The 236,709-nt window shown below is 40.2% G+C and overlaps 12 protein-coding genes across 24 annotated transcripts; 2 read left to right on the top strand and 10 right to left on the bottom strand.

Annotated features, from left to right (window-relative positions):
* Positions 1 to 13,436: 13,436 nt before the first annotated feature.
* and1 (actinodin1) lies at positions 13,437 to 23,797 on the bottom strand. 2 transcript variants are annotated; one of them, XM_004551851.4, is made up of 7 exons: positions 20,953 to 23,797; positions 20,413 to 20,493; positions 17,789 to 17,833; positions 17,282 to 17,427; positions 15,569 to 15,958; positions 14,940 to 15,146; positions 13,437 to 14,861 (listed from the first exon to the last, which is right to left on the bottom strand). In XM_004551851.4, exons 2-7 carry the CDS (start codon positions 20,483 to 20,485, stop codon positions 13,887 to 13,889), a joined length of 1,836 nt encoding a protein of 611 aa, XP_004551908.1. In that variant the 5' UTR covers positions 20,486 to 20,493; positions 20,953 to 23,797; the 3' UTR covers positions 13,437 to 13,886. The 2 variants fall into 2 exon arrangements, with proteins under 2 accessions (XP_004551908.1, XP_004551909.1); XM_004551852.4 differs by having other exon boundaries at positions 20,413 to 20,487.
* Positions 23,798 to 23,895: 98 nt separating this feature from the next.
* Positions 23,896 to 31,169, bottom strand: cops9 (COP9 signalosome subunit 9). Its single transcript, XM_004551853.6, has 3 exons — positions 30,978 to 31,169; positions 29,662 to 29,734; positions 23,896 to 24,081 (listed from the first exon to the last, which is right to left on the bottom strand). Exons 1-3 carry the CDS (start codon positions 31,038 to 31,040, stop codon positions 24,044 to 24,046), a joined length of 174 nt encoding a protein of 57 aa, XP_004551910.1. The 5' UTR covers positions 31,041 to 31,169; the 3' UTR covers positions 23,896 to 24,043.
* Positions 31,170 to 31,527: 358 nt separating this feature from the next.
* Positions 31,528 to 34,518, bottom strand: otos (otospiralin). Its single transcript, XM_004551854.6, has 4 exons — positions 34,386 to 34,518; positions 34,166 to 34,232; positions 33,690 to 33,713; positions 31,528 to 31,968 (listed from the first exon to the last, which is right to left on the bottom strand). Exons 2-4 carry the CDS (start codon positions 34,221 to 34,223, stop codon positions 31,781 to 31,783), a joined length of 270 nt encoding a protein of 89 aa, XP_004551911.1. The 5' UTR covers positions 34,224 to 34,232; positions 34,386 to 34,518; the 3' UTR covers positions 31,528 to 31,780.
* A 123-nt stretch (positions 34,519 to 34,641) lies between these two features.
* LOC101463925 (apolipoprotein D) lies at positions 34,642 to 40,891 on the bottom strand. The gene is made up of 5 exons (XM_014414094.3): positions 40,733 to 40,891; positions 40,414 to 40,529; positions 39,732 to 39,853; positions 38,461 to 38,546; positions 34,642 to 37,686 (listed from the first exon to the last, which is right to left on the bottom strand). The coding sequence occupies exons 2-5, from the start codon at positions 40,522 to 40,524 to the stop codon at positions 37,457 to 37,459; spliced, it is 549 nt and encodes a 182-aa protein (XP_014269580.1). The 5' UTR covers positions 40,525 to 40,529; positions 40,733 to 40,891; the 3' UTR covers positions 34,642 to 37,456.
* Positions 40,892 to 41,340: 449 nt separating this feature from the next.
* LOC106676778 (apolipoprotein D) lies at positions 41,341 to 49,924 on the bottom strand. Its single transcript, XM_024803789.2, has 6 exons — positions 49,884 to 49,924; positions 45,524 to 45,584; positions 44,763 to 44,878; positions 44,510 to 44,646; positions 42,147 to 42,232; positions 41,341 to 42,015 (listed from the first exon to the last, which is right to left on the bottom strand). The coding sequence occupies exons 3-6, from the start codon at positions 44,871 to 44,873 to the stop codon at positions 41,789 to 41,791; spliced, it is 561 nt and encodes a 186-aa protein (XP_024659557.2). The 5' UTR covers positions 44,874 to 44,878; positions 45,524 to 45,584; positions 49,884 to 49,924; the 3' UTR covers positions 41,341 to 41,788.
* Positions 49,925 to 60,046: 10,122 nt separating this feature from the next.
* On the bottom strand, positions 60,047 to 75,044 carry LOC101464222 (apolipoprotein D). Of its 5 annotated transcripts, none has more exons than XM_076888291.1 (6): positions 74,689 to 75,044; positions 63,128 to 63,157; positions 61,704 to 61,858; positions 61,482 to 61,612; positions 61,200 to 61,285; positions 60,047 to 60,612 (listed from the first exon to the last, which is right to left on the bottom strand). In XM_076888291.1, exons 1-6 carry the CDS (start codon positions 74,747 to 74,749, stop codon positions 60,380 to 60,382), a joined length of 696 nt encoding a protein of 231 aa, XP_076744406.1. In that variant the 5' UTR covers positions 74,750 to 75,044; the 3' UTR covers positions 60,047 to 60,379. The 5 variants fall into 5 exon arrangements, with proteins under 5 accessions (XP_076744406.1, XP_076744408.1, XP_076744407.1 ...); XM_076888293.1 differs by lacking the exon at positions 74,689 to 75,044 and adding an exon at positions 67,066 to 67,159; XM_076888292.1 differs by lacking the exon at positions 63,128 to 63,157 and having other exon boundaries at positions 61,704 to 61,819; positions 74,689 to 75,042.
* Positions 75,045 to 77,927: 2,883 nt separating this feature from the next.
* On the bottom strand, positions 77,928 to 84,459 carry LOC101464698 (apolipoprotein D). 3 transcript variants are annotated; one of them, XM_076888290.1, is made up of 6 exons: positions 84,332 to 84,459; positions 81,165 to 81,280; positions 80,960 to 81,081; positions 80,257 to 80,342; positions 79,033 to 79,276; positions 77,928 to 78,414 (listed from the first exon to the last, which is right to left on the bottom strand). In XM_076888290.1, exons 2-5 carry the CDS (start codon positions 81,273 to 81,275, stop codon positions 79,047 to 79,049), a joined length of 549 nt encoding a protein of 182 aa, XP_076744405.1. In that variant the 5' UTR covers positions 81,276 to 81,280; positions 84,332 to 84,459; the 3' UTR covers positions 77,928 to 78,414; positions 79,033 to 79,046. The 3 variants fall into 3 exon arrangements, with proteins under 3 accessions (XP_076744405.1, XP_012774762.1, XP_004551915.1); XM_012919308.2 differs by lacking the exon at positions 77,928 to 78,414 and adding an exon at positions 83,969 to 84,038 and having other exon boundaries at positions 78,532 to 79,276; positions 84,332 to 84,397; XM_004551858.3 differs by lacking the exon at positions 77,928 to 78,414 and having other exon boundaries at positions 78,532 to 79,276.
* A 2,171-nt stretch (positions 84,460 to 86,630) lies between these two features.
* Positions 86,631 to 187,682, bottom strand: arhgap21a (Rho GTPase activating protein 21a). 5 transcript variants are annotated; one of them, XM_024803675.2, is made up of 26 exons: positions 187,285 to 187,682; positions 186,340 to 186,595; positions 138,483 to 138,671; positions 134,850 to 134,871; positions 118,747 to 118,839; positions 117,827 to 117,905; positions 114,008 to 114,062; positions 110,977 to 111,000; positions 107,577 to 109,545; positions 100,901 to 101,047; positions 100,708 to 100,810; positions 100,148 to 100,184; positions 99,733 to 99,852; positions 99,135 to 99,434; positions 98,015 to 98,079; positions 97,779 to 97,921; positions 96,767 to 96,909; positions 96,518 to 96,676; positions 96,142 to 96,220; positions 95,979 to 96,052; positions 95,776 to 95,865; positions 95,478 to 95,603; positions 95,358 to 95,399; positions 94,263 to 94,368; positions 90,800 to 90,831; positions 86,631 to 89,425 (listed from the first exon to the last, which is right to left on the bottom strand). In XM_024803675.2, the coding sequence occupies exons 2-26, from the start codon at positions 186,415 to 186,417 to the stop codon at positions 87,740 to 87,742; spliced, it is 5,961 nt and encodes a 1,986-aa protein (XP_024659443.2). In that variant the 5' UTR covers positions 186,418 to 186,595; positions 187,285 to 187,682; the 3' UTR covers positions 86,631 to 87,739. The 5 variants fall into 5 exon arrangements, with proteins under 5 accessions (XP_024659443.2, XP_024659440.2, XP_024659442.2 ...); XM_024803672.2 differs by lacking the exons at positions 186,340 to 186,595; positions 187,285 to 187,682 and adding an exon at positions 143,160 to 143,719; XM_024803674.2 differs by lacking the exons at positions 186,340 to 186,595; positions 187,285 to 187,682 and adding an exon at positions 143,160 to 143,719 and having other exon boundaries at positions 100,708 to 100,780.
* A 6,527-nt stretch (positions 187,683 to 194,209) lies between these two features.
* prtfdc1a (phosphoribosyl transferase domain containing 1a) lies at positions 194,210 to 207,582 on the bottom strand. 2 transcript variants are annotated; one of them, XM_004551866.3, is made up of 10 exons: positions 207,450 to 207,582; positions 207,219 to 207,307; positions 206,678 to 206,784; positions 205,766 to 205,949; positions 202,491 to 202,556; positions 200,224 to 200,241; positions 198,818 to 198,900; positions 198,412 to 198,458; positions 196,939 to 197,015; positions 194,210 to 194,417 (listed from the first exon to the last, which is right to left on the bottom strand). In XM_004551866.3, exons 2-10 carry the CDS (start codon positions 207,267 to 207,269, stop codon positions 194,370 to 194,372), a joined length of 681 nt encoding a protein of 226 aa, XP_004551923.3. In that variant the 5' UTR covers positions 207,270 to 207,307; positions 207,450 to 207,582; the 3' UTR covers positions 194,210 to 194,369. The 2 variants fall into 2 exon arrangements, with proteins under 2 accessions (XP_004551923.3, XP_076744404.1); XM_076888289.1 differs by lacking the exon at positions 200,224 to 200,241.
* Positions 207,583 to 209,516: 1,934 nt separating this feature from the next.
* enkur (enkurin, TRPC channel interacting protein) lies at positions 209,517 to 212,449 on the bottom strand. The gene is made up of 5 exons (XM_004551867.3): positions 212,264 to 212,449; positions 211,130 to 211,275; positions 210,811 to 211,043; positions 210,560 to 210,706; positions 209,517 to 209,775 (listed from the first exon to the last, which is right to left on the bottom strand). The coding sequence occupies exons 1-5, from the start codon at positions 212,344 to 212,346 to the stop codon at positions 209,599 to 209,601; spliced, it is 786 nt and encodes a 261-aa protein (XP_004551924.1). The 5' UTR covers positions 212,347 to 212,449; the 3' UTR covers positions 209,517 to 209,598.
* Positions 212,450 to 212,746: 297 nt separating this feature from the next.
* On the top strand, positions 212,747 to 217,741 carry thnsl1 (threonine synthase like 1). Its single transcript, XM_004551868.4, has 3 exons — positions 212,747 to 212,994; positions 214,068 to 215,471; positions 215,973 to 217,741. Exons 2-3 carry the CDS (start codon positions 214,098 to 214,100, stop codon positions 216,774 to 216,776), a joined length of 2,178 nt encoding a protein of 725 aa, XP_004551925.3. The 5' UTR covers positions 212,747 to 212,994; positions 214,068 to 214,097; the 3' UTR covers positions 216,777 to 217,741.
* A 6,432-nt stretch (positions 217,742 to 224,173) lies between these two features.
* Positions 224,174 to 231,207, top strand: LOC101467288 (patched domain-containing protein 3). Its single transcript, XM_004551869.3, has 4 exons — positions 224,174 to 224,893; positions 226,987 to 227,108; positions 229,263 to 229,408; positions 229,637 to 231,207. The coding sequence occupies exons 1-4, from the start codon at positions 224,174 to 224,176 to the stop codon at positions 231,205 to 231,207; spliced, it is 2,559 nt and encodes an 852-aa protein (XP_004551926.3).
* Positions 231,208 to 236,709: the final 5,502 nt, after the last annotated feature.

Below are 236,709 nucleotides of genomic sequence, written 5' to 3'. Positions count from 1 at the left end.
GGAATCTAAAGAAAACCAAAAGGGACATGGATTTGAGCATGATGATGAAGCGAGTGAGGAGATGGGAAGATAATGGGAGACATCAAGAGGTTAAAGGGGGCATCTGACCGTAGTAGCTTAGAGAAAAACAAAATAAAGTTCATCACTCATTTAAAAACCTACTTTATGATTCAGTTTCATTAAGAAAAAGTCTAACACACTATATTTTTGTTAAATATTAAATCATGTATTGACACAGCCCTGTAGCTTCCCGTTTTTTCACTCTGTTTTTTCTTCAAATAAAATAAATCAATAATATTCAATGACTGCATGCACTGAACTACTTTACATGTAAATGAACAGAAAAAGGCAGGTTTTATTTGTTTGTTTTTTTGCGTTATGAACAGCATGTTTATGTGGGAAAATGACTGCTTTTGCAGTCTACACCAAACCAAAATGTACTTTTTGTACTCAGGGGTTTAAAGGGTACCATTTTTCCCAACATTGCACCACATCCCACAAAGTCTAAAAATACTGTAATAGATAAATACAATAAAGATGAAAGTAGTTAACTGTTTTATTAGGCAGGTAAAAACAAATCATGTTATTAGCAGTAACTAAATGCAGGCCTCAAGGCTGTTTTCAGACAACCCACAGTAAATATATAAATGCTGCACAGATGAACACTGATCTTATTGTCTCTGATGTGAAGGTCTATGTTCTCAAAGGGTTAGATGTGATGAGCTTCAGGAGAGCGGAGGAGGAGCCATCTGCTGTGGCTTCAAACAGCTGCTCTCCACTTCTGATGTGCACGCACACACAAACCTGAGGTATCAACGCTCCAGATGGTGGTGCTTCATGGCCGAACATGAAACTTTGGAGGATGTACACAGGAAGAGGCAGGCTGGCAGCAATGAGACACACACGCTTACATATTCAGACAAATTTTATTAGAATGGACTGTCACGCTGAGCTGCCCCACTTTTGTGGCCCTTCAGATTTAATTTCCGGAGTGTTTCATTACTTAAAATGTGTCAGAGGTGACACGCAGTGGGAAGTGGAGCAAATGTTACTTTTGTTCAGAGAGAGCCAAGTTTGGGGGGGAACAAAAAAAGAACACACACAGATCTGGCAATGTTTTAAAAAGCGATTAAATATTAATCAGGTCCACTGTTAGCAAGGGATGTGCCCGCTTTGAGCTGCAGGATGATGAATGAGCGCTCATGGCGAAGGATAGTAAGACAAACACCGCAGCATTGCCAAGAGACAATAGAAGGCTGGGAGATCTATCACAACAGTTGTTGTCGTGGCAACCTGTCGCCGGTTGTCGCCATGCGACCGCTTCATGCTGCTCGCTTCTAAGGGTCGTGGCCCTGGAGCATCACACGACGCAGAATCCAACAAATCAAAGCAAAAGGGGGAAACTTTTGAGTGGATCCCCGACACACACACACACACACACACACACACACACACACACACACACACACACACACACACACACACACACACACACTTGGCCTTGAAAAACTAGGCTTTTTTCTTTAAGTGCCAGCTTACAGCCTCGCACAGGGAACACAAGCAAAATTACATTTCCATAATAATGTTTGTATGTGGATCGAATAATTGTTTCCAACATGCCTAATATCGCCAACTAATTAATAGCAATTTTCATGTAAATTTGGTATGAAATTAGTTCATGGTTTTTAGTCTCGGAGCGACCCTGCTCCACAATGATAAGACAACCCCACACTGCGTTTCCCTTTCTGTCTCTCTTCCTCGTCCTTGTTAGAACCATTTCTGTTTCCCTAGGGAACACGGGGAACCTTAATGACTGAACTATAAAGAGAAGTGATCCAGTGCCTCCACTGCAAACAAACAGTACAATCAAAATTAACTGCTAATGGTGTAACATTTATTAATGTCTAAACAGCTTACAGTAAGTTCATTCCTCACCTTGAAAACAGTGATTTTTGTTTTTTTTTTTTTTTTTTGGGGGGGGGGGGGGGGGTTGCCGACATTGACTATCTTTAATTTTGGCAATCAGGAAAACCAGGCTCTCTGATGACCTTAACCAAGGACGGAAGCAAATTCAAAGTGCCATAAAACTTGAAAACCTGAGGACAACGAATGAATGAAAACACTGTATAACACACAGGGCAAAGTTTTCCTTTAAATCCCTTCAATATTAATCTTGTGGCCCCTTCTCGTGTGTAATCCTGCAGCTATAGGGGCCTGTGTAATCTGCCTCTGGAAAACGCTGACTCTGTCTTGCTTTGACCTCTTTATCTTGTCGTAAAGTGCAGAGATGATGCAAACATACAGTATGACTCCCTTGCTTTCTATAATACTGTATGGGATTGACCTTGAGCTTTGAGATGAGGGTCTGTATGTTCATGTAAATGTAACCCAGGCCACCGGTGAAAGAAAAGCTTAACTGGTTAAAATAGGATTTTAGTCCAGTATGAATAAATGTATTTGTCTACTTTGTATGTGAAAGATGTTCTGCTCATTCTCACTGCTCTTTCCTACATAGGTCACATAACATTTTTGGCAGCACAAATAGACTTTTTGTTTTTGTTGTGCACAAGCTGTGATCGTGCTGCTGCCCTGATATTCAACTATCTTTGTGGATTTAATCAACAAGATATAAGCACATTTTTATTTTTTTATTTATCACTGTAAAGCAAGTGTAAAGAGGTAAATTTCAGTGAGCAAATGTAATTTAAAATCATCCGTATATATTTAGTATATATTTTAGCCTTGATGTAACCTATCACTGACCATGAACACCACAGCCTGCTCTGCACCAGTCAAACATAGTGGCATCAATGTAAACTTCACTGCAGTAGTCCAAGTTAACGTGTTTAAGTAACGCAACATTTTTTCATTTTTTCAGCAACTTCTCATGTTCTTGTCACGTTCCATCTTTCTTAAAAATTTCCTCATCTGTCAGTGCACAGTAACTTTTTTTACCCTCTCCCTGGAAAACACAGCAGCTGTACATTTAGCTCACAGACACACTTTGTGACAAACTGCACAGAAACGTTTGTGTGTTTGCTGATATTTGTTGAAATATTTGAAAAGTTCCATTTGAAATGTCCTGCCACTTAAAAAAAAAAATACACATGTATAATATGCATTAACCTGCGTGTCAGAGTTAATTGCTCATTAACTGAAGGAGTCAGAATGCCGTTCCAGACCTTTCCAGCCCACTTTAACCCCTGCAGGGAAGGAGTAGAAAATGAATTGACTGTTGAGTGTGTATTTGGATTAAAGTCACAAATATGACTCCCATATCACATATATACACATATATATACACACATACACACATACATATATATATATATATATATATATATATATATATATATATATATATATATATACACACACATATATATATATACATATACATATACATATATACATACACATATATACATACATATATATATACATATATATATATATATATATATATAGATATATATCATGTTCTGCTTTCCTGAGGTGAATATAGGGTTGTTTTTGCGCCATTTTTCTTTAAAGCATTGGTCTTTAGGAATAAAACAGAGTTGCCCTGCTGCTCAAGCTGCAAGTGCGTGATTATGTTTTTGAAGCAAACAATTAGACGGTAGACAACACGACACCCTCTTATTAGCTCCAACAAAAAAATATTTATTTTGTAAGCACATTTCATTAAAACTACCCCTGCTGCTTAAAAGAATCAGTCTAATTACGCACATACTTTATGTGGCACGACTCGTCACCTTGTAATTTAAAGTATTGTACTGCTGAACAAAGTACAATAATTAATAAAAGTTATCAGAAAAGACTCATTAGAAGCTTTCTTTGTTCAACCATGATTTTAAAGGGCAATGAGTCATGTATGACCTTTATCGACCTCCATTGCTATGTTTGGCCGACTCATCAGAGGATGTTCCTGCACGACAGTTATATTTCTACAGCCAAGAGGAAGAAAAGCGGGAAGGTGACAGTTCAGTGCAGGAATACGGAACATCTCTCATCCGCATTGTAATCAGTAACGTGGGCTGGAATATTTTTGCACTTCCAGGCACTGTGAATTCAGCCTTTTTAGCCACACACCTGTTTCCCTCTTTTTTCACACCTTGTCATCACCTTGCTTCTCTCCTCTCTTTTCTTTGTTTTTACCTACCTTTCACCTATTTTTCTCCCTCATTCTTGCTTTGGGTCACTAATTGGAAAGCTGGACCCCCTAATGTTTCTTTCTACCTGGCACTACTTCCCAGCTCTGTACATAAGGTGAGAGATATCACACCTTTTTTCTTTTTTTCTTTTAGGTGATGCAGCACGCTGACAGATCTACTCATTTCTAGCTGTCCATCAGGTGGAAGACCTTTTTACCCTCCCTCCTAATCTTATTTCAGAGCATGTCACCTTCTTTATTTTTAATGAAGGTTCGAATTAAAGGTTGATTAAATAAATTTTTCTCTTGTCAACGTTGGCTCTGTTTATCTCACTGCCTTTTCATTTTCTTAAACATTTTAACATTTTAATGTAATGTTTTCACACATTATTCCCATTTCTTTTATTTATTTTACTCAAAATTTTGATTCCAATTTATCAAGGGTAAGGAGAACAAGGTTGTGGACTTGTCCTCTTCTGTATCATTTTTGCAGTTTCAATTAAGACCAGGGCAATATCCACATCTCAGAATATGAAACAAATTACTTTTTTTTTTAATCACTTTTGCTTTTAAAAAAATATCTGATATATCTGAAATATCTGATCACAGCTCCAATATTTCAGATTTAAAGCATCGCTCCAAACGCTGTCCATGGATGTTTGTCCTTGGAATTGCTTTTCTCGTTACACTCCAGATAAAATATGGATCCAATCAGCGGCACACACTTAGATCCTGAAGGTTCCTGCTTATTTTCTTTGGATTCCTTTCTTTGTCTGACCTGGGAAACATCACCAATCCTCATGGACGTCCTTCCAAACTGCAGTCTCAGATCTTTGTGCATTCTGTCTGCCTTGCTAGTTCAGTTAACCTTGTCTATTCATACGTAAGCTGTGGTCCCTGTTAGTAACATTTTTTGCATGCTTTTATGGGGCTTTAAATATAAATGTTTTAATATTGTGATGTCAGTATGTGGTTCCACTAATCTTGTATCCTGAATACAATGACAGTAAAGGCTTTCTGTCCTATTCTAATGTAAATTTCCCATTAACAGCTGTTGACAGGATGGAGGGTGTTGACGATAGTCTGTAATTGATTTGACAGTGCGATCTATTGTTAGTCTTTAACAACTAATCAGTTTGGACTTGTTGACAGCATCAGTGGAGTCGCCTCCTAGAAACAAGAGGGAGTCCTAGCTTCAGCGTGTGTGTGTGCTCTGACTAACAGACAAGCGTGATTACAAAACACAAGTTTGCACCGCTCTGATTTCATAAGTGATGAAAATTGGGCTTTTGTTGCAGTTGTGTTTGTGTGCAGGGAATATGAAACTCTCAGCATCAGGAGGCTGAGGATGCTTTTTCTGTTGCATGCAAATGAGAACTGTGTCACTATTTACTTCTCCATTCAGCTGGAGTTTGTCTCACACCATCTACCCCATGATTTGCTTCATTGTATTGTTTTGTTGCATCAACCCTTTGAACCCAGATGAAGGATACAAACACAGTACTGCAAGGAAATATTTACTGATATATTTAACATGCGAACTCCTTTGTTAGCTCTTCCGGTGTTGTCGTCCTGTCTGCAGGAGAGGAGGAACTTACTGTGCAGAAATTGTCCCTTGTTAATCTCAGCTTCCTCAGCAGGATCTCTGTTAGTGAGATCTTTGATAAAAATAAATTTCTTGAGAGACTCTTCCCCACTTTACAGGTGTGAGAATTGTATCACAGTCTGTGTGGAAAAGTCCTCTTTCAATAAGTAGTAATGAAGTTAATTAAACACAAAGAATCTCTGGGTAAGAAGGTTTAGCATCTACATGGTGCTGCGTGCTGGGTGAGAAGGAGGAGGAATAAGTCTGGATTGGCAGGGGTTCAGACTACGATTGAGTTATAGGCACATGTAGTTAGTGATCCAAGACATGTTGTCAAACAGCGTCTGGGCATACTCCACCAGACTCCGGAGCAGCTGGTTGTGCCGACCCAGGAGGATTCCTTGGCTAGAGATGGCTTTTTGAGACTGTGGCTGGAGTCGAATAGTTGAAAAAATTACCTCCTATGTGTTTTTATAATCACTTTTCCTTGGATTTGATGGAAAACGTCATGAGGTCCAGAAAAGATGTAAGGGGAGACGTGGAGCACTGAGGTGAACTGTAGCAAAAACCTGACTGTACCTCTAATATATTGCTTAATACTCTGATGTCTATCATGTTTAAACTACAATGACCCTAAAATGAGCTACAAAAAAAGTGCATTCTTAGCATGTTGTTTCATGCAGGCTACACAGCATCGTTATTATGGACAAGCCTCGGGGGTCCAGGCTTGCTCGATAAAGTCACTGTGCCCTCTCAGCTGAATTCTACTGATACACTTTGACTCTAATTCATGCAAATTGATTAAACACCCATTTTGACTATAAGTTATTGCAGTGCAAACTCAGTTTAATTATTCAGTTCAGAGTAGTTTAGTGCTTCTGCAGAAATCGTGGTAAACAGCATGACTCAGATCAACACTGAGTGTTCACCCCTCATGTTTCTTTGAAACTAAAAAGAGATCCTACGTCATCTTGTGCAGCTAGTTTTGAAGCATTACCCTACTCAAACATTTCAAAACAAATGGAAATGTGTTGAGGAGATTGTGCGCTCACAGTTAGCTGTTCTTGTGTGTGTGGTGAGTTCATTAATCCACTTCTGCACCTGGAAAGAACGTCTCAACTGACTGTTTCTGCTTTGACCCTAAAATCTGAAACAGGTATTTTTGCACTTTTCTAAGTGTGGCTTTCTTCTTCTATGGTGGCAATTCTGAATATGTTATGTGAGTGTAGAATAGCAAATTGACTTGAGCTGAATGCTCCAATGTCAAAGTTAGTTCCCCATTCAGTTCAGTTCATGTGCTCTGTTGCCGACCCTGAAGCTGCATAGATGGAAACATGCTGGTAAAGAATTTCACTTCATAACCAAGGCTGGAATTTAGAAGAAAAATGGAAATCAAGTGAAATGAGTTTTAATTTGTTGTTCATATTTTATCTTCTGTGAAGATATGATCCAGTGCAGGACCTAACTGTATTTAAGACTTTCAAGATTAAACTACAATTTAAAATACTATTTTATTTTGCTAATGTGACCCAATCCCTCGTATGCCTACAGAATTCATCCAGCTCTTATTTTGGCTGCCACGCAGATGGCATGGTAAAAAAAAAAAAAAAAAGGCCTGTATTTGTATAGTGCTTTACTAGTCCCTAAGGACCCCAAAGCACTTTACACATTCAGTCATCCACCCATTCACACACTGGTGATGGCAAGCTACATTGTAGCCACAGCTGCCCTGGAGCGCATGATAGGAAATCTTTTAACAGAGCAAAATAACCAAAGAAAAACTGAGTTTTAAAGGTGCAGCCTGTTTTTGTGGAGCCTACTTTGGCCAGATTATGTAACAATTAACTGGCTGAAGCGCAGAACAGAAATGAATTAGCACCTTTACAATGTTTTGCTGATGAGTAAATGGAAGACAGGTGTGAAGGCTAATGAGCAATCAGGAGTCCAGGTGGAGGTGAGGACATGGACACAAACATAGAGACGAAGCAAAACAGTAAACACAGGAAATGGAACAAGAGCTGAAATGAGCACACACACAGAGACAGGTCTGTGTGCGCCCGCAGCAACTCTTAAACTACATTATGTGCTCTCAGATGTTTATGGACCATTGTTGGTGCCGTAATGTGGGAAAAGCCTGACTTTGAAATCCAGAAAGTAATTTCACCCATTACAGAGGAATGTCCGTGGCTTTCAGATGGCACACCAGGCGCTCACACACATGTAGACAGCCAATCAGAGGGCTCTATTACAAAACAGAATTTGGGGTTATCAAGGTAACTAGAAGTTTAACCACACCAGTCCTTCTGACCCGTCACTGATTATGTATTACTTTGAGGACTGATTTTAGCACTACATTGCAGTTTTTTAAGCCCTCCACGGTCTGGCCCATTTCTATATAAGCAAGATGCTGACTCCATATGAGATGTCAACGTCAGAGTAGGGAAGGCGGCCGGTGTCCTCTGACGTCTCCAACCTATTTGTAACCCGACCTCCCTGAATCTTAGGATCAAGATCAGACTATTGAAGTCTATCGTCATTCCGACTGCACTGTATGCTAGCGAAACCTGGCGCTCAACAAATGCGATCACTTAACGCCTGAACTTGCTTCAACAATGTGGCCTGCAGCGAATCGTGAGAATTTCTTACCGGGACCGGATAACGAACAATGAGGAAGGCACCTGCCCTTTAGCTGACGTTGTTGGAGAAAGGCGCTTCCGCTTTACGGGCCATATTCTACGTCTACCCCCTTATCGCCCAGCCAAGATTGCCATTACATGGTTCCTGCGCACTGGCCAGCGAAAGCAAGGCTGACCAAAGTTCACATGGTGTCGAACGTTTATGGATGATCTGAAAACCGTCGACATCGCCTGGGACAAAGCCGAGGCAATCGCCGCTGACCGGCATCGATGGAGATCGTTAGCTGTCCAATGCCGGCGGCGTAGGAGGGACTAAGTGCTTAGTAAGTTAGGTGAGATCTGTTGGCATGGATTTGTGGAGGGCACTAAAGTTTGTCTAGTAAAAGTTGATCAAGCCTTTGCTACTGGGGTTCCATGACTTTGGAATTCCCTGCCTGAGGATCTCAGAGAGCTCTCTAACCTCTTTTAGAGCTCTCTGTATTGGTTTTTCCTTCGTTTTTCTTTTTCTTTTAAAATTCTTTTCAATTTCATTGTAGTTATTTAAACTTTAACTTTTCATAGCTGTTGCTTTCATTACTATTCAACACTTTGTAACTTTGTTTTGAAGAGTGTTTTATACATTTAAGTTCAACCTTTGATGGTGAGTATTATGAAGGTGGTTCTTTTTTTACTAGGGTACATAACTATGGTAAGTTGTGCTGCAAACCTAACTTGCTCCAGAGCTAGCTATGTTCCAGATTAGAAATCAATAGATTTGAAATCATTGCTAATAAATTATTCATAAAATTGCAAAATCACTCGTAGAAGATTTCTTGGACTTCACACATCGGTGCATGGATGGATAATTTGATTGCCCTACATGGATTAGTAGAGCAGTCCATGTCTGTTATATGCTGCCAACCCCAACATCACTCATATCACATCTCATTTTTATTTCTTCACCTGCATGAAAAATAGTACTTTTGTGCGTTGGACACTGACACAAAAAATCTAAATTGCTTTGGAATAATCCGTAAGTAAAGATCAATGTTGTTGTGATAGAAGCCACAGAGAAATATGAAAAAAGGTTTATTTTTTCAGTGTTGACCTCTCAGAACATCCAAGCTGCATCTAATATTTTCAAGATAAACTGTGCATGTGTCTATTTTGATATTATCACATAGTTAATTTCATAGAAGCACAATATCCTTAGGGTGGAAAAAAAATCAGATAAAGCAGAGGACACGGAGACGATAACCAGCCCTGTGAATAAACAGTTACAGACATGACCTCACTTCCAGAAGAAAGTTAGAGCAGATTTATGACGCTGGCTTTGAATGAGCAATGAATGATTTCTAACTGGAAGACATTTAACAAATAGTTCAAAGAGGAGTACGAATTAGCTTGATGACGACAGAATAATTAAAGGACTCTGGTTTAGTCTGTACAGCGTTGCATTGGACAGGATTTTTGTCTACTAAGATGGTCACTGAGACATTGAGTCATGTTGTAGCTTTGCATGTTTCACTATCTACATGATGCATCTTCTCCTCCTCCTGCTGCTTCCTCTCTTTACTTTCATGTATCCTTAAATTCTGCTCTGTTCACTCATGATGCTAAGCCAGGGGTGGGCAATTCCAGGCCTCAAGGGCCGGTGTCCTGCAGGTTTTAGATCTCACCTTGGGTCAACACACCTGAATCACATGATTAGTTCGTTACCAGGCCTCTGGAGAACTGCAGGAGCTAATTTAGCCATTTAAATCAGCTGCAGGGACACCGGCCCTCGAGGCTTGGAGTTGCCCACCCCTGTGCTAAGCCCATCCCTTGAACACAGGGTTGTTTTGAACATGCAATAGCTCACTTAATGTTTAAAATCCTCCACAGTAAATGAGCAATGCCAAGGAGGATGATCTTCTGAAGCTCTTGTATTTATGTTATTATATTAAGATATTTTGCTGGGACTTTGTTGGTGTGGTCTTCCACCCTTTATTAATCAAACCTAAAGCAAAAATTGAGAAACCTGAATGGCATAACTCGAGAACGAAGCAACGTAGGAGCTTGATGCCGTGTATCTACTAAAAAGTTTAAATCTCAGTGACCTTGACCTCAAGGTTAGAGGTCAAGTTTTCTGAAAAAAAAATCTTCTGAATGCAATAACTTGTGAACATACTTTGAAAAGAGATTCTTTGCTCCTTAACTCATTTGTTGTCTTGTTCACGTTGGGTATATTTAGTAGAAGAGAAGCTTTGATTTGTTATCAGTACCTGGATTTCTGGTCCAGTTATTTTTCTCGGATGTCTTTAGTTAAGACATAAAAGGTCATGTTATTTTAGGTGAAGCATTTCACTCGCTGCACAGCTGTGAATCCACTCAGCAGGAGAAGACTGAAGATGTGCCAATGTGACAGGATTTTTTTTCTACTCTTTTATATTTCACAAAATAGAGTCAAAATTTTACTCTGAAAAGAACGTAATTAATTTGTAGTGATGCAAATTGTGTTTTTCTTCCCACAGCACCTCTGTTTTGTTAGATAAAACATTTTTAAAACTTTTGAGTGGATTTTCAAATTTTTAGAAGCTCTCCTGTCAGTTTTTTTTTTTTTTAATATTTTTATTTCAGTTACTCAAAAAACTGAGCCAATATTTGTAACTGTGATGATAGAAGACAGCTTCTTGTTTTACTTCCTACTGCTTTTCTTTCGGTTTATTCATCAGGCTAAATACACATTTCAACTAAAACGTCCCACTTCATTTAATTTATTTTTTTTAACTGTGTCCACAGTAAATAAGTATTCCAAAAAGAGGATGATCCAGCTTTATCAGTGCAAGTATCATCATTTTCTCCTACTCATACCTGACAGTGAATCATCCGACACATATTACAAGTCCATGATGTGTTGCTTCCAGATTTAGGTCCTCATTCTTCATTCCAATCTTAGAAAATTACTTAACCAGCCTTTACAGTGAATCAGGTCTATATTTGCTTTTGAGCATGTTGTTTGACAATGTTCCTCCTCTTCAAATCTATAAATGCTACCCTGCTGGATCCCTTTTACAACCATCCCTCTTTTAATTAACACCAATATGTGATGCCTCAAAGGAGTTCATCTCTGTTTTTATAAAAGAAATTCTCATCATATATTCATCACAACTTGCACCGTATCCCCTGATTTTTATTACCTAATTAAAACAAAACAAATCCTGCATACCCTTTGTCCTTTTGTTTGCAACTGAATGGTTTTCAGCTGAACTTTGAGGCCTACAAGAGCTTCACTCCAATCTGCTGAAGGCATGTGGCGTTAATGTGTTTGACGGCTCCTGGATCAATGAAAGTCGGGCCTCTCACCCTCCTCTTGCTGTGTCTTTTGGAGCTAACTGAGAGATCCAGCATGGAAAACAATGGAGTCACAGTTTGGATAAGAGTAGAGCAGAAGAAACCTCAAATTCAAAAAAAAGAAGAAAGCATCAGTCCTCACTTAGAGGAAGCGCAAGTAGTGACTGACTCGACCAACATAAAAATAATCTAGGTTAGGACATACGAATAAGTAAATTTAGGAAAGTGATTACAGTTGTTTTGACACTGCACGCACAGCACTGGAAACTACAGCAAGTTGAATGACAGTTGCGATTGTTTAGTGTGAATCATGCAGTTCTTTCCTGCATGACTGTAACACTGCTGGAAGTGTAGTACAGCTCTGTCTCCTTGTGCCTTCATTTACAACAACAGTTCACACTCCAGCGTGAGTGTTCATATGCTCAGGCACTCTGGCACGGCCGCACGCACTCAGTGTCAGGTCGCTCAGTCATCTGATGGTTTCTACCACACCGGCCACCATGAGTGCTTACCGGGGGTTCTAGCATGCTGCTGCATAAATAGGAGAGACTGATTAAACAATGTGCCACAGCTGTGCCACTCAGTCTCTGATTGGCACTGAGCTCTGAATCTCCTGTTCCACCTCTACTCCCCACAGCTGAGCCAAAACCACACCCCACCACCACAGCAATAGCAAAACCACATTTTTGAGAAAACTAACAAGCACATTCCTAAAAGAAATTCTGTTTCGTGGAACAGCTGAACTCTTTTTTTCTCCTTCACAGCAGGCGTTGGGCCCCGAACATTTGGTGTACACCGTGTAATATACAGTACTCACAAAGGTTTTTTGGTTTTTAAAGGAAGACTATTAAAATCCCATGTGAGTGTTTCTCAAAAAGCAATGAGATGCATGAATTTATGTTAATGGTAAACACTCGTTCGTAGTATTTTCTACTTGACTGAGGCATTCAAACTGCTTTATACAACAGTCCTCATTCAAGCATTTGTTTTTCTTCTTTCTGCTTCACATTCACAGTCCAATAAACAATTCAGAAAAAAACCTGAGGGTTGCACGCTAACGATACTTTACTTTGGCATGCAGACTGGGACAGCCAGGGACTAAACCACCAACCTTCCAATTAGTGGATGACGTGCGCTACCTCCTGAGCTACAGCCACCCCTGTGTGTTAATGAGACAGAGAAAGGGAATAATTGACAAAAGAAATTTACACTTTTTGCATTTACTTCAGGGCATCAGTAGAAATAATAATAATTTTACACTAAATGATAAACCCTATAGTCTGTGTAAGTGAAGTATATTTAAAGTTTTGTACACGGTATGTGAGTGCAAATTGTCATTTGAGTAAAGCCTGCTAATCTGTCCAGTGTTTATTCAAATGGTAACCCTGGACCAGAATATATATTTCTGTTCAGAAGACTTCAAGATTTTGGCAGACAGCGTGCAATACCCAAGAAATGCTTGATTCTAATTAAAGTTTGCTTTTATTTATTTTGGACATATAATACAAGTCGGGATTTTTTTCCCCCCCCTTTGCATTCATTCAAAAGAAATGAAAAACCAAAAATCAGTGGATGCTTATATTTCTTAAAACTCTACTTCAGCTTTTATATCATAGATGTAACCCCCAAATACCCATATTATGTTTTTTTCTTTCTGAGTGGATCCATTTGTTCCAGATTATAGTAGCTAGTCAGTATGTCATGGTGCAGTAAAATGCAAAAAAAAAAAAAAAATCAAAGCCAACAAACATATTTCTGTATTTTTTATTAGAACAATTAAAATGAAAAAAATGACAATCCATCTGTGTCAAAAAGCAATAAACAATATTTCATTTTAAAAATAATGCACAGATACAGAAGCAAAGCTGAGAGCTGCGAGGTCATTACACACTTGAAAGCACAGAGGAGAGTTTAAGGTAGAAAGTAAAAAGCAATAAATCAAAGCATCAGGCCTGAAGCAACTAAAGTTATAAGAAGGCGTTCCAGGAAAGTTTTTAGCAGGCTCCCAAAGCAAGAAGCTGTGTTTGGGATGTACATGCATGTACTTGCTCTCTGGGTCCATCAAATTCACCTGTGTCCCACCTCTGGTCCAGATAGAACTGGTTTCTCGGGGCATGAGGCGTTCAAGGGCTGAACTACAGGAACGCATTGGGACTGTGCATTCATGTCCATCTGCATGCTTTTGTGCGTGTTAGCCTGTTTACTTCTTGTGGTAGTTGTCTGCATAAGCTCTGTGATCCTCCTGCCCGGGATACTGGTCTCCATAGCGCCTCAGTATGTCCTGGAGGCTGGGCATGCCTTGTGAGAGAGGCTGGTAGGGTGTGTGAGATTCCTCCTGGCCGCTCTGGTAGGGCTCTGCTTCATACTGGTCCTGATTAACCTGCTCTCTCTCGGCTGCCGTCTGGCTGTGGTCCTCTGCAGCATGACGTTCAGGCTGGCTTTGAGGCTGCTCGGTCTCATAGCGACGCAGGCGGCAGTCACGGTCATACTCGGGGTCACAGTGTGGGTTTACAGGCTCCAGGACGCCGTTGCGGGTGCCGTCAGAATTCAGGTGGGGCTCATAGGCCTCAGCAGGGTAAGGGATGCGACGTTGAACTCCAGAGCGAGGTGCGCTGGGCTTCACGGGATAGCATTCACGGTCATAGCCAATGAAACAGTCGTAGCCCTCCTTGGTTTTGCCTGGGGGACCCAGAGGGTGGCGTTCCTCCTGGGCAGGTTCCTCATAACTGGGATAGGAATAAGGGTGCTGCTGCCTGGGGGAGGGAGGGGTGTGCAGGTGCATAGCGCCTGCTGCATCACGCATAGTAGAGTAAGGATCGTTGGAGTTTGACTCAGAAGCAGCCCCCATACGTGGAGCATATGGGTCATTAGTGTGAGCTTGGGCCATGTATTGGCGCAGTACAGCAAAGAGATCAGTAGCTGGAGGAGAAGTTGGGGCACTGGCCTGGCGATACATAGCATAAGGATCAGTGACTCTGTTAACATTAGAATAAGAATCCCTATACATGGAATAGGGGTCATACTGCTCAGCAGGAGGGGCAGCACGGATGGCAGCGGCCTGATCTCTCTCGTTACTTTTGTATGATTCTGGAGAAGTGGAAAATCTGGTGGCGGTAAGAGGGTTGCAACCGTCTTCAAAAAGAGGATTGCAGGATCCTGGTGCAGCTTGGGGAGCCTGGAGGGATAGAGTAAAATTAAAATACAGTAATGCAGAAAGCTGTTGAAGGAAATTAGTATGACGAATAAGACGTACCGTACTGGAGGCAGAATAGGCATTCATGTAGAGACCAGCAGGAGCTTTCTGTAACATTTTGCAGGCAGGATCTTTCTTGGGGTCACAGCCAAGGTGGGCATATGATGGACGGGACCCACCAGAATACCCATAAGCAGCTTTCAGATGGTACTGCAGACACTCCACATCATCAGAGCCACAGATCCGCAGCAACTCTACCTTCTGCTCCTGAAGCACGAGAAACAAGGATCCATATTATGAGATGGGTGCAAATTTTTTCTCATCGAAAACATTTGTAAGCAATTAAATTATTGCTCCTGCTGAATGCATCCATCTTGGGCAACAATTATAGATATAGGTTTGCAAATCTTACCCATGGGAGCTTTCAGATGCACCACTGCCCAGCAGTCTAAGGTTCTATTATCTAATAATAACATAAGTTTTAACAAGAACTCTAAATTCTAAATAAAGAACTCTAAAAATTCTCTAAATTACCTTAAATTTAAACAATAATCAGTTTTTCAGTTGTAAACAGTTTGAAAAATTGTGATATTTTGTATGCCATGATACAAAACGTGCAATGAATAATTAATTAATTAAAATACAGTAAATATACATGTATACTATGCACAAAAAATACTATAGCATACCATGGTCAGGAAAGGCATCGTGGACGGCGAGTAGTAGTAGTACCCTGACTGAGGGTCCTTGGCTGGAGCAGGAGAGTGGACGTACTGAGGAGCAGGGGTGGCAGCCGGGAGCACCAATGGCTTGTAAGGGCTCTTTCCCTGGACTAAAGCCATGTACATGCAGTAGGGGTCCTTGGTGGGGTCACAGGTTTTTACTGGGGCAGGTTTGGGGGGTTCCGCTTTAGGACTGGCCCTGCTGGTGTAGGAAGCCACGCAGTTGGGGTCTTCAGTATCGGAGCAGGATTTATAAACATCTCCCAGGTGTCTCAAGTAGGCCTTGTAGGAGCGACGTCCCTCAGCACGGTTCTTGTTCTGGAGGTAGGCGAGGAAAATGCGATCCATCTCCTGAATCTGAAGGGAGTAAGGGTTTATTGTTTTTTCACTGATCGGATGACATGTAACATCAATAAAAGTAAAAGGCTTCTCAGAGAACCACCACTCTCTGAACATCCAGTTTTACAGGGAGGCGCTCAGAAAGAAACTATCTCTGGCCGAAATGATAAACTCTGTGTGGTCAACATTTGTACTCTGGCAATTTTAATTATGGTTTTTTAATATAAGAGTATGAGACTGTAAAACAGCAGTAATAACCGGCTTCTTCCTATTCATAAACACGATTGTCCTCCTAGCCTCTGTTTTTGAAAACTGGTGCTATCAAGGAAGTAACTGACCAATCAGCATGCATTAGCAGAACGCTAGCTTTTTGTTGGTAACCCTGTTTTATTGATTATAATGTTGACATGTAAGAGAAATGTAATTTTTGTTTGTTTCTTTTGTTTTATTGTGTTTTGTAGCAGGTGTGAATCTTTAGTTTAGCTGTTTAGGTGAACTGAACCTTCTGGTGAAAGAAGCTGGACAGGCCTCTGTAGATCTGGTGCCTGCTGCTGAGTCCTTTGAAAGGACATATGGTTGTGTGTGCTTTAATTCCTGTTTGATAAAACTCACTCTGTCAAGTTTTCCCAGCAGAAATTCACGCAACTTTTCAAACTACTCCTGATTTTACTGGCTCATTAACTTTATGTGAGAGTTGTTAGTGATATATTCAGGTTTAGGATGATAATAATATTTGCGACTTCTTAGTGACTCCACTCATTTTTCCTGAATCCAAATTCCGAGTCCTTCCTTGCCCCCTTGTCATGTCTAAAAAACAAGGGCAGCAACAATAAATCAAAGCAGTGAAGCTGAAAGGAACCAAAAACTGTGCTAAAAGGTGCTAAAACAGTAGAGATCAGATTTAATTTATGGTTTGGTCACTGCAAAAGACTCAAGTAATACCTATAATACCTCACATTTGATACATACAGTTTTTGTGAGTTATGGCAACTTCTACATCATCAACATGATTATTTCCCCCACAAAAAACCTAAATAAACTGCACAACACATTTTTAAGCAATACATTGCAAAATAAATGCCAGATTTGGCAAATACAATACAAATAAGTTGGCATGTACATTAATATATTAAAAATCCATTTTAATTATTTCATGGTTCAGGCTTTAAAGGGTTAATATAAAAGCATTAATTAGAGCAGCTTTAAATATAAGAGAACCAATCATCTCATTAACAACTTGTCAATACTAAAGAGTTTTGTTTCATATTGAACAGCTGAAGTGTTACATGGAAACTTTCATTTCATGACACCGTTAATGTCGAAAACAAAGCGTTCACTCACTGCCTCCTGGTTGCCGTTGTCAGTAAAGTACTTGTACCATGCCCAGAAGTCAGAGTGCTGTTTGTACCAGCTGATGTTCCTGCGGTTGCGGATCAGCCTCCTGTGTGCTGCTGCAGCAGCCGCCTTCTCCTGGATGCTTTCCCCCGCTGAGGGCAGGAGATGAGGGGAAAAAGCAAAGACACGGCTGATCCAAAGGCTTCCACGCTGACATCATATTCAAGGACTTTCTAGTGACTTTTAAAGTTTCCAACAAAACATTCAAGGACTCAAACCCCTTTTTTTTGTATTCGCTAGAAAACGGCTTCCATCTCACGTTAGCTCTCAATCACAGGGTCAAGAGTTGAAGCTACACAGAAGCCAGGTGAGGTGGAAGCCATAAATCTGTGTTTACTTTCCAATCACAAACCTCTTCCATGGACAAACTTTTCAAAAACTCGGTCACCGTGCACTCTTTAGAAACAAACACACATGTTGAAGTATCTTTAAAGGTAAAAACCACATACTTACCATCTCCTCTGGGCTTTTGCACAATTGGTCCAGCAGACAAGAATGCTGCAAACAGAGAAAAGCAAAAACAGATGTTGCTGAAGTCAAAATTGCTGATTCTTTCTAATCTAATTTGTCTGTAATATCCAAGCGATAACATGACATTAAACCTCAAATGCTTACGGGCTGATAGTTTTCATTAAATAGGGCTGGGGTAATTGGCACTGCCTGAAGCACTGGTTACTGCAGTTCTTTGTAGATTTTTATAGGGGTGCTTGTAACACGAAGCCCCACGCTGTGCTTTCAAAGGGCCGTGTGTATCTGTATGCACATACATGCACACGTGTGCACAGTTTGAAGTCGAAGGAACAGCAGATTCAGATTCAGCTCTGCTCCGGGTTCCTTTCATCTCTGCAGGGAGAAGGTGTTAGTCCCTCACAGAAGGGGAGGAAGAGGAGAAGGAGGAAGAAGAAGAGAGGAACAGATGACAGCCTTAAAAAGATCCACAGGGGATAAATTAGGGTTACGTGCCGTGTGTTTTAAGTGGAAAAAAACATTAATCTCTTGATTTTTCTTCTTCTTTTCTTCTTTTTTAATGTTGGGATTGGAAGAATGGATATGCACTGTCACCTGTGAGGTTAAACTAAAGGTATGGATCCTAAAGTTAAAGGAGAAGGTGGGAAGGTGACCCATGGTGATGTTTAGGAGGAGGAGGAGGAGGAGGAGGAGGAGGAGGGTGGGCTGAATGATGCTGCCTCAGTATATCCACTCTATTTCTCTCTTTCTTTCTTTTAACAAGCCTGTAAAAAATGGCAGGCACATCTGGAAACAGCAGCACTTTAAGAGGGCATAGAGGAGGTGATGCTGACAGGTAATAATTTTTTTACTGATCAAAGTAACTCCTCCTCTTCCTCGTTACTGTATTTTTTCCCCTTTATCCATCAGGGAGCGTAACTTTGAAAACCAATTTTAAAAGAAAGCATGTCAATCAAGAAGAGAGAGAACTGGAAACAGGTGGTAGGGGAACAAACTGTCTCCATGTTGCAACATCGCCGGTGATATATGAGCATCACAGGCATGTTATAGAGCCGCGTGATGATATATGTGAAACCCAGTTCTCATGAACTCATCAGATGTACTGCAACTAAACTTTAGCTTTAACAAACTGAACCTTGAAATGAAGCAATAGCTCAAGGCAAATGCATTTTAAGGAGGCTCGAACAATCAAAGGAAAGTTGGAAAAATAAGCTGCTAAACTGATCCACAAAATCAAAAATGTTGTAAGTCTAAAAGCTAGATCCTCTGGCTCTGAATAGCTTTATTAGTATCACACTGATCTATAGCCAGCTGTGTGTTTTTTAATGGTTTAAAATAACTGCATGTCAACCTAAATGCAAAAGGTAAAAGCTCTGATTCATGAATATTTAATTTTTTTAAAAACAGACAAAGAAAGAAAGTCACTCATCACTGCTGTGTCCCTGCTAACATTAAGAAATAATGGCTGACATTCGTCATCAATGTGGACTTGAATGACTCATTCTTACCCACAGTAAAGTCTACCCTTCACCTCACAATTTACTCTTCAATCATTCAGTTTTTCAACTCGTAAAACTGGAAACATGCTTTTATGTCATCATTGTTCTTTTGTTCTACCCATCAGTCGGGACATGAATGGACTCTTATTTGCTCAAGGACTGTATTTAAGAACAGACTTGCAGTGCGAGAAGTGAGCATTCACCGGAAACTGCAGTCTTTCAGGGATGTTTTTTCACTTTAAATGGCAGCATCTCAGCACTGAAGACTTTTGGGGAGTGTGCTTATCTTTCAGAGTATCCACGTGTCATAGAGGCACCGTGTTTTACAGGTAACTTTGCTTTAAAGTGGAGCTAGAAAAGTAGTTGAAAGTTGCTGAAGCCTGTTTGAATAAGATGAGTTTAGACAGATTTTTAATTAGTTATAGCTTTGTATACACTGAAGTATTAGATAAGAGTGTAAGATATTAATAAATTTTGTTCTGATGAAAGATACGATGGGTTGCTGGTTTTGGAGTGTGAGGTTTTAGTGCTTTTGTGCCTTTAATACAATTTCAAAGTGATTATCTTTAGGTTTGGGGTTGCATCTAAGATATCTGATGACATTATCTCAGACTTTGTTGGAGGCACTTAGAAACAAAACCCTCAAGTTTGATTAAGAAAATATTTGTTGCAGACCTACCAAAAACCCAAGCAATGTATATAATATAAATAAAAGAAAAAGCTCCATCTTTTCACCACTAACACATTTTCATTTGAGATCCTAACACTGTCACCGAGCTTGGAATGCACCCATAAAGCAGACTAACCTCCAAACTCTTGGAGATCTTGGAGCTTTGCTGTCTTGCAAATATTTTTTAATAATTCTTTAATTTATTGGGCTCCTAATTGTGCATCTTCTGATTGTGTTATTGTGATTGTTTCTTCCAATAGAGATTTCAATCTGCAGTATTATAGAATATGAATATATTTACACTGTGAGATTACTAATCAACATTATAATTTAGCTACCTGTCATCATTTCCATAATTCGCTATAATATAATGTATAGCTGACAATCTGGCCTTGTTATCTGACGCCGTCTGTAATGTCCCATGTCTGCTGGGTACTCACCAGGCAGCAGCATCACAGCCAGCACAATGGTGATCAACACACCGGAGAAACTGGTCCGTCTTCTTTCAGCCATGACTGGACCTCAACAAAAACACAATCTTGAAAACCACTGTCACTTTGATCCTTTCTGTGCCTGTACCTGTTTGACACTTCACATGATGCAAAATCCTTTTTTTCACATATACTTTGATCACTGGCTCCAAAAATATGGTCCAACCAGCCATAGTAGTAACATTTTAGCCACGAGTCACTATTTTTCTCACAAAGATGCATTTTAAAGCTCAAAAATAGCTTTACAAAACTTTTAAAGCTCTATCAAAAGCCTCAACAGTTGGAGAAGTGACCTCTGCCTGTGGCTTGGAATTGAACTTTTGAAACAAACATGTTGCCACAACGGCTCCTGGCTGGGTTCAACCTACTGGTTTGTCATAGTAAAACAGAACCAGGTGTTTTTCAGCAGAATTTCAGCAGAATTTTAAGCCTCGGAAAATACCTGATTCTACCAAAAGTAAACACAGACTGCACTGTTTGGTCTCTTACCTGCCGTTGTTTGACTTCAGAGTTTCCTTCCAGAGGATCCAAAGTGGACTCGGATGAAGCTCAGTCCACCAGGTGTGTACGTGGGAGGTGTTTGTGTGTGTGTTAGGGACTCCTTGCCTGCCCTGCAGCTCTTCTTACAGACTGATCTGACAAAAGGATCCAGCAACGTTTTAAAGTGAGCCCATCATCTCTGACACGCACTAAAAAAGGCTCAGCATGATTACCTGAGGGGGGTCAAGGGCCACCCCAAGAAGATGCCTGATTGGCTGACACTTTCAGCCAATTGGAGGCACTGTAATTAAAGACAGAAAAGCAGAGACGGTGGGAGAGCTCTGAGTAAAGATGAAGACGTGGAGTATTGGGTGAAAAGAAGAAACCTCAAGTTGTTAATTTAAGATACTTCACGGTTGATTGTTTAATTATATTAAATGTAAGAAATCACATCTGTTTCAGAGATGCAACAATAACTCATGTAAAGTAAAATAAAGACCACAGAGGAGGCAGAGGAAAGACACAGGGCTGTAAAATAAAGGGGCGTTGAGGTGCCACATAAGCACTTCTCAGAGACCTCAATGAGGGCCAAACCACAGCTTCTGTCTGAACACACACAACATGCAAGCACAGCTGGTCCACACATGAGGAATTTGATAATCTACAGTTTCCTCCTGAGTTTAACTGTGTTCAGGCATGCCAGCCACGTAAGACACACACAGGTACACAAACACACACAAACACACACACACACACAATGATTTTAGTAGAAAAACGATGTATCTGAGATATATGATGCAATATCACCACATCTGACTATATAAGCCTATAATTCATTTAGGCCATTCAGTAATGTTATCAGGTTTATGTCCAGAATAGCTGCAGGGTTTTTTTTTTTATTGTTTTTGGTTCTTTTACTGAAAATATTTTTGACACTAAATGTAATTTAATTTAAAACAAATATGACTTTTAAGAGAAAATCAGTTTTAAACATTGTCTTATTCCAGAGAGAGAATATGTTTAACATTTATGGAAGTATAAGATTTTGAACACGGTGCTTAAATGACTGATTGTGAAATAGCTAAAGACTGAACTACAGTTGGAGGATTTTGAATAGCTTGAGGTGTTTTAGTTTGGTCACCATTAGAGAAAACTGCAAGTCCTTGTAGAGCAAAAGGAAGAGGCCTGCTCTTCTTTACAGCGTTGCTTCATTTTGGTTTGAGATCTGGAGTTTGACTGGACCATTGCAACACTTTTTCTTTTTTCCAAACATTCTGATGGAGATTTGCTTCTGTGCTTGGATCATTGCCCCATTGCATGGCCTAAATTGGGCCAAATGTTAGTTGTCAGACTTGTGGCCTTACTTCTGACTCTAGAACTCTTTGATATACAGAGAATTTCACCATCAGCCTAATGGGTTTAAGTTGTCCAGGTCCTTTGCCTGCAAAACAAACCCAAATCATTAGCCAACCAAAGTGCTTAACAGCTCGTATGAGGTGTTAGTGCATAACATCTCCAATGTAGTTTTGCCTGTGCAAACGGCATTGTTCCAGACTTTAAGGTTTGTTCCACTGAATTTTTGCAAACCTAAGCTGTGCTGCCATAAACAATACTTGTTCAGTCTTTATCTTACTGCACTGTCATGAAGTTTAACATTTAAAATTCTAACTGAGGCCTGCGTAGTCTGAGATGGAGCTCTTGGGTTTCTCTGAGCATTGCATTGTCTGCTGGAATGTGTACTCCTGGGAAGATTGTGACACTGACACACACCTGAATGCAAAATTTCTGATTTAAAGATGTGGTAAAGGGATAAGTGATTTATAAAGTGCATTTGATTAGCAGCACTTGGATGCTTACTACCCTCTTAACTTTTAAAGCTGTAAGGATCAAGCTAGTTTTTCACAGGCCTACATAGAGCCCACGTGACTGTATGTGTCAAAAATACCACTGCGCTTCAACTGGTAATGTAACTACTCATTACAAATGTTATTTTATTGACAGTATCACCTGTGTAATTGTCCTTTTACAATAAAACACTAAATCTTACACATGCATTTACTGTATATCTCATTTATCTGCTATGCAGAAGAGCTTTCTTTTAGTAACCTTAGTGTTTGACCTGATTGGTTTTAATCTGGCGTTAAATTGTAAAATGTTTCCCATAGCAAGTTTTCCACTTGATGACCTGCTGTAGTTTGGAACTTTCCATAATCCGAGGCCTATACTAAATACAAAATCTGCCTTTAGTAAAGTAAAATTAAACTTTTTATGAAGCATTAGGTAAATACTCTTGACAGCATGCTACTTGTAAAATATAACATACAAACTTCATTATTTTCTTTATCCTGTACAGAATGTAAATCTTTCCATCCACCTGTTTTTAAAGCCTCACTACAGATTTTCAGTTTCATTAAGATTTGGAGTTTTCCTGGCCATGAATCCAAACTCTGATCTTGTGCAATTAAGTTATTGCTTTGTCTTGAGATATGTTGCTCAATCATGCTGGAAAATTCACAAATTGTCACCAAAGTACTTGGAAGAAGTTGGTTTTAGTATAGTCGGCCATTAAAAAGAGGGTGGACGAGGAGAAACATCTTTTTTCCATTTTCTCTGTTTACAGTACTTTGCTGTTCCTGCATAGTCATACCTTAATTATTGCACACTGGCTTTTTATTTCTTTCATGTTTATTTGTTCTGGAGTTTTTGGTTTTTTTTAGCATTTCCACATTTTTCCAGCCCTATTCCTGTCCCATCATGCTCCCACTGATCATTGAGTGATCACGTTAACACATATGTAATTACGTCTGCTAACAGGTGGTTCTCAGGAGAAACAAGCCTACAATCCAGGCAGGAGCAGATTCAAACAAGACGACACCAAAACCATACTCATAATTTTCTCTTCAGCAGGAATGTAAGAGATTCTCAGAATTCAGACACCTGGTTCACCACCACTTTTTTTGTAAAAACAAAAAGGTTTTATTTCAATATTCGGCTGAGTGATTTACACGAGGGAAACTGTACAAATAAGAGACTTGTAGAGAGAATGGGGCAATTTCTTCATTCCTTTTATGTACATGTTCAGCAGCTCAAACAGGTGTCATCACTGCAGGTCATCGTCATCAAACAGATCCTCAAAATCTGCAAAAAGAAACAGGAGAACAAAGACAAGGAAAGAATTACAGAGTTTAAATCTACTTTATATATTGATCACAATTCATGCTGCTCTGTAGATACTTAAGAATTTTTTTTTTAATGCACCACCAACACAACACATATGTAAATAAATAATTATCTTATACCCCAGTGACGCAGACCTACACACTGGTTGGTGACTGCCTGGCAAACACTGGTTGTTAAGAAAAAAAAAAATAGGTATTCACCAACAAGTTGATGAGCAGTTCCACAGAAGATGCTGACATATCTGCAAACACTTGCCAATTACCCACTAAGCAGTAATTGATCTGTGAGTGTGAGCAAAAAGTCTGAGTTCAAAGCAAAATTTATGTCTTCTGAAAAGAGTCGATTTCACTGACTGCTCTCTAGGTCTGTGTAACTGTGGCCTTAAAAAGACAAGGAAAACTCTTATTTACATATCTGTTCACACAACGAGGTAATAAAGTTATATGACTGGTCTGAGCATCACAGGTGGAAACATTTAATTTTTCGTGATTTCTATTTTATTATCTTGGGACATGAGTGTTGGGTAGATGGAAACCACTTAAATATACTTGGAACCCCAGAAGGAAGAGGAACAAATAATTGGCCAATGGATTGTTTTATTAATTGACATAATGGAAAAAAACAAAAAAAACAAGTTAATGACAAAATTTGTTAGTTGCAACCCTAGAGGTTAAAAATAAATAACAATACTACTAAAAAGCCAGTATTTTCACATCTGGAGAACGCATGGTGTCTAAACCACTACAGATGACTTCATTAGAAGACATTATGAGGTTCTTCTGAGACTTTTCCCCCACTTTGACAAAACTCTAACAGGCCAGTTAGCAAACTTAACAGTCTGACTGGTGTGAAAATTACTCATCACCAGAGGATCTAACTGGCTCTGACAGCTCGATATTAAAAGGTTAAAATAGCACACAAGTGATTTCTCATCCAGGGTCAATAACTGGAATTTTAACGAGACATTTAGGGAACAAAACAAGGCAGTATGTTCGCTCTAGTGTTGCCATGTGCCACTACTACTGGCCAGAAGGAGAAAGTCACCAGAAACTTATCAAGTGAATGGGGGACTGTCTATTAATATCAGTTACATTCCCTCTAATCAAGGGGGAACTTTCCTAAAACTGCCTTAGATGTGACACTATTTTACACATACATTAAGATGCAAATGCACAAATTTGAACCTGCTTACATAAGCATGAATCAAGCATTTCTTCCTTAAGTGATGAATTTTCAGTTATGACAATTATTACCATTATCCGTCTCTCTCAGTGCTCATACTGCCGCATACTAACTGCTCTTGGATGCAAAGCTGTGAGGTTTTGTTTGGTGTAAACTAGGGATGGACCGATCCGATATTACGTATCGGTCTGATACTGACCTAAATTACTGGATCGGATATCGGAGAGAAATAAAAAATGTAATCCGATCCATTAAATATCACACATAACTCAGCTCATCACCTTAGCACGTCGGACCAGTATGCGTTACTTGATAGAGCGGCTGTGGCATGCGACACCTGTCGGCGGTCTGGTTGAGCATTTGGAGCCTCGCTACCAAACCGGCATTTCATCTCTGAGAAAGTTATTCCCGCGAGAAGTAAAGCAAATGTGTAAGTTCATCTCTGAATGTTTGTAAAGCATTCCCACGTTAAGTTTAACAACCGATATATGGAGCGACTGCCTCTTCTCTCCCCCTCCCTCTCCTGCTGCTACTTCAATCATGAAACTGATCAATGATCAGCTGATCGGCTTTTCTGTTGCGACTCCCGTCTCTCTTCTTTGTTTTTGGCCCACTTTGCACTAGAGAGAGAAAGCCAGCGGCTAAACAACAGCAGCACGTTTAAGCTTGATAAGCTGTTGTTAGAACTTATTTAATATTACTTTCTACACCAGAATCCTTTTCTACGAATCTGACGGCTGGTAACTGTGCAGGGGCGGATCTAGCAAAGTTTTGCCAGGGGGCCAGGTGGGGCATTAACAGGGAAGGGGGGCACAAAGACATACTTTTCTTTCTTATTCTCATTTAAAATGTCTAGCTTTTAATAAATAATTGTCTGAATCTTACACCCAAAGCTTTAATCTGATGTAAAATGTACTTGTACTGTGTACTATTTAATTATTGTAGAAAAATAATTTGTTTCTGTGCATATTTATTTATTTATTTTACACGTGCATTAATCAATGCAATCAACTTTAATTTAAGCATCACGAGGCAGAGGGTGGTTCCCTATTTTTGTTTTGCTTTGAGTTGGCAACCCTATTAGTTAGGTTGTTTAATATTTCTTCTAAGTACTCTTTAAAATACCAGAATAGGGAGGATGGTGTAGGGTTCAAGTTTATTAGCTCAGTATTGATGAACTATGAAATATTTTGGGTGCAGCGTATTTTTTTTGCATACAGGTTTAACAGAATAGCTTTAGTGTTTTTTTTTCTTGAGTATGAACTTATACAAAATGCAGCAAGATATTAAAAAAAACAGTTTTGTTGAATAAAACATACACTATATCAGATTCATATCGGTATTGGCAGATATCCAAATTTATGATATCGGCATCGGACATAAAAAAAAGTGGTATCGTGTTATCTCTAGTCTAAACTGCACTCTGACCTTCCAAGTTTTTAAGAAATCTGCACCAACATAGTGAGACAGAAAATACCGATACAACTGTGCAACCACTTATGCCGGTCATATGTAAGAAGGTTTGCAGACTAAATTTAATTTGTCAAAATATCCAAAGGGTGGCTATGATTCGCAACAGCAGGCTTGAGAAACTGTTTGACGAAGTGAACATTCTTCAGTAATGAGGGACAGTTTGCCCTCGGCTACCTGTAATGACTTTCAGTGGTGTAAAAATATGGCATAAAAGCCAAAGCTTCCTTGACACACCTCACTTTCACAATCTGTCTTCAAAAGAAGTAAAAAAATCTCATGTTTCACACTGTTGCATTGACCTTATACCACACTTACAGAGCCCTGTCTCTGAAATAAACCAGCAGTTCTGCATGGTCATCCAGCTTCTATAAACAGATAGAGCCAGTATTCACTGACCATAAGAGTAAAGTGAAATCTCCAGAACAATGGCCTCATTTTTAATTAGCATGATGTGACTTGGCTCGATTTGACTCGGATATTAGGGTTTTCCATATTGGGGACAATACCTGGTACCAGGTAGAGCAGGGCAATAGGACCAAAGATATTTATCACGATATACATTTGAAAATTTGCGATAACAATATAACTGACGGTATAATTGACACTAAACAAAATACTTTACAACTCCAGCAAAGTCGTACTAAAACATTTGACAGATTTTCGAGCGCCGTGTACGACATAAAATCATTTCGAGGTCAGTAAACACAACCAGAGTTCATACATAAGGCACACAGGATTATAAGGGGCACTGTTGATTTTCAGAAAAATCAAAGGATTGATTTTAAGTGTGCTGTATTTTCAAAAAACACGGTAATAACGACGGCCCGCTAGCATGCTCTACCAAAAATAGTGCTTTGTTGTGTATCTGACGGACAAAAGTTAAACCAGTTCCACATCACTGAAGTTGCAGCATTTTTACAAACCAATTCTGGTTCATCCGTTTCATTCAACGATCCGCTTTCGCCCTTCTCATTCTCCGTTGCCGCCTTGCTTTTTCTGCAATGTGCGTATGAAAACAAAGGCACTGTGCATGCGCGTTTTACCCATATTATTGTTGCCCAACATTATACCGGTATTACCATGAACGGTATGATATGGCCCAGTCCTAGTACCAGGTACTTTTTAATACCCAGTAGGCAGGGATTCCAAGCAGACTGAGCTAAACCAAAAATGTGACGTCAACAAACTGCATGCTACTGATTAGCCAGGGAGTGATATCACTGATTCAGTCATGTCAGTGACTCATTCACAAAAATTAAATTCAATATCCCTGGCAACAAGGAACGGTTACACACAGAGCAACACCATGGCCCAGTGACGAGGTGCAGAGACTTACAGTCAGTTTAGCACCAGAGATAACATTAACTTGATATCCTCTGTTGTTGTTGTTGTGTTTGTGTCACGTACAAATTACATCACAGGACTTTTGAGCTACATTGCTATAATGACTTCACCCACACTGAGATGGTACCCAAATTTAATGGAAAACATCCGAAACTGACTAGAGTCAAATCAAGTCAAGCCAAACAAAGTAGGTTATAGTGAAAAAGAGGCAAAAGAGTCAACTACAACTACCTGAAAAGAGGTTCTGGCTCCAAACCAAACTTTTATGTCAAAGTGTGAACAGCAAGTTATAGCGGAGCTTAAAGGTGTTAATGCTGCAATGGGCTTCAAAATACAATGACTAAGGCCTCTATTACATATGCATAAGACGTAACATAACTGCACTCACCCTGTCACGTTTAAATGTGATCTGGGGACCTTTGCCTTCTTCAAGTCAGCACAACCCCTTCTTTAATTACAGGAAAAAACTAACAACTTTAAAAAAAGAGCTTTAAAATATGATGATATCTATAGTTTTACAATACTCTTAAGTACAGAGCTTATTAGGTAGAGGGGAACCAGTTCTAGCAGTGTTAACGACCCAGGTGATGAGTGCCAATGTGTGTGTGCAGCTGACTGGCGAGGTGTCCCGCTGAGTTTCGGTCTGACAGCAGCTATAAACTCATTTTACCATCCTCTTTCTCTCTCATTTCCCTCACGCTCTCTTTTTAACAATCAGCTCTTTTCTATCTAGGTCATGTGCTGCTGAGCCAAAAATTGTTCCACCGGCAGCCAGCACAAAACAGATTTGCTCGGTGTTTTATAGTGTGTCTTCTGCGTCTGTGTTTGCACATAAACTGGTGTTTACAGGGGAACAATGGGATTGCTGAGGGTTAATGTGAGAAGATAACGTGGTTAAAGGAAGAAAATGGGTAACAGGTTTAAGGCTTTCTCAGCCACAGCCTTTCAAATTACTGAAATAATATACTGGAACATATAGGGTTTATTTCACGTCTTTGAAAGTTTATTTGCTGACTTTTTATGTTTGTTTGAGTTGTTCATATTTACACCTTAAGTTACACTTTTAATGTATTTTAAACTTTAAATGAAGGTTTTGGAAAGGCAAAATGTCTGCTTGTCCTATTAGAAATCTAGATGTTTACCAGTTTTCTGTTATTGCCTTGAACATTAAAGAACCTTCCTCTCTGCATGCAAACACAATCTTGCTTAAACTAGGCAAATTTACAAACTGGGGACTCTTAAATGGGTTTTTACTTGTTAACATCACACGTTTTTCTATTAGATGTGATCAATAAATAGAGAAAGGAGCATGCCGTTGCTTATTTTTGGAATGTTATACCATGTGTTTTAATCACATTTGTTTGCCTCATGAGACAAATTAAGGAATCGTAGCTTAGCCGTGCCATATGAAAACAAGATTTATGTTTAATTCCAGCTCGACTCTGTAAGCCCTAACCTCATTAAATTGAATCAGTGAAGTAAATTTAATCCTCATCAAATTTAATAATTTGGGAAGAGATGCAGAAACCTGTCCCTTACCATTAAAGAAATCGGAGTGCACAGCTTTTTCATTAGCTGCCAGGTCCATGAGCAGACCGCTGCTGCCTCCTGCCTGCAAACACACAACAGTGCAACCAGTCATACCACATGAGAAAGATCTACATGTACACAAACTGCTACACTTACTGCATCACAGCAGTGTATGCTATGGAAATTTCCTCCAAAATCCACAGGTTAAAAGTTCAGGTCTTAGAATTTCAACTTACCAACTCAAAGTTCTGAGAAATAAACTCAAAATTGAGAAAATAACTTGAAACTTCAGTTATTAAGTTGAAATTCTGAGATAATAACCTGAAAATTTGAATGTTGCAAATGGATGGGATTTTTTTCTTCCAAGTGAAAACAAAAGCAATTAACATTAACAATTTAGCCAGAGCTTACTTAGAGCTTTTAACTAATATCCAGCACAAAGATTTAATGTTACACAACAAAAAAATAAACACAATTATATTTAAAACTAAAGATAACAGGCCCAATATAAAGTGAGATAAGACAAATCTTATCTATGCCAAAGTTGTAAAATACCCTTGTTATAGCAATTAAAACTAATTAAAAACAACAACAACAACATTTTAGGACTGAAGTCTCAGCTGTCAGAGGGCAAGAGGCGGTTTATACCCAGCACAGATCACCAGACAGTCTCACTCTTACGTTAGTTTAAAATCTCCAGTTAACCTAACACACATGTCTTTAGGATGTGGGAGGAAGTTGGAATAACAAGAGAGAAACTCTCCATTAAAAAAAAAAAAACATATGAAAGCTGGAGCCTATCCCAGCAATCGTAGGGTGAGAGACGGGGTACACCATGGGCAGGCTGACAGTCAATAGCAGGGCTAACACATAGAAAAAGATAACTTCCTACTGACACTAATGGGCAATTTAGAATCATCAGTTAACCTAACCCCATTAACTATATGTCTGTGGACGGTGGGGGAAGCCGGAGTACCCGGGAAAGCCCACGCAAACACGGGGTTAACATTAAAACTCCACACAGAAAGATGGTGAACTCAAAATCAGACTTCTTGCTGAGGCAACAGCATAGACATGCACGCATTTAACGGGATGAGCTGAGGTGTTTCTATCAAGAACACTGAATAACCCAAAATGTAACGTATTAACGCAGTTAAATGTAAAAAAAAAACAACAACAACAACCCCAAAACAAAAACAAAAAACAAACAAGCTAGGCGATTATATTCATCGCTTCCGTTTCATGTCATTTTAAACATATGGAGCTAGTTAGCGTTAGCACATCTAGACGCCGGTTAATTTAAAGCTCTAAATCTGAGAACCTACCTCGTCCAGGTCCACATAGGGACCAGCTCCTTCAGGAAACATTTCATCCACTGCAGGCTTCATGTTATTCTAAAAGCAGTTCCGCCGCAATTAGGTCAAACGGTGCGTTTGCGTTAGCAGTTATCGAGGCTTAAGTGGTGGTAAACAGAACAACCGTGTGCAACACGAATTCATGCCCGGTTTTCGCTGCTGACTAGCCGCTTTCGGTCCGCCCTCAGAAAAATATGGGTGATTATAATATTCCTCAATATGACCACGCGCAAAGCACGTTAAATCATTTCTAATAAATTAATAGATCAAATTAAAGTTCAAGTCTTTAAAGTTAAAACGGTAAGTGCGGTTTGCTCCATTTAAGTCCTGTTTTGACAGCCTGCAAAATATACTATAAATAGTGATCGCAAATTTTGAGTCTTTTTGTAAGCCTCTTGTTAAAGCAAAAATGGCAACAACAATAATAACAAATAAATAGATAATAATAATAATAATAATAATAGCAATAGTATAGAGAAAATACTAGATCTCTAAAGACTAAAAGAAATCTCAGACTCCATTACATATTTGAAGAATGGTTTGTTTATTTATTTGTGGCACTTTATATGACAATAAGAGGGCTATTTATGTCTAATTCTATTGTATATATGTGACTAAGCTACTAAAAAAAATCTGTGTTCCTTTTCACATCCCCCTTTTGTTTCATATTTATAATAATTTCCTTATTTCCCTTTAATAAACCCTCATGATAACATTTTTTTTTCATGTCATGCTCTTGTTACTTTTTCTCTCTTTTGGGTCTAGCTCCTCTCTTAGTGTTCATGTCCTGCATTGGTCTCATATCCTAGAGTGTCTCCTATGGGCTGGTGGGCGAAGAAGGCCCGGGCCATCTCATTGATGTAGTTGTAGGCACCGATGGATCTGAAGTACTCAATGTAGTTCCAGAAGTCAGAGGTGGTGTACGGCCAGTAGGGAACAGCTGGTGGTTCATCATAAGGCACTGAAAGACACATGGCATGTCAGAAAGGACAGGGTACATACAGTCTCAAACAGATGCTGTTACAGACCATAAAGTATCATGTTAGGGATTTACTGATGATATTTTGTAGTAAATATAGTTTTTGGTAGTAGTTCATATTCACACATTCAGAAAAGCACCAGGTGTTTTTAACTCCTGATATATCACAGGCACCGTTTCCCACATATGAAAGTGAAAAGAGAGGCAATGGCTATTTATTTTTCACAGAGAACAAAGTGAACCACAACGCTGCACAGGCATTGCCTTTGTTGACTTATTTAACATATTCTATGGAAAATGTGGTTCTTACAATGCTTTCATTTCCACCAGGTATTTAGATCAGCAAAGGGTTTTGTTGCTGTCCCAACTCAATCACAGAACAATGGTATTGTATTAGGTAATCCTAAGTGTAAAAGCTTTATTTTGACAGCTAAACACTGGCAAATCATAACAACAATAGTTGCCTCATATTTTAAAGTAAAAAAACAACAACAAAAAACCCTGCAACAATAGAGCAAAACCCCCAACAATCAGACGACCCCCTCTGAGCAAAAATACCAGGTGATAGTGGGAAGGGAGAACTGGTGTTTACCACTCTCAGAGAGATACAACCAACATTATAGCTCATTAGAAACATCTTTATTGCATTTAAAATCATATATTTGCTCTTGCTGCTAAATGCAAACGTTAATTCAGGTGTCCAGGTAGAAGCCTGTTTAAAATGAAAATTGAATGTTAGTTTGTAGAATAAATTCCTACAAGTCATGAGTTGAAGAGATTATTATAAACAAAAAAATGTGCATGTCATATCAACGCTCCTTTTAAAGGCTAAAAAGACCAAATTATTAACTAATATGATTTGTCTCTAGTATTTCTCTCTAAATAAATACCTGATCTATGCATCCTGATTTTTTTTTAGCATTAAAAGTGTTCTAGTTTATTAAAGTTGCTTTAAGATTCCATTTGAAGACTGTTACCACCCCATCCACCCATTTATAAGCAAGGCTTATATCACTGTGGAGAAATTCTTTTCCTTGGTAGGGTCACAAGAGTCTCAGAGGTCACTCACCGCTGTTGGAGCCTACATGTGAGAAAATAATGACTTAGCATCTGTCATGTGAGTCAGTATTTAAGGACAAGCATAGCTGACGCGCCCTTTCTCCTTTGTATTCTTGTATTCCAACAACAGTGTGTGGGGAGGAAATTCAAATATACATGAATGGCTTTCCTTTGTGCGAATGCTCCCTGTTGACATAGTTGCTTTGAGTCGAGCTCAGTGCTATAAAAGGCTGTGGAAAAAAAACTGAATGTCTTCAAATAACCCTCATGATGAACCTGGTGTTGAGTCCACATGACTCATTTGACCAAAAGACATTGACTAATTTATGGATGACAATGCTTCCCAATATTTATTTGAAATAAAAAAAAATGTAGCAGTTCATTTTCCTATTTGTAAACATTATATGCCATGTACTTGTAATGTTATCTACAGAAGAGTTGTGAAAAGTTATAGAAAACTTTTGATGCAGATATAATAATAATAATAATAATAATAATAATAATAATAATAATAATGATAGGACATATATTTCAAAGAGAATGCAGGGTTTGATTCACCGGCCGCATTTGGCTACTCATGTATGCAAAGTTCATTGAGCTTTTTTATATGTCTGAAGACGTCTAAAAGAAGTTTGAAAAGTTACCTCCTTCTGGGATGATCCTGGCCTCTGCAATGAGGAGATGGAGAAGGAAGGGGGGAAGGGAGAGAGGGAGAAGGGGGGGAAAAGTTAACATTTCAGGCATTCCTTGAGCACAAAGATGGGATTCAGGTCTGGAAAAGAGAGCTTTTTCCTAGGGGACTACAAATACCTGCTGCCTCCTCAAATATTATTGTTAACTATTCACACACACACACGCACAAACAGACTAAACCAGAAGGAATTCATCATGGAGACTCAGAGTCCTCTTTGTACACAAAACAAATCCTCTCCAGCAGCACTGTTACATCACATGATTTCCAGCTATTTTCACCGACATTTCTACATGTACATATATCAAACTTAGTGTTAAAACTTATTAATGTTTGCACTGCATGAATAAACTCAACTTTAGCTACAACACACCAACTCTTGAATTCAAGGGAACATATTTTCTGTGGATTAAAAAAAGAAAAACTCACCACTGAGATGACAGGCAAAGAGGCAGAAGACAATACCGAGCAACACCAGCAGCTTCATGTCGCCCTCCTAAATGAAGAAAATGCACACCAATGCTGTAGTTTGTTTGTTTTTTTGTCTATGTTGCAAAAGTGAAATCTCTTAAACATTAAATAAAGTGAATATCTTGATATATATACTAGAAATCTTCTGAAACCAGAATCAAACTCTGCAGCTGTTTACCTGTGAATAGTCTGTGAAGCCGTGCAATGAGATGCTGCTGATCTTCTGCTGGTTCACTGAGGTCTGTGGTGTGAGGGGCTCAGTGAAGGAAGAGGCAGCCGACCTCCAAAAACACACTTAAGCAAACACACACATGCAAGCACATAACCCCGCCAGGTCTTGCCCAGATTATACTGTACCCTGTATACTCAGAGGGGAGCTGTCCTCATATTTTCACAAATATTTCTCTCAGCTGTGTACACATCGCACCTACTAAAAAAAAGAAAAAGAAGAAGTAGTTTGATTTATTTTGAATTTCAGGCTCATTTATAGCTGTTTAATTTGGGAGGAAAGTAAAAAATTGAACACAATAGCAAGTTGGTCCTTCTGGACCACCACTGCTACTGATCGAGTCTAATAGTTAATGCTGTAAAACAGTTTTACTTCTGATAAAGTAGAGCTGAGCTGAATGGCTTTTATTATTTTTAAATGATTATTCTTTGTTTATAGAAATAAACAGACAAGCATTTTTTGATAAACAGATAAACATTTTACCCCAACAAAACCTACTGCAGCAACTGTAATGTAAACTGAGGTGTAAATTCTGATTAAAACACCCAAACAAAAACTGGGAAAGAGAAAAGGCAGCATGAATGGCCACAAGTGTAAATCTCTCCTGACTCTTTTAGTAGAGCAGTAACATTTGGTTCCCCATAATAAATATTTAGTTCCCTGTATAAATAGTCAATGAACTGGTAATCTGCAAACATTTTTTTTATTTTATTTTAGTCACATTTTTAAGGATGAAGCCAAATATTTGCTGGATCCACATTCTTAAACCTGACAAATAAAATTGTCACCATTAAAATTAAATGGCATCCTCACAGCCCCACAAGCTACGCGTCTGGTGCCTTCTTCACTAATCCAGACACAATTCTCAGTCCATGTCTCAGCTGCCAGTTCAGAGTTGGCTAGTTCTGGTTGCCACTCAATCCCAGGACTGACACAGAGAAACAGGCAGGCATTCACATGCACATTCATTTATAATGTCTTTAAAGCAACATCTTTGTGATGTTTTCATGCCACAAAGAAACCCCTGCATCACTGTGCTGCAAGAATAATCTGTCGACTATATAAAAGTGATACTTCCCCCCTTTATATAAATCATGTCAGCGGTAACCCTTAAAATCTAAAAATTTATTGAAAATACTGCATTTCCCCAATCAGAGTGAATCAGAATAGAATGTTCAATATATTAATGATGGTTGTAAAGAGTACCTGTAATATACACAGAACCTTTTTTTCATCACCAAGGAAAATGATCCACTCTAGTGTCAATATGCAAACATGAAGTTCAGAGAGTAATGTACATCATGATATCATCTTTCTATCATCTCCTCTATCTTTTTTTCCTCAGTGTTGTAGTTATTTGCCTTTTAGGCACTTTTTCATGTTCTTGTCTTTGTTTTACCTGTTCCTCAACTTTCTCTACAGGGAGTGCAGAATTATTAGGCAAATGAGTATTTTGTCCACATCATCCTCTTCATGCATGTTGTCTTACTCCAAGCTGTATAGGCTCGAAAGCCTACTACCAATTAAGCATATTAGGTGATGTGCATCTCTGTAATGAGAAGGGGTGTGGTCTAATGACATCAACACCCTATATCAGGTGTGCATAATTATTAGGCAACGTCCTTTCCTTTGGCAAAATGGGTCAAAAGAAGGACTTGACAGGCTCAGAAAAGTCAAAAATAGTGAGATATCTTGCAGAGGGATGCAGCAGTCTCAAAATTGCAAAGCTTCTGAAGCGTGATCATCGAACAATCAAGCGTTTCATTCAAAATAGTCAATAGGGTCGCAAGAAGCGTGTGGAAAAACCAAGGCGCAAAATAACTGCCCATGAACTGAGAAAAGTCAAGCGTGCAGCTGCCAAGATGCCACTTGCCACCAGTTTGGCCATATTTCAGAGCTGCAACATCACTGGAGTGCCCAAAAGCACAAGGTGTGCAATACTCAGAGACATGGCCAAGGTAAGAAAGGCTGAAAGACGACCACCACTGAACAAGACACACAAGCTGAAACGTCAAGACTGGGCCAAGAAATATCTCAAGACTGGTTTTTCTAAGGTTTTATGGACTGATGAAATGAGAGTGAGTCTTGATGGGCCAGATGGATGGGCCCGTGGCTGGATTGGTAAAGGGCAGAGAGCTCCAGTCCGACTCAGACGCCAGCAAGGTGGAGGTGGAGTACTGGTTTGGGCTGGTATCATCAAAGATGAGCTTGTGGGGCCTTTTCGGGTTGAGGATGGAGTCAAGCTCAACTCCCAGTCCTACTGCCAGTTTCTGGAAGACACCTTCTTCAAGCAGTGGTACAGGAAGAAGTCTGCATCCTTCAAGAAAAACATGATTTCCATGCAGGACAATGCTCCATCACACGCATCCAAGTACTCCACAGCGTGGCTGGCAAGAAAGGGTATAAAAGAAGAAAAACTAATGACATGGCCACCTTGTTCACCTGATCTGAACCCCATTGAGAACCTGTGGTCCATCATCAAATGTGAGATTTACATGGAGGGAAAACAGTACACCTCTCTGAACAGTGTCTGGGAGGCTGTGGTTGCTGCTGCACGCAATGTTGATGGTGAACAGATCAAAACACCGACAGGATCCATGGATGACAGGCTTTTGAGTGTCCTTGCAAAGAAAGGTGGCTATATTGGTCGCTGATTTGTTTTTGTTTTGTTTTTGAATGTCAGAAATGTATATTTGTGAATGTGGAGATGTTATATTGGTTTCACTGTTAAAAATAAATAATTGAAATGGGTATATATTTGTTTTTTGTTAAGTTGCCTAATAATTATGCACAGTAATAGTCACCTGCACACACAGATATCCCCCTAAAATAGCTAAAACTAAAAATAATTAATAGATAATGGGTTACCTAACTCCTTTGTACAATTTTAACACTTTAACTTAGTGATCATTTTATTTAGAATTTACATGTCTTTTCAAAAGGCAGCAACAATTAAAAACAGATATATTGAAGTGGGATGAGTTCATAAGAGAGGAATAACTGAACGTGTCTATTGGTTATTATTTATCCTTGCAGTTCTGATCTGTGTGTGTCATCCTGAAAATGTCGATTCCTTCATCAATTAGCAGCTGTTTGGCGTAATGCACAGTCTCTGGAGGCAGATAGGGCGACCGGGCAAGAATCCAGCTGTAGTTGAAATGAAATATGCGAAGGATGTCTGTGCAGGAGTACACGACAGACAAGCTGGTGTAGTCAGTAGTCAGAACCCAGTATGGCACATATGGAGTGACTGAGAACAAAGAGAAAAAAAATGTATAAAAAACAAACATTTTTCCAAAGGAGAATCTCTATATTGATTTTCTGAATAAAACTGATCCAACTTAAATGTGTAATATTATGGAGCCTGACAAATATATGATTTTTAGTGACTTAAAAATCTGCTTTTGGTTTTCTTTTTCTCCGACAAATGAAACATAAACAGATTTTGTGTAGTTTTTTTTTATTGAACTATTTATGCTTTGCCTCTGCTCTGATCTGCTGGTTGATTTATTTGTGGCTTTCGAGTTTGTTTCAAACAGGGACATAGCATGGTGGAAGAAACAAGCAACATCAACATTCATAGCAAGTCCCAAGGGTGTTTCTTTTATTGGCTAAAATGCTAATACTGATAGATCAGCAAATATGTAATATGAGTTGATAAAATCAGCCCACTGATAAATTAGTCAAGGTAATTACAAAATTAAAACATCATGATGATACAACAGGTTCAATAAATAAGACCGGCTACAGCCATGACATTAAAACTGTACAGTATCACAGTGCTTTAAGGCAAATGCTTGTATCAGCATGTCAGTATACTCACAATCTCACACTATATTGTCATCAACTAAAGTACTGGACAGCTCCAAATTATAGCCAACAGAAGGTGTTTGAGTGAAAAAATACAAATGTCAAGATGTAATTTCAAAGGACCACCAGACTTCGTACAATTTGATCTCAGTAAAGCAGGAATACTGCAACGTTTCATCAAATAGTTGATAAAATAAGGATAATAAGTACTTACAATATGAGAAACTGACTCCCAGTTTGGCCGGTTCTCGTGGGTCTGAAACTACACCTGTCCCTTCTGCATGCCTCTTCTTATCTTTACTGAAATGAAAAAATATGTCAACAAAGATTTCAAACAGACTAACTATTAATTCAACTAATTATAAAATCTGCTGCTGGAGGCGTGGCAGACAGAAAGACAGAATCCCTCATGTAGGTAAACTCCACCTCGGGTGTGCCGGCAATCAGCTTTAGGTCAGTTGTCCATGGTCAGTGTCAGCTTTATTACTTTTTGCTCATCATACAATACACACCCTGAAGGAGTTTAAAAAAACTCACAAAAAAATCAAATCACCCATCATCATGGCTTGGACCAAGGTGTGCTGTGAGCTACTGCTGTAAGCCCTTTGATTTGAACATAGATGTATCTTCCTAACCACGCTAGAAACTGAGACAGACTCACTATTCGTGGAATCTTTTGCTTTTAACATCCTGGTCATAATACCTATAACCAGATGGCAGTTGCCTATCCCCTGGAATGTTTGACTCTTAGACCTTATCACCTTTGTTTTACTTGTTTGATGTTTCACATGCCTTTTGCCTATGTTTAACACTCACTTGTGCATTGATGTAAATAGCATTCCTTTTCAGGGTTGGCTTACCTATTCATCACTTGTCACTTAAAGCCGATGGTTAACTGTTTGTCATTCCAGGCTCTGGATGTAATCTCTGAAAGTAATCCTCAAATTTATATTGTATTCTGTCATCTGTGAGTCGCCAATATACTGTGCTCCTATTGGTTGTCTTTTTCATTACTTGCATCAAAGTTGGGAGAAGTTTGTCACTGTGGCAACATGGCAAACTAAAACGGCAAAAGTCCTGTGCAACGTTAATTCAAACAAGAATCTTTTTTCAAATAAGAGGAGTTGCCCATTGCTGACCATAACAAAGGATTTAGATTTAAAGCACTTTTACGCTGTTTACTTTCTTGAATCTGGGACTATATACAGACATATTTCATACATAGAGAAGAACATGATTTTTGGTACAATGAGTTTTGAAACAAAGCATTCTTTCTGATTCTTTACACAGACAACAGTTTTTATGCCAGAAACAGTAGAATTATTTTTGTCTCCAGCATCATATCAACCATACAAATGAGAGTGATATCTTTTCAGTGGTATCAATATTCCTTCAAAAGAGTATATGCTAAAAGAAAAATGGAAGTTGCAGAGAAATGTGGTGTCAAGCGAACCAACAATAAGAATCCTTTGCTATAGTACTTACTAGATCTGCGAGGTCAGCAGCTGGATGGTCCCATCTCTCCTAATGGAGTAGTTTATCTCAATGCACTTTCCTCTTGCAAAGGGAGCAGGCAGCTTCTCAATCTCATACCATTTACCCAGGTACTGTAACAACCATAGGCAAGTCATTAGATCTGTGCAACTCTTTGTTTAATAATTATAATTATTTCATTTGTATATCATTAAATAAAACACAGTTAGAAAATGCTTCACAGTTTGCATAAAATCACACATTGAAGATAGGTGTACATATTCAAGCACACAAAAAACACGGTCAGACATGTGGTCTTACACTCATTCTTGCATACGCACTCACATAAATACATATTAGAAGAAAAGCCAAAAATATTGGGAATAAATTTGAGGAAATGCTAACCTATAGAAATTAATTTTCAGAAGGCTAAGGCTGACCCAATGTTTAGAATTGCAATAGCCTCTAGATTTAAAAGAAGAGGGTGTGTGAGAGGGTGTAAAAGAGCCCAATCAGATGATCAGAGAGGACGACTGTAGTTATAAGGTCCCAGTAGCTCAGCTATATATATATATATATATTTAGGAGCCTTTATATTTAGGAGGTCTTTATATGTAAATTTTTTTTAATGGATTTCACTGAAAGGCGGAGAAGGAAAGCCATTATAGGAGTGTATGCCTTAGTTTGTACTCACCTGCTGAAGGTTAAAGTTGGGCTGCACCTTCGGAGTAGGACAGGGACCCCAGTGATAAGTCTGAGCTGATAGCAGAGGGAGCATCAGAAGGAGAAAGCACACACCAGACATTGTTCCTTCAGGAGATTAGGGTAGAAGTTACATTAGACGAGAGCTATTGCAGGAGTGTATATTTTCAGTAGCAATAATGCAAGAGCTGCATTAATAATATACTTAGAATTTCAGTAAAAAGATACACTATGGGTATTAAAACATAAATCTTTATGCTCAAGATGTTTGTTGTATTTCCATTTTATTAAAGTTATTAAAGCGTTCTTACCTGAGCTCTATACAGATGTCAGGTGGAAGTTAGAGGCTGAGCTCTCGGTCACTGTCTGAGCTCTCCAGACAAACACAGGTCAGCCTTCGCATTACGTCACTCGGACAGCATAAGGACATCTGTTTAACTAATTGTAATCATGCGCACATTCCTGTATGGTGAAAGTGCTGTCACTGTGAGAAAGGATGAATGTCGTTATTCATTCAGGAACCGCTGTGTTAATGCTGGGTTCATCCCCGAATTAAGCTGATTTATTTCTTTATCATTTTCATTTGAATTGTTTGTCATACACCTGAAGATGCCACCTTGGAATGAGGGAAATTATATAAATGATATTATTCTTCATCACCTTTAAATGGTTTACAGATAAAATAACTAGCTGAAAATCAGTACTGCTGGCTCTTCAGTTGTACCGCTTTATTGTGATTTGAGGCTAGGAACAAAGATGATTTATGTGTGATATTTCTTCCACTTTATTACAGTGAAATTGCAAATACTTTTTTCTTTATTAAAAATAAAATGCCCCTCAATTATTTCACTGTGGGTCAGGATCGTATAGCATTTTCTTCATTTAATGACAGTTATAATGAATGTAAGCCAAGCCAGTGTTTAATCGGTTCATCTTTAATGCCAGCAGAATCTTAGCAAAGTTTTTCCTACACCAAGTACAGCATGTTTCATGGATTATTACATGCAATCAAGGATATGCAAACACTCTTTAGTTGATTAAATCCAAAACCTTTAAAAATAGGACAGCTTTTACTGAATAGTTTCCAACTATCAGGCGGCTCACACAGAGTTCAAACCATTTCTGTGTTCATGTCTGTATGACAGCACTTTGATTTGAAGAACTGTGACATGAAGATGAATCATGATGGAAATAACTTTTGCTCGATGAGATGATCGTTTAACTGCAAAACATATTAAAACACAAAAATAATGTACTTTTTAAAAACAAAGGCTCATGTAAAAAGTTACAGGCGTAGGTAATCAAGGAAAAAACCCTCAGCGAGAAAAACACACTCTACAATAACTGAACATCTCTGCCAGTTCTTGCTAAACGCTACAACTCTGATCTGTGGGAGTCATATTGGAAATGTCGATCCCCCCGCTGATCAGCATCCGCTTGGCCTGATCCACCATCTGTGGAGGCAAAGAAGGTGACCGCGCAAGAATCCAGGCGAAATCAAAGTAGAAGATCCCAAAGACATCTTTGCAGGAGTACACAATGCTATAGTTGGTGTAGTCGGTTGACAGAACCCAGTATGGGGTGTAAGGAAGAACTGGGAAATAAAGATCAGAAACAGAAATAAAATGTTAAAAGGAGTGTTGTAACAGTTATATATATATATATATATATATATATATATATATATATATATATATATATATATATGATAAAGGAGGTACCTACAAGACAAGAAGTTGACTCCAAGCTTGGCTGGTTCTTGTGGGTCTATAACTTTGGCTGTCCCTTCCAGGTACCACCTTTTACCCTGACTGAGAGAGACAAATATGCGATTTCATCAATCTATTCATTGTGTCATATCTCTTATCATACCAAGGTCTGTCTCTAGTGCATTTGCTCCTAATCAAAACTTCACTTGAGGTGTGTCACCACTAAGCCTTTTGTCAATATAGATTACATGGCATTTTTTCATACTCAACCCAGCTCTTCAGAAGAAAAATACTTGTGCAAACATTAAATCAACACTCGGAACAAATCCAAAGAAAAGTCACTAGAAGTAAAGTTCAAGGTTTCACCCTGCAGACAAACACATCCATTATTAGCCATCTATTACCAGCGGCCAATTGCTTCAACAACATTAATGCTACTGCAAGAAACTAGACTTTTTTTCTTTGTTGTTATAGTTAAAAGGATTTTTTGATATCTGCAGGCGGAAGTATACTAGCTTTTCCCTGCGTTATTCTCCTTTATGCTAAATGTAGAATGTTTAGCTGATTTTAGAGTTTAGAAATGTGTTAACATAGAATGTAGAACTATTGTAGAGACTCTGCCCTTAAAGTAATAAAGGCTGACTGTGTCGTGAACTTAGGAGTAGAGTGTAGGAGACCTCCCCCACTGAGTGGAAATTCCCCAGAGGATGTTTTAGGGTGGGGGTCTCAACATTTGTAACTGGATAACTGTGGTCTGGAAGGGAGAGGGGTTTTATGACCTCTAGGGAGTTACCTACACCCACAGTGTTTTAACTGTCACGCACACACATCCACACGCACACTCACTCATGTGCACTCACACATACACACAGGTATGCGTACACAGTCACACACGAGCACTCACATAGACACGTGGGAACGCGCACATGTAGGCATTCATGTGCTCGTGCACATAGACACAGACAGAGTTTGCAGCACACCGTAGGGGGTTTTATGATGGGGTCGCTTCTATAAAGCTGGCTGTAACTAACAAAGGGGTGAAGATTTTGGAGAGGGACACCGGCCTCGTCTTCCCTTCTAGAAGTGCATGCTTAAATGAAGATAAATGAAGATGAGTAAAAGATGAATAAAGATTGTGTGAAAATGACTACCAGAGATGGGCAGTAACGCGTTACAAGTAACGCGTTACTGCCCATCGTTACTGCCCATCACCGGTAATGCGTTACTTGTAACGCGTTACTGTAATCTGATTACTTTTTCAAGTAACGGGTAAAGTAAGGGATTACTATTGCAAAAACGGTAATTAGATTACCGTTACTTTCCCGTAGGAACGCTGCGTTACTGCGTTACTAAAACCGTGATTTTTTGCGAGAATGTCTCACGACAGTGACGTAAGCGAGTGCGCCGTTAGTGACAACAGCTGTGTGCAGATCAACAATGGATCACATATCGATTGTGGGAGAGAGTATGAGCGTGCAGCGTTTAAAGCGTGGAAGTACTGACCTTACTTTGAGTTTGATTCCATAAAAAGTGACAAAAACATTAGCGTCCATCGTGCGTGGGAAGAAAACTTCTTTTTACAGCGAAAAAAACCCCTAAACTTCCAAGCAAGCACCGAGTGCGCAACGACATAATGGGAAACTCGCGGATTCTTCAACTGACCGCGGCACACCTGCACCAGGGTAAACCTCCGCCTACCGCAGTCCTGCTTTACAGGTGAAAATAGAGCAACAAGACCGCTGAGTCTTTGACTTTATTTATTTTCTGCTGTGTTTTACTTGCATCTATTTGAAAGAGTGAGTGTAAACACAAAAAATATTTTATTTTATGTTCTGGAATGTGCAGAAAATAGGTTTAAATGTTAAACTAATTTATTCAAGTTAGAGAATGTTGCATATAATTAAATTTTTGCTTGATGCATAAAGTTAAAAGATTAAAACTGATAAAACAAGTAAAAAAAAAAAGAGACTTTTCCATTTGATTACATTTTGTATGATGGATTATGTAGAAAAAGTAGAATTGGGCTGAAAGATCTATCGCTTTATCACCTCTTCAGGTTGTAAATCGTGTTTTTAAAAAGTAACTAAGTAACTAAGTAATTAATTACTTTTGAAAATAAGTAATCAGTAAAGTAACGGGATTACTTTTTTGGGGAAGTAATCAGTAATTAGTTACTGATCATTTTTTTCAAGTAACTTGACCAACACTGATGACTACTGAGTCCGGTGCCATCTCTGGATGCTCGAGGAATAAAAAGAACCGGGGTAAAACTGATTTCTTAACATAAGCTTATCTAACTCTACGGACAAATGAATAGTATCAGTCCATCTAACCTATATTCCAGTCATCAATCCATCGACCTGATCCTTCAGTACTTACTGGTTCTGGGGGTCCCACACCTGTGAGTACGACACTTGAACAGACCCATCTTCCATCATGGTGTTTTCCTCCCTGATGCACTGTCCTCTTCCAAAAATATCGGGCAGCTTTTCAATCTCATACCACTTACCCATGTACTGTAACAAAAAAAAAACAAAAACAAAAAAAAAAAACAAACAAAAAAAAAAAACACCCAGCTATGAGTTCTGCACTAAAAAATGTTTACTCTGGATGCATATATCTCTTTGCTCACCGGTTGAAGGGTGAAGTTAGATTGCACCTCTGGAATAGGGCAGGCACCCCAGTGAAAAGTCTGAGCTGAGATCACGGGGACCAGCAGGAGAAGAAGGTACGTAGCAGACATGGTTCCTTTAGAAGATAAAGGGGGGATTGCAGAAGTTATGTTATGCGGCATTTATACCTGTCTCAGTTCATCCAGCCTTTTTAATACATGTAGAGAGTGTGTTTCACTCTATTTCTAAAGTTGAAAAATGTCATCACCTTTTATACTGAAAGGTTAACGGAAACTAAATACAATACATTTTTTCCTCACTCTTAAGATTTGAAGCAAGTTCCCCATTTAGTTGTGAAATGGTTAGAAGGTCACAGATTTATTAAATTAGACAGAAGAAAGCGACAGAACAAAGTTTTGCATTCTGTGAGGGTTAACTATTGTAGCAAATATTGTCACACCTGTTTTCCTGGTTTCAGAAATGCTTTCTGTGAGACACTGCGAAGCATGTGTTCAGCACCATGTCATAATCATTAAAAATATATATTTTAATACGGACAACAAGCATATGGTAAATGCAATCTGCAAAGATATCAGAATACATTCTGATTTAGGATAACACAAAAAAAATGATAAAAATGAGTGAAAATTAATGCTGGAGTGAGTATTACAGAAAACTGTATTTAAAAATATCAACATTGCTAAAACAGTACAAATTTTCAATTGAGTTTGGTGTTTTTTCTGTTAAAAAAAAAAAAAAAAAAAGTAATTTAAGATCTTACCTGAGCTGTGTGCGAATGTCAGGTGAAGGTCCGAGGCTGGGAGAAACTGAGTGTGTGAGCTCTAGGAACAAACATTTTATATACAGTTCACAGAACAACAGAGGTTGGCCTCCACAACACGTCAAACAGCACTCACCAGCTCCTTATCGCTAGTCATAAGAATATTCTTTTGTTGTGAAATGTCACTGGGATAAGGGTTAAATATTATTGATTACATTTTTTCATTCAGGCCTCATATGTTAATGCTCACTTTATCTCAGATTTGCTTTGTCATTATGCAATGTGTTTTTTGCTATTATTGAAAAATGTACCTTTTTTTTTTAGGTAAATTACATGATAGATAAACTGTCAGCTTTAACTATTTGAAGCTGACATTTCTCTTCTTTACATAAATCATAGTTCACTGTCACTCGCAAGGTTAATAATAGTTAACATAAAAATAAACCAAGCTGCTGTTTAATGTGCAAGAAATTTTAATCTATACTGAACCTTAATAAAATTTTTCAATCTCAAGAACAACTCATTTGACTTATTGTAGTTGTTGTCAATAATAATAAATACACTATTAGGCAATGAAACCAATGTCATGTTCAATCTATAATATCCAGAGACAGTAAGAAGCTAACCCTGAGTTAAACTACAAAACATAGATATCAATGGAAAGCCCAGGATGTCCACTATTTAGTACATTAGGACTTAGTATGGTAGCTCAGATAACTCAAAAGAAATAGACCAAAAGCAAATGTCCAATACAAAGGACGTAAATGAGCAGGCTGGTTCTAAGGAGGATATGATGAAGATGCAATTTGGTAATTTAAGTGGAAACACTATTAAATTCTCAGGATATCATAAAACATTAAAAGACAGCAACAAAGTAAAACAGGTACAGATCTGAAATCTGAAAAGCTAAAATTACTTATATCAGTTATTTCCTATTTCTGCAGTTCTGATTTGTGTGTCATCTTGGAAATGTCAATTCCTTCGTCAGTCATGAATTGTTTGGCATGATCGACCATCTCTGTTGGCTGTTAGGGCAATTGTACAAAAATCCCTGGGTAGTAGAAATGGAATATGTCAAAGTCACTTTTGCAGGAATACATTCTTTACAGTATGGCTGCTAGTAGTAATATGATGGCACTAGTCCAATATAGCGGCCAACCAAACCCGTTTGACAACCTGTTTGATCGGTTTCGTGCGTGTGCGCATGCGCGTTCAGGTGTGCTGGGGGTATGCGAGTTCATGTGTGGAAACACACAGGGCTCAGAGAGGTAATATGAGTTCATGTGTTTTTAACTGGGTTTTAATTTAATCAAACCATGGGTTTTTAATTCAACTACTTTTATTGCTTTGGCGTGTCTCAACATTTAGTTATGCAGACATATGTGTTCTTAAAAGCAATTCTTTGTTTTAGCGTGGAGTGGTGGAAGCCGTTTTGGTTCACAGTGTGCATTAACATGCAGGAATGCTTCTTATTTACATCTAGTCAAAAGTGTTGGTAATAGTGTTTTAATCACACTCATTTTGTGATTCTGACAATGTCTCAGCTTGCAGTGATGGAAGCATTTTATTTTAAAAACGGCACAAAATGGCAATTTCTTCTGAATGGGCAATTTCAGCCTGTTCACAAGCGTTCCGTTTAATCAAACCACTAGTTTTAGTTTAACTAGTTTTTTTACGCATCTACTGGGGTTTCTTTCACGGGTTGATGCGATCATTTTATTTAAAAATCGGGATTTCGGGATGTTGAACTAGATGGAGACAGAGCCAGCTAGTTGTTTTTAGTGGCCGGTATTGGCTCTTTTTGTAATTCTACGAGAAGGTAAAAGCCCCGCAGATGTACCAGTCGAGCAGGGTCTCGCCTATTTTCTGAAGTAGCCAGCAACAGCGGACCCTTAGGCCTATCTTGGCCAGTTACACCGGAGCTCAGCAACAGCCTGCCCCACCCTCATTGTTTTAAACTTGCACAGCAAGGTGCCCTGCAGGTGTATCGCCCCCCATCGACATCTCATCTATTGTTTTTAGAAGCACCCGGTCCTATATGAAGCGTGCACCAATGCTAAGTGCATGAAGTATACCTTTACACCTATAGCTGAAAAGAGTCTGCATCCATAATTTGTGGATCAATTGATTTGTTTTATAATGTGGCACTTTTTTTTTCCCCACAAACTGCAGATGATGAAATCCTCTTTATTTGAGAAAGTGTCCCTAAGGTATTGCTGCTCACTGAGTTCCCTAGCTACTTCTTTACTATGTCAGTAAACTTTTTGAACAAGGCAGGTATCACAGATTTAAAGGCACATCTTAATTGAAGCAAAGGCAAAAAATTGGAATGAATTTTATGTGGCTGTTCATATTAAATCCATCAAAGAGTGAAAATCCAAAAAGCTGCTGCAATCCTTTGTATTAATGATCTCTTTCTGTGTGTGTGTGTGTGTGTGTGTGTGTGTGTGTGTGTGTGTGTGTGTGTGTGTGTGTGTGTGTGTGTGTGTGTGTGTGTGTGTGTGTGTGTGTGAGAGAGAGAGAGAGAGAGAGCATGCGTGCTCGCAGAACGAAAGTCAAGGCAGGGTGGGGTTTTTTTATGCATTTCCAATCAGCTTTTTTGTTTTGTTTTATTTACAAGAAGTGTACACTGTTCCAAAAAAATAGTAATGTCAAAGTATCTTACTGTATATTTTACAGTTTTGTACTGTCTTTCTAGAATATCTTCAATTTACATAAGTAGACTGTGATTTTACATGTCAAAGGTAAAATAACATAACATCACTGTAAATATAGTAAAACACAATTTACTTGTTTTTTAAACATATTTTTTGTACATATGCATATTTAGATTGTAAAAATACATTCAGAAATGTATCATAATTTCACAAATATTTGTCTGTTATGTGAGAGAATGATCTGTTAAATTCAAATGTAATACTATGGAAAAATATATAAAATGATTGAAAATTAATGAGAATAATCAATAATTAAAGGAGTATTTGAATTATAATTTTGCTGAAAATTTCATGTCATCTAGGTCTGATTCAATAATTCAGAGGTAACAAGTGAAAATATCATTGATAGGAATAAAAACTAAAAAAAATTGCACGGCCACGCTGTGCTAATTATATATTTCAAAAAATAAATGTAGAGGTAGGAATTGCAATTAATATAAATCTCAAAGTATTCACAACATTCCTGAACAGAAATAGGCCTCTGCACCTGGGGTGAGGGTGTGGCCATGAAAACAATGTGACATTGTTTTCATGGCCACTCCCTCTGCATATTTCTTAAGAAATGAAGCGTCTTTACTGGGATATTTATTGTCAAACTATGCGATTTTCCAAATGTGTGTGGAATAAAATGTTGTGACCAAGAATCATTCAGGATTAACAACACAAACTGTTTTGATAGCAGAAACAGTCTGTCTTATAGTTCCCATACTTTACCGCTAGTTTTACAAACACATTCTTCTTCATGTCTGTCAACTTTTTAGAAAACCCTTTACAAGAATAAATGTGATGATCTGTTTTAGCTGAATCAAATGTATTTGTTTGTTTACTTGAAATAAAACCTATTTTGGAAACCCTGTACATGAAGTAAAAAGTATTGTGTTGTAAGTTCTGGCTTTAATATTTCCAGCTGATAAGGAGACATATTGCATTTCAAACGCTTAATACAAAAGACTTTTAAACGTCCACTTTGTCTGTAATGACAGTATCAAGCTACAAAGCATTGTTTTTACTAAAATTCAACATTTTCAGATGAAAATTTTACTGCTTTTAAAAAAAAATTATTTTACTGTAACAACCCCCCGAATGCCGTTTTAGGATGATGTTCTTGGAGATTCCAATTATATAGATATATGCTTTTGGAGTGAGGGTGTCTAATACACAAGTTGTCACGCCACCGTGCGGACTTTGACGTCGTCCATTTTGATGTTGTGGGCAATCAGCAGACGTTGAATGGAAGGAATGAAACGAGGGGTGAGGAGACTCTCTTGCACGAACTGACATCGGTAAGGAAAGTCTTTGACGCCATCGCCGAGGCATACCACAATCTGGTGGGGTTGGACGAGGTGAAAATCGAGCAGCTACGGTTGGTCACAGAGTGTTACAAAGGAGGCTGCTAATGTTTTCTCTGAAACACTGATTCTTTCCAAAAAACAAAAAACGTATTGTACCGTATCTTTCAAACAGCTACCCTGCTTATTTTTTCAAACATGCATCCAGATTTTTCTTTTTTAAAACATGTAACCTGCATTTTACCACGTTTTTAAAAGCATGTATCCTTTTTCAAACATGTATCCTGATATGGCCACCCTTCCAAGGCCCTGAGAAATTACCCAAATCACTATGGGTTAAAGATGAGGACTTACCCTATGAACCCACGTAAATGGTGTTGAATTGTGAAGTTACAATTCTTTTCTGTAAAAAAGAAAAAAGCATTTTTATTTTGTATATAAATAAATGTTGATGTTGTGCGACGGGATTGTGTGCTTCAATTTTACTTATGTGCCAAATCGCTACAACATCAACATTTATTTTAAAAAACAAAAACAAAACAAAAAACATTTTGTGTTAAAAAAAACAAAACAAAACTAGCTGGCTCTGTCTCCATCTAGTTCAACATCCCGAAATCCCGATTTTTAAATAAAATGGTCGCATCAACCCGTGAAAGAAACCCCAGTAGATGCGTAAAAAACTAGTTAAACTAAAACTAGTGGTATGATTAAACGAAACGCTTGTGAAAAGGCTGAAATTGCCCATTCAGAAGAAATTGCCATTTTGTGCCGTTTTTAAAATAAAATGCTTCCATCACTGCAAGCTGAGACCGGTCAAACAGGTTGTCAAACGGGTTTGGTTGGCCGCCATATTGGAATAGTGCCATCGTATTACTACTGCTGCTGTAGTCAGTAGACAAGTATGGATAGTAGGAAAGAACTAGAAAAAAAAAAAGAAAACTGAAAAGAAAAAATAAAGACGCTATTCCAGTGGGAGAGATTATCAACTGACTAAAGAGAAAATCTCTTTAGTCAGTTTCCTCCTCATTATAGCTTTATGAACTTTTATGTGTCTCATCTAATTTAAACTGTATTAAGGCTAAAAATCTAAAAGACCAAAATGCATTTTGACAGCGACAGACAGAATGTCATCAAACTGATGCTGCTGTGTCATTAATCACATGATGTTATTGTTATTCTACAGGCATAAGTGTCTGTAGTAGGTAGTTTATGATCATTTCAAGTGCATAATTATGCTTAACAAAATAGCAACCAAGGAGAACAATAACATGAAAAGTATGTTGAAAAAGATGACAAACATATGGGGATGATTAAAAAAATGTTTGCAATATGAGAAGCTGACTCCAAGTTTCCCTGGTTCTTGTGTGGTCCATAACCTTAGCCCTCTTTCGTCCACCTATTCACCTTTTCACACTCATCAAACCTACCCAGGTACTATACACAACGACAATTCATTTATGAGGGTTTTTTTTAAAGCTTTTGTTTTGGAGGAAGGAAGGTTCAGGGTTTAAGTAGTCATCATCATGGGCTCATCCGATTAGAATGAGAATAAGCAGTCAATCATTAGGGATGGGTATTGATAAGATTTTCACGATTCTGATTCCATTTTCGATTCTGTTTAACGATTCGATTCTTTATCGATTCGTTTTTTTTTAAAAAGGAGAACACTAAGTTCAATTAGCTTAGAACTTTGTTTTATATCTTCTCTTTGAACAAGATAGAAATTTAGGAGTAACATGGCCTTACAAACCCAACAGTGAGATCTTAAGAGATCCAGAGCCTACGGCTCTTCAATGGGGTGTCACAGGGTCCCCAGGAAAAAAAAAATTGTAAATGTAAAATAATAAAATAAATATTCTTCTGTAACAATAACAAAGTGTAACATAAATTATTCAGCAGCAATTACACAAGAAGATCCAGTAATGTCCCTGCCTACAATTAAACACATTCACTTACCAAAAATCGGGGGCATCTGCTGTGGCAAATGGGTTCAAGCCTTTTACCACAAACTTAGTCACTGCTCGTGACATTCGTCTATCCTGGCCTGAAAGGAGACGCTACCGGTAGACTGCAGCGAGAACTGCCAGCATCTGAGCCAGCCAGACTCTGTCTGTCTCTCTCATCATGGTCACCTAAATGCACAGTAATGGCAGGTTTTGTAATAAGGCAGATGGCGCTAACATAATATGCACTGTTGTTGGTTATTTACCTGCCGCATTAACGGGAGAGGACGTGCAAACGTTACCGCTGCTGCTGGGTTGAGATTCACGAGTCCGGAGCAGAATTAAAAACACGACATTCATTTAAGGTCATCGTGTGTTTTTTGCATATCCGTAGTGTTTCCTCCCTTAAATGAAATATCTACTTTGCAAGTTGCCCTGTTGTCATCCGTTCTCGTAAAGTATAACCAAACTTTTGAGCGTTTGAGCCGCTTAGGTACCATGTTTCCTGCCAGGTAAATGACGCTCCTCAACGTGGTGACGTCATTCGGGGCGACTGGAATCGATAAGGGAATCGTTTGCAAAAATGGCAAACAATTCCAAGGAATTGAAACAGTGGGAACCGGTTCTCAACAAGAACCGGGTTTCGATACCCATCCCTATCAATCATTTACAGGTTTTGTCGTTTTATTGAATAATGGGTAAATGAAGGAAAGACACACATGGACTGCTATCTCTAAAAAGGACATAAAGTATGATTTAAGTAACTCGAAATGATACATGAACTCAGGAGACTCAAAGAGATACTCACCTCAGCTGCCACCTCATGTGGGAGTGAGGAAAGAGTGAGAGGTAGGTGAGTGCAGTCCTTATATAACGAGTGACAGGTGAGTGCAATTAAGGCCAAGCACCACACCCAATCAAAGGTGAGGAAAAGAAACAAGGTGCATCTGGTGGTGAAGTGAATATGCTGAAAGGTGAGCCTTTACAACAGCCGCCCCCATATTTCTACTGAGAAATATGTTCAAAGGATTAGAGATGCTCTTTTTCACAAAGCGGGGACAGAGGAATCAGACATGCTACAGGTCTAATATAGGTTCAGGGGGTCGACCTAGAGGTCGACAATGCAGGCCAGACAGTTCAGGGGGCCGACCATGTAGCCAGCGGTGGCAGCAAAGCAGGTCTAAATGCCAACCGCGTGGGATGCAGCAGCAGGCCCAGAACTGCAGACCTTCAGGCAGTTTTGCAGGTGCTGGGGGCAATGTACGGGGATTGGCAGAGGCAGGACCAGGTGATGCAGGAGCAGGCAGCGCCCTGACCACTGGCGGAATGGCAGCCACAGGCGGTGGAACTGGTGATATTGGCACTGCCGGTGACGACGTAGGTGCTGCTGATGGTAGAGTATGAGGTGGCTGAATGAATTCAGAGTCATCAGCGGACACAAGGATGTGCTGGAACGGTTCTCCTGAACCTGAACTGGAAGATGTGAACAAACATTGGGCATGCGTGGAACTGCTCTGGTGTTGGAAGTCTGTGATTGGACCTTTGAGTGTCCATCCTAAGCGGGTTTTGACTGCTGCAGGAGATCCAAATGGTCCATGTCTAACTGTTGCAATAGGCGTAATAAGGTGGGTATGATCAGAGCAGTAGTGGAACTGTTTTGTTAATAAAAGGGTAATGGAATACCTTGGAGATGCTTGTATCTCCGTTGGAGAGATGATACGGGGTAGGTGTGGTCTGAAAGTGTTAAGTGACTTGTAGCGAAGGCATTATTGTGTAAGTTTTCTCTGGATGTGCGATGGGAGAAATCTGGAAACTTAAAGAAGAACCTTGAATAGTTTCAAGTTCTTGATGGACAGTTCTGAGTGATAATTTTTCAGCTTTCCCAGTTAGGTGGAGATGCTGAGCTGCTGATGTCAGAAGCATGGTACATTGGGAGCCATCATCAAGTATTGCATATGTTTCCAGGGTTCTTTTGCCATTACGCAGGAGCACTTTCACAACTTTTAATAGTACACTAGGACAGTCACTAGGTTTATCAAAGTACAGTGTCCTCACTACAGGATTAGTTCCAGTTCTAGGTCTCTGATTCACCTCACATAGGATCTGTAAATGTCTTTCCATGCAGGTGGCACATGCTTTCCTCAGATCACACTTCGCAGCCTGATGAGTTCTAGCACAACGCCAACACTGTTTGTTTCTCTTTATCCAGTTTATTTTCTCCTCCTTTGTCTTGTTAATGAACTCAGGGCACTTGCTAATGTGGTGTTCAGGTGAGCAGCAATATGCACATCTTGCCTTAGTCATTATGATGGGTTGTGCTGCGTGTACAGGATCGGATGCATTTGAACCATGTAACATTGTTGTGAGTAGAGAGGTGTACTTATGGGCAGGTCGTGGCTGGTTAAAGGATGAAACAGGACTGTCCTTTCTTGGTTGACACTTGCATTCCATTTGCAACCAGGATGAGAACAAAGGTAAGTCATACATCATATCTCCTTGTTCCCTGTAAATGTGCCGTTTGAGGCGACTGGAATGCTCTGCGGGCAACTTTTCAAGTAGGCGATCGACATGGGAGCCACAATTTAGTTCTGTCTGTCCATGATCACCCATAGTGCTAAGCAAACCAACTAAAGCTTGCACACGAAGAGCAAAGTTATCCAGAGTCCGACCATCACCTGCTGTGATAGGAGGAAGCTCCAGTATATTCCGTAGCTCTTTCAATGCTAGCTGTCTTGGTTGCCCATAACGCTCATCAAGAGCTTTGATGGCTTGAGTGTATGGGTCAGGAGCATAGGAAAAGGAAATAGCTAACCGTTTAGCTTGGTCTACTTTCAGATGATCGAGAAGGACATGATATTTAAAGTGCTCCGTCTCATGAGGGCCAAGCAGGTTAGTAAGGGCCATTCGTAACAGCCTATACTGGATTTCATCTTCTCTGGTAAGGTCTGGGAAAGACGGACCCTCAAGCTTATACACATGTGTTCTAGTGCTAACAGGGTGACTAGAACTAGCAGTAATGGGTACCGAAGGTTTTTGTGCATGCAAACCATCAGATGTAGCTGGTTGCTGCTTTACAGGAGGGTGCTGCCTTGGTTCTGGAATTCAAACAAGAGGTTGAGCGGGGTCTTCATCTAGATGAACAGCAGGTTGAACACAGGAAATCTGGTGCGGACCTTGCAGTGGTGTGACCAGTAAATTAAAAGGCGTTTCATCTGGTGTAGGAAAAACTGGTCTAGGCAAACCACTTGAAGGAACTGCAGCATCTAATATTGTTGAATTAGGGACAGGAGGGCTAGCAGCCAGAACTGCACCAGAGTGACGGCTAACCTGTGGGGGCTGAGAGTGTGATTGACATGTTGCTGGATCAATCACTGGGAACTGCTCATGTTGCTGATGTGTTTGGGGAATGGCTTATAAACCGCATACAGAGGATTTGCTTTCATCAGATGAGACAGTGTGAATTGAAGATCTGGAGGAACTGCGAGAATGGGGAGGAGATAACTGAATCATGAATTGCCTAATCTCCCTCATTGTCATCAGGAGTTCCCTCATCACCTCATCTTGATTGGTGGGTAAAGGAGCAGGGGATGTCTCTGGTTGACTTCCTGACTCCCCGTCAGGATCCTGTAGCCCATGTGTGTCTGTGTCACTATGCTGGCATTCTGTTTGACTCTCTGTATCACATCTAGCACTTCTACTTCCAGGATACTGAACGTCATACTGCTGCAGGTGGGCAGGAGGTCGCCTTTCACGACCGGAACGTCTCAAATCTACATGACGCTAACGCTACTCCGGCTCGGAGGACCATGTTTTGGAGGAAGGAAGGTTCAGGGTTTAAGTAGTCATCATCATGGGCTCATCCGATTAGAATGAGAATAAGCAGTCAATCATTTACAGGTTTTGTCGTTTTATTGAATAATGGGTAAAGGAAGGAAAGACACACACGGACTGCTATCTCTAAAAAGGACATAAAGTATGATTTAAGTAACTCGAAACAATACATGAACCTCAGCTGCCGCCCCATGTGGGAGTGAGAAAAGAGTGAGGGGTAGGTGAGTGCAGTCCTTCTATAACGAGTGACAGGTGAGTGCAATTAAGGCCAAGCACCACACCCAATCAAAGGCGAGGAAAAAAAACAAGGTGCATCTGGTGAAGTGAATATGCTGAAAGGTGAGCCTTTACAACAGCTTTGTTTAATTTGTTTTTTTAATTTGTGTTCATACAGGTTTTGATCCGGGCTGCACCTTCAAAGTTGAACTGAGATCACAGCATGCTTTCTTTGTTCGATTACAAAAGTTATGTTGTGTAAGAGCTGCACCTAGAGCTTATTATAGCTTCAGTATACCCACTTTTTTTTTTTTTTTTTTTTTTTTTTTACATCTGTGTTTAGGTACACAGTCAATATTTACTTACTGGATATCACACACACTGATCAATCAAGAGAAGCATGCTGTACAAATTTGATTGATCATGAGCCAGCTTTACAAAATAAAACTGAGGATTAAAAAGGCAATATCTACTGCAGAATAAATTGATCGCCTTTTTGTTTTTTTAAAGAAAAATGATAAACTGAACACAAACAAAACCTTTCTATCGGGTTTTTTTAATTATTAGAAAAATTTCCTAAGATATTGTCCTCACCTTAGAATAAGAGAACTTGCATCACCTGAGCCTTTTTTAGCAGGAGATAAGATTACAATATGAAATAAATTATTACAGCAGACATTTTCATGTTCAGAAAATAGTTCATGTCTTAACTGAAGACTTTTCTAATGTCGGTTGCTTCATCTTTATATTGACTAAACAACTAAAGCTTCATCCACAAAGGAAACGATTCCCAGTGAGTCGAAATCAGTGACATTCGGTAGTGATTACAGACGGAAATATTATTTACAACACAAAGTGAGCAGAGGCAAGGCAACTTTCCTCAGATCAGCAATTTAGTCGCCTACAAATGAGAGAGCAGGATACCAGTGATTGACTTATGGTAAGGTAGTAAATACATTAGAGCTTTACCTAGTCAAATAGAGCCTGCTAGCAATCATTTATCACCTTAACAGCTCTCCCTTTGTCAATATCTTTTAACACAACGACAATGTCTAAAAGAATTTCCAAAAGGAACTTGGAAATTTTCCATATCTACATCACTGCACAGTAACACTGTCAGGATGATTTATTTTTAGATGCTGATGGAACTCAAAGTATATGGTGATGTTTTACAACAATATATTTTATAGTTTATCAGCTCCTTCCCAAAATTTAAGTATCTTAATCATTTATTGAAATATTGATCAAATAAGTGAAAACTGTGGTGACATCTTTCACTATCATTAGTTTCTCATATTTCATTTAAGGTGTAAAAAAAGGCAGGGACAATGTCATGAACATATACTTATACGCTAATATACTAAAATGTGCCCATCTCTGTGGCCAATTCTCCTCATATTCCTTAAAAATTCTGATTCGTCTTGATTGCAGAACACTAAACCAGCTCTTGAGCCTCTTGAGGATGCTCAAGGGTGCATGGAAATCTACTAAAAGAAAGAATTTTTGTTTTTGTGAAACGTGTTTTGGAAGTTTGGGTTATCGGGCCCCTTGTTATTGGAAATTCAGTCACTGTACAACCACAAGTTTTGTTCATGGCACAGTTTTTACAGTTCAACAGTAGAAACGGTGTAATTCTTTGTGTAATTCTTTTCAGCACAACCTCAAATGTCTACTAACTGGGCTGTTCAGCCCTAAACAACAGAACTAGTTCTCACTGATTCTGTTTAAAACTTTTCATAAAAAGAATTTCTAGGTGCAGCCAAAGGGTGTGACTTTTGTTGATCTCTAGATCAGGACTGTCAGGACTGTTTGGGTTTTCTTTGACAGCTACGTTCTGTTGTTCCAGGCGGCAGCGTTACGGTTGCCATGGTTACAGGGCGACGCTCTCTCTCTCTCTCTGAGACTGTGTTTCCTGGGTGAGAGAGCGCCTTTTCGTTGTTGTTGTGCTAAGCTAACAGGCAGAATGCTACAAGCATATCTCTAAAGAATGTAGCATCATGGGCAGTGTAGTCCGTGTTGCAGGGAGAATGGACTGCCATACACGTTATGGGTCTGTGAGCGCGAGGAGCGAGAAAAAGGGGAGTGGAAAGGTACGAGTTGTCATCGAGGAAAAACGGGAGCTGGAAGCATGTAAATATAATAATAACCACTTCAGCCAAGAAGAGTGCCTGACGAGCCCAGTTGTAAGTAAGCTATTAAGACTCGACTGTACACAGTGTTCGTGTTTTCCTCCAAAAACTAAGTTCCGTTGGAGCAGCCTTTCAACGCCTCTCTCTGTCTCTCACAAGAAAAGTTGACCCACACAACAAAGTAAAGCTATTTTTCGGCTACAAGCCGACAGGGACCCCGCCGTATTAGTCAGAGGTCCCTTTACTACAGTTTGGAGTCGCGGACCTTCAGTAATAGTAATAAATCACACAGCAATAGTACATTCACGTAGTTGTAAAAAGCATGATAATATATTAAGTAATCCAAAGTATTCAGAATACGTTACTGTCATTGAGTAACGTAACGGAATACGTTACAGAATACATTTTGGGGCATGTATTCTGTATTCTGTAATGGAATACATTTTAAAAGTAACCTTCCCAACACTGGTTGTGACAGAGCCCCTTAATATCAGTGACATTACAAACATTACAAACTACTGCATTACATGTTAACTGATGTTGTTATTGTTGTGTGTGCCTTCAATCAAGATGAGTTCAGAAAAGCTTATTGAATGGTTACAAGGTAAACAAAGGTCCTATAAGTGAGGCAAAATATTGTTTTCGTTGTTTTGTCTTTTCATCAGTTTGTAATGATCTTAAGAGCCTAATTATCCTCAGGAAACGAAGAAGAAAAACAAAAAGAGTAATAATGACCAAAAAAAGGACAATTAGCAAGAAGAAATGAAAAGGTGCCAAAAGCAATATATTTACAGCTGTAAAGAGGGGTGATAAGAAAACTACATACAAGGTGAGAAGTTGACTCAAGTTTTGCTGGGATCCACAACTTTGGCTATACCTTTTATGGACCACGTATCATCACTCCTGAGAAACACAAATAGAGTACTATTAATTCAACTGAAGTAGTAGGAAAGGGACTCCATTAATGTGTCTGAGCTGAGATCACAGGGACCAGAAGTTATATTACAAAGTTATGAATGTTGATTTGCAACATTTTTGCTTCACTTGTTCCCTATTAAGATGTAATAGTTATGACACATTGTAGTTATGTGGGTCTTGTTTTCGTGAACTTAGATTCCAGTAAAAATGTCAGAAATCTTTCCTTTGTTCAGGTCTGTTTCCTTTTGGGTGTTTTGCATACCACATGTTGCCACACCAGATCTTGTGGATTCACAATCACTATTCTATACTGTAACAATTTAAAAAAAAGAAAACTAAAAAAAGAACAATTAGGAATCATTCAATTACATGAAACACCTGTTGATATTCCGAAAGTACTTGTACGTGTTTTATAACATATTTAAATAAATAACATCAAACTTTTAAGATTGCAGTTTGGTGTATTTCCCTTTGACGCTATTAAAGTTTTCTTGCCTAAACTGTTCACCGATGTCATATGGTGGTCTGACGCTGGTAGGCACCGAGTGTATGAGCTCCTACATAGCAGCTGACGTGCCCAAATTATGAAAACACTAACTATGACAAGCAATAAAATATTTAATTTATCCAGATCCCATGTGTTTCTGCTTCTTAATCATTATCTGGTTTGATTAGATTCATATAAATATCTTGAAAAACACGAGGATGACTGGCTGTTGACTGGCTCTAGATAAGGCTCTACTATGCCCATTTTCTGATTGGGTGAGCAGCCTACAGACTGTGTACAGTCTCCCACTGCTAACTCTTCACATGATCAGAAGATAAAGTCAGTGGATCAGGTGAGTAATCACAAAGTACGAGCATTGCGAAAAAAAAATACGCGCACACACACACACACACACACACACACGGTGTGATATTTATAATATTGTGATTCTAACACCTTTAACATAACAGTAAATGCCAGCATGTTTTGGTTATGCATTGGTGTTATTGCTGGTAGAGAACTTGCACTGTCAGTCAATGACAACCTTTCAGTTTGCTCCACATTATAGTTTTGAATTGTTATTTCTCACAGTCCTACATGCATAACATGAAACAAATACATTCCTTATCTAACAAGCATACATTTTTCTTCTTCTATGAACCAGAGACATTCAGTGAAAACCTACATTTTAATTGATTATTTTAAATTTGCAAACTTTGGAACAAATGAGTGTTCTAAATATTAGTGACTATAAGTTTGTCTAACACTTCTGTCATCTTCCACATTAAATACCATCTAACCTTGTTGGCTTTTCACCTCCAAATAATCAGATAGTATTCGTCAGGCTTTTGTTTTTGCATTTTTTGCTTTTTCTTAGTTTGTTGTTTTTTTTTGTCTTTGTCGGCCTAGAGACCGGTCAGTGAACCCCTAGCAACCAATTACAACGATCAGTTATAAAAATGTTCAGCAGAAGAATGAAAAGAGATGAAACAATTGAATAATGGATGTAACTTTAATTTATACAGAAGCTTTATAGTTTTTTAATTACCAAAAGTAGCTTGTTTCACTGATTATTGTAAGTAAATAAACATTGTTCTGTTAATCAAATAATATCTTAAATGAATACCTTAACATGCTGATATAGTACCAAATGAATATTTTAGATGCAACTTATCATTTAAGTGAAAAATGTACTAAAATTGTGACAAAATTCTCTGGCCCTAAAGAATTCGAAGGATTAAAAGGCCACAGAGTAATACAGGTAAACTGAGTAGTTTATATAAAATATTCAGGAAGGAAAACTCTAATGAACATCTGTATTAGACCTCAGTTACACAATTCACAGTTATGATCTGTGTAGGTCATCTTGGAAGTGTTGATTCCTTCTTCATTCAGCAGCTTTTTAGCATAAGCCACAATTACGCAGGGCAAGGTGGGCGACCGTGAGAAAATCCAGGCGTAGTTGAAATGGAATCTCTTAAAGATGTCTGTGCAGGAGTACACTACAGAATAGGTGGTGTAGTCAGTCGACACAACCCAGTATGGAGAGTAGGGAAGAACTGGAAACCAAAAAAAAAAAAAAAAATCAAAGATACTCAGACAAAAATGAACAAAACAATACAATTTTCCATTTAAAGTTGACAGGCTGTAAAGAGAGATTTCTTCAATACATATTGTACATTTCTATGTAGCCATATTTGCTCCTCTCTTTGGGCAGCATAGACTATAATACTTTGATTACATGACAACATTTTCAGAAAGATTTCATGTCAAATTTTTACTTATATAAGTGGCAGTATAATCTACATGATGATGATTTGGGCATTCATTAGGCTACAGTAAGAATAGTGATCACGTGTTTGGTGTCACGGTTTTTTAACGTAAATACTACTGTTAGCATGCTAACATACGAGCAGTGTTAGATTATTTATTCAACACCTTGTCCTAAAAAGTGCAAAAGTAAGCTTGTTATAGCCTAAACCAAGCAACAATTTCCAAAAGAAAAATTAAGCCAATACAGACATGCCATACAACTTTTAAGAGCCTGATCATCCTTATGAGAATAAAAGGCAAGCGAAAAAAAGAAAAGCAAAAACAGATAAAGAAAAACACTGTTATAAAAGAAGTTGATAAGATGGGTACTTACAAGATGTGAACTGGACTCCAAGCTTGGCTGGTTCTTTTGGTTCCATGACTTTGGCTGTCCCCTCTACAACCCACCTACCGCCATTCCTGAGACATACAAACATGTGCACAACATTATATATTAAAAGACTAATTATTTCCCAGAATTTTAAGTCTACCACACAGACAACACAGTGGTACGAGTCTCCTGATCTAATCTGCCACACCGGCAGACAGACAGAATAAGTTAAAGATAAATTTTGCCCTGCTGAATCAGCATATGGTCCAATCCTTCATCACTTACCGTACTTTTAACACCTGAGAGGTCAGTACTCGGACAGTCCCATCTTCCCTCATAGAATAGTTTGCCCGGATGCACTCTCCTATTGCAAAGTAAGCAGGCAGCTTCTCAATCTCGTACCACTCTCCCAGGTACTGTAAACAAAGACAAGCCATTAGTTCAAACTCTTTATATACCGAGTATACATAGACAGTAAACCAAAAATATTATGCTATTTGTGCTCACCGGTTCAAGGATGAAGTCAGATTGCACCTTTGGAGTAGGGCAGGGACCCCAGTGAAAAGTCTGAGCCGAGATCACAGGGACCAGCAGGAGGAGAAAGTAGACAGGAGACATGCTTCCTTCAGGAGATCGGGGAAGATTACTAGACGTTATGCTGCACTGGTGTGCCTAAAGCTCATCGTTTGTGTCCACTTTGTTATTAACAAGGTGGGGCTCATGTGCACGTCAGTACTGATTAGGCAACCCTTGTGGCACACCAATGAAACAAAAAAAAAAAAAAAAAGTCACTCAACAAGTTTTCAGACAAAACACAACATCCTCGATTCTGACATGAAATAAGGGGAATCACTTTTTTTTTTTTTTTTTTTTTTTTAAGAGAAATGACAAACCCTTGTTGCTTGTGTATAGTGTAAGGGTTACAAAACACCCCACATTATTCTCAGACTTATTTTATGATGCGAGTTGCTGAATAATGTTTTTATGCCTGTAGTCGTTTAAGTAATGACTTGAAGGTAATGTGCAATGTTAGGAATCTCTTCATCTCTCTGTGTGGGCTTTCAATCTTTGCAGAAAAATCACACAATGCTACACCTGTTCTTCTGGTTTCACACGAAACCTTTCAAGGTTCTCCTTATGTTCAGCATTATGTAAATAACAAAGCTCAAAAAATTTAAATCGGAATTTCAGGTTAGAAGGAAAGAAAAACTGAATTGGTAGCTGCTCTACTAAGCCTACCTCCCACTCTCAACACACCATTCTCAAGTTTAGGATTAAGCCTATAGAGCTCACTACTCTTCTTCACCTTTTCACCCCTCTGCAACCTACTGATCTCATCTGAATATCTCCTCCTTTGACAAAAACAAAGAACTGCATTCTCTGCCTTGTTAAGTTCTTTTACCGAGAGAAATCCTTTAGCAGCATGGTCCTTGACAGTTTGCAACTCTCTTTTAAGATTTTCCTCAAGATTTTCTTTAGTCACGCTAGACGCAAAGCTCTCTTTCAGCCGTTTCCTCTTTTTACTAAGTTCCTGCAGCAAATCTTTGAATCTAAGAATCCATGCAACCATCTTTTTCAGACGAGTCCACGAAGAAAAATAATTAACTTCATCGCACCATCTTTGCATTCATTTGCATCAACAGCATTAACTAAAACGGCCATTTTAATCTCTGGATCATTTGAAGAGATCTTTCCAAAAATCAAGGTTCACTGGCCAATTAATTTCTGGTTGAGCAAGAAACTTTGGCCCTGACAACCAGGAATCATCCATTTTTACCTGATTGCACCTAAAAGGTAAACCAATGGTGTAATGACCATCAACCAACTTAACAGAATCCATCACTGACTTCATAAACTGCTGATCTTCTCTAGACAAAGCAAACTGCTCATCCTGAATACATTCTGGAAAATCAGCCTTCATTTGACGTTCCCACAGCTCATCCAATCTTGCCACGGAAATCCTATTGACACTCACATCAAAAATGTCCGTCTTACAATCCTCTCTGAGAGGACCATTCACCGTCCAACCCAGCATAGTTTTTACTGCACAGGGACCTCCATCCTGACTTCTAACAACATCCCATGGCTCTAAAGCCTTGGGCACATTAGTCCCGATCAACAGGTCTACCCCGGAATTTATCTCCAGTATCTTAATATGGCGCAAATGTGGCCATCTATCGAGATCTTCCTGTCGGGGAATATTACATTGATGAACAGGCATGCTTTTCTGAGTAAATAAGTCAGGCAAGTCACAGTAGTGATCTAAATCCAAACCAGCTACTTCCAAATCTGAAACAACATAACTACTGACCATTTTCTCCTGACCCATTGTCCGCAAAAGAATGCCAGTTTTCCTTCCTGAAAGATTCAGCCTATTCATGAGCCCTTCAGTACAAAATGAAGCTGAGCTCCCAGGATCTAGGAAAGCATAGGTTATCAGTGACTGATTACCTTTCTTGGCCTTCACTCTAACTGGTATTATGGACAGAGCACTATTTTGCTCACCGGCCCCAGTAACACCACTGCTTTGCACAGCACATGAAGGACCTTCATCTGGTGGTTCTCACCCTCCTATAGTTTGCACTGAAACACTTTCCCTCTGCTTGGAGTGGATATGTAAGAGTGTGGGGTGTTTCTGTTTACAGACTTTACACAAGAGACGTTTCCTACAGTCCTTGCTTCTGTGCCCAATGCACAGACAACCAAAACACACACCATTCTCTTTCAAAAAAGATAATCTTTCACAGTGCAACTTTCTTTCAAATGAAGGACACAAATCCAACATATGCCCTGCTCCACAAAACAAGCAAACCTTGGTCACAACTGAACCACTCTCTCGCCTCAATACTGGCTCAATCTTCCACCTTGGCCACAGTAGTAGCAAAACTACTCCGCTTAGCCTTAGGGTAAAACTGAGACTTACCATTCCTAGCCTCTTTTCTGATGGCTGTCAGAGGATCCTGTATATCTCCAAACAATGGGTCACTTGTGATCTTAACTTGCCTTTCGACAAACTCAACATCGCAAAAAACCACTTTACGTTGAAACCTCTCCTGCAGATCGCAGACAACATTCCTCCACTTATCCCTGAGCTTATAAGGTAACTTTTTGTATACCTGCTTGCATATTAGCAGAGACATCCAACTCATGCAAGGACTCAACGTCTCCCATTGCATTACAACATTGCCTTAATAAAAACCCATATTCCTGCAAAGTCTTCACATCATCAGATTTTATAGGTGGCCATTTACTGACCCTTTCAATGTAGGCAGCAGCAATTTTCAGCGAATTGCCAAAGTTCTCCTGGAGCAAAGATTTAGCTTTAGCATATCCATACTCAGCAGGGATATACTGACAGCTTCTGACCATTTCTCTTGGATGGCCTCTAGTATATTGCTCGAGAACATATAAACAATCCTTAGCACTGTGAGCTTGACTCTCCACCATGTGCTCAAAAGCTCTCATAAATGTTTGATATTGCAAAGGATCACCATCAAATAACTGAATGTCACGCCTTGGTAGCAAAAACAGAGACTGCTGCTCAGCCAATAAACTTGTAATTTCATTTTGTTTCTTCAAAACTGACTAGATGATCATGACCCTCACCAACTTGCATTGTATGTGTAAGAGGTTTTGATTGTGCGTGAGACTGCGACATCATCTGAGTAGTTGAAACTGCACCTGGAAATACTTGATATAACTTCGCCTCTGACTGTTCCAACAAAACGACCTTAGGCTGAGAAATATTCTTAACCTTGGGCCTCACATCCAATACATGTGCTTGATGATCACTTTCATCAACACCCTGATATGGTCGCTCTGGTAACACAGTATTGAACGTCGGAGCATTAGGATTTAAAATGCCTAAACGCCCCTGCTCTCGTTCTAAATACGAATTCATTCCATCAGATTTACCATTAACAGCACTTGAGACTCGGGACATTTCAGAAGCTTTTAAAACATTCACCTTTGCTGCTGAGGCTGCTATTTCAGTTTCTAAGTCAAGCAGCTCCTTTCTTTTCTTAAGCTGTATTTGTTCTTCCAAAGCATGCTTTTCTTTCAACAACCTCTGTCGAACAAGAAGGGCAGCCATGTCAGCTTCTGCCATTATGAGTGCTGACAAGGCAGATGAAACCATTGAGCCACTGAGTGATGATTTACTTTTCCTACAACTTCTGCTTGCAACATTAGAGATGCTATCACTTTGATTAACATCATCTATCGCAGCACCTTTACCAACATTCCCGGCGTGCCTAGAAACACCAGAACCATTTCCAGCAGGTAATACATCAGAAGACTCAACACCAGGTGGATTTAAATGTGGCAAATCAAGCTCAGACACCTGATTTCTACTCTGCAGGTTTCCCTTTGCATCATGAAGCCATTTCTTTATCTCTTCCATAAACTCAGTATTATGTGCTCGCACACTTCTAAACCAAGCAGTTTGTTTTTCTTGCTCTTATTGAGGAAGCAAAGGAAGCAAGGTTTCATGCAGACGAGTTGCCTCATTAAGCAACACAGACAAATTCTCTGAGCCTGAACAGTGGAAACATTATCTTCAGATTGCTTTAATTCTTTAATAACCTTTATGACCTTTTTAATTTTATTAATCTTAGTGGGATGTTCTGTTTGAAGTCTTTCAATCTGATTCTCCAAAGCCTTAGCAGTCGGTTTCGGCTATCTTTTTTTCCATCCACATCACCACATTGTATTAATTGGTGTGTCTCCATTTTTTTCACAACATTACAAAATCCAAACGCTGAACTGCACCTATGCCACACAGCCTCATTCCAACACATCAACTTGATGACATTCCCTTCAATAAACCTTGGACACACACAATTAACAGGAGAAATATCCCCCTCTGCCTATTAAACCTAACTCACTCAACCTAGTCTTCCGTACATACTAGCGGTGGGTATTTATGTACCTCCATACCGTCAGCTGTGAGGAAGACAAACTGTCTTAAACACAAACTGCAGCGGTACTCCCAAGCCAATGGCTTCAGCCGCCTGATGCACAATAACTAGAAAGCAAATCAGTACAACGCCTTGTGCAGCTGTACTGCTAAAACCTAACAGGGGAATATGACTCCTGACAGAAATCTATTTTGTGTAGCCAAAGGCTTAATCTAAAAGCTGCGTGGACAAAGGCAACAGCAAACTATCATCAATAAAACTCATCTATATATGGTAAATGGCCTGTATTTATATAGCGCTTTACTAGTCCCTATGGACCCCAAAGCGCTTTACATATCCAGTCATCCACACACATACATTGTAGTCACAGCCACCCTGGGGCACACTGACAGAGGCGAGGCTGTCGGACACTGGCGCCACCGGGCCCTCTGACCACCACCAGTAGGCAACGGGTGAAGCGTCTTGCCCAAGGACACAACGACCGAGACTGTCCAAGCCGGGGCTCGAACCGGCAACCTTCCGATTACAAGGCGAACTCCCAACTCTTGAGCCACGATCGCCCGGTATATAAACAATCTAATAAAACCTAAAAACACTTTCTGTTGACAATTTGTTGCGGCTCCTCCAACCGCGGCAGGCTAAACATGAGGACACAGATGACGCGCAACAATAAAGGCATAAAATACACTTCTGTACCATTTGCTCCTTTTATTCCACATGCAACTGTCCAATATATAAATCAGCACATGGGATTAACTATTAAACAAATGCACAGATTGCACAAACAAATAACTGCAACTCAACAATAACTGCACTAATTACAATGCCAACTTACAATTTGGCCTATGGCATCAATTAGTGCACAAATATACATAAACCATCAAGTTCCAGTGAAAATACATCAAAATCATTCAAGCTGCGGGCAACAGAAAGTTTTGCTTCATGCTCACCCTGCCTTTCTGCTCATCAACATCAGGTGCCGTGAACAGGTGAGTGCAACCACATTTATCATCTACCACACCCATGAGACATGCCCCACACCCCTGCACTTCTTCTTCAGTCACGTTTAACGGCAGCTTGCATCCAAGACGGGTGTGTATGGCTACGTTCACACTGCAGGCGAAAGCGCATCAAATCCGATTTTTTGGACCCTATGCGACCCATATCCGATCACGGTATGACAGTGTGAACGTAGCCTATCCGAGACTGTAGATTACAAAACCGTTCTGACCCACACTCCTTTCCAGAAGGTGGTGGTAAATGCACCTAAAAGTTGTTTGCCAACCGCCATTAAAATGTAGAAGAAGAAGCTTGCATCCAAAACTGTTGCATTACTGCCATCTCCTGGCTGTTAACCGTCCGTCACTCCTGAATCCTCAGATCCTCTTGATGAGACCAGTACTTCTCAAAAAACGAAAAGCCACCACTTTCCGTTCACCATGACTTACATTTGAACAAGTGGTTAATAAGTTAAGTTCCCTTCCACCACTCATTTCACCCCACATCACCCTCCTGTGACTTACATACTTCCTACAACTAAGGAGTACATGCTCAACTGTCTCCATATCAGTGCACCCATCACACAACCCAGTCGGATGTTTCCCTATCTGAAAAAGAGTACCATTTAAAAAGCAGTGGCCCGTTCGTATTCGACTGATAACAACCTCCTCACGTCTCTGCAATCCGCTACTCCTCTTAGCTTCTATTGTGTTTTGCACCCTATATAAATGTCTCCCTTTTGTTTCATTATCCCATGCCATTTGCCATAAGTTCCGACTCTCTGCCCAAACTACACTTTTCCCTTCAGATTTTGACAATGGTAACTGTACATCTATGTCGACTCTTAACAGCTGCTTTTGCCAACCTATCTGCGCTTTCATTACCCAAGATACCCACATGAGCCGGAGTCCACATTATTACTACATGTTTATCTTGGTCAGACAGTCTATGATGAGCAAAAAGAATGTCATACAGAATTTGCTGATGGGTAGTTGTGTAACCCTGTTCAATACTTAATAATGTGGAAAATGAATCACTGCATATCAGTACTTTTGAGACCCTGCTGTCCTCCACCCATTCTAGAGCCAGCAGTATGGCAAACAATTCAACTGCATATACACCCAGACGGGGTGATGTTCTTTTCGCAATCTTGATATTCAACACCGGAATTACCACTGCTACACCAGTTGCTTCTGTCTTAGGATCTTTTGACCCATCTGTATACACCTGTAAAAAGTCACTGTATTTGCTGTCCAATCTGTTATAGAATTTTTGACAAATATCTGTGGTCACTTTCCGCTTTCCAGTGTCCGTTAAAGAGCTGTCCACGACAAGACACTTCAATGTCCATATGGGACGTAAAGGCCACAACACTGTCTGATTAAAGACTTTGTCAGACACTTTAAAAGTTCTTGCACTATCATCTCCAACCCACCCAAAACTATTTTTAAAAACCTTCCCTCTTTCCCAACAAGCCCCTAACGCTTTCTTAACAGGATGGGTTTCGGCATGACCTTTCAAATTTATCCAATAATTAACCAACAGCTGTTGCCTTCTAATACACAGCGGCATTTCTCCTGATTCCACTTGTAGAGCACATATTGGCGTTGTTTTAACTGCCCCTAAGCAGAGTCTCAGTGCTCGAGCTTGAATTACATCCAGCTTCTTCAAGGAAGTCTTAGCCGCTGATCCATATACCACACACCCATAATCCAATCTTGATCGAATCAACGCGAGATAAATACTCTTAAGTGCAGCAAAATTAGCACCCCATGACAGTCCCGCTAAACACCTCAAAATATTAAGAACCTTTTTACTATTCCCCACAACGTGCTCTACGTGATGTTTCCAAGTCAATCTCTTGTCAAAAACCACACCCAAAAACCAAAACAATCCACCCTTTCTAACTCTTTCCCATACAAGTACAACAATTCATTACCCCCAATTTTCTTATTTGTGAAAAACATTACTTTAGTTTTCTCAACAGAAAATTTAAAACCCCAGTCTACACCCCACTTTTCCACTTTACCTATCCCCTCTTGAAGTTTCCAGATGAGATGGTCAACATTCTTCCCCCTCACTACATCAAAGACAGCAACCACCACCTCTTTATTAACTTGCGCTTTCCTGATATCATCTTCCAGACATAAGACAGGATCCATCGGCCCTCTTCCTCTACGAAAATCACTCTGACAGGGTGCTAAGACATTTCTTGACTCCAAAAAGTGAACCAATCTCACATTCACCATCCTTTCCATTAGTTTACACATATTGGAAGTCAGAGCAATGGGCCTATAGTTTCCAGGATCGCTATTGTCTTTCCCTGGTTTCTTTATTGGTACAATTAGCGCTTCTTTCCATGACGTGGGAGACGCCCTACTGTCCATACCTTATTAAAGAACATTAGCAATATATTTAATGCTGCATCACTTAGATTTAGGTTTCTTCCTGTTAAAAGGGAGTTTTTCCTTCCCACTGTCACCAAAGTGCTTGCTCATAGGGAGTCATATGATTGTTGGGTTTTTCTCTGTATCTATGAAGCGCCTTGAGGCGACTTTTGTTGTGATTTGGCGCTATATAAATAAAATTTAATTGAATTAGATGTTTCAGCATAACATAAGATAAGATAACCTTTATTAGTCCCACACGTGGGAAATTTGTTTTGTCACAGCAGGAAGTGGACACTTGATCTCATTCTTCCCTGGAGCACTGTTCCTAGTTCTGCCCAAAGCTCTTTTCAGTTCCCCAATAGAGAAGGGACAACCCATTACATCCGCAGTACTGTCCTTCCTCCCTAAAGCGTCAAGATATCTTTCTTTAGTTCTCTCACGTCCTCGTTTACTTTCCTCTGATAAATTTCTCCCACTATGTACATCAACAAAAGTACTTGCCAACAAATCAGCTTTTTCCCCATCAGTAACAGCTACTCGACTATTCTTTTCAAGAATTGATAACTCCAGCCTCTTCTGTCACCCCCCATTTTCCTGATCATCCCCCACACTTCCCCCAATTGAGTATTACTACCAAGCGTACTACAGAAGCCTCTCCAGTAAGTTCTCTTAGTTCTTCTTATTGTACTTCTGACTCTTGCTTGTGCTCTTTTGTAATCAATTAAGTGTTGAAAATTATGAGACCGTTTGACCAACTTAAAGGCTCCATTTCGTTCTCCAACTACTAACTGATATTCATCATTCCACCATGGGACGTCTCTCCTTCTAGCTTTCCCTGTTGTCTTTGGAATAGCCTCCCCAGCAGCACTTAAAATACATTGACTGATTTTACGAGTCATAATTTCGACACTCAAATGACTTTGAACTTGTAAAAGCTTCCTCTCACAAACCCTACTAAACTTCCCCCAATTCACCTTCCCAAACACCCACTTCCCCCCCTAACATTTCAGGTACCTGTATGAGACCAAACCTTATCTTACTCACAACCAGATAATGATCACTACCAAACGACTTATTGTTTACTCGCCATTCACATAATGGCGCCAAAGAACTAGAAGCAAAAGTCAAGTCTAAAACAGATTCCTTACCAGAGCTAACATCAATTCGTGTCTTCCTCCCATCATTCAAACAGACAAGATTTTTACTGTCCAGAAATTCCTCTAACACTCCCCCATTGTAGTCAGTTTTGTCACTCCCCCATAACAAATGGTGTGCATTAAAATCCCCACACCATATAATATTTCCTTTCATGTCCAATTCCTCCAGCTTATTTAACGCTAACTTTTTACAAGGATTATAAAAATTTACAACCATAATCACCTTCCCTCCCATCCAAACCTGTATCACTACATACTCCAAAACCCCTTCCCGGTCTCCTATCTTGTACGGAATACCTTCCTTAATCAACGCAAGACACCCACCACCAGACCCTTCTTCCCTATCACATCTAACAGCAACAAACCAATACACTCTAAAATCCAAAAAAGGCTTCAAGTATGTTTCCTGAATACAAATTAGGTCAAGTTTTTCCGCCTGTGCGTAAATAAACTGCTTAAAATCTTGACCATTTGACAAGAAACTCCTGGCATTCCACTGTAAGAGTAATATGGTTATAAGAACTAACCACCACATTATCCCTCTTGACTTGCCTGACTAAGTAGTTCACCTCTTATATCCTCCCACCTGATATTCTTCATGTCTAAACTATGACATGCCGCCTGTAAGAGCCAAAGTCAATGTTTATGTTTTTCCTTTTTGTTTTGGTGGCACAGGTGTATAGCTTTACCTGCGTCTCAGGTGATGTATGCGGGTGTGGTCACAGTCTATTTACCTGATGTCGGTGTTCGCAGCAGGTGTGTTGGGTGAGTGGTTTGTGGGCAAACTTTTCTGTTGACCGTCATTTTTTGGCACACCAGTTAATCCATGCGCTATTTGTAAATTGATTGAAAGCGCAAATGTTTGTTTGTGTTTTGTTCTTAAAATAAATGCGCAAAGTACAAGTACGACTCATTATGGATTATTGGAGGCGCGTCACAGGGACACAACCAACTCAGCCGGCTTTATTTACGGCTTTATTTACGGATGAAAGTTGCAACACCGCCTTCACAATAATCTGGATCCTCTGTCTTGGACTTCACATCTGAAGTTGCATTTATTACCCCCGCAATAAATGTCACCATCTTCTTCCTCTCTTCTTCTATTTTCCTTTCAACCATTGCCATAACCTTCACCATTACGTGTTTCTCCTCCATCCCGTGTTTCCCAATGCCTCTGCATATGACACTCTCTGCAGTACCCTGGTTTTTTGAATGACTGTCTGCTGCCTCAACACTTCACATCCCCAAAAAGCAACACTGTGCTCCTCTCCACAAGTACAGCATTTAGGTTTTACTCCCACACCACACTTCCCACATTCATGATCACCAGAACATCGAGCACATCTCCTCTTCCCTCTACACACTTTGGAAACATGTCCAAATTCTTGGCAATTGAAACACCTCATTGGTTTAGGCACAAACTCCCGCACACTGAACCTTATTAATCCAAAGAAGACCTCTTTTGGCACCTCTTTCGTGTCAAATTCCACCACCACAGTTTCTGTTTCTACTTTCTCAGGACCGCTCGTCATTCTCCTTGCTCCTTTAACTTCCCCATTTCTCAGTGTTAAATTCTCCATCAGTTCTTTCATATTTACATTCAACGGCACACCCACAATAACTCCTTTATTTCCACTAGTGCTCCTTTCCCCTACTCTTGCAGTATTCTTCACTTTGGCTTTGCACACCCCCACAAGTTTCCTAGATCTTTCCACCTGCACTTCCATGTTACAACCCACCAGTAAATTGCCATCCCTGAGTATCTTAGCATACTTGATTTCCCCAACTTGTGCCTTAAGTGCTCTTGTCAGCTTAAGTGGATCTATTTTCTTCACACCCTCTGCCTCAAACCTGACAATGACATTCATACTCTGAGTCGTTCCTTCTTCATTACCTTCACTGTCAGTCCCTTCCTTACTACCCTCAGTTCTCTTTTTCCTCTTCCTTTCACCAGCTCTGCGCCTCTTCCCCCCCCTTTCCCACTTTTTCCCCACTCATTCTCATCACCCTGGACAATCTCTTCCTCTTCACTACCATCCATACTATTCCACTCACTCCTCCCGCTCTCCATCGGTGCCAACCCTGGTCTATGAGAAGAAGTCTGCAGGAGACCGTTACCAGACCTGTACAGGCCTTCGGCCGACTCTCCTACTTACCTCACTCACACACCAAACCACCAAAAGACGAATCACAAAACACGCCAGTTAACTTAGTGGACAGATGCGTCCTTGATCCCCACGGACTTCCTCCTTCACTCTGCAAACCGACCGACCTCCTTCCTAGCTAGCCGCCTCGTTTATGTGGTCTCCCCACACCCGTGCACCAATACAGTGAGTCCATTTAAACCAACCCACTTAGTCAGAAAGGAACAACTCATATGGCTCCTACACAGTTTATGAAAGACTCCACACAGCTGGGGGGCACAGGTCTTGAGGACGAGGGGACTCACTCCGTCTGGTCCAGCAGACTTGCCTGAGTTGAGTCTCCTCATTTGCATCTCAACCTGGTATTGAGTGAAGGTGATGGGTGGGGGAGGGGTGTCAGGAATCTCACAGGAGGCAACAGCGCCATGTGAAGAGAGAAGCTGGCACAGCGGTGTGGCTCTGGATTCCAGGCTGACTACAGGTGAGGTTAGGGTTGCCAACCGTCCCTTAAAAAACGGAATCGTCCTGTATTTCGAAACAAAAGTACACGTCCCGTATTGAGCTAATAAGGGACGCACTTTGTCCCGTAATACAGTGAGAATCAAAAGTAGTCTATAACTTTTAATGGAATTAACGCTTTGTTTGAAAACATAATTCCCAGCCCCTCTCCTGCTTTGTGACCAATGAGCTGACAGCACACTTATGACAATTCGAGTATGACAATTCAGATTACCGCTCATCTCATTGGTCGAGGAAAGGTCGCTTGCGGAGAAAATACCGGAAGACAACAGATGACCACAACAAGAAGCATGGCCAACAGGGAAACAAACGCCGACACTGCGGTGCAAGTCTCGGACGACAGTACACCTAAAGCTGGACATACACTGTGCGATTTTTTTTAGTCGCGCAATACAGCTCCTGCTCAAACTGCACGATTTACTCGCAGGGGTTAGAAGTTGGTAGGTCACGATGCAGGGTCTCACACTATACCGCCCGATGCTCTGATGCGACCTGAGAGCTCACCCTGTGCGTCCATAAAATTAAGGTTATAACAGAAAATCTGTCGCTCGCTCTCTCTGTCTTTCACTCACACAGACACACCACCATCAACTTTGCTAAACTGCTAATGAAAAACATTGATCATGCAGCTGTGATTGAGCAGCAATGTAAATCCAACTATTTTCACGGTTGTTGTGGTCGTGATAATTTTGTGATGCCACATAGAAAAGGCTCGGATGAGCTTTCCAAAGTTCTACAAGTTGTGCCTCCATCGCTTGTGTCCAGATCACACGCTGCACAGCCGTGCTGCTCCATCTTTTTCACCGATGTTTACGTGTTTGCGCGCGAGCAGTGTGAGCGGCTGTGGTGGTGTAATACCTCAACTGAAGCCAATTGTACTAAATGTACTAAATGTGCACTGTTACAAGAATGTTTTTCTTTCTATTATTTTAAGTTAAGCAGGACAGAGTTCTTTTAAAGAAAGATTTACTTATATTCTCAAAAGTTAAGCATGACAGGCTTCTGTTTAAGAAAGACCCATTTTATTGTGTTAATGTTGTCATTTTGAGCTAAAAATAAATGGCTAAATGATCACTTGTTTGATATGTGTTCATATCACAAAGAATAGAATATGCATCTACTTAAATCAACTTCAAGTCAAATGGTTAAAAAATAATAATTTCACACACAAAAAAAAAAGAGCTAGAAAATTCACCACACTGGGAAGGGTGAAGACAACTGGGTTGCCCGGCCCTGGCCACGAGGTGTCCCTTATTTATTTTTCAGGGAGTTGGCAACCCTAGGTGAGGTTGTGGGGGTGGGAGCAGACACTGTGGTGTTGAATCTATTGAAAAACAGATTCAACTCGTTAGCTCTTTTCTCACCTCCCTCAGCTCCCCTGCTGTTGGTTGGCCTGAATCCAGTGATGGTCTTCATGGTGACCATGGTGGTGGTCTTCCTCACCTCCTGTCACAGCTGGGCAGCAGTCGTGTGGTGAATTGAGAAAAGGATCCAAAATGCAGGCACTGGCTGGGGTGCGAGTGAGTGTTTATTCACAGAGGTGATACGGTGACAAAAACAGGAAGAGCAGAGCTGAGAGCAAACAAACCTAAACTGGGGAAAACTAAAGAACTAAACTTGAACCAAACACGCACAGGAGGAGGAACAAAATGCACAAAGAAAGATGGCGGAGAGACGCAGAATGAACACCGGGTTACACAGAGTAATGCAGACGGACATGGCGTTAAACAGACGACACAACAGAGAGCACAGGAAAACACAGGGCTTAAATACACGGGGAGTAATCAGGGAATGGGCCACAGGAGGGAGACACAGCTGGGAGCAATTAGGCTAACGAGACAGGGGAGAGGTAAAACTGAACACACTGACATGAGACATGAACTTTCAGAATAAAACAGGAAACTAACAGACACAGAGAACCAGACAGGACACTGAACTTGACAGGCAGACTCATGAGCAGACACAATAACACCATGGGCAGACAGAGAGAACACAGGCAGGCATGGACAAAAACACTAACACATAGCAAACCTAAACAAAAGACAAAACAGAATAACCGAGAACAAAGAATAATATAAAGAAACACAAAACACCGAGTCCTCAGACTCAGGACCATGACACCTCCTCTTTATTGCCCCCTCTGAAAGCCCTCTTGTTGTTGTTGAGGGGGGCTTTGATGTCCTTAGTCACCCACGGCTTGTTATTTGGGTAACAATGAACAGTCTGAGCTGGAACAATGGAGTCGGTGCAGAAAGTTATGTAGTCTGTAATACACTCAGTAAGCCCACTGATGTCCTCAGCGTGAGGCTCACAGAGTGTTTCCCAGTTGGTCACCTCGAAACAGCCCTGTAGTTCCGCTATTGCCTCCTCTGACCATCTCCTAACGCTCCTCGTGGTCACAGGTTCCCTCCTCACAATTGGCACATAGCAGGGGTGAGATGAATCAGGTTATGATCTGACCTACCAAGTGGGGGGAGGGAGGAGGAGCTGAGAACCAGGGGAGAATTTTTTCTCCCCTGGTTGGACAGTCCACATATTGTCTGAATGTTGGTAGTGTATTGTCCAGTGATACATGGTTGAAGTCGCCCGAGATTACAATAAAGGCACTCGGATATCTAATAGAGGTCTGAGCTGAGTGAGTGAGCTCTTTGGTCAAACCTTTCATAAACAGTCTATGGAAAAATACAAGAGAGAATTCACATTACATCACTAACTGTGATGCACGGATCACATGCCAGCATTTTTTTGCAGGAATGTCTCATGACAATGACGTAAGCGAGTGTGATGTTCGTGACAACAGCTGTGTGCAGATCAACAATGGATCATATATCAAGTGCAAGAGACAGTATGAGCGTGCAGCGTTTAAAGCGTGGAAGTACTGACCTTACTTTGAGTTTGATTCCATAAAAAGTGACAAAAATATTAGCATCCGTTGTGCGTGGGAAGAAAACTTCCTTTTACAGCGAAAAAAAAACCCCTAAACAAGCACTGAGTGCGCAACGACGTAATGTGAAATTCACAGAGAAACTCGCGGATTCTTCCACTGACCGCTGCGGCACACCTGCACCAGGGCAAACCTCCGCCTACCCCACTCCTGCTTTCCAGGTGAAAATAGAGCAACAGGACCGCTAGTCTTTGATTTTATTTATTTTCTGCTGTGTTTTACTTGCATCTATTTGAAAGACTGAGTGTAAACACACAAAATATTTTATTTTATGAGCTGGAATGTGCAGAAAATAGGTTTAAATGTTAAACTAATTTCTTCCAGTCAGAGAATGTTGCATATAATTACATTACATTAATTACATTTACATTAATGCATAAAGTTAAAAGATTAAACCAATAAAACAAGTTTTAAAAAGAGACTTTTCCACTTGATTACATTTTGTATGATGGATTATGTAGAAAAAGTAGAATTGGGCGGAAAGATCTATCGCTTTATCACCTATTCAGGATGTAAATCGTGTTTTTAAAAAGTAACTAAGTAATTAATTACTTTTGAAAATAAGTAATCAGTAAAGTAACGGGATTACTTTTTGGGGGAAGTAATAAGTAATTAGCTACTGATTACTTTTTTCAAGTAACTTGACCAACACTGCCCATGAGTCACTGAGTCATGTGAAAACTTCATCTTGCGATTCAGTCACTTGTATCTTTGGCAGTGATGCCTTGAGTAATTATTTTCCATTTGATTTTATCAGTTGCTTGTGCAGAGTTTGAGCCCACTCAAATCATCATCCCTCCATCACCAGTTTGCTTTGCAGTTTGTATAGGGTGTTTGTGCTGATATCTTGTATTTGGTTTTCTCCAAATGTGGAGCTGTGTGTTTGTTTTGGGTTTCTTCTTAGGTTTTGTTTGTTTGTTTGTTTTTTCAATTTTATTTAAGCGTATGTGTGTGTATTATTGTATCTGTTCATGTAAGAAAAACTAACAAATATGTGAGGGGAACAGATTGTATTGTCATTGTAAACTAATGTACACTTGTCTATTAATTAATAGACCTCTCTGCATTGAATCATATCTGTTATTAACCTCTGTCTCTCTTCCACAGCATGTCTTTTATCCTGTCTTCCTTCTCTCACCCCAACCGGTCGCAGCAGATGGCCGCCCCTCCCTGAGCCTGGTTCTGCCGGAGGTTTCTTCCTGTTAAAAGGGAGTTTTTCCTTCCCACTGTCGCCAAAGTGCTTGCTCATAGGGGGTCATATGATTGTTGGGTTTTTCTCTGTATCTATGAAGCGCCTTGAGGCAACTTTTGTTGTGATTTGGCGCTATATAAATAAAATTGAATTGAAATTGAATTGAACTTGTCTCTCAATAAAAATATTAAAAAAAATAAATAAAAAATGTGGACCTGTGGGTTTAGGACCAAACATCTTCATTACGGTCTTGTGTGTCCAAACGACATTGTTCAGGAGTCTTGAGCTTTGTTCAGATCCAACTTTGCAAGCCTAAGCCATGCTGCCATGTTGTTTTTAAAGAGAAGAGGCTTTCTCCTAGCACCCATTCCCAAAAAGTCCTATTAGTTCAGTATCTTTTTTTTTCCTGTCATGAACATTAACATTTAACATATGAGGGCTGTGTGCAGGCAAGATAGGGCCCAAAGTGCCGACTCTCAGAGACTTTATTGCTGAATACCATAACTAAACTGAAAACTAAACAGACAGGCTGGCCGACAAAACACACAGCACAGCGGGTAAAGACTGAGAACTAAAATACACAGGATGGAAAACGAGGAGATAGGAAACAGGTGGAAACACAGCTGGGACTACCGGTAATCGGACAAAAAACGAGATGAGGAAAACCAAAACTAGACACACTGCAGATAGGGCAGAGCATTCAAAATAAAACAGACGTGTGGAACACAGGAAGGGGCACAGAAACAGGACAGGAAACCAAAAACTCAAAACACAACCATCCTAAGAAAACAAAAGTACAAGACTCAAAACACCAGGTCACCGACCCAGGACCGTAACGCTAAATGAGGCCTGTAGAATTTGACGAGTAGCTCTTGGGTTTTTTGCAGTTTCTCTGAGCAATGCACAGTCTGGCTTTGGAGTGAATTTGCTGCAATGTCAACTCCTGAGAAGACCCTGTAAGAGTACAGAAAGTCACAGTAGGAGTACACTTAGTTTCTCACCTTCTTTGTCACTGCACAGTGTTGATGTTGTCACCCACTCATCAGTGAATTCTGATTAATTTCATCAGTATTTAAAGTTGCACATAGAATCATTTATTGCATCACTGTGAGACAGGACTGCATGTTCAATAGATTATTTCCAGTTCAAATGGGAAAAAAAAACAGCTCTAATTTAAGTAGAACAGATCCACAGTTTCTTTTTCCCTCCATCACCAAGAACAGCTTGATTTGCTCATTGTTGTAAATAATAAAAGATGCACTATAGATAGAATATAAAAAGGATGTTGCTATTTTCGTTGACTAATTACTATGCAAACCAATCACTTTTTTACAGATTTAGTATTTAATTCTTTGCAAGAATATGTACTATATAAATGTTTTAATTATCAAATGAATTTTATCTCAAAATATTACTTTAATCCATTCACTTTGTAATCAAATGACAAAATTAAAATGATGAAAACAATGATGAAATAAAAAGAAACAACAATGTAACAGATGTACTATGATTTCATGGCTGGTAGGATAAATAATTAGTTCTACAAACAGAAAAACCCTTTAATGAATGAACCTCTCTGTCAGTTCCTAAATATTTCCACAGCTCTGATATGTGGGCGTCATCTTGGAAATATCGATTCCTTTATCAGTCAGCAACTGCTTGGCGTAATGCACCGTCTCTGGAGGCAGGGAGGGTGACCGTGCGAGAATCCAGGCGTAGTAAACGTGGAATATGCGCAGAATGTCTGTGCAGGAGTACACAATGGTGTAGTTGGTGTAGTTTGTCTCCAGCACCCAGTATGGGCCATAGGGTGTAACTGGTAACAGAAAGCACAGCCACAGAAAGATAAAATACAGACAATAGCAAACTTTTATATGGGTGAGTTTGCAAATGATTTAGATTTGTAAAGCAGAATTGATGCAACATGATATACATTACTCCAAATACAAAGCCATAAAAAGTAAAATGACAAAGCCACTATATATGAAGTCTAATGATCCATACAGCTGCAGTGAGATCTTGCTCCACATTGCCCCTTTGCTGCATTTAGATGTCAAACAGAGCATACAGTGACACCTTTGGTCATCTCAGGATCATGTCTCCAATTTGAATTTGTTATCCTGCTGACTTGTTGACTAATGATCTCCAGCTTGCACTAAAGTGGTGTGTGTCCTAGTGTGAAGTGTTATGGATGACACTTAGCACCTTGGCTACAAATTGCAGATCTGCGCTATCATCCGATCCAAAAGGTGACTGAGTTTCTTAGTTTTTTGTTTTTGTTTTTTTTTTTAAACATGAATTTGCCAGCTAAACCTGAAGTTGTGAAATGGTATACCACTACATTTGATTACTCCTTCCATCTTTAATATTCAGTTTTTGGCGTGACATTGCCATCTCTTGGTTGCTGGCATTCTCAAAGCCCTAAATAAGGGGCACCAAATTGTTTCTGAGAGGTCACTGGCACTGAAACTACTTCCAGCTGTTCCCTTATTCACAAAGGGCTCCCACAGCAGCTGGTTCCACATGTCTCATTTGGCAGGTTTTTACACCAGTTGTTCATCCTGACACACCCCCAAACCCTCCTAGAATTAAACCACAAATCTTTTGCTTGCAAGGTGAATATTTAAGCTACTACACTAAAGAACCAAAATCTATCTCTACCAACGCTACAGAGAATGATTTTATGGTCATTTTTAATGCGGTCCAATAAAAATGCCATAAGTTATGTACTTTTTTTGCCCTTTAATGATGATAGAGTACTTTATGATTTAAATGGGATGATAACAAAATACTTACAATATGAGAAGGAAACTCCAAGCTTAGCTGGTTCTTGTCGGTCTGGAACCACAGCTGTCCCTTCTAAAAACTCCCTTTTACCACCCCTGAGACACACAGATACTGTATGAGTTTATCAAGCAAATTACTTGTTACCACAATCAATTACAGCAAATTAGACAAAATCTCTTTCCTTTGTGCAAACTTCTGTTCAGCACGAGCAAGCACCCTGTGTCATTACAGCAAACGCCACATGAGGTGTGCCGCCACCGAGCCTTCAGTCAACAGTTCAGGGTCAAGATGTTAAACATGTCACTCAGGTTTGTTTTCATTCTCCTCGTACAATACATAAGAAGAAAGGTGCCTAGTGTACACGTTAAATCCACACCCTGAACTGCACCTTGCAGGGGAGAAAAAAAATACCCGTCATTGTTGCCAATATTGAGGTTTGTTTGGTGAAAGGTTTTTTTGTCTTTGTTTGTTTTTTCAGTGATGTACATATTGATACAGCAAATACACAGGTGCAATAATAAAACATCGATTCACTGATCCACACCACCAGGATATACAGCAATGACATCGGAATGTCGTTCGGGCTGGAGAAGTGTAGTGGCTGGACTGGTCGTCCGTGCAAAAACATAATGAAAATCAATTGCTATGTTATCACCTGTTACAATTAAAGTGGTGTTTTCCTTTAGCAAACCACAAGTTGCTTACTACTTACAAAACCTGAGAGTTCAAGACTCGGATGGTCCCATCTTTCCTTACGGAATAATTCGCTTCAATGCACTGTCCTCTGGCAAAAGAAGCAGGCAGCTTCTCAATCTCATACCACTTATCCAGGTACTGTAAATAAAGATGAACAATCATTTCTGTACAGCTCTTTGCTTACTTTGTATGTATGTATACAGAATACTGTTTGTGCTCACCAGCTGAAGGCTGAAGTTAGACTGCACCTTCGGAGTAGGGCAGGCACCAAAGCGAAAAGTCTGAGCCGAGATTGTGGGGACCAGCAGGAGGAGAAGGTAGACAGCAGACATGGTTCCTTTAGGATATGATAAGGTATGTTACACAAGAGTTGCACCTACAGCTCATCCATTTTGTCCACTGGCAGTTTAATACAGCAGGCTGTACAGTGCAGTATTTGCAGGAAATACCGAAATCCATTTTTTAAATGGTAAATTAATTTATTAAGGGGAAAAAAATGTTCAGATCTATCTGGCTCTATGTTAAAAAGTAATTTTCTCCCTGTTTTCTTGTTATTTAGAACCACTCACATACTCTCACTGAGTATGCCAATTGCTGTACTACTGGCCTGCTGTTGAATCAGTTAATGTTCATTAAAGTATATCTGGAAAGCACTCTCTGGGCCCCACTCTCTGATCGGAGTCCTTGTCCTCAGGGAGTTATCACACCAGCATCCCAGAGATAACTCTCTAACACTAACCTAAGAACGGATTGTGTCACCCTTGGCAGCAAGAACTGCATATCAAGTGTTTGTGATAACTGGCAATGAGTCTCTCATACACTTTGGAAGGATTTTGGCCCACTCTTCTTTGCAGAATTTTTTATATTCAGCCACGCTGGAGAGTTTTGAGCGCAAACAGCCCTGTTTAGGGTCATGCCAAAGCATCTCAGTCAGATTTTAAGTAGCCCATTCCAAAACCTTCATTTATTTATTTCTTTATATTTTTGAGCCATTCAGAGGTGGACTTGCTGGTTTGTTTCAGATCATTGTCTTAAGTATAACCCAAGTGTTTTTGAGCGTCAGGGCACAAACTGATGGTCAGACATTATCCTTCGGGATTTTCTGCTAGAGAGCAGAATTGGGTTAGAATGTTAGTATGATCTTCTTTTTATAAAAAGCTTTGTTAGTTTTAGATCTGACATAACAAGGCACAAGACTTCCAAAAAGTTCATTTTTTTGTCTTGTCAGTGGACAGAATATTTTCCTAAAAGTTTTGGGAATCATGATGGGTTTTTTGGGGGGTAAATGTGTTCTTTTTTGTTCAGCAGTAATTTTTGCCTTGGAAGTCTCTCATGGATGCTATTTTTGTCCAGACTTTTTTTTTGTAACTGTATCAGCAACATTGACCTTATCTGAGGCAAGTGAGGCCTGGAGTTCTTTAGATGTTGTCCTGGGTTCTTTTGTGAGCTCCTGGGTGAGTCAGTGATCTTGGACTAATTTAACCTGGGAAGATTCACCAGTGTTCCAAGTTTTCCTCATTTGTGGATAACGGTCTCAATGTGGCATTGTAACCCTTTGCAGACTGATGATGGCATGTCAATGACTTTGTTTCTCATCTTCCGTTGAGTTGCTCTAGATCGAGCCATGACGTGTTGCTTTTCGAGATCTTTTAACTGATTCTATTCAAGTAATTTCTTGATTCAACTGCTCTGGCAGTAATCATGTCTGGATAATGCATTTTGTATTTAATCAAGTTATCTTTAGTTAATAATAAACTTTACTTTCTGTGAAACATTTAAGTGTGACAAATGTGCAAAGTTAAGAAATCAGGAAGGGGCCAGATACTTTTTTCACAGCACTGTATGTTCACAAGAGTACTGATTGAATAACACTGCAAACAGCCGGGCCCCAGTTTTATAAGATATAAAGCAACAGACGAAGAGATATATGTGAACACTTGACCAAAACTATTGAGCCTAGATTATAAAACCTTTGTGTACACAGCTAGCTAACAGGTGGTACAATCTACACCTATTATTGAAAACTCTCATGATGTAAACAGCTGCACTAGCTGACATGTTTTAAAGCATATTCTTATGATAATTATTCTTATTGGTAATTGGTTTTGGCTTAAATGGCTGACATCTACTACCAATAATTTTATCCTACAAAGGGAGCTTATGCAGGTGAGCACAGTGTCTTGTGATTTACGGGATGAATCAGTTTGAAAATTCTGAACCCATGTTGTCGAAATCACTGTGATTTTACTTTCCACAATAATTAGCTAACACGACATAACACACTTTTCAGCTTTCATTTATTTTGAAACTGTGTTGTTGTTGTTTTTTAGATCTGGAATGTAAAAATGTTTGTCTGTTTAAATGTGCTGTGGGCTGTAAATTACACCATCATGAAGATCACCACAAAAGGGTTCAGCAATTTTTCACAGTGTATGATTGAGGTTTATTTATTTATTTATTTATTTATTTAACAGAATTTAGTGGGCTACATATTGAACTTCTCAATATTCCCCTGAGCTGACTTCTTCCCAATGTGGAGGAGTGGCAGCTTCACTCCACTCAATCTAGGCCAAAGAGCCTAATAATCTCTCAAGTGTAATGAAAATTTCAACCACATGGAGGCAGTATTCTACTAGTATGTGTGCTTGATTTTTACAAGAACTGGGTTTGCTTAAATAAAGCAGGAATGTGTCATGTAAGAGTCAGGGTTGAATGTTACCCTGACTTAATGTGGTTTAAAAACAGAAAGTAGTATTAGTGAGAGTCCAGCCAATGTCAGGTTCAGGGTATTGTTTTAACACAAAACAGCATGGCTGTTTTTAGTAGTTTAAAAGCTTTCAAAGTTAAGTAAATGTTTTAAACATGATTGTTTTGTAAAAAGAATTTAACTTTCAATGGTAGACACCATGTATACACAATACTTGCTTTTTTGTAATTGTTTGCATTGTTTTACTTCATTTTACTTGAGAAAATCTCTGCTGCTCGGTGTTTTAGTTTCGGACAGCAAACAGGTTGTTTGTCGCACCTGTTACACCTGTTCTTCTGGTGTCACGTAACAAATTCCTGTGGGACTCAGGTGCTGCTTCTTCTCAGTGCTATGTAACAAGAATGCAAATATTTGAAATATATCCAAAGACGGGATTCCAGAATATTATTAAAGAAAAATCACAGTAAACTCTCATCTAAGACAACGGACGGTTAAACCAACGAGAAGAAAAGAAGATCAAACCGTAGAAAATAATCTTTTGTTTTGTTATCTAAAAATTGAATAAATAAAACAAAACAAAACCAAAAAAAAAAAACCTTGCCAAATAAACGCATGCCATCTTCCACTTTCAGATAGGTGCTCTTTTCGTTTCGTTTATTAAAGTAAATAACTCTGTCTTACCTGAGCGGTGCACAGGCGTCAGGTCAGGTGGAGGCTTGCATAAAGTGAATGTCTCCAGCTCTACGGAAAAACACGGGCTCGCCTTTACGTTACGTCACGCGAAGCAGAGCTTTATGTGCGCTTTATGTGGAAGGACCGTGACAATTGTGCATCTTGGTTCATGGTTATTGCAGCTTTTGATGATTTGGTGCAATGACAGGGCAAGGATCCGTCTTTTGCAAAACATACAATCAATAATAATAAAGGAAAATATGCTAATTGCCTTGCTGTGTCAGTGTAGTAAAGGATCCATTCAGACCCCACAGGGTTGATGTTGTCAGCTCTGATTCGCTTCTTCCTCATAATGGAGTTTACTTTTATGTATTTTGAATTGTTCAACACGCTTATGTATGCTGATTACGGAAGTGTGAGGCTCATCGGTATGTCACCCAGAAACAGGAAGTATAGAGTTGCCATGGATACCGTGAGTACTGCCGTACTGTGATGGGAAACGACATTTAATAAGCCATTATTTATTTATTTACTTATTTATTTATAACACATATCAAGAAATGAGCGAGATTTGTGTCATTTGTATCTGCGTCCTAAACTCCACCCTTCTAATTCTAGGTTTAAAAAAAGAAGAAAGGAAAAAAAACAATCGCGAGGCATTAGAGTAAATATGAAAATGTCCTTCATAATGAAAACAAACTCCATCTCACTCTAGTAAAAAATGAGTAAAATAAAAAAAGAAATTCTTCAGGAGCAGTTTAATCCTCTAAACCAGTTTTCATGCTGTATTTGTTAATATAACTTTATTCTGATTTTAACCACATAAGTAGATTTTTAACTAGCCAAGTAAGACAGGGTAATGACACCCATTCAAACCTTTACTCTGATCAGCTCTGATCATTACAAAAGCAGAGAGCTAAGTAGTATCTGTCATATACTGGGTTATGTTAGTGCCTACATTGAGCCGTGGGGTATTGTGGATTTAAGCCATATGATATGCTTTTGCGGCAGGGCTGTCTAGTAGTTTATTCCTAGCTGTCGTACCCGTTGTTGTGTTGTTCTAAGTGATGGATGCTGAGCTGCTGATAAGGAAAGCTACCGAGTGGTCATTCTACAGTATCCTTTGTGTTTTCATTTATTCATTTAGCTCTTCTGGTGTTTTACTTGTTGAAATTCATGCTCCGCGAACAGCTTCACTTTCCAAATTAGTTCTTCCCAACTAATAATGGAAGAGAAAACAAAAGATGGGCCAGAAAAGAAAGTAGTTCTTTTCAGAAGAAAAAATAGAAAAATCAAAAAAATTAAAATTCATCAGATCCTTTTGGTTTACTGTGCAACTTATCCTACAATTTCATTCTGTTTTATTCTGTAGGATTAGGTCATATAAAAGAGTTGAGAATAAAAATATAAAAATATACATTCCTATTTTTAAAAGATACAATCTTTAATATGATAATTCATGTTGCTAATTATTTAACTGAATTTCAGCATACGTCTCAGGTTTTCTGCTTTTTTAAGAAAAGTTACTGTAGTTAATGAAAGCAATCTGTCAGCATGGCTCTTTGACATTTAATATTTTGAATCAACTTATAAAACTACAGGAAAAAGTTGGTGGAAAAACAGGAACTTTTCTCTTTACTAAATTACTTTTGTTTAGTATGAGTGGCCAATGATGAGGTCTTCATCAGTAGGAAAAGTTGTAAAACCCTCCTTCCCGTTTTCCAAAGCCTTTCTTTCTGTGGGCTGCTTCTGGACCCCGAGCCTCTGGTTTGCCACCCTAATTATGACTTTTGTTATAAAACAGGAAAATCTACAAACTTTGGCTGTAAATTACAAGAGCAGTAAGTTTTTTGTGTCAGTTATTTGTAATTTGTTTATTTCTGCAACTATTTATGCTTCATATTGTTTGCAGCACATGACCTGATCTCAGATTTCTATTTAAACTTCTTGGAATGAGGCAGAATTTTATATCTTGAAGGCATCAAAATTAAGAAACATTTGTCTACGATCCCTGTCAGTTTCACCCCATCTGTTTAAAGCAGGAAAGTAAGCCAAGAGATCATTGTATATTCCTGAGCTTTGAAGCTGGTGTTGCATTACAACAGCTGTCATGATTGTTGTGATTTAAATCAGGCTGTTGTAATATTTCAACGTGATGCAAGCATACAAATCTGAAGAGCAACACAATGCTTTGATAAAAACATATGCGATTTATTGTAATAAATATATTTGTTTGGACAAAAAAAAATCTGGTCTATTATTCTTCCCAGATGTTTTCTGAGAATAACAACAATGACGCCAAAGAGACGAGGGTCTAAATAAAGGTTATTTATTTCCAGTGTTTGTTGAGGGGAGGACGTGGTGTTGCGCCCATGTTTTTCTGTAAACACGGGCGAGATGTTCACTCTTCAGCAAACATTGTCTCATGCAGTTTCAAACATTTTTTTTTTTCTCCCAGCTTTTTAAAGCACCCGTTCAATTTTTACTGCAAAACCCGGGGGGGGGGGGGGGGGGGGGTGGTGGAAAACTGAAATAAAACTATAATGAAACATTACCGCGATAAAAATCCGATGTTGCTCCGATGCTGCTGTGAGTTTAACTAAAAACAGGATAAAATCTGGAATGCCTGTGAGGTTAAAAGAAAAAAAACAACCCTCCTTGTGTTTCCAACCATCCATAAAAACAGTTTAAAAACAAAACAAATAAAAGAGGCACTTTTTTTTCGTATGTAAAAACTCACTTTTTGGACTATACCTTCACAAAACTACTGTACCAAGCATTACATACTGTAGTATCAGCTTTTATTACTGTTTTCTCAGTCTTTTATTTCATAAAACTATAATAATCCCCCAGTTCCTCAAGCTAATATCTGGCTGTTGTGAGTGTGCTGTGAAAATACAAAATAAAACGACAAGAAACATAAAAAGAAAAAAATAAACTTCCCACAGCACTCAGCTCAGAAAGCAGCCCTCAGTTACTTCCACGTACTTCAAGTACAGCCGAGAAAAACACAGACATGCCGTTTTGAAAAAGACATTATTGTCACAAGCAACTCATGTTAGTCCAAAAAGTGTAATACATTCTTCATACCGCTCCAAAGAGGAAGAACTGAGTCATGATTCCTTATTAAAAAAAACTCTTGCACCTGCTTTCCTCAGTAATACTCGAGTTGACCCTTATATTTGTCATCGTGTCCTATTAAAGTCAGATTCTTGCACTCGTTGGGTTCGATCTTACAGGAGAAAAGTCTGTGTTAGACATCTCTTCAGTCGAATTCCAGTAACAATCATAATAAGTATGTACAGTAGATACATAAAGTATACTTTGTAGAAAAAATATTGTGCAGTAACCTCAGCTAAAATACCCACATTCATACACGTACACATTCATCCCGGTTTTGTTTTTTTGTTTTCCATTTCACAGATACTGGTAGAACCGTGAGCGGACAACTTGAGCTCCAGAGAGTTTGTGTGGGTGAGCGTCGTCCCCTAAGGAGCCTTTGTTTTTGCTTTGCAGCCCTCTGCCGTTAATGTGCTCCCCGGCTGGAGGCTGAGCCCCAGGGGAATCCGAAGGCGGTGGAGGTGGAGGTCTTTCGGGAGGTCTTTCTTCATGCACTTCTGCGTGATCATCCTCAGGCACCGCTTTGGGCGCAACCTCGACGCTTGGCTCGGAGCCTCTGCTTTGCTCCCTCGCAATCCAGTCTCGAATGGATAAGTCCTGAGAGGAGCATCTAGGCCTCAGGGGGTCTAGAGCTGAGAGTTCAGCCGCCTGGTCCACCCCACCCTGCTCCCGCCAGTCGTTGATGATTGCCAGCTCTGCGAAGTCTCTCTGCCCACCCATGGTGTGCCTCCGTCGGATGTTCTTTTTCTTACTGCGACCGTCGGGAGATCGGTTCTTCTGAGTAAACATGTCATCAGCGGACGTTCGTAGCCTAAACTTGAGCCTCTCTGTGATCTTAAGGTGCCAGGCTGGTTCGGATCGCTCTGACTCACTGCGCGAAGAAGAGCTGAGGCTGCTCGTGGATCGGCCCTTTTTCATCACCTCCAGGACTCGAGACAACCGGCTGGAAGACTCCGCCCTGCCCTCGCTTCGCTCCCCGCTGCCAGCAGCCCCTTCGACTGATGATTCACTGTCTGTTTTCTGTTTCAGGGACCACCTTCTTGAGAGGGTATCGCACTCGATCATGCGGTGTGTTGGGAAGAGCCGCCGTGCTTCCAGTTTTGGTGAGGTGCCCCCTTCGATAGCACTGCCCCCTTTGGCCTCTGCCTTTTCTTGACTTTGCGCTGGGCAGGGTGTGGACTGGCTGCTGCCGCCGCCTGGAGCAAAAACTGGAAAGTCGCTCTCGCTGTCTGTCTCCATCGGTCGTCCCTCGCTGATGAGCTCACTGCGCTCATCATCTGCCTCCTCGCCACCCTGCAGCTCTGGACTCAGCACGCTTGATTCCGCTCCAGTCAGGAACGTGATAGAGGAGGTGGTGGAGTAGTCAGAGGTGATAGAGCTCACCTCTGCGCCAGCGGACGCCCCCGCACCTGCTCCCAGAGCGGCTCCTGCTGGCAGGTCAGGGGACACTCCCGCAATCCACTTTTTCGGTCTGGATCGTGGCACTGATGCTCCAGAGCTCATGGTCCCAAGGTCTGAGGTGTTTTCATCAAGCTGGGACGGAGGGTCTGACAATGAGGATTTTCCCTGAGGAGCTGTTTGGTAGCTGATGTTGGGAGAGTTGGAAATCTTTGGGGAAGGTAAAGGTGAAGGCGAGGAGCGTCTGGGGGTAATCTTCTCCCTCAGGAATAAAGAGTTTCGGTGCTCTCTCTTAGCTTTAGGTGTGAGCTCCACTGTCCTCCCGTTCTCCTTCCTCTCTTCTGTCCGTGCTTGCTGCTTCGTGCTGGGTTTGGTGTTAGGGCTGGGACGAGTCTCGCCCTGTGCCTCGGTCTGCTGGTTTGGCTTCTGGCCAAGGATTTCCTTCTTGAGGAATACAGAATCCAGATCATCGTCTGAGCTGCTAGGCTGCGGCTTCTCCCTTGACTTCTTTCTTTTGCGGCTGGCTACAGCAAAGATGGAGGAGACCAGGAGGTCTCTGCTGCACTGATCCTTCCCTGAGGAACCCTGCACAGAGGAGAGGGGAACAGAAAGAGAGAGCACAAGAAGAACAAAATGAGCACTGCTGAATCTAAGAAACACAAAAGACGACACAGAAACTTTTAACCCCAACCCCTTTCCTCAAGTCTGTACTCCACCTGTTCCCATGAAGCACCAGACAAACAAGTAGACAGAAAGAGGGACATTAGCAGCATCATAAACAGGGAGCACAGTACTGATTCATGCTGGCTTTAAAGCAGAAGCAGAAGCAGCAGCACAGCATGAACTGAAGCGCGGCTGAAGCTGAAGAGAACAGCAGTGCAATGATGGAAAGCATCTGCCTTTTTTTCCCTCCTACATCCTAACAAGCTGTTGAACACTCCCAAGTTCCTCAGCCACAAGTTTTTAATCCAGGGTGTCCCCGAGAAGGACTTCATGAAAGACTTGATGCACAGCAGCCTTTATGGCTCCAACTCGCTGACCATCTAACCATGGAAATTGTTTCGTTTTCACTGTGGATGTGAGGGTCAAATAATGTGTGGTCACAGCACTGAGAATACACAATGGGCCTCAATCACTTGTATGTCCAGACAAATATTCTGAATTACCATCAGATTCATAGTGAACTTTTTTGTTATTCACCAGGACAAAGATTTTCCCAGAAACTACTGAGAAATCAATGAAGTTGCTGTAAAACGGAACACTTGCAAAATGCAAAAAAGGAAGACTTTGGTGAATGAAAGCCGGAAGCGGCACACCTCCTCCTCGGGTAAACTGAGAGAGCTGGGCTGCAATAACAGATGTGGAGCCCTTTGAACCACAACTAGAAGAAAATGAAAGAAGCAGGTGGAGGACAGGGACCACGTGATCTTTTAATTTTTGTGAATGAGGCCCAGTGTGTAGCAACAGATGAGTGAAAACTGTTCACAGTGAGGTCTGTGGGTGTTTTGAAGTACAAAATCCCTGCACCCTGTGACAGCAATCGTGCATGTTTTCAAACGCCAAACAAATTTTGTGGTCAGTCATTTGTTTAAGTTTTGTGTTTACAATCTTTCTTTCTGATCCTCTGGTATTTAACACCAAATTATCTTTTTAACGTTCCTTATTTTTTGACAGGCTGTCTTTGAACCATAAAACAAAGTCCAGCATCACATCTGTCTCTTAATGAGAACATTGCAGATGTTGCTGTTTAACTTCTTATATGTATTCTAGTAGTGTTGTGAGTACCACAAATTAGTCTTTTTCACTGTTCAGGAATAAGGCAGAAAATCAGAACAAGTAAACAAGATGCTGCTATAAATTAAATTAGGTGAAAATGCCTTCAGCAGTAAGTTTATATCATCTGTTCTCTTCCTACCTCCTCTCATCTCACACCATCAGACACTGGAGACACACACTCACCTTTGATTTAGCCGAGTCACTAGTTGGGGAATCTGTAGGTAAAAGAGAAAAAGAGAGACACGTTAGATGATTTAACAACACAGGTGAGCACACAGAGGGGGTTAAACGTGTGGAAATGAGTGTGACAGGAAACAAAGGAGGAGAAAGAACCATGTTGATGAGAAGAAGCATGATGAAAAACACGAGACCGATGAGAGGTGAGAGCAAACACAAGCGGACAACAGGCCATGCTGCACACGGGGACAGATGAGCTCAGCGTTACACTCAGGTCCACGTCTGTATGTGTGACATGTGACATGACATGTGACATGACATTGTTTCCTAATTAAGTGTAGACCAGAGGGTGTCAGAAAACCCACAGAAGATGCTGACGGCTATTTCCATCAAAGCTCATCTTGGTGATTCTGAGTGCAACTTTTGCAACGAACAGCAGCGGGGCAGATGACGTGCCATGCAACACGAGGATGGTGATCGATTTGTTATCCAGGAATGAAACCGTGGTCCTGTGGTAGCATTTTCTGATAGAAAAAAAAATTGGTAGTGGCCACATATGAGGATTTCTCCTGATACTTTCAACAATTTCTTGGGCTGCACTGTAAGAATTATGAACAAATGCTTCTGTTGTAATTGTCACTGCAAGTGTCAACCTCTCACGTGTCTTAATCTCTGTGGTTTGTGCTACTTTTCAGATCATCCAACTAGGTTTTAAAAAGTTTCTTTAGGTTAAGAAACACTTGAGTTTACTATCATTTTCAAAGCCATGAAGAGGTGAAACTGTCCAAAAAGCATGTAATTTGTTACTGTAGATGACCCAGTTCATATCATTCACATGCTAGAATATCAGCTAGGAGCACTGCACATTAATGTTGATTGCCTCCTGATGACACAGTAACTGCTAGCTAGCTACAACCCATAGACTGTATATAAAAAATGCAAGAGCCACCAAAAAGGCTTCTATTACCTGTACTTTTAAAATAGCAAGCACAGACTGAAATTGCTTCTTTAAAAAGTCAGTGTTCAGCTGATGTTCATACAGTAAATTATGATTTCATGTAGCGTAAAATGGACAATAGAGTCTGGCTTCATTTTGACTGACTGGTCACTATTTTATGAATGGGCAGTATTTTCAGTTCCTCAGTGAGATCCAAACCTCTCGTCATGTCAAGTTTAAGGTGAAAGTCTAAATTCCCAGTTCATGTTTTACACAGAACCTTAAAAGTCAACAGAAGCGGTTGCTTCCATCTTTTACATACAGTCTATGATAAAACCACAGTATATAGAGATTTTGGAGACACGTCGTCATAGCTTCTTTTTTCTGACTAAGATTCGTTTGCCAGAAAGGAAATAAACACATAATAAACAAAGTTGCAAATAATTTGAATGATCTGAATATTCTTTTTCTGATTTTCCAGATATTGCAATAATGTTGTCATGAAGCTTTTTAGCACAAATATTTGTACAATGACAATCTAATGATGTGACAGCCCTTTTCCTAGCCATGTTTTTTTGTAACTGTCAACCTTATTTTAAAAAAAGCCTAAAATTAAACTTCAGTATTAAAATAACAAATATGGTTTAAGCTTCTAACTGGAGATCAATGTCACCGATCCATTTCTGTCAAAACAGGTTGATACCAAATTTGCCAATGAAGCAGTGTGAGATGATATGAGGTCTCAGACACATTGACACAGTGATGACAAAAAACATCTATGGAAGAAACCAAATAAAGAAAAAAAGAAATGAAGGTGACGGGGGGGTCACAGAGGGGCTAGCTATATGAGAAGAGAGGACACTACATGAGAATGAGTGTGTCAGCAAGGAAAACCTATAATCAGTCCTCACCTGCTCTGCAATCTGTCACTCATAGCATCCCTTAGCTAAAATTTGTGTTTGTGTGACATAGCCAAGCCCCCCTATACACCCCTTACAATACAGATGGAGGCACAATATGCAGGTGCACACTGACCAGTGACGTAGAAACCGTACCATGCTATCTCTCCTGTTGGCAAGCTTGCGAGACAGTGAGGAGAGACAGCGGAGAGCCTTTCAGACAGTAGCACCGGCCTGTGTTAGGTATACTCTGATAGAAAACCGGACACCGTACAGTACCGTGTTGCCGCTTCGCTTCCCCTTTTCATCAAGCTTTCTTTGATTAACTTTTTTGTTTGTTTGTTTGTTTTGTTTTCTTCTCTCTCTTTGGCATTTCTTAATAGAGCTGCGGGTTCCTGCAGACTAGGCAGCTACACTGCGGGCAACAATCCTCCTTCTTCCTACAGTTCCAGCTGTCCATCACAGACATTATAGAGTCCATCAGTGACATCATGGTGTGATAGACTCCTCCCACTTGGCCTGTGTCAAGATCAGTATGTGTGAATGCTGGGAAAGCCGTTAGGACACCCGACAGAGCCTCACTAGAGACAGAGGAATCAGAGGTCGCCTTTTACTGTAAAAACATCTAGTTCTGACGTGCCAAAGAACATGCCGTATTAGTGCAACAGTAGGCAGGAAAAAGAGGGGGAAATGGGGGTACCAAAAAGGGCAGAAGGTTGTTTAAAAAGAACTGCTTAAAAGGCTAGCATATACCGAAAAGGAGGAATAGATTTTAAAGCAAATGAAGGAGGGAGGCAATTTTTTGCATCCTTTTGGGGATGCAAATAAATTGCCCACTGAATCCCACACAGGGATTTGGACCGGCCTGTTCTCATATCGGGGCTGTCAGATAATGCCGTTTTGTCAAAGCTGCTGGCGTGTCTCAGCAGAAGGTGTCCTTTCGCAGTAGCGTGCATAACACGCCGGGTTATAGAATCAACGAATGGATCTTTAAAGAGGTGTAAACTTAACCAAGGAATAAATATTAAGACAATCCATGATTTTTCCCTGTGCACAAAACTTGGAATAAATTGGAATAAAGATGTTTTTTTACCAGGTGAGCTACGTGGGGTTTCATTTACAGAAGTTAAGTTCTTGAAATGGTCAGAATTAAGATGAAAATTCAGACTTTTGTTATGTAATATGTGGCCCCCAAAAGCCCAGTTTGAGGTAATAAAAAGTCTTCTAAGCTCAAAACAGGATGCGAACCACAGTGGCATCAACCACAATAATCGTGCTGTTAAGCTTGTAATTTCTGACACTGCCACCCTTACCGATGTCCTAATTCCTAACACCTAATAAGTTTACAGAACTGCAAAAGCAGGGCCAAAAGACACCTGACAAAAGGGCATTATGTAACGTCCCAGAATGAGAATTCATTGTTTGGACTCAGTGTTAGCCATTCTTCCTAATGGCAACAGCCAAAGGAGCAAAAGGGGAAGCTTGGCCTGGGGAAGAAGCAGCATCATCAACATTTGTTTCTAATCTTAAACACAACCGGTCCCTCCCAGCTTTGACCACAGTGCTCAGCGGTGAAAGGGTAGAGAAAGGTTAACCCACCACAGAGTTGGCCTGCCAAAATGCAGCGTGTTACCTGATACTTCACCCTGCGATGTGCCCGTACGGCCGATGTTGGTGAGCAGGTGATCGATGTTGGGGAGGGGCTGAGACTCCACTGCACTCTCCTCCTGGGACACAGTCTGAAAGGAGGAAGGAGAAGTTAATGATTTGATTTGGGTATCTTTCATCATAAAAGGTAAAACAGTTTTTTGCTGGTTTGTTAATTTTCTTCATTCAACGTCCAATCAAAAAGCAGGTCAACTTCATAGCAATGTTCAGTGAATGCAGCTCGGTGTTGGGCACCTCATTCTTCCATTAACTTTGCTGTTGTAACTGTGAACTATCCTTTGAAAGAACACATACTTAACTTCTTGGGTGCTGCATAAGTTAGTTGAAACCAATTTTCAAACATGTACTCTGAACAACATCAGGAGTCTAAAGCTGTCCTTTCTCACATGTAGCACACAGCACATGGGAAATACTCAGAAACACCACAAGGGACAGTGGTGTTGCTACTAGAGTGTTTTAGTTGGGGTAGGAAGCATTGCTGCAGTTGTACTGTTACTTCTTTCACACTGATGAGGTTCCACATTTCAACCAATAGGAGAACGAAGCATTACAAAGATGAAAGTGTTTCTTTTAGGAAAATCATGGTGGGCAGATTCTGCAGGATGCAACTGAAAATCACATCCAGTAGCCACAGAATGGCACCAGCAATTTGTTGGTGGTGGAAGAAAAAAAAAAAAACACTAAAATTTTGTCCTACCACTTTTTGCTTTTCTATTTGATTTAGCAGCACCCACAAACCCTCCTTTCCCTTGCAGTCTGCCTCTTTTCTTCGCCTTTGGAAAACCTCTAAGCAATAAATACCGTGGCTGAGCCACGTCCATCTGGTTTTATGTTACTTCCCTCCTTCCTAACAGAGCTGGGTAGTAACACCAATCATGTTTTTGAACCGCAATGTTTTTGTTTTCACTGAGTAAAAACTGATCAATGCTTTCGAACTGATTCAGTGTTTTTTCTCTTTGCCATCTACATTTTTTTTGCCAACTCCCTTCACCAAAACTGCCTTTTTTGTTTTAGTATTTAGAGAAGAAAACAATGTTATTGTAGTAACGTCTGTACCCACCACTGGCTCTCCATTTCCATCTTCAGTGAAGAACCAATCGTACTGCAAGACACGAAATAAACGTGAGAAAATAAAAATTTGTGTGCATGTTTGAATCAGTGACCCAACACTGAAACTCACATTTTGAATGAGGGTCTCCACTATCTTGTACTGGTCGGGCATGTGCGTCACCATATGGGTCATGTTGTCCTCGGTGGTGCGCACCAGAGTTGGGCCGAACACGATGGCCAGGTTCCTCGGTTCCATCTGACATTTTTTTTTAAAAAAGTTGTTTTTTTCTTTTTTTTGTTTGTCTCCAAACTGAGTAACTCAGAACAGAGGGGTCTACATAATTGTATAATAAGACTATAAATTACACTACAGACAAGAACAAAAATATGTAAACAACAAAAGCAACAATGACAACAACAACAAATACCTTATTTTTCTCAGAGTTGTCAGCCACAGTTTTCAGGTGAGCTGAGAGGAACTTGAGGGTCTCGTAATGATGAGCCGGTAACTCGTGAAGCTGTAAGGAAAAGAGAAATTACACAAAACACAAATTGAATGTCTGACATCTTAGTTTCTTGCATTTTGTGTAATTTTAATGAGGTTAAATGTTACAAAACGACTTCTACTCACCAGTCTCTTCAGCACTTTGAGTCTCTCCACTGGGTCCTCTATCCTGTTGGCCTCTATAAAATCTGAGTACCTCTCTGCAGGACGAAAAAAGAAGAAGTAAAAGTACTTTTACAGATGACAGTTCTCCTTTTTAACCACTAGATGGCAAGAAGAATCAACTTACCATTGGTGAACAGGGGCTCGGGGAGTTTCCGAAAGAAGGACTTGAGTAAACTACTGATCACATTGAGGTCCCTCCATTTCTGTACAAAAACACAATTAATTTAGCAAAAGGCTCATTTGGGAAAACAAGTATGATGGTTTTCTACAGCTTCCACTGCTGCTGCATAATGTTTGTGATCCAGAAATACAAGTTTACCCAGCTTCTGCAATAAATAGATATTACATTTTAAAGATTTACCCATCACTGGCCAGAGTACAAAGATGTAGAAAAGAGACCTGTCAGTCTGCAGCTTTTAAAAATACTTCAGGCCATTAGGGAAACGCACTTCAAGGAGAGTTTAATTAAAGCAGCAGCAGATCAATGAAAGGACACTCACATCGTCTTGGATGTCGATATCATTCATGCCCTTGTTATTGAGCTCCTCCTGCATGTTGGAGATCGCAGCATTGTTTCCAGGAACTCTGTAAATGCCCGTGTACTCCAGCCCCCTCTCTTCCACCAGCTTACAGCAAACCTCCACAATCAGAGGCACAAACTGGAACACAGAGGAATGAGGACCGTGTTTTAAAAGGCCCATTCCAGAGCAGAACATTGGGTTTGTGCACTGAATAAAACCAGCCCGAACCTTGTTGGTCTGTGCAGGAGGACAGTCGTCCAGTCTCACTCCAAACGTGACTCCAGGAGATGGCTTCTTCTCGAAAGGTTTCCTCATCAGTCCTGGGATGCCCTTTCGCCATGTCCCTTTATCCTTGGGAGGGCTGGTGTCATCTGCACACACAGGACAACACACAGGATACCGTGAATAGTAGCTTCTAATTACAACATGTCTGAGAAGGATAAGTTAAGGATATGTAGTAAAATCCAATAACTCCTTTTATATGATTGATGTTTAGCTACTGTGTGTAAATCCTGAGCACTTCTGCTTTTATTCTTATCTGGATCCAAATGCTGTCAAATACAGGATTTATTAAGCACAGAATGGATTCGACTGTCAGGATTATTGTGATGCTCCAGATATGAATACAGAACTATACTGACTGTTTTCTTGCAGTCTTCTTGCCACTCTAATACGTTTTGTACTGCTAAGCTGAGCAGTTTCTGGCACAAGGTGCAACAATCTTCAAGTTTATTACCTTTAACAGGCACGAATCAAGCTCTACGGGTGTTGTACTTGAGGCACAGCTCATTGAACGTGTATTTACTTGCATTAAAGTAACATTAACTGTAAAACAATGAGTTATTACTTCCAGAAGTGATACCCTCCATCGTCATCATCAAAACACCTTCAACGCACTGTGCAGTTTGCTCTGTGAGCATTTATGATTCATTTCCTTTAACCATTTGTACCCCTTTAAAAACAGCCTGTAAGAGTTTAACTACAAAGCATTGTATTAACCATATAGTCACGCTGCCTGATCTAAATATGTAAAGGCTGCATAAAGCAGAGGCACCGTGTACTCAAAATGAAAACCAGTGATCAAACTGCCAGCCTTCTGATTTGTAGATGACCTGCTCTGCCTCCTGAGCCACAGCCACCCCAGTAAATGTTTATATACTACTTTTACATAACAAATGAAGGAAGCATTAGTAATTAATTTTATTATTTATCAGATATAAAATGTTCTTCCTTTTCATACCTTTGTGCATGTTCTTCCTCTCCTGCTCAGCTTTGGGTGAGTGTGGGCTTGTTGCTTTGGTCTCTCCTTTCCCTCCCAGCAGCGTCTGCCTTAGCGACTGGCGTGAAGTTCTGGGAGACGGCTCCGTCTTGCTGCCAGTCGGGCTGCATGAGACATGGACACGAAACTTTCAGAGCTTTCCCATGAGCTATGAGACACCTCCCTTCCCCGCTCACCTGCTTTCATGTCACCCTTACCTCATCAAGGTGTTGTACTCTTTGATCTTCCTGCTGATGAGGTCGTGGCTAGTAAAGTCGGCATTCTAAAAAAAGGGAAGACGGAAAAAACGACAGGGCGTGATATGAGACGTGATAACAAATGTTTATGGGAATCTGGTGCAATTGTGCCCTTCAGCCCGGCCTTACAGACTATGACAGATCGTTATATAACCTGCAGCTCTCAGGTGTCACAGGGAGGACTGTTAGAACAAAACATTTGGCTGGTTAGGTCCTCAAAAGAGTTTATATTTCAAATACGGGAAGATGCACCTACTTTGTTCTTCATTTCATCTCCAAAATGTCACAAAACATTCCAAAAAGTTTCATCCAACCAAAACTCAAAGAGATTCAGTTTATTCAGTTTTAGTCACATAAATGTTACCCAGAAGTCCAGAAAAAGAAATGAACACAACGAGTCCTGCTGACAGAACTCTGCAGATGAACACACAAATTCAGCTATTTTATTGTCCCTGTGCAACTGAAATGTAACTGTGTCATCCTTAACTGGCGCATTTATTTTGAAATCCCGCATATTTAAAACAAATAATTAGAACTAGAATAAGCACCATAATAAACACCATGGAGTCACAAGCTAGCGTACTCCTAGTCCTGATCCCAAGCTCGGATAAATGGGAGGATTGCGTCACGAAGAGCAACCAGAATAAAATCTGTGCCAAATCAAATATGCGGCTCTATCCACTGAGGCGACCCCCTGGGAAATAAGGGAGCAGCCGACAGTACCAAGAATCACATGAATGTTTACAATCGAAAGAACGCGGAAAGAGCACAATTGAGGAAACAAGTAAATACAAATTTGAAGAAAAACTAACTGGTGTGGGGAGTTTTGATGAAACGCCATGCAGAAATTCTGCATTTATGTAGCAAAGATCGTCGCTGCCTCAGTGGCTTTTAGAAAGCCCCTAATTATTAGAAAATATCAATAACTGAGCGGAAAATTAGAGCAGCACTGTATGTGAGAGAAGAGGGTGGCTTATGGATCGCTAATTTGATATTTTCCATTAATATTTTAATTCGATAACTTGAGTAAAAATATTCCAACAGCTCATCTGTTTAAGAAGAAAGTTGTAAATCTTCGCACCTCGTCATCCAGGTTGCTGTTCTCCTGTATGACTCTGATCCAGGCCAGCATGTCTTCCCGGTCCTCAGCCTGGAACAGGTACTCGCAGTCCGACGTGGTCAGCCTCAGGACGTTCTTCCGCTTCGTGTCGCTGTAGGAGATGTCAATCAGGCAGGACTTGATGCTGATCGGCAGCGGCTCATCCACTGCTTGGCAGTTGGCGTGTGCTTGGCCCTCCTTTTTGTCTTTGTATAGGCAGAGGTAGTTTCCTCTCAACACGGCGTACATCTGTTTCCACGGCCGCATGCCGCCTCCGACACGCTACATAAAACACGTCATGAAGAAGAGAATAGTTTACAAAGCAAAACAGCAGGAATTCAACCAATCTTAAAAGCACTACTATTGCTTTATAATCACGGTGTTGTGGACAATATGAGACAAGAAAATCTAAACTGCTCAAGCAAGTAAAACAAACAGCAGAGGAAATATAGATAAGATATCATCAAGAAGGAGCTGTTATGGTTAATAACCCAAATTTCGAGCAGGTCAATGGATATAAAAGTGTGTGAGGCATGATTTCTGTGGCACTGTGTGGGTTTTAAACAGAGACGGTGCACACCTTGGCCTTTTCTGTATGAAGCTGCTTAAAATGCAGCAATCCCTCCTTGGTGGCGTCACAGAAGACGTCTGATGAGGAATCTCTCCTTGACCCTGAATCATCCGATGACCTGTCCACAGCCTGAAACGGAGACGAAACCAATGCAAACGCATGAAAGCCCGAAAGGTTTTCAAGTGCAAGACGAGGCGAAAGTGCACCAGTGATATACAGTAAATTAAAAACTCCTTTTAAATGAATCATTTACAAAAGCAGCATGACGCAACTCCCACGGCTCTCCCAGTTTCCACAATATATTCACATTACGGTGAGAGACGTTTATAATGTGGGTGTGAAACAAAGGTTGCATAAATATCTGAGCAGGAAACGCTGATAAAACAAAGAGCCGACAGTGAGCTCATAAAAAAAAAAAACTTACCTTCATAAGACTTTTCAGACCAGGTATCAAGGACCGCCTAGACAGAAATGGAAAAAAATGTGAGGGCAGCAGAAAGTATGAGATGTGTGTGAGAATAAGCATTTAAAACTACATCAAATAATAAAACCTGCTTCAGTGGGATTGGTTCAAACAAAATGTGCTCGTTCTCTTTGGTTTTGGAGTAAAACAGAACCAAAACAACCTCTGACTTTACTGCTTAGGAAAGACAACACCCTCTCTTTCTTGAGAGTGTAAAAGCAAAATTGATCAGTCACAGGAGTAAGGTACCCATAAATCCATCCACTGCCAATAAGCTTTCCAGAAATGTGACCTAACAAGTGATCAGTAAATTGTTAAAACTCTGCACACAGCTGATGGACCCGCATCGGAGTTAAACCCAGAGGTATGTTTCGCTTTTTGTGCAGCGCCATGTTTTTACTACTAAACTGTAAATAATCTACTAAAACCTGCCTTTGTTTGTCCTGTTTTTTTTTTAAATACAAGACTGATAGTGGCTGTTTTCACAAGTTTTTACATGCACTGTTGTGAGAGCATCTTACCCTTTGCCTTCTTCCCGGTAGTTATCGAGGCCTTCATCGTACGACTTGGAGCGCTCAGTTTTAGAACCAGAATCTGACTCAATAATTGTGAGACGGAGAGAATCTATTAAAAGAGGGTCACATAATTATTTGAAACTGTCCCTTTCTGCGCCAAATTCAGCAGCTGACTAACCCTTTGATATGGAAAACACACCTTGGTCATGTGACAGCTGGCGGCGAATGAGAGGGGACGGAGAAGGGGGGCTGGCTGGGATGGTGGTGATGATGGGAGTTCCAGATATCACGGCTGAGGCGGGGATGTGCGCACTCTCCAGGTCGATGCTCGGACTGGACGGTTCATCTGAGGACAGAAAAGAGGAAACTGAGTTCAGCAAGGCAAGAAAATCATAAAACACTCCCCTGAACATGAAGTATAATAGTCAGAATATATCCGCTAAAAGCTTAAACATACTTAAAAAAGGATCACATGAACACTCAGGCTGGTTTTAAAACATTTCTTAAACAAACTGTAGTAAAATTACAACATGTTAACTAGGTTTTTACCCAAATATTCAACTTTTCATATATTTGACTATTTCACTGGGTGGATCCCTCGGGTTGGTTGCTTGGCTACAGAGTGTCTAACATAAGGACCAGGCTGGCTTTGGAAAACGTAAAATGCGAGCATAAATGTTGGACTTTTAATTGCATTTCTAAGTTTCACAGCTTTTTCTACTAATAAAGATCTCCCCCATTTAAATTCATGCTACACCAAAATAATTAAGTTACAGATTTCTGTAGTTTTACACATTTAATTCTTAAAATGTAAGCTCAAAGAGTGCCGCTGACAGGAGGCTTTTATACAGGTAGCACAACACCTGATCCAGAACTGTAATTAGGATTGGCTTTAAACAACGTGAAAAACTGTGTGCATGTAACCAAAGTAAATGTGCAAACGTATCGTAGCAGTCGTAACCAGATTCCTACTAGCGCCCTGTGCATGGGGCTTGTATTGTAGGCAGCCTGGTAGCTCACCTGGTAGAGCAGATGGTCAGAACCTGCATGCAAAACGGTCACTGGCCAGTTTTGCATAGAGTCAAACTTGCAAAGAAGTCATTAGTAATTCTAGTTTTTCACTGAAGTCCATCTCTTATAAATTATGCAAAGATTCAGTGAAAGTTGTATTTAAATTAGGAACTTCATCATAGATTTTCACTAAGTTTATAATAAGATTTTAAAAGATTTTTTAAAATCACTATTATATTAGGGTAAGAAGTAAAGAAGAACATTTGTGAAACTAATATGAATAAAAGTCAATAATTTATACAGCATAAGAAAAAACATCATGAAGTTAATAAACTACTGTGACTCAATCAGGCTTGTCACAAATGGCAGGCACATCTATGAGTACAGACACAGGCCACTTATTGTTATGAAGCAGCCTGAGCCCGAGGCTCAGAGAAGACAGACATGGTGATGATTCAGGAAGACCTGACAACAAATCAATGATTACATTAAGTCCTCAAAAGTTCACAATTCAGTTTCAAACTGTTCAAGTCAAAAACATGAGGCTCTTCCAGTGTATGACAGAGGTTGCACAACCACAGGAAAGTGAATACCATTAATGGTACACGGCCATAAAGTGTACAGATAAGCTGACGCTGTCACTTAAAGGGAAGAGAGCTGTGACAAACCAACAATTCCAACCATGGCATAATCATGATCCAAATATGTATTTTCCTAACACAGTTAATCTGCTGGAGATGCTAATCATACCACATCTTTGAAATGTATTCAACTTAACTCAATAGGAGCCATAATACTGCAAATTAGAGCAACATTAACCAAGGTCTACGTCATGTCTGCTGTCTCAACTTGAATAAACATTGCAGCAAACCGCAATAAAAAGCAGCGATAAGACGTACGGAGAGAAGACTACATGATGCAGACAGAGACTCAGTCAGTCAGTCAGCTGATAAGCACTTCAGTCCAGATAAGCTGCTACAACCCCTTTCCTTTAAATACACAGATGCAGTACAGTCAGCTTGCATTATATCATCACAGGCGAGACTGTGTCATAATGAGTGATATGCAATATCTGCAAAGCGGCAAACCCTAAAAACAAATTAGGAGACCGGTACAGCGAACAAGTAGTTGCAGAAATGAATCTTATCAGCGAATATGGTGATGAAGAAAGTAGGGCGAGACCACACCGCGGATATTGTTACTGAAAGCTCTCTTTATAATAGTGCAGAGCACAAGTAAATGGTTCAACCAGAGACTTCAAACTTGTCAGGTCATTGTGGCACACCTGAAGGAAAGAATACCTTTTTCAAATTCTTACAAATTCATCTCCAGAAACGTAACTGTCGCTGTTATTTAACTTGAAAAGTGCCCTGACTACAAAAGACAAATAGCTAAAAAGAACAACAGCGAAAAGATCTAAAAGACACAATTTCCTTGCAAACTGTTTACTTTCAGTGGTGCCATTTAACATGAAACATGTGCTCATTGTAGGGTACAGATTCCTGCTGTGAAACCTCTCTTTCCTCAAACCGCAAAGACATCTCCCATGACACTGCAAACCTCATTTCTGCAAGCAAGCCAGATGCCCATTTGCTTTAATCACTTGTTTATATACCTCTAACTCTGTTTCTGGGAAGATGGTGGCAGCCAGCGAGTTTTAACACGTACAATTACAATTTATTTATTTCACTTTCATACATCAAGACTGATTTGGCTTTAAGCAGGAGAACATGCACCTATCCACATCTAGACAACATGTTTGGTGTCTTTTTGTTTCTGGTCAATATAGTAAATACAAGTGTACGTCGTTTCTGTGGGTACAATAAAGTTCTCATAAAACATCTCTACAGATATGACTTTCATATGGTTTTATTTGTGTTCCGTGTGGAAAATAACAGCATAAACTCATTAACCTTCCAGATCTGTTCCAATATATTTACCAAAATCGTTAGAATATAGGCACACTACATAAAAGCAAATGGTGACTCCAATTCAGTCAGAACCACTGTAGTGAAAAAGCCTGTTACTGTATTTCAGTCTGCAGTAATTCATATTATGCTTCAATCACAACTGAAGTACAAATAAGCCTCTACCGCCTTGTGACTAGGAAAAATCGGTGGTTGCCTGGTAACTGCATCGAATTTTTCTGCTGTCACACACCGATGGCAAGCGATTGGGTCACCACTAATGACTGCAAAGCAATTGGACAGGTTGCCTGATGGGAGGCAACCTGTCTCCAAATAATTGCAGCACAGCTTGGACCGACTGCAATCACTCATAGACAGACTGTCACAGGCTTACTAATAGCTAATTTATTGATGCAGACAGATTGCCAACACAGCAATCAATTTACAGCAACATACATTTCTGTTTAATGTAAATTTCTCTGCATGCACACAATTTTGGATTTTCACCAATTTCTCACAGCTAATCACTAATTATCACAAATAGATTGCACGTTAATGCCAACTTGACCCCAAATTGACTGACAGCTGACTGACTCCACCTTATTGCCGTTTAATTGCCATTGTTGATGCACCAAAGTTGCTTGGAAGACAACAGCTGACTTCCAAGCAACTAGCTCAAAGTCAACAAGATGCCATGTTCATTGCACATGCTGTGGTCTCCAAACATTAGGCAGTATTGCTCTTTTCTGGGGGGTCCCTACCTTCCCATGGTAGGTTGCACTGTTGTTATCAAGTAACAGGACTGCAAACTGAGCTCAACTTTTTGACTTGTCAGCAATAAAGCTAGTATTTTAAATGAGGCTCATTTCTTCCTCTGAATCTTGGAAATATGTTGTAGTTCTGATTTTCAAAAATAAATGCTTGGACTTCAAAGTACAGAATTCACAAACACAAAGTGGATCTAACAAGTAAATACACTGGAGTCTGGGACAAGTCTGCTGTTGCTTGGAGTAATTTAAAGTGAGAGGAAATGGGATAAATAAACAAACTACCCTCCAACTTTCATAGCAAGATAGAATGAATTTACACACTGCCATCAGTTTCTGTAGATTTAAACAGAGGGGATCCAACTAACCTAGATCTTGTCCAAAGTTATTACATGTGGATTTTTTTATGTTTTGGCACTCATCCATGAGGGACTCTGGGAAAATCAATGCAAGAAGAAAGAGTCCAGCATGCAGGCTCCAGATGCTTCACATCAAGTAAATAACACGTAAATAGTAAATTAATGAGCTTCAAAGTTACTTGTTGGTTGATTTTCTTATCTTTGGGTAAAAACCACGCTAAACCTCTTTCCATCCTCTATTCTCAGCTAAACTAACTCCATGCTGTTGCTTAATATACAGCAGACTGCCATGAGAGTATAAGCAATATCACACTGCCGTCTCATAACATGATAAAAAAAACAACCCCAGATTGTTCTGATTTAAGGCACATTACTGCTATAGCACCAAGATCTCCATCTAATCTTGATCGAAATGCTGTGAACGAGACCATGAGATGTGAGGGCTGCCTCTGTGAAGTGCTGCTGGAAGAGGATGTGATTAATCCCTGCAGGTTCTAGGACACCAGACAGACACAAGAGCTGCTCTCATTGGATGGTAATGAGTCATCAATGAAGACACAACTGAGGATGCAAGGTCGAGTTCAAGCTTGTCAGCCTCTAGAGTTGTACGAGATTTGGAAAGACAGAAGATGCTTCAAACATTACTCAATAATGTCATTCTATAAACACCTCAACGTGTAAATGCAGCTCTCAGCTTCAGTTCATGAGGAAAAACAGAAAAAAAAGAATCATCAGAAACATGAGCAGACGTGACATATCGCATGTTTTTCTAGTAGTGTATGTTACATTCTGTTCCCTGCAAAAGAAATACATGAAATAAAATAAACTTTTGGCAGGCAGATAATGTACAGCAGTTGTTCCACTTATTGTTTGGAAGCTTACAATGAAATGTAATTGAAGCAGATTGCTGCAGGAATGCTCTCATTTCTCCGCTATGTCATAGTCCATTAGGACGATACGCTTAGGTTTCTTTCTCTGTGCAACACTGGTGGAAATATGAGATGTTTCAGGGAGTGTGTGTGCGTTTATTGACTTGGAAAGCAGCTCTGTGAGTGCGTACGTGTGCATAGTGTGCACCCTGTGTACTTTTTCTGTGCTGCCCTTTCGGATGCCGAAGGATTGTCTGAATATGTCATGCTTACTGGCAGTACCGTGTCACGTTGTCCCAAGTTCAAAATGCTGAACACAAACATTGCTTAACAGCAGCAAAACTTTTTAAAAATTTAAATTTCTACACTGAACAGTGTCCTTTAAAAGGCAGTTTACCACCAAAACACAGGTTAACTGGATTCATTCTTATTCACACTGAGCAAACCTTGCAGGGAATTCCCCCACCTGATTATGCAATAGTATAGCCATGATGATATTTAGACACAATGTATTTCATTGTAGCAGCAAAAGTGGGGCAACAACGGACAAGCTTAAAGTTGATTTTTAATGCATTTTTCTGATGAAATGCTACAGAAACAGGAAGTTCAGACTAATTTTTTATTATAATTATTTGGCTTCCATGGTTTTTGGTTATGGTGATTTTTATTTCCTTTAAACAGGAAGATACTGAAGGCGTGTCTGCATTTTTGTCCTCAGGCAACCAACAGTGGAGAATATCACTCTCACCACCTTAAACTGTGGATTTTGAGATGGGAGTGTCATGTGGAAGGAAAATATGTTTCTCACTTTTCATTTGATATCACTTTAAACTTGGGTTTCTAACTGCTAAATATGGAAATTACATGTGAATTAATTATGAATTAATTACTCTTTTTTTAACATTTAATAAATTACAAACATAACCAAAACATGCATGAGAAGGTATCACTGGGTATTATAGATTTTTAAAAAGATTTTATAAAAACCCAAGGAACCCCTGAAATATAGCTATGAGCAAACCAGAGTGTGAACTCAACAGCCCATTACTGCATGATCATTTCACCTACAGAGAATTAAATATGTCATATGTCTTCATCTATTGATCTATAAGAGTGTGTTAAACTACTGATTGTATTTTTACTGTGAAGTTCTGCCTGTCCTGCAAGATTAATGCCCATTGTCATGCATGGCTAACAGTAGCATTCAACTTTTCGATACAAAGCCTTTTATCTAGACTCAGTATTTACACATATATTATTTCAACACTGAAGCATGTCAGTATTTATTTTATGTAAAACCTCTTTTTATTTAAAAATGAACTTGATCATTTATGACAATTAATTTTAGTCACTTAAGTCAAAAGAAGACAGTTCTTCGCATCCCCAGTTATTTATATTTGGTGGCATGGCTCTAGTCTTTCACCTTTCCATCTTTCCTTGATGCATTCATATGTTGAAAACCTAAGTAGCAGCAAGGTCCTCGTATAAAAAGGAGCAGGCATCAATGACCACAGACATTATTTAAGTTAGACACAGCATAAATTGAAGAGGTGGGCAGCAAAGCGGCTTGCAGATGAACAGCAGCGGTAAAGCAGCTTATATAGCTTATATAGCTCACCCTATGTAAAATCAGCCAAATCATTAGCTGATGTGAACTCACACTAAGATCATTTGATCTGTCTATACTAATACTATGCTAAACTCTATGCGTAGTGCCAACAGGTGCCAACAACCATCCTCAAATGAACTGCAGTCTGAATTTTCTGCTTCCAAGTTCTGAATGGGGAAATACAGTTTTACCTAATAAGTAGACATGAAAGCAAGATTGTGCCTGATGATTTGATGGCAGCTTTCTGATAGTTGAAGCTTAAAATGAATTCCAGCAGTACTTTAACAAAACAGACTGTTCTTGTGTCAAATTTGTTGCTATAGAAAGAACATATAAAGATAAGGAGGTCTTACCTATGAAGGGGATTGAATCCAGAGAGTCATCCAAGTTGTTGGATCCGGACTTTTGCCGTGTGTCTCCCAGCCTTCTCAGATGCATCTCCCTGTAGCTGTCACTAGACGTCCAGCACATCGCTGCATCTGCAGAGCCTGCTTTCACTAAGTGTGGTGACTTATGAGTCACTCCTCTCTGGTTGTCGTTAACAGCTATTACATAGGACGGAGGGCGAACATGAGCAGTTCCAGAGTTTTTGTCCCTTCTGAGGACCACAACGGTAGCATCAGGTCCTTCAACACCTTCTGCAAGACTGCCGTTAGTCCATACAAGAGAATTAGTGGAACTAGAGGTTTCTTTGACCTTTGGCTTTTGGGTGACAGCTCCATTACTGGTAGAAGCACTGCCAGCACTTTGTAGTTGTCTCTGCGTGGGCAGTTTAGACGAAGGACCAGAGCAAGAGGAGGATCTGGCTGCTAGCCCCGCCTCTGACCTGCTCTCTATTTTCAGACTGTCAGCCCTGGACCTGAGCTGCAGGTGCAGAGGGGAGGAGTAGCCCATATGGTTGCCCATGATGTTAGCTCTTTGGTCTTTTAGAGGGTCCATGGGTTTAGTGGAAGGTATAGCAGGTGAGGCGTCTGAAATGGCATTTTTGACAGGCAGACGTGACGGCCTCATTATGATGCCATCTGTCCTCGATGGTAGTGCAGAATCTGTTGTACCTTTAGTAAACACAGGAGCTGCTAGAGGCGAGTTGGAAAATCCCTGTCCTTCTTCCTCTTGTCCAGTGAGACTCCTGTTTAGATGAGGTAAAGCCCTCAACTCAGATCCCTGCCTGCTAGCCCTGGCTTCCTCTCCCTGACCCAGCTGAAGCCTGTCCTCCACTCCCAACCTGTCTCCAGAGAGACGCCCACCTAGCTCTCCGGGATGCTGACCCAGGTAATCACAAGACCGAGCACGAGGTTTGGTGACTCCTGTTGGGGTTGAGAAAGGCAGAGCATCCTGTGAAGCGCTACGAGGCCAGTTCCTAGTTGTTATCGTCCTCTCTGCCCCGCCTCCTAGCCTCTCCTGGGAGGCGCTGCGTAAAGGAGCTGTCACTGCAGCACCTTGACTACCTGTATCCACCCCACGGTCACTGGATGCACTCCTGCGTCTAACCTGGGATTCCAGTGCCCCTCTCTGACTGGCAACGGGAGGAGATGTTGTTCGTTGCTGGGTGTAGACAGAACTAGAACTGGAAGCTGCACGCAAGGTGTCCAAGCGTTCCTGGATGGTGCGGCAGCCATAACTGTGCAGTCTTTTGGCATCAATATAGTCCTTATAGGTGGTGTAGTTTTTCCAGTCAATGTTCTGGTGAGGGGAGGTGGAGGGAGCTGTGGGAGAGGGTGAGTAGTGGTTGGCGCTGGGTGAGATGGCAGTGGAGAACGTGTTCTGCGAGGCCCGTCCAGGTGGAGATAAGGTGTCAGGATAGATTCCAGGTCTAGAAGTTGAGGAAGGGGGGTAGACTGGCATTTCTGTGGTGCGTGAGGAGGGGTACTGTAACTGAGCGCTCCCAGGGACTGAGGGAATAAGGGGTCTTGGTCGGGCCGAGCCAGAATCTGTTGTAGGACCATACCGGTTTTCCTCAGTCCTGTGGCTGGGTCCAGCCCGGGCCACCCGCGACCCCCTCTCGATCTGATCAGGGGGCACTGTCCTCACATTGTCATTACAGACACACACCACTGTCTGAGACTTTGACGTCTGCTGGGGAGGAGAAGGAGGAACAGGAATTTCCACCCGATAGCTCTTCTCTGTGGCGCCCCCTCGCCTCCCTGGTCCTTGAACTGGCCCTCTGGGAGTCTCAGTGACAGTGACAGGCTCTGATGACTGAGCCATGCCTGCAGCCTTGACTTCTATCCGTGGGTAACATATGGGAGGGGGCTCAGGGATATTCTGGGCATTTCCGCTGTATGCCTCATTTCCTTTGAGGTATGCATCCTGGGAATACGCCTGCAAGAGATTATAAGAAATTATATCACTTTGGTTGCAGAGAGGTTTAAGAGCTAAACCAATCCCATCACATCCACAGAGATCAACCTAACCAGAGAACAGATATTTTAAACTCTCTTAAAGGACAAGCATGGAGTGGGAAGTGCTGTAGAGTTGACACAACAACACTTGACACAAATATAACTGGTGCAGACGCATTTCCAAAAATATCCAAGAATACAAAGAGTGGGATATCCATTTTTGCCCTGTCATCTCATTTCTCAAGCAGTATTGCTAAAGATGCATTTACAACCACATCTCATATTACACCTCCACTGCCATTTCAGCCACAATAGCATGTTCCTATAGAAATACTACATCTGCAGTACAAAAACATTGTAGCTCAAGTTACAAAACTGGAGAAGGGCTCGTAATCCACAAGTGTCATTTATTGACAGGAGTCTTTGTATGAGCTGACAAGATTATCAGAAAGTCAAACACTGCTGCATACCCACAGCAAACTGGACGTGACAGATGGGACAACTGGATTGATCCCGTCTATACCACTAAATGAATAGCACGCCATTTCTTCAAATCAAACACAGCTCTGCTCAAAGTTTCTCAATTCTTTTTCTAGGAGACGGCAAACAAATGTTGCAGCCTAAACTCCTCTGTAAAAAAAGAAACAAGTGGGAAAAGGAGGCTGCCAGAGAGGGCAATAAGTAGAGAAAGAAAGCTGGAAAATCCAGAATAAACCCTCAGAGTCTGAGTGAGGATTAATCTGGCAGGGGCTTACCCACCTTTGGTACCGAAGAGTGTGCCCTGAGGCATGAGGAGAGGGTGAACGGGGGTCTCCTCTGTCTGCCGTTGGCAGCTAACGTTACTTCTGTCAGCATGGCTTCACAATTCTACAGTCACTGAAGCCACCGAGGTACTTTCCGTGATAAAAAGTTAAAGAAAAACACTTTGTTTTGCCACAGATGGCGTCAGGAAAAAACTCCTGGCTGCATACTGAACAGACTGTATTTCCACATCCTTTCAGCACAGACGTTCTTGAGAAAATGAAAGGGAGAGAGTTGTGGCGTTGGACTTTAATCGATTGCACTCTACCTGAGGTGTCAGATTACAGCTGCATTAACAGTAACAGCACTACCTCAGCTGCCGGGTGCCTCCCTCTGAAACTACGTTCAATCCAAGAGAAGTCAATTTCCTCACCGTGGAAAGCACAGAGGGAAATTTAGAAGGTCTGTTGACAGACGATTTCAGGGCATTTGTTTATCCTTTAAACACATCTTTCCCGTCTTTCCCTTAACCTACTTATCAGGGTAAGAGAAAAACACCCTGCTCTACCTGTCCTACCACTGCAAACACAATCTCAAGACAAGGGGAGATCTTTCATAAGAGGTGAAGGAAAGTGGAAGATGAGAAGATTAGTATGATTTCCCTTCTTACCAGAGCAGTGATATCCCTGGAAAACTGCAGTCCACAGGTTAGATAAATGGAAGCAGAGAGAGAAAAAAGGAAATAAAGAGAGTAAACAGGTAAGAATAAAGAGATAAAGAGGTACCAACGATAGACTTCGGCAAAAGCTAAAAATACATCTCGCTGTAGGAAGGCTGAACAGAGGCATCACGGTCAGTCAAAGTGGAAAAATAAGAATTGAAAAGAGCGCAGCTGCCCATTTGGTGTTCGTCTTAGACCTGAATACCTTCCTGAGCCTCGTTGTTTGTCCCCATTATTTCGTCCCCTCACCTTCCTCCGCCTCCACCACACAGCACAGTCGCTGTCAGAACACACTGGCAAATATATTCTGCTGGCTTTTTCTCCTTCTACATACTCTGCATTTCTTCCCTTTGCTCTGTCACTCTCACCTGCTCACTGTGGTAACGCCCCTCCCTTGCCCTTCCTCGCCGGCTCCTGGAGCATTTCGTCGCCCTTGTGTGTTACACTCTCTCCACACTTGCCTCTTTCCTCGTCTTCCCTCTGATCTGTCAGATGCTGCACTGTCAGATTTTTTTTTTTTTTTTTTTGCTCTTTTGGGTGAGCACCCTTACTTGCCTGATCTGCACCAGCTTCCGCCTTGTAAACAGAGCACTGAGGGGAGTCAGCTGACTGCAGCTGCACTCCCTCCGGTTAGGACTCAGTATCTCCCAAAACATATTTACTGGTACTTGTGTTGCCGCTTCAAGCTCCTTTTATCTTATGGAAACAATATTAGATCGAGTCTTCTCAATCTTGTCAATATGAGCTCCACATGAATACCAGAAATTTCATATATTTCCGTTTTATGGGATAGAATCTAATGCACAAGATCAAATATTAAATATGGAATGAGAACTATGAGCTTGTTTATTCACATTTCACTTTTATGTGGGGGCTCATTCTAGATTTTAAATAGGTCAGATTGTTGTGAACTGTACATTAAAATGGTGAAATTAACTCTGATTGTTGTTTTCCTCCATGAGGAGAAACAGCTAATTGCTTCCTTTGAATCCCTTGTGAGCTCTGATTCATTCCAAAAGGCCAAAAGCAACTTTCTGTGGCTTTTTGGTGAGCTGAGGCCAAACTAACAAGCTATGTGAGGAATTTAGCAACACGGTGGGATCTGACTCAGCTCTCTGCTTCAACGGTGATTTTCCCAAGCAGAGGTGAGAAACGTGTGGCGACTGGTTTGACACGGCTTTGCAATGTTATCGTCTGAGGTGCTCTGGACCCTGACTGATGCCGTATGCTGGTTGTTTGCGTCACTGAGCTCCTCAGGCTGATCGGTATAAACTCGCGGAGCTGCGGCACGAAACCCGGCTAGGCGGCGTTCCTATTTGCTGGTTTTACTCCTGGCTTTTTGAAAACTAGCCCACCCACATGGGACAATCAATACAAGCTTTAAGTATAAGAACAACCCTTAAGAAACATTGCATAGAGTGGGTGGTTAAACATTGACTCAACACTGGAATGATTACTAGAGTTCCTCCACAGTGGATTAATCATGTGACTACAAACTGCAGCCTGTAAATCCCTGCTAGTCTTGACTAGCTAGCCATAATCAGACGTTAACGACACATTTTTCTCATCATAAGATGTTTTCTCCTGATGCTCAAATTGATGTAAATATTTGTTTTATTTAAAAACGTAAATAAAATAATAAATTATGGTGTAATTGTCATTAATACTGTACTGTGGCGCCATATGACATCTGAGGTCATCATACTTGGTAAACCCTAACACAACCCTAACCCTTTCATTTGGAGAAAGGTAAAACAGACTCTTTTAGATAAAAATGTGAATAGTTTTTGACGTGTGCCAGTCAGAATGATTATTTTAGTTGTTTATTGATTGCAAAGACTAGCAGAATATTTTAATGAAAACAAAACTTGTGTATTCTGTTTGCCTGGGTTATGCATGATTTGCATCTATGCTGAATCCATGTAGAGGCCACCAAGTAACCTATGCAAGTGGCCAGTGCTGTTGCCAGCATTGTGCCACCAACACACTAGTTGGTTCTGGAGTTTCTCTATTTGAATGGATCCATTGTATTCCAGTCAAGGTGAAAAATGAAGATAAACCGATGATGGTACTGAACAGGCCAATCACAGTCTTTACAGGCTGCACTGATGCAGCGCAGTTAGTTTCTAAGAGTCACGGCGTCGGGTTTCAGAAGGGTTTGTGGTCACAGCGTACCTCCGGCATAGATTTAACTCAGAAGCTTAGATCCCACTTTAGAGTCACAGACCTCAGAGGGTTAGGCAAAACAGCATAATTTGCAGCCAGTAACACAAGTTGTCTGCTTTGGAGTCTGGACACCAAACTGACAATTTAAAGCAACTGTTTGGCTACATGGCAAGCATCTGTGGAGCTGCTGCAAGAAAAATCTGACAAGTAAAGTTTTCTCTGGCTCCAGCTGCACAGTGGAGAGCCATAGAAAATGAATCTAAAAGCAAACTTCAAGAATGATCTTGTCTGTAGCCAGCATTTTGAAAGGGATGATGAATGTGACTATTGTTGGATAAAAAAATTCCTTACTGAGTCATATTTGTTCATTGAGCCGGGAAACCAGGTGCAACCAAGGTAATGCTTTTGTATATTGCTACACAGGTTAGCTGACTATACGTTACTGTATATACCCGACTGTTTGACACAATCACAAGCAAAACAGTGACAGCGAACAAAGTAAAATACTGTAAAGTATCTCATTGAGTCTGGTTTGTTTGACACATCCAGAGCATTTTTCTTCAGCAGAACAAAGGTGATTATTTAATGTAATTTCAAAAGATTAACAGGTTAAGTTTTAGTATGCCTGCACACATACTGCACGATGGATGGAATGAAGAGACAGACATTTTAATGTCAACAAAAGTGAAAATTAATTATAGCCATTCATAACCTAATCCTAGAGTCTTAAAAGCTGCTCTCCAGTTTTACAACTGGGGATTATCTCTTTAGATGTTTGTGCACTTGTGGTATTTACAGATAAACAAATGCTTACCAGCTGCAAAATGTCCTCATCCTTTGGCATCACACAGAGTTCCAGCAAGGCATCACTGATGGATGATAAACATAAGAGAGAGAGAAAGACAGAGAGAGAAACAGTTATAACATAGACCTCAAGGACGTGTGAACATTTCTCGTAAGAAATGGCCAGGTGACATATTAAAGGAAAAAAAAACTTGACTCTTAACCACTGCAGTGACAGGGTTGGGTGTCTTTGTTATGCCATTGGGGGCATTTCAATGGCAAACTTTGGATTGTAATGTGATTGGTATCTTCTAGAATGAGAACCTGGGCCAGGCCACACCAGCAGGACATACATTAAAGGGCTGAATGACTAAAGTTTCAAAGCAAATGTTAAATGAGATCTCAACCCAACTGAACATCTCTGGGAGATGTTGGACTCATCAGATTAAGGTCTCGCCATGTCTGCATTAGAGATGGACCGATCCGATATTACGTATCGGTATCGGTCCGATACTGACCTAAATTACTGGATCGGATATCGGAGAAAAATAAAAAATGTAATCCGATCCATTAAATATCATGAAAGCACCTCACAAAACTTGCAACACGCCGTAACTCACCTCAGAACGTTAGCATGTAGGAGCAGTATGCATCACGTGATAGAGCGGCTGTGGCATGCGGGACCTGTTGGTGGTCTGGATAGCATGTGGAGCTTCGCTAGCAACCCGGCATTTCATCTCCGACAAAGTTATCCCCGAGAGAAGTAAAGCAAGTGTGTAAGTCCATCTCTGAATGTTTGTAAAGCATTCCTGCGGTAAGCTTACCAAACGATATATGGAGCGACTGCCTCTCCTGCTGCTACTTCAATCATGAAACTGCTTAACGATCAGCTGATCGGCTTTTCTGTCGCGAGTCCGTCTCTCTGGTTTGTTTTTGGCCCACTTTGCACCAGAAAGAGGAAACCATCGGCTGAACAACAGCAGCACGTTTAAGCTTGATAAGCTGTTGTTAGAATTTATTTATTATTACTTTCTACTCAAGGATCTTTTTCTACGTAGCTGACGCTGGTAACTGTGCAGGGGCGGATCTAGCAAAGTTTAGCCAGGGGGGCCGATAGGGCATGAACAGGGAAAAGGGGGCACAAAGACATACTTTTCTTTCTTATTCTCATTTAAAATGTCTAGCTTTTAATAAATAATTATCCGAATCTTACACCCAAAGTTTTAATTTGATGTAAAATGAATAGAAGTCCATTACTGTATATAGTGACTATTCAGTCTAATATATATACCCTAGTAAGCTATAGTACTTTTTCCTTTGGGAAGGTACCATCTGTGCAGTCTGCAATTTTGTTGAAGAAAGATGTTGAATCTATTTAATATTTCTTGAAAAATAATTGATTTCTGTGCATTTTTTTTCACACTGCATCAAATTAAGGTTGATTACGTTGATTAAGCATCATGAGGTGGAGCGTGAGGGGTGGTTCCCTATTTTTTATTTATTTATTTTTGTTGTTGCTGGGAGTTGGAACCCTATTAGTTAGGTTGCTTAATATTTACGCTAAGTACTCTTTAAAATACCAGAATAGGGAGGATGGTGTAGGTTTAAGTTTATTAGATTGATCAGTATTGCTGAACTATGAAATATTTTTTTTTTGCATATAGGTATAACAGAATAGCTTTAGTGTAGTTGTTGTTTTAAACTTGAGTATGAACTTATACAAAATGCAGCAAGATATTTTAAAAAAAACAGTTTTGTTGATTAAAAAACATTATATCGGATTCATATCGGTATCGGCAGATATCCAAATTTATGATATCGGTATCGGTATCGGACATAAAAAAGTGGTATTGTGCCATCTCTAGTCTGCATGTGCTGATGCGTGGATGACTCAGGTCTGCTGTAGCTGTGCACTGTCACCAGAAGGAAGAGTCAAAAATATGAGGGCTACTCTTATTTGTGTTGTTATTTCTGAAGCAGGGATGTTAAACTCATTTCACTTTATGAGCCAAATACACCCCACTTTGATCTTAAGTTTATGTTAATTCAAATAAAATGTCTGGATTGGAGTCTTTTCTGGGCCACGGGCCTTATGTTTCACATTCCCGTTCTTCTTTTTTCTGGTTCACCTCCCGAGCTTGTTTGTACAACATTGTCCTTTTTTGTTTTTTCAAAGCACCACACTGAAAGTCCCTTTGACTAACAGAAAGTGTGCGTAAACGTCAAAGCATCTGCCGGGAAGCACTCATGGGCTTAGCTGGAAAGTGTCTCAAAGTGTGTGAGGCTGTTAAGCTGGGCACTGGGATTGGTCTATTAAGAATGACGTGAAACCGAATGTTAAAAACAACATGTGCTGCTATTTAGATTGTTTTTTCCACATTTCTTCCTCTCCCTGGTGAAGCCTGCTATCATTCTCTTTCCTGTTCCATTTCAAACATTCACCATTCTTGGGAGGACTGCATGCAAGTGTTTCTCCAAAGCATCTGCATATTACAGTCTTTCTCTCTCTAAGTGCAACCAAAAAGTCATGCAAGCAAACACAAATGCAGGGCCTCATATTCTGCATGAGGCAGCACTCTCCAAAATCATAACGGTGTTGCCACAGAGTAACAGAAACTGGCATTTTCCCAACTGTAGTTTGTTTACTTTGGTCTGAATCAGCTGATAAATTTGTAAAACTCTAGATGTTTCCCATTTTTTGGTTTCTTTTAATAACACTAACAATAAAAACTACGTGAGAATGTTGAGTCCGCTTATTGGCCACATGTGTCGGAGACGGGAGAAACAAAAATCAATCAATATGGAAGCGTACCTTGTTGCTTGTCTAAGCGAGCTCTTTAAATTTATGGCCAGTTGCCAAGGTTATCATACTCAGCATACTCGGGGCGATTACCTGGAGGACTACGTAACCCTGCGCTGACGGATGCTCCACGCCAGTCCGTTAATCACCTCTCTGTGGTAACTAGACTCCCGCGAAAGCGTTGCGCTAATGTTTTATTGGAACTGCGTTAAACCTGCCTTCTTGTGTTTAAGATTTCGATCCGGCGTCCAGTGTCTGCCACCTGCCTGTCCTCCTGCTCGATTGGATCACCCGGTGCTTCATCTGGCCTCGTCACTAACTCCACGAATTCCCTTTTCACGGACCTTCCCACTTCCCTCCCGAGCCCCACGGTCCCACTCCGAGTGTAAGCCCGCTACTCTAACCTTGTCTTGTTGTGCTCCCCAGCTTCCCGGCTCACTAGTAATCTTCTCCCCTTTCTGTTGCAGCCTCCCACGGTCCCGATTCCGGCTTCCCCGTGTCATTTGTTTCCCCGGGTTTTTTAGTTCCTTATTTGCTCCTCTGGTTTTCCCGGGCCGCCTTTTGTTATTTACAGTAAAGTGTCCTTTCCTGCTAACACTTGAGTCTGCTTCTGGATCCTTTTGTGCACACGCACCTCGGTGCATGACGACAGGAAACATTTCACTTAGACTAGGTGGGCCAGACTGGGGTCAGATCACGTTTTCATCATAAATGGAGATCATGAAAAAGACTGTTTTTTGGTCCACAACACAGTGCCCCAATCAAAGTGCACCAAAGAGGATAAAAGAGTCAGACTTTGATTTATGCTAGTATTCTTTTGTCACGTCTCTGTACATCTTTTCACAGCTAAATGTAACACGTGGATGTGAAAGCATGTGAGCTTTCTCTGAGAAGGAAACTCTCTGCTAAAAAGGAACATGTTTCCCAACATCTCTAACTCCTTTCCCATCAATAAGCCACAAACATTTATGAAAGGATTAGATCTTGTGAGTCATTCAGGCTTTTTGTTTTCCCACAAAATGAATCATTAACTGAAACGTGCAATCTTACCTGTTCTGGATCAAGGCTATGACTTGAGAGTATGTCTTCCCAATGATGCTCTCTCCATTCACCTTCACTATCCGATCCCCTGGGCAGAAAAGAAAAAGAATAGATGAAAGAGCAGCACGTGTTTGTGCTCTGAAAAATGATCTGAAATCACAGTCAACGTGATTATTGACTGAAGAAACCACGATGGAGTGACTCCTTCCAGCACAAACACACATTTGTGTTCAGATCAAAGGAGAATCGTAATACCAGCGCATGTTTATGTATGTAAAAACCCCATGTTAGGACCTATCTCCAAGTTTTCTGAAGATGGCCATCATACAGGAAGAGAGGGGAGGTGAGTTTAGGAGTGAAACTAAATAATTGTGGGAAAATACCACTTGCTTGTCCCAGGAGGAGAGCGAACAGATAAAGGCAGGCAGCTTTAGACGGCTTGTCTGGACCGCTTTACATTTCCTGTAAAACAACGTGCTAACCTGGCAGTAATTCTGGCAGCAGTAAGCCATCACCTAAATTCCAGGGAAACTGTAAAGAGCAGGAGCTGATCCATGCTTTCACCAAAAAGGGGATATTTTTATGTTCGCTGATTAAAATTAGAACTGATTCCTGTTTTGATAAGACAAGAAAAAAAGTGGGAGATGTACAAAGACAAATTTAAGGAGAGGTCAGAATAACAGCGTGCATATTACACTTTGCTCAACCCCCCACGAAGGAGCCATCTGTTATTTTGTAACCTCATATCTGTTTTGCCTGGCAGTTTACAAGGAAGTGAGTTACCTACAGTACAGACGTGAAGAAATCTTGGCATAGAAAAGCACTTTGAGGTCAGATATGAGACAGGCAGAGTTAATCAGATCTGCCGGTTATTACACTGTGTGTGTGTTAATGTGACTGTGTGTGTGTGTGTGTGTTTTTGTGTGTACCTGTACAGAGTCCAGCTCCGTGGGCGGGACCTCCCTCCTTCACTTGCTTGACGAAAATCGTGTCCATTGGCTCCAGACGATTCCTCTGTCTCCCTGGCAACCAGAGAGTGAGAGAGAGAGTGAGCACACATGCAGAATGGCGATTGGTCACACAGTTAGGAAAAGCAGCAGCAGTGGAGTCATAACTAGGCCAAATTGCATTGGGAGAATTTAACAGCTTCAATATTCTGCTGATGATGCTGATTATTGCATATTTCCCCTTTGAAGCCCTGAAATGATGTAAATGCACACAGTTTGTAGCAAAAACACGAAGTCCAAGGAAAGTATAGAAAAAGGAGAGTCTATAAATTTTAGACTGTTGATAGATGATGACTTGCAGAGTTTTTTTCCTGTCTCAAAGAGTTATTTTTTGAAGGTGATTGTGTACATGAGTATGACTGCTACACATACACTTTATGGATAAATATACTGGGCCACCTGTACTGGGAGCTGCTAAGCTTGGGAAACTGATACTACAAAGGTTCTGGCGAACCGTTTTTGTGCTGATGTCAATGCCAGAGGAGGTTTGGAGCGCTACAGTTCAATTTATTTAGCAGCTTTTACACACTTTTAACACTCTGCGATTCCCGCTCTGCAACTTTATGCGGTCTGCCACTTCATGGCTGAGTTGCTGTGGTTCCTAAACACTTCCCCTTTGCAATAATACCACTTACAGTTGATGAATGAAAAGCTAGCGCAGAATACATTTCAAGAACTGACTTGTTGCAATGGTGGCATCCTGTTACAGCACCACGCTCAAATTCAATGAGCTCTTTGGAGAAACCCATTCTTTCATGAATGTTTGTAAAGGCAGACTACATGACTGGGTGCTCGCTGCTATGGGACTGAAAATTCAAAAGTTTAAGATGTATACCCCAATATGTTCATATTGAGTATAGTTAGGGCAAAGGATAGTCTGTGCATTCTCCTGTTATTTGTGAGAATACCTACTTAGTAAAGATAACTTTACTCAGGAAAAACAGCTTACAAAAATAGAAAAAGAATCCAATGAATAAAGTTGGAAGGTTCAGTAGTGATAAAAATCACTTCCATCAGAACTAAATATTTGGAAAAATTTTCAGCCATTTTCATTTTTCCTCTTGTCCAAAGGAAACACCTGGGTTTTCAGTCAGTTTAAAGCAGCAGAGATTTATTTTGCTCTTTCTTTACTTTAAAAGTCGAAATGCAACAAAATAAGTGCTGTTAATATATAATCAAGTTGCCTGCTGTCACCAGATGTTGTATTTTGGGTGTTTTTCACTATCTTACTAAACATGCTGCAGCTAACAGTTAGTCAGCTGTTTGGTGAATGAGAAAAACTTTTCATTGTCATATGCACTGTCACAGAGGGTTTCAATTGTCCTTAAAGTCCAAGGTCAGATCTTTTGTTGTTTTTCTTATCAGTAATTCAAAAAACAAAAGGAAATGCATTGAATTAAATTAAAACAATGAAAAACATATTACAAGCTAGGATTAAATAGCTAAAATGTTTGATATCTGCTCAGAAAATAGCCAAACAGGTTAATTTTATTACATTAGCTAACACTGAATGACGCCTTATTTTCAGTTCTGATCAGTGTTGCATTTTCAAACTTAACACACCGACTTCTTTAGCAGAGCTACACAGAAAAATATATTATTTCACATCTCAAAATGTCATCATCATAACATCCAAACACTGTGCATCAGTTCACATCCTTTCACTGGCTAAGGACAGCGAGGGGAGGTCACAGGATGCTGACATGGCTGCACGCGAACAAGCCACAAAGGAGGTCACTTTCATATGGCAGAGGGAAAGCTACCACAGCATGCCATGTGACGTACAGTGAGGCAGACTAGTGGAGAAAACGTAGCTGATTAAGGATCAATACTATCATATTTCAAACATATTCAGACAGCATCTATCTAAAGGTATAGCCAGCAGTTATCCTTGTGTGTAATGAAGATAATAACTGTCTTTAACTGAGCCCATTAAGCCACAATCTCAGTTAACATCAGCTGCCTTTGAGAGCCCACGGGCTTTGCGGAAGTGCAACATCAGAGCATCCCCACTGTTCTTCCCTCAGGGAACGCTGACGACCGTGCCCTGCTTTGAGTTCACACATGCATTTACTAGCCAGAGGTTACTCTGACAGTCGGTGTGTTTTAGAGCTCTGAACAGCTGGACCGGAGCAGATGTTGCTAAAGAAAAACTTCAAAGATGAGGAAACATTCACTGAGTTTACACATGTTGGTCTGGGATCCAACTTGTAACACTGTGTCCCTTTTTTCCTAAAATCATGACTACATCCAGACTGCATGCATTTAATGTCGAATTCCTGCTGGGAGGAACCACAGAAATGTTTCCAGAAGAGCCCGTTGTAATGCAAGTGTGTCACCTTAGTCGTCCTCTTTCCCTGCAAGCCAGCATGTTCAATGTTTATACCACTGCCTCCCTCCTGTGGCTGAATGTGTTACTGCAGGAAATTAACATCCATTATACTGGAGGTTTATAATATTTACTAAAAGAAACAGCATCTGCTGATAAATGTTGTCCCTTGTATGTTCTGGTTTATTTAATCCTCACAATGACAATACCATTATCTCAACCATGTTAGTTCAGGAAGCTATAATGTCACAGATTTCATATGCAAGCTTTAGGTATACAAAAGTCAGTTTATTACTCTGATGTCAACATTAAATGCACTTCAGAGTTTGACTGAGAGCAGCTGCACGGTTGTTTCTGATCCAGCAGAAGGCAGCAGAGGCTGTAAAATGACTCATCACCCAGGTATAGCGTAAAACTGTTAAGAGCAGCTTTTCACTCTTCATGCTGATATGATGTCATTGAATTACCCGGTGACTAAACAGTTACCAAAACCTTTGCATGCTGACATTGTGGCTCTTTAGCACTCCAAAACAAGCGATGAAAGCTGCACTGATGCATTAGGGCGTGATGTTACAGGCACATGAAGGACGTGACTGACCCATGCCGTAGCTACAGATGTCAACAAATACTCTCCCCTCCCTCCCCCCTCTCAGTGTGTGTACTAAGCAGGTTCCCCCTCTGCTATTAGCCAACCTCAGCAGGCTCCAGCTCTGCAGCAGAAATTGGATTGTGGAAGTTTCCATGCGCTGCAGCTGGATGAACGGGATTAAATATGGAAAGCTTTGGATAGATTTAATGCTCCCAACTGTCTTAAAGCAGAAACTATTATGTGGATTAATGAAATACATCAGTCCGCCTCAAAATGATTTCAGCTCATCTGAAACACAGATGGACAGCTGAATAACCGCAGTGATTTTTGGCGGGAAAATCTTTCACAAATAACACTTATGAACCAGCTTGCGTCACCCTTTTACGTCACAGTAAAAAGGCATATGACTAAAGCAAACTGTGGCAAAGAAAGCATGTGCAACCTGTAAGGTGCCAGCATAGGTATATACACTATAATGTCAAAGGTACTGAGCCACCTACACTCTACCACCTACCCATGATCTGTTCTACTATGGACACCCATGCCAAGAAGCTCCTGGCGTTCAGTTTTGTGCTGCCGGTAATGTCAGAGGAGTTACTGAGTCAGCAGAGCATTGGCAGTTTTTACACACTAGGCCTTTGCACTTGGTGACCTCGCTCTTTAACTTTACCTGGCCTGGCACTTCATAGCTGAGTTGCTGTGGTTTCTTAATACTTCCAGATTGCAATAATACCACTAACAGCTGATTGTGAAATATCTAAGAGGGAAAAACACTCACTAACATACTTGATGCAACATTACCCACTGGTTCACAAAGGTTTGTAAAGGCAGACTGCTTTCATTTTATGCACCAAATGGACTGAAAACATTTAATATGTGTGGCGCAGTACATATAGAGTATATAAACCACAGACTGTATATAAAAGATGGGATTAGAAGCCATGTCATCACCTATTAATTTCTATAATCCTAGATATAATCCTACATAGGTGGTTGGATTAAACTATAATTGAGTGAGATATCAAATCAGTCTGAATCCTAAAGCAGCCACGCTTTAAGATACTATATAACTGAAATGGTTGACCTGCTAAAAAGAAAAATACTACTTATAGACAAAAGATCTATAACAGGCAATAAACATGTTTATTTTATCTTTAAAAATGAGAATTTTACAGTTGACTCTGTGGTGGAGCCAGCCTCAAGCAGCCATTAGACGAAATGCCTTTAAAAATGACTTCAGGTATTCTGTTTATCCATGTAAAGGCAAGGGAAAACATCGAATGGGATGAGCTCATTTGCTTGAAAAAGGTCCTTAAATGACTAATCCATTACTAACATATTATTATTTTGACTTGTTTAGAGAAGCAATTCTTTCAGATGTACTTTTGGTTCCACAAATGTAAAACTGAAACGCAATGTTGACACATCTTAATCCATTCAAACCCGAGACAGCTTCTTATCAAGGCCTTTTGGCACTGTTCAAATAGTCTCCAAATACCAAATACCATGCATTTTTGTTCATTTCCTCCATAACTGAAACAAAGTCAGAGAGAAGAGGAAAGCAGACATACGTGCATAGACATGCGTTCAGTCTGTTTTTTTCTGTTGTTTTCAGTTTGAATCAGTTTTATCAGGTAATTCACTTGACTTTTTGAACCTAGATTTAAATGCTTAATGGATGCTGCAAATTAGCTCCAGCTAGATGCTTTGTATTCATTACGTCTGTATTACGGCTTGCACATATGCAGCAGTATTTATCTGTATTTCTTCCTTTGTATTTATGTTCCAATCTAGAATTTTACAGTCAAAGGCTTCAGCACTACTTCCTGACTTCAACAAGCTTGTGTCTGGCTCAGGTCCCTGGCTGCACAGCTGGGCCTGGTTGCGTGGGCCAGCTCCCCGCCCCCCCGTTGTTTTGGGTTAGATAATGTTATTCTACAGAGGGCTGGGCCCGCTGCCCACTCCCTGGATTAACCCTGGCGTAATGCCTCTCTGTCCATCTCGCTGTTCTCTACCACTTGTGTCACTCGTGCATTTGTAAGCATTTCAAATACTAATAAGAAGGTCTGTGCTGGAGTTTAGATGGTTATCTATGACAGGTCCGCTCCATTGGGGAAATATCAAAATGGGAGGTGCCTGACCCTGACACAAGGCAGTCCCCCCATAGTGCAGGAAGGTCAAAGCACAAGTACACTGCACATAAATCCATAAACTCTAACTTCCTCGAAAAGCAGAGCTTGTTTTAAGGCCAAACATGCGCTCAAAGAAACTGAATTGCTTCAAGGCAGAAGATCATGAAAATAAATACTGTAATTCTGCCCTTCCTTCTTCAGTTTCCATAAAGAAACAACGTACACAGTTCACACAAGCCAGTCCAAAGACAACTCTACTGTGAAAGCCTAAACTCTGCTGAAACACCTGTGTACCCGAGCCCCGACCTCTCTGAAACACTGAACAAACCCACATCCTTACAAACTGCATCAACAATGATGCGGCGACTTGTAGCTGCCGACATCAGACGGGCCAGTCTTATTTCACTAAACACTGGTTTTTGTTAACAGCCACACAGCTTTCTGACAGTAACATAAACACACGCTGGAGCAGGGCATGTCAATACATCTTGAAACCCCTGTCATCACCATTCGAGTTAACTCAGGAGTGAGTCAGCTGTGTTTGTGGCACCTCTACACAGGCCAGAGTGTTGCTGTATTTTTGAGGCCAGTGGTGAAAACTGTTAAGGTTTCGAATGTTGACTGAAGTTGTGGCTTGTCAGGAGCAAACAAGCTGTGATTGGTCAGCTTCTAATTCCAGTTACACAGAGTTAGAGTTGTTGTCATCAATGATGATGTCTCAAGATCAATTTCTACTTCTGCCTTTAATCCATGTAAATGCAAGTGTCTGACGCTGTTGCAAGTATTTATACTTGTATCCATACGCCTGAACTTTTATGCAATTTTGCCAAGACACTAGTTGGCGAAGGGAGTTTCTCTCTGTAAATCTAAAACGGAAAGTTTTCACATAAATATTAATCAAAACCTAAAATGTAGACATCTCAAAAGGGACCTACTGTATTTACTATATAAAAGTAATAACATTCTCTTCTGTTCATTTCACTGGAAATCTAATTTGTAATAAAGAAACTGCACCTCTTCAACATATGAATAATGAAGACTGACCACATGCTATTGGTTGAGCAAGAAAAACAGCATTTATGCGCCCTGAAGTACCATGTTTTCATCAAACAGATTCTAAAATACCTCAAATACAAATTCCTGGTAAATTTGGCCACCACATACAATGCTACTATTATTCACAATCCAAGTAATGATATCATCAACACAATATGTAGTAAGAAATGTAACCTAATATGTATGTGTAACACCCAGCAGGGCTGGATTCCTGCAGTTCCGGGATCATTAGAATATAAGTTACTTCCAGGACTCCAGCATTCCTAACCTGGGACACACGCCGAGGTAGAAACACATGCCTAACAGTACTGTGTGCATATGTCCACTCATCACATCAGATTTACACACAAACATGTCTGGTGTTTTTTCTCACCAGGGCAGGAAGGTGGTGGAGTACTTTCCATCACTTTTTTTCTAAGAATCACACATACCACAATCCACTGAGGGGAAAGCGGATATGTATTGACATTACACTGACATGCACAGCAAAAAGAAAAAAATCAGTATTTTGTTTTCTTTCTGTGAAACAAGCCAAACTATCCACCAGGGGAGTTCAAGTTCAAGTGAGGGAACAAGTGACAAACATCTGGAGGCACATGGGGTAATTTTAGTCTAAAATGTTGTCTCGGGTCTCTTGGAAAATGAGCTAAACCTGTCCCCTTAACACTGATTTTCCACTTGCAACTCAACAACAGTAACCAGGCCTGTCGAGCTTCTAATTACTTCACACATGTTGAAGCTGCATTCATGGGTCTGTACTGTGAATTATTGCTTTCGTTGCCTTTTCGTAACCAAAATACCAAATCAAATATCGAAGGAGTGGCAAAGCCCAAGAAATGTGCTATTCGCGTTGGCTGTTAATTGTTCTTTTTACATGAACGTGCAATTTTGTAGGTGGATTACGGTGTAATCTATGCTTGAGTCATTCAGTTTAATAATACTTTTTGTCCATTTAGGTGTAGTTAATTTTATCTTACCATCACAGCTTTATAATAACTGAAGCTGTTTTGAAATTCATCCACTTAGAATGAATTTCAAAACAGCTTCAGCTTTGAAATTCCTGCTCAGTGTCGTGCTCCTTTCAAACACATGCCAAGCAAACTGATCACACCGTGCACATTTTGTACAAAGGGCAGGTGTTACTCATGGAGCACCGTGACATCAAAACTACTGATTTACTTGTCATGTGGGTTGAAATGTGACATTTTCATATACTTTATTACCTCTTGAGGTGAGTTTGGCTGTAGTTACCAGTGTGAAATAGTTAGTAGTTTGTAAAATTCAGCTTTTAAAGTATCTTATTTAATTCTGTTTGTGAGGCAACCAATGTACTGATGTTTTTAAGGGGGTTTGTTTTGTTTTTGTATTTCCCTTTTCTGTGGATTTTTTTTTTCATTTGACTCAGAGCCATCTGGTCAGATGATTTTGCCTGGGTTGTTTAATGTTTGCATCACTTTTTACGCACAACGATGTAAGTAATGGGGGGATTTATATTTTTGCATTAAATCTAATCTTTCCTACATCACAACTTATGCCATAACCTATTGTGAATGTAGCATAATCTCATGTCACCTCAGCCTACAACAACTGTGATTGGCCAGTCTAGTTGCACTGGTGCATTTCCGGCTAGCTCTCCTTCTGCTGCCACTTTTCAAGCTGACTGAAAGAGAGAAGATCAACCTGATGAGCCAAACCTCATTGGCAACTTAAGTTGCAATGGCAAAGTTGCAGAGGAATGCCCGACATACCGCGCGCAAAGCTAAGGGTCTCCCACAAGCAAGGACCTTAGCCACGTGCGTACGCAATGTAGCAGGCTTTACATAGCTTCACCCAGAAGTCCTAAATAGGCTTAAGCAGCCATCAAGTGCATATTTAAGAGTTGTTTTTACAAAATACTGACTTTAGAACCAGTCAAACAAGAACATTTATAACTTCCCTCACTCACTATATCTGCAACCGACAATTGTTGTTTCAGGAAAAGTGATGTTTGCCAGGTAGAAGTGATTAGCCTGTAGACCAATTGCTCTGTGTGTTCTCTGTTGCAACAGAAAGCTAGACAGTCACAGCAAAGATCTATTTACAGTAGTATGTTGAATCGTTGCAGAGCTGACATAATGCAGTAAGTGATGTTCGTTGTTTGCATTTATAATTGAGCACTGGTGGGTCTGCATTGCTCTATCATCACAAGTGAAACCAGGCTGTTTATATTGGACCTGGACCTGATAAATCAGTTGGGGGAGTTGGCGTTGGGGGTGGGGTGATACTTCAGTACATGTATTTTCACAGCTAAGAAAACAACCAAACAGCATAAGTCCACACAGGCAGACTAATGGTTATTGCATTAGCACTGTGAACTAGCTAGATACAATTACAAAGCTTTGCATTTCAGTTTACAGAGGCTCTCCATGGGAGTCTTCAATAACATATTATGATGGATAAAAAATAAATTTGTGGCTGGCCAACAAACAACATTTTTAAGAATAAAGACTTACATTTAAATTTGTATTAAAAAAATAGAAACATTTCTGAAAGGTAAAAACAAATTCTTGAGACAAAAAGGCAAATTACAAGAAAATCTTGTTTTTAGAACCTTTTTTCCTATTAGATTTCCCAGCTTTTATACTCAAAATATCTAATATGTTCAACCATCGATCCAATCTCTTCTGGTTATCCAGTTCAGGGTTGTGAGGGGCTGGAGCCCTACCCCGGTGCAAGAGGTGAGGTACACCCTGGACAGCTCACCAGCCTGTCACAGGGCTAACACACACAGACAGGCAACCATTCATGTTCGACAATTAAGAATCATCCTGATAATTAATGTCACATTTTCAGTTTGAGTGGGTGTATGAGCTAAATAATACCGATAATATGTTAGATTTACCATTACTCATACATGCCTGTGGAGTCGGTGCAGAAAAACACTGATTGAGAGCTCAATGGGGTGAAAGAAGGACATGACAGGAAAACTATTTGTAAGAAACTAGAGTTGCAGAGGAAAGAAGTCACTATGGGAATTGAGAAAACAGAGAAAGAAAGGGAAAGACAGAGGGGGAGAAAGGGAAAGAGCAATCAAAAGAAAGGCAGTATGAGAAGCAAAAAGGGGGAGAAAAGATTAAACTTTGGATGTAGCTTTGTTAAAAAAGGTGGGGCATCAAAAAGCCCACTGGAGAATACAGGGGAATTCTGTTTGCTTGTGCTGCATTACATTCCCTCTGCAGAATTTATGGGAACAATCTGAAATTTGACTTTTAAAATAAAGCTGCAGAGAAAATAAAGCTGCAGAGAAAAGAGTTTCACATTGAATGAAAAACAAATATTTGAACAGATGGAGAAATTTTTGTGTTGCTTCTCTCGCTGTGTAGTTTCATAAGCATTGCACACTACGCCTCATTCAGATTTCACCCTTCAACAGCTCGCTAAAACACACAACTGAAGAGAAAAGACATACAGGAAAGGGAGAGACAGGCAGAAGAGGGAGGGAAGAAGAGAGGAAGTGAGATAGAGAGGACGATTTGGGATAACAGCCGCTTGGTATGTACACAACCGCTGTGAAGGGAAATAAACACATCCACATTTGAGACAGGCACAGTAAGGAATATCCATGTTGTTTTTATGTCTCTGTACGTCAGGGTTTACGTATCTCTAAATCTACATCAGCGTATGTTTCTGCTTTCTAGAAGTTTGAAGTGTTTCCAGCGGCAACACCCAGCTAGTCGACATGCGGTCAGCTCCCCCCCTCCCTCCTCCACTAAACACCAATAGACTCATCACACGCCCTGGCCCGGAATCAAGCAAATAAACTCCAGTGCAGCGCGATGGGGAGGCCGCAGTGAACCTCGCAGACCTGACTCGAGCTGAATGCAACTTTTTTTCATTCTATCTTTTTTTTTTTTTCTCGAAACATTAAAACAACCAAGCACATGGGACGGATTATCTGTCTGGGTTTCACATGGTTTTTCGATGATGCTATGAGTGTTTTTGAGCGTATGTCGTTTGCTATGATAGTGATCAGTGGTTGTCACATAGCAACATCCACAATTTGAACACATCAGTGAGTAATAATTCCAAAGCCGAATGTTTAGAAGCACAAACACATGCCAAAGTCTTTTATTGCACTCATCCTTCTTAGTTCTCTGCCGCATGCTATTTTATGACATACAGCAAATAACAGATTATTAGGAAATTGAGGAAACATCTCCTTCTGGAAAAGACTGTGTAATATTTTGTAGGATCAAAAGCTAAAATATATAGATGTCATTTAGTGACTCATTTCAGCATTTTATTTATTTCTTTTTGTCAAAGAAAGCCAAGCCATCCACGACTGACTTAAACAGTGGACAATGCCCTCTACTTTATTTTAAAGGGTTGCTTTTAAAATAAACTCAGGTGTGATGTCACTACCAAGTTCCGGCATCCAAGTTCCGAGATATCTGGAATGTGGCGTCAGTCGTTTACCAGGTCCCAAATACAACATTGATATAATCGAGCTGTTAACTGAGGTTACAGAGCATAAGGCCTCAATAATAATAACAATAATAATACATTTTATTTAAAAATCGCGCCTTTGAAAGCACCCAAGGACACTGTACAACAAATAAAAACACAAAAACTGGAAATATACACAATAATAAGAATAACAGATACAAGTTAGGAGCATACAGAGGTTTAAACATAAGCAATTTTAAACAGATGAGTTTTGAGGGTGGACTTAAAAAGAGGGAATGAACTAATATTTCTGAGGTCAGGGGGTAAGGAATTCCAAAGTCGAGGGGCAGAGCAACTAAAAGCCCCGCCCCCCATTGTAATCAGACGAGCGGAAGGAGAGAAAGAGAAGATGAAGATCTGAGGCACCGGGATGGGAAGTTCATCTGTACTAAATCAGAGAGGTATGGTGGAGAGAGAGAATGAATAGCGTTAAATGTATAAAGGATTCTTTTAAAATGGATGCGAAATTTAACCGGGAGCCAGTGTAGCTGCTTCAGGATTGGGGAGATGTGGTGGGTAGAGGAAGTTCTAGTAATAATACGGGCGGCAGAGTTCTGGACACGTTGGAGCTTGTTAATGGATTTTTGTGTAAGGCCAAATAATAGTGAGTTACGGTAATCAATTCGAGACATAACAAGATTATGGACGAGAATGGCAGTGGCATGAGGAGTGAGGAAAGGGCGGAGGCGATTGATTTTACGGAGTTGAAAATATGCTGCACGTGTGACATTATTGATATGTGAATTAAAGGATAATGTGCTATCGAGAATGACACCCAAGCAGAGATGGGCAGTAACGCGTTACTTGTAACGTGTTACTGTAATCTGATTACTTTTTTCAAGTAACGAGTAAAGTAAGGGATTACTATTGCAAAAACGGTAATTAGATTACCGTTACTTTCCCGTAGGAACGCTGCATTACTGCGTTACTAAAACCGTGATTTTTTTGCGAGAATGTCTCACGACAGTGACGTAAGCGAGTGCGCCGTTAGTGACAACAGCTGTGTGCAGATCAACAATGGATCATATATCGATTGTGGGAGAGAGCATGAGCGTGCAGCGTTTAAAGCGTGGAAGTACTGACCTTACTTTGAGTTTGATTCCATAAAAAGTGACAAAAACATTAGTGTCCATTGTGCGTGGGAAGAAAACTTCTTTTTACAGGGAAAAAAAACCCCTAAACAAGCACCGAGTGCGCTACCACGTAATGGGAAATTCACAGAGAAACTCGCGGATTCTTCAACTGACCGCAGCACACCTGCACCAGGGTAAACCTCCGCCTACCCCAGTCCTGCTTTACAGGTGAAAATAGAGCAAAAGGACCGCTGAGTCTTTGACTTTATTTATTTTCTGCTGTGTTTTACTTGCATCTATTTGAAAGACTGAATGTAAACACAAAAAATATTTTATTTTATGTGCTGGAATGTGCAGAAAATAGGTTTAAATGTTAAACTAATTTATTCAAGTCAGAGAATGTTGCATATAATTACATTTTTGCTTGATGCATAAAGTTAAAAGATTAAAACTGATAAAACAAGTTTTAAAAAAAAGATACTTTTCCATTTGATTACATTTTGTATGATGGATTGTGCAGAAAAAGTAGAATTGGACTGAAAGATCTATCGCTTTATCACCTATTCAGGTTGTAAATCGTGTTTTTAAAAAGTAACTAAGTAACTAAGTAATTAATTACTTTTGAAAATAAGTAATCAGTAAAGTAACAGGATTACTTTTTGGGGAAGTAATCAGTAATTAGTTACTGATTACTTTTTTCAAGTAACTTGACCAACACTGCACCCAAGCTTTTCACAGAGGGAGAGATAGGGACCAACGAATTATTGATAGTGAGAGAGAAATCGTTAATTCTGGATAGCAATCGTTTAGTGCCGACCAGGAGAAGTTCTGATTTATTGCTGTTGAGTTTAAGGAAGTTGGAGGAGAACCAGGAATTGAGTTCAGCTAAGCAGAGGGTGAGGGAGGGTGGAGGAAGAGTAGAATCGGGTTTGGTAGAGAGGTAAAGCTGGGTGTCATCGGCATAGCAGTGGAACTGAATGTTATATTTACAAAAAATGTGTCCAAGTGGAAGAAGGTAAATCATGAAAAGGAGGGGCCCGAGGACAGATCCCTGGGGCACCCCAGTAGATAAAGGAGAAGGCTGAGAAGTGAAGGGTTTTAATTGAATGAACTGAGTGCGGTCAGACAGGTATGATTTAAACCAGGCTAATGGAGTATGAGAGAGACCAAGAGAAGCTAATCTGCTAAGAAGAATGGGATGAGATATGGTGTCAAAGGCTGCACTCAAGGAGAATAAGGATGGAGAGGAGACCAGAATCAGCTGCCATAAGAAGATCGTTTGTTATTTTTATAAGAGCAGTTTTAATCCCACAAGCCTACAGACTGGTTGGTGACAACCTGGTCGCTAGGGAAAAATGTATAATCTGGATGCTTCCTGGACCCTGTTGAAAACATTGCTGTGAGTGCTGCGAGAAATGATCAAGTGTGCCATGGAAGAGTATCTGGTTCCACCTGATTCGTATTCTAAGCGATTGGCGAGAGTAACGGGCAAAACAATTATATTGCCTTCCACTAGAGGGCAGTACAACTACCTGCTCTAATTAAATGGGTTGTCAACTGCCAGTAACACAGAAGAAGAGGAATAAGAAATTACATAATAGTCATGCTTTTATGAGATGACACAGCGCATAATAGCAACAGATAAATATTTGAAATGAAAAAGTAGTCAATCTGGCCTGGGCCCTGGAGAAAATTCCCACCCAGATGAAGGCCCTAGCATGAGTAGTGGTCAGAAAAAAGCTCAAAAAGGTACCGCTGTCTGGTGCGTGGGTAAAATTATCAATATGCTTTTTGTGACATTTTTGTTTGGTAATTTTTCTAATGTGAAATATGTGCCGTGGCTCCAAAAGGTTGGGAACCACTGCATTAACCAGTTTCTAGGCCTATGTGACTGGGACGTAAAAGGACATTTAGTTGCAGATGGAGTACATCTGTGGGACAAGAGACTAACTGGGGGCTAACTGTTCATTATAAAACTCAATTGGAGATGGTTTACCAGACCAGTTCTTTACAACGACTGAGAAATGCAAGAAATCAAATTTATCAGTACAGTATTTAGCGTCATAGCAAAGTCTGTGGCATTTTAAATATTTTTTTATCCAAACAGTAATATTCAATTGTAGACTAATAAGACCTTACATTTTGAGACTCCACAGACATCCTGATGGGGAGACTGTTATTAGCAAAAAAACTAGACTAGTGTAGACGTTCAACATTACAGCTTATTACGAAACTAACTAAAGTTAGAATTTAACATAATTTTTAAAGCCTAGTTTTTGCTAAATGACTTTTTTTTTCCACCCACGTGTAAAATTTAAACAAGCTTCTGATACAAACAGTCCCAACAACTCTGCATTTGAGAGGAAGTCGTTACAATAAATTTGAGTCCTGTTGTCCACACCAGTATAGTGTTCAGCGTCTTGCCTCAACATAGAGTATCTGGTGACACACATAACCAACCCTATAATTAACTGCCGGTCTCCTCCACCATTTGAACACAGTCAGCTTTTATCATTCAAATATCTAGCTCCATGTCGAGAAGCAATTTCTCAGTCAGCTTAAAAGCGTTTTACCTTTGCTTCTTTCATCTTATTCAGCTTCTTACTGGCTCTAAAACAGGACCATCAAAGGCTGCTCTGTCTGTCACGATAGCGAGAAGTGTTTAAACACGTCAACAAGAAATCAAATCCACAAACAAACACAAGCATGCGGCAGCTTCAAAAAACACTTTCAGATTGGTGCATTACAATGATTGCTGTTCATCAAATCAATGTCAGACCTCGGATAGAAACACATAATAGGCAATTTCTACTACTATTCCTACAACTGGTAATAATAGTAATAATAATAATAATAAGAAATTGCCTTTAAGTATGTAACTACAGTCTAAGAACCCACAACATCAATATTTTATAAGTCATTATGTGCTTATTGTAGAGGCCTCACAGGGAGGTCCCTGATGTCCCTGATATCATACATCTAGGACCCTTCAGCATCATCAACACTGCCCTCTGAGACACAAAAAGGAATTTAGTATGAGGAGCTAAGAGGCTTCCTGCTCAGCAGGAGAGAGGCTCTCAAGACCAGAATCATTATTCTTCATCTAGTGAGTTTTAACAGGAATTGCTCTAATGCACTTGAGCTAAATTCACACAAAGAAATTAAAGTTCATAAACTATAATACTGCCATGCAAAGAATGTGCAGACACTTACTCCCTAAGGGGTTTCCTTTTGCCAAAGCGAAGACCCCACGTGCGTGTTAAATACTTGGAGGCCTGCTTTAAATGAGGATGGATAAGCATGTAGTGGTTAAACTGGGTAGGGAGGGGGTAGCATGAGGAATGTGACACCACGAGCAAAGAGAGATGATGAAGGTCGCTTGCAGGAATCTCACAATTTCCCACTGAGAGGCATTTAAGAGTCATATTTATAAAAAGCCTAACCCTGGATTTTTCACTTTCTCTTTCCGCTCATGCCTTAATGGTTTACTGAAACACGTCTGGCAAGGCTTTAGGGTCACTGCAAGCTAAACAAACATCTAATTGTGGTTATCTTCTCAAATTTCCATGTTTACTTCAGTTTAAAAATACACAACTTTGTTTTTAAAAGGAAATCTTAGATGAGTAAATACAGAAGACTAAATAAACTGATATCTTAGAAAAACACAGATATGTGCAGCAATAAAAATGCTTTGGATTATTTCTTTAAGAGTGCGCTGTAGCTGTCCTGTCTGTGTGTAACAATAGGAGTCCATGTAAACAAGCATTGTGTTTCTATATACAGACAAGGCCTGCTTAGGAAGGCTTTTGATGAAGAGCAGCAGAGCGACCCTCCTGCATTCATGCTGGGCTGCAGACGTGAGCAGCATACTGAGGGACTGGAATGACAAGCCGGATGCTCCAAGGAATGCTGAGGCCTTGCCAAGCCAACGGCACATGCAGCTCTGACTGCCCCTCTAAAGAGTGAGGGCTTGAAATGCAAAAGTGCAGCACAAAGCCACCCTACTGCCACACAGCGTGCAGGAAAGACACCTTCGCCTTTAACGTGTTGTTTTTCTAAATGTTTTACAACCACTCCTGGGTGAAAACTGTGCTTTTATAAGGCACTCAATGAGATTCAACTCCTAGTGTTAATGTGATGCTCTAACAAAGACTTGAAAATGCATTAATTCTATCCACGCAAAGCAAGAACACATTAGAGTAATGGACTGTCAATCCTAATTAGATAATCATTCAAGGGGGCTTGTGATGGAGAGCTGCAAGGAAATGGTTTGTGTGCATCTCCCTCATGCAACACCTGAGGTCCAGCTCACAGTGCACATCTAATGCATGCAGAATTTGATAATATACTCTCTGACTTACCTCTGCTGCCATTTTCTTCATCCTGGTAGAGGAAAGAAAAAAGAGAAAATAAGCATCAGCATTTTCCTCTGTTGATTATTTCTTAATATTCTTTTATATTGGCATATATCTCCACTGCATTTCATTCGGAGAAGCCAAGAAAGACTCTGTAAACACAAATGCAGATCATTTCTCATGTCAATCATCAATACCCATCCTATGCTAAATATTAGCCTATATCTAATATGCTAATATGCTTTCGTGAGAATTCAGCTTATAAATACAGTTTTGTGTAATGAAGCACAGAGCTGAATACCACCATACGATGGTGCCTTTTTGTTTTTGTTCTGTGATGCTAAAATGGAAATGTGTACACAGACATCATGTGGGTTGTGGGGAACGCAAGTGTAGCATCAAACTGTGGTTGTTGGACTTATAGCAGGTGCTCGGAAAACTTCAACGTATCACCACACCCCATGTTTACTCACAAACGTTTCCAAAAATGAAAGTAACAAAAATGAACTACTTGTGAAGCACAAAAACGCTGGCAAATCTTACTATGATAGACTCAAGAGCTGAGAAACCAAAGTAAGCGTGCAGGTACGTCTTACGCTGTGTGCACGGTCGAAGCATTTCCTTTTCTGAAGTTTTAGGTGAGGGACTACAGTGATTGCCAATGAAAGTGAAGATTACAACAACAATCTCTTAAACAGTTTAGACTAAAGGAAACACATTTCATAGCCATGCTTGTGTTTTTCCACTTATTTAACACATAAAACTGTTATTTCCTTCAGAGCCCACACACTTCTGCTTTAATCCACCTCCGCTCTGTGACACACATGTTCTGCATGTACCCTCTAAGTCACCCTGCTCTCCCAAGGCTTTGCTTAAGACGGCCTGACCCTCTTCAAACTAACTCCAATATCCTCACATTGCGATTAGTCAAGAACTCGAATCCAAGACTCTAAAAGTAATTACAATGAGAAGAAGTGATGGATGTACAGGCATGAGCTCCTTTTTAACTGTCCTCTTGTCGGCTAAGGTTATGTAATAGAAGAGCTCGTTATGGTCAAATGTAATGTTTCATTCTGAATGCTTTTTCACTGAGCTAAAAGGAAGAGAAATCTTGCGAAACAGCTTGTAATTCTTTACACCAACATAACTAAAAGAACAGAGAGAAAAGTGCTAATTGCCAAGTGTGGGAGACGACATTAGTGCCTCGAGTTTTCTTTCTAATGCCAGCTCCATATTGAAAATGTTACAGCAAGATCACAGAAAAAACAAGTAGACCCAGACTGGACTTGAAAGTGCCCGAAACAACACTGTGATACCCAAGAAGACCTCTGGGAGAATCTGTCTATCTCTCTGGTTTCATAAAAGTCTGAAAATCCTAACTGTCGTGCCACAGTTTCTCTTTCAACATGCAGAACCGAAGCCAAAAGCTATAAACAGAACATGCTATGCTGACTTTGTAGGAAATCCTTCTGTGCAAAAACAAGAGGTTGTCAAAATAGACTTCAGAGGAAAGTAAACGCAACTTATCCAGAATTATCACTTACAAAAACTAATAAGAGGCATGCTATGATAAGCTTTGAGTGAACTGACTCAAAACATCGGCACATTTTCCCATTAAAGGAGACCTATGTGTGCAGCCAGAGCCCTTTACCCCATGTTAGTCTGTGCCCATTCAGAGCCGGAAGCACTGCAACGACTGGATTAATACCAAAGGGCAGATTGGTCCTGATGTTATCTAGAGGATGGCTGGCAGAGTTCCTAGGTGGGATCAAAGAAGTGAGGCATGGCTAAAACCCCTGCTGTTGAACATAACTAACACTACACAGGAATATTAACATTAGAGTTTAACTAAAACACAGTGAGGTTGGTGTCTGTGATGGCGGAGCTTCCAGTTTTCCATAACGCTCTTACAAAAGCAGATGCCGAACTGCAAACTAATTCCAAGCAGCTCTTTGACTTTTGTCCACACTTTAAAAGTGGCAAAAGTTTGTATGAAAGATATGTGCTTTATTTTTAGCATGCCATTTCTGGACACTGTTTTTCACATTTTTATTTTAGACACTGTCGTTACATTTATAAATCCAATAAATCTTTTCCTCTTAACACAGTTGGAACACTTTTATGGCTTGGATAAAGAAAATAATCAACAACTTTCAGGAGAATAACAAAAATGTTACATTTTTATTAATTTGATTATTTTTTAAAAAAGAACAAGATTAGCCCTCTGAGGTTTAAGTCATCGTATTTGGCACCTCTAACTTTAACCCTTAATCTATATTTTGGAGAAGGCCAGAGCAGACGTTTTGGAGGGAAAATATGACATTTTTTATCTGTGCCAGTTAAAAAAAGACTTGGGAGAATCTTTTAATATGACCTGAGTTGGGCTTCATGGAGTTTTTAATAGTATCCAGGTCCTGTGGCTGCAAAACAAGCTTAAATCATCACCTCTCCACCTCTGTGCTTGACAGTTGGTATGGGGCATTTGTGTTAATATGTTGTCGTTGGTTTTCCCCAAACGCGGAGCTCTGTCTCCACATTGTTCAAGAGGTCTTGTGGTCTCCTCAGAAGCAAATTTGCAAACCTAAGCTGTGCCATGTTCTCTTTAGAGAGAAGAGGTTTTCTTCTGGCCACTTCCAAACAATCCATACTTGTTCAGTGTGCTGTCCAAAGTGAGCCCTACAGAGTCTGACATGCAGCTTTAGGGTTTTTTGTAGTTTCTCTGAGCATTGGGGTGAATATGTCGGGACGTCCAATCTTGGGAAAATTTGCTAACTGTATTAAATGTTGAATTTCTATCCTACATCTGTAGGTTTCTCTCTATAGAATGATGGACTTCAAATTGTATGGAAATGGCCTCATAAGCCTTCCCAGGTTGGTGAGCAGCAAAGGTTTATTCTTTAAAATTAGTTTTTAAGATGTCTTTCTCTCTCAGCACTGTGTTTACACACCTGAATACTCCTGGCAGCTACTTATTGCACCTTCCACATAAAACTGCATTTTGGCTTGGCAGGGTGTGATACATCCTGTAGTGTTGTTCTTCTGATGTTGTAATACCATAAATTTAAGATTTGCTGGGAATCGCATATTTTTTTCTTATCTACTAATATGTAAAACTTTTGAATTTAAAGAGAATGTGCTATCATTTGCATATATGACTGTGTTAAAACAAACCCAGCTGCTTTTTCTTGGCAGTTAAAAGAACTGGGATTATGTATTTTTCTAGTCTCACGCAAATTTGATGATCACTAATCAGTGTGGCTACCATAAAGCTATTTAACGTAAAAGAAAGATAAAAAAAGACTAATAAAAGGATGAAAACACTGAAGTTGAAGTTCCTCCAAGTATAAAACTTTAAAAATGTCTTTAATATCAATATTGTCCAATAAAATGTGGATGCAGTATAACAGAAGCTAAAACAAAGTCTAAAAGATCTCCTGAATGTTTATATATGAAACCAAGTTTAACATGCCTCAAAAATACCAAAGGCCTGATATCAGATCCCCAAGTTTGATCAACCAATAACCTTTTATGGAGGCATCTTTATTTTAAATTAAGTGAGATCCTTCTTCGGTTGGTTGTATTGGGAGTTTTTTTTTTAATATATTAATGTCACCAGAGAGGTCAGAGATATTCATTGACCTTTAGTGAGTTGTGGACGGCAGACTCAGGCGGGTAGACGATAAAGTGTCGCAGTGTGAAGCCGAAGCCCTGGGATGTCCGGCGCAGGCGAAGCGTCTTGGGCCCCGGCCAGGAAAAAGGCTCGTCGTCCACTCCGGGAGAAGCGGCGGCTGACGCCTCGCTCTGATCCCGCCCATCCTTCTGCTTGGCCTGAAAAGAGGAAAAACAAACAGGAACTTGAGTGTTTATCTTCAGAACAGAAAGTGCAGGTGGAAGCCGGACATAAATACTAGAAAGGAGGTCTTTAAAACATTAGCTTGACGTTTTACAAACTAATTTTCTAGTGTTAGGTTAATGATATGGTTTCACTTTCTTCTTAAAATAAGAATTTGCTCGGTAGCTGACGTCAGCACCACTGGTTTCGCTTTTTTCCGAGGTCGTTAATGAGCTGTTTACTTATTCCAGCCAATCACTACAAAGGTGGCTTAAAGGAAGAGGAACTAAAACAGCTTATTTCAAACAGTTAATGAGCTGAGGGGATGCACCACTAATAGAAAACTAGACTAGTAGAGTGCAAAAATAAAAACAGGCACGAATTAGGATAATAGGTTCCCGTTAAATGTCTAAGATTGTAAGTATAGCTTGACTGAGAATTTGTTTTTAACATGAAAACTAAACAAAAAAAATTGCATAATTGATCATAACCTCACCCCTAAAAATGAGTGGAAATCCCTGCTGCAGATGTTGTTCTGCATTATCAGATATGAAATCTGCTATTTCAGAGTCAGAACAAACTAAGAGCCACATAAAAGAGCACTCACTCCGCTAACAACACCCCTGATAATTGTGTAAAGCAAAGTGGTTTTTGGTCAAACAAAGAGAAGTGTGTTTTTACTTTTAAAAAAAACTGCCCATGGCTATGCACAGATCTTATTCATCAACTTGATGTAAAAACACGAGAAATCCCTTGTTGGCGATTCTTCACAGGTATCACAGAGGAGCAGGTTGTTCCAGCTGAATAACACCGGGTCATTTTGTGGTTTCAGAAACAGGAAGATAGAGTCAACAAGAGGGTTCACTGTTAGTTCAGTGTGTTTTCATGTTAAGTAATACTTCATAAATAACTGCCACCTGAAAAAAAGAGCTGTTGAATATCTTTCTTTGTTCCTCTCATCACAAACACTTTGGAAGATTAACACCATCGCAGTGGATGATTAACATTCAGTAAATCTGTAATATAACATCTGTGGGAAGTCAAACAGCTACATATTTTTATGATTACTTCCACCAAAGCACCTGAAGCTCGTAAGGGGATTATTTTGGTTTTGTTTTATGGACTTTTCTAAACTTTGACTTCACTGACATTTTGCACTCCAGCTCAAAATGTCTCAAATATAAAATTATCAATACGATCTGCCAAAATGGTGAGAAATTCATCAAACTCTGTGAAAGCTGTTGATTAAGACCTCATTTCGGGCACATGTTTTTGTTTAAAACAGTTGAAATTCTGACTAAAAACAGTAAAAAGATTTTGTTCTTGGGTTGTGGTTAATGTCAGAGATCACAGTATCTGTCAAAATAATCAGGACTGTCATTTAAGCCTTTTTCTGCTTCCTCAACCTCCACACAGCCATACAGTACATATGGCTTCAGTTATTGCACATTCGGGGCTTTGCAGGGCTATTTGACATACTTGCGTGATGACAGACTTATCTTCTACATACCAACTGTGACTAGCACAAGATAAAAAAAACCCCAAAACAACCTTTTTAAATGCTGGCAGCTCTCATGTTGCGTAACATTACAGTTATGCCTACGTAACACAACACATGTGGCACATGAGCTGCAAAACTCTCCCTTTAATCGTTGTATAAGGGGGGGGAAAAAGAAAGTGTAGCCGAGATGATAACACAGTGCGTCACTGACTGCACACCATGCTCATTTTCTGAAGATGAAAATTAAAACTGTATGTGCAGAAAGGCTGTGTGGTTGTTCATATCTGGGCTTATAGATCTAGGGTTGCATGTTGATGAAATGTGATCGGTTTGTGAGCCAATACATTTTTCAAGAGCATTATGTGGAAAAAAAGGAGATATGCATGTATATAGATGAACATAACATACAGCAAAGTCCTAAAAACTATTAAACATTATTAGCTTTAATAGTGCATTATTAGTTAGTATCATTGTTATTATTAGTTAATTACTCAATAATTAGTAATCTGTTGCGATTCCTTAACCATTCCTAAACTTTTGGACTATTAAGTGAAACTAAGTTTTTGGAGCACTGAGAATATTACTGGGAAAATTTGAGTAGTATTTACTTGTTTTCCAATTTCGACTCAATTGAAACCAAAGTAGCGACTAAGTATATCACACGGTGTTTGGCTGAATCGATACTGTGTTCATAATGAATAGCCACATTACAGGAAGGAAATAAGGCTTAATTATCTTACTGCCATCTGTTCATGCTGCAACATTGCTGGAACTTCTAATGTTATTTCTAATCTACAAGAGAAGTCTATCTGATATAAAATCATTTCGTCTGATGCAAGAGTTTTTGTAAGAATTCTTGGATGCACAGCTGTAGAAAAACTTTATTTACATGCCCACATAGCAAAATAACCATTGAGGACTGAAGAAGATTTGGTGGCAGAAAGTACCACAACATACTGGAGGGGTGAAGTAATTTATTTCTCATCTAATACGAGCCGCAGACTGGATTTAGGTGTTAGACTGATTGAAGACTGCCTCCATCAAAAAAAAACAAAGGAGATGGAGGTCCATCATTCTCCTCATCCTTCCACTGAAAGAGATGCAGACACCCGGAGTGGGTGCAACTCTGTTGCTCTGTCTTCTCATGATGAGACAGGAACACAGGGACACCATGAGCGATCAGCCTTTCATCTTTCAAATTTTCCCACAATACCATTAATAAAGTACTGATGGAGGAGGAAATAGCCGCACTTTTGAGTAAAAGAGTACAAATGAGCTTCTCTTCCAATGCTTGGTGTGTTAAAATCAACTACGAAGCATTAAATCACAAGTAATGATCTTTTGCTTAGTCCAAAGTAAATTTTCAAACTATTTTTGTAACCTTTACAACAGTACTAACATTGCACCTTGTTCAAGCAATAGGAAATATTTTATCGTCTCAATCACAGCGACTCAGTATGACGGCATAAGCGATCTTTCCTGGTGCTGTCTGAGCAGCGAGACTCCTGTCACATCCATCACCAAAGTAACGATGGAGCTGAACCACTGCACCACAGGGCGTGCGTTAGCGGTTACTGCTAACACTACCATAGTCGTTCCAGGATGCAGGAGCCTGCCAAGAGTTTCAGCCTCAACCCAGATCTCTCCACAGGCTCTTCTCCTACCAAAATACGGCTTAGGTATGGATCCAAAACAAAGACATTGTTTCTCTGGTTCCTCTTTCCTCTCTCCTGCCTGTCTGCCTGGGAGCAGCACATGTAGAAACCTCCAGAGAGTGGGATGGGTGTGGGCCTAATGGTATGACTGGTGAAATCACCACCAATATCCAGTGGTGTGGAGCTGGATGTAAGCCACAGTCCATAATGTAACCAGAGGAGAAGAGGGAAAAGAGCTGACGCAGTGCAACTCAGCTGTTTGTTTTGATTTCGTGTTTAAAATTTAAATTCGCATTATGCAATAGTTGAGCTATTAGGCTTAAATGCCTATGGCAAAGCTTTATTTTTCTTACTACTGAATTATAGAAAAAAGAGAAGCAGGATAGAAGGGAAACTATTACTGTCTAGATATTTGAAATGTATAATGCTATAAATCTTTTCTAAACAAGCTCACAATTACCTGATAAATACTAATCAATTATGCATGCAATCTGTTCATCAAAACACTCACCATTATGTGCACGCTGAGGGCTTGCTGCAGGCTCTGGTACCATATGGCAACACAGACATCAAAGTACATTTCCAAACCTGTTCCCGCTTCTTTATGTATATGCAGTTTGACCAAATCTAAATGGCATTACTTGTGGACTCAGTTTTCTTTCCTTTTCTTAAAAAAAAGTGTGTGAGTCACACTCTGCAGCTTTCATACTGTCTTCGTTTTCTTTCCAAACTTCTCTCCCCACAGGCTCTAACATTAGTAATCCTTATTCACTCTATCATAGGAAAATATGCCTTTAATTCCCTAATTTGGCAGCGCAACGGTTGACTTCATTTCACTAAGGTTTAGCCCACTCCACAGAAAATAAAGAATGGCTGCTGTCATGGTTATATTTAAGAAAATAATCGTGAAAATATGAGGTGCAGATGGAACCAAAAACAATATTGTCCCCTGACAATGTCATTCTGAATCTACCCTAGGGACCAATAACAATAAACGAAACCTAACCCAAACACACAGAGACACACTCACATTACCAGAGATATCGGTCAGTGAAACAGGACTACCCTGCTGTTGGGGAGCAGGATGACGCACACAAAATTCCTCAGACAGTACAACAAAGTGTAGCTGCCCCTAACCTCTCCTCCCCGCTCAGATGCTTCCTATGTAAACCTATATGCCTCTGCCAGATATGCCTTAAACACATTTTTTAGGGAGTTTGGTTATCCCCCAGCGCCTCAAAACTCGAGCACAGCTCCACTCTTCACAATCTCAAATTGCAAAGATGCTCTCCAGGATGCTCTCATGCACATGTACACCCACTCCTTACCCGAGATCGGACGCAGTTCTTCCTGGAGGCTTCTCGAAGCCGAGCCCAGGACACGTTGCGGTTGGGACTGGTGAGCCCCAGTTCCACTTCGCCCCAGTAGGCTCTGGCCAAAAGCTGGAACCAAAGACAGTATGGCTCTGACAAGCAGCCATCCACACCCGCTAGTCGAGCCCAAGGGCATCCTCCGGAAGATGGGGAAGGAGAGAGAGAACAACAACCCTGGGATTTCACATCCACATCCCGTAGATCAGGGTGATCCTTCAGGTGAGCTGGCTTACAGCCTGGAGGGAGCCCGTTCCTCTGGGCCAGCATGGCATAGCCAAGACCGAATAGATGAAAACTGCCTTCAAAAAATGCCCCTGTTTGTGTGTCTTTTCTTCTGGATATTCTACTTCAAGTTTCTGGCAAAGCTCATTTTGCTGCGTCTCTCTTCCTCGGTCTGTTCTGGTCTCAGTCTGGGGAAACAAGGCTGTTCCTATAAGCGTCCAAGAGATACATGATGTTTCCAGTCAGCCGAGAGGAGAGCACAGCGGCTGAGCACACTGCAGAGAGCCCAGGCCGACTAACTGACGCACCCACCCACTTACCACACAAAACTCTCCTTGAAGTATGCACACACACACAGACACACACACACTTTCAGGCAGCCTGAAGTGAATTCTCCTCCTTTCCAGTCCCCTTCATCTCTCTCTCTCTCTCACTCTTCTCTCCCACAGCAAACCCCCTTAAAACTTTTAGTTGTGCGCTTGCCAACTCGCGCATGCACCAACACGTGCCGAGGGCAATCAATAAATCATAAGAACAAATAAAAGGAGAAAACAAAAGGCGCACACAAGTCAAAGGAAAGAAAAAATGTTCTCAAATTTAAAGTTTCTGAAAGTTTTTCAAGTTATCTGACAGGAAAAATGAACAACTTCATCTTTGGAAGGAGGCAAGTGGGCCTAAGGCAGATAAGGAAATATATATAGTCCAGAGAAATCTATAACCCACAAAAATGTACTAATAATAATCCACCCACCTTTACATGCCTGCAGCTCATCTGGCAACTACAAAGAGCTGATGCCTGGGTGGCACACACGGTGGTCGGAGAGAATACCAGAAGTTGCACAAACACACGGTGACTGCTGCATATTTCCCCTTTATTTATTTGCTTATTTAACAGAAACCATACAGTTAAGCAGAGCTACAAAGCGAACGTTAATCTGCAGCATGTCCCTGTTAGGCTTCTGGCCACATTTTGCCTACAATCTGGCTGAGTTAGCAGCTGTTGTCCAAAGCCAAAAGACAGATGCCGGAATAAAGTTAATAGAGTTTAAGATTTTCAGGGATTGTTCATACACAGCCAAGACTAAGAAAAAAACCTGTCTGAACCACAGTGTTTACTGCAGTCTTAAGCCTAAGCCTTAGGCTCAGTGTTTACTAGTACAAGTGCTGACCATCTTTAATAAGAGCATCCACTGTTACAACAGGAAATAATAGGAGGTGATGTGTGAAAGTATAACAGGTGTCTTTAGAAAACCTTTTTAATGTGGTGTTTCTGTTGCTACTATTCCATGAATAAAGAAACAGAACCTGAGGAAACAGAGTGAGCAAGTGTCATTTCTAAAATTCCCTTTTATCTGACTTCTCCGACTGCTGAAATAATCAGATGAACTTTAGAATTAATTTATATACTGAACAAAAAGCATGGATCTCTTTCCCATCTGTTATTATATAGCTTTCAACTCATTCCAGGAAATGGGCAGCAAGAGGTTTGTGGGATTCTTAGATCACTTTACAGCGTTAGCATTGTAGCTGCTTCCTCCTGAAAAGTGTGGGGAAAGACAGCAGGGGAATTAGATGCACTCAGATTAGACTGGAATTCAACCAGGGACTGTCGGGTAGTCTCGTAATCCATTATTACTTCACGTGACGTCTTGGAAGTAGCAAGTCATTGAGAACATCTGTGAGGCACCTTTAGCACAATAAATAAAGGCGTGCAGACAAAACAAATCCCACAAAAACACAATTTGAGGTCTTACATGTCACAGAAGGTTATCTACCTTCACCTGTGACGTCTTCTGCATGCACACTCTGGTATTTTAAACTCTGTCTGCAGACACGAGGGGACACAACTGGTACAAGAACCACTAACTGCATTTGAGCTTTTCAACATTAGTTGCGTTCCATAAAACCCCCAAATAACCTTGAGCATGACAGCGATACCCCGCCTCTTTGCCCAGAACAATTTGTTCTCAATTAGACCCTCAAACTCTGCAACCCTACAGCCAACGCCTTCACACGTCCCCAAGGGAACACCTCTCAAATCCTTCCACCTCTCAAGCTCCACAGAGGCTCAGCAACTGCCTTTTATTTTAGGAGCAGTGAGATGTCTGGGATGACCTCAGCTCTCATACCTTTTAGTAAATCTCTCCGGAAGAGAGCACGGCCCAAACATCAACTTAATATTTAATCACATTTTTCATCCAAGCACTCTCTGGAGCATTTGTGCCGCTTTAACAGCAACTTCAGGATTCCGATGTTCAATGGGTGCGCTTTACACAAAGTGGTGCCATCTTTAATAGCCCGGCGTGTCTCCAGAGTGAGGCATTATGACTGGACAAATTAGCAGTTCACTTCTAGCAACAGCTAATGCATATCAGTGAACAGCCGGCGTGGTGTGTAAAGTCGTTTAGAATGAGAGAGAAAATGTAAATACAGGCCTATTTTGATTCTGAGGAATATTTGCCATCCGAGACAGCAGCGACCATGAAAACAACATCAGGAACCCAGTCGTGGAATGTTCCTTCTCCGCGTTTGGTTATGAGCATCTTGTTACCACATTCACTCGGCTCGATATAGCATGTGGTATGCTGTATGGAAAAGACGGCAGAAATAGAAGTCGCCAAACACAGGCAGCTGAGACACTTGACTTGAGGAAGCCAAAACAAGGATTAAGTCTCACAAGAATGGTTATGTACAAGATGCATACAGTGTGTTACACACATGGGGGGTAAGTCATGAGGTACCGCTTGTGTCTCAAGGCAAACAAGACTTCTTACCTCTATTAATGCATTTAAGGATGTTATAGGGTTTCAAACCACATCATATGTATCGGAATTCCTGTAAATCTAAAACACATGATAAGAAAAATGAATTTGTGTTGGCTGGGAATTACGCTTGGTGCCAAGCAAACAGAAAGAACCAGACACGCCACACAGAAATATTATGCCGTTACCCCGGCAATATACCTGACCACAACAATGCCATCCACTGGAAACGGGTGTTCTCAGTGTGATTTCATGGTTTGTGTGTGTCCGTGATCAAGAGGAACAGCAACTAGTGCTGATTTGAGGCTTGACGCTGGCTGTCCGTCTCATTTCTCCTGATGTCTTTTAATGTTACCACACACAGAAGGTGATGATTTGCCACAAACTGGACCTAAAGGGGTCATGTGTTACAGCCGTGCATGATTCACAGTTAAAAGAATAATTCTTATCTCTCCTTTACTAGGCTTTGGTGCAGCCCCTGCATTCCTCCACTGAAATAATCCATTTTAGCTGTCTAAATAACTACATAATTGTTCTCTTTGTGTGTTTTTGTGCAGTTATGGTAACAGATTCTCTTTTCCAGCCTCAGGAAGTTACTTTATTTTTTCAACTTTTGCAGAGTTTAGCAGTTGAGTTGAAATCGGTGAATGTGAGTGTAAAAATAGGATGTCATGTTTAAGGATATTATTAAGTATACATGGCAACTTTCATACATCTTAATAATTACAACAGTGTCCTTTTACATGCTTTCTTTCCCATCCTGTTCATTTTGATCAGCACTTGCTTTGCTTTTTTTTTGTTTTCTTTTTGTTTTGGATGTTAGTTTGTTTTTTGCAAACAATTTCTACATGGATGGTCCAAAAATTAATTAATTGATTAATTGTCTTGGTGCTGGTTTAGCTCATTGCGTGGAGTAGGCAACCACATGCCATACGACTGAGAGTGGCCAGCCCAGGTTCGAATCAGACCTACGGCCCTTTACCGCATCTCGGCCCTCACCTTTCTATCCTTTCTAAACTGTGTCTATCAAATAAAGCTGAAATAAAATCAACTTCATCTTTCTAGCACTTTTTTGCGTCTTGAGCTATGAAAACTGTTTGTTTATCATTTCCTTTGACTTTCTTTGATGTTAAAAATCATCATTTTCTTCACATTGGACTTAAAAGGGATCTGATATGCAAATTTCTAGCTAAATGTTTTTATTGAACTCAGTTCAAGTAGCTTTACATGATTTATAGTTACAGTTATAAATACTTACCGTGAACCTCAGTGCAAGCTGTTTTAGTTCCTCTCCCTTTTATCAAACTTTTGTTTGACTGTCTCCCACTTGCAAACAAAACGTCTTAACGGTAGGTGGGTGGGGTTTCTAAGGTCACGCCCAGAGCTGTGTGACTGACTCGACCACAGAGAATATCTGCCTTTATTGTCTTCATGCAGAGCCAAGAGTATAATAAACGGCCTCCTCAAAATGAGTGTTTACTGTCTCACAGGGATTATTTGCACATACACCTAACTCAGCATTTGAAATTTTGGTTATCTTCAATATGAGCGTGCAGCATTATAATCAAATATTTGACAGAAAATAAGGAAGACCATAATAGGTACAACTTTTTATATGGATATAAAAGTTTGACACAGGAGTAGTAAAAACTTTAAAAAGTACTGAGTTGTGGATTTGGCTTTGGGGTTTTTTTTATTATTATTAGGGGAAATTGGATTGTAGGCTGAAATATTCACAGCTTCTGGGATAATTCAGGGCATATTAGTGAATTACCATAATTGCTGCAAGGACTGTGTCTACAGAGACATTTCATGGCAACATTCATCGGGCGGCCAACCAAAGAAAAAATCTATTCAGAAAAAAAAAACTAATTCAGTGTTTTCCATGTTTGTGTAGTTGTAACTTAACTGTATAAAATACACTAAGCTCAAACCTTTGCAGTCTAATACTACAAAAAAAAAAAAACATTAATGCTACAAGGCCTTAAAGACTCAAGTCTTTCTCAGGCTTTTGTGTAGCGCACAGCCTATGTTTTTGTTAGTTTATAAAGAAAGTGAAATAAAATAAATGTCATTAACTTTAAATAAAAAACACTAAATAAACTTCATAAAATGTCATGAAATCTGAAAAACTGTCAACCTTATCGTGTCTTTCAGACAGCCAAAAAACCAAAAGTATTCAGTTTATTAAACAGAGAAGAGCTGCAACAGGTTAATGGGGCGCTGCCCATGTTCAAACACATAATAAAACAGCTCTTTAACACCAACCACGAAAATACTTTGAAGAAATTTATGAGACAACACAAATGTGTAAATTGTCCAATGCTGTCAACCCAAGAAAAGCAGTAACAACAACTCGAGCCTGGACCAGCTGAGAGAAACAACCTGAGGCCAGTCACGGATGGTTGTGAAATTCTATCAGTGGGTGTGGAGGGTGGCACTGTGAAAAACTGACCATCAGACAGAGGGTTTACTGATTGTTGCTGGTCACTGCCCTTGTTGTTGCCTAAACCCAACACACTGCAGTTTGGACTTGCAGAGTTGTTGCCCATTCATGAACTCCATGCATCCATCCATTACACAGAAAAAAAGACTAGTTCTGGTCATATTTTTAACCAGTCTGGTGTTGTTGCTTAATCTAAAACCCGTTCTGAAACAAAACAAAAGGCTAGTCCTAAAATTGGTACCATGAAACTAATGAGTAAGTATATTTTGTCCATTTTGGTTATCCACCCATGAAAACTGCTATGACTTCTATAGAGTTTGAAATGTTTGGTTCAAAGATCTTTCCACAGTCATATCCTCTAAAAATAAATAAATAAATAATAACTCTGCATTGTTGTGGCACACTTGTGACATGTTAGTGTCAGAGTTCACTCTGGATTGTATTTTGACAGATTTTGACAGCTGTAGTCGTCTATAGCTTTGCATGTTTGCAGAGTACCATCTAATCTAATCATCTAATGCCATCTTGGGCTGGTTCTCAAAAAGCACCAAAACTGGATCTAGTGCTGGTGTTGTGTTGCTGAGAAGACTGGCACAAGATGTTACGACTAAAGCAAGAGCTTTGCTGTTATTTTGACAACTGTGAGCGGCGTTAAGCCCAGTCTCTGCTACATAATGCTCAGCTCTACACATTCCTGAAATGCTGCGGTGTTCTAAAAGGACAAAAACTGGCTCACCATTGGCAGTGGCACCATACTGGTGAAAATTAGGTACTGGAGTCTCCCCTGCTGATAATTCTACAAATGGCCTTGTGGTGTCACACAACATCACTTGTAAGGCCAAAGACAACTTAAAGACTGCAGCTGTGGTGAAATAAAGGCATAGATGAAGAAACAACCAAGCGTTTTAGGGACTAGTGTGGGATTTTTAAAGACCACTTATGAGTCTTTAAGATGAAATCACATTAGTGACATGCTTATACACTAGACCAGACCAGATCAAGTCCAGTTTGGATTTCTGGATTTGGATAGCCTAAAACAAGCTGGAGCTCGTCCTGTTCTTTTACTTGTAAAGGAATAAGCTAGCTCTTACAACAGAAATATCCTCAAAATCTAACAGCCAAAGTTGTGTTTCGTCAGTTGTTAAACTCATATCAGATGTTTATATTTCTAAGGGACACAACACAATGGAAACGAATTGCTGCTTCATTTTAATCCACTCAAATCTTGGAGTCTCGGATTTATTAGATGATTATCTGCAGCTCTTATTTGTATAACAAAGGAGAAAAGGCCTGTGGTCTGTGCGCAGCTGACAGGATCTCTGGATGGGGATTAAAGACACAAGGCACCGACCAGGCTCCAAAAACTACAATAAGTAATTTTGAAGTCTCCAATTAGTGTGTGTATGTGTGCGTGTTACCCATTATGTATCTGTGGCTGTGAATGTGTGTGTTTTTGTGTCTGTGTGTGGTGCAGAGAGCCAGAAAAAAAGAGAAAGTCTTGCAGGAGGATTAGGCTCGATTCAGGGGTAGCTTTTCAAGACTCCTGGCGGGTGTAAGATCTAATCTGGACATGCTGCATCTGGGATCCGCGCGGTATGGCTTACTGTAACAAAGGACTGGCTAATGAGGGACAGGGGACAGACTGCACCCACACTGTTGCACACCCATAAAGCCCTTCTTCATAATGCTCTCAGAGGGGTACAGAAGGGGTATGAACCCTGCAAGTTACTACTGTGGGGAAGTAACAGGCTGCTGAGCTGATCAGGCAGATATCCAAGCAGACTGAGCTTGTTTTAAGCTCAGTTAAGTACCCAAATCTGAGTGTATGAGGCCATGATTGTTTATAAGGGGTTATAATATAATTTTAGTGCACTCTATCTGCCAGGGAGGACAGAGTTTGGGTGTACATGCACAACCAGCCTCTTTCTCCTGGAGGGAAGGGATAGTAAATAAAGACAAAGCAAGAAAGTCAGGGAAGCTGTTGCAGTTAGAAATAGTATAAACAGTGTCTTTAAAGCAGTAAAAATCAGAAATACTTTAGTGAGTTAAATAAGAACATACAATAGGAGAAGCTTGCACAAAAACATAAATAAGCGTCTTTTTATTGCTTAAGTTTGTGTTCACATACATCAATAGATGCATCTTGTTAATCTTTGTTTCCTTGTTTGCCATGGTAACGCCTCACTTCTACCTACTTCCTATCAAAAAACATTACGTGTGAATTTGAGCTTACTGACATGATAAATACCTGGCAATTCATGTCCATGACTGCTAAAAAGCTGATACATTTGCAATCGATTTTCAAAAGTCAAAAGCCTCAAGCTAAAAAATCCTCTACCAACACAACAGCGGACTTTTCTCCTGCATGCTTTGGTCATGAGGAGGATGTTAGCACAAGCTTTCTTTCTTTTCATGTTAAAAAGCATCCAACTCAAACATAAGCCATGATGCAACATCTCAAAATCTACCAGTCCAAGTCCCTGTGAGTCATGCCCACGACATATTTATGAACCAGTGCATTGCTTCTCTTCCACTGGCAAAAACAATTATCAAAATCCACAGTTTGCTATGGAGACCATCTGTGTGGAGCAGAGAAGAAATTGCATGACAGCCTCAAACTTCCAGGAAAGAAAAAAAAAACCAGGGGATTTCCTTCAGGTCGGCTGCAGTGAGAAGTATGTGTTGGACACTCACGGAAAAACTAACAGTTGAAGACAAAAGCCTGGGTCCAGGAGGAGGAGGAGGAGGAGGGTGGCAGGGGTGTGGGTGGGGGGGTTTGCATAAGCTTGGTGTATTAGCAAGCTCCCCTGTGAAGGAGCCCTGCCTGATCTGGACAATTGTCCCCAGGCACCTTCAGACAAATGCTTCTGCCAATCAAGCATTCAGTAGTCTGCACATTCACTCCTCAGCAGCTGCTCTCACACAGAAAGAAAAGCAGCAAATATGTTTCTGATGACAGCCCGACCCACACCTCTCGAATGAAAAAGAAAAATCGCTGCCGATGTTTAATTATTACATCTCTCCTTCTCACTCAGGCAGTTTCCCTCAGGGAGAAACCATATGGTTCAGAAGAGGTGAGATGACAAAGAGGCCCAGATCATCTCAGAGCGTTAATGAAGACACAGCAATGCTCCTGTCGGACTGACAGAGATGTGCGATAAACCTTTGTTTGAAGTCCGCCTCACTGGGTCAACATGCATCATCTTACCCGCCGCCGCTACTATGCAAACAAAGCAGGTCTGACATGGCCCTGCTTAACTCTCAGACATCTCAGACTTATGTCCCTATTTTTGGCTCTTCTGAATTCCATGTTTGTAAATGATTATGTAACCTCAAGCGTGTAAGACACAATCAAGCTATATACTTTTTATTTTTTAGGAAAATCAGGGCAATCAGGATATGTGTTTCAGTCATGTCACTTGGTTGCATTAAAAGCTATAAAGCAATAAAGACAAGCAGATGGGTAGACCACTGGGTGTTTTCCACTGGGTTTGTGGAGCTCACCAGTTAAAGGGACTGGAACGAGAAGGTTGACTGGTTATAACTTAATAATTTATCAGACAGGCACACAGTAATCACTACAAGCTTCACACAAAATGCAGAAGGACACACATATCTACCAATTAGACACAGCTGAAACAGACAATGTGTGCCTCAAGCTCTCTTCTGAGCCTCTTAGCTCCAGCTGAAAGTCATACACAACACCGCAATAATAAGATCCCAGAAAGTAACAATCTACAGATTCTGACAACCCTGTTTTTGTGTTGCATTATCATAAAGATTTTAAGGCTGACTACCTGCAAAGAATAAAAGAGTGGGTTTCTCAACTCTTGACACTATACTATTGCTTTTTTCAGTCTAGGACTATCCAGATTTACAGAATACGAGTTGAGCACCAAGGTGATGATCTTAACGAGTTGGGATAATAACAAAAAAGCGTTAAAATGATCAGACAGATCAGCTGTTTCAAGCAACATGGGACCCGTTGGCTAGCCTCTGTGGACACTGGTCAATTTTTCAAGACTTCCTGTGTAGCCAAAAACTATTAATGGGCTAATAAAGAGCTAAACCATCATAAGTTTTCATTTGTGCAAAGAAAATCTACTCAAATCCAAGTGTTGAACAGAACTCATACTACTCGAGGACTTCAGACAGAAAGCAAAAAGCTTCCAGTTGCAGATGAATGTGCAGAATTTGTTTGCAGTGATAAATAATCATGCAGAGTCGCTAAACATTCGCAAGTTGCAGCTGTTCAAATTGCTTGCAAAAAATCTATAACATGCAGCTGACATTTGCTTCTAAAGAACTAAAAAGTGAATTGTGAGAAGACTGGATGTTTATTCACAGTCAACCCAGTTTGTCCTGTTATTCCTTAACAACGACCGTTCTGTCACTGATTTTGGGACAGATGGTCCTCAAACCACGTGATTCTCAAAATTCCTTAAAATAAATAAATAAATACCTACACAAAATTATTGGTGACTTTAAACTCTCTTCCAATGTCACCTGGGATTTCTACTAACCCCCCGTGACCCACTGGAGGGCAAAGAGGATATAGATTATGGATGGATAATGCAGAATAATGCACCACTTCACACATATCTGCTTTGTTCCATTTCCAGTACAACTGCAACCAGTACTGATGAACCTGACATGAAGAAATCTCATTGAAGCAATATATTTTTAACCATGTAGCATGGCAATGGTGTGAATGACTCTACAGCAGTAGCAGATGCTACCAGGGATTAACTGTGGGAGCAGTTTGATGTGACTGGGTCAGATTTAACACATCATACACAGGATTTGTGATTAAATGTGGTTCTATAGGGTCTGTTTAGGCTTCAGAAACCAAAAAAACCCAATGAAAATGAAACAGGATTCACTGTACATAAGATACCACTATTCATCCAGAATGCCATAAACCACCCACATGTGGAAACTGAGCGCAGACATCATCAATCAGTCACTGGCACGTGCGGACAAACACCTGAGTCAGAAATGTGGGAATATGGTACATAGGCTAAGCTGTCCACCCTGAATGTAAACTCTGGCTTTGGAGCTGTCTGAAAGGCTCCTTTGAGAAGTTGTATTACTCCTATTTGCCACCGTGCGCTTCATAAAGAGAGCATATAGCAACGGTGTAAGCTGATCTTGGAATTCCAATAGCTGAGGTTTGAGGCTACACTGCTGGAGGGAGGATAGGAGTGGAGGGTCCACTCATTCCAGACGCATGCCTGATGGATGCATAATGATGGTGTAATGGGTGACAACACATGGAGAACAGCGCCCAGCCAGGCAGACACACTTGGCTCAGCATAAAGAAACTTCATTTAATAAAATGTTGATTCATTAAAGCAAAGATAATGTAGTGCAGGCTATCACTGTGGTTTAACTGGTGCAGCAGGAGTTCAAGCGGCGTATAATGACACATAAACCATGTAGGATTAACAGGGGCTGATGACGGCCTGTGAGAATGGGAGCAGAATGTCCGACTTAGCACCTTTTAAAAACTACTTTAATAATTAAATGAGGGATTATTGGGATTTCAAAACCCTGTTTCACATGTGTGTTTGTCATTACTATAGGAAATGAAATAATGACTATCAACCTATAGTCACTGGCTACTTTATTAGGTATAACAATTCAAATGTTAACTGTCAAATGGCATTGGTTTGTTGGTGTCAGACAGGCTGGTCTGAGTATTTCAGAAACTGCTGAACTACCTGGATTTTCCCACAAAATCATCATTTTCACAATGGTGTGAAAAAAGAGCACCTTTGGGATATGGTGGACCAGGAGATTGGCATCATGAATGTGGAGCTGACAAATCTTCAGCAACTGTTTGAAGCTATCATATGTACAAACCAAAATCTCTCAGGAATCCTTCCAGCACCATGTTGAACTTATACAAAGAAGAACTGAGGCAATTCAAGAGGCAAACGAGGATCCAAGCTGGAATTAGAAAGGTATGCCTAACAAAGTGTGAGTGTATTTAGCTAATATTACCAATTTTATGGCACAATGAAGAGCTGAAATACTTCAGAATGGATGCACATTGAAGATTTGTTTTGTTATCGTGGCACAATTTGAGAGATTAAGCAATGTAAAAAAAATAATGTGCAGCACTAACCAACCAAATTACCATTTTAATCACTATTCATATGAGCCCAGAATTGATTGGAACTGATTGGTGCATACCTAATTCAGACCATCCTTACTAAGTAACATCAAGTAACATCAAATCCTCACATCCAAAGACACTAGAGCCAGAGAATATTTTACTTTTTTATTTGTTAAAATCACTACAACAAATACTGGTAACTGAAAAGTTGCCAAATAGTTTTTCTTGTTGATTGGCTAATTGATAAATTTGATATTCTTTTCAGCTCTAATCACATGCTTTACATTTAATCTACAACTCATCTGTTATTTAATTTAGAGCAAATCATATCATGTGATGCCATCAAAACAACACTTAACTGCTACAGGAAGACGATTAGTGAATGATTGGAGAAGACAACCATTAATAAAAAGACAAGGCAGAATGAAGCGCGCGATCACCTGTCACTGCACCACTCAGTAAATACCCAGCCTGTCATATCTTGCATCCAGCCCCGGCTATTCTAGTCGACTGGTGAAATATTCAAAGCTGCCATTCAAAATTCATAAGCTACTGGAGAGATGCTATCAAGCTCTAAAAATACCCTTTACTACATAACAGAATATGAAATATTCATCTTGATATGAACACTTTCAGCTTGTCTGGCAATGTCTCATGTTTACTTCTGTCACGTGCAGCACATTGCTGAAAGCAGCAGTAAATATTCTCTTGATTGCAATTATTACTGCTGAGAGTCATCTACTTTAGAGAGGACTGACACACAGCTCTGCAGAACAGGAGTGAGCCTGCTTTCAGGATTGTATCACTACTTTTCAGGCTTTTGGCTTCCTAATATGAATTTTTCATGTTTTCTTTGAAATGTAACCAACTATGACATGTTTAACATGTAGTTACAAATACAATTTCAATTCACTTGCTAAAGGAGGATCGTCAAAGTGGCCTGCTAAAGGTTTGATCCAGCCCACTGGATGGGTTTGTAAAATGTGAAAATTAGTCATTAATTCCAATTTTATAGCCCGAGGCTCCATTGCAGGAAGTCTGCAGGTTCAGATGGGTGCAAAATGACTCTCAGGTAGCAGCAACCAGTAGAGCAATGAAGAGCCAAAACTGTCAGCCAACTGACAGCAGAAACCATTGGTGATTGGAGACTAAGACAGCTTTCCATAGGTTCACCTACATGGCGCTAGACAGACCACATTGACTAAAGGTTGAATTTCCATAATTTTGGCTTCAGCTGAGACGGTGAGTTCGGGCTGTTAGGGTGGGGTGAAAGCATACCTCTGTAAAGTAAAGGTGTGTGCTTGAATTATAACACCAGGCAAAATGAGAACTTTATAACAGAAATTAGTTCATTTTATCTCAATTATCGTGTTTTCATAATCACTGGAAACCAAAATCACACTTGAGATTTAAATAATATTAATACCCAGCCCTGATGCCCTGTAATTTTAGTAATTTAACATTGAATTCATTACATAATAATGAAAATAACAGCTGAGGGCCTTCTTTTCACTAATAGATGAGTCCTGGTAACAAAACATTTATGGGTATTTGGCTAATGCTAACGCCAACATATAAAAGATAATCTGTAATGCATTTCTGCATTTAGTGGACTGTAACAGATCTGGTATGTGACAGATCTGGTACTGGTTATGACAAGAGGCACTCTGCACTCGAGCCAACACTGATGAGGGCTGTGGGACACGCCCTTTAAAACACACACACACAGTGCTGGTCTGACCAAGAGCTGTAAATTACACCACTATTAAGACCCAGGAAGCGAGGGACTGTGTGATGGAGAATAGTGAGACAGAATGAGAGAAACAGAGAGGAAGAGTTAAAGAAAATGAGCACTCTGAGTGTGGAAGCCCAGAGTGTGTGAGAAAGGAATGATGGTCCTTGGAAAACACCATGGTGCTTTCCCTGCATACACATGGCCTGACTTGGAGAACATACAGTACTGCAGATCTCCCCTCCTCCTTCATCCACTTCCTTTCATCCCTCATTTTTCTGCCAACGGGCGTGTCCTCTAAACTCCCCCTCTTCTCCCGACGCCCTTTGCTGCACTTCATCAGACCGCCGAGTTTAGCCGCAGAAGCTTCATCAGTTTAAACGTTGACATGCACACCCAGCAAGTCACTCAGTGACATCATGTTGCATTCAATCAAAATGACCGCTCTGCAAAACCACAGTTGTTGCATAGTAACAGTCCGACACAGCACATGAGCCTGTGCCATTATGAAGATGTGATGTAATATGTAAAAATAAAACAAAAAAACAAACAAACAGGATCTCTGGGACAGAATTACACTGTCTAATTTCAGCTTTATGAGAAAACATATATGTATTAATAGCTGATTGGGTTCGGGTATTACTTCTCAGCTCGCTGGGTGGCATATGATCCGGGTCTGATTTATGATGGATCAACATTAAAGCAACAAATATTCCAGATTCAATTATATAATCAAATATTAAAACAAATTCAGTATTTGATGGTGAAAATGAATAATCGACTGTGGGAAAAAGCAGCAGCACCAGCAGCTTTTTGTCTCCTTAATGGCACAAGACGTAAAGCTGCATCAGGACCAGAAACATTGTTAGACAAAGCGCTGCTGGGGTTAATTGATCACTTTGTATTTGCATTACCACATATGTTGTTGCAAATTAGGAACAGCCACATGGCAATGGTTTATGTTTGATGTGTTGGTCACAGGTTGTGTGAACCCAAAGAGCATTGCATGCCAGCAGTTGTGAAGTCTATGAATTTGACAGGCTGGATAAACTGCCTCCTGCTAGGAGGGAGAAAGCAGGAGAGAACAGACTGAATTAACCTAGTGTCATTTGGAAATATAAATGGAGTGATATGAGCTGAACAACTGGAAGTGAATGAGCAGCATTAAGTCATAACATCTGTCTGGTTCTTTTGTTTTTTACTGCACTCTTTTAGGCCAGTCTGTCAGATAAGTGGAAGGAAGTGGGCGGATGGATGAATGGATGTAGTAGTTTTGTATCTCCTAGGGATTTATGCCAGTGTTTTGAAAGATCAAATGTGATTTTGTCTGATTTTGCCATGACTTTAATCACAGGTGGAAGTCAGGACTTACTTCTCACTGTGTCGTTCCAGAAAAGATCGGAATGAGGATGTGACGGAAGCGGCAGTGAAAAACAGAGGGAACAGTTCAGAAACTGGATGTTCCAAGTTAGTGTCTTCGGAAGAAAAAGGAGGGCCAGGAGACATCAGTGAGATAAGGCCATGAATTCAGGGTGAAATAAGGGATTGCAGATAAACTAAGAGCCCCAAGAGATGATGGACTCAACTGAAAAATGGTCTGGACCGTGCATAGCTGTTGCTAACGTCAGCCAGCACTGCCGCTCAGGGTGGAGTTCATGAGGGTTCGTGTGACCTGCTGCAGAAAGAGAGACAGACATTGGATTTGTACGGGGCGGGGCAGGTGTGGCCGAACAGTAATGTCCTGTATTAGCTGTGGAGACAAGAATGTTGTCTTTCAGCTGAGCGCTGACGTCACCTGGAGGAGAACAGTTCCCTGACTGATGCTGTTTGATGTCCGTCTGGGTTTTAACAAGCGCATTTGAATTATTGACCAACATCTAGCATCCGTTCGAGTCTAAAGGCTGCCTCGTTTCATTCAAAGAAGGACCATCACACAAATACTGAATCAAAGCATTCTTTTAATGCAGAGTATTTACACAAACAGCATCCATGTATTCAGCTGACATCACAGGCTCTCTGCAGCTACACAGGTCCCTGCTTTTCTTAGACCTGTTCTATTCTGCTCTCTGTGAGTCTATCCAACAAAACCCAGTTATGTAATAAGGACCTAGGCCAGCTGAGCTGAAGAAAAGACTATTTAGCTTTCCACCTCCCTCCCTACAGCACGGAGCAGCTCAAGCCATTATTCACTGGAATGTTTTCCTCCCATGTTTGTCCAGAAGGACAAAAGCTCTGAAGCCACACAGTCGACAAATCAGCACCACGTATGTTTGTGTGACTGTACTTTTTAAATCTGGAGTAAATGAGACCACTCTGACTGATGAGTAACCTTTTACAGGAACCACTTAAACAATAGCTTTTCTTAGACATGTTTAAACACTTTTAATCTGTAATGCCTTGCGCATCAAACATGTCCAGAGTCTATAATAATGAGTTATGTGGGCAAATCCCCCAAGAACTTGGAAGGGTTTTTTTGTTAGTTTGTTCTTTATATCAAAATTAATATCATAGTTTCAACAAAAATTGGGTTATTTTAATGTCAAGGATGTAGAGGATCAGAATAGGAATGACACTAGGAAACAATAAGAGATCTTTCTAATAAACTCAGAAAACATGCCAGTACTTGGTTTTCTGAAGCACTGCAGGTACTGTAAGCAGTGTACATACGTAGGATACAATTCTTCCGGAACCGATAAAGGCAGCAGACACCTACAAGTGTTAAGTCTTACCTGCTGAAGAAGAAGAAGCAGAAGATTGCCAGCAAAATGGAAAGTTGGTGACTAGTGCAGTAAAAATTTGGTGTGGAAGTACTTTACATCCTTCTCCATGTTACCATTTTGCTTAAGAACAACTAGCATTGGCTCACAGACAGTAGAAAACACGGAGGTGGCTACTTTGATGTCATCTATTTCTTACTGAAGTCCCATTTTGAAGCCTTAAGATAAGAACTTCTGTAATCCCCATCACCATTTTAATTCAAATTTACCTAAAATGAGTGAGTGGGCTTATCATGAAAGTGTTTACGGAGGTAAAGACAGAAAGTCGTTTTCCCGCAGACTTCTAAAGGACCCGGAACAATTTTTGCAACCACAGCTATCGCCATCTGGTGGCCTCCATGTGAAATGCAGGTTAAAGACACTTTTTTTTTTCTGACCCAGATGAAAATGTTTTATACTATTCGTGCACAAGATAAAATGTTTGCAAATAAAAGGTTATGCTCATGCAACGACCTTTTTAATAACATTATGTAGACTACTTGGCAACCATCCTACGATTTCAGTCAATGTTAACATTTCAAATAAACTGTCTAATGCCACTATGTTGGGGATTTAAAATTTAAGCATATGTGATACTAATTTTGTTTTGGTAGCAAAATGAATATCAAGCATGATGCAATTCTAATTTTACTTTTAATGGCGTCAACGCTTTAGCGCGGTTGGCTCGTTGCAGCCCCACGCATGGGGCGATCCACGTTAACTCGCTAACAGAGATTTGCCACGTTAATGCAGTTATGGCGTTAACATAATTTTAATGAGATTAACGCTGACAGCACTACTTTTAATTGAATTTGGAATTATTTAAACTTATTCAACTGAACTGAATAAGTCAGTTTTTGGTACATTATCTCATTTCTACGTGCACTTTGATACAAGGCTTATCTTCTAACCGTGACTCCTTCTCTGCTAAAATAATGAATGTAGCCGTTTATGAAATAAAGGAACAACGCTGCACATTTTCTATAACAATTTGGACAAATCACACTGATCAAACAACTCAAGGTCCTGAAGAAGCTTTGTAAAATCCCTTCAACATGGCCAAGTAGAGGAGCCTGGATCACAAAAGGTTTCAGGATGTTCTCTTAGCAAATTGTGGTTTGTAGCCTGTTAAGCTTGTTGCAGTTTTCTTTTGGCATAAAATGAGATGTCAGTTTTATACTCACTTTACTAAACTTTAGAGGAAAACATCCGGCTGCTCTGACAGTTGTGCTCCGAGTCCTCATCTGTTGGCTCATACTCAGATTATCTAAAGGATCTGAAGTGTGACTGCTAACTGAGGAAGAAAGTGTGGATCGACAGTAATTGTTAACATATGTGCCAGCTGCCATGCACAGTCGTAGAACTTTAAATTGAAATTTTCTGTCTCACTGTCACAAATTTCCTTACTCCCCACTTGGGGCTGTCCACACGACCTAAGCATTAATATACAATCTAAACATGAATTAAAATAAATCACTGCTTGTTACTCTGCTGCATTTTTTAGCTTTCAACTAAAGCTTATAATAGCGAACACTGCTGCCTAGTTATTTTAAAACTGGCATTTTGGTTAATTTATTTGTGAGCATCATTATTTCAGCTGCGTTCTTCTTGTGTCAACATTCTTAGCATTTACAACCAGTTCAGGGAGAGTCTCCTTTGTGCTTATTAACGATCTCCCCTCAAAGAAAACTCGGTTTGCAGCAACCATAAAATATTCAACCAAACATAGCATGCATAAATAATGTTTACAAATATATACAAATGAGCAAAAACCATTCCTGGAAAAAAGGACTAGCAGGCTAGCAGAATTAGTGGAAGGAAAACAAAACTCAAGAATATAAAAGAGGGGCCCAACAATACAAACAATTGCATGTCCACATGAATAAAAGGTGTCAAAAACTGTGACTCAGCAGCATCTATTGTTTATACTGGGATAAGGCACATGTGTGAGCTTATGTGCTACTGTAAAAGGGAAAGAGAAAGGGCTGTTGGTGCTACTGCATGTCCAGATTGAAGGCCAGATGGCTTCACAAGCAAACCACTCTGACTGCCACTTGCTTGTGCCACCACCATGGGAGGAGGGAGAGGGTTTGTGTGTATGTGTGTGTATGGGTGTGTTTGTATGTACAAGAAGAAGTCAGTGATGGTGGTTAAGTGATTAAGTATTAAATCTGTTTCTAATCTGCTGGCGGGTGATTTCTACAGGAGACAGAGAGGACTTTTGTGCAGCTTTCACACATATTAAAACTAAAGAGAAAACAGTGCCGAAAACACTGACATACACAAACACACTGAGCTTTCACTGGCATGTAAAATGGTGTAAGGTTTCAAGGTTAAGGCTAAAGGTCAAGGGTTATAGGAGAGCAGCACACAAGACACTTAGTCTTAGTGGAGACGCCAAGAGACAAAGGCACCGAGTCAAGCGAGGTGGGAAGGCTTCAGACAGTCTTTGTTTATTTCACAAACCTACAGTGTTTTGATACTTAAACAACAATTTAAACAGGTCATTGTTGTGGTAGTCTACTGTCTGGAGGTTATTTTTTACATTAATGCAAATGCAAAAAAGCTTACTGGAAGCTTAATCCATCTAAACTGACATGAGAAAAAAAATCTAAGGTTAATCTTTGGAGGAAAAAAAAGAGGGAAAAGCAGAGAAAGTAGTTCAAAACGTAGCAATGGTACCCTTAACCTGTTTATAGTAGGAAACTGCCACGTAGTGATACTAAGAGGGCTGTGGATTGCTGTAAAAGCAAAAAGCTACAATTAAATAGCTCTCAAGGAAGAAGTGCAAAGACAAAAAAAAGGCAAAGCAGCAGGGGTTCAGCTAAATCCAGACCTCATTAATTTAGCACCTTGGACATCTAAATTGGCATGGACCAATCAAGCAGGTAAGAGTGAGACAAGACTGGCAGCAATACAGCCACAGATAACTTTAAGTAACAGTATCAGCCGTCAAAGAATACCTAACATCTACTCTGTACGCACAACAACTCCTAATCCATTTAGGAGAGCCAAGATCAGCTGCTAAACAGAGTAAACCTCGCCCAGTCAATCCCATTGACAGGAATGTTCCACCAATCACATCAGGAATAGTGGCAGGAGACACTTTATAGCCCTGCGTTGCTGCCTCAGGACTTTACTGCAATAAACTGGAAGCAAAAGCTGAAGCAGCCATTCTCCAATCAAGGGGCCAGAGAGTGAACAAGTACTGCATTACTTTATGACACAAGGTTAGATGTTCTTTTGCACCATCATAATTATTATGTTTAAATAAGGTAAGAAAACAATTATGTTCATGGTTGGAAGTGGGATGTTTTGGGGTTTTTTTAACATTCTGCATTTCTGCGTAAATGGACTTCCCTGTTTGCATCTGCCCTAATTATACAATAGCCACACGGCTTTGTCACTTGCCGGGAAAATACCACTTTTAACTCCCAAAGCCTCGTTTGCAGACAATAGCTAATGATCAAAACATCACCTTTACTCAAGCTTAAAATAAAATGTTGAATGACTGCTTTAATCACACATGGACGATTCACGCATATTTGTATAGTGACCCGACTACATAAAAAGGTCTATTTTAGGCCAGGAAAATAAAAACATTGCATGCTCTGTCCCTCAAAAAACATAACAAAGACTAATCCTAATCCCTCAGACATTTTTTAAACCACTGAAGGCGTGTGAAAATTGGGAAATATCAGTGACAAAGTTGGTAAGTTGGCAAAAATTACATAAAGTGAAGGGTAACAATCACTGCTACTGAGCTCAGTGTCACACCACATTTTGTAAATTGAACCCACATTCTCTGTATGAGGTTATGAACTGCTCTGCTTGGGGTGAGCTTTGAGGAACAACCTGTGTGTGTGACCCAGACGTTTCCTGTAGCGCGGATGTGTTGTGACCTTCAGCCAGAGTGCACGTCTTCAGCCCGATAGGCCTGCACGAGTATCAGCCCAACAGGCCTGAGCTGAGAATGAGACAACAACAGTCCCCGTAATGTGACACCTCAACATCAAGGGAGAGAGGAAATGGGAGATTAGTACTACAGTATCCAGGTAACAGTCATAAACAGTGCCAAAGCACAACTGAACTCAGAGCGAATCAAAGCCCTGGACCGCATAATGATACGCAGACAAAGACCAGCTTTTGTGGTAGTTAACCAACTGAATGGATAAAATTACTCACTGTGTTTGCGTGCTTGCTGTATGTCGTTATGGCTCGTCTGCTAGGCGGAAAGTGAATATTACACCTGCCAGTAGAATCGTTCATTCAGCCACTTTTTGGCTACTGATCTGCACTTTGCTTCACAAAATTTCCTTAGCCAACTTCTTCCTTTGATATTCATTCAATTGAAGACTCAAGATTCTTTATTTGTCACGTGCATGGTTATACAGGTATAACACGCAGTGAAATGTGACCTGATACGCTCCTCGACTGTGCAAAGAAAAAAAGAGACAGACAGACAGAACTTTATTTGATATTGAGCAAAAGAAGGACGCGAAGCATCCACAAGACCACATTTCTACACGGATTCCTGGACTAAAGAGACTCAAGCCACATTCTGCACATACTCTGTCTTCAAAATCAAGATATTCTGCACTCATTGAACTCAGCAACTACATTTCAATGTACACCTACATCATTGCTGAGGCTATAAAAGCAAATCCTGTGATGATGTTCTCCAAAGGCACACAGTGCTCCTTTCAAAACACTCGGAACATGCAGTCTGATGATGGAAAATGTTTGCTTTTAAACCGCTGGAAAAGTGTGAGCCTTAGAAATACATGAGCTGAAGACCGTAGGGCCAGTGTAGTGCGTGCTGTCCAACACAGGTCTCTGAGGAGGGTGACGCAATACAGGACGGGAGGGGATGTTGAGGAGAGAGGAGAGGGGGCTGAAGTATGTTGACTATTACGAGCTGAAACCCCCCCCCCCCCCCCCCCCCCCCTCCTGCTTCTCCACCACGTCCGCGGCAGTCCCACCCAACGCTGAGGCCCATCTGGAGTGCCTCGTGACCTGGCTGATTAAAAGCAGTTGGGGCCTTCAGTGAGATACGGCCAGTGGAATGTGGAGACTGTAGAAAAGGCCCAGAGTAAGTGTGTCTAAGAGGTGTGTAAATTCATAAAAATGTGTATGAGATATTCAATGTGCTCTCTGTGTGTCTATGCATCCATTAGAGCATTTGAATCACACATCTGTGAGCAGCCTTGCGTCCATTAGTGCCAGTCAACAGCAATCAATCAAATCTGAGACGAAGGGGCCCTGAGCTCAGCTGATGGATGGATGCCCCTCTGGGACTGATTGGCTGGCTGAATGGGAGCATCTCTGCACCAGAATCACAGCTCTGTGCCTTACTGTTCCTTGACCCTGTTAGCCTACACATAATGGCTCCTGCACATCCAGTGTTTAGGATTATGCCCATTGACCTCCATCAACAGCAACTAAAAGTCTCCTTCCACATAGACTGAAGTGTTTTTCCTGCCTCTGCCTTCACTTTTTCTACCTAACCATCTGCTCCTCATCCACCCCAGACCTGCCAACCTGGCTTTCTACACCCTTCAAGCCACGAGCATTTACTAGCAGCACCCGTTGAGCAGCATCACCCTAGTCGAAATGGAAACCAGGCCGAGAGTCTCATGGCAGCCGCTAGAGCATGATATAAGAGCCCACGGTTGAGCTTTACTGCTCTCGTCCCAATAGGGGCTCCTCCATGCGGTTAATGTCAAGCTTAACATGTGTTTTACGGCTTAATTGAATAATGAAGCGATGAGAGAGGAGGAAAAACCACACGACCGAGATCTGCACCAAAAGGCTGCCAGAGGAGGATTGTGCGGTGAGAGACGAATACTTTGGTTTAAAAGCGGTGTTTTCATAACCGCTGTGGCTGTACGACTTGTCAGCGACACTTTCATTATCTCACTAAAAGTGAATCCTGCACAGAGCACCAAAACTGACCACCCCACAGCCCTCTGTCACAGGCCATCCATCAAAGTGATCACAAAAGCAACTGTTTTAAGTCTGCCATTATGATATTTAATTGAATCCATGCTTTCTAATTTAGTTTGCCTAATATAAGTCAATTCAAGCCAGGTTTTTCGCTAATGGGTTTTTTTTACCGTCCATCTGGCTGCCTGTTTTCTTCCCGTAACTGTTTGGATTTTTTTCCATCCTATCTGTACACAGTGTCTCCACACAATTATCAGTGAATAATGAAACAATGAAGCTGCAGGTGTTTCTTTACTTTTCTGGAAACTGGAAAACAGAAAACCAAAGCATGTTTCACTCTAATGAAAACATTCCTCATCAGTGTTTCACATAGATTAAAATTTCATTTATGGTAGCAGGCTGAAGCCCAATCATGCATTTTTAAATTAAATATTAAATACTGAATAAAGCATATATCATAACAACATAAAACAGAGCTATTCTTCCTGTTAAAAGGGAGTTTTTCCTTCCCACTGTTGCCAAAGCGCTTTATCATAGGGGGTCATCATAGGGGGTTTTCTCTCTTTTCTTTATATTATTGTACGGTCTTTACCTTCCAATATAAAGCACCTAGAGGAAACTGGTATTGTGATTTCATGCTATATAAATAAAATTGGAAAATGTTTAATTAATCAGCTGACTCTGTGGTAAAAAATAATAATACTACTAATAATAATAAACCATTAAAAAATAATGGTTTGGGCAAGTTGGAGTTATTTTCCCTGTTTGTTGTGATCAGTGTTGTGGTCATTACATTAAATAATGTATTATGCACATTACACAGAACGATTTTCTTAAAAGTAATGCAAAAGTTATGTTACTTTCATGTTTCTCCATAAAATGACACAAAAAGCATCGTCTCACAATTACCATTTAACAATATAAACATCTAGGCTACAGTTCCACAAATCAACATAAATCCCTATGCTAATGAGGACATGCATATGATCTTTGTCCTGGTACTTTGGTAAGAACCCAAAGACAACAGCAAAAAGCAAAAATGAAAACCAGCACAGAGAGACTTTAAAGCAATCGCCACAATGATTCGACTTTAGAAACATGAATAGGTGGAAATGGAGGCTGCAGCCTGATTGTTCATCAGTTTGTTACCTGTTGAAGTTCAGGGTCTGGCTGCTGAGTGAGAAGCAAAAGCATGCCAGCGTAAACAAGAGGGGTCTGCTTAATGTATAACATAAACAACAAAAAAGGAAAAGAAAAATGTGATGTGAAATGCAAAATCCTATTTGATTTTTGCATGCTATGGTTAAAGAGACTCCAGAGCAAACTGAGGATCGCTCTCACCAGCTGCACTCCATGACACTGGAGTAGGAGTTCATGCAACCAGGATCAAGATACTCTAAGAAAATGACTGTTACTACCAACATCAAGGAACCCAGTAAAACAGCAACCAGGTCAGGCTGCTAGCAGGTGCTACCTGGTTAACATTTAGGAGCAACTGAAATGTGGGTCACTCTTTTGGACCAAATGGAAAATTTATTTAAAATGCTAAAATTTACCCATCTATCCATTTTCTACCACTTACCTGGTCCAGGTTACAGGGGGGAGCAGTCTAAGCAGAAAAGCCCAGGTCTCCCTCTCCATGGCCGCCTCCACCTCCTCAGAGGAGACATAGAGGCATTCCCAAGCCAACAGAGACATAAAATGCCTCACTCAGGTCCAGGGTTTTCCAGGACGCATCCTAATCAGATGCCTGAACCACCTAAACTGGCTCATGTTGATGTCGAGGAGTAGCAGCTGTATTCTGAGTCTCTTCAACCTAACTCTGAGGGAGACTTACACTGTGCTTAAAAGAAAGCTTATTTCTGCATCTTCTACCCACAAACTCATCCTTCTAGTGACTACCAGAGCTCGTAGCCACAGGTGAGGATAGCAACGCAGATTAACCAGTAAATTAACAGTTTGCCTTTTGCACTCAGCTCTCTCCCCACCCCAACAAAAAGGCACACAACTTACACTGCACCAATCCACTTGTCAGTTTCCCTTCACTTCTGAACAAGACACTGAGATGCTTACATTTTTTTCAATTCAATTCAATTTCGATTCAATTTTATTTATATAGGGCCAAATCACAACAAAGTGACTTGCAAAATCTATTTAGGCAGCCATTAATATACCTCAAAAGCCTGGCTAAGTAAACTGTATGGGTGGGAAAACCCTACCTCGTATACAATGTACAGTATTCATGTACATATAATAGTCTTTCAACCTGTCATGAAAGACAAGACAACAGTGATGACAATGAGAATACACAGTAACCTGACAGGACAGGAAGTGCTGACTAAGTTGCAGCCTTGTCAGTTTTTACCTCAGCTGACCCTGAACAAATAATAAAACATGTCGCAGCAGCATCTAGTTTGATTTACAGGCTGCAGACACATATCTGGAGTTCCTGGGTTTCCGTGCATTTCAACAAATCACTCTGTCAAGGAACCTGCACCGACTGCAGCCAAACACTGCTGCTGCACGTTTACAGTCTGCACGTAAATCCCTAAAATTGAACAATTTCAATGAGAAATAATGTCACACAACAGCGGAATTAAATCACTATTAGGTCAAACACATGCAGGATCATCTGCAGCAACAAAACAACACACAGAGAAGCCATTTGGCAGATGGATCAGGGACTGTGAAGGAGCAGAAGTAAACGCAGCAGGTCTCCGGGCCATGATGGCCACACCCGGGCCCAGCTGGAAATGATAAAGCCTCGTGCTCCTCATCTCTTTCACTCCATCTCTGGTCCTGTATTGTTGCCCCTTCTCGCTGCTCCTGACAGCAACTTTAGATCTCAGTCTCTAATTTTGTGTCTCTTTCCCTTTGCACTTCCATTCCTTTTGTCTGCTCGCATCGGATGGTTTTCCAATCATCTGTGGGCCCCATATTACAGAGCGGGAGTGTCCACTGCATTCTCCATCACCACAGTAAACACATAGTCAACCAGTGAGCCACCCTCTCTGGCATGCACAGGCCTCTTTTAAAAAAAAAAAGAAAAGAAAAGAAAACACAGAGCGAGAAACAGATGGATGTCGTTTGCGCGATGAAGACAAACAATGGCAGTGAAATAGATTTCAGACTGCCAAAAAATAGCAAATTTAGCCCCATCTTCCTCTTGTGACCTCCCCTATGACACTGTTAAATTGGTTTTGGTTGCAATTCATCACTGCTGATTAATAAATCAGGGATCAGCCAATCTCTGGATTGGCTGATCATAGGTGTGGAAGTGCTCTGAATGCTAATGCAGTATCATCTCATCAGCATGAGAACAAAGCTGTGCTCACAGGCTGAGTGATAGGGGACAGAGGGCATCATTATCACTGTAAAGCCTGCACTGTTTGTGCTGCCTGCCAATCACGTGCTCTGGCTTTGGACCGGCAGCCAATTAGCGCTTCGTTTACTGCGATGCCTCAGGGTTGTGTGAGGAAAACACAAAAATATGCTGGGCTCACCATTTTATGGAAGAGGAGAGAAGGAGGACGTGGTTGGGGTTTTGATGCTTTAAATTACTTACTGAGAGGGGAAAAAATCATCTCAACTTATTCATTTATCCATCTCAGCTAAATCAGCCACTGAGGAACAAGGGTTTCATGGAGAGGGTGACCGACACACACCAGTGATCTATAGATTCTCTGTCAGATGGATTATCACTCCTCCTCTGCCCGTCTTGTATGACGTAACTGCTCTTAGTGGGCTGCCTGAGTTTAAATATACAGTGTGCATTTACAGAAAACAAACCCACACAAATAAAAATCAGTATAATCAGCATTTCTTCTCCATCATATGGGTGATATTAATAACATCACCTCAACAGATCCTGAGGGGCGGTCAAAAAGGCCAGTGTGCAGTGTGTAAACAAAACAACACCTTCTCACAATCACACGATCGCACATACATGCATGCTCACACAGCTCCACCCACTGGCGACGCTCCTCCCAGCCCTGTCTGCATTGCACCAAAGAGAGCTGCATCTTGTCCAAGCAGGTTTTTCACCCAAGCCAAGGAGTCTTAGCAGCATCCAGACACGTCCTATTCGCATCCTGCACTCTGCCTCTAGGAGACTGTTGCTCTTGATTAAACTCAAAAGAAGAAAGGGGTCTACGCTTTCAAGGATGAGGCGTTTGCTGGTTTTGCTGATTTTTTTCAGCTCCACAGAGACCCGTAGAAACAGCATCCCTGTTTGTTTTTACGGCAGCACTAAGTACATATGTCGGCAGGATTATGCGTCTGTGTGGTTGCGTGCGGAGGGGGAGTGAGTGAGGGGGTTATTGTGGCAGTAAGGGGTGAATCAGCATTCTGTTCACGCCGCTTTTCACTACAGCTGCTGAGGACTCAAAACCAAATTTGCGGCAGTTTGATGCAGCAGGAGTAACACCAAAGGATGCAAATGTTTCCTTTCTAGGTATCAGACGTGACCTAATTTTGTGCGAGAACAAAAAAAGTATAAGTCGATTCATGATATTCTGTTACTTTAGGAATGATTTGATGTTGCTAGGCTGTTTAGCTGTGTTTTGTGCTCAAATGAGCACAATTGTGTGCCTCCAGCGAGCACTGCTTGTAACAAAACCCTGTTAAAATGCTTCTACTGTCATCTCCAAGGTTCATGCACCCATAGATAAACTATCTTCACACACAGGGTTTTGTTACAAGCAGTGCCCTTTGCATGTAAACATTAACCAAGTGGCTCCATAGTATAGTGGTTTACACATTTGCCTAACAAGCAAAAGATCCTCGCTTCAGTTCTGGGAGGAGACACGTATCCCTTTGGGGTTGTTTCAGGAAGGGCATCCTCTCCTAAATCACACACCCAGAGCTACCTGCTATGGCAACCCCTTGTGAATAAGGAAACAGCCAAAAGTGGCTTATATTTCTAGTATGTAAACATTAACCTGTCTCAGTGGGAGGCATTGCCTAATGGTTTCATGCCTCAGTACGCCCAATGTGGTCCAAAACTATAAGTGAGCAGTTTGGTGTTGGAGGTAATCTTCGAAGAATAGCTGAATAGTTTTCAGTGAAAATCAATTTTTTTACTGGAAATGTCCACTACCACTTGTTGAGCAGCACTTACTGTTGATTAATTATTTATATAAGCAATAGTTTGAAATATTACCCTTTTAGCCCTAACCTTTTCAAAGCACAAAACTGTCAGTTTCAGCTTGCTCACCTTTATCAAACAGAAAAAGCAACATGTTTTACCACTTCAAGTCAACATCTTTCACAGCTCAATGAGCTCAGCGGACTATTGAAACCCCAGCAGAGACTCCTATGGTGGCATGTGGACTGCACTAGGCTAAACACATCACTTTAATACACGATGTTGTCCTCCACAGTGTCTTTTATCCTATCTTCCATCCACAAGATGATTGCCCCTCCATGAGCCGGGATATGCTGGATGTTTCTTCCTATAAAAGGGAGTTTTTCCTTCTCACTGTCTCCAAGTACTTGCTCATAGGTGGTCATCTGATTGCTGGGGTTTTCTCTCTACTTTTGTACTGTCTTTAACTTACAGTTAGCTAGTATAAAGCGCCTTGAGGTGACTGTTGCTGTGATATTGTGCTATAAAAAAATAAAATTGAAATTAATTGAATTGACATTTATATCAGTTTAATAAGACAAAAACAAAGCATTTTTCTGTTGTACAGTTCTGCCTGAGTGCTGCTACAGCCTACTACCAGAATCTTTTCCTTTTCTAGCTCCTTTCATAAACATTAAGTCAGTTAGAGCCATGAAAAATGTTCTCTGCTGGGGATGAGTATGAAAATCCACTCTTACAAAATTATGTGTAGCAGTAATGTCAACAACCCTCCCGTCCTCTCTTTTAGTGTTATTATGAATACCAAGTACAGTCAGTCCACCACAGAAGGGCACATTCAAACCAAAAACCTTTGGTTGAACAACATGTTTCCTTCAAATGTGTTGCAATGCTGTGCAGCAGGATTTGAGGATTTGTTTTTTTTTTCTTTCGTGGGAGTGTCAGAAGTGTTACCCAATCGGCAGCGACGTATATACACGCACATATATATAAACCCACAGATATTAACCTAGAAGTAAAGGGGATTTGCTCCCAGTAGTGCCTTGTTTGCATAACTTAAGTGCTGTTTAATTTAATAAAATGTTTTCCTTTTTTTTTTTCTTGAGACTGAATGCAGCCCAGGTGCTGGAAACCCTAGATACCCCATGATGGAGGTTTTAATTCTTTAAATTACTTACTAAGAGGGAAAAAAAAAATCTCAAGTTATTCATCAATCCATCTTAGCTAAATGAGCCACTGAGGAACAAGGGTTTCATGGAGAGGGTGACCGACACACACCAGTGATTTATGGATTCTCTGTCAATCAAACCTATCACTTCCAAAAAACAGAAATTATATAAAAATCATCAAATACTGAAAATGTCAATATTTTCACATTATTTTCTTCTTCTAGTGTTGATGACAGAATGCTAGAAAGTCTCAGAAAACAAGTGATTAGATGTATCCTCCACCTTATGATCTAAGTTCAAGGAATCAAATCCTTATGAATGACTGATTTTATGCCTGAGACAAGCACATGATCAGACTATATCATCATGAGTGTTCGGACATTTCAGGCTGAAAAAACGTAGTTGAAAAGATAAACAAGTTTCTCTCTCTTTTTCTTTTTTTTTACTGACATGCTCAAATTGTCAAGCATAATAGTTCAACATAATTCGAGAGTAAAACCTCAAGCATCAAACCAAATGAGCAGACAACTATGCGCTTCTTCATTAACAAACATAAAGATTTCCCCGAGGAAAATGCATGCCACAGAGGCACATGTGCTAGCATGGGGCTGATTAAAGTTCTGAAGTCTGCTCGGAACTGATTTGAAAGTTTTATGACTCCCCTTCCCTCCCTTTTTCCCGCCTCATCTCACTGCCCCTCGGCTGCTTTCATATGCTAATGGACGGGCAATTGTGCGGGCCAACAGCCTGGAATTCCTCTCCACAAAGGAGAAATGGAGATGGAAGGAGAAAGGAGAGAAAGGGACAGACGGACAGAGAGAAAGACCAGCCGACAGTGGGCCGACACACATCAGACGCTGAAAAGGGGTTTACTGCAAGACCACACGAAGCCAAAAAAAAGGTTTTCTACTCAAGTGTATGCCAGTTTAATTATGTTTAGAGCTATTAACTAATCTGCAGCTTCCTGCTGCCATTAATTAATTAAAACCTCAGCCCCAAGAAGTAGTCAAAGTGCATTAACATACCCAACACCTTGAAATAAACCATCGCATTTAACTTATTATTAATATACACAAGGATCTGCTGTTTAGGAAAATCATTTTACTAATACTACTAAAATACCAATAAAAATACTAATAAAGCTTCATGGAGCGCTTGGAAAGCCCTTCCTCTGGTTTTGGGTGTGGTCCATCAATATGGGGATGTCAGAGATGGCTTCCAACACACCAACAAAAAAAGCCATCCCCCCACGTGTACAGCTCAGAGCCAGAGGCATCCAAACAAAGACAGTGCGGATATACACAGCGCCCTTACATCCAGTCACCTCACCAACCCCTTAGAGAAAAGAGAGCAGGTGGGCCAATTAGAGTCCCCAGGGTCCCCCCACCCCCAATGCAAGCAAGGCCCTGTATAATTGCTTTCCTCATCGATGAATTATTAATTCTAGTTGCTCTTTGAGGTCTTTTGACAGCGTAAGGTCGTGACAGTGTGCCCCCATGACACATACACTCTCATGTTTAACCCCCTAGTGCCATGTCAGAAGTACTCCTCAGACCAAAGTGAGGTGAAACATCCAACCAGCCAAGGTGGAACTGATGCTACCTACGACTGGTAGTTGCTTTAGTTTGTATGCATATTAAAAGAGACTTAAACCTAAAGACAAGAGTAACAGTTTTTACTCATAACAAGTTTTTAAAATAGTGAAACTGAAAAAACCTAAAAAAAAAAAAAATAACACTATGCTGTTTGATGAAGTTTTTTTTGTTTTGTTTTTTTATCAACATCAACACATCTGCATGATGCTAATAATCTACCAGTCTGTTAGCCACTATTAGCATAACACAAGCTACAGTAAATCTTTGATTTAACTATTGGAGGTGAGGCTGCTCAGAACAAAAGAAAATTATAATGAAGGGTTTCTTTCTGTTGCCTAATTGGCCTTTGGGGTATAATTATGCATGCAAAGATGACTGAAAAATTAAACCCTGCTTAAAAAATCTGGAAATGATTTTATTACAGTGCTGCATGAAACATATTTGTTGGGCATCAGATTTTTTCTAGTAGTATAAAAAAAAACCATAATCTCAAAACAACATATATGACCTTGACCTAGAGTCCAATCTGGATGAGGACCCATCGGATGATTGTTGCATGCAAGTTTGACCAAATCCTTCCCAATACTGTAGGAGGAGTAGCAATGCATGTGAACTGTGGACAGATGGACAGTGGGACACTCCCAGGATACAAATGGGAGTTTGGCCAAAACCAGGATGTGTTTTTTACTGTGAATCTTGCATCTTGCGAGCCACAGAAGGTCTACAGCAGCAGTGATTATGTTCATCTTCAAAAACACTGATACAACTTTTTAATCTTCTAACAGCTCTGATAACCAAACACTCTCTTTCCTTCATCTTGGCTCAAGTGAATCTCAACAGGGCGGGCTTCACGAAGGAGAGTAATCAATCTTGTTTCCATGATAGTTGGACCCCAGGAAGCCAATTGTAATGTGAAAATAAAATGTGATTAATTGGCCTAGTCCTAGTTGGAGTTAAGGTGCATTGTTTGGTGAAAAAAATTGGCATTCGTAGAATAAAACGGCAAACAACCATAGTTCTGCTGGAGAAATTCTATTTCTAAATGTCCATCACAAAGGTTACAGCACTTGTACAAAGGTCCAAGTAATGGCCTCTCAGGAGGTTTTCATATACATAACACTCCAGTAATAAGTAATATATGGAAACAAAAAGAACCAAAAGTAGGCTATATTACCAGCTACTCTCACTGTCACACAGCTGGTCAACTGTTGGTTTCAGAGGGTTACAGATGTCGCTCCCGTATCCAATGCAGTATAGAGGGGAGGTTGAAGGAGTTTCCAAAATTAGGAGTAGATCCAACAGCTTTAACTTAACCCCATCTGGTGCCTGAAAAACTTTCTTTTACTTCTTTATTTAGACATGCGACTGATAAAACACAATGTTTAAACAACATGACATTAATTTCAAGTGTTATCTGATGTATAAGTGTTTAATTCAAACCTGTTAAGAATAAAGCAATCCCCCAACCAAATAATAACTTTGAGATAGTCTTTGATTATTTGTTTAACTTGAATATTAATAGTGCCGGGGCCTCACAGTTATTTGGTGGCAGTGTTGTTGATTCCCTGGCCTCTCTCTCGTAGTTTCACACCAGGTGTGAGCCTGTAAATATTTTATGGAGCCTCGGTGCTGTGCTACTGGCACACAAAGGCTGTTTTCAGCGCCCTGGACAGCAGCGGCTCTCTGGAAACAGAGGCCTATCAGTTCGGCTTGGGACGCAAACAATTTTCAGCGCAGCTAAAATTAAATTAGGGGAAGGGGCAAGCCAGAGAGCAGAGCTGCCACATTGCTCAACACGGCAAGACTTCTTTAGTCCTCACATCAGGCATTCCATGGCAAAATGAAAAAAGGGAGAGGGGAAAAATGCATGAAACAATGAGCTGTCTGTGTGGGTATCCAGTGAAAAAGCCTAAGAGGCATGTCAGAGATATGAAGGGTTTGTTATGGTGCCAAGTTGACTTCTCTGCATGTAAAGACAGATGGATCCAAACTAGATAACACAGAAAACAGCATTGTATGGACGAGACATCCATATTCATATACTTGGATGTCCTGGCGCTTACATCATTCTCTCAACATAGGACGACTTCACCCTTTACTAGACATCCCACCCCCATTAAAGAGTAAAAGTACAACTTCCTCTAGATTTCAGCAGCCAGGCTTTGATTCTAAGCTAACCCGATAAGTTTATTCTTCACTTTTGAACACCAATCAAGAGTATTTTTTGCATTTACAAATGAGCCCGAATCAATGTTGGGCGATATGTTGAAGCCGGCCACCGCCCAACGGTAACTGCCGATAGAGCTAGCAGCACACAGACGCAGCTAAACACCTGGCATGTGCTCTCAGATAGCTTGTAAGCTCAGTCTGCATGATAACGTTGCCAAAAATTTGGAAAATGCCTGTTTCATTTGCTGCTTCAAGCTAAATTTTTTAAAAAGTTGTTCAGCATTTTTTTCAGTCTTTTTCTATAATTTTAAGGTTATTTTGCTTTCTCCAATAGCTATATAACAGTGATATTCACATTATCCCAACACCTTTGCTTTAAAATATGTCCAGCATTATCTTTCCACCTGAATTTATAGAATCAACAAAAATTTAATTTAAAAAAAAAATGCAAACCAATGCAAGAAAACAACCATCATCATAGTAATTGATGCAAAAAATGTACCACTGCTCCCAACTGGGTCAGTATTTCTCTTATCGCTCTTATCGTATTCAATCTAGTTTCTCCTCCACAGTCCTTCCAATAAGTTGTGCTGGACAGAGAATACTTCTTATTAAATCACTTCGTAAGACTGATTTTATAAAACCAAGTTTAGCGTCGAGCCACCTGAGGCTACACGAGGCACTCTGTCTGCAAGAACAGGGACACTCAGAGGTCAGCATGCCAAGCACTCCACAGTCTCTAATTCCACACTGCACTTCTGAATGAATGCTGGCTATTAATACCCGAAATGTCAGGGATGCCTTTGCTGGAGAACTCCAGAGAGAAACAGGGGCTAGGGAGGAAGGCGAGTTCGTAAAGAAGAGTAAGGAGAGGTGACTGATATCTACAGGTCAAAGTAATGCTGCTGCATGACTGCTGCAATGGGAATGACTCGCGTAAGGGAACTATGTTAGTCTGATAGCTAAAAACAGCCTTACAGCAAGATGGCTCTAAATATTGTTATAATACCAAAGAAAAAAGAAAAGAGAAGACTGACCTGATTGCTCCAGGCGCAGTACAGATCACAGATCAACCTCCAGTTGTTGTTAATCATACAGTCGAGAACTTTAAGATGAGCCATTATCACTGAAGAAACATGAGCCGCCCAGACACCTGCCCCTCAGCTGTGTGTACCATACCCCGCTGTGCCCAGCGGCACCCTGCTGGCACCGTCGCTACTTCTTCTCCACCCCGGAGAGGCGAGTGCGAGGAGCCGAGAGAGAAGCATCAGCAGAAGGGTACGTCCACGTGCCCATCTGCAAGCCCAGCAGGTACCCTGTCAGCTGTGGCCATCGCCCCAGACACGCTTAATGAACAATATGTTAATGATTCAGGCTGCACAGAAACTCGGGGGATTATCTTTGCATTTAAAAGAAAGAAAAAAGAGAGAGGAGTAGGAGAAAAGAGTTAACAGCATGCTGACCGGCGGCGGCGACGCCTAAAAGACAACGCAGAAGGATGCGCCTCTCCTTGCTATGCGCCTCTGCGTTTTGCTAGGCTCTTTTTGATGTTCTCTGTCTCTCTTCCAGGCTGGCTGTGCCTCCCGGTGCTCGTCTCTGCAGTGGTACCAGGCACAGGCAGCTTGAGATTGAGAGCGGCACAGGATCACTCTTAATCTACATGCATCAGGCCACAATGCAGGACAACCAAATGACTACCCTCCTCTCTTCCTCTGCCTCCTTAAAAGTCTCTGTCTTTGACTTGATCCATATCTTCCTCTGCAGTCTCATACTGAAGCTCAATTAAATGCTTGTAATACCTAAACGGGGCACAAGATATTCTGCAAGAAGGTATAGTAGGGAGGCGCTATGCAGGCGCTCTGCCTCAATCTGAAAACCTGAGTGATGCTGCACTTTGCCGGCAATGCGGGACGCTGTGCAGCCTGAGTTATTTATTTCATTACTCTGCAAAAAACTCTTCAGACTCCCTGACAAAAGGCTGGAGGAGTGCCGCAGCCCCCACCCTCACAGAGCAAAGTCCCACCTTGCGCTCTTAAGTAAATGAGCGTCCAGTTTAAGACTTCCTCTCGCTGTGGGATATCAAAGAAATAAAGCTTTTAAAAGAAAGAAAAAGTATGCAGTGAATCATTTTAACATGTGAGAAGACAGAATCTGCAAACTACTGGATGCCAGTAAACAGCTGCCTGGGACTACTTATGTTTCTTCCACTCCTTTGATGCTCTATGACGTCCAGATGCTTGTGACTGTGACAGCCTGCTTCATCAGGGAGATGCATTAAATCCACTTCAAATGAGAAACGCCATAACTACAAAGCAGCCTGAGGTGGGATTTAAAATATTCATACATTTTTAATAAAAGCTTCTGTTTTTCTCCTTCTCTAAAGATTGCAAAGCCTAAGCAGGAATTATAATTAAACGTGTGCAAAATTCAGAATATGTAATCCATAAAATTATCGTGCCCTCATCTGAAAACGTTCAACTTTTGAGTGACATCTGCACACACAAGGGGACAACAGTGAACTGGCACCAACAGCAGCAGCAGTACTCCTTTCATATTTTTAAAAGAAGAGTGAGACAGCTTAAGTAATCATGCAGACATGAGACTGTGTCAGGTCAGGAGGCTACAAACACAGTCTGGCCCAAAAGGTCAGCCAAGTCCCCACACTCGACCGGAGACCAGACATGGCTACCCAAAACTCAGTGCTCACCAGCTCGGGAGATGAACACTCACTGGCTCTTCTCTGCTTTTTCCTCTGGGCTATAGTGCTATTTACCCACCTAGATTGCTCTGATATGAGTTTCCCTTTTTTAGGGATATCATCTATAGAGATGTCTACTAAACTTAATTAAAGGGGTGTCCACTGTGGGAGTTTGTGGTGAGCAATTTCATATAGGAACTATTTTCATTCTATCAAACTACAAAATCAACCTGTAACAAAGTGCAGACACAATAAGTACCTGAAACTGCAGTTCCTCACCTGGCCACTTGAGGCTTGCTTCAGTCACTATGGTCTCACATGTTAAAATGCTCAACGTTACACCAAAGCATGCTTATTATAGCCTAGTATGAAAAACTGTTTAGATCTATATGGATAACAACTATGCAACATGTGAATTTACTTATAATAATCCATGTGGATTTTAAGCCCAGCTTTAAGCATTTATAAAGTGTGGCCAGTGTGTGCAAACACAGTGTCCTAGGTCTCAGTACACTGTTTTTATTGTAATTATGTGACAAACATTACAGCTTATTGAGTCAAAAAAATTTTGCTTCAGTTCCCGTGAATTTCTTAGTCTGTTACTTACCATTAATGACCTATATCTGTGTCTATACACTGCACCCGTACTATTTATAAATGTACATTTTTAACCAGTTGCAGTGACTCTAGTAGTTAACTTAGTACCTCACCCTCTCACCATAATATGGTCACTTTCAGAACAAAAAGATAATATGTAAATAAGGATGAAGTCACAGTGGCTATCTCTATCTTTTATAGGCAGTCGATGGCATATAGCTGTGAGGAGAGGCTAACATTCATGGGAGTGACAAGATGTAAATGTAGATGTTTGGTGTGAAGTCTGCAGACTGGAATTAAAACATGCATATTTGATTTTACTGTGAAATTGCTTCTTTAAACTTACAGCTAACTTTACCTCCAGAGTGGAGGCACCAAATATGTCTGGTTAGCTTAAAAAAAATAACCACATGGGTGGAGGGGGCTTCTGTCAAGATGCTCAGCAAGACAAGCCAAAATATCACATAGAATAAGTCAAAACATGATGTCAGTCAAACCGTCCAGCTGTCTGCAGACTTCCTGGCGAGATTAAGGACGTCAAAGCCGATGTTTTGACATCTTACATTTAAAACAAAACACAACAAAATGCTTAAGAAGTCAGGGGGATTAATACAAGCAAATCTTCGACCAATATCTTCAACGAGGACTCACTGTTCCCACAATATCTAAATCTAGGCCAGGCAATTCTAATAAAGTGCGTCATTCCTTGGCGATGTTTCAAAAAAGTGAAATTACCTCTTAAAAGGCATCAAAATGTTTCTGAAAAATATTCTGAAAGCAGTTTGTGAGAGAGGACTTTGCATCAGTTCAGTTTTCCTTATAATAGCAGAATTTGTTTTAGATTTCTGGAAATTAAAGACCTCACGTTAGTCCAAATTATCTCATGCTGGAATAATTTAAAGCATAAAATGCTGAATTACTGACACACAACTGTCTAAATAACATCTAGACAGTAAACCGCTGTGACATAATGCAGCACCATGTGGCTCCAAAACTCCCCCCGTCACACGCCAGGAATAGTCCGGTAAAGAGCAAAAGCATGTGCCCTCCCCCCACGATGAAGCCAATATAATCCAATCAATTGTGAGTTATGGATCTCGTGGCGCTCTCACGCAGGCAGTGCCACACGACCTCGCATTCAAAACAACACACAGCGCATGTGTGTTCCACAGATATCCACGTTACCTCAGTTCACTGACGGAAAATAGATGAGGCCATCAGGAAGAGAATGCCATGAAAGTCACAAAAGGACACGAGGCTTATTGAGACAGCAGATGGATGAGGTGGGTTATTAACATCAGTGGAGAAGAGTTAATACACATCAAAATTAGCATTTTTATTCAGTCCAAATCCATCCAGATAGCTAATTTTTATAACTGCTAAACAGAAAATGCAGGTAAAGAAATCCCAAGGAGGTGGAGCAGGCGATCCGCTAAGAGGAAAGTACGTGGAAGTGCCTTTAGTCAAGAAACTAAACCCTCCCACGGTCCCACCCCAAAAAATCATTGCGCTATGTATCATTAATTTGTGTATGTGAGTGATATTTAAAAACTGTACTTTATGTGTTCAAACTCAAACCTCAGACGGCAGCATGCTAGCTCAGGTTTAGTTCTGCTTGGACCAAGATGACAGTAAGAAAGTCGTTATTGAACAAGAAGGCTACGACAAATTAAGCCATTTGGTAACCTTAGTTTCAAGAAGCCAAACAAGAAAAAACAGCTGCAAATCAATTTGTTTTGTTAAGCTCTTTCAAAAGTTATTGAGTTATTGTGTTAAATAAACATGACGTCAATGGTGACCAGAATAATCTGATTATGACTTGTGCTGTGAGACATTAATAAGTCTAGAAAAGCACTGCCTAAATGTAGCCGATTTTACCCTGTGTAATGACTTCAGACTGCTTGTTCTTTCAACCTAACGTTTTAAGACTAATTTAGAAACACATTTGCTATTGTTTGTTTGTATAATGTGCAAAATGGTTTCATTGATTATTATTACATTTTTGTCAAAACAAATAGCTGATCAATCAGCAACACTTTCCAGTTCCACCAGGGGAACTTGAGGCGTTCTCAGGTCAAATGATTATATATATATATATATATATATATATATATATATATATATATATATATATATATATATATATATATATATATATATATATATATATATATATATATATATATATAAATAAAATCTCTTCAGTAGGTTCTGGGTCTACCCCAGGGTCTCCTCCCAGTTGGGCGTGCCTGGAAAACTTCCAAAAGGAGGTGCCCAGGAGGCATCCAAACCAGATGCCTTAACCACCTTACTATCTCCTTTCAACATGAAGGAGCAGGGGCTCCGCTCTGAGACTTCTATCTGACCTCCCCACCCTGTCTCTAAGGCAGAGGCTAGCCAAACTTCCGACCTTTGTATTTGCAACTTTATGCTTTCGGTCATCACTCAGCTCTCACAAACATAAGTGACGGCTGGAACATAGACTCTCTGCTCTGGTAAAATCGAAAAAGACACGTTCCGCTCAATCCTCTCTTGACTAAAACTGTCTGGTACAATGCTTTTATTATTGATGACATTACACCAATCCGCCAGCCCAGCTCGTGCTCCACCTTTTCATCAGTCATGACTAAGGCATCCCCAGCAGCCAAAAGGTCATTCCCAGCTCCTTCTCCTGGGGATGCCACAACCCACTGGGACCACTTTTTTCCACCAAAGACCCATGGTCTAAAAGGTTCCCGTGTGGCCTAGCTCTGATTAAAATTATATTTAAGGCTTCAACAAACAAAAAACATCCCATATTCCCCAACTGTAAATTAGAGTATTAAATCGCAGAGGTTTTCTAGCATTAACTGTTAGCTTGTCATTTAGTAACTGTGGTCAAGAGTTCCTACCAGCAGCATGCATCCCGACAGTCTGGCAGGCCTGAACACCTGCAACAATAACTCGAAAGAACTATAAAGAAACTTTAAACAAACATAGAAAACAACAGGCAAATATTATGACTTCATACTTATTTGCCTGTTCAGTTGACATGCTTCCATGTCTCTCCTCTCACCCACCATGTGCATGCAGAGCAGCACTTGCACAGCTCACCTATTTGTCTTGTGTCACTCAGTTAGCATTATAGCAGACCGAGAGCGCTCCAGTATGTGCAACATTAAATATACTCACGCTGACCTCACCAGTTCCACTTATTTTTCTGTGAACAACTGCCAGACTGTGATCAAGAAGCTGTGTTCAGTTTGGTGTTGTACACTTTAAAGGCCATATTAAATAAACCTCCAACAGCTTCCAGTGGCTTTGCTGCCATCCATTCATGAAATCATTCCTTCATCAGAGTGCCCTTGTTCACTTCCACTGCTGATGCTAACAGGAAATAATGTGGTTTCCTGCCAAGACCTCAGAACCCAGACTAACACCACAGGTTACGATATGTATTCTGATAACAGCCTGTTACATAAGGTCCTTTCAAAAACAAACACTGCTAATGCGCTGAACTGAAGAAGTTTCTCAGATGAGAGGTGAAACATCTTCAAGAAACTTTAAGCTCATTAGATTACCATGACCTGGATGACTGAGAACCTACGCAGACACTGCTAATGAATAACAGCTATACAGTATATGCTTCACTTCCAAAATAAATAATAAATGTAAGAAAAGGTCATATGAAATGTTTGCTCTTTTTCGATGTATGTGTTCCACATATTCATTATCTACCAGCAGCCACAGTGCAGTGCATTACATAATCTGTGGTTCATGAAGCGTGCAGGGTGTAGAATATGACAGGATGAAGGAGGAGGAGTGTGAATACCGCCTTAAGAAATGTGCTATGCAGATCAACTGAGCACACATCTGAGCAGTGTATGTCATGCCTCGGAGCCAAAGAGAGCCAGATAGGGGGCAAGTGTTGATGGAGGTGCCTTGGGCATGTGTAATGGATAGTGTATCATGCTCACTGAGCATTAGACTGGTTCTGTTCTGCCTGTCTGCCTACATGTGCAACCCCCCCACTACCACCACCACCCAAACTCCTACCACCCCCCTGCCCTCCCTTAATCTTACGTAGGGGCGGGGGCATCCAGGCAGAAGAGGCTACGACACTGAGCCAATTGGCAACAACAACAAAAAAATAAATAAATAAATAAACAAAAGATGAGGAAAGGGGGGTATTTTTTTTTCCACTGGATAAACTCTCATCTTCCCGCTTCCTGCTCCCACCCATTTGTTTCCCCCCTACACATCCATCAATCATCTGTCTGTGCTTCTAACTAATGGAAAAATAGCGTCCAGCGTGACTGCGGCCTGTGTGGCCGAGCGGAGAAGCCTTACCGAGCGTTAATGTCACCCCCTCCACAAGAGGAAAAGATACGGGTGCGGTCCAACACACATATGCACACATATCCCGGGTGACCTTGATTTGAGTGCAGCATGCATGCAGATTTCCTTTTTTGTCTTTTCCAGGAAAAAAAAAATAGCTGGGAAGCTTGATTCCGATAAGAGATGCCAAAATATACACACATGCACTCCACTTTCAGTTTGATCACCAGAGCGAGGGAGAAGTGGCGTTCTCAAATGGGAAAACCCTTCAAAGACCGTGCTCCTGGTTATTCCCATTACACCTTCTATATGTGTGTGTGTGTGTGTGTGTGTGTGTGTGTGTGTGTGTGTGTGCGCGTGTGCTAAATCAGAAGCCAGGTCATGTCCAAGTCAATGCCTTGTTTGCAGAACATAAAAGTGGCCTGATCTACTGCAACGAGACACATTTGTTTTTCAGATGTATGCAAATCGACATCCCTTTGTCACTGCTTTGACTGATAAAACATCATGGCCCAAACACGGTTAGATCCTTTGGAGACTTTGCACTCCATAGCTAGATATTTCATTTTCATGAAATCATATTAGGGTTGGGAGGTGACACTGAAGACGTGTCCAGCTGGGTATCTGTTTGGAAAAAAAAAACCTGACTCTTTCTGTAATTTCCACAGAAACTGACCAGTGTCGCATTCCCTGAACCCTAAAATGATACTTGTGCTGACCAACATTCACGTGTTTGCTGCTTTTAACTGCATTCGGGAGAAAAAAGGCAGCGATTCCAGTACAGTGACTCCATTTTTCCCCTCTCAGCATTCGTCTTTCCACGGGTTAAATATAGCATCGTAGAAAACACGCGGGAATAGAGGACGGGTGAAAGACAAGCATGTGGACGGGTGAGGAAGAAGAAAAAAAGCGCAGGGGTTTACAGAATTAGTAAGGGCTATATTTAGTCCAAGAAAGAGAGCATCACCGCTGCTTAGAGCACCATCACTGGTCTCCTCCTCCTCAACAAGGGATGCAATCAATGGAGAGCTGGAGAGTTTCATACATGTTTCCAATCCTTTACAAACAATTTCTCATTCTCCTTTAGTTTGGAAACCCAAATTCTTTCTTCACCGAAAGTAACAATGAAACTGAAATTTAAGGGCTTTGGAGAGAGAAAGGTTTTTCCCAGTAGTAGTCATCGTGTGGACCAAAAAAAGCCATTTTAGCCTTTCTTCCTGTTTTTGCCTCATGTGTCCCAGAAAACCAAGGCCATCCATGACTAATCGTCTAGAGCACAACCCCTTCGTTCTTAGTTTGAAAGTTCGGTTGTTGATAACCAGACAGCAACCTCTGAGTCCGAATAAAAGTCAGCACAGTAGTGCCAAAAACTTGTTATGGTGGACGATTGAGGTTGGGAGCAAAAGTAAGTCAATGCCCAGAGACGCTCATGTGCTGACTGTGAGGCTCACCCTCTACAGATGGATACAGATGGTCTTTGAACAGTAGTCCCTGTTCTGCTCTAGAGATCCACCACAAACTGGAGGGTCTAACCAGAACCCACAGCAGGTGGAGAACTGCTTCATTTGTCTGTCCACAGGACATAGTGGCATTGTAAAGCGCTTTGGGTGCCTTGAAAAGCGCAATATAAATCCAATCCATTATTATTATTATTATTATTATAACAGAAGCACCTAATATGGTATTATTTAATAATGCATGCACACATGAGCTGCAACCAAGAGCTAACCTGCTTATATTCTTTTTGGTTTGATGTGTTTTGTTCTTGAAACAAAAGGTTATTTAGGACACACACTCTGACTCCATAGTAAAAAAAACAACATTCACAGATAGTGTAGTCTTTTGCTTTTCAATATATTTTTACTGGAACTTTGAGATGTAAACAACTCAGGGCCTCAGCTGCCTTATAGCTGCCCTGCTAGCCTGAACGTGACAGTAGGTCGACTAAAGAAAAGAACACAAATAAGACGGATAGACAGTGTGGGGTGTTTTTCTCCTAATGACCCGGGCAGCTGTGTCTAAATTATCACAGAGTTGCTGCCATTGCTTTGGCAGTAGCAGGATGGGGTTTGGTGGGGGCAGGTTTAGAGAACCCACCCCCTGAATTCTCCCTCATTTACAAGCCAAGATGATGGAGGTGGGGGTGGGAAGCTGGAGAAGGAAGAGCGGGAGCACTCTCACTAGACCCCTGGGAGGAGACAGCAGTTCATAAGCAGCCAAGCTTTAAAATTGGGCGTTTGTCTGCGGCAGGCATCAGGTGGATAAAAACACCTGCCTCGCTCATATGTCAGGCCCCGGGCTGCAAATATTCAGGTTAAACACAGGCACTGACTCATGGGTGAGTCATGGGTGAGTCACGGCTTCAGCAGCGAAGCAGAGGTGTGATGGAGAGTCAGATTTCAATTGTATCAACCTGCAGATTCAGTGGGCTGTCCCTGAGCATGTTACGAGTATCAGCTGTGGTTCTCAGCTGATTAAAAGCTCTAAGTATCGGACTTCCAGTGAAAAAGGAAGCTGGGAGCTTGCTGGGATATGGTGATTGGAGTTTTCCGCAGTGTGGGAGAGTTAAGTGATGTTGTGGCAAGCATTTATTAGATTGCAGAAACAGGCAAGTGGAAAACTTCACCGCTGAGACACAAGGAAAAGGTTTTGCCTCATGGCAGTTTGTTTTTACAGACAACATATAAACTATGTTTGCTGACAATCCAGCCTGATGGCCTCATTAAGATTCACTTTAAACCAAAAGCATTAGCAGGCACCTCCTTTTTAACCCCATCAACCACTGCAAAAACAGTCCAGCTCTGCTAGGATGCTGAGTTACTCCATTCCCAAAAATGTATGTCCTCCATCCACAGCTAGTACTGACACAGTAAGAGGATTAGAGTCACACACACACACAAACAGAGAGAGAGAGAGAGCACTGTTGCCATTTTCTGATGATGGATTAATCCAAAACATGCCACCAGTCCAATGCTGTTATGACATGCTTCAAGCCTAGCTGGTCCGAGATGATGATTATGATGATGTAACCGCTGAAGCTCTGGCGCACAAGAGGAAAAGGATGAGCTCCACAATGTGCCATTTATCAGAGTTTGGCATGCAGACACACAAAGGACCCAGTAAGATTAGTGCCGCAAGTATAAAACTCTCTTTGTGCACTTAAACAGTTGCAAGAGTGAAGAAAAAAAGATGAACCCTGTCAACCCGAACACTGAAAGATGTGCTGTGCGCTACGCTCACACTCCCTTGTTTGCCCTCTTCTGAAATTTTGCCCCAGGTTTTGTGCAAGTGATGATACCTCTATATGACAGCGCTGATGATGTTAGGTACTTTGGAGGTTTTAGGTGATGAGTTCTGACAAGTGAGTCCACATGCAAGCACCTTGCACAACAGCACAGAACTCACATTGTGTCAAAAACAGATGGTCCATATGGAAGGGGAAAAAAAATGCCCTTAATGAACTTTGATGCACTCAATAAACAGTTATATGATCAACTGCCACCATCCTGCAGCTAGTCCTACCTTGCCACATGGAGTTATGGCTCTGTGTTTACGCTCCTCATTGTCCTGGGGTGAATCACTCCAACGTGCTGCCATCATTTCATTCCAAGCCGCAGAGGGGGAAGAAGTCCTTTAGAGCCCACATTTAGGACGAGAGGAGGGGGGATTAAACCAAAGAAAGAAAGATAGAAAGAAAGAAAAAAGAAAAGAAAAAATGGGTAGGGGAAGATCCTAATCCACACCGTCTTCCTTCTTCATGTCCATCAATGGCTCAAACCTACGCACAAATAATTAAAAAAAAAAAAAGTTAAACTAAGTCAAGCTTTTGCAGACTTTTGCAAGCCTTTAGAAAATTACTACAGCCACTGAACGCCACATCCTTGCATCATTATTGATAGAAAACAACACGTCTCTAATAGACTTTATACCGCCTTAAATTCTTACAGAATTAGAAATATGACAGTGATATCGTAGCACACAGATACCAAAGTGGGAAATCAGTCAGCACCTGTCTAAAATCTAGCTCTAGTTCAATTGAGGGAGAGCTAAAAGTGAGCGGTGGCAGGTGCATAGGGGGAGTGGGTTTGTTTTCTTTAAACGAATGCTTTTAATTAAAGACACACCTGAAATAATAATCTGCACAAATATATGCGCGTTAAATGAAAGCGTTATTCGTGACTCCATGGGGAGGAAAGTGCACATCAAGCCCCACGTATGCCACTGCGGTGTAAAGGCAATACATCAGCCACCGTGTATAATACTATACGCTGCTCACTCTCTCTCACACATGACACAAAGGCTGCAGAAAAAGCAACATTTTTGTTATTTTTCGGCTACTTTAAACAACAAAATCGTCCCCTGTGGCTATGAATACGGTTCCCTGTTGCCAAATACTAACCAGGCGGACGACAGGTTGTTGCCATAAATGCGAACATTGAAAAAAAGAGAAAAAGTAGAAACCCATACCTATTACAAATTCAGAAAATAACGCCCAAAAATATCCAAAAAAAACACACAGTCCATATTTCTGTTGAGAGTAGACAAGCCTCCGTCGAGCCAAAGATGGGTTAAAAAGGCTGTCAAGAGATTACAAAGCGGGATATTCAGTCTCCTTACAGAGCTGCACTGACTGAGCGCTCAGGCTCACTACCTGTTAGGAAAAACACACTGGAAAAAATACGGAAAACGCCCTTCAGTGTACATTTCTCCGTAAGGGAGACCCGACGAAAATTAAACCTCATTCATTTCCACTCATTTGCGTGTTTCACTTCGATGTTAAATTTCTCCAAATAGAGACAAAAAAGTAACGTGTACTCCTATGTGGTCCCGGTTGGCGGCGCGACAATCTGTACATAGATTGACGAATCTCCGGACCAGCACAAAGCTCCGCCCCTCGGCCTTGCCTTCCCGCTGGTGGAAACCCAATCAGGTGATCAGTTTAAATTTGGAATTTTAAAGCGGGCCAATGGAAAGCATTGTTACATAACAATTTCAGTAAAAGGTAGAAGCTGGTTCATTCTGGTTACTGGATGAAAACTATTATTTGCTACATTGTTACTATAGTATTTTATGTTACACTAAGTTTGTATTCCGGTGTGTACGGTATTTCTTACCCCAGTCTATGAACAAAATATATTTTTTACCCATATATTTTTTTTCTAATTAATTTTCCAGTTAATTTTTATTAAAGCATAACATGTTGTACACACTGAAAAATAATTTCAAAGTACTATACATACTCCTTATAAATCTTCTGATGTAGTTTTTCTGATAACACTTTTTCATTTAAACTCAAAATAAATTTGAGAACAGAAGCTTTACTCTTTGTTTGAACAGGCTTGTTACTATGTTACCACTTTTATATTCAAATACAGCTTCATGTTTTTACATGACTGAGATTGTCTTTTTAAATTCAGTAATGGAAAATTTAAATAAATGAATGAATCAATAAATAAAAGAGGGGCTTCTCAAGTGGTTTCCTAATCTTAAGTACTTTAGCACTTTATTTTTGCTTTAGTGCTTTATACGTATTGTCAATCTGCTTATCTGAAAATTACCGAAGTACTGAACTCCTTACCCTCCCACCCCTTTTTAAATCATCTTCCAATACTGATGACTAATGATCGGCATTCGTGACAATGACAGGGACAACTATACACTCACAGAATAAACAGCTAGTCATTTGCTAATCAGCACTTACTGTGTCAATAAGCCATTTAAGCCTTTTAAAGACAGCAAATGAAATCACAAGAACATCATTGTAAATACTGAGGGGGGAAAAAGGCTTGAGGGCTACACATATGCCGAGCTTCTAACATATTTGCCTTTCCATTATCAACTGTAACAGCAGTGTCCTTAACTTTATTACGGTGACATGTAGGGCATGGCAGCCACATGGGGCTCCGCAGAGCATGAAAAAACAGGGATGCCCAGCTGATCCGGACAAAGACAAAGACTGACAGTGTTCTGTTTGCAGGCTACTCCAGCAGCACAATAGAAGATAGGACAATAGGACTCTTTTCACCCATACTGTGGTGAGGTTTCCCCGGTTTCAGAGAGCATCTCTATTGTCTAAAGAGCCGGTGCACCCTCATTCAGACAATGGGGAACTTTAAAATGATTCAAGTGAGACTCTTGCATTATGTGATGGTAAACATGAGGTTCATATTCATTTAATTTGTTTACTGAACCCGTGCCACATTATTCAATGCAGTTGACATCAAGTGTTATTCTGCATCAGAGACAAAACTCAGTTGGAGGTGGAGTATTTTCCCACACAAACAACCCACAATCTGCTTCTCTATGAATCACACGTGTGCATAAAAATTCTCCAGAAAACTATAAAATAAAAAATAAAACGTTTTACTGGTTTCTGTTTACGTGGGGCTTTCCCTCCACTTCAGTTACTTCAACACTGCAGACTCTGACGTGCACAACACATTGAGTGCACGCAGTTCTGTTTTTATGAATGGTGAGGACAGAGGATTTTAGATCAATGAACAAAGCTCATTGAGAGCTTGTAGAAAGTCTGCAGGCTGCTGTATTCGAGTGGGTGAAACCTCTTTCATATCTCACTGAAGCAGATAAATCTCCCCTGCATTTTTCCAGGGTTTCAAACTTTGTTTAAAATACTTTCACTGCTGATTCCATCGTGCCAAACGCTGCAGAGTCAGACTGACTCAGACATTCAGCAGAGAGGAGATTACCAGCTCTCTCGTGGCAGCAAAATGCTTGGCTGGATTAGTACATCACATGAAGCCCAAGTTCAAAGCCCAGCAGCGTTAGGATTAGGACAGGTGGAAACGTCTTTCCAGCACAGCATGCTGAGTGTATGTAAAATAGGTTCTCAACAACCCATGAGGCATAAACAATCTTTGGGCAAGGTTTACATTCATCAGACATGGCATATATAACTTCATTAAGGATTTTTTTAAGCTGTAGCAGAGTTTGAGAGTTTAAGAGGATGAGGATCACTCCCTACTCCAGGTTGTGTAAGTGGATCTGGCACGCAGTTTGATGACTGGACGAAAGTCAGCGGCAGTCAATCTATCAAGCACACTGGACAGCCAGTCACTGAGTGGAATACAGAAGCGGAGAGGATGTTCTTTCTATTTGTGTACTGAGACACGTCAGTAAAAGTGAAGCAGTATTTTATTAAGATCCAAATTCTGTTAATTAATATTATGCATATATATAATAAATGGGTAGAGTAAAAAGTCCAGTACATAATAATTTATTTTAAAGCTGAATCTGCAAGCATAAAGAAATAACAAGGTTTTTGTGTTAATTAGTGAAATTTAAAGTTTCAAACATATTTTTCTAATCAAGCTCTCAGAAACAAAAGGTTGTGCAATGATTGTATTTCACAAAATTTCTGTTCTTTTTTGTTTTTTTGTTAAGCCAAAGCTGATGTGTGATAAAATGAAGACAGTGTGGCAGAGCCAAAAACTGCAATTCATCTAATGGCCACTTGACATTGGTTTCAAAAGTGAGTCGGGCTCCATTGACTCCTGTGTTAAAATACCCAACTTTACAGCAGAAATAAACACCTTTAAAGCCTGTAATTTTAGCCGTAATTACAATTTTCTGCTCATCCGTGTTCTGCCACTTATCCAGGTCCACAGGGTAGCTATCTAAAGTGGATCTATTGCTCATTAGGGAGGTTGTGTGTTTGCAATCTGCTGGCAGTCCAGGTACAGCCCATCTACCCGAGGAGAGCTTTGTTGTTGATGGAGGCAGTGTACAGCGAATGTGGAAAAAACACTCTTGAGGGTCAAGAAGGTCTGGTGTCACTCGCTTCCCTATTCTGGCCTACTTGGCAATGTGCACTTGGGTTTTTGGAGGACTACATGTGAGCATATGTTGGGTAGTGGGTGGAAATGGTGGGTGGAAACCCCTCTCCTTGCTGTCTGATTTCATAAACAACAAATTGGTTGTGGGGTACAGGACCACAAATTACGCTTTAGCAGAGATACCCTACCCAGCTAAGTCTGCCAAAACACAAGACACACCATCCACAATAAGAAACATGTTAGGTGTGTATGACTTAGCTGCTTAAATGTACATAATGCTTACTGCTGTGCATTATTGGCTACATATTATTATTATTATTATATAAAATGCTTTTTTGTGTGTTTAAATGTGCTAAAAATGGTACAGAGAAGCTTGTACTCTGGTTTTCGTGAGTTAAATTCTGGTATCTTATTTATTTGTCATCAAAATTAGCATATGTTTGTGTTCTTCCATTCCCTATGCAGAGCTAGTCTAACAGACTGCTGGCTGTGTATTTAACAGACATGAAATGTCAACCTCTCCTCTAATGGTAGAAGAGCCAAATAATTGCCATCAGGAAAAAAATATGCCTCATCTGCTGTGCTGGTGAGATGTAAATCTATCCAGCTGGCTGTTTCTAACTACAGGCTTTATATGTCAGATGCAGGGATGTGTGGCCATTCAAATGCACAATTCCCATTTTGTTCCTTTTGTACTGATCGCAGTTTACCTGTAGCCTACTTTCTGCGGTCATCCCCAACCTCTGTTCCCTCGACGAAGCGCTACAAAGCTGCAGCATGTGAACCCTACAAGGCTTTTTGTCCCTTCCTCCTTTCACCAAACTCTGCATGGAGGTGAAGGACAATGGCCTGCGAGTTCCCAGGGCAGCGCAGGAGGGCATTAGCGCTGGGATAAGTTAACAACTACCTCCAAGTGCTGATGTCTTATGATAAGGATACACAGCAGTACAATGGGGGTATTTGTAGCTCAGACTGCACAGAGCTCAAAACCAGACAGCTGTGTGATTTATTTGTAAGTTTTTCCTATTTCTTATCTCACACCTCTGCAAGATTCACAAACAAGAGCTGAAATCTGACTAAATCCAGTGTTCCCCTAAATATAATAGCTAAGGTGCTGTGAAACCTGAGAGTGTTTTCTAATGCAGGAGCTGAGTGCTCCAAACCTCCCAGAACTCCTTTGTTTGCACTCATTCATATTATCCAAATAGCAACTCATTTAACAGGTCATTTAATGCGGAGAGGCCTTGTAGCTGGAGACGCATCATTACCTTTGGCTTGGAAACATGTTTTTAAAATGTGAGAAAAACACACATTTGATTTTTGAATTACTACAGAGAGACGATGAGAAAAAAATGAATTTCCTTTTAATATATTCTTTCAAGCCAAGAATCACTTCACATCTTGGTGGCCTCTACATGAAACAGCGAACGCAGTCACAAGTTATCGGCATTAAGTGATGAAGACACTGACTAAGAGTAAACATAAACACACTAATTATTTCATCTTCTTTTAGCTGAGATGCGATTTCAAGAAATCTTTTTAGATCTTTCGAAGGATACCTCCGTGTATACATGCATTCCTGTTATGTGATGTGACGGCTGTTTGCAGTTTCAGGTGATTGAGAATCAAGAGCGCTTAGCCACATGATAACACTCCCCGAGTGCTTGCTATGCAGTGAAGCGTGCTCTGGTCTGTCTGTCGATACGCACAATTGACTCCTTTAGACTTAAACCTCACTATGAGTGTGTGTGTGTGTTTGTTTGTAGAGAAGGTTCCTCTAGACTGCAGATATTTTAATGTGGCAAGTGTAGAGCAAGCCTTTTTTCCGGAAATCAGGAGCTCAGACAGTAAACATACATACATAATATAAATATGCAGTGATTCTTTGCGGCTCAATCACACTAAAGTAAAAGGCCTCATGAGTAGGAAAAATTGATGGTTACCCGATTTTATTTTTGATGTCAGACGTCAGACATCGATTACAAGTACTCGCGTTGCCCAGATGTTGAGCTTGTTGGTCGTTCAACTTCTGGGCAACCAGTTTCAATCAGAAGGTGATTACAGAGTTCGCCTGGTGAGAGACAAAGTGTCTCCATTGATTATGGTATGACTCAGACTGACTGCAATCATTCTCAGACAGAGTGGCAAAAGTTTGCAAATAATTGTTGTCTCGTTTTTAAATGCAGGTGGATTCCCAACACAACAATTTGAGTCTCTTTTCAGTAAGGGACTCGACTCATCTGGTTGCCAAATGTTTATAATTTGGTTAAATTCCTTTATGAAAGCAAGGCTGCTTTGCACTTCAACTATGACTGGCTGAGGACTATTTTTTATGACTTGTTATTCTTTAGTTTTGAACTTTTGCTTTCAATTCAGGTTTGTCTCAGTTCGTTTCCTGAGTGTGTATGCTCCTTTTAGTTTAGTTTTTTTTTTTTGACCAAGCTACTAAACACTAAAGCTAAGGGCATTTCCTGTATATATATATATATATATATTTTTTTTTTTTAAATTAAAATTTACTTTATTTAAAATGAGAGTGTGGCTTCCCATGATGCACTGTGTGTTTCTCTTTGACTTAGTATGAGTTTATACACCACTCCTCATTTATTATTGTAGTTATTCATTAGTTATAATTCATTTTAGGTCCTGTTTGCCTTCTCTCATGCCCAACCGGTCAAGGGAGATGGCAAAGCCTCTCTGAGCCTGCTTCTGTTGGAGGTTTCTTCCTGTTAAAAGGTATTTTTTTCTTCCCACTGTTGCCAAGCGTTTGCTCATAGGGGGTCATCAATAATTGTTGGGGTTTTCTCTCTATCATTGTAAGACCTTTACCTTACAATATCAAGCACCTTGAGGTGACTTTGGTTGTGATAAGGCGCTATACAAATCAAAATGAATTGAATGGTTTTAGTATTTTAGCACAAATATTCCACATGTTATGGTACTGTAATCTTTATGTGGTTAGGTAAAATTTCTCATTGGTGTTGGCCACATACAGTTTCCCGCTAATGTGTTTTGGCTTGAGAGTAATGTAAATGTCAGATATGACTTGAATACAAATACACATATTTATTTATAGATTAAGAAAACAAAAATTCATTTTTCTTTTAGCTAAAGAATTTTTGTTTTAAAAGTCACTCAAGTAACGTAACACTGAAATTACAATTTTGTAGTTTCCAGCTTTCACGGCACTTTTGTCAAGGCCACGTGGACTCCCACGGGCCAAGAAATTATTTTTCCTAATTAGTCAGGCTTGTGCATCTTTGCCTTACGCTCAAAGGTATTGCAACTTTTAGCAAGTGAAAGTAAAAACATCTACTGTCAAACGCTACACATACATCATCCTATATAGAGAAGGTCAAACTTACACAGGAAAAAAACCCCCCACTGACAGAAACAAGCAGATACAGTGTGGTGTGGAGATGCAGTACCCACTGTATGCTGTGGGCGTCATCCGGGTACGAGGATGCCAACGTCCATAAGCTCTCTCCATCTGTCACCAGCGTCCTGTCCTGGTGGGCGGCTTGTCTTTCTTTTATTTAACACTTTCTTTGTTGCAGTGTGAATCTCATCAACATGCAAATAAAGAATGAGGCAATAACTGAATTAAATGCCTTTTAATTCACACATAAAAACATTTCACAGTGTCCATCCAGCACTGAATTGTAATGAAGACCAACCCCCCCTCCCAAATTGTTACAGCAACGGGAGAGAAATATGTGCTGCTGTAAAACTGAGTATAACTAATGGCTTCATGTCTTCTCATATCTTGTACTTCATCTTTCCTGTTCTGCTGAGGACACAGATATGCTGAAATGACAAGGGGTGATAAAAAAAACAAAACAATTAGCTTTGCGATCATTTTTACAAACTTTAAATTCCATTTGCAGCATGAAACCATAAAAACCAGCAAATTTGAAAAGAGAAGAAAGTGATCTCCAAAGATATGACTCATTCATTAATCTAGCTTCGGGTGTCCTGGGGATTCAACTCATATTTCTTCTGTGGGATGAGGACAGATAAGAGGGTAAGCTTTAACTCTGTCTGATTATCAGAGCCTAACCTCTACATTCCACAGGTCACACGCCTTCAAACTTTCATAACGAATACCACCCCCCTCAAACATGGACAAGAGCCACACACACAACCATACAGTACAAACAGTGCATGCTGCACATACTGTACGTGACTATGGGAGTCAAGCTTAGTGTTTCACATGAGTAAGAGGTAAATTCGAGGTCACGTTTCACAGATAAAAACAGCAGGGTCCATATAGATTTGAACTTATCGCTTTCAGAAAGACTTGAATTAAACTGAATTCATATCAAAAAGAAAGTGAGAATATTTACAGAGGAACAACAGCCTAAAGAAAAAAACTAATCTAAATAATCCATATGTTTTACTATATTTCCACTAAAAGTAAACAGAAATAAACCGATAGAAAAAGATTGCGCAAATGCTTGTGTAGTAATTTAAAGAAAGCAAGGAAAATACAGAGTAATTATAAATTGTGGGTCATGTGCTGAGCTTCAGCAGAAAGAATAATGATATAAAAGCACAGGAAGAGGTAATCCTTCTCAAATTAAAACATGGAACAAAAATAAAATGCATGTACATTATTATTTGAGTTCTGACCAGTGCTTATTTATTTAGCTTATTTCACTACCTTAACGCATTGTTACCTACACAGGGTTTAATATTTTTTACCTTCTGTGTTAAGCACATTGCGCTTACAGTAAGTAACCATGTGTCCTGCTCTTAGTGGTGTAATGCCATTTGGAGGTTGGAGTTTCTAGGAATTTGAACCAAGTGGATGGGGGCTTGGAAATAAGTAGTTTATCATAGGTATAGAATAATTCAACATTAAGGGTTATCTTCTGCTGTTTTTAAGACTGGGTTGTAGTTTGGTGACTATTAAAAATGTGCATTTAACAATGTGCAAAAGATAGATGATATTTGTAAAGTGTGAATAGTGTGTGGATTTGGATATTGAAGAGGAAGGCTTTGCAGGTATAGCGCTCAGTTTATTTTATGCTTGAATTAGCAGGTTGAAGCAGGATAAATGATAATGGAAAACAAAGGAGGGCAGAGAAGCTATCCTTGCCTAGAACCCCTGCGTAAAGTGAAGCACTGTGATATTAGTTCATTGGTAATAACTGCTGCCATTGGTGCTGTGCAGTCCACTCTATTCTCCAGAGGAACTTTTACATAGCTTAAAATAAAACAGCAGTCTTCTTAATCCTAACATTTAGAAGCAGTGGATAAATCTGTGTTTTTTGTTCAACTTAAAGCACTTTAGAACAATTTTTCAGATTAATATTTGTGCTACAGTTTGAATCTTGACTCAACAACAACGTACGCTCACTGTACACTGTATTTGGTACCTCTTGCTAGTACTGGGTTGGACCTCTTTTGTCTTTAGAAGTGCCTTGATTCTTCATGACACAGATTCAACAAGTTCCTGGAAACATTCCTCAGAGATTTGGGGCCGTACTGGCATGATAGCATTACACAGTTGCTGCAGAACTAGACAGCTGCACTTCTATGTGGACGCCATTGCGTTCCACCAAATCCAAAACTTGGATTGAGATCTGGTGACTGTGGAGGCTACTTGAGTACAGTGAGGTCACTGTCATGTTCAAGAAACAAGTTTGATGTGATTTAAACTCTATATTATGGTGATTTTATCCTGCTGAAAGGAGTCATCACAAGGTGGGTACACTGTGTCAGAAAAGAGCTGTGGGCCAAAGTGTGCCAAGAAAAAATGTTCATGTTCGAAGTCACCTAAGAACACTTTCCTCCCCATTTGGTTTGAACGGGTTGTCTTGACCATGGCTTCATGGCTAAACGCACTAAGTTGCTGCCATGTGATTGGCGAATTAGATATTTGTTTTAACAAGCAGTTGAACTAATGTACCTCACAAGTTGGCTAATGAGCGCTGTTTGAGATCATTTTGGGGGGTTAGTACATCAAGTCTGTTGGTTACATCTTCATACAACCCAGTAAACTCACCATTTATGGTTTATCAGGAACTGGAAAAAATAGACACAATACTTCATTCATTTTTATCTTACATGTAAAAAAATCTATCATCCATATCATTCAGTGACTCCTGTCCTGGGTGACACAGACCTCCTTGTGAACACAGACAGAAACCACCTGCTCTGAGCTACTTTGCCTACATGTAAAATCTCCTCGTGGCGGGGAGCATACCTGTTGGGTGAGTTTAGGTTTCAGGCAAAAGAAATGTCGTCTTTGATTTACTATGTTTACTCTCCCCTCCTGTCTCTTTCATCCCTTTCTCTCAGCTCTTTGGAGTGTCAGACTTACATTCAGGTCACGGAAGTATTCATTGTAGTCAAGGGCATAGCCAACAACAAACCGGTTGGGAATTTCAAATCCAACATCTGACAATGCAAACACAGACACGAATGTTAAGTATCCTGATTTGTTTAACATTAAACAAAAATTCCATGTTAGTCTTTTGACTAAACCAGGAGTGAGTGGCTGTGATATCGCACATAACAGCTAGAAATACACATTTTGATGCCTTTATTTGAACTAATTATGAGGTGTAACAAATAAATTTCAGCTCAAATTAAAGATGACTGATAGGTGTTGATGAAGCAGTCTCACCTGAATCATCACATCTGATTAAGCGAACAAGAGAAACAAGTGACACATGTTAGGAGGAAAATCTAACACCCAGAGCTTAAACTCAAAGAAAGAAAATTTAAATGAAAAGAGAAAACTAGGTATGTGACTTTTTTAATGTAGCAGACTTTTAAATTTGTGCTAATACTTCTGAGTACCCTGCTGTAAGCTGCTGTAAACTTTTATTTTTAAATACCAGTATCTAGAGCTGAAAAGTTAAGCTAAAGATGATGTGAGAAAATCTGCAACACCTCCACTAGCCACAGGAGGCCAGTTCACAGTTCAAAGCTTGGTTCAAAAAATTGTTTTTTCATTTGATTTGGACATAAAAGGACTGTCTTTGATGCTTTTTGTGTTTCCAGTGCTTCCATTTTAGTGTGTTAGTGTGTGTGTGAGAATGTTAGACACAGCGCTTAGGTATAGGAAAAAGTGCTTATATGAATATGCATGTGAATGAGGCATGTAGTAAAGATCTGTGCATAAGCGAATTACTGCAAATCCTAATGAACAACATTAGCAACATTGTAAAGAAGAGTGGGTTCAAATTCCTCCACAACAAAGTGAAAGACTGATAAAATCCCACATAAAATGATGACTTGCTAAAGATTGTTTTACAAGCTAAAAAATCATGGAGTGTACTTAGTTTTAACCGACTGTTCCTGCATTTTGGCTTAGTTTTTCTATTACACATAAAGACGTGGCGTAGATCATGTATGATTGTTCATATGAGGTTGTATTTAGGTCATTTCAGAACCTGCTAAAGACTAGATCATTTTGATTTTGTCCTGATATGCAAGGCTTTAGAGTTCAACAAGAGTATACTTTCTTTTTCCCATGACTGCAGCCAGTAGTTAATATTTGTAACCTAAAGCTATATCTTGTTTGTTTAATTTGTTCAAAAACTGACTTCCTGAACTCCAGGAGGTCACTTACTTGTGTCATGTGGCAAGGCACCTTGAACACACACTTCTTTTGTATTTTGGGATTAATTATGGGAGGACTATCAGGTCAGGACACTTCCCTAATAACGAACAATTTGCTAAATTATCTCAACTTTGAAAAAAGTGAAAGAATAAGAATAAATGAAAAAGACTGGCAAGTAGGGTACGGTGTGGGTGCTACGAAGGTTAAAACAAAGAGCATAGTTACAGTCTGTCAGACTTTCAGCCATGTTAGGGAGCCTCTTCACAAGCAGCCTGAAATACAAAATAATAACGTTAATTACCCTCAAATGTTAAATGATGTATGCAATATCAAAAAGTTGACTTTTTCAGTTTAATTTCAAGACATTTATTGGTCCAAAAACCATGGTGATAAGACAAAGACTTGAATATTTTTAAAAATGTACATTTTTGGAGTGTTTTCACAATCCAGAGGAAATAAACTTTCAACATGAACCATGTGTGAGAGATGTTTATCATGTTTCTGTGATCTCGGGAATGCATAGGAACAGCCCACAGACACGAGATAGCAGTGACTGTGGACAAGTGATATCTTCTTGTGCTTGTCACACGCTTGACATTTCCTTTACAGGGGAAAACACAGACTGGCTCACCCTGCGACCTTGACCATCTTGGGTTCAAAGGTCTCCACATGCTTCAGAAGGGCCTTCATGGTCTTTCCTGTGTCAACTATGGCCTGAGGGGAGGGAAGAGCAAAGGAAGAGAGGAAGAGATTTGGAGGAAAGAACGTGGGATATATGAGAGTAAAAAAAAGATCAAGATACAGTACTATGCAAAAGTCTTGAGCCACAACTGATTTCTTTATATTTTGCTTGCCAGGAGGAGGCAGATTTTTTTGTACTTTTAAAGTTTTTCAGGCTTTATGAAGGTCTTTTAAACTTTGCCTTTGGACATTGGCTGGTTTTCATGTGTTCAGTCCTTGCACACGTCCATCAGAGGAATTCTGAGACAATTTATGAGCAGCCTGTCACAAAAACACTTTTCACTATGAAAAATGCCAAAGATAATGCAATTGAGGTGTTTCCCAAAGAACTCTTAGGAGGACACCAACCTGATAAGTGGACAAAAGAAGAAGAAGCAGGTCTCATAAAGCTACATATAGCAGATGGACAGAATCTGAAAGTCATGTCATTAAGAATTAGGAAGAAAATCCAGCAAAGACTTGACACAAGATCTTAGAGATCCATGTGACCCTTCTGTTGATCCATGCGTTTGTTAAAACCTCGTCAGAAATGGTCACGGTCGAATGGGGAACACTAGCAATATTATAGAAGCAGTGTGGGGTCTTTGAATAGCTTCCTGAAGCCTGGAGAAATATTCCTGAAGACTACTTAAAGAAATGAAAAGAAAGCTTGCTCAAGAAAGTTCAGACTGTGTTGAAGAATGAAAAAAGCAAAAAACAAATATTGACTTTCAAGCTTGTTAGAACTGTACAAAGACTGTTTTTGTGTTATATACTGTATTTTTATTTATGCTTAGACAAATCTCAATAAATTTCTGCACCTATTTCCCATTTTCCCAGAAATATAAAAAGGAATGAGGGGTAGCTCAAGACTTTTGCACAGATATTGATCAACTGAAATAGGTAAATGCATTGATGAGCGATTAATGAATACATGAGTGGCATCTGAGAGAGGATTTCCAGTTACTTAAAACTTTTCTGTTACATTCATTTAAGAGCTAAGACATCGTATAACTGAGAAAGATTACATTGAGATTGAGCAGCTGTTCGTTGTTTTGCATCTGAAGCTATCAGAGCATGCTTTTTTTTCATGTTCTTATGTGTGTCTGAATCTAGTCCAGAAACCTTCACAACTGGAACATGATCCCAAAGAGGAACAGAATGAGTTTTTTCCCCCTACGTTGACATAAACAACAACAACAACAACAACAACAACAACGACTTTTCAAAAGTAAATGATGTCTCAAAGGGGGCAGAAATGGTTCTAATTGAAGGGATTTATCCGACAAAAATAGAAAAACATACACACACACTCACCTCAACAATGAGCACACTCTTGGTAACATGTGAAAAACAAGGAAAGAAAAAGATTAGAGAACGGTCACCTTTGAATTTTAATACTGTTCAAGCAAAGCAAAAATAAAGGCGGTGTTGTGTCTTTGAATTTCTTAGAGATGGTATCTATAGCAGCGATGTTGGCAGTATTTTTAGCGCCTGAACAAAAACACAGACGACTCATTCTCTTCTCCTCAGTAATGAACATCTGTGTCTACAGTGAGCAAAAGTCACTTCGGAGCTGCACACTTTCACTGCTGCACACTTTCAAATGAATTCTTGTTTCCTTGGCTGGGTGTATGGGACTCTTTGTGAGAGCGGTGGAGAGTATCTATGGTTTTGGGGAGAGTGATCGCAGAGAATGCGGGCGCCTGGCCAGTGTTCCCAGTCTACACCTGAACACTCTTGCATAATGCTTAATAGGAACAAGTAAAGAACACAAGAACTACAGCACAACATACCTGTCTTACTGCCTGCTGCAAACTATGGAGCCAGTTGGGCAACAAATATGCACTGGCAATTATTTCACTGTGTATGGCATCATTGGCTGGGATTTTATGATTCTCCTAGGATCTGTAAATGAGATGTTTTGACTTGTTTTTGTAATTACATTTTTGGGAACCTTGGGAATCACTTGTAATGTTTACCAAGTTAAAGCTGGTAAACATTACAACGTTTTTCTTTTTTTCTGGGGGGGACAAAACATGTCAGAAACCTGCTAATTGAGATTTTTGCTTTTATTTCAGTGAGGCATGCATTCAGTACATGGCCAGTTGGAACAAACAAGGCTTTCAGGTCATCCAACTTTTAACGTTTTGTGATTCAAGTGATCTAAGAGGGAACTAGTTGTCTGCACCTCCTCAAGTCTCTGTTTTCAGGCTTTTGAAAATCCATCCCAGTTGTGTCAAACATACGGCCCGTGGACCAGGACTGGCCGTGCAAAGACTCCAATTTTGCCCACTGGATGGCTTTAGAAAATGTGAAAGAGGGCATACACTTTTGAACTTTTAAGGTATTTTTATATTTTTTTGTTTTGAAAAACTGAGATATGCTGTTGAAATTGTGCCATTTCTTATATTAAGATATCTCAGGGATTAAATGTGTGACAGAAAGAGGTATTTCACTTGTCCGATCCACTTAAGATCAAACTGAGCTGTATGTGACTCACGATAAAAAAATTAGTTTGACATCCCCGATTTAACCTGAAGGAGGAGAGCTATATTTTCCTGATTTAGACCCACTGCAATTTTACCTTTCTTAGTTTATTCTTTAAATATTGTAACACCTTTTAATTACCATTAGAAGGAATAAGTGTTAATTTATCACTGAAATAGTGACCCGGCGATGGCGCCAGAGGAAAATTCAGAAACTTAATTGGCTGTGGGTCATCCTGTGCACCAAACTTTGTGCAGATGCCCCCCTGTGATGCGAATCAAAGTAGTAGTAGTATCATTAATATGGTCATCTCAGGCACAGCTCTGTGTTCATGTCACCTCACAGATCAACATAACATTTACATCACTGAGCTGACATTATGCTGGCATCATCACAAAGAAACTCCTACTCGAATTGGAACTGAGCCTCAGAAATATTTCGCCGAGGAAATGATGATGACTGATGATTAGTTTTGTTGATAATGTATGAGACTTGTGGGAGGCTTGTGTGTAACATTTCCGTCCAGAGGAAGAATTATGACAAGAGCACCAACATTTTTTTCCCCCAAATGATTCATGCTTTCTGTGTAAGGTGCCTGTCAGATTTTCTGTTTTTATTCCCTCTGACCTTCTTAACCGAAGTGAAAATATATTGTAGCTAAAGCACATTTTGACAGCTAACTTTAAAGAATTCAACATCAGTGGGTTTTTTTTACTCCAGGGTAATTCCTCACAATGCCACAGACTGTCCTTACAGGCTCCTCAGTCCTCCCTGCCAGGGATTAGCAGGGACAAACAGTCAATAAATCTGCCTTCTTCATTTGCCTGAAATCTCTGATTCATGGCCAGCCTGGAGACTGTAGGACGATATGGTGAGCAAGCCTCAAAAGTCAGAGCATAACGGTGTGGTCTTGTCTAAGACTAAGTCTAACAAATGTAACTGTGTGACTTTGATCACTTGGGAAAAAATTCTACCTAAAGACAGATTAACTGACAGCTCCCTCTTGAGGCTAGGGTAGTTTCTTTTAAAACAGCATGTAAAAATATCCTTATCCCATGTCATTATCCTGACTTTGCTTAATTACAAACACACACCTTTCCACGCAGAAAAGACAGATCTCGGCATCCTATGATGTGCAGGTCCTCTGTTGATTGGTCATTCTGGTGAGAAGATGAAAAGAGGGCAGTTAATTTTTATTTTGCAACCCAGCAATTGTAATTTTTGCCCTTTTTGTTACTCCATGGTTCCTGTTAATTACAATAAATTGCCTTTAACTGTGATTTACAGTCAGGGATATTTGCAGCAACCTCAATTAACTGCATTGGTTTTCAAAATTTGTTTTTGCTCAAGCCACACCAAAATTTCAAGGCACACCCATTCTCATAATTGGAGAAAATGGCCTCTAAGTCATCTGGAATATCAGCAGTTCTTCATTTGCTGCTATTGTCAGATGAAGGAACTTGCAGGAATACAGATCCTTACATCTGCAATAAACTCCACTTGTATATAACTTGCATCAATCTTGTTATCAGATACTTTTTTGGTGTCTGAATGCGTGAATGAGTGTATCTTAATAACTCCTTTCAGCAAATGATACACTTGGGCAGAAGGCTGTCAACCCCAGTCCAGGTGAAGCGTAGCTTTTGCAGTAGTGTCTTTTGACAGTTTCTTTTGCGGGGTTTTCTCCACACATGATAGTGATTATTTGACTTCAATAACCAGGGCCTCTAATCAGGGAATTTCATGTGTTCTAATATAGCACATCTAAATTACATTTGTTACTTTTTGTACAGTGACAACACAAATGCTTAGTTGACACAAAATCTAAGGCACACTATTTGGGAACCACTGTGTTAAAAAAGCAAACAGATCCTGACAGGCTTGAAAAAAGGTCAGAAAATATAATAATTTAGTAAAAGTAATGGATAAGCAGTAGAGAATATCCATTGAAAAGAAATACACATTAATGATAAAATTATATGGTATATTAAAGTGATTAAATGATTGTAAAATCTCACTAAATATTTTGCTAACAGTTATAATTATTAGCTAACAGCTAACACTAGATAAAAAATTATCTAAACATTCACACAGATATTTGAAATGCAGTAATTTCTTAAAACTATGAATAAAAAGCTTTTTTTCTAAATAGACTAGCAGCTATATGTTAACTAATGGTATGAATCAACAGCTAACTGCTAGCTAATGGTATGAATCAACAGCTAACTGCTAGCTAATGCTACAAACAAAATTGTTAGGATAGAAAATAATGAATGCTTGATCAGTAAGCTTAATGAAATGTATCACTATTATATGACGCACCTGCAAAAACAGGGGCGTAAGAACACTAAAAAAATACCGTTCTTGCTAACATAATAGGAACGCTATGGGTGGTTTCAAAAATTTTAATTGTAATCCAAGATCGGTTGAACTCGAACTGGCTGAACTTGGATTTAAACATGAAGGTGTTTTTACTTCATCAGACAGGCCACCATGGGAACATCAGAAAAGAAGATATAGTGATACAGGGATATATATATATATATATATGTATATAGTTACCACTGTGTGGTACATAACTGCACATAGGGAGACATATTTCACAAAGTCTTTGAGATAAAATGTCCTGAACATAAACAAAGATATGAACTCTGAGGAAGCATGGTATTTAAAGCTTTTAAGAATGAAAGCTTTGAAGTTAGACTTGGGCTGCTATAGATGCATCACTCGGATAAGAGCAGCAGTGACGTGGACAAAATCCTGGCCTGGGGCAGGTCACATGTCTCCATCATGATCTGCGAGATTGACTAATGACATTATCACTCAAACACACAGTCCTACAGTGCAGTAACAGCAACCGCTACCCCAAGCCATGTTGTTGACATCAAAATACAATGATCAGGAATCAGATGAACTTTAATATAAGATTATACTTTTGTATGGTCTCTTAACTTGTCATCATATCTTTTCAGATTTAAGGTTGATTTCTGCCAGTTTTGTACTTTTGTCTTAATTTTCTGTAGCCTTCACAGAGTTAAATAAAGCTCTAGTAAGTTGAACTTATTTTGGTATTATTTAAATAACTCATTCAACCTTGCCCTAAGAAAAATAAAAACCTTATTTTCTTAATATCGTGGAACATCACAGCATCACTAGGCTGTCCTCGCTGCTTTAACCTCCACGAAAGCCAGTGAATCCTCCCCCGTGCTCAAAAGGGACTAAAAAAATGTGACCACATGTAGAGAAAAACAAATCACATCCTTTCAGATGTGCTGCTTGCCAAAACACACCACAATAAAACAAGTGACTTTGCCGACAGTTGATATAATTGTTACCACTGCTGCGTCGTTCCACAGTTTATGCATTCCAGGTGTTGGACTCCATCATGACATGAACAGTTTTTCTTGGCAGCAACAGCTGCACCAATTAGCAGACTGCTATTTTCATGACCTGAGCTATGCAGTCACTCCACAATGAGTCGTCCTTGAGTTGCCCTGTGTGAATGTTTCACATTAAACATGAACAACAGTGACATCTGGTGGCTCTGGCTAAAGTCTGCGTTGAAAGCAGGGCTTCCGCAAAAATTGTGGTCATTATCATTTAAGATTTTGTTTTACTTTTATTTATTTAAGGTTAAAATAACAAAAAAGCACAGTAAAAATGCATGTTCCACTTCCTGATAGGAGATTGGAATCCTCACATTGCTTGCTTCGTCTGTTTACACAACATATTCAGTCAATTGACTGATATAAAACTGCAAAGGAAGTCCTCCCAGGTGGAAAGCTAGAACCAAGAATATTTCACTAATATTTGAGCTGGAGTGTATAAGAAGGAAAAAAATGGGACGATGTGATTAAAGCATGTAATATGTTGTAATGTTTTGACATTTGCCATGTGTTCATTAGTTTGTAAATCCTCAGTTTACCTACTGCCATGTTGTTTTTCAGCCAGAAGTGATCACATCTGGATGAAATGATGGAGTTCCAAGTTATCAGCCCACAGTGGCAAGCTTGGTTAACAAGGTGCATCCATAAACTTTATGGGTTCATTGCACAGACAGAGATGTCTTGTAATTTGTGATAGTAGCATATGGCTAAACTACTACACCTTTACTCATTTACAGACTTTTTGCCATGTGATTTGGCAGATAGTTACTCCAATAGGCACCTACACCTCAATTAAAATCAAGAGGTCCAGTTCTGAGACTTGATGGAGAGCTCAAAGCTACGTGAAACATTCCTAACTTAAAGCATTAATTAAATGTAAAAATCTAACAGCGTACCTGTCACACCATAGGGTGGAGATGCTGGGCAAAATGCCCTTTGAGGCAATTTATGAAAGTTTTTTCATAGATTGCTGCACTACCCACCAGGTAGCTCTTCAGACGGATGAACTCTACTCGGGTCTCCAGGTACTTGTTGGAGTTCCGGCCGAGAATCTTGATGAACTCCACCAGATCTGCACAGAATTTGTAGCCTCCCTTCAGAACACACAGGACCATCATGTTGTCATCCCGAAAGTCATCCATGATGTAGTGGGCCAGGCGTTCGGTCCTGCAAGAGCAAATCAAATCATACTACAAATGAGAACACTCAGAGATCGCAGCCCCCTCCTAAGGGCAACAGCCCTTTGATGTTTCATGCCTTTTAGTTTGATGTTTTATGCTGTCAGCATTGTTAATATAGAAATCTAGGATAGCATATAATGTTTTCGTGTCATTGTAAAGCAACATAATGTTGTATTGGGAAAATAATAAGCTCAAACAAAGATTGTCCTCCTTTGACCTGTGATGTTGAACGCTACATTCTGAAATAGTGTATTTTATTTTCTTTACTCGTATGCCTCATTAGGGGCGATTGTGGCTCAAGAGTTGGGAGTTCGCCAAGGTTCGAGCCCCGGGTTGAACAGTCTCGGTCGTTGTGTCCTTGAGCAAGACACTACACCCGTTGCCTACTGGTGGTGGTCAGAGGGCTGGGTGGCGCCAGGGTCCGGCAGCCTCGCCTCTGTCAGTGCGCCCCAGGGTGGCTGTGGCTACAATGTAGCTTGCCATCACCAGTGAGTGAATGGGTGGATGACTGGTTGTGTAAAGTGCTTTGGGGTCCTTGGGGACTAGAAAAGTGCTATACAAATACAGGCCATTTACCATACGATTGGAGCAGAAGTGGCTGAAATCTTTTGTTGTCAATAAGCTGTAAAAATGTGACATTTTAACATATATTCACGCAGCGTGTGATTTTACGAAATTTTATGACATCATTGTGATGTTGTAGGCCTTTCTTACCTATTCATGATTACCCCATGTGGAATGTAAATACTCTCGATGTCATCATGGTAGTGCTCAGGATAGGTGAACAGGTCCAGACTGTAGCCTGGCCAATCATCTTTTATCTAGGACAGGCAAATTATTGTCAGGACCGATTATTGGCAGTATAAACATATGCTGGGAAGATACAACAATACATACATACATACATATGCTACAATCATTATAGTGTGATGATGTTTGTTTTAATCAATTATTTATATTTATTTAATTTACGTTACTATAAAATTGCTTTGCTTTTTCATTTTAGTTTCATTTAGTTGACTTGTGTGTCTTGATAAACAAAAAAATTTGGAAGTTATATATTTTTTTAAATCTCTGAATTAAAAAAAAACAACTAAAATTGAAAGCAGACAGTCGTCTTTACTGCTTTGTTTATTACAAAACCACAAAAGATATTAAGTAGCAAAAACGGGAATAATAGCCTCTAATAGCCGTAAAAGTAACTACCAAACAATACTTTAGCACTATAGATGTTTAAACGTGGTGTTAAACATACCACAATTCTTTTTTTTATCTCTGCATTGTCCATCTGTAGCAGTGCTGACATTGTGGCACAACTTATAGGTGAATCCACGTGAAAGTGACCTTAAGTGAAAACACAAAAACAGCTTACTTCCTTCTGAACAAGACAAAAGTGGTAACACGTAGAGAAACATTTCTTCAAATACGACCTTCACTAACATCCAGAGCAACATCTCTAATCTGTTGTTAACAAATCATCACTTACTGTTACTGTTGCCTTCTTTTCAGCGCCCACTCACAAAGCAGAGAGGGAAAATAGGAAGGCGAGGCATCCAGACGAGTCCCAGCCAGCCTCATGGGCTGTGCGATCACGCTTGAGTCATTTGTGCAAAAGGAAAGCGTTGTTTTGGTTGTGGAGATTTACATGGATAATCAGCTTCATGTGATGCTGTGCTGGCTCGTGGCCGCATCGCAGGCCACTGCAGACGGGGGAAGGGGGAAAGAAATCTAACAACAAATGATTGGTTCAGTACGTAAGCAGTAAATTTTATTCAGTTTTCTGAGGGATCATACTTTTTAAGGAACACAATAAGAAATTATTTGTCATTTAATAAATGCTTAAATTTTAGCTCTGGATTTATGTATTCACAGAAGGAGAAAAGAAGAGCTAGACTTGAAAATCCACTTGAATGAAGGGCTGCTCAGTGACAGTAAAAATTGTAATTGCAATTACTTTGGTCGATATTGAGATCACAACAATGTAATGTGATTACTTTGGGGAAATAGTGGGTAATTCATCAGAAAAAACAAAATGAGAAATGTGACCTGAAGTAAACACAGCCACAGCCTTGTGGGGGAGTGAATTTGGGATTTCATGGAGGACACTTGTAAATGAGAACTAAGGGGCTGAGATCACGTTGTTCTGATACTTATTGAAAGCCAAAATCCATTCGTTTTCTTAACTCCTTATCCAATTTAGTGTTGTGAAAAGGCTGGACCTGCTGTTATAAAGTTAAATTTGGGGTGCACCTTGAACAGCTTGCCAATCCATCAAAAGGCTAACAGCAAGAGACAGATCACCATTCAAATGAAGGCCAAATTTCATTTAACAAGCATGTCATTGGACTGTGGGAGGAAGCTGGAGAACCAAAGAAAACCCACACAGAAAGGCACCAAGTGACTGATAGATTTAAACTCGAGACCTCCTTGCTATGAAAAAACTGTTCTAGCCACTCCACTGCTGTGCTGCCCAACTGAAATAAAAACTTCAGTTAACAGCACAGTCCTGCACAAGTGTCAAACAAATCAGAAAGTCTGAGGAAAATTTTAGTACATGACTTGCCAAGTTTTTTGACGTCACATCGGGCTCAAAAACATGACAGACAAACGCAAACATTTAGATTTATTGTAAAATGTTTTTCCATTTATTTTGCAAATTCATGTGCCACTTTGACTTACATTTAACTTGTATTAAAGTGTCATGTTGCAACTGTCGACTGTCCTAATTTAACTGGAACTGTGAGTAATGGAAATAACGTGAAAGAAAAGTTGTGAATAGAGTCTGATGGTTTTGGATATTAGCTATTTATACTGGGCGACAAGTGAAAATTTATAAAGTAATGACAACATCAGAGAAACACCGTTCAACCATGATATGAGTGTTGACATTGCATTGTTTTCCCCAAAGAGGACACTCTGCAAGTTCCCTCTTGGCAGCTACACAACAAATGCCAGAAAAAGATGTTTATCTTACATGTGACTGACAGAAAAAAATGTATTGGCTGATATATCAGAATTTTAAATGCCCAAAATAGTGAATTTAGTATTGCTCTTAAAAATCCTGCATCATTTGGGCTTTAGTCATGAAACAACCTTCAAACTCAAAAGGCCAAACGTTGGAAGGGACATGAGCGCAGGAGGGAGCAGTCATAGTTTCAGTATCTTAAGGGTTGATCTTCTGCCAGAACTCATCCTCAAAACTCAGTTTAAACTGAGATCATGCTGGAAAACAACAACAACCTTGTAATCTACTTTCCCCTGATAGCTTTAAAAGAGCAAGAGGGTTAAAGGAAGTCGGTGTTGAGCTTGTAACCTGATTTATGTTTTGAGCTTTTCTTCCTCTGTTAAAATCTCACAGAAACTAAATAGCAGGGTTCGTCATCATCAGCCAAAACTTTCTCTCATGTTATGACACAGCACAACAAATTTATGTTTTTGGACTACACATGGAAGTGGCCCAAGTCATAAATTCATGTGAGTGTTGTTTGTCTGAAAAAAAATCTTGTATTTTGTATTAGCTTTGTAAAAAAATGAACTGACACTGCAAAAAATATACAGTAAATCAACCAGTTTATTTTCCTCATGAATGGGGCAAATAACAACATTCACTACACTGCATCTCATCTCTGCTGAGTTTAATCATCGTTAGGTATGTAGATGATTTTGAACCTCTCGAATAAGTCGATGTCGTCCTCCAGCTGCTTCATTTGCCTTTCGAGGCAGTCCTTGGTGGCCCTCTGTGACATAGTGTCGATGATGAGGGGAAGGGCCTGGTACTCGTGATGTAGCTTATCCCAGGTCTCCTTCAGGCGCTGGACAGAAGATTTGGGGAAGGAAACGCATCAATGTCACAAGACAGACTATCTGTATTCAAGGCTTTTCTGAGTAAACAGGCATCAGTCAGAGATGTTACAGAGGGTAATTATCTAAGAAATCCTGCTGAGTAAGGAAGGAAAACTGATATTTTGCAGCCAGATTTGGCTTTGGTGTATTGTTGTTTATTTTTGCATGTGCAGCAGTTAAGGAGGAGAAATCTCTTGAACTAAAAAACAGTATACACGAGTATGAGAGTTCTAATTAATTTGATGTTACATGCACTTTATACAAGTTTAGTTGTGAACATTTTTATAATTAAACTCAGAAAATGTTGCTGGAATGATCTCAGAGATCTCAGTTTTTGTGCCTCATACCCCGCACAGGGACAGACACTGTGTCGTGTTAATGGCTAAACATTAACATTGTTCTGTGCCATATGAATCACTGGATACCATATCACCTACTCACACGAGGCAAAGCTTAAACACAAAATAATGATGCCCACATTGAGAAATCAAGGATCTAAAGTTAAATATCGATGGTCCCGCTAGTCTTCTGACTTCCTACTGCAAGTCCTTATATAGAAAAATCAAGTTTAAATGAAAAACTGTACTCTGACAAAGAACCCTCAACATTTACTTTAACTGAGAACAATCTAACTGTCATCCTACAGCTTCACTGTGTTAATGCATGTGAATAACTGAAGTTCAAAACCCTGTATAACTCAAGTTAAATCCACTAAATTGTAAGATCCAGCATGGTTCCCCTGCATTTATTTACCTTCAGGATGGCTTGTCTCTCCTCCTCTGTCATGTGTTTCATGGCCCTCTGCTCCCGCTCTGCTTTTACAAAGTTTTCATACTCCTCTCGAGCCCTCCTCTCTGCTTCGCTGCGCTGCTGGAGGTACGCTGGTACTCTACCAAAGTCCTTCATGCAGGGTGTGTTTTATGAGCAAATATAAACATGATATTATTCTAGCATGCCTTATGTTGATATTTAAAAGACTGCAAGTAGCAACTGTAGGAAAATACCTTTCGTGTGATGAACTTTGGGACAAGCCCTGAGTTTTCCAGCACCTGTTTGTGCCCCTTGCTGGTGTCTACGCATGCAGGCTGTGGTTTCATTGGCACCAGTTCAGGTGTTTCCTTTAAAAAGTCCCTCTTGGTGTGAATTCCCATCAGTGGTTTGTCATTCCTTCTGGGGACTGGAGGTTTCCTCTCAGTGAAAGAGCAGGTTTTATGAACATCTTTGGAGCTCTGTGTCTCTGAAAGATGCAATGCCAAGAAGCTCATATTCACCATCTCAAGGCAAACCCACACGCTAATAAAACGGTGTGACAGATGAACTCACGTTCAGGCAGTTTGGGCTCTTTCGAATGCTTCTTGAGGAAATTCTCTGGAGATGGCAACTCCACTCTGGCAGGTCCCATCGTCCTTATCGGCTCCTTCACCAGTTTTCTCTCCAACGTAACTGCAGGCCTGAATTTTGATACATACCTTAAAAAAAGAAAAAGCAACACATTAGTTGAAGCAATCACTACAAAAACTTAAAAACAAAATTATTATTATTTTAATTAAAAACAAATGAAAACTATGCTTTAAAATAAAAGAAAACTGAATTGATATACTGTACTCACAAAATGTAATATTATAAATCACTATTTTTAGTCTTTTCTGCTGTTATTTTTAAGTCAAACTCGTCAACAAAATAGGTAGTGATGAGTTTTTTTAGTTTTTCATTTTAATTTACATAACAAACTGAAAGAACATTAAATCAACTACATTATTACACAATACTGGATTTCCCCCCCTATACTATTTTTAAAATACCGTCCAAAAGCTGCGTATCTGTTTTACGACCTAATCTAAATTTACAGTAGTGTAGAACATCTGACTAGTGGGGGTTTACCATACCTGTTCGAAGCGAACAGTTCACTGCGCATGCACGCAGGAAAAATGTCTAACAGGACTGGGTTCCCACCCCCGGAGTCAAGCTACTTGCATGTAATGTCTCCTCAGTTACACACAGTAAAAGCTTACAAGGAATCATGAATCCAGAGTCTTTACTAAAACATCAAACAAGTATAAAATCTCTCTAATTAACTCTTTACATACGTAAAAGGAAAAAAGAAACCTTTAACAGACACCAAAACGTTTCAATAAAAATGAGCAAACATACTCTAAAAACAATCTCCATAAAACTAAAAGCAAACATTTAAAAACGCAAATAAAAACAAAGCTATAGGAATGTTTTTCTTTTCTCTTTATTTTAATAAAAAATTCTCTGTAAAACTACAATTTACTACTTACGCCAAGTTTATTAGTTATTTCTGGAAAACAAAACAAAACAAGCAAACAAACAAACAAAAACCCAAAAGACTTTGTAAAACTTTAATGTCAAACTGATGTCGTGATTTTGTTTTGTTTACCCCAAATAACACTTTAAAGCTAACTGCGTACTTTGAGCTAAGTTGAAGCAATTTACCTGGGCGCTTTTTCCTTCTTTTTGTCTTCCACTGGAAGGAGATTGAAGGCACTTTCTGGAGGATGGACATCTTCAGACATCATGAATAAAGAGGCGATTAACGAAAGAGTGCTGTAGCTTCTTTTGAAGGCTAATAGCCTTAAATTGTCCAAATTTGTTTGACACCGGCTAGTTGCTAGGAAACAAGAATAGCAGATGTTGCGTTCATGAGCGGTCGGAAAGTGTCTCATTTAGGGTTATATCTTGTTATTTTTGAAAGTTGCAAATGTAAAATGTTTCACGTTATCCATTAAATTGCATAAAATATTCTTCTCCTCTTGCTTTAAGATTACTAGGGCTATATGCTATTTTCGCGTGAAGTTTGTTCGGCGTTTAGAGGGGGGATTTTCGAGGCAGACTTGAAAGCAGTAAAGAGTTCAGCTTTGCCTTCAGATTTTCTCTTTGTTTTGTGGATTTTTCTAGATGTTTGCTACAACTTCCAAGCTGTTTGGTTACAGTTTAAAACGTCGCTGAATTTATATGTAGTTAAGCATTTTTTCTTTTCTTTTTTTGCTTCCAGTGATAAATATAATTTTGTCCCTCTAGGCTCACCATAGTTATTTATGGCGACTGTTGTGGAGACTGTTGCAGCAAAGAGTTCATTTCCTTGTGTAAACTAACAAGATCACAGAATTACGTAATTTACAAAGTCATTTATTAACAGGTGGAGCTTATGGAAAGTCGTTATTTGCGTAAGTGTATTGCTCATTCAATTTCATTTACGGTCATCTGCGAGTGTCCTGAATAAGCCGAGAAGTTATCCCAGCCTTTTACGATATTTTATCAAAGCTTATAAGCTTGGTAATTACAACTGCAGCTGTCTTTAAATTCCTCGGCTAACTCTCTAAACTTCGAAAGCAGAAATCTAAGCATGCTACTGATATCTGTAATTATACCTTAACGGTCCATTTAAATGAAACAAACTGACCTACGTTAAAAAAACAAATAAATACTTTTTATGCTGCTGTTGAACACTATTGAACTGTACGAATTATGAAAAAAAAGTTCTTGCAATGAATTCGAGTTTTCTAGTTTGTCCCCCGCAGACTGCATATGGGGTAAAGCACATGTTTGCGTGTGAAGGTTAAAACTCACATCAGGCATCTGAAGGACAGATGCACTTTATCTTGTTTTATACAAGCTTACCAACTTGTATAAAATCAAAGCGGAGGTTTGTTTTTATGATGTTATCTGATATTTTGTTAACCCCACCTCCCAGTAATCAGATACTGATATCTTCAGCAGATATTATCTTTTCTTCTGCCTGATAATCATCTCGCTGCCATTGTAAATTAGAGCCTCTCGCTGTGTACAATGAGGGAGAAGGCATAGAAATGCTGTGCCTAAAGTGGGACAGTTTTCACCACATTTGGACATCAGTGCATGTGACTAAAAAGGGGGAGGTGTGCCTGTCAATGCACTTAAATGTACTTGCAATGTAACTGCATATATGCTTGGTAGGTCTATTATTACGCATCTTATGTAATCAGAAAAATTTCTGTTTACATTTACAGCTTTGGTATGGCTTTTTAGGGCCAATGTAAAAGCAATAAGAGTTATTGTCTAAATGGAAGAGATAATGATTTTAGAACGGTGTCTTCTTATCTTTAAGATGTTCGGGTGTGTGACAAGATTATTTAATACTTTTCAAGGTCTGTCAAAAAGCTAACATGCTGACTTGTAAATTTAGGTGTACTATAATCTTAGAATACCATTGTTCTAAAAAAAAGAAAGAAAGAAAACTGAAATATGTTCTTTTTCACAGGGGTAAGGGCAGTTGTCATTTGATTGCTGAATGGGTTTACTGAATACAAGCCAGCTTCCAATAAGAGCTGCCAAATGGTGCCTGAGTTCACTGTCTACACAAAAATCATGGCTTTCCGCCAGATCCACCTGCCTGGGAGACAAGAACATCCTGCTCATGGGTCCTCCGGGAGCAGGAAAAACTACGGTGGGGAAGATAGTGGCCCACAAACTGGGACTCCCTGTCATAGATGTTGATGATGATGTCTTGGAGACGGCATGGAAGATGCCTGTTGCCGCTAAGTTGGCAGCAGTTGGCGGAAGGTGTTTCTTGGAGGAAGAAGGTCGAGCTTTGTGTAACTTCTCTGCCTCTGGGTGTGTTGTTTCCCTGACGGGCTCTAATCCTCTTCATGCTGAAGCAATGCAGCATGTCAAACAGAGCGGGCTGGTCTTCTACCTGGATGTGGACAGTGAGGACATCTTACAGAGACTCACCAGCATGAAGGTGAACAGGATAGTGGGCCAGGAGGAAGGGGTATCCATGAGGGACATTTTGCTTTACAGGAAACAGTTTTATGAGAAATGGCTGGATGTGAGGGTGCTGTGTGGAACAGGAGACACAGTGGAGGAGGTAGCAGAGAAGGTGCTGAAAGCTGTGGAGAGATACCAGAAAAGTGATGAAGAAACATTCATTTCAACCCGATGTGATAGCGCAGGATTGTCCAAGCAGAAAATATACTTTAGTGATGTGGTTGTGGAGGGTCTGGCTCCAGATGGAGGACTTTATGTTCCCAAAAATGGCTTCCCAAAGATAGGCACACGCGAATGGCAGAGGTTAGTTGAGATGTCGTACCCAGAGCGAGCGTTAGTTTTACTTGAAAAGTGCATCCACCCTCTGGACATCTCTGCTTTGGATCTCAGAACAATGATATTCAAGGCGTATGGGTCAAACTTTGGCAGCAAGGCTGTCGCACCTGTAAAACACCTCGCCCACAATCAGTACATTCAGGAGCTTTTTCACGGCCCCACCGCCTCCTTCAAGGACCTCGCTTTGCAGCTGATGCCTCAGCTCTTCGCCTACTGCCTCCCACCCATGTGCAACTACCTCATCCTGGTAGCCACATCTGGAGACACTGGCAGTGCAGTGCTCAGTGGCTTCAGCAGGCTGAGCGGCACTGACAGACACCGCACCGGCGTCCTGGTGTTCTTCCCGGAGGGAGGAGTGAGTGAGATTCAGAAGCTCCAGATGATGAGCTACAGGGAGGGCAATGCCAGGGGTGTCAGCGTCCTGTCAGACTTTGACTTCTGCCAGAGAAATATCAAGAGGATGTTTGGGGAGGCGGGGCTGACAGGGCATCTCGCTGTAGAGTACGGCACAGTCCTCAGCACCGGCAACTCCATCAACTGGGCACGCCTGTTGCCACAGGTAGGTTGCTGATCACCGAGTGTCGCTGCAAGAAGACATTGATTTTTATAAATATAAGCCTTTAATTATAACATTACATCTTAATAAGCTTTTTCGTAGCCAACATTGTGATTGCTTTGGTTGCCAGCAGACTTCCATGGTTACCAAAAATGGTTGTTTCAGAGCTGCAGCCAACGTGTTTTAAAAAACTGATTTTGAAGGTGAGTGGTGTCCATTTCTGGTTTGTGCTGCAAGGAAGTGGAACTAAACTTCAAACTATGACCCCAGTATGCAGTCTTTCTTTAAAATGCAGAAACAGGAATACAACGTTATTGTAAAGTGAAATTTTATTGTGTTTCCCATTCTGTTGTTGTGAAAACACCAAAAGTTTGATCCAGGTGTTTTGCTGTTCTTCAGGAATTCACTTACTTGCTAAAAGTCTGTGATTTTTAGTCAGTCACAAGGGCAGTATTATTTTGGCAACACTAAGCAAAGTTTTACTAACATTTTCTCCTCTTTCAGGTGGTCTATCATTCATCAGCCTATCTGGATCTGTGCAGGGATGGTGTCATCAAATTCGGCGATCCCATTGATGTTTGCATCCCTACTGGCAACTTTGGCAATGCCATGTCAGCTGTGTACGCCAAACAAATGGGCATCCCGATAAGAAAAGTTATCTGTGCATCCAACCACAACCGTGTCATCACTGACTTTATCAAGACAGGCCAGTACGATCTTCGGGGACGGTCTCTGATGCTCTCCCACTCCCCCGCTATAGATATCCTGAAGTCCTCCAACCTCGAGAGGTTTATCTACCACGTCTCCGACGGAAACAGCCATCTTGTCAAGGACCTGTTCACACGCTTAGACAGACAGCAGCACTTTCAGGTTCCCGAGCCTCTTCTTGGCACGATTCAGCAGGAAGTGCTGTCTGGCTGGTGCTCTGAGGATGACTGCTTGGCCGCCATCCAGAGAGTTCACACACAGACGGGCTACGTCATGGACACACACACGGCTGTGGCTAAATTCGTCGCTGATAGGCTGCAGGATGGCTCGTGTCCCGTAGTGTTTTGTTCCACGGCTCACTATGGGAAATTTGCTCCCGCTGTGTTCAAAGCTTTACAAATCCCAAATATTCCAGAGGATCCCGCTGAGCAGCTCAAGAAGCTGGAACTTATTGCATCCAGACCAGAAATGCACAGAGAGATGATAAAATGCCTGAAAGAAAGTGCCAAGAGGAAACACAGCATTTGTGAAGCAGAGTACAGTGTGCTGGTAGACCAGGTGGAGAGCATGATACAGGACTCCTTCTTAAAAGTTATGTAAAATGATCCCAGCTTTTGTTGATGTCCAGCTTCAAGTAATTAGCCAGAAATTACAAAAGTACTCTTTTTCTTTGTCCTCTTTGTTTCATCCACTTGATTTTTACTGCAAACAGAACACATTACCAGGGGTGCACATAAGTGGTCCGCAGGTTCGCATTCGCTGTCAAAATAAAAAACGCGCACAAGATAAGAAGTTGCAACGCGCATTTGTGTACATAAGATTTTCTGGAGGAGGACAGACATGTGTTTCGAACTCTTAAAAATGTTGAAGAAGCTCCTTTAACCAGTTACTTTGGTGTTCCTCCACCTCCAAAGAAATATCAGGAGTCCGAACCGCAAAAGAAGCGCGTATACTCGGAAAAGTGGTTGCAGAAGGTGAGCTGGCTTCAAACAAATGATGAACGCACAGAGATGTGGTGCAGAATGTGCTGTGAAAATCCCTCTCTAGCGGACAAAAACAGTGCCTTTTATATGTACGCAAACGCGCGTTGCAACTTCTTATCTGGTGCACGTCTTTTATTTTGACAGCAAATGTGCACCACTTATGTGCACCCCTGCACATTACAAAAGAAAAAACCTAAAATCTTGATTAACATGTCAATAAAGGGAAACAAATGAGCGAGCAACCTCGTGAAAATGCATTTAAAGACAAATTAAAAAGGTAAATCTGTCTGAGCCCCTAGGATTGAGAAAAATGAACATATTTTACACAAATTATACTCTAATAGAGCTTTAAACAGCTTTATTACTCATTTATTGATTATGCAACATTTGTTCTCATGAAAGTCTGGATTCCAAGCTCACTAGATGGGGATGTCTACCCCTTGGCTACTGCTGCGTTCATCAACAGTATATGGATGTAGATGCAGGGGGAAGGTCAAATACCAGTAAAATATGGTGTAAAAATCAATATTGTTACTTTAATCACACATTTCTGCAGTAATAAAATCTGACTGTTAAATCATTTTTTAATTATAAAGTGATGTTTTATTCACCTCATCTTTTCTTAGTAATTTGCGTTTTTTCCAGTATTGACCATGTAAACCTGGAGGAGTTTAATAGTTGCTCGATAAGCTAGAAAATGCTTTTTTTGTCATAAAAACCAGACTTCTGACATATAGAGCACCGTGTAAAAGTCTTAATCCATCACTTGATTCTTAAATTTGTTAATTCCAAGGAGCTAGACTTTTTTGCAGTTGTTTCAAAAGTGGTCTTGAGCAATAGTCCTCCAACCTTTCTGAAGGGCTTTCTAAGATCTTTGGTAATTGACTGCTTTTTCACCCATTTTCAGTCCAGTCCTTGAACATGACCCTTTTCAGAATGTCTACAGGCATCTGTAAAACATGATGGTGGCTCTGTCATGGTTTGGAGTTAGCATTTCAGTCAAAGGTGGCGATCTTGTCAAAACTGATTTGTCAAATTTTCTCAGATTTTGATCCACCATGGATCTGAATAGTGTCTAATTATCAACGGCTTAATTTATCAGCATGACAATGGTCCCAAACACACTGCCAGTGCAGTAAAAACATACCTGGACAGAAGAAAGAACAATGGAGCGCCATCGATCATTAACTGGTGTCCTCAGGGCCCAATCATCTTGACTGAGAACAGAAACAAAAGGCATGAAGAGCTGTGAATGTCCTTGTGAACTATTCATGAAGGCCACTAAAGTTTCCTATTTCCTTAACAAAATATCACCAAACTACAAGTGGTCAAAGACTTTTTTACTGTATGGTATCGTCGTGGATTTTGATGATAAGAATGCAGCACGTGAACTTGTTAAGGTGGTGGTTATAAAGGAATGAAACAATTTACAGTTATTCTTCCCAGATGCCTCTCACATGAGAAAGAATAGAAACAGGTCTGTGGGTAATTTCTCCATCCTCAGCTGTCACCATCAGGCGTTCAGAAATGAGTCTAGTCATTTAAATCCAGGTGCTGCCTCAGCAGCTGTGGCAAGAGGAAGGGGGAAGATACGTTTCATAGATCTGCAGGATTGCTTATGGCTGCAGATGTTAAAATAGATGGAAAGTCAGGCCGGATTTGACAAAGCACTTTGCTAGCATGCCCTCTGATCTGGATCACTATCTCTCTTTGCAGGAAGTGAGAAGAAGTATTTTCTGTAATAGTAACTGGCAATCTGGTTAACACTTTAATATCACAGTCACAGTGTGTAGTACCTATTAGGTCTTCTAGAGCTATGGTTTATCAGCTCATTTGATTGCCTTTTCATTATCCATTAACTGTAGTTGCTATTGTTTGTATTTTTTAGCACAGTCATGTTTATGACTGTCTTGTACTTCCTACACTCATACTTTGAGAGTGTATAAAAAAGGGGCAAAACACACAAATTTAAAGCCCCTGACTGTATTCCCCATTCAAATTTGTATCAAACATCATACATCAATAAAACCTTCATTTTTATTTATTCTTTTGTTATTTAAGGGAATGTCGTAATTCATTATTAGAACCTTTAGTCTTGCATTGGTGTTCCTAACTTGATCCCACTGATTTTCAATCAGAAAAGTCTAACCGAGTCAGTATTGTTTCTTAACAATCACTTTGTCGTTGCTTACATTGTGTGTGTGTGTGTGTGTGTGTGTGTGTGTGTGTGTGTGTTTGTTCTTCCACACTTACAGGATGACTGATCGCTTTTCTATGCATGAATATATTACAGAACACACTGCACTGATTCTGTGTGTCACCTATGTGTCTGCGGTTTGTATCGCTCTGAACATTGGCCTTATAAAGCTGCTTGGCAGGTGAATGTAAAGAATGGGTGGGAAGGAGTCTGGAACCACATGAGTGTGGTGTGCAGGTGTGTGACTGTTAGTGTGTGTGAGTGGTGGAGGGAACGAGACAGCCAGCTGTCGCTCAGCACCTAGTGACCCACGGCTGGGTGAGCAAGGAGAATTGCAGGTAGCAGCCTGTTCCCATCTCTTTAATGTGAACCACTGGCATAATGGAAACTCCTCTTTAACAGTGAAGGGAAATAGAAAAGAGAAGAAGAAATGAATGCATCGCAGGAGTTTAGAAAGAAAATCCAGTGGACCATGTTGAGATTGTGCTTCTGCTTCTAGCTGCTTGCTTTTATAAAGATTCTTTATATAACCTATAAAACAACAGCACTGCCAGGTAATTTATTAACCTGTGGTGTTTATGAAGAAGTGTTGCACGACTGCAGTCAGCTGTAGTCGGTTTGGGAACTGGGATTTTTCCCCGCCAAAAAAAAAAGAATACATACTAAACTAAACACAACTAAAAATGATAGAATACGATTGGTGAAGCACTGGAGCTACTAAAAAAAACAAAAAACAAAACACTTCAAGGAGGATCTCAGCAGGGCCAGGCCAGACCGATCAGCAGTGGTGTTGTCCTTTTGCCTTCAGAGCTGCCTGAATTCTTAATGGCACAGACTCAATGAGGTGTTAAAAACCTTCCTCAGACATTTGTTCCCTTTTGACGTGATCAGTATCACACAGTCGCTGCTAATTTGTCGGCTCCACATCTACGATTCAAATCTTCCTTTCCCAGACATCCCAAAGGTGCTCTGTTGGATTGCTATCTGATGACTGTTGAGGTTATCTGAGTAGAGTGAACTCATTCTTATGTTTAAGGAACCAGTCTGAGATGATTTAAACTTTGTGACACAGTGATCAGAAGATGTGTACACTGTGGCCATAAAAGGATGGACATGGTCAGCAATAATATTCAGCTAATTTAATTGAATTTAATTTAATTCAAGTAAGATGGTGCAAATTGTAGGCTCAGTTTCCTGTTCTTAGGTGACAGAAGTGATACTCTGTGTGGTCTTCTGCATCAAGGATCAACATGTTGTGCATTCAGAGATGCTCTTCTGCATACCTTTGCTGTAACAAGTGTTTATTTCAGTTACTGTTGCCTTACTGTCAGCTGTAAGCTATCTGGTCACTCTCTCCTGACCTACTGCATCAACAAGGTATTTTTACCACCCACTGAGTGTTTTCTCTTTTTATGACCATTCCCTGTAAACCATAGAAAGCATTGCGTGTAAAAATTCCAGTAGATCAGCAGTTCCTAAAATATTCAGACCAGCCCATCTGGATTCAGCTACCATGCCAGGTTCAAAGCCAGTTAAGAGATCCTTCTTCCTCATTCTGATGCTTGGTTTGAAATTTAGCATGTTCTCTTGAGGCCATGTAATTGGCTGATATGATATTTACAATAGCAATTCTAATGAAGTGGCTGGCAATGTGGCACAGTCAAATTAAAACTGCAAGCCTTTCCATGGTTGAGTTTAATGTGTGTAAAAATATAGAATGTTTCCCCTGTCTTTTCAAATTTTACACTCATTTGTTGTATAAATGAACTGCAGCTTCAAACATCCCCACAGAAAGTCATTAGCATTGGTTCAGTGTCATTTTACTGTCCCTTGATGCTTTGAATAAATGCTATTTCAGAGTCTTCTCCACTCTGCCAAGAATAAAGCCCACAGGGGGAACAGTTAATCCTTGTCCATCTTGGCACATTAAAAAAAGGAAAGCATTGGCATATAATTCTGGCACTAAATATTGGTACTGAAGCAAAGGTAAAAACACTCGCCCACCATTGCAAAGATCTGAGTTAAATTCTTGGCAGCTGGTTGCGTGCTTTGGTGAGAGTGTTTGGGTGGAAAGCCATTAATAATAAAGTTTAATATAAACATTGTATGGGTTTAGGAGGTTTGGGTTTTCATCTTCGTCATTTGATTTTCGTTAATGATACGATTATGATATTACAAAGGTCGTCATGACTGGTTTAGAAATGTTTTTTCTTTGAAGGGTGCCTGTGCTCTCCCTTAGAGGTAGGGTGAGGAGCTCAGAGTAGAACCATTGCTTGTCAACATCAAATGAAGCCAGGTTTTCCTGGTTTTCTGCAACACATTCACTAACACAGGAGGGAGAGAAAAGCTAATGAAAGTGTCAACTTTTACTCATCCATCTGAAGATGGTAGCTTTTGGAGTGGAACAACTCATTTGCATGCTGATGCAAACTGAGAGCTAAAGAACAAACACCAGTGTTTGTGTCTATTGTTTACAGTCTTTAATAGCCTTAAAGACAAAAGGCAAGTTGAAGAAAAGATTTGATTTAACTGATGTCTCCAGCAGTCTTCTGCCAACTGTCTGCTAGAATCACCAAGAGAATGAGAAATTGATGACCCCATGAAGGACCTCTGCAAGATGAGATATGAGCTGTGGCTCGAAGGCAGGGCTCTGACTGACAGCTGAATGACAGGGGTTAAATGATATCAATGGAGACAAGCTTGGAAGTGTAAAACTAATCCTCCTGGATTTTCACACCTTGTGTGTGTTGCTAAATTCCAAACACATTTTTATAACTGACCTTCAGTTGTCCCTTGAAACATTATGGGGGAAATTATAGTTCAGTGGTGGTAGCACGTTGGCAGTCCACGGCATTTTGTGCCCAGCTAGGAACTGCCTGTCTACCTGCTGAACATCTGTTGTCAGATGAAGGCAGCATCTATAACACCGTTTATGGTGCAACTATTGAATTTAAGTGCTGTTGTTGGTCCATCATGGAAAAGAGCAAGGTTAGAAGACACAAAGAGCTGGAAGGAAACTGACTGGAACACTGCCTGCACGTTGTTCGCAGAACATTTTTGATCATCAATTGTTTAAATTTTCCCATTCCTGGTGAACTTCATTGTCAATTCCTTAACTGTTTCCTGTTGACTGATGCCCAGTGCCATCCACGTCGAGTGAGGTGCATTTGGACTGCATGGAAGCATGTTTGCATTGGTTGAGAATCACTCTCTGTAGGCAAATACATAACAAAATCCACAACACTGCAGTACAGTAAATTTAGTGTGAAGCTTAGGTTACAATCAGGTGTGGTTAGCTGGAAATCCAATGACCAAATAGTCATTCCTGTCATAGTTCTATGATGTTGACTTTAAGGACACTGCCTGGGGTGCACGTGCAGTTGAATTATAAATATATTATAATGAATTACAATCAATTAAAAATTGTCAGAGGACGAGTCTCTGTGGTCACAAAAACTCCATGTGAACCAAAATGTGTCACTACAAACCACGTGATAATGTTTAGTCTGGTCACTGGCCAGATGTGTTTGGGTTGGGAGCAACAAATGTAAGTACATGACAAAGGTACTGTGTGAGAAAAGTGTGAATTTATGTTAATTTCACAGCTAATTGCAAGCCTTCATACACCTATAGTACATTTTGAGATACAAAATGTATTGTAGAAGTGTACTATAGACCAGAGTACCACAAACCAGAGTGTTTGTGGTAATTCTGGGGATTTCCAGCATCTGGACAGTTTGACATAGAAGTCGATGTTCCCTACGGTCAGTGGGTACAAATGGTCATAACAGGAGATTTAGGTTGCATCATAGCAGCAGCAATGGAAGGTTCAAGTAGTTCACAGGGAGTTGACTTTAATCAATCAATCAGTGAAATCAATCAAGGCTTTATTCACCTCTTCCCATCGTTTCAATCCCAGCGGGCAGCCTTGTGGGGGTTTGAACAGCCGGTTTCGCTTTCTTAATTCTTCGATAAGTCAGGGCCAAGCCAGCTCTGATTCGCCAGAACCCTGTTACCATGGTTCCGAATAGGTAGATATCTTCAGCACTCAGGCTCACCCAAGGCCAAACTTCTCGTTGAGAAAGGGGTGTCAATTGCATTTAGGGACCAGTTGATCAAATCCATAATTCCTCTTTTAGGTTTTAGAGAACGGACTGTGAGAGAATGTTCCAGGGATAAGTAATACAAAAAACACGAGACTAGACAAGGACATAAGAGGCTAAGCAGGGAAGCTAAGGGAGAGGAGGAGAGGAGCTACATGCTACAGCTTGGTGACAGAAATGCTTTGACCACTCATTTTAAATTTCAAAATGTCAAAAGAGTCTTCACAGAAAGGGATACTTTGATATGACTAACTAATTTAAGAAGTAATCAAATTTTTTTATGAGCTTGTTTGTCTTCAGCATTGAGTCTTCTTAAGTAATTTTAGTGACATGACACAACTACAAAGTAATTTAGTTATAAAGTCACATAGTTATAACACAGTTTTACAGGTATAGTTGCAACATAATGTCATAAAATCGGATTTTTCACCGCCCTGGTTATTTTCATTAAGTCAGAGCAAGGTCAGCATTTGGTAATCCTTGTCTAGGTTCACTAATTAGCTTGTTTCCTTTTATCATTCTAAAGGCTTGCCTTATCGTTTTACTGTCACAGAATAAAAACTGAACACTGAATAATTTGCATGTCATCTTGTTTTTCCTGGAATAAGGGTAGCTCTTCCCAGAAGCAATAAATATTAGGATTAAGCTTATCTTGACACCCTTTATAAGTGTGCAGTCACAACAGATCCGTGTCACTGCCCTGCAACACTAAGGATGGATTCTAGACGCACTGACTGCCTGACAAAGCCTCTGTCACGGCTTTTTGAAAATCTTGGATCAAAAGTAGGATCCTATCCATTATATTTTTTCATTGTTCCTGTGTTACTCTCAGCAGCACTCAGCGGGGGTTTCATTTTTCTCGAGGGAAGACAGGACAATAGTCTTGAGCGCCAGTTTACGCCAACTAAAGGACCCTCAAAGGCAACCAGAGCCTTTGTGAAAGAAAACTTTCCCTACAATTACTCCATGTTTTCTGAAGACAGACAGTATGACAAGGGCAGCTTTGCATCCCTCATTGCTATGGCCAGGAACAGCCGTAATCTACTGGACACACTTGTTTTAGAGGACATCATCTCACTTAACAATAAGATCCTTGATATCACTGTGGACAATGGAAGACTGGGCTTCAATGAACTGTGTGCCAGAGCCAACGGAGAGTGTGTTTCAAACCTCATCCTGGAAATCCTCAGCTACAGTCTAACCAATCAGACCAGCATCACCTATCCAGTCCACATGCACAAAGCTACTCCACTCTTTCTAGGTGCAGTGCTGGGTGGTGTTATTACAGATGATAGCGACTCAGTCAGAAATGCTGAAGCTGTCAAACTTTTCTACTACTTAGATGATCGGGAAAGCACAGCTGAAGCCTCAAAATTATGGCTGAAAGAATTTAAAAAGCTCCTATCAGACAACACAGACAGCGAACACATTTATGTGAGTATCACATCATTACTCATGTTTTTATTATTCATTTTCTTTTTAAACTTTAAAGTTGAAGCAAGTAACATAACCTCTCTGAATGCTTAAACGCAAACAGAGATTCTTGGGTGTATTTATTCGATGTGCATTTACGATTAACTATTTTTCACATGACTGATGAAATGCTTTGCAAAAGCCACAAATACTTTTAACAATGTCATCAAATGATGCTTTTTGTGTTTGGTAATGAGTATTATTATTTTTTAATAAATCTTTCATAAATTTTGAAAAATAAAAAAGTTTTGTGCAGACTTGTGCTTCTAGCCCAAACTCTTCCAGTCACATGGTTGCAAAAATTGGGGCAAAAACAATGACCTCAATCACAAAACTAAAGCAACATAAAATGATCACAGAAAGATACATTTGACCACAGACCGACTACAGAAAGATTTTCTTCATTGGAATGTGCCACCAAAAGCTTTTTGACAAAAAAGAAGCATTGGAAGCATTGTGCGGTTTAATGTTCTACTTGAGTTAAAGACAATTTGGATGAAGGTCAAGTACGTGCCATCAGCAGTGGAAAACTACCAGCCACACTGAGTGGTTGTTTCTTTTTTTATTGTCCTTTTTTATGTTGTTTGTTCTCTTTACCAACAGCATGGAAAAACTCCATAAAAATACCAAAGTCATGCAAAAACACCCCCACAAAATGTCACGTTACAGTGTTTTTAATTCATAATGCCATTATCAGTGATGGTTTAACAGCTTATTGTAATGTAATTCTAGTTTTAAGCCTCATTTTATTTAGTTAAACAAAATATGATTTAGGAATAACTACTTTACTTTTATGTTGTTTGACACTGACATTCTCTCACTTTATGCACAAACTAGTTCATGTCTTCCCCCTGTATTTTTTTGGAAAATAACTTTTTAAATCTTCAGTGGGCCAAGTGGAGTCCTCTCTTAGAGGAAGCTCTTTTCTGCCGCTTGTATCTGCGATCTCGTTCTTTCGGGCACTACCCATAGCTCGTGACAATAGGTGAGGGTAGGGACGTAGATTGATTGGTAAATTGAGAGCATTGCTTTTACTTTGGGTTCTCTTTCTTCACCACGACGGACCGGTACAGCGTCACTGCAGCCGGAGCACCAATCCATCTGTCAATCTCCCGCTTCCTTCTCCTGTCACTCATGAACAAGACCCTGAGATATTTAAACTCCTCCACTTGGGGCAGGATCTCATCCTTGACCCGGAGTGGGCACGCCACCTGAGGACTATCGCCTCAGATTTGGAGGTGTTTATTGTCATTCCCACCGTTTCACACTTGGCCACGAACCATTCCAGTGTGATCTGAAGGCCATCACCCGATAAAGCCAACAGAACCACATCATCTGCGAAAAGCAGAGATGAGATTCTCAGACCACCCAAGTGAAAGCCTCCCACCACTTGGATAGGCCTAGAAATTCTGTCCATAAAATTTACTAACAGAATCAGTGACAAAGGGCAGCCCTGGCAGAGTCCATCATGCACTGGAAACGAGTCTGACTTATTGTCGGCTATGCGGACCAAGCTCTTGATCTCATGATGAAAGGAAACTACAAAAATGGAATAATCAAACTGAGCCATTAAGAAAGTATTCCTGAATAATAGAGTCATTTATAACCTGAAAATGGTTGTAATGTGAACTAGGCACACATTTCTTTTAGTTGGCAGATGTGTTCCAACATTAAACATGCTCATTACAAGGTCTGAAGATTTCCTTGTTGAACTAACATTGTATGATTTGAAGAACAAAAAACATTTCTGCAGGGTTTCTTGTAAAAGTACTGTACTGCTATCACATAGTGCATTATATTCATGAGAAGATAGACTGTTTGGATTGAATTTCCTAGTTTTTGGAAGTAAACTGTAGAAAAGTCTAAGTGGAGGAACAGGCAAGCATTACAGGCCAGAGGAAAAATCTAAATATTTGACTTTTATGGGTGAACTGCCCTTTTAAATCCAAACTGTTGAGTAACACTGATGTAACAGCTGCCAGGACTTCCATGTGCAATCATTTTTAGTGACTTAAACGCTCAAGCTGACTTCCTTCTGCTGTGCTCTTTTGTAGGTGTCTTACTACACCTCGAAATCCAAGCAGGATGAGATTGACAGCCACACCACAGATGGCTTCCCCCTATTCCTCATCGCTTATGCCTGTGCTGTCACCGTCTCTGTGATATCCTGCCTGAGGTAAGAAGTGATCAGCAACCGTCACGCAGTAAGTGGCAAAATCCAGGATGCAGAGCGCTTGTCTGACCCAGGTCAGGTTACATGTAGTGCAGTACAATTAACTTTTTTTTTGTTTTGAGCTATTTTCATGTAGATTAAGAAGTTTGAATTCATAGTTACAGTTCTAGTAAAAAGAAATAGACCTTCTTTAAATTCTAAGGACAATAAAACTAATCTGGTACTTAACAGTTATGGAAATACAGCCTGAGGTGAAGAATAACCAGGATCTATATCAATGTATAACAGTGTCTTTATTAATTTAGCAAACAAAAAGCTGAAGTTGAATCTGAAGCAATGTGTGGAAACCTAACTACACCCCCATGATTCAGAAGCTTGTAAAACCACCTTTAGCCTTAATAATCTGAAGTAACGTGAGCAATTGTTTTACAGCGTTGCTTCAGCTCATTGAAATCTATGCACAGCTCTCTTAAAGTCCCACCATTTCAGTCAGGTTGAGGCCTGGATCTGGATGTCTCATGATCTAGTTTCAGTTTTAGCTGTTAGATGGCCTCACGTTTGACTCTAGAATAACTCCTCCTATAGAGGAGTTAATGACTGATTCAATTACTACAAGGTGCCCAGCTCCTGTTGCTGTAAAACATGTGCAAATTATCACCCCTCCTATTAAACACTGATAAGACTCACATGCTTAGTTGTTGAAAATCAAGCTACAGCCAGAAGCTTAGTCAAAGAGAGAAGCTGCTGGCCTAGTTTTGTCTTGAGGTAAAGAGCAATAATGTCTCACTTAAATCTTTTGTACTTGGAAAAGTTTTTATTGCACTTTGATTTATAATCCAACTGAAGAAACACAATCTCAATTACCGAGCTTTAGAGCTTCAGAGTTACACATCGGAGGCATTTTTTTTTTACCTTTATCAGAGCCAAACATTGTTTCCATTTTTCATATTTAAAGCAGCTGATGCCTCTATCTTCAAACTGTTTGAAGACATAAGAACGTATGGTGAACAGTGCTTTTAAAAACAGTTCATGTCACATGAAATGTCCTCTATTTTCTGAGACTGACACCCTCCCCACTTTTAAGATTAGGTTATAATTTATCTTTTTGACAACACGTACAGTATAGGCAGGACTTGATCAGGTGTCCCTGAATCCTCCTTTAGTCACACTGCTAGTTCTAGGCTCCCATGATGCATCCAAATATTTAATCTTTACTCAATCACTCTGTGTTTATACACAACACTGCATTTAATCATTGGTAATATTACTCTGACTCGCTTCCGCAGTTCTTCCCCATCTGGTAACAGCAGATGGCCTCCCCTCCCTCAACCTGGTTCTGTCAGAGGTTTCTTCCTGTTAAAAGGGAGTTTTTTCTTCCCACTGTCACCAAGTGGCTTCTCAAAGGGATTTTCTCTGTATTATTGTAGAGTCTTTAAAAGTTTCTTGACTTATTATCACTAACAACTTCAATTAATCAACAACACGCTGTGCACTTAATCAGTAAAATTCTTACTTACTTTTCAATTTACATAAAAATATTATTAGAACATGGTCTTACATGTTAGGTTAACATACAACTGCCCATGTTTACCAAATGATTACTTTCTGAAGATACAATTTAAAAAACATTTATGAAATCTTCCATATTTTTCTTAAAAAAAACTACATTTCTATATTTAGCTTAAATGTAGATTTTTTATAATCTTATTCCACAGATTTTTAAGGCGGCACGTATCTTTTTTTCCTGGATATTTAACCAGGTAATAATTAACAACAGGGAATATAACATATAACTTGAGTAACAGGGAAAGATAATAATTAACAATCAGGTCAGTATATTTACCTTCTGTTTCTCTTTTTATGACGGGACATTTTCAGAGCATGTGATAGCTATTGTTTATCAGGTTTATGGCTCAGATTGTGTCAGGTGTTGCCACCTCTGTATTAACTATGAACAACAGGCTTTTTTTTACAAGCTTCACTTTACAAATTGTAAGAACATCCACAATAAAAGGTCATATTTAGGAAGTTGTTTTGTTATAAAACATCCAACAATGATCCTTTACAGGCTGCCCAGAAAAACTGGACCTTGCCCTCAGTTCACTGTTATCTTTATCATCTGTATGGATTTAAATACAATTTATTCCTCCTTGGCAGGCTGGACAATGTGAGGAACAAGGTGTGGGTGGCTGTCTTCGGTATCCTCTCCGCTGTGCTGGCAGTTCTGTCTGGCTTTGGCCTGCTGCTTTACATCGGAGTGCCGTTTGTTATCACCGTCGCAAACGCCGTTTTCCTTTTACTTGGTGAGAAAAATTCACTCTTGGCTTCTTTCCTTCCACACTTTAGTTTTAGCTTTTAGCTGGAGGTGCAAAACCAGCCAAGTAATTAAAAGTGTAATAAAAGTAATAAAGGTGACAACATAAAAAAAGTTTCAGTGGTGTTTTATAAGGTGGTGACTTTATTCATTTATAAACATGTGAGTCATGTGAGTACCGTAAAACTATCATGAACTGTTATCACTTTTTTCCCAGGAATTGGTCTGAACAACATGTTCATAATGGTGTCTGACTGGCGGCACACACATGTGAATGACCCGGTCCCAAAGAGGATGGCTCACACTTACAAAGAAGCCATCATGCCCATCACCATCACCGCTGTGACCGATGTTCTCAAGTTCTTCATAGGTGTCAAGTCTTACTTCCCATCCATGCAGGCCTTCTGCTTGTACACCAGCACCTCAATCATATTCTGTTACATCTACACCATCACCTTCTTTGGAGCCTTCTTGGCTTTAAATGGGCGGCGGGAAGGCAGCAACAGGCACTGGCTGACCTGCAAGCGAATCCCATCAGACAGACCTAAAAATCGCTCTGAGCTATACAGCATCTGCTGCGTGGGAGGTGACTTTGATAAGAGCACTGGAGCAGAGAAGATGCAACCAGTCAGCTATTTCTTTAAGGATTACTACGGCCCATTTTTGATCAAACCCTGGGTCAAGGGAATGGTGATCTTCTTCTTTGTGGCATATTTAGCTGTAAGCATTTATGGATGCCTCCATGTACAGCAGGGGTTTGAGCTTCACGACCTGGCAGCTGATGACTCCCTTGTTAACACATTCAACAGGAAGGATCGGCATTATTTCTATGATTATGGCCCATCTGTGATGGTTATTATCAGTGAGCCTTTTCCATACTGGGATGAAACCAAGCGGCACGAACTCCAGGCATGCGTGGAGGACTTTAAAGGGCTCCGCATTGTAGATAAAGGCATTTTTTCATCCTGGCTGGACTCTTATTTGTTGTATGGGCAGGCAAATAATTTAACCCTTAATGATAAAGATGCCTTCCTCAAAAATCTCCCTCATTTTTTTGAATTATTCCCTTTCTACCAGCAAGATGTGAACATCACCGGAGATGTCATCCACGCCTCCCGAGTTTTCGTACAGATGGTTGATATTGACAGTGGCAGCATGGAACTTTATGCACTTAAAGCACTTCGGTCCACCTCAGCTGATTGCAGAGCAGCTTCTTTATTAGTCTATAACCAGAAATTCATCTTCTTTGACCAGTATGATGTTGTAGTGAGCAGCACGATCAAAAATGTTGGTGTGATCGCAGCTGTGATGTTCATCGTCTCTCTCCTGCTCATTCCTAAGCCTATCTGCTCATTTCTGGTGACTTGTTCGATTGGTTCAGTGACTGTAGGCGTGACCGGCTTCATGGCGCTCTGGGACATCAGCCTGGATTCCATATCCATGATCATTTTCACCGTCTGCATTGGCTTCACTGTCGATTTCTCCGCTCACGTGTCTTACGCCTTCGTCTCCAGCAAAAAGACGGATCCTAACGCAAAGGCTGTGGATGCTCTCACACATCTGGGGTTCCCCGTCCTCCAAGGTGGCTTGTCCACCATTTTCGGGGTGTCAGTGTTGTCTGTATCAAAGTTTAACACCTTTAGAACATTTTTTAAGATTTTTTTTCTTGTCATGTTTATCGGGATGGTTCACGGCCTTGTTTTCATCCCAGTAATCCTGACAATATTCACACGCAGGTCAGAAAAGGAAGAGAGCAAAGAGAACACTGTGAAAGTCACCAAACTATAACCAAAAGTGGCTACAGTAAGGACTTTTAGTCAGATTCAATTTTAGATTAAATTAGAACAGCTGCTTTGAAAGTAAGTGATTTCAGTATAAGTTAGATTTATTTAAATAACAACCTTACAAGTGAAAATAATTTAGACTTTATGATGTAAGATATTCATTTATGAATGTGTTGTATTGTCTAAATTAGAACTCCAAAATCTGAGACAGTGCCCCTCCCAGTTTATTTATTCTTGTTTTAGACACATTGCCAGTGGCTAAAACAACCTTGTTTGATCTTGTTTGAGATGCTCCACTGATTTATTGACAAATGTAAACAATAAAATCAAGTATGAACACTTAAACTAAAGTCTTATTGACACTGGATCTCAGCTACAGTGAATATTTTTCAGTGCATTATATGTTTTGTCTGCATTGCATTGTGGGATCCTTATGCTGTTACAGTGTCCCATGCATGCACATTCCAGGAAACAGTATGCATCTCACTACTGTTGGGTGCATGATAAATGGTGAACAGACTGGTTCTAATATAATGCTTTTCTTCGCACTTTTATGTCTACTTGAGCGCTTAAAGCGCTTAATACAACATACCGCATTCATCCATTCACACACCCATTCACGCAAGCATGTTATTCTGTGTCCAAGTGCCTTCTGTCTAACATTCACACACATTCACACTCCTGTGTATGCACTGGGTACAGCTCGAGGTTCAGTATCTGGGGCAGCAGCGACTGAACCACCAACCTTCCAATTAGTACACAAACTGCTCTACCTGAGCCAGAGCCACCCCCCTGCATAATAAGGTCTTGAACTATTAAAACAAAATCTCACAATGTGCACCGTAAAAAAAAAGAAAAAAAATTTAACAAAAAAATCCTTAAAAAATATTCTGGGAGCTAGAAATGAAAATGTGATCTTCAAGTTGACGCAATATAGACTCAAAATCTTCAAAATACTGAAATAGTTCAGCTGATGCCATTTTGTAAAGGCAGAAAATTCAGAAAAACCTCAACTCTAAACATGAGGTTCATTCATTCTATATACTCAAGTGTTTCATTCTATATTTTCAAATTTCATTATATATATATATATATATGTATATATATATATATATATATATATATATATATATATATATATATATATATATATATATATATAAAATCTTTCAGGGTTTTCACGTAAATATAAGTGTAATTTCTGAACATCCCTAAAACGCATATGGTGCAAACTCACCTTTTCACTAGCCCTTGACACCAACAAGTCATAATGAATCTGCCGAGAGAAAGAATAACAAATGTGGGAACAGGGGACACTTAAATAGGTAAATAGATAAATCTGTCTAAATCCAAAGAGGCATACTGCTTAATGCTAATTATTTTGTACAGGTAGCTGAAAAGCTAAAACGGCTAACATCACCTCAGCCATTAGCATTGCTAGCAAGTCCGCTCTCCTCTTAATATCATGAGAGGGAAGAGTTGGTTCAATAGTTTCTATTGTTATTACTTTACTAAACTTTTACCAATTTTGGTAATATGAAATACATCAACTGTGAAATTAGCGTAATGATAGCTTTTGACACAATACTTGCAGATTTTATACACTCATAAAAAAACATTGATACAATTTCTCCACCAGTTTTGTGGTGATAACCTCTGTAATTTCACAACATGTCTGTTAATGAATAAACAAACCAATGTTAAATTACAGTAAAATTCCTTTTTCCTCTGTCATTCTTTGTGTTATTTTACACTAATTTCATCACATTTTTGATATGTTTGTACAGCATAAAGCTAGTTTTCAGTAGTTATATCTTTTAAATAAAGAAAGCATCTTAGCATATTATGTTTATATTTTTTCTGTGTAAAAGTAAATAAAATGTTTCTGTTATTTTACGTTAGAAACGTCAATATAGAGACTATTTTATTTTTGTAATTTTACTAATTGATAAACCAAACTAGTTTTATCTTTTTTTTAAAAAATACGTTTGCTGCATTTAGTGAGAAGATGTAATTTAAAAAAAATCTTGAGACAAAAACTTTGCATTGTTTATGGTTTGTTTAAAATTGAGGAAGGCAAAAGTAACCCACAAAGACACTTATTTGGGATGTAAAGGAATAGAAGAGTTGCACGATGGATCAAATGCAGCCAGCAAATCAAACTGTATTATGATATCATGTCAGTATGGACCAAAGTCTCCAAGGAATGTTTCCAGCACCTTGAATATATGCCATGACGAATTAAGGCAGGCGAGCGTGTGATGTTGTCTAAAACCTACCAGTTAAGGAAATCCTGATAGTTATCTTAATGCCATTATTTGCATTAAGATAATCAGAGAGATAAGATGACTTTTATCTGGATAAATCGCTGCAAAAGTTAAATGAATGTTTATGAATTACTAACGTGAATGTCTATTTTTCTACTCTTTTTATCGCTGCCTGGTTAGACAATAAAGAGTGGCATTTATATTGTGCTTTTTCCCTCTTATTAACCACTCAAAGGGCTTTATACTACAAGCCCCTTTCACCCACTCATTCATACAGGCCTTTATTTATCACACTCACACATCGATAGATACATCACGGACAATCTGGGGTTTAGTTTCTTGCTTCAGGAAACTTCACCATGCAGACTGGAGGAGCTGATTAGTGAATGACTCTAACTCCTGAGCCACCGCTGCCAGTATGTGGCTTTGAATAGTGCCCTGAATTACCATTAAATAGATTTCAGAAGCAATCGGGACTCAAAAAAAATTGCAAAGCTGCCACAATTGCCCCCCCCCACCCTTTACTTCATTTACATGCCATTCAAATGTCACATTATTCCAAACTGTCCATAATTAAGCTGCACTACAATTTCTCAGTTTCAGGAAGTGGTGTTGGTGGCATATTCATCATAATGGCCTCCAACTGGCAGCGCATTAAAAGCAAGAACCCATACAGATGGCTCACACCTCAAAAGGAAGCGTTATGTCCACCAAAGCTACCACCACCATCCTTGTGATCATGACTGATGTTTAGAATTTTTCTATTGTTTCAGTTGCATTCATTTGTAGCATTTTGCACAGAACTATAAACCGCTGGAGACCAAACAGAAAGGAAATAACTTAATTATAGATATGCTTCATGCTTGTTGCTGCAGATAGGTTAACATTTAGTGTGCATATAAACTTTAAATATTGGAATGTAAATTGTGAGTATTCTTATTTGAAGACTTTCCAAAGAATAAAACAACACACTGAATTGGGACAGATAAACTGAATAAAGAGGTTCTTACTGCTTTTTCCACTCTAGGGTAAAGAGTGAATGCTAATCAGATTGCTTAGGAGCAAGTGTTTTGTGTACAGCGGTGCTGCAACGGTAGCTGCCGGTGTCTTGTTGTCGGCTCTTTACTTGCAGATATGGAGAGTTTAACAAAGGAAGAGAAGTAAGGAGCCTTGGATTCAGCTTTACTCTAAGTAGAACTTAACCCCCCCTCCCCCAAAAAGAAAAGTCTTCTGGTTTTAACTTTCTGCATCTTTCATGGCTGCTGCACAGCTCTGTCACCCTCCGTCATGCCTGTCTTCCCTCGCCCTGCTTCCTAGGCGAGATGCCTCTGGACTGCACAGCATGACATGAGATGGCCCTACACCCAGGATGAAGGCAGAGCTGGAGAGAGTGTGGGTGTATGTGAGAGCATCAACTGATAAGAAGAGGGATTGGAGATAACATAAAAAAACTCATCATGTTCCTCTTTTTCCTGTGTAGTAAAATCCCACATCTGTTAGTGCACTTTTACATGTCTAACACTAGTTTTTATTAGAATTTATAGAAAAAAAACAATATGTTGCAAAAAAAGATAACTTATTCTCTCATAAAATACAGCACCTAATTATATATTTTGAGATGTAACTGGGGTGTTACATGCTAAAGCACTACTACTGTATGATGCTTATTTGCACTTGAACCTCTGGTGAAAATTTTGTACCATAATGTTAATCAAAGCTCTTAAAAAGTGGGTAAAATTAGAGGCAGGGGGACACATTAATTTATATATTACATATATTTGTTATTTATTCAAATGTGAACGGGTATTTGCATAGCACTTCTTTAATTTTAACCAAAGCTTCAAAGGTTTTCTGATCTCACATTTGATTTTACTGCATGCCAATGTGAATGATAGGTGTGTCTACATGCCTTATTAATGTGTGCATTCAGTGATGTCTTGAGTATGCATACCATGCAAGGCTTTGGACATGCATGTTAGGTTCGCAGGGAGACTGAAGATCTCATGAAAGTTCAACTCCAGAATCTTTTTGCTGTTACCTTCTGCACCACTGTGTCACAGAAATAAAGACAGAAATACTGCAGAAAATATTAAAAGCTTTTCATTCAACTTACATAACCAAAATGTGTATTTTTTCTAATTTCTTTCTGTTTTTACATTTTTTTTGTTTGTTTTACATTTTAGGTCAGGAAAAGACTGAGAGGAACAGACTGAGGAACACACAAAGGAAATTGTCCAAATATAGAGTTTTTAGAGCTTGGGGACATTTTATTGCCCCCCAAAAGTTAAACACAGTTATCTTGTGGTCAGTTTTTGTACCTACAATTCAGTTGTATCTCCTAAACTCATCAAATGTAGGTAAACACAAAATTATTGCTTTAAAAGTGCGGTAAGGATAGATTCACTGTGTGTGTGTGTTTGTGTGTGTCTGTGCGTGCCTGTCTAAATATTAACAATGAGTGACACAGACTGGCTTTTTATGTAAATTAAACCCAAACATACCAGCTGTATTTTAGAGGAACCAGTTGGAATCTTAGAACAAAAGAGTGACAAAATGTTGGAAAAGTCAGAACTTTTCTACCTGCTCTTACTTCCCTGCACAACAGTGCAGTTTTGGACCAAAAGGCGTGATAAAGAGGGCATGGATTTTTTTTAGACCATAAACAAAGTTCAGAAACAAAGTAAATCCAAAAACTGAAGATCACACAGTTGGAAACCTAACAGCTGAGCATGACGGATGCATGTTGTGCCCCATACTGAAGGGAAGACAGGACTATTTATACACAGAGGGCTCCTTGGAAAGATTACTGCAGGCATATAAACAACAATGAAACCAATCAGAAAACACACAATCATATATTAGATGAAAACAACTCAAAAAAGAAAGTCTTAAGCCAACACAGGCATCATCACAAGGTTTAAGTGAGCAGCACGTTGTTGTTGTGGTTAAACTGAGATTGGAGGCTTGGCTTTAATTTCTATTGTAGAAAAACCTTTAGCCAAAACATGAGAACCTCTCATCCAAATGACTTCAGATTTGGTGGTGCACTTATTCATCTATCCAACAATACACCAGCATATTTTTAAATGTGAAGGTCAGGTGAATTGTTGTGGAAGCAGGTGAAAATCAGAGAAACGCAGATAAATTCTTAGTCAGAAGCATTTCAGCTTTCAGATTTGAAGATAGCAGAAATTTAGAAAGAAAAGATGAATCCAGTCTGCACCTTGCTCCAAAAGTTT

Source organism: Maylandia zebra, linkage group LG9, assembly GCF_041146795.1.
Source record: "Maylandia zebra isolate NMK-2024a linkage group LG9, Mzebra_GT3a, whole genome shotgun sequence".
Lineage (NCBI taxonomy): Eukaryota > Metazoa > Chordata > Actinopteri > Cichliformes > Cichlidae > Maylandia > Maylandia zebra.
The sequence above is the reverse complement of the archived record's forward strand: the minus strand, read 5'-3'. Positions and strand labels throughout refer to the sequence as shown.

Coding starts and splice junctions, on each gene's coding strand:
- and1 (XM_004551851.4), bottom strand. CDS start 20,485: ATGGCTGAAAGAAGACGGACCAGTTTCTCCGGTGTGTTGATCACCATT. Junction 17,428..17,788: donor GCAAAAGCCCAGAGGAGATG/GTAAGTATGTGG, acceptor TCCTGCCCTCAG/CGGGGGAAAGCATCCAGGAG. Junction 15,959..17,281: donor ACAACGGCAACCAGGAGGCA/GTGAGTGAACGC, acceptor TACTCCCTTCAG/ATTCAGGAGATGGATCGCAT.
- cops9 (XM_004551853.6), bottom strand. CDS start 31,040: ATGAAGCCTGCAGTGGATGAAATGTTTCCTGAAGGAGCTGGTCCCTAT. Junction 29,735..30,977: donor CCTATGTGGACCTGGACGAG/GTAGGTTCTCAG, acceptor GTGTGTTTGCAG/GCAGGAGGCAGCAGCGGTCT. Junction 24,082..29,661: donor GCACTCCGATTTCTTTAATG/GTAAGGGACAGG, acceptor TTCTTTTTGCAG/ATTTTGAGGATCTGTTTGAT.
- otos (XM_004551854.6), bottom strand. CDS start 34,223: ATGAAGCTGCTGGTGTTGCTCGGTATTGTCTTCTGCCTCTTTGCCTGT. Junction 33,714..34,165: donor CTTTGCCTGTCATCTCAGTG/GTGAGTTTTTCT, acceptor TCCTCATTGCAG/AGGCCAGGATCATCCCAGAA. Junction 31,969..33,689: donor CAGGATCATCCCAGAAGGAG/GTAACTTTTCAA, acceptor TGTGTCTTTCAG/TGCCTTATGATGAACCACCA.
- LOC101463925 (XM_014414094.3), bottom strand. CDS start 40,524: ATGTCTGGTGTGTGCTTTCTCCTTCTGATGCTCCCTCTGCTATCAGCT. Junction 38,547..39,731: donor CTGCTGACCTCGCAGATCTA/GTAAGTACTATA, acceptor TTTTCATTTCAG/TAAAGATAAGAAGAGGCATG. Junction 37,687..38,460: donor GGGAGTCAGTTTCTCATATT/GTAAGTACTTAT, acceptor CTTTGTTCTCAG/TCACTCCATATGTGCCATAC.
- LOC106676778 (XM_024803789.2), bottom strand. CDS start 44,873: ATGTCTGCTACGTACCTTCTTCTCCTGCTGGTCCCCGTGATCTCAGCT. Junction 44,647..44,762: donor CTAACTTCACCCTTCAACCG/GTGAGCAAAGAG, acceptor TTTTTGTTACAG/TACATGGGTAAGTGGTATGA. Junction 42,233..44,509: donor GTGTGGGACCCCCAGAACCA/GTAAGTACTGAA, acceptor TGTCTCTCTCAG/TCAGGGTAAAAGGTGGTACC.
- LOC101464222 (XM_076888291.1), bottom strand. CDS start 74,749: ATGGTCACCATGAAGACCATCACTGGATTCAGGCCAACCAACAGCAGG. Junction 63,158..74,688: donor CAGCAGGGGAGCTGAGGGAG/GTGAGAAAAGAG, acceptor GAGTGTCAATAG/GATTTCCGTGGCAAGATTGG. Junction 61,859..63,127: donor GCAAGATTGGATGAGCTGTG/GGAACGTCAAAT, acceptor AGGCACACCAGT/GCAGCATAACGTCTAGTAAT.
- LOC101464698 (XM_076888290.1), bottom strand. CDS start 81,275: ATGTCTGCTGTCTACCTTCTCCTCCTGCTGGTCCCCACAATCTCGGCT. Junction 80,343..80,959: donor GTCTTGAACTCTCAGGTTTT/GTAAGTAGTAAG, acceptor TGTGTGTCTCAG/GGGTGGTAAAAGGGAGTTTT. Junction 79,277..80,256: donor TGGAGTTTCCTTCTCATATT/GTAAGTATTTTG, acceptor TTCTGTTACCAG/TTACACCCTATGGCCCATAC.
- arhgap21a (XM_024803672.2), bottom strand. CDS start 143,471: ATGCTGGCCCAGAGGAACGGGCTCCCTCCAGGCTGTAAGCCAGCTCAC. Junction 111,001..114,007: donor ATGAGGACATTTTGCAGCTG/GTAAGCATTTGT, acceptor TGTGGACTGCAG/TTTTCCAGGGATATCACTGC. Junction 99,853..100,147: donor GTCTGAAAAGTCTTATGAAG/GTAAGTTTTTTT, acceptor TCTCCGTTTCAG/GCTGTGGACAGGTCATCGGA.
- prtfdc1a (XM_004551866.3), bottom strand. CDS start 207,269: ATGTCAGCACTGCTACAGATGGACAATGCAGAGATAAAAAAAAGAATT. Junction 206,785..207,218: donor AGATAAAAAAAAGAATTGTG/GTATGTTTAACA, acceptor TGCCTGTCCTAG/ATAAAAGATGATTGGCCAGG. Junction 198,459..198,817: donor AAGATGGTCAAGGTCGCAGG/GTGAGCCAGTCT, acceptor TTTGTATTTCAG/GCTGCTTGTGAAGAGGCTCC.
- enkur (XM_004551867.3), bottom strand. CDS start 212,346: ATGATGTCTGAAGATGTCCATCCTCCAGAAAGTGCCTTCAATCTCCTT. Junction 211,276..212,263: donor AAGAAGGAAAAAGCGCCCAG/GTAAATTGCTTC, acceptor TCTTTTTTTAAG/GTATGTATCAAAATTCAGGC. Junction 210,707..210,810: donor CAAAGTTCATCACACGAAAG/GTATTTTCCTAC, acceptor CCCTGCATGAAG/GACTTTGGTAGAGTACCAGC.
- thnsl1 (XM_004551868.4), top strand. CDS start 214,098: ATGGGTTTACTGAATACAAGCCAGCTTCCAATAAGAGCTGCCAAATGG. Junction 215,472..215,972: donor GGGCACGCCTGTTGCCACAG/GTAGGTTGCTGA, acceptor CTCCTCTTTCAG/GTGGTCTATCATTCATCAGC.
- LOC101467288 (XM_004551869.3), top strand. CDS start 224,174: ATGGATTCTAGACGCACTGACTGCCTGACAAAGCCTCTGTCACGGCTT. Junction 227,109..229,262: donor TCTGTGATATCCTGCCTGAG/GTAAGAAGTGAT, acceptor CCTCCTTGGCAG/GCTGGACAATGTGAGGAACA. Junction 229,409..229,636: donor CGCCGTTTTCCTTTTACTTG/GTGAGAAAAATT, acceptor CTTTTTTCCCAG/GAATTGGTCTGAACAACATG.